The sequence below is a fragment of the Coturnix japonica genome, chromosome 17 (genome assembly GCF_054131305.1).
Source record: "Coturnix japonica strain WE chromosome 17, WE-NBRP24, whole genome shotgun sequence".
Classification (NCBI taxonomy): domain Eukaryota; kingdom Metazoa; phylum Chordata; class Aves; order Galliformes; family Phasianidae; genus Coturnix; species Coturnix japonica.
Window position 1 is genome coordinate 7104910 of NC_140679.1, and position 288358 is coordinate 7393267.

Below are 288358 nucleotides of genomic sequence, written 5' to 3' on the forward strand. Positions count from 1 at the left end.
AAATCTCAACCATAAAAAAGAGACGTCTTCGTATTCAAGCAAATGACAACAGTAAGACCATGCATGTTGTTTTGTTGTATTTCCTCTGTAATCATGGGGAGGATATGAAGAAGTGGTAGAATTCATCCACTTCTGCACTTCAGGCACAAGTTCCTTAGAATTGGAAGAGACCCTTAAAGGCCATCTAGCCCAGCTCCCCTGCAATAAAAAGGGACATTCACAGCTAGATCAGGTTGCTCACAGCCTGGTCATTAGTCATCCCAGAGGCAAAACACACACTGAATGATCTCTCCTTCAGTCATAAATCCTTGGAGACAACAGCATTGACACTGCATGTTACTGAAGCAGTAAAAGAAATTGCTCCTGTAACTCTCCTTGTGTTAAGTAAAATGATGATAAAAAGCAATGGAATGCTTTGGCAGGACACCAAAACCATCCTCCTTCCTTGATATCTGCTGCAATGGAACCTTCCACTGGAAGAAAGCCTCTGATGACTTGTCACCCCAGAGAGGTCAGCTTTAGAAGCAGGACTGCTGCACAATAGAATGAACTGGAGCTCCTTAGCATCTCTTACATCCAGGAGGGGTGTGATCAGACCCACCTATCACCTTCAGGTGCGCTTTCTGACACCTTGTCTGACTTCACTGTCACTGTGCCAGCATCCTCAGGCTTAACCTGCTTCATTGTCAGTGTGCAGCAATTGCCAACGTTCTTGATGTCATTGTAATTGTTGGTGTAAAGGAGGTTGCCATTCAGGAACCATTCCACGTCCTCGTCATTATGGGACAGCTCGCAGGAGAAGACAGCAGAGCTCTCTTCTTCAATTTCTACATCCTGCAGGTGCTTCGTTACTTCTACATTGCGGGCTGTGGGGAAACAAGGTGAACTGTTACCACTGTTACTATAAATCATACTGGGATGTGGTAGAATGGTTGGACTAGATGATCTTTGTGTAATCATCTATGTGAAGATAATACATGTATAAAGTTAGCAGGAGAGAACGGCAGAAGTCAACCTCAAGAAGAGAAATCTGAGGTGAAATAGGACATGGAAGAGGCCACCCTCCCTGCTCATACCTTCAGCTGTCAGCGTGGCCTCAGTCTCTGCAATTCCTGCCTTGCACTTGTACACACCAGCATCATCGGGCTTCAGCTTCAGAATTCTGAGCTCTACTGAATGCTTATCCCTCTTGATCTTGTACTTCTCAGAGGGCTCGATGGGTGTGCGGCCCTTGAACCATTTCACAACCTTTGGAGAAGGCCTGAAGTCACAGGACAGGATGACAGAATGACGTTCCAAAGCTGTCTTGTCCTCCAACTTCCTGGTGATTTCTATATGGTAATCTGCAAAGCAGGGGTGGAAGAGAAGAAAGGATGAGGACAATTGGAAGAAGAGGAAAGTCTCTTGCGTGTATTCCATTCCAATTAATGTCAAGTTCACAATGGTTCTTTGAACGACTCTAAAGATAAAACAAACGATTGTCTATAGGGAATGCCATTGACTACATTTCTATGAAGTAATACTGTACAGTATCTACCAAATGCAAGGTCCAGCTCTTGTTCTGTGCTTATTAAATTGCTCCCAATTGTTGAGGCTTTTATTCAAATAAGAGTGAGTTGAAAATATAACAAGTACTTTAGGATGTGAATGGATAATCTTACGCTGGGGACAACAGCAGATAAAAAGCCTGCAAGTTTCTTTCAGATGAAATCAATGACAAACCGCACCAAATTTAGGTGCTACCAAACTTAAACTTGTCTAGTTCAGAAATACAATTAATTTCACCTGATTTGACTTCTTTGCTATAGCCAAGGACAAAACCTCAGCTCTGTAAATCTGAATAGTAAGCACATCACAGCTATTCAAACACATCTTTTACTGAGATGCAGCTGTCTCATTTAGTGTCCAACGACTTTGAACTGGAAATGGAGCAGACCAAAGCAGAATCTAAACATGGCTTCTACAAGGACTGATCAAATGCGGCCACCGTCAAATTCAAAGTATCTGATACAGAAGGATCACACTCACAGTCAGACAAAACCTCTTTGGAGAGGTGAACTGACTGCCCTGTTCACCCCCACTTTGGAAATAACTGCACTCATTTCCTACCTGCTCCCAGCAGTGTGGGATGGTGGGATAGCATCACACTTCCCACACTAAGCATCCCACCATGTCACTTGTTCCACCTAAACCTCAGTCCCAAAACAAAAGGGGAACTCGCTTCTGAACCCTCTTCACTTCATTTCAGATGTCTTATATGCTTGATCTCCAACCCACCCCCCACTCAGGAGAAAGACCCCCCGCTTACACCCTACCATCTTGTTGCATTCTGATGTTGTCATCAGCCTTCAGCTTGTTGTCCTCTTTGTACCACTGGGTCTGAACCTCATCGTGTGAAATCTCACAGACAAAAGATGCACTCCCATATTCATTCACTTCCACATCTTCCAGTGCTTTAACAATCTTGATATCTCCAGCTGTGAAACAGTAGAGATATATTTGTCAGGGTATTTCCAGAACTGAGTGCAGCATCTTTTCCTTACACATATTTGCATAGAAAATAAGTAGGATTATGTTTTATTCTAAACCATCATCCATTCCTGAGTCATTTCTCTCTTCAACACAGTCAATGCATTATTGCCCTTGAACTTAAAGACAGACCTACTAGCTACAATGGAGCTCCCTGCAAACAGTTTTCATGGAAACCAGAATCTCATTTATTCTAAAACCTTTCAAGCAAAATTAAGGGTAGAAAAACAATAGAACTGACTGAATCTTTAAGGTCATTTAGTTCCAGTCCCCCTGCTATAGGCAGGGACACCTCCCTCCACACCAACTCTTCTCCTCAGGGTCAAGGCTTCTCTCAAATCATTCTCCTCTAAGCCTGTGCCTGTGCTTGGGATTGCCCTGACCCAGGTGCAGGGCCTTGTACTTGGCCACACTCAAGTTCATGAGGCTGCCAAGGGCCCACCTCTCCAGCCTGTCCAGGTCCCTCTGAGTAGCATCCCTTCCCTCTAGCACATCAACAGCACCGCTCAGCTTGGTGTCATCTGCAAACTTGCTGAGGCTGCATTTGATTCCACTCTCCATGTTGCCTACAAAAATGTTAAATAACACTGGTCCCAACACCACCCTCCACCTGGACACTGAGCTATTGACTGCAGCTCTCTGAGTGTGACCATCCAGACAGTTCCCTATCCTGCAACTGGTCCATCCATCAAAACCATTTTTCTCCAGTTTGGTGACCAGGATGTCATGCAGGACGGGATCAAATGCTCTGCACAAGTCCAAGTAGATGATGTCAGTTGCTCTCCCATTATCCACTGATGCTGTTACTCCATCATGAAAGGCCACCAAGTTTGTCAGACATGGCTTGACCTTGATGAAGCCATATTGGTTACCACCAATTACCTCATCTTTATTTTCCAAACTATGCCAAGGAGAACTAGACAGAACTCTACAGTGTTGTGTCACTACAAACCTGTCTGAACCATTGGCTTCTCTGCATGCTCATCACTAGTCTCTCCTTAGCTTGTGTGCCTACAAACAATGTATGGGGAATGTCAGCCACAAATCTTACCTAGGGGACATCTTTGCTTCAAAATCCTTTGAACATCACACAATCCCTTTTAACTCTCCAGGTCTGCATTTAGTTATGTCAGAATCAGGCCATATTTCTGTGCTGCTATATCCCTTTCCTTCTGAAGGGCCTGGATACAACTTGGATTAACCTCAGGAGAAGAGTTCCTGCATAGAATCATAGATTTACCCAGGTTGGAAAAGACATTGAAGATCATCAAGTCCAACCGCAGCCTAACCAGTACCCTAACTCTAAAAACCCTACACTAAATCATATCCCTGAGTACCACATCCAAAAGGCTCTTAAACACAACCAGGGATGGTGATTCAACCACCTTTCTGGGGAGCCTATTCCAGTACCTAAAATCTCTAGTATCTAAATCTCTCTAAAAGAGCACAGGTATTAATCTGACCAGAAAGGTTCCTGTTTGTTCATAAAATGAGCCTTTTCCGCTCCATCTTGCATAGGCCACTGGGCACAGGGTAGCTGGGAGACCACAGAAAAAGTGGTTCTGTGAGCAATAGGGAAACTACTGCCTAATCCAACTCCTCCAATCTCTGCGCTCTGCCAGCATGTCTAAATAGGGTGGCAGATACACACAGGAGATAAATATTTCCACTTCCCTCAGCCAACACTGCTCTGAATTTCTATGGGACACACAGTTAGATGAAAAGGCATTTGACAAAGAAGGAAATGAAAGAGTTTAATCTGCTGTGGCATTCTCTCGGTAGCCAGAATAACTAACCCTCGCCAGTGTTAGTTCAAAGAATAGGCAGATTTTATCTCCTGACATGAGCAGTAATTCAAAGAAGCTGGTATATGATCCAGTATCCTGCATATTCACTGCAGGCAGGAAAAGACATTATGAGATAAGGGAGATCTACACATCACTTGTTATGAACACCTCATAAAGATAAAACCACACACAAGAGGAGAGTTTAGGAAGAGGACCACTCTTGGACTACTTTCCAAGAGGCATCAATTAGTAACTCTCTTCGCTCATTTTTCACACTACTCCACAGTGTCCTCCTGAGCCCCCTTACTCCTGTTGCCAACTGCTGATGCAGGGAATCCTGAGGAACCAAGGATTCATAGTTGTTCCATCAGTAGTCCTTGGTCAGCTCTCCCTCCCTGCCCCTTCTGTTTTGATCCCACTAACCAAATTTTAGTTAGTCTGAAAAGAGGATGGAAACCTCCGCAGCAATTAGTTTCTAAATATCTTGCAATGGGCAGCTTGTAGGAGCCCCATCTCAATGCCCACAGCACAGGAGGCAGGACTGCTTAGCCCATGCACTAGTGCATTTACCAGCACAGATGTAAGCCCAGATCTATGCACACCAAATACAGGCTCTCAGTTTGCACAAGGAGGCATCCATGGAGCTGAAGTATTAGGCAGATATTGTGGTGGGGCAGCAGTTATTGAGATGCCAGACAGAAAGGACACAGATAACGTGGCAACTCAGCTTTACCATTATGACTGATGATGGAACATCTAATTTCACTGCTCAAAAGAGAACTTCCATATAACTGGAAAGAATGAAATTCACAGGGGAAACCACACACAGACACACACAAAAGCAATACAAAGGAGATGAAGGATGGTTCACATACTAGTGATTCACTCTGAGACGCAAGCAAATGAAAGAGTATCCCCAACCATTTGCCTCCTGAAATGCTAAGTATATAAACTCATTGCTGTGATAACTCTGCCAGACGTGAGTCATACACTGTAAAACCTTATGGGGTCAATCAGTTTAACTTCATAAATTCATTACACCAACAAAAACAGACCATCGTGTCCAGGCTGGTTCATTTCAGCTCTTCAAAGCTGTTGGTAAAACTGCCTGAGAGCTGAAATGCTTACCAGCTAAAGCTAAAAACTGTAAATCAAATGTAATAGGCTGGCTTTGTCTACTGTATAGAAATGATGCCTGAAAAAAAGAAAATAAAAAAGAACGTAAACCAGAACAAATGGAATGGCTACATAAAACAGCCAGTACTGAAACAGCAACCCAACCTGGTTGCAGAATGAGAGAGAAAATGAGAGTTCACCAAAGTCATGGGACAGGACACATGTTCATGTTCATGCTAACACTGAACCCAAGTGGCCACATGAGGACAGCATCTAGTAGGAAATCAGAAAAAAGCATCCTTTCATACGTCCCTTGGGAAGGTGGCATCTACCAGGGCACAGCAGACCCATGTGTTCAGTAACAAGTCTGATGCTTCAGAGCCCAATGATGAGCTACAAACTGGGGTTTAACCAATGCAACACATGGAGGGAAAATCTGTCTTGAGCATAAAGAAGAAAGAGAAAGGTATCCAAAAGGACTAACCAAGAAATGCCCAAACTGCCCATGAAGCATTTCTTCCCGTGGTGCAAAATACCACAAGAGGATTTATTTGCTCTTTCAGTTAAACATAAAATGAACCTTTAGGGTAGCTGATGTCTTGTCTTAGGCTGCTCAGCATGTGGATGTTCCCTGATCTTCATATTCACACTTGTGAATAATGAGACTTCTCTTATTTCCCTGGGAAGTAATGCCCACTTTTTTACTTTGACAGAGCTCCTTCCCATCCTAGAAGGGAAAATATCAAGTCAGATCTCCATTAGTCCTTCCATCTCTGCACTGAGCAAAGGGAGCCTTCAGATCTATGCTTAATTCACCCACTCCCCTAGAATTAATGGAACTGTGCTTACTGGAACATATGCTGAAGCTTAAGCACAGTGCAGTGTTTTCAACATGAAGGAATGGCTATAGAACATGCATAAATTCTGGCTGACCTATGACAGCTTAAAGCACTGCGGAGGACTGTTAACAAGCCTGTTTGGACATCACCTTGAATAAATGACGTTATCCCCAAGTAAGGGAAGGAACAGCTGAGCACCAGGGCGGTACACAAAGTGCCAGAGCAAATTCTCACACTGTCAGGTGCAAAGAAAACTGAGATTTCACCCCAAAAACCCAGTTCACAACAAGGCTACAAAATCCCGGCTGAGAATTTCTGTGTTAGACTTGAAGCTCAAGACTGTACTGTAGTTCAACCAACAATATTTTGTGCAGCATGACCTAAAAAGTTCACAATAAAACCAAAACAAACTTCAATTTCAACTTGATAAATGAACTCAGGACATAATAACAAAGAGTGCTGATCTGGGCAAATAAAAGAGCATAAAGAAAAGAGAGCAGTGAAAAAGCTATCAAGGAAAAGCTCAGACTCGCATCCCTTGGAAGTGAAATTAAAGGCTCTCATTCATTTCCAGAGAAGTCAGAAAGGAAAATACCATTACATGCCATACCTTGAACCACTTGACGTCCATGTTGGGCCTGGACAGCTCACACTCAAATGTGACCTTGTCCTTCTCAATGACGCTACTGTCTGCCAATGGTTTGCTGATTTTCACAGGCAATTCTGAGAAGGAGAAAGAAGAATGTGGATTTAGTTGGGAACTTAGTTTTGTTCATAACCAGGTCCATGGGTGCTGTTAAATGGATCCTTCCAGATGGAAAAAACATTTCAGGTGGCCTCCTAGATTTTACCCCTTTTTGTGTTGCACGCAAGACTGAAAAAAAAAATTACTTCTGCAAAGTTCTTCTTGTCATAAGGAAACAAATATTTGGGGAATGGCAGAACCAGGTAAAATTTTCCTTCGCGTCAAGAAAGTATAAATTTCACTCTCATGCTCTTGGTGTGGTTTCTGCTATGATTATTTGGACTAATTAAGCTTCTCCCTGATGAAAGCCTAGAAGTATATCACAAGAAGGACCAACTTACCCGTGACCTTTTATTTGTCTTACTCAAGCATCTCCTCCTGACCAAAACTGACAATAAAAGATTCAGCCAGACTGCAGGTTTGAGCAGCTGAGTTGTTTCTAGGATCTCCTGCAATCTCAAGCTTGGAACACACACTTGTCTTTTGACTAAGTGTCTCTTATAGTGCAGTAAAACAACAGGTTTTCACACGGCGATTCCTCATTTACCTTGATCTGAAATCATTCTCAAACCATGTGGGATCAGTCCAGGGAGAAGGGGAGGAGAGGGGAAGGGAAAGGGGAAGTCCACAGTCCTCTAAAATCAGGCTTCTTAGCCTAAAGCTCAACAGCAAATAGCAGTCCACTTCCCCACATTGCTAGACTCCGAGCATTTAAAGAACATCAGCTGACCTCATTATGAGCTCTAACATAGCCAAAGGAATTCATATATTCAAATATTCTCTTGAGTGATGAGAAATATGGAGCATAACTTCAGACTTCTGCTGTTAAACTCTCACTTCTATCATAAACCAGAGTAAGAGTTCAATGCTGTTTTAGATGGAGGACTCATATTTTAAATAACTCATCTCATTAAGGCTTGGATTCCCTACTACAATTAGTTAAATTCCAGTTTGGATCATGCTTCACCTTGGATCACTTAGGGCTTCAGCCACTTATTGGAACTAACTCAATTTGTCTACAGAGAAGCTGTTTTCTATAGCAACAATAAGCTGTGATTGCAACTGGATGTCGGGAGAGCACAAATCCCGCAGTTATCCTGTACCAACATCCTCTCCTTCCATCAGAACAGCAAGTTTTTAAACCAGACTCATGCAAGCTTGCATGACACACCTTGTGTAAAACTGTTGGCAGCCATCAGGACAGCCAGTTGCTTCCTGTATAGACACTGTTCCATCAGTTTTGGTTTTTTGTCTCGCTAGAACAACAGCCAGTGTCTGAAAACTCCCACAACTGAAGCAACCACGCTGATATACCGCAGTCACTGGAGGTGCTCAAGAGCCACGGGTATGTGGCACTGGGGACGTGGTTAGTAAGTCCAGTGAGGGTGGGCTGGGTTGGACTCAGCTATCTCAGTGGTCTTTTCCAGCCTTGGGTGCAACTTGTAAGAGGGAATGAAGCAGCAAACTGCCCAGCACTGAGCTGCATTCTTCTGACACATGGTATCAGTGAACTGCTGTATTTCCCTATCTTCTCTGGAGCTATTGATCTAACCTAACTGAAAAAGTAAGCCTGAACCTAGATATAAATCAGGATCATAGTCACCCATGGTTGCTTATATATTCAGAAAGACACTCCAGAGGGTAATTCAGCGCATCTAGAAATTAAAGTAGAAGTTCCTTAGTCAAAAATATTCCACAGCCAGATTTTCACCTCGCTACCACTACATTAAAAAGGAGAATCCAACTTGTGGTGTGGGTCATTGATGTTGTTCCGGGGGGAATTGTGGCTGTTCCATGCCCACAGGGTAGAAGACAGCCAGTCTTCCTCTAAGCCACATAAAAAGCTGCTTAGTGCTCCCAAAGCGAATGCTCACCAGTTGTTTCCAACTTGAAGGTCATCTTCTGGCCAGCAGCCTCGCAGATGTATTCTCCAGCATCTTTCTTCTCCAGCTGCTCCACAACCAGACGCCGTGTTTTGCCCACAGATTCCATTCTGAACTTTCTGGAGGAGGCAAGCAGTCTTCCATCCTTGTACCATTTTACTTCGGTTGGATCCTGTGCTACTTCACAGCTGAGGGAGGCACTTGCTGCCAGGGCAGCACTCACCTCTTTCTGCACCTGCTCCTGGTTTATAAACACAGGTTTTGGCTCTGAGGGAAGAAAAGAAAAAGTATTGACTGAGGGACCGAAATGAGACCAACTTGCAGGTTTGTATGTACAGGTTGGAACAGGTTTAGGTTACCACTTGTGCCCAAACTAATAGCCTTCACTAGAGAATATCAGCTCTTCTGTTGAAACAAAGTGTCAAATCTAGGCAAGAAAGAACCTAGGAACTGAAGGAACCAAGAGGGTCCTTGAACACCAGTCCCATGGTTGCAAGTCACTATGCAAACATATTGAACCCAAAAGAACATCTGTCCTGCAGGCAACCAAAACCTGAGTTCCTTTTACTTAAGACCCACTGTGAAACATCAAAACACATAAACATGTGATAGTCAAACCACTGGCTGCCTTTTCATGACCCAGAACAGTACTCCTGGCTTCCTGAACAGACTCCTCATGGCCTCTACCATTGCCACAACTGTGACTGTCAAAGACACAAAGGAAATATGCTCACCAACGCAGTCCTTTGTTCTTTGTGTGTGATTTGCAGATATCTATCTTACTTTGAGCTCTGGCAATAGTCAGCTCTACCAGGTCTCTTACTGTGAGTAGCAGACTCACCTATCCAGATGCAGCCTCCAACATAAAGGCATAGTAAAAAGGCAGTGTACTACTAGGAGAAGTTCCTGCTTCTCCTGCCATGAAAGGCTGCACGTAGAACATGCACTCCAGCCTCACTGCACATACTTATCTTAGTCAAATGTTTAGGTGAACAAGAATTACAGTTTGGGATCTCAGGCACAGGAGAGATTTGAATAATATCTTGAATATTGCTTCCACTGTACATATATTACTAATTATTGCTCTACAGACAGACTGAAACAGGTCTTTGTGTCATACTGAAACCAAATACTTTCTACAAACCCAGGCAATCAAGTCTAGGGAAAAAACCTCAGCACAGACTACAGTGATCCAGGTGCAGTATAATAGAAACTAGATTTTACTTTACTGTTCTCTGCTGTATTTCATACAACACCTGTCTTACCTGTGACATGAATCTTGAAGGTGAGTTTCTGGCCAGCAGCCTCGCAGCTGTACTCCCCTGCATCTTTCTTCTCCACCTGGCTCACCACCAGCCGACGCTGTTTGCCCTCTGACTCTACCTTGAACTTCTTGCTCGAGGTGATCAGTTTCCCCTCCTTGTACCACTTCACCTCCATCTTCTCCTGGGCCACCTCGCAGCTCAGCGTGGCATTTTGAGTCAGTGCAGCCTTCACCTCCTTTTGTACCTTGTCCTTGTTTGTAAACACGTCTTCTTTCTCTGCAGGGACATCACAACAGTCACACCATTTTGCTGTAGTCTGCTGTAGAGCTTACTCCAGTTCCCCATTTTCATTATACTTGCCCTTCACAGGGACCATCATGATGCCTCATTAAGACAGGAAAATACTTTCCCCTCTATTTTGCCTTGGGAAATGAATAGGCATATCATTTCATATCATATCATAAATCTAAACATTTCGCAGTCTGATAGCAGATTTGGACATGAGATTTAGAACACCTGCATGCACTGCTGAACCTCCTCCCTTCTCTTTGTTTCTTCTGATGTCTCTCTACATTTCCAGTAAATCAGAAGGGAATGGCCCTCTAGAACAGGTTGCCCAAGGAGACTGTGGATGCTCCATCCCTGCAGGCATTCAAGGCCAGGCTGGATGTGGTTCTGGGCAGCCTGGGCTGCTGGTTGGCAACCCTGCACATAGGAAGAAGGGGGTTGGAACTGGATGAGCACTGTGGGCCTTTGCAACCCAGGCCATTTATGAGTCTGATTAGTGGCATTTTCCACCTCATTGTGTCATTCAAATTTTGTAACCAGATCTCATCAAACACCTCCCCTTTTCTCACTCCTTGCATGCCTGGTGTGCTCTTGCACTGTAACCCTGCAGACACCAGCTGACTACAAGAGCTGCACAAGTTACCCTCCTTGCCTATTGTTTGTTGCAGTAATTCATTCCTGGATGGAAAAGCACATGTAGAAAAGTGTTGCTATGACACTAGATGACAAAGAAAGTCCTATAGCCAAAATGTTTTGCACCAGAGAGGCTGTAAGTTGATCCTGCAAATGCAAGACACACAAAATGAAGTGTTCCTTTATCTCTGGGATTCCAAGCATTTTCTCACCTCTGACTTTCACTTGGAATGTTGCTTTGTCATCTTTTGTTTCACAGCTGTAGCTCCCTTGGTCTTTCAGGGTCACATTTTTGACCATGAGCTTGCGGTGCGTCCCCTGGGAGATGATGGTTGTCCTCTGGTCCTGCTTCACCTCTATTTGATCTTTCTTCTATACGACAGCTCCGCTTGCAGCTGACACCTCACACACCAGCTCCAGGTCTTCAGAAGGACTGACTGATATTTCTGGAGTCGTTTTGGACTTGCTGACAAAATTAATGGCTTCATCTGAAGAAAAAAAGAGAAAGTGGTTTACATCCTGACTCAGGCTTATTCAGCACAGCATTAAGATACAGTTAGAACTGATTGTAATGTCTCTGCTCATTACATCTGGGGGATCAAGTTTCACCTCTGGAGGTACTCACATACAAACGTGTGCTTGATTCTCCTGTGTAAGGAAAGAGTAAGTTCTATGCAGACAGTTCTTATTTCTTCTAATCAATTCTGTATTCTGCACATGTTCTTCTGAAGCTAAAATGAAGGCAGCTAAGTAACCTGTTTGCAATACATGAACAAACCAATTCAACACCTTGTCTCTAAGCTAACAAGCAGCGTTTGATGAGCACATCAGTATTTCATGCCCTTCATTCCATCCAGACTGTATTGGCAATAACTATGCTGGTATTAACAAGGATAGCAATTACAAGCAAAATGGTAGAAATACAGAAGATATAAGGAAAAGGGAACTCACCAGAGCTGAGGCGATCCTCCCTGGTGAGCGATCTCCAAGAGATGCTGCCTCAGTGAGGGTCAGCCCTTAAATGAGGTCTCAGAGGAGGTGGAGTCGAACTCCACCCCTCCAGGGAGCACAGCTACATAACTTTCACCTGTGCTCCCACAGCTGACCCCACACTTGCCTCAGCTGATCAATCAGTGGTTCACATTGTGATCTCCCATACACTCCACCCCTTCACAACGTGAACCAATGATTAGGTGAGTTCCCCTTATTACAGAGACCCAATCACGACGCTGATACAATCTCCCGTCGCATTAGATGTTGATATTATTCAAATGATGATGATTGGATGGGTGTTTATGATCTTCCATGGGCCAGTGCTTGATAGATGTTACCGGAGACAAATCATCTTGAAGTGCAGGTCCGTCTGCGTTTCATCAGTCCAGAGTAATGGTCCTAGAGGCTTAGAATCAATCTTAAGGGGAGTAATATAGATGTTTCAAGGGTACTAGGAGGGGAAGATCCGCCCTCCAGGGCAAGATACAGGCCGTATTCTTATCTTGGGTCAATACTTCTGCTTGTACTGGATTATGTCCCGGCCTCCGATACCATACCCTCTGGCCAGATATCTGTGGCTGTATAACTATATCTGGCACCAGAGGAGGAGTCTTGATCTGCCATAGGGACATAATAGGTGTTCCTTTAGCAAAAAAGGCCGGAGTATTGACCACGATGTCAGTAGGCCATGTACCTATCACCGAGGGGGTGACTGAACCTCCCACCTCCAATAATCTCCCCCAAGGTGCAAGTAGGCCACACCATTTGGGTCCTACCTGCACCTTCCAAGGCCAATTTATCTTATGGATTCCCGGTTCTAAATTCTCAGGGGCAGGGAGCAGAAGATTATTTTCAGTACCAACCTGCGGTTTTACCTTATTATCGGTGCCTGTAATTTGGATCCTAAGAGGGGAGGCCCATATAGTTTGTAACATTTTCAGGGCACTGGGTCTGCCATCCCGAGGTCTTTCATTCAGGTCCCGCACGGTTTCATATAATCTTTTTGTCCACCCCTGCAGGGACTGAGAGTCTGTTTTCAGGGCAGCCTTAAGGATACCATTATAACGTTCAATAAGGCCTGCCCCTGTTGGGTTATATGGCAGGTGGAATCGCCATTCAATGTTGTTTTCTTCTGCCCAGCGCTGTATCATCGCTCCAGTGAAGTGAGTCCCTTGGTCACTCTCGATAACTTGAGGTGTCCCGTATGCAGACATCAGTTTAGTAAGTGCCTTAATTGTGTATGCTTGATTTGCCTTTGGTACAGGATAGGCTTGCAGCAGTCCACTTACAGTGTCAACGCAGGTCAGGGCATATCTCGCCCCCTCAGACCGAGGGAGGGGCCCAATGTAGTCGACCTGCCATCTCTGAAGAGGACTATATCCTCTAGCAATGTGGGATGTTGTTTCAGGCAACGGTCTCGGTCTCATCTTTGAGCAAGCATCGCAATCCTGACATGCTTGAACGATATCAGATAGTTGTACAGGCAGCCCCCATGCTTTAGCAGCTGCCCACATTATCTTCTGTCCAGCATGCCGTAGCTTCTGATGTAACCAACGGGCAATATTTTCAGATTGTGAATTCTCAATCCATCGGATTCGGGCCAGTGTGTCAGCTTCATCATTTCCTGGTGACTGCAAGGGTTGATGACCAGAGACATGGTAGACACATACTGTCCTGTGTTTGACCGTATTCCAAATGTCTACCCACATGTCTTTACCCCAAATCGGTCGGGCGTGGATAGTCCATTCCTGGGTAGCCCATTGCGTAATCCACAGAGTGAGCCCCCGGTACACAGCCCAACTATCTGTACAGATGTTCAGGACGCCGTCACCAGGTTCTTTAGTTATAACCATCCACACGGCTCGCAATTCTGCCCATTGGCTGCTTTGACCATCCCCCTCATCAAACCAGATGGTCTCAGTAGAGGGATGGTATGCTATTGCTCTCCACTTGCTCGGGTTGCCTCTGCTGGACCCATCCGTATACCAGGCATCTTCAGGAATAGGATATCTTCCTTCCTGAAAGGGACTCTTCTCTGGTGGAGCAACCATCGGTTCTTTTGATGTATCACTGTGATACGTCACTGGGCCTAGGATCTTCTGTAGTACTTCTTTAAGTGGAGATGAAGACAGACTGCTTCTCTGGCTTAGATAGGCGGCCCATCGTGCCACCGTTTGTGCTTGGGCCACCCCCGTCTTAGGAAGGTGAGTCAAATCTCTCACCCACCCCTGGATTGGTAATGAAGTCTTAACTATGACCTCTGCTGTTTGCGTTATCGGCTCTACTGCTTGTAATGCCGAATAGGCAGCCAATAACTGTTTCTCAATCATGCTATATCGTTCTTCTGCTCCGTGCCAAACCTGAGACCAGAATCCAATGGGGGTTCGAACAGAACTCTGGCGTTGCCACAGGCCCCAGCCAAAACCATCTTGAGTAACATGAACATCTAGTTCAGCTGGGAGGGTCGGATCAAATATACCCAACGCCTGAGCTTGTTTAACTGCCAGTTTTGCCTGTTGGAAAGCATCCTGTTCTATCTTTCCCCAATTCCATGATTGACCCTTCTTTGTAAGCTTGTATAATGGCCTTAATAGCTGAGCTAAATGAGGTATAAAGGAGCGCCAATACCCCAATATACCCAAACATTCTTGCAATTGTTTTGATGTTGTAGGGACTGGAAACGCTTGGACTTTATCTACTACCGCACTGGGTAGTACTTTGGTTTTCCCGGACCAAATTACTCCCAGGAATTTTACAGATAGCCCCAGACCTTGCACCTTCTGTGGGTTTATAGCCCACCCTCTTTTCTGCAGGTAAGCTATCAACAAATCTGCTGCTTGTCTCACCGCCTCTAACGAATCGGATGTTAACAGGAGGTCATCAATATAATGATATAAATTGACATTATTTGGCTTTTCCCACTTAGCCAGATCACGTGCCACTAAATTATGACAAAAAGTGGGCGAATGTACGTACCCTTGGGGTAGGACCTGGAAAGTCCATTGCCTCCCTTCCCATGTAAATGCAAACTGATCTTGCGATTCTTCACTGATTGGAATACTGAAGAATGCATTCGCCAAATCCAAGACACAGTGATATGTTTTGATTTCCCTGCTTAGTGTGTCCATTAGGGAGGCAATATTGGGTACAGCCGCATGAACAGGTGGCGCGACCTTATTTAATTCCCTATAGTCTACTGTCATCCTCCATGTTCCATCCGGTTTTCGCACTGGCCATATTGGGGAGTTATATGGGCTATGTGCAGGCCTTATAATACCCACTCTTTCTAATTCCTGCACCGTCTTTGTTATTTCATCCTGCCCACCCGGGAGTCTGTACTGTTTCACATTAGTAATCCGGCGTGGCTTCGGCAAACAAATAGGCTCATGTTTTGCATGGCCTCTCAATATTGTCTGGATTGCCCGGATACTAATGCATCTCTGCCGCAATCGGAACTCTCCCACTGTTGTATGGAGAGCCAGACCCCACAGGATATCAATTCCTAATATATACTCTGGAATTGGGGCAATGGATACCTTGTACTCCCGTGGTGGAAGACGCCCGACCCCCAGTTTTACCCAGGTTTGGGTGACCGGAATGGTTTGTCCCCCAAAACCTCCAATCATCACTCTATTACCTTTAAATTTAGTTGGGTCTCCATATATTATAGATGTCTCTGCCCCGGTATCAACTAGGGCCATAACCTTCTGTATATTCTTTCGGGACCAGTATATCGTCAGTTCCACATAGGGCCTCCGGTCCCATCTAGAGGCCCTAGGAGGACTGACATCCCTCGTCAAGCCATGAACTGAGCCAGATTCAAGTCTTTTACCTCCGATACCTCCGGTGTCATAACCCGAGGCACCTGAGGTGGCTTCTTTTTCATATTTGGAACTATAAAATCTTCTAAATTCCATGTTGTTGTTGGTCGCCGCTCTATAAATCTTATCCCTGGCCTTTTGGGTTTATTCTGAAATTTTTGTTCATCCTTCAGTTGCTTCCACAACTGAAGGAGAACCTGATTGGGCTGCCCATCAATTTTTGAAAACTGAACGCCTGCCCGGAGCAGATCATTAAACATTTGTTTCCGGGATACCCTAACAGGTCCTGCCCGAGAAGTTCGCGGGGCCGATCTTCTGGCTCGCACTATTGGAAAAGCCTCGGCATCCTCAATCACCCTGATATTGCGCTTAGCTCGTAAACGCTCAGTTTCTCCGAGGTCTGCTACCAATTGGGCGGCTTGTTGGACTACTGCCTCTGCGGATACTACTGGATTAAGTATGGAAACCAAGGTTCCATACATATGAGAGGGTGCTTACTGTAAAATTAGGTCCCTCATTCCCGCAGAAAATTTAACCATATCAGGACTATCGAATGTGTCTTCGTAGATAGCCTCTCTCATACCTAATTCGCGTATATAATTTTGAAGGTCTTCCATAGAAGACCACATCCCTGTGTTTACTGGCATGTCAGTTTTATTTGTCCACACTATGCGGCAAGCAGCCGTTATCCATTCTACAATTGAATGGTTTTCTTCAGGGAACTGAGTCCCAGCATACAGTCTCTGCCGAAGGGCAGGATGTACTGTTATTGTGGCCAACTTAGATACTTCGGGGCCACTAACCAGTACACTATCTGCCCCTGAATCCCATAACCGTAATAACCAAGCCGGAACACTTTCCCTTGGCCTTTGCCTAAATCGTTGCACTAGGTCCATGAGTTCAGTAGGATTATATGGACGGGCTGTTACATGTAAAACAGATTCGGCAGGGGGCCATTGATCAGGAGGCACTCCTGCTGGTCGATCTTGAATTTTCTTTGTTTTTTGAGTTATTACTGGACGGACTTCTAGTGAGTCCGTCTCAGATGGTTTTTCTAGATCAGATTTAGTGATCTTATTTTGATTCATTTCTTCAGGATCTTGATCGTCATTAAATGAAATGTATCTAATTTGAGGGTTGGAGGAAGAAAATGACGGTTTTTTTCCTGTCGATAGATTGATCTCACCCTCCAATTTTTCAATACGGGCCTTTAACAATTCATTTTCATGTGCAATGTTGTTTGATTTTATCTCTGCCCGATTTAAAGCATTTAATAATGGCCAGGCTGCCATAGATGCAGCCATTCGCTTTTCTTTTGTAATTAAGATATCTTTTTGTAGTCCTAGAAAGTAATCAGTTAGACAATAGGCGTCCATGTTATTTGGTACTCTTAAAGGGCCCCATTGTTCAATAATTGTTGCTAATTGGTAATATGGGGACGCCTCAAAACCTGGAATTTGTCCAGGAAGGCATGTCCCTAAGGGGGTGGTCTTCTCCCCCTTGTACCAATTAAAGATTTTCCACACAAAGGACATTTTTTTTTTTTTCCTTATATTTCTAGATGCCAAGTCAGTGGCTCCTGCCTGGCTTGCCAAATGTATTGGCAATAACTATGCTGGTATTAACAAGGATAGCAATTACAAGTAAAATGGTAGAAATACAGAAGATATAAGGAAAAGGGAACTCACCAGAGCTGAGGTGATCCTCCCTGGTGAGCAATCTCCAAGAGATGCTGCCTCAGTGAGGGTCAGCCCTTAAATGAGGTCTCAGAGGAGGTGGAGTCGAACTCCACCCCTCCAGGGAGCACAGCTACATAACTTTCACCTGTGCTCCCACAGCTGACCCCACACTTGCCTCAGCTGATCAATCAGTGGTTCACATTGTGATCTCCCATACACAGACAGAACCTGCCTGAGGAGCAAGCTGATGGCTGTCAGCTACAGGCAGACCTAGCTTTGTACTGCATTTCTTAGAGCAACAACTGTTGCTTTCAGTCACTGAATATACCAAGGCCAATTACTATGCCAGGAACATTTATGGCATCAGTGAACAAAAAATGCGTTAAAAATTGTAATAGACAGGAGCCATTTATTCTTTTATAACTAGGTGACCAAAGAACAACAGTCCTTCTAGAGTCAAGCTGTTAAGAACTAATAGCATCAATCAATATCACATAGATAGATTACTTCCCTGCCCTAAGACCATCTTGCGACCATTTGGTGCTCCTAATTAAGCCCTCTTGATGGCATTTTGTCTGAGCCATGCGACATTTTGTGATAGGAGTTACTGCTAGTGTTCCCTTAACCCTACACCAAAGTAGGAGGTATCCATTCTCAGGGAATCATGCAGGCTTCCTCTGTATTTGATGCTCAGAGACAGCCCCAGAACTTTTTAAATCTTAGCTTAGCTCTCATCCAATAATGTTCATCAAACAGTGCAACTTGTCCTTTGGGGATGCCTTTGTTCTGCATCAACCAGTTCCAACGGAGTCTTCTTGGCTTGTTTTAGATCAGTTTTTCAACAGATAAAGCCAGGGTCTTTGAATTACAAAGTGAAATTGCAGAATGCATGATTCTCAACCAAACAGAACAGCAGGTGGGATGCAGGGTGAATACCTGAACCAACACCACCTGCAAGCAATCCTTCAATATCTTAGGAATCTCTAGCCACCCCAAATCCAGTGTTGTGCTTGATCTATCATCTCTGCTGAGTTTTTAGCTAAGCTGATGGTGAGCATCACGGTGGTGATGGGTGAGCAGTCAGACTAGAGGGTCTTAATCAACCGTAAGGATCCTGTGATCAGAGGAACGTGAATGTGCTGTTAAAGGTCACAAGCGCTGCACTGCAGCATGAGCATACACAGCGAAAGGCTTTCAGTAGAGCTTCAGTTCATAAATGAGGACTGGGTTATGGAAAATAGGCTCAAGATATAAAACAGAAAACAGATCTTAACGCCAGGTTCTGTGAATGCAACCAGCTGAATTTCACAGATATTGAATTTCAATGACAATTTCTTGTGTTATTTTACCCTCCAGCTCCACCCTGAACAGGAACATGTCAGTGACAAGCATTACTCCTCCAGGCTTGACCTAACAGTGCTTTACTTGCACTATGAGCTAATGGCTGTGCTTACAGCACCTCAGGGAGACACCTCAGAGATCACAATGTCCTTTGGGTACAGCAGGAGACACTCAACTCTCCAAATGTGGAGTTTAATTTGTCCAAAGAGGAGACAGGATTCCCATGCTAATAACTTAGGACCATTTCAGTCATAGGTTTAAAGATGATGTAAGTGCTGAGGCAATACATGAACTAGATGAATGAAGCCCAGATGTCAGGGCTCAAGTCGTGACTCCAGCCCCAGCTGGAGCTAAGGCTGTCTTGAATTCATCACAACACAGTTACATTATTTGCTCATACTGTGGATTTGCATAGGGACAACAGGAAGGTCAGAATTGCTTCAATAGAGCTATGCAATCTTTGTCCTAAATACTGGAAACCCACAGCATTGGACAAATAAAATGAATTAAGTCTGAAGTGCTTTACATGGATTGTGATCCTATGTTTGCCTCACAAACTTACCTGAGACTTTCCAATCAAAAATCAGAGTGTCATCTCCAATTGTGTAGATGTATGTTCCCTCGTCTTCTTTCGTTACAGCTGAAGCCACAAGCTTATGCAGTTTCCCTTTATCTTCCATTGTGAATTTCTTACTGGTCTTGATTTCTTTGCCATTTTTGTACCACTTCACCATGACATTGGCTTCAGAGGTCTCAGAAACAAATTCAGCTTGTTTTCCAGCAACGGCCCTGATTACTCCTCCACTTGTCTCTTTGATTACGAAGTTTGCCAGTGCTGAAACAAAATATGAAGACACAAAATACATATGATGGTAAAGAACTGCAGGGACATTGGTGACCATGAGGCATTCATTTATCATAAGATCAAATGTGCACGTTTAGTCCTAGTTCTAATTGCTAGATTCTAATTCAGAAGCTGGCAAATTGGCAGCTTTTATAAACCACGTGCCAGATTACCTTATCTCCACAAGTTGAAGGACATACACTGGACAGGGGACAGAGCCAAAGGAAGAAGCCCAAGGCTTCAAGAAAATGTCTAAAATAGGAAAACTGAGGAAAGAATTGGAACAAGCAAACTAGAAGGAAATCAATGGAGGGGGTATCTATTACTGCACTGTAACCCCCTGGCAAACAAATCAAGCCTAAAAGATAGAGATATCACTTAGGACTGAAAAGAAAACAGAATTCCTTTATGGAAATTAATTGGAGTGCAAAAGTTAGATGATAAAACTGGCCCTTATTAACACACAGTGGAATAATTGACTTCAAAGATTCAAAATCTCACCACTGTCTTAGCCAAAAGTTCAAGCCTAAGTCCACGGTCCTATTTTACTGAGGGTAATTGAGCTTGTTTTCCAACTTCTTGTTAACATATCATTTCAAAACAGCGCACACAACTGAGTTGGGTCTGTTGAGACAGGGCAGTCAGAGCTGCTAAAATCAAAGTCTGGATTATGCATGCATTTGTTCTGCAGTTCCAAGAACACGCATGTATAATACAAATTCAACAACGTTCTACAGAATGCCTGTATTTAGGAGCTCGAGAGCCAGCTGATGGACACTGGGATGACTGAGATCCTGTCAATACATTTAACTCCATCCTATCATACAGTCAAATTTCATTCATTTTTTCAGGAACTGTCTCTTATCATTGTAGTCCCGTCACCACTGCTGGATGTGAGCCCAACCACACAAAAGCAGCTGCTGGTTTTCACTGCAGATACTGCAGTAAGGAGAAACAGCCTCCAGACTGGACCAGCTGAGCGTGGCCCTACCAGGATTTGCTCCAAAGGTCTTATTACCAGTAGTGCTTCCCGATGAAATACATGGGGGTCCTCCTTTGATTCCAACCCCAACCCACCCCACCATGCCCCCTGATAACATCCATCAGGGCCACATCTCGACAGCTCCTGAACACCTCCAGGGATCCCACCACCTACCTGGGCAGCCTGTGCCAGTTAATTCTATGGGCAGACCTGCCAGTATGAAATATTATGCTAACATGACAAAGAGAGAGAAGAAAAGCAAAATTAAGACTAGCTGACAAGCCTTGGCAGGAAGTTCTGCTCTCCATCAATTTAGTCCCTGTGACTCTTCACAGGTGTTTTCTACATTTGGGATCACTGCTACAAAAAGAGATGTTGACATCATCTCTTGTGGCCACCCTGACAGAAGAGCAGGAAGGCTGGGATGCTCTTTTTCCTGTCTTTCCCTTGATTTCCTCTATATCTTAGGGACGAATCACAGGACAGAACACAGAAATCAAATGGCTCTACAAAGCAGATTGGCCAGTTCAAGTCAAAACAGCCACTGAAAACACCCCAGATGCTGTCTGACAACAGCTGGACTGTCGGGGAGTCAGGTGAATGCAGTCTGCTGGCCCTGGGCAGGAAGAGGACAGCCCAGACTGTCACATACCTTTCACTGAAAGCTGATAGAGCATTTTATCCCCCTCACAGATGCACTGATAACTTGCAGCATCATCCATTGAGTCGTTGTGAATTTTCAGGGTGTGTTTCTTCCCCACAATTTGCAGTTCATAATTTTCACTGGCCTTGAGCTCCTTCCCATCCTTCATCCACTCCACAGTAGCGCCTGTGTCTGAAAGCTCAGCCTGCAGTTTGGCTTCCTCACGCAGCCAAGCGCAGATCTTTTCTACATCTTTGCTCTTATTGGTAAATCTCACTGCAGCACCTGTCAGGAGCAAAGGCCTCGTTATTTCAATTTATATCAGGCTAACGTGGTCAATGTTTGCTGCAACATCTCTGAAAAAGTATCACCTTCTGTTCCTGCACTCATCATTGTGTCAGTGCTGAGCAATTCACGATATTTCATTTGGTCTTCTTGCTGGATTTACTAAGTAAAAATCAACCAAACATCTCCTTCTACTGATTAATAATGCTCTAAACATGCTTCTGCAGAGGTTTCCACCCAATGACAAACAGGTCCTCCCATCATGAATGTTTATTTGTTCTACTTTGTCATGCAAAGCTGATTGATAGAGATATTATTGGAATGATTGCTCCCCTACTTCTAAACTATTCCAGTGCAATCAGAAAGGCTGTCTGAACCTGCAGCTGAAAGTACTGCTCTATGGTCATGCAGTGGTAAACCTGGTGACTGAATGCACTGGCCAATAGCTGTGAACTGCAGACATTCATCAGCTGGCATGCTTGCACGTTGTTGTAAGGTCAATAGTAAACATGGCATCCCCTCCAGGTACAGCTTCACCAGTTGTTAGGGGGGATTTCACAGCTAGGACTGGGTCTGAGGAAGAACATGTATGTCTTAATGCTCTTTAGATGCAAGTCTGGTATCTCATTTAGAGATGGAAGATTAAATCATAGGTACATTTCTACTTCTCCCTTTGCATGAGTGCTAGAAGAAGCACTTCTGTGCTTAAGATCTGTTACAGAAAGTTCTGCCTCTTGCACATGTGAGATATCAAAAGATAAGGATATTCATGTCTCTGTCACAGAAACAACTCGTATCACTTTAGTGGTAGCTGGAGGTTGATAGGAGATAGGAGAACTAGGAATAAAGGAAAGCCTTTGGTGTGTTAATGCACTGCTAACCTTAAAGTCAAAGGAAGCATCTTTAGGGAACCAACACAGCTGCTCAGCACACACTGACCCATTTCCATTGGGGTTTTTGTGCTTACCAAGGTGCACGCTCCCTGGGAATTCCAGAGACGGGCTCTGTCCATGCGCATTGACTGCAGACACTCGGAACTGATCATCAGCCTCTTCAGACAGATTGCTCACCGTGAACTCTGGGACGGGGACATGAGACTCGTGGCACCTCACCCAGGTGAAGCCAGTTAGTTTCTTGCATTCCACAATGTAGCCATCGACTGGAATGGGGCGGTGCATCTTCGGAGGGGACCATGCCAGCGTCACTGAGGTTTCTGTTTTATTTTTCACCACGGGGTCAGTTGGGGGCTGGGTGGGAGGTTTTCTGGGAGCTGAACAGAAATAAATTTCAGAAATATTAGCATAAGGTCATGTAGGCTGGAAAAGACCTTCAAAAGACCTTCAAAATCAGCAGACTCAACTTTCAGCATGACCTACTGAGTCCCACCATTAACTACTGTGGTACCTGAGGACATACATGACAAGCTTATTCCTGCAGGTATTTACATAGTGAATATATTCACCCTCTGGTTGCTTTGGAACATTTTAGAGGTTAAAATCCCATCAGACTTTTTCACTGTGTGCAGCCACTGATACAGGCAGGAGGCTGGGAATTACCTGATGGGCTCTAGTTACAGACTACTGACACAGTAAAGGATTGATTTCATTTAATTTTGGCCATCAGAAAGTTTGGTGTCTGGTTTCAGTCACCCATCTGGACTCCAATTATAATCATATGGAGAACAGCACATTCAGGAGAACTCATCTCAATAAACCTGAATGAAATCACAGAATCATAGGATCATGGGAGGGCTTGGGTTGGAAGAAACCTTCAAGATCATTAAGTGCTAGATGCCAAAGGTCCCACTAACACAGTATTAAGCCAAAAGCTAGATGCTGGAATCAGATCTCCTGACCTTACCATCAGAAACTGAGATGTCATATTTTGCTCAGAGGTGCCTGCTTGTAGGAGGGACAGCTTCCGAGCTTTTTCTGCTCCAGGAACCAGCTCGAGCTTCAGAATTTAAACAGCAGTCAGAAATTAAACTGAGCTTTGTCACCTCCATCAAATAGAAGGAGTGGTTGGGTGGTACAGCTTTCCAAATCGCTTAGAAACTGTCACAACAATCAGATGCCTACCTTTTCTTTTTTAACTTGTTAATACATAGAGCTTAATAGCATCAGAATGCCCCAAGCACTTCAGACAACAGGACAGCTGTAAACCCTTCTTTAAGGATTCCTTTGTTTAACCACTGAGTAACTGTAATTCAGTGGTGCTGGTAGGAGAAGGGAAGTCCTAATCTTCCCAGATGGTGAACAGAGTTGATGTTCACATGCAGACTGGTGCTGCAGCAGAGCCAGAAACCACTCATTTGGGAAACACAGCACCAAGAAAATAATGGGTATAGCTTCATAAAATCAGGAGCTTCACTCAAATTTCATGTCAGATCTATAATTCTTCCTATTTTCAGGAAGAAATGATTTCCCTTTTTCTTGTAGTTTTATTTTCTTTTCCTTTCCAGCAAGCAGCTTTGTAGCTTACAAATTGTTTTCTAATCACCTCCTGGTGTGGACAAATCACACAGGTCTGACTCCATGTTTTACATAGTTAGCATATTATATTTGTTCCACTATGGAACTGTACAGTCATAGAATGGCCTGGGTTGAAAAGGATCCCAAAAATCATCCAGTTCCAACCCCCTGCTATGTGCAGGGACGCCATCCACCAGACCAGGCTGCCCAGAGCCACATCCAGCCTGGCCTTGAATGCCTGCAGGGATGGGGCATCCACAGCCTCCTTGGGCAACCTGTTCCAGTGCGTCACCACCCTCTGAGTGAAAAACATCTTCCTAAGATCCAACCTGATCCACAACCCCTACACACCCTCAGAGCCCCCTAGAGCCCCTAGTCCTCCTATTGCCCACCACAGCCCCATATGCCCACTAGAGTCCCCCTCAACTCTCTTTACAGGCCCTGCACAGCTCTATATAACAGTCTTATAGAACTACCTCTAGTAGAAGCAATCTCCACACAGAGATCCTTTCCCAGCACACTGCGCCACGGGGGGAGCAAAACGGGGGGGGGGCACATACACACACAGCGCCGGGGGGGCCCGTAACCGACCCCCACCCATCCTTTAAAGGGGTGGGGGGTCCGTTTTAATGGGGGGGGGGGCGAGATCACCTTCACCCCCCACCCCCCCATCCCCACCCCATCCTTTAAAAGGGGGGTGTCCATTTGGTGTTGGGGGGCAGTGACAATCCGCCCCCCCACCCCATCGTTTAAAGGAGGGGGGGTCCGAGACCACCCCCCCCACCCCATCTTTTAAGGGGGGGGGTCAGGGGCTCATGGGGGGCAGCACATCGTGCACAACATTGTGGGGGGGGGGGGCTTTAAAAGGGGGGGGTTACAAAAAGCATAGCTCTCAACTATAGATGGGATTGGGGGGGGCTCAATCGATGGGGGGGGGCCCTTCATGCAGGGGGGGTACAGCGTAAGTCAGCGGCTTTGAGGGGGGGTGTTGGGGCTGTTTGGCCTTTGGGGGGGTTATTGTGTGCCCCACCCCCACCACCCCCACACACAATGGGGTGTTAATGTGGGGGGGGGGGCTTAGATTAGTTGCGTTCCCTATAGCACTGCCCCCCCCCGTCATTAACCCCCCCGCTTTATCCTTACGGCTGAGCCCCCCCCCGACAGCGCCCCATTCATCTTGATGGGGGGGGGGGGTTTGTCACACAACCCCGGCGCGGCTTACGGCACATCGTCGACCCCACCCCACCCCCCATAACCCCACCCGGGGGGGGAGGGGGCGATGTGGTGAGTGGGGGGGGGGTTCCGGAGGTGGGGGTGAGCAAAGCGCAATATGGGGGGGGGGGTCCTATAACTGGAGGGCAGCGGCTGCACAAAGAGCCCGCGGGGGTCGGAGAGCAACACTTTGGCTGGGGGGGGTCCACGGGGTCCGGGGGTAATGCTGCCCCACCCCCTCCCCCACCCCCCACTGCCGACCCCCCCACCGCGTTGCCCCCCCGCCCCAACGTCAGCTCCTGCGGCAGCTCCTCGTCGCTCTCCTCCTCCTCTTCCTCGTCTGGGGGGTCAATATGTGGGGGGGGGGGGTCCCATCGGGCAGCGGCAGCTCCGCCGGCTCCGATTGGCTGAGCCGCAGTGCGCGGGAGCGGCTGTTGTGTGCCGGTCGGTGGAGGGGAGGCTCTTCATGGAGCTGCCCCGCAGCCAACAACAGCCTGAATGAGATCCTGGAGTCCCAGACGCTGGAGGATGAGCTGGGAAAGAGCAGAGGCTCCCCACAGAAGGGCAAATCACGTCTGATAACGTGAGTGTGGAGCACAGCCAGCCCCTTCCTCACATGTGTGGGGCTTCCATGTTCCTCTGTGCCCATTGCAATGTGCCACCCCAATCCTGCTGCCCAGCCAGGAGTGGATGGGATGAGCAGGTTGGGATGCACAGAGCAGTGCTCAGACATTGCTGGGACATTTGTGCACTGCTGTTGAGCTTCCCTTTGTGCAGCAGGGGAGAGGATGGAGGTTTACAGGTGGATGGTTGTTATTTCTATGGCATTCCACAGGTGGTAGAACCATGTCCATTCCCAAACTTATTCCAGGGCATGCGGGAATTTGTGCAGTTGTAGTTCCTGAATTGTGCTATTTAAAACCCTCCTGTAAATGGGGATGTTTTGTAATGCCTGCTGAGGCTGCAGGCAGCATTGCCTTCCTCCTTAGGGGGCAGGTTTAATCACAAGCCTCCCTATTTCCTATCACAAACGTCCTACAAACCATGTCTGGGCATTGCTGTCTCGGCCTGGATCTCAGCTCCTGAGACTGTCAGATGTGAAGCAGCAGCAGCTGGGACAGGGCTGGCTCTGTGTGCCCTCTCTGGGTCTGTGGGCACAGAGTGGGGCAGAGGGATGACTGTGAGAGGGAGGAATTGCCCAGCCACAAGAAAGAGGAAATCAGCTGAAAAGGGGAGATTTGAGAAGCACTGAGGCTGTGGCTGCTTTGACAGTAAGAAGAAACCAAGCTGTCACTGTGCAGATGGGAACTCCAGTAGGAGAGCTGTGGTGGCTTTACAGATGGCAGACAGCAGCTGGAGTGTAGAGCCAAGGGTAGGGGGGGGATCTTCCTCTTAGCAATGCCATGCAAAGAATGATGCAGACTCCTGCAGGGTCGGCTTTGCTGTGTGACCCTGGGTGGAAGCAGCTGGAAGGTCTCAGCCCTTCTGCATTATCCCAGGAGCTGGGGCAGTGCTCGGTCTCATCCCACCTCTGCTAATAGCAAATGCAGAATCCCTTATCTGAGTGCCCTTTTCTCTCATGTAGAGTCACCAACCCTGGGAAGTTCACAAAAAGTTTGGGTGTTGTGTTGAGGGATGTGATTTAACTGGGAAGTATTGGTGATGGTTGGACTGGATGATCATAAGATCATCCAGATCATAAGATCTGAGATCATAAGATCATAAGATCATCCAGGTCTTTTCCAACCTTGAAAATTCTATGGAGTTGTAGCAGATTGTGGGGGTGTAGGTGTGGTATATATATGTACACAGATGGGAATATCTGTATGGAAAAGATAGATCCATGTGTGTTCTGGGCTGCACTGAAAAAGGGGTGGCCAGCAGGAGAGGGAGGTGATTGTCCACTCCTGCTCAGCTCTTGTGAGGCCATATTTGCAGCACTGTGTCCAGGCCTGGGAAGGATGTGGAGCTGTTGGGGGGGGTCCAGAGGAGGGCCACTGTGATGATCAGAGGGCTGGAGCAGCTCTCCTATGAGGAAAGGTGGAGGGATCTGGGCTTGTTTAGCCTGGAGAATGGAAGGCTGTGGGGAGACCTCATTGTGGCCTTTGAGTACTTGAAGGGAGCGTATAAACAGGAGGGGGAATGGCTGTTTATGAGGGTGGATAATGATAGGACAAGGGGGAATGGTTTAAAACTGAGACTGGGGAGGTATAGGTTGGATCTTAGGTAGATGTTTTTTGCTCAGAGGGTGGTGACACACTGGAACAGGTTGCCCAAGGAGGCTGTGGATGCCCCATTCAAGGCCTGCAGGCATTCAAGGCCAGGTTGGATGGGCTCTGTCCATGAGCATTGACTGCAGACACTTGGAACTGATCATCACCCTCTGCAGACAGATTTACAGCCCCTGCACAGCTCTATATAACAGTCTTATAGAACTACCTCTAGTAGAAGCAATCTCCACACAGAGATCTTTTCCCAGCGCCCCTTTGTGACATCATAATGCCCCTTTGTGACATCATAACACCCTTTGTGACATCATAATGCACCTTTCTGATGCCATAATGCCCCTTTCTGACGTCATAATGACCCATTGTGATGTCTTAATGCCCCTTTGTGACGTCATAATGCCCTTTGTGATGTCATAATGCCATTTGAGACGTCATAAGGCTCCTTTGTTTTCATAATGCCTCTTTGTGACGTGATAATGCCTCTTTGTGACGTCATAATGCCCTTTGTGACGTCTTAATTCCCCTTTGTGATGTCTTAATGCTCTTTTGTGTTGTCACAATACCCCTTTGTGATGTCATAACACCCCTTTGTGACATCATAATGCCCCTTTCAGACGTCATAATGACCCTTTTTGACGTCATAATTCCCCTTTGTGATGTCATAATGCTTCTTTGTGGTGTCATAACGCCCTTTGTGACGTCATAATGCCCTTTGAGACGTCATAATGCTCCTTTGTGATGTCATAATGCTCCTTTGTGATTCATAATGCCCTTTGTGATGTCATAATGCCCTTTCTGACGTCATAATGCCCCTTTGTGGTGTCATAATGCTTCTTTGTGAGGTATCTGTGGTGCCATTGATAATGAAGTGTGATGAACTGGAAGGCTTTCAGTAGAATTGCAGCCCTAACATAAACAATGACTTGAACTCTGGAATTCTGTGTAAAATCATTAGCTAGCTTGTGGTCCGGGTCTTCAAACCAAAGACTGTGAGGTGCTGCTCTTGTTGACGCAGGCTGTGAAAGATGACTTGAGCTCTAAGAGTAATTTCCCTTCTGCTCTTTATATGAACGTCAAATCCACAATTAGAATATTAAGAAGATAATATAAAATTTTGTGCTGCTGGACTGAGGACTTCCATTAGCTGTTAGCCATAGTTTGGAACTTGCAAAGCAATCATATTGGAGCCTTGCTGGGCAACCTGCTCCAGTGTCTCACCACACCCACAGTAAAGCATTTCTTCCTAATATCCAATCCTAATCTACCTTCTTCCCATGTAAAGCCATTTCCCCTCATTCTGTTGCTACCTGCCCTTATGAAAAGTCCCTCCCCAGCCTTCCCTGTAGGCCCTCTTCAGATACTGGAAGGCCACTCTAAGGTCTCCTTGGAGTCTTCTCCAGGCTGAAGAGCCCCATCTCTCTCAGCCTGTGCACATAGTAGAGGTGCTTTCAGCCCTCTCTGATCACCTTCATGGCCCTCCTCTGGACCTGCCTGAACATCTCCAAGTCCTTCTTGTGTTGAGGGCTCCAGAACTGTGTGCAGTGCTCCAGATGGGGTTTCAATGAGAGGAGTGTGGAGGGGCAGCACCACCTCCCTCGACCTATTGGTCATGCTTCTGTGCTTTAAGCTTATGCTTTAAGGTCCTATATGCTTTAAGGTTTAGATAGTGCAGTCGCCTCACCTCTTCAGGTTTATCTGTGAAGGTCCCTTCCAAGTGAACCGTGCTGATCCAGACAGTTCGGATTGCTCATTAAAGTGTTTTAGTAAGTTGGGCTGGTCCTACGAAGCAGTATGACTGCAGTAAGCAGTGTACATGGTGCGCTGTGAGTACTGCACACATTCTTCTTGGCAGCTTGTGGAACAGAAACTGTGCATTGATTGGATTGTGTAAGTATTCCTGTTGGTCTCTTGTGATGCTTACCTTCTTAGAGCACCTTTCCTCGTTTGGCTCTACATATTTTGGTACCTTACTTGTTCTGTTTGGCTTAGCAGGGAAGGTCTTCTTCTGAAGCATCCTCAGTCTTGGTCTGGGCAGCATACTTAGAAATGACATGGACGTTACATGAGTGGGTGGTCAAAGGGGGGAAGAACTCACCTTTCTGATCTGTTTCCTTTTAGAACACAGTCCTGGAGAGGATTTGCTTTCCTTGTTTCCTGGAGACTTGGATTCTTAGATGGTTTTGACTGCAGCTATTTCTGATGTTAATTCCTTTTTCTGTACTTTAGTAGCCAAGTGCAAGTGGAGTGCTTTGGGAATTGTCTGAAGTTGCCAGGTTGCGTGTGATCACATATGTAACGTGGAGTTATGTGTGGTGCCAGTGATAATTAAGTGTGATGAACTTGAAGGCTTTCAGTACAATTTCAGCCCTAATGTAAACAGTGACTTGAACTCTGGAATTCTGTGTAAAATCATTAGCTAGCTTGTGGTCCAGGTCTTGAAACCAAAGGCTATGAGGTGCTGCTCTTGTTGACGCAGGCTGTGAAAGATGACTTGAGCTCTAAGAGTAATTTCCCTTCTGCTCTTTATATGAACGTCATATCAACAATTAGAATATTAAGAACATAATATAAAAGTTGTTGCTGCTGGCCTGTGGACTTCCATTAGCTGTTAGCCATAGTTTGGAACTTGCAAACCAATCTTATTTAGACTTTAGTGGTGAAATCTTCTGATGAAATCTTCCTTCTAATTCTGCAAAAGAATCTCGGTGGAACATTTCTGTCTGAAAAGGCTCTGGCATATGAAGATGTGCCAGACTGCAGCCATGTGCCAGATGCGTTTGGATCCATGGAATTTTCTGATGTAGCTTCAGTGTTTGAAGAATCTCCACTCGATCTAAATACTCAGAAAACAAAGCAGGTGTGTGAAGATGTACAGCTAGTTTCTTACAGAAAAAATACAGCTCTTAATCTAGAAATCTGCTTCTCATTGTATCTAGTGCTTACTCCATATTTAAGTATCTAGTGGACCTTGACCAAAGGAAGATAAAGATAGAGCAAAGAAGTATGTTAAGCATAAATTTTGTTGCCTTCTACCTGTAGGCCATGGTTGGTTTGACGTGATCCCTAACTCCAGTGTTTGGTTTGCACAGAAACAGCAAGCAAGGGAACAAGTAAAGGAGTCAGTGAGGATTTTAAAACACAATGGGAAGCGATAAGGCACAGTTAATAAGATTCTGGAGTTAGGCTGGAGGTAGGCAGAGGTTGAAAGGTACCGAAAGAAATTCAATCTTACTGTGTTGGACAACAAAATCCACTGTGATATTATTCAAATTTTTAACTAAACCAAGTGATAATTCATATTTATGTTTAGATAAGCTGGTGAGGGTTAATCCTCAATGGAGAATTGAGATGAACAGATAAAAAAATGGTGTTTGACAGTCTATAAGAAACGAACTTATTCTAGGAGAGAATCAGAGTTTTCAACTGTTTTGTTCAATAGCCAAATAATGTATGATATTTTTATAAGCATTGTGTCTGACCTTCTCAGCTGTTAGAATTTCTTTGACAGTAACTTCTCCGGCTGTGATCAGAAAACCTTTTGTTCCGTCTCTGGCACCATTCGAGGCATGATACTCAACTGGGTGATATGGAATTCACACTGTCAACTCCAGTGACAAGAAAAGTGGCATCTAAGAAGCGTGCAAACACAGAGAATGTTGATGCAGAGTCAGTGTTAAGAAATGAGCTGCCCTTTGCATTTCCTGCTCCAAAGGCCTTCTTTTCGAAGAGCCAGACAGAGAAGCAAGTAGAAGGCATATCTTTTTAGGCGCCTACTTCCAAAGGTATGTTGTATCTAACAAATGGAAACCTAGAACATGTGTAGCTTAGGAATTTTTTACTTTTAATATGAATGCAGTACTTGTAGGTCCTAAAATTCTGAAAGGTTTCAGTGTGGGGTTTATTTGGTCACAGCACATACAGCTGCCATCCTGTACATCTGACAGTGCACTGCAAGCGGTTTAACCATATATCAGGGCATGGTACACGTCTGTTAATGATAGAAGTTCTCACAGTTTCACAAGGAGCATGCCTTGAGATGCATTCAGATAATGAGATAAGTGCTGTGTTCCTAAAACTAGCATGTGTCTCCACTCTCCATCGAGATTTAGTAGATAATTTCTTTAACAATTATGATGAGAGTTTTGTTTTGTTTTTATTTTTTTCTGGGCTATTATTTTGAGTGAAAGAAAAGGGTATGCTTTTATTTAAGCGAGCTTTTGATTGCATCATGCTTCTAAATTAAATGTAACCTACTGAATTCCTCATGATAGCATACGAGTACTTGCGTGTATCTGTTCTCCCTAATAGAGGGAGAAGAGACTCAGTGAACCTGGACAGTGTTACCCAGGGTTGTGAGAACAGCTAAATGATTGTTGAGAACTGGTCAACTCGTGAGCCTGAGACCTGGGATCCTCCATCCTAGGGTGGAACTTTACTGGAGCACGTGGGTGCCACAGCAAAAAAAGGACTGTGTACAATAGACTGAGAGTTTGCTGAGTTTCTTGGTTTACAGAAAGCACAACTAACTCAGCAGCAAGTGACGTATTTGGGATAGGAGATGACAGCTGGACTTTGAACCTTAAGGACTGCCAAGAAAGAAGCCATCTGCTCAACCCCTGAGCTGCAAATTGCCAAGGAACTCCATACGTTGCCAGGAATGACAGGAGGGTGCCGACCATGGATACACAGCTACGGACTGATGGTAAACTTGAAACAGCTTGAAGTGAGTAAGGGATATCCAGGGTGCACTGGTGCTCAATATTCAAGAAGCCCATCAATCTACACTGGGCCAAAGGATACCAGTTTTAATATCTCATGCAGTGTTTACTGTATTGGAGGCAAAAGGGGGACATTGGCTTTCACCCCACAGAATCACAGAATCACAGAATTACCCGGGTTGGAAGGGACCTCAAGGATCATGTAGTTCCAACCCCCCTGCCTAGCAGGGCCACCAAACATACGCCTTTACTAGATCAGGTTGCCCAGGGCCCCGTCCAACCTGGTCTTGAACACCTCCAAGGACGGGGCATCCACAACCTCACTGGGCAGCCTGTTCCAGGACCTAACCACCCTTCTAGTAAAGAACTTTCCCCTAACATCCAACCTAAATCTTCCCTCCTTCAACTTAAAACCATTTCCCCTAGTCCTGCTATTATCAGCCCTTTCGAAGAGTTTACTCCCCTCCTGGGAGTAAGTTCCCTTCAGGTACTGAAAGGCTGCAATGAGGTCACCCCGCAACCTTCTCTTCTCCAGGCTGAACAAACCCAACTCCCTCAGCCTGTCCTCATAGGGGAGGTGCTCCAGCCCCCTGATCATCTTCCTGTCCCTCCTCTGGACCCTTTCCAAAATCTCCATATCTTTTTTGTACTGAGGGCTCCGCACCTGGACACAGTACTCCAGATGGGGCCTCACAAGAGCAGAGTAGAGAGGGACGATCACCTCCCTATCCCTGCTGACCACCCCTCTCCTGATGGAGCCCAGGATCCCATTTGCTTTCCGGGCTGCCAGAGCGCACTGCTGGCTCATGTTAAGTTTCTCATCTATCAGGACCCCTAGGTCTTTTTCAGCCGAGCTGCTCTCAAGGACAACTCCTCCCAGCCTGTACAGGTGCCTGGGGTTCTTCCGGCCCAAGTGCAAAACCTTGCACTTTGCTGTGTTGAACCTCATTAGGTTCACCCGAGCCCAGCTTTCCAGCCTGTCAAGGTCCCTCTGAATGGCATCTGTTCACCCCAAAGATTCCCGAAATACCAGGCCATCCTGGTAGAGCAGGGTGATATAGAAATAATTGTAACTACTATTGCCAACCCAGTATCTTTCCTTAGCGGAACTCCCCTGGTGGAGAACCAGGATGACATCACTGCTTTGAAACAACTGATGCTGCACATTACATCCAGTCGGTCGGAGCTGAAGGACGAACCCTTAGAAGATGCAGAAGACGCCTGGTTTACCAGCAGCTGCAGTTTTGTGAGACAAGGAGGCTGTAAGGCAGGACATGCAGTAACTGCTACTGAGCAGGGAATGGAAGCACAACCATCAGCCGTGGGGACTACCCCTCAGAAGGCTGAAATAACTGCCTTGACGAGAGCCTTAATGATATGGACAGATGCTAACTATGTGTTTGGGGTGTCACACGCTCATAGTACCATCTGAAAAGAGCAAGGATTGCTCACACACAAGGAAAAGAGCATGATGTAAATGTACCTATGTTGTAGGGCACAGTTCTCTATCCAGGCCCAAGTCTGTGTGGGTGTCTCCTCTATCCACAAAGCTGCTCACACTGCAGGAGGCACAGGCTGAGAGGAGAGGCCAGAGCAGCTCTCCCACTGTGACACGGAGCAGCAGGATACAAGTAAAGGAAGGCCCCGCAGCGGTACTGGGAAGGTTCCACACAGTCATCAATTTTTCATCTGAAAGGTAAAGAGGAATTCCCTTTTCTGCCCCTATCATCATTGGTCGGGTGAGTAGCAATGATGCCCGGTGTGCTTCCATCAATGGAGCAGAATAGGCGGAAGGCTGGGGTGCAGGCTTTCCTCTGCTGAGGTGAGTGGGGGCTCAGGGTGTTGCTCAGTGGTAGATTTGTTCACACTGAGTTCTAACAGGAAACTTGCTCAACATCGAAGGCCTTGCAAAAGTCTGGCTGAGTGATGTCAGTTGCTTTTCCTTTCCCTACTGATGCTGTCACTCCACTGTAGAAGGCCACCAAAGCGACCAGGCTGCATGTCTCCGTTTCCGCTGTTTCTCCATTTCCTTCTTGTTGCTCCCTGTAACCAGCAGGTTCAGCCATGCTGCTTTCCTGCCTCCTCTGCTGTGTTTCGTGTGGTCGGGATGGAGCTCAGAGCTCCAGCTCTGAGAAAGGTTTTCTGAGAAAGTTACCATCTCTTTTCCATTCCTTTACCCCTAAAAACAGTTTTCCAGTGTCTCTCATGCAAGAATTCTTTGAACAGCCTGCAGCTGACTCTCCTGAAGCTCAGGGTCCTGACTTTGCTTTTTGCCAGGCACACATTCCTTGAGATGAGGAACTCTAGGAGGGCATGGTCACTACAGCCCTGACCACCTCCAGTCTTAACCCCTGCTGTTCAGCATGTCCAGTAATGCTTCCCTTCTGCTTGGTGTGCTTAATGCTTGGCCCACAAAGTTATTGTCAGTGCACTCCAGCAGGCTCTCAGACAGTTTGCAGCAACTGGGATTGGTGCTGGGTGGTTGCTGGGAGGTGTCTCAGCAGAAAAGCTGGGCTGGGGTGGGCGTGCTGTGTCAGTCCTCATCGCAGCTGGCAGAGAGAGTTAGAGGAGGGTGATGGGTGCTGCCTGCTCTCAATGCTGCTGCACTGAATTTGGGGCACAGCAGCACACTGGTGAGTGAGCTGGGAGGGAGACGGACTGCTGCTGTGCATGGCTAGGCCAGAGCTGGAGGATTGTCAAACACGTGAGTCATGCTGGTGCAGCCATTGCAGCTGCAGCAGGAGTAGAAGACAAAGAGGTTTTGTAGAGGACAGAGGGTGGTGACTCATGGTTTGATGTCCAGGTGGAGGCCGATAACAAGTGGTGTCATCCAGGAGTCTGTCTTGGGACCAGTGCTTTTTTACATGGTTATCAGAGACACCAATGATGCAATGGAGTGCACCCTCTGCTGTTTGCTGAGTGGTGCGGCTGACGCAGTGGAAGGAAGGGATGCCATTCAGAGGGAGCTCAACCGAGAGGTTGGCCTAGGTGAATTTAATGAGGTTGAACTCAGCAAAGTGCAAGGTTTTGCACTTGGGCTGGAGGAATCCCAGGCATTTCTACAGACTGGGAGGAGCAGTCCTTAAGAGAAGCCCCGCAGAGAAGGACCTGGGGGTCCTGGTGGATGAAAAACAGAACGTGAGCCATCAGCGTGCTCTTGCAGCTCAGAGAGCAAATGGTCCCCTGGGCTCCATCAGAAGAGGGGATGGCCAGCAGGGACAGGGAGGTGATTGATCTTCATGATCCTTGAGGTCCCTTCCAACCCGGGCCATTCTATGATTCTGTGATTACACTCGCTGTCAGAAATAACGGCAGCTGTACAGATGTTGGATATATTTTGGGACAGTTCTTGTAACCAGCTGATTTTAAGACCTTGCCCGAGTCAAGAGTCTAAATTGAGTGTCAGAAGAAAGCTGGTAAAGTGGCTATTGCTCATTCTTTTTCATTTGCTGATTCTTTCATTCGGGTTCCTTTTCCAAAGGAGATTCTGGTGATGGAAGCAATTGAAGAAAGAACCAAAGCAGCTCTTGCCAAGAGTGCTTGAAGTCCCTGTGGAGAGAAGCAAAGAACTTGGGCTTCCTCTGGGATGCGCCCCACCATGTCTCAGGAAGGAGACAACTGCTGTTCCACTTTCTGCTTTGTGTGTGGAAAGGTACGTCTGGGTTTTCTTCTACTTGTTTTTCTTTCTTTTTCTGGCTTTGAAGGAGAAGGGGTGGAGCAAGGGGAGACCCACTGGTCATTTGTTAACTCAAGAGCAGGATGGATTCTGCATTGACTGTGAAAAACCTGGGCTAGTAGCATGGGCATATTTCAGGCTGGACTCTTCTTTTGCTGCTTGGTTTCCTTTTGGCTACAGGGAGACAGCTGTCTAAAGGTGTGTTTTCAAACCCACTCTCCAAAACCATGTTTCATTGTTGCAGGTGGTTCAGTGTGCTCTTGCAGGGTAGATGTGTTTGCTGTAGAATCTGAATGGTTTCTGTTCCTAGGGGAGGACTGGGAGGAGGTAGTGAGAAGAGAATTCAATGCCTGAGGTGTATCTTAGTGAGAAATGTTGGCATGAGGTGCTGAAAGTCTTGAGTTGTCAAAGGCCAGTGAGGCTCAGACTCCTTAACCTGCTGGAGCAGGGTGGAAGCAAGGAGTGGGCACTGCCGTCACACAAGCTGCACTTGGTTCTGGTCTGCCAGGTCTGTGCTGGCCTGGATTTCTTCTGAGAAGTTTGTTGGAGCTGCTTGGAGTAGTGAAGGGTGGGGAAGAAGTGCTGCTCCAGAGCTATGAGACGTGCAGCTCCTTCTGAAGTGCTCCTGAGAAGGACGGAGCGCATTTGCTGCAGCTTTCTCTGCAGATGTGCTCCTCACCTTGAAATCCTCGTGGTTTGTCCTCAGCTCCTGACCACGGCCTGTTCTCTGTTTTGCAGGCTGATAACATGCAGAAGCCGCAGCTGGTGCGTGCTATGTCATCTTTAAACGTACCAGCATTTGCGGCAGCCCATGTTATTAAGAGCCACGTCGCCCAGGGGCCAGATGAGCTCTCTCTGGAGGTAAGCAGTTCCAGGCGTTCCGTGTTGTCGTGCATAGAAGAGGGCAGTCCTTTCTGCTTTGTTTTCCTACCAGATTTGCTGAATCTGGGATTGATGTTTCAATCTCTTTCAGGTCGGAGATCTGGTGAGCATTGTTGATATGAGGACATATCAACAGGCTGAGCCCCTGGTGGAGAGGCAAGCGTGGCTTTGAGGTAGGCACACGTTTTTGACTAGAGAGCACAACTTCAGTAGAGTTGGGAATCTCAGCTTGGAGCTGCTCTGCCTGCACAGGATGGCTGCTGGATGCAAACAGTTGCCCTGTGTCACTGTCAGTGGACCTTCCCTTTGGCTCTGGGCTCGGGCTAATGCTCACCTGTCTTTTTGTTCTAATTACAGGTTGGGCTTTTCCCTGGTGAGTGCATGGAACTCATCAGCGGAAAAGTTCCCGATTCCCTCCTCAATTCATTGCCAAAGCCAGGTGCGTAATTTACATTTGACAATGCGAGTTAGTCAAATAGGGTCAGAACGTTACTTTCAGGGGGTTTGTTTATGCCCAAGTTCAGCAAGCTTAGAAAGAGAACTACAGTAATCTCCTTGGGCACCTCCAGGGATGGGGAAAATCCATTCTTGCGTGTCCTTGTTGGGAATGTTCTTCCCGTTGTTACATGCTCTGTCGAATGCATTGCGCTCAGCTTCGTCCAACCGAGCCAGGCCTGAAATGAACTGGTTTCTTTGTTTTGTTGCGCAGAGCCAAAGAAATGGGGCAAGCTCATCAACGGCCTTTGTTCCCTGGTGAAGGTCAGCCCTGGGAGAGCAAAGCAGCCTGAGCCTCCGACATTCTCCGGATCCATGTCCTTGCTTGACATCGTTGAGAGGTATTTAGCCTTCAGGACTTGAGGGCTGAGCTGTAGGAATGGAAGCATCCTCTGCTGTTTGAAACAGAGGGCGTTTCTAAGCTGTGTTTCAGCAGAAAGCAGGCAGTGCCCAGAACAGGAAACTTTTGGCCAGGGCTCGGTGCAGCTCTTCCATCACCCTGCACCACGTCTGACAGCATGCTCTGTTTTCTCTGCAGAATGAGTTCTCCCAGGAAGAGGGCAGAGTCAGCAGCTGGCAGTTGGTGTTCCTGCTTCTGCCTGGGCAAACCATCCCCTGTGGCCAAACACCAACTGCAGAGCAGTGCCAGGGAGCCCTCTGAAGCAGAAGTCTTGGTGCTGGCAGGTAAGGGTGCAAGTCCAGCTTACAAAACACTGCTTGTCAGCAACACAGGTAGAATTCATGCTTTCAGTGGGCTTGTACCTCCTTCTGGCGTTCAAGCCCGTGCCTGACATCTTCAGTTGATCCCTGTCTTTCCCAAATGAGTCTCTTGTCAACACAAGAGCTGGACCTGCACGTGGATCACTTTCAAGACAGTGACACTGTTGCTAGAAGCCTATTTGCTTCTGCACACCACCACTACATAGCCAAATGTCAAGAATCTCCATGGTTCATCTTGCGAACGTTCGACACTAACTGCTGTACATCTGCTCCTTCCTAGGTGACCCGAGCCCTTGTATATCCCCAAGACGCAGGGCATGTTACGATGACGCATCTTCCATCAATGAAGAGTTGTTACTAAGCACAGAATGCTGCAGTTCAGATGAAAGCCTTCCGTATAACATCAGCTATCAAGAGAAGAAGGTCATCATCGTTGAAGCCTTCATTCATCCCATCCCTACTGAAGCTGCTGACCTGAGCCCACCAGACACCTCAGGCACCAGCCTGGACTCAATGTCTCTGCAGTGCAGCCCAGCCCAAGCACAGCCCGAGTGCCCCGACAGCAGCACCACCATGCAGGCTCAGGTCAGCATCACCGAGGAGAAGCTGAGCATCTCGCAGGGGGGCACAGAATCAGGACACGAGTCCCAGGCTCCGGGCAACAGCACGGTCTCTGAGCAGCTCTCATGATTACAAGAGAGGATGAGTCCCATCTTTCCTCCAGACCTCACACCCCCTCCTTTCTCCTATTGAATAAAGGCACGCTCGTGCTCAATCAATGCCTTGACTGAATTCCGAGTTTTCATTCGCAGAGATTGGGATGAGTGCAAGAAACTGCAAGGCAGCTCAGCTTACAACACTCTGGCTGTGGGGTTTGTGCGGCCGAGCTCTGGGTGTGTTCCCATTTTGCCTGACTTTGGGATGCCTGCAGCGAGAGCTCTGCTGCCGTTGTGTATGGCAGCAAATAGTCTCTAGCATCCTGGATGCTGCTCATGAAAACCCCAAGCTTCCTGGCTGTGGCTGTGATGCTTTTCAGGGCCTTTTGATGCTCTTTGATGCCGTGGCTGCTCCCTAACACCTCTGTCCTCCCGCCGTGTCCATTCCTGGCTCCCACCTGTGAGCTGTCCCTGCAGATCATCTCTAGCCCTGCCATCATCGCGCTGCAGCAGGAGGAGCTCGCCCTGACCAACATCAGGCAGTGCTGCCTGCCTCTCTCACTCTCTAGACCAAGTGTAACTACGCTGTCATGGAGACAAATGCTTTCTGTCACATCCTCCATCCCTGCAGACATTTACCGGTAGGTGGCTCTTGCAGAAGAAGATTCAAGCAGCAGAACCTTTTGCTCAGCTACAGCACACAAATGCTACAAAAGCAGGAATAACCCGCAAGCTCTGGGTCTGTTTGTCTTGCACAGGCATGCACTAACTGCGTTTGATGGTACCCCCCATCCTTGATTTCCTTCCCTGCTTCTTGTCTGATGACGCTGCTGAGCCAGGAACAAGCTGCCCAGTGTGGCAGAGCATGGTGCAGGGCTGTGCTGGGACCTCCTCCCCTTCATCTGCTGCAGATCAGTGCCACACACGTGCCATCGAGATGCTCTGGCACGGGATGTGCCTCCAACCCAAAGCTCCTTCCCACCTCCCAAGGAAAAGCAAAGCAACCCAAGCATCTCCAGCAAAGCTGCCCAGCAGACAGCAGGGAATGCAAACAGCTTCTGGCTGCTCCCCTGCACTCCTGTCCTAAGTAATAGACCCCATGAGGACTGGCTGGGAAATCAGTGCATGACACATGTGAGTGTGCACAGGATTGTGCAAAGCAGTGGGGTTCCATGAGTTTGTGTGTGTGTGTATCTCGGCTGTTATGAAAGCATGGGAAGACTGCCTTACTGAGTCCCAGATAATTACTTATCCTCAAATGATTTTTCCTGGCCAAATTTAAAGCCTCTTACAGGTAATCGAGACCAACAGGCTGTTGTTGCACAATCAACAGGCACAAACTAGATGAATAGCTGAGGAAAATAAAGCATCATGCCAAGGGTACTAGATAAGTGAGCAGCTTGAGATCTGCACATTTATGTGATACTCATGGTCTTAGACAATATTTGCTTAGTGAGGTCACATAGAATGAAAGTAAAATAGAAGAAGTGCAATTGGTCTCAGTTCACACAGCTGGCTGGTTTGTCTCAGGCTAATCCTGAACTGCCTCAAGCGACTGCTTTGGTGCTCTACAGAACAGCAACTTCAGAGATCTCTTTCTATTACTAAGTTTTTGAAAGAGCAATTTGCTCTGTTAATTATCCATCATTTTTGTGCAGTCTGTTTTGTCAGACTTGTCTTTAGCTTCCAAGTTGTATGTGAAGAATTGTTTCCGTTGTAATGCACAATGTACTAAAAATTGAGAGATGAAAATGTGAAGAGTTTTTCCAGCTTTGATTTCATGTCTGGAATTTTGGAACCCACTACTTGCAGTTGTTAATCTGTCCAAACTGGTCTGGTTTGGGATGCCCTCATCCTTCTTGAATCGCTGTTAAAGGCGGAGCAATTCCTACAAGTGCCATGGCCCCACTGTTGTTCTAATTCTTGTTTCTTTGTTTTCCACACGCTGCTTTTCAAGCCTCCGTTTTCTTTACAGTCAAAGTGAGAACTGCACTGTGAGGTGTCTGAACCTTGTTGTGCCTGTACATAAATAGAACAGCAGCAAAGCCAGACAGGTGACTGTGCTGACAGCTCTCGTAGCCAGTAACACGTAACTGTGCTAAATCCCTTGTGACGGCTTTGATTTCATTTTTGCCAGTGAAATCCTTGTAAAAGGAAGTGCAGCAGTGTGATGAGCTAAGGTGAAGATGCTGGTTTTAGTAGTGCTCTAAGCTGAGTGAAAGGGCAATTGAATGAGGGTTATATGCTTTCTCTGGGACGATAAGGCTCTTTTTCCTGAGGGAAAGAGCCAGCTTTTCATGGGCTATATGTGGGCTTTGGCAAGGGCAGACAATCCAGTCTGTCAGGAAGCCATTTGAGGTGCTTCAGGTTTGTAAGCTTGTCTTTTTGTTTTTCAGGCGGATATTTGGAGCATGGGTGTAGTGCTGTATGCTCTGCTGTGTGGGTTTTCCCTTTGGATGATGACAATATGATGGCACTCTACAGGAGGATACCAGTGGGTATCAGTGCTGCTAGAATACACTGAGAAGGGAAATAGCTGAGCTTGACAAGAGGCCTTGCTTTTCGGATGGCAGAACATGCTGAGCTGTGAGTAGAAAGGCCTGTCTGCTGAATATTGTCCCTGTTTTTGCTGCTTTGTCTACCAGTATTTAGTGGAATTGGTCCTACGCTTGGTTGGCCTATGTGGCACTGTAGCCTAATTCTGTACCATGATAGCATACAGAATTTAAGGAGAAGTATTTTCTTGCCAATGGTCTGGATTTTTTGTATCTGGTTCTTCAACTGGCTGCTCCCTATACTATCTGTAGTAAAAATACAGACACATCATTTGATTTCCCTGAAATGAATGTTCCTAAATGCCAGCTCTTCTCATGTCTACAAAGATCAAAGTTCTGCATTTGCTATTAGAATTTCCTTTTCCAGAATCAGGAGGTAATGTAGGACCCCACAGATTGCCTTCAGAATCCAGCAGTTAGTTCTGTTTCCTTTCGGAGTGCATAACAACCTGAGCAAATGAATTGAATGACGTGGCTTATTAGTCTGGTACAAACTCTGCTGTACACTGAAACTTGGTCCATTTGTAAGCAGGACTTTTTCCATCTCTGCAGGACAGCAGAAAACCCTTTGTGCTAATCATGATGCCAAGAAGCAGAATGCGGCAGATGATCCAACTGCTTCAGGTGTTCATTTCCTTAAAACTGAATAGTTTTGGACTGAGAGTTTGTAAGCAGAACGGAGCTCTTAAAGCTGTCAGAGACTATTTCTGCACTGTTCAATTCTATCTGCACAACATACACAGGATCTCAGAACTGCGTTGCTTGAATTGGTGGAACTTGTTGAAGTGAACTGGGATGAGCAAGTTTTAGAACTTAGTCAGAATGCAGTAAAAAATGGATAATCTCATGAGTATTAAGGTACAGGCTTGCTATTTCTGCACTGAATTTGTTTTTATTTTACATGGCTGGGATCTGAAAGTTGCTTGAAACGCAGGCACCTAGGCACTGTTGTGTAACTGAATTTCACACGATAGGTGCTGAAAAATCCTGGAATCAAAAACTCTGACTTGTTTTAAGTCTGCTGCTTGAGTCTAATCAGGGTCATAGTGTCTGTGTGCAGTGTTTCTTTCCCTGTAATGCTCCACATCATTTCATTTTGGGAATATTGAAGGAAATGGACTATGTGCCATAACTGTTGTTAGAACAAAGTATGTCTGGTGTGATCTTATGCATAGGTTCTGTAACTGCTCTTCACAGCTCAGGTGTTTGACCTTCCTTTTGGTGAAGTGATGAAATACTGCTGGTTTCTATTTGTGCTTCTAGGCACCTTGAAGCTCTTAGGAATAGAACAATTGTCTCCAGTTCTTTTCAATGATATCAGTAACAGCTCGAGTGTTGCTGCCCACTAGGTAGACCCAAAGAAGCAGATTACAGTGAAACAACACACGAGCTGGACCTGAATGAGGATCACTTTCAAGACAGTGGCTATGCTGCTTCAAGCCTACTTGCTTCTTCCTGCCGCCACTCTATTACCAAGTATCAACAACCTTTCATGATTCAACTTGCAAATGTTTGAAACTAACCCTTGTGTTTCTATGCCTTCCTAGGTGATTCGAGCCCTTGTCAACCCCAAAGATCCAAACCAAGCAGTGTCTTTCCATCAATGGAGAGTTCTTATTAAGCATGAATCGCTGCAATTCGGATGACAGCCTTCCACATGGTAACAGTGATGGACACAAGGGGCTCATCCACGTTCATGCTCTCATATCTCCTGGCTCTGCTGAAGCTCCTGACCTGAGCCTGCCAGACACAGCAGTCACCTGCCTGGATTGTGACCCAGCGCCTTTGCAGTGCTGCCCATCCCAAGCACAGCCCGAGTGTCCCAGCAGCAGCACCACCATGCAGGAGCAGGGCAGCATCAGTGAGGTGAAGCTGAGCATCTTAGATGGGGACTTAGAGTCAGGCTGCCAGTCCCAGGCACCAGGCAGCAGCACCAGCTCTGAGCCACTCTCATCTTGACAAGAGGAGTCCCATCTTCACCCTTGACCTCTCAAGCCCTCCTGTCTTTTATTGAATAAAGTCACTCTCATGCTCAGTCATCGCCTCGACTGCATTCTGAGTCTTCAATCACAGGGATTGGGATGAATGCAACAAACAGCAAGGCAGCTCAGCTTGCAATGCTATGGCTGTGGGGTTCGTGCAGGCAGAGCTCTGGGTTCCCATTTTGCCTGGCTTTGGGATGTCTGCAGCAAGATCTCTACCATTTTGTATGGGAGCAAATAATCTCTAGCATCCAGGTTGCTGCTCATGATATATCCCAGTCTTCCTGGCTGTCACTTTGTGATACTTTTCAAAGCCTTCTGATACTCTTTGATGCCTTGGCTGCTCCCTAACACCTCTGTCCTCCTGCCATGTTGACTCACGTCTCCCACTTTTAAGCTGGCTTTGCAGATCATCTCCAGCCCTGTCATCATCACGCTGCAGCAGGAGGTGCTCACCTGGCCCAATGTCTGGCAGTACTGCTTGTTCTGCAGATGAGCAGCTGCCTCCTCATCTCTTCAGCTACAGTAGTTTTTCTCAGGGCAGTTAGATGCAGTCATGCTCCTCTGGATTTGGTGTGTTAAATCCATGCTGCATGGCAGCAGTCAGTGCAATACAAAGGTGTTCTGTGTGCCATAGCATTTCTCCAGGGGCTGCCAAAGGTAGAAGCACAACACAGCACCATCCTTCTGACAGTAATGTCTGTGAGTGTTAGACATGTGAGCACTGCATCATCCCCAGCGTGTCAGTGCTTTTCCACACCAACCTGACACTCACACTCTGCACTGAATGTAATTCTGCTCTTGTGGAGACAAATGCTTTCTGTCACATCCTCCATCCCTGCAACCATTTGCCGGTAGGCAGCTCTTGCAGAAGAATCAAGCAGCAGAACCTTGTGCTCACCCTACAGCATGCAAATGCTATGAAAGCAGAAATAACCTGGCATGCTCTGGGTCTGCAAGGCTGCACAGATGGGAGAGGTAGATTGTGTTTTTGCAGTGGAAGTTTCCAGTATTTTCAGTACATAGTGTAGGCCCTAACTGAATGTATAACCCTCTTGTAAAACAGCTGTATAAGTAGTTTTTCCACCAAGAAAGTTGCTGAACAGAATTAAGTTCAGACTGGGGGCATTCTGACATGGGGAGAATTGAGACAAGCACAAGATAAATACAGGGTGGGTAGAGCCCAGCACAGGACAGAATGAATGTACTGACTTTTGGAAACATTGCCCTTCTCTGTCCGCAGAAAAGTACAAGGCAGACCTAAAAACAAGAGGTTGGTAATTGACCTTCTATGGAAATGAATCCTAGCCACAGTCTCGAGGAGTCTGTGAGCCTGAGATGCTCAACCAATGAGAGCCATGATAGCATCACCTGCAGTGGGTTTAGGGCACAGAACAGAATTGATTTCACTGACTGGTGTGCAGTTTCTCCCTTGCCAATAGGGGATGTGCGCGCAGTATTGCAATAATGAATAAGCACTGCTGCTATCGCTGCCATCTTTGCCTAACTAGAAATCTTTGACTTTGAGAGTTTCTCACACAAGGGGAGAGGGTAAGAAAGTAAAGAGGCACAGAAAACTAAGGGAAACTGCTCTTCTTTATCTTATCTATAAAAATTGATACGATGCTGTTGTGCATTTTTTTTAATTTTATTTTTAATTTTTTGCTAATGTCAGTTAGATTGTTTTAAAATATCCACACACCAAAATCTGACTACCAAGCAAATGTAATGAAAATGAAATGAAGGTGAGTTAGTGGAAAGCACAAGGCCATATTATATTAGGCTCCAGCAAATTTACAGGCAGTCACTGCACGAAGAGGTAGATCTGAGTTGCACATTATATGATTCCCACAAAGATTAAGGAAATCTGAAGCTTTCAATATATTTTTTTAATTCTTTTTTCATTTCATTTTTAAACACCTGACCCAGACCCCAACCCTCACAGGAGCTGTAAAGATAACAGCATTAACCAGCAATGTAACTCTAATCCTAACCCTTACCCTGATTCTAAAATCATCCCTAACTCCAAATGCAACAACAAAAATGATGCTAGAAGTTTGTAGCAAAAGGAACCTTAACCCTGATCATAATCCAAAAAAAAAAATCATTATGGTAACAATAATCTTTACCTTAAGAGTAATATTAATCAGAGCCCAGATGATGCCTGCATCCAATCAGAAGCATGCTTTGCATTATTTAAGAGTTGTATTTTTTCCAATGAACTCTCTCTATTATCACGTTTATAAAGTAACAGAGTCTGTTCTTTTTCTCCTGACACTGTGCCTTACTCCTGACATCCCCTGGAAATGACCCAGATAGGGCACCATCAAAGTAATGCTAATAGTAATGTCAATCCTAAGGGTATCTCTAGCCTCAGTGTTAATGGGACGCTAACAACAATCCCAACAGCCTTAAACATTCTGGTGGTGTGAAAGAGGTGCTGCCTTGCACATGCTGGGCAGTCCCATTGCCTGTTAAATGCAGGCGGCAGCGTAGAAACATGATGCCCGTGGTCAGAATGCCCTGTGGCAGATCCTGGCACCGGAGAACTGACCGGAGAACCATGAGAGAACTGACAACAAATCACGCGACATCAGAACCGACCCAGTGGTTATTTACAAGCCTTGGGAGACCCAGACAGGATCTCAGAGTGGTGAATGTAGGTACAGAAGTTGTTACTACTCTGTTTTCTTCTAAAAGAAGTGTTTTTTTTTCATCTCAGAAGTTGGGCGGGAAAGGGATATCAATTTAATTACTCATTAATTTATTGACAGACATTCACGTTTGCTACGTTTGGAGAAGTTTTTATTTGTTTGCTGTGGTTTGATTTTTTTTTTTTTCTTTTTTTTTTCCCCCTTCCCTCCTCTTCCATCTTTGTGTTCTTCCCCTATAATCAAAAGAACGGATCCCCAGGGTCTGTCCCGCAGACGTTCTTTCCGTGGTCTCTGCTGCCATCTGCTGGCCAATAAGCGGAACTGCCACTGTTGGGCGTTTGGTGCCGCAGGAAGCACAACGCAGATCTGAGTTCTGACCGGTCTACGCAGCAAATCCGCCAATCTTTATTGCGATAAGCCCTCCAGACAAGAGCATAAAGTCTTTGCCTGAGGGCAGGGTTAGTAGTAATGGATGTCAGTTTTGAAATTTCCAGTCCATTCACCATAGCACTTTCTGCCTCCTTGTCCCATAACCAGAGCAGCTATGCTGGCATGCTCTCTTGGTTTCTGTCTAAACCACTGTACTATATCCATCAGTTCAGCTGCTGTATTATGGGCAGCAGGGTTTGGGGGGTGGACACTGGTCAGGGCACTCCCACCAGCCTATCCTGCATTTTTTTTTTTTTTTTTTTTCATTTTTGGGTTACAATCAGTCAGATCTCAAATAGATCTAGTCCAAATGGAACCTCAAAATCTGACCTTTTAGTGCCTTCATTTACAGAGTCCATTTTATACAGATTCCCTTGTACAGGGCCCCCATGGTCCTCCAGACAGTTGTTACTGATCTTCCATAGGAGAATGATTGAATTAGGTTTTTTCCCATCAAAACTGCCACCTGTCTTTCCAATTTTTCAACACTATCATTCAATAGCTGATTTGCATCAGCCTGAGCCTCTTCAGTTATGTTCAGACAGTTCAAGGCCATTAAAAGTGGCCATGCCACCATGAACACAGCTAACTGTCATTCTCAAGTTGTAAGTATGTCTTTGCTAAGACCATGGAAATACTCAGTCAGGTGGGCCAGGGACTCATGGACCCTCCCTCCGTCCCACACAGGGCCCCATTTTTCAGTGACAGAAGCAGTGCTGCATTTTGAGGATCCTAGGAATCCCAGGACATGCCCTGACAAAAGGTCATTCAAAGGGGTAGTCTTTCCCCATCCAAACAACTCCATGATATTCACAGAATCACAGAATTGTAGGGGTTGGAAGGGACCTCCAGAGACCACTGAGTCCAGCCCTCTGCCAAAGCAGGTTCCCTACACCACGTTGCACAGCTCAGCATCCAGGCAGGTCTTGAATATCTCCAGAGAAGGAGATTCCATAACCACCCTAGGCAGCCTGTTCCAGTGCTCTGTCACTCTCACCGTAAAGAAGTTATTGCACACATTAGTGCAGAACTTCCTATGGTGCAGTTTCTGTCTGTTTCCCCTTGTCCCGTCTCCACACACTGCTGAAAAGAGTCTGGCCTCAACACTTTGCCCCCCACACCTCAAATATTTATAGAACCTGGATCCTGTCCCCTCTCAGCCTTCTTTTCTCAAGGCTAAACAGACCCAGTTCCCTAAGTCTATCCTCATTGGGGAGATGCTCCAGGCCCTTCACCATCTTAGTGGCCCTCTGCTGGACTCTTTCTAAGAGATCCCTGTCTTTTTTTTACTGGGGAGCCCAGAACTGGACACAATATTCCAGATGAGGCCTCACCAGGGCAGAGTAGAGGGGGAGGATCACCTCCTTCGACCTGCTGGACACGCTCTTTTTAATGCACCCCAGGATGCCATTGGCTTTTTTGGCTACAAGGGCACACTGCTGGCTCATGGTTAATCTGTCGTCCACCAGGACGCCCAGGTCCCTCTCAGCAGAGCTCCTCCCCAGCAGCTCTTCCCCCAGCCTGTACCGGTGCATGCAATTATTTCTCCCTAGGTGCAAGACTCTACACTTGCTTTTGTTAAACCTCATCCGGTTTCTTACTGCCCGGCTCTCCAGCCTGTCCAGGTCTCGCTGAATGGCAGCACAGCCTTCAGGTGTGTCAGCCAATCCTCCCAACTTCGTGTCATCAGCAAACTTGCTGAGGGTGGTCATTGATGAAGATGTTGAACAAGACCGGACTGAGCACAGACCCCTGGGGGATGCCGCTCGTTACAGGCCCTCAGCCAGACACTGCACCGCCAACGACAACACTCTGCACTCTGCCAGTCAGCCAATTCTCGACCCACTTCACTGTCCAATCACCTATCCCATACTTCCTCAGCTTTGTTATAAGGATGTCATGGGAGACTGTATCAGTTATAGAGGTTATAGAGTTCAATTCCTGTAGTCAATTTGGCGGCCCAGGTGGGACCAGCTCTGTTCGCTGCAGGACCAGCTGAGAGGGAGACACTTTTGGCGCACCCTGAGATTTCTCTGAAGGACTCCCTTCCTCACCTGATCACTGCAGGGACAGACAAGGACCACCCATAGGTGGACCAGGTATGTGTATGGTAAGTGGAGCCCATATGTCTTGAGGAGACATCCTACACAGTTTACAGCCATACGTGCTGCTCCCAGGGAGGTGAGCTCATGGCTTTGGTTGCCAGCTGGGGTAGGAAGACTCCTTGGGTGAGTTCCTATGAAAGGGAACTGTATGTCATATGAATGGAAACAAGAACAAGTACTCTCTCCCAGGTGGGTGACAATAGGAGGGACCTAGGTTGGTCTCTCCTACGGGTATGGGATATAGTGGATAGCCTGTCAAATGGTAGCCTGGGTTCTCCAAGTTGTAATCACGGGGGTTATAGGTTGTATGTTCAATATTATCATCTGCTTTAAGTGTTTGGTACCGTGTGTCAAGCCGACTCTGGGAAAAACATTAACGTTTGCAACTGGTCGACCAGAGTATGAGTGTTATTAAGATTCCAGCTAGAAAACGTTGTCAGCATTGTGTAGTATGAATAAACCATGGTTTTTGATCTAAATGTCAGAGTGAGTGTGGTGTGAGTGAGACACAGAACAGCTGCAGGGTGAGTGCCGAGTCCCGATCCATGTTTCCTTCCTCCTGTGAGGGAAATGGCCAGACACGGACAAAGTGAAAGACTGTGTTGTCTGTCCACTCATATGTACTTTCTGCTTGTATGTAAGAAGACGGGAGTTTGTACTCTGTAGATTAGTAAGATTGTCCTGAGGAGAGGTGTACATTCCACCCGACCAATGAATGTCAACCCATTTATGTAATACTATGTACTGCTTGCGAGGAAGTGTGTGAGGGAGGTGGTTCAATCAGTGCTGGTTCTGTGGCACAGTGTTTATAACTGAAGAATACAGACTGTATTAAGGGAGTTTATGTGAACTGAAGAACTGTACGTTTTGACAAACTGTTTTGATGGTATAAGAAAGTGTAATTGTTAATGATATATGAAAGTGTAGTTGAGGGAATGTGGAAGTGTATCTGAGCATAGAAATAGAGGAAGCATTTACAGAGGAAAAAGGATTAAAGTGAGTTTACCTGCATTGACATGAGAGCAACACCCTGCCAGACCGCTGCCCTGTGAGCTGAGCAGAGCAGAGCAGAGACACAGTCCCCATGTATCAGGTAGTGTTATTCTGCTTACCAAAAGAATGAGTTCACTACAGAAGAGGCAAATCTTCCCCTCTGCTCCATCTGTGGCATACTCTGGAGTTCAAGGCATTGCAAAGCTATGGCACATCTACTTTCTTTCAATGATGAAAACTTAGTGTGCTCTGGGCTCTCATTTCAATTGCATCTAAAGAAGTCTAGGGTCATGCCAGCTGACAGGAAGCTGGCAAATGTTGTCTCATTGTAAGGAAGAGCAAGAAAGATGACATGGGCAATTATGGACCTGTCAGTCCAGAGCCTGGTAAAATTATGGAGAAAATGATGGTGGGAGTTATGGAAAAACAGCTGAAGGACAATTCTGTCATTGGTCGCAGCCAACACAAGTTTGTGAGGCAAAGGTCCTGTTTAATTTAAGCTCATTTTGTGACACAGTTATCCGTTTAGTTGACCAAGGGAAGCCAGTTGATGTAATCCTTGAGGATTTCAGTGGAGATTTTGATACTGTTTCTCACAACAACCTTCTGGACAGAATGTTCTGCATATGGCTAGACAGAAACACAATGTGGTGGGTGAGCAGTTGGCCAGTAGGTCAGTCCCAAAGGATTATAGTCAGTTTTTTCCATCAGGCTGGTAGATGGTCACTGTCGGGGTCCCCAGGGTTCCATTTTGGGGCCACTTTCCTTTCATGTTTATGCAGATGACTTGCATGCAGGACTAGAAGACGTTCTGAGCAAGTTTGCTGATGAGACCAGATGAGGAGGTGCTGTTGCCTCCACTGAGGGTGGAGAGGACTTGCAGAGAGATGTGGACAAGTCAGAGAAGTGGGTACCAGTTGGTACTAAGCACCAAGTGCATAAAGTATAACAAGAACAAGTGCCTGATTGTGCACCTGGGTAGGGGCAATGCTGGACATACACACTGACTGGATATGGGACACTGGAGAGGATTCTGACTGGAAAGGGATGGGGTGCTGGTCAGCATCACACTGAATGTGAGTCAGCAGTGTGCCAAGGCAGCCAGGAAAGACAACAGTCCCCTGGAGTGCATGAAGCAACTTATTGCCAGCTGGGTGAGGGAAAGGGTTGTCCCTCTGCTCTGCATTGCTACTGCCTCACTATGTTCTGGGCACCACAGAACATAAAGGACTTCAAACTCTGGGAGAATGTGCAAAGGAGGGCACTGAAACCGAGAGATCTGAAGTTCAGAGTTTCACAGGGATTGGCTGCTTGTTCAGACTGGGCCCTTCTCACATCCCTGCTCACATCCTGCAATGAAACATAGGTCTCATATGGGACATGAACCTCACAGCGTCCTTGCACCACATGTAGAGCCTGGGATCTTCTGTCCCCATGTCTTTCATTTAACATCATACGGACCTCCAACCCATTGCCCCAGGAAATGCCAGGAGCCAACATGAGAGACAGGATCTCTCTACCACTGGTCTTGCAATCAGGGCTTGACCTGTCTGCTTCGTAAGGCAAAGGAGAGGTTTCTTAGCATGCCAGTGCCTTTGCCTGCCTGTAGTCATGGCTTCCAGTTATCTTCTCTAACAAGTCCCTTGGGAAGCTTACTTGGTAATGTTCCTCAGCGGGCCCATTAATACTCCAAGAAACTTCACTGTTACTTCTGACTTTGTCTTGTTGAGCACTTTGTGCAAACTTCTCTCTGCACTAGAGGCTGATGAACTCAGCATCAAATGCACCCTGGGACCATTATAACCTAAAGAATCTCCTGTGCCTTATGCCATCTTGTTATCTTCTTCAGGTTATCAGAACTTGTTCAGCAAAAAGGAGGGATATCTGGAGAGAGCTTAAAGAATCCAGTATAAATTTATTGTCTATTTATTTATAGTTGGGTTTAAAGAAGACATTGAAGCAGCACTGTGCAACTGATACCAATCCAGGATGTCCCAATGAGTTCTGTACCGTTACTGTGTTGACAAAGGTCCTTCTCAACCTCCCCACCCAATTTCTGCTCACAATGGACCTATGGGACTTGCATCACTTTTCTTCACATCACTCTTCTCCTCTGCATTCATCCGCTCAGTGTTAAAACTGCTTTGCACCAACTCCCACTGGCTTTCCTCAGAGAACCAGCTACACATGGAAAAGGAAAGATTTCTCTTTTTTATCTGGCCAGCAAATGGAAAGAAAGGTGATGCAATTGAATGAACAGTAAAACACAGTGATCAACTGCATGCCATGTTCAAGCGGCATCTATTGAAGTTTGTCTTTCATATGGAATACTTTTAAAAGAAATGATTTATTCTGAGGTAGGATAGGATAGATTGAATCACAGTGAAGTAGTTGACAACAGAGGCCATCAGACTCTGGTAGATAGAGCAAATTCCAGTAATCTCCCTGGGATAGATCAGCCAGGTAGTTGAGAGGTATCAACTTAAAATTGATCAGGACTTGTGAGTATTTCACACATTGAGACGGGTTAACACATTCTCACTGATTCTCAGACTTTGGGGAGATGGAACAAATTCCAGTAATCCCCCTGAAAGTCAGAAATCAGACAGATAATTGGGAGGTAACTGACTGAACAAAGAGCAAGGGATGGAGAAATCTGGAGGGCAGTGGGAGTAGTTTGTGCCCAAATGGCCTGCTGAAAACATGCCCTTAACCATGGCCATTTATTTAGGAGAGCTGAAAAAACTTGGAGGATGAGACACATCAAATAGGCAGCAGGGAAGAGTAGTGCTGGGCACCGGGCTATAGTCACAGGGCATTGGCACTGGCACCACTGTCTGTGTCTCTGAATCTGAAGACATTTGTGTCCAGCGAACACAGTTCTGGAAAACATTGTAGTTTCAGTAAAAGAAAAAAAAAGACATCAAATCACCTCAAAGATTCATATTTACAACTTAAAATGGAACAAGACTCATGAGAATTTTTCATGTTGAGAAGGGTTAACACAATTTCAATGATTTCCATCTTTGTCTTCAATTATTTGTTTCAGTTTTATTGACATTTATGATCAACTATTAAGCTTACAGCCTCAAAATAAATAAAAAGAGATACATTTGCATATTGCTGTGGCCTGATGCCCCTTTCACCTTCGCAGTTCCCACAAGTCCTTCCATGCCGGAGAGTATGAGATCCAGCAGAGCACCTCTCCTCTTTGGTTCCTCCACTGCTTGGTCAAGAAGCTGCCATCTGTGCTCTCCAGGGATCTGCTGGATGCCACATGCCCTGCTGTGCTGTCCCTGCTGCAGATAATGGAGTGACAAAGGCCACCAAATGGGACAAGGGACAGACAACATCAGATTCCCATCTGTCTGCAGAGGGCACCTTCCATTTACTCTCCCTGATCAGGAAGACAGGAAAAGACACTGATGGTCTCCTCTGTTTGCCATTTCCATTAGCTCTGACCTGTCTGCTCTTCCATCCCCAGGCAGAGCTCAGTGCACTCTCACAGAGGGCATTCACCCTTCTTTATCTCCTCGCCCATCCATCCTAAAGACTCGGTATCCCCCTTGTGCTACAGTGCAGTTGTGGAAGCCATTAAACTGTATTCCCATGGTCCAAACAGGAGCTCAGGCCTGCAGCTCTATCAAGATTTCTAGCTTCTTGTGTGTTGGTGTTTGCATTAGTGCAAAACCACAGAAGTAAACATCCTAATTGGAAAGCATCACTGGTCATAGCCTGACTGGATAGCTAATCTATGGTATCAGTGTGCAGAAGGTGGCACACAAACATTAGACTGATCGTGGGCCTTGGAGTTGACACAGCAACATGGTCACACCATGGGCATGGCTTTCCTGAAGGCCCTGTGCTGCTCTTGCAGCTGTGAGTGAATTCACCAGACAGCCAGTGCTATCCCCTCTCTGGCCCTCGGCTGATGCCCAGGAAGGAGGTGTCTATCTCAGGGATTTCCCACATGGTTTACAAGCACTGGCACACATCAGGAGCAGCCCAGGCACCTTGGGCATCACCCAGTGTCTGTGTGTGAGCAGCTGCCTCCCAGCTGAAGGTCCGAGGACTCAGAGCAGGAGCTCACATGCAGGCAACTCCTTGTGCTCTTCTGAACTGAACCAGAGGAATCCCAGCTCCTGTGGGTGTGTAGGGAGCTGAATCCCATTTCAGCTCCAGGATTTCTGTCAAGGGATGAGACTCCTGCACTGCCTCAGCTGGATCACTGCCCTGCACAGGGAAAGTCCAAACCTTGCCTTCCTTGTCTGGTTGCCCTTATTGTTTCATCAAACGATCTCTGGGAGCACTCCCCATATGTCTCCAATCAGTCACTGACCACTGGACATGTGGTGGTTAATTGAGCGAATTTCAAAGCACAGTCATGATGCTGTTGTCTTTCAGGAGCTGTTGGCCATGAGGACCCAGGGACATGTCAGGGGAGACAAGTCGGAAAGATAAAAATGACATAATCTGCTGCTTGCCTGTCCAGGCTCCTGGGACACAGGGAGCTCATAAAAGTGTGCAGGGCTGCAGAGAGACAGCTGTGCCCAGGAGCAGCTCTTGTGCACAGCACAGCCTGCAGGTGACAGAAGGAGAGGAGAGAAACTGAATAGAGCTTGCAGGATGTGTGTGGTGTGAGCGGGCTGTGAGCTCACTGCAGGAGCATTGCTCACAGACCATGACAGGGTAAGTCTCACTGCAGACCATGAGCTGCTTTTCATAGAGGGTCAACTTAATTTGGGACATCCCATAGGAGATCTGGATGCAGGCACTGCATGTTTCTTTACTGTGGAAAAAGCCTTCTGCTCCAGCTGAGGGCTTCCATACTGCAGTATGAAATCACAGCCCTGAGGGCTGCATGTCCCAGCACGGCTGCAGGCTGTGCAGCCGGGGCTGCAGGCGGGTGCCCAGGGCTGTCCTGCAGAGCAGGGTCCCTGCTGTGCCCCGGGGGCTGTGTGCCGGGTATGGGACTCTGCCGCCTGCCAGGCTCAGCACTCAGCCTGCCCGGGGAGCTGCCCAGGGTGCTGCAGGGAGACGGGTGGGGGGAAGGAGCCCCCCGGCAGGGCTTGTGCTGCCACAGCTGCTGCCTGGGGCAGGGGATCACAACTCCACTGCACAACGGAATGTTTCTGAGGGCACTTTGCAAGAGGAGAGCCAAGGCAGGGGGTTTCCATTTCCTGTTCTGAGGCAAAGAGGTTTGGAGTCAGAAATCTAAAAGGGGCAATAAGAGTTCTGAGAATTTTTCATCAATCAATTGCTTGTTTTGTGAACACTCACACATGATGTGCTTTCAGTCTCCCCTTTCTCGAAGGATGGAATTATCATCATTTTCTGTAGGCATGAATAATTCACTTATCCTACAAACAGGCAGCATTTTCTAACTGAAACTGAATGCCACAGAAGCTCGGGTAGGGGGCTCTAAGAGCACTTGGGGTAAAGATATGAGACATGAAACAGATGAAAATATCCAGGGAGAAGGCATAAGAAAATAAAAGGAAGGTTAGAGCTCCATATGCTGCTTCTGCTTAAGGAATGCTGAAATACATGAAATTAAATGCAAGTAATGGTGCTAAATGTACACTGTTGTAAGAGAATAAAAACATTTCATATTATAGCAGGAGGAGTGTGTCTGAGAATGGTCTGGACTTGTCATTATCTTCTGCACTCTGAGCAGGACTCCAAGCCCAACAACAGCAGATGTCCAACAGCAGCTCCATCAGCGAGTTCCTCCTGCTGCCGTTGGCAGACACGCGGCAGCTGCAGCTCCTGCACTTCTGGCTCTTCCTGGGCATCTACCTGGCTGCCCTCCTGGGCAACGGCCTCATCAGCACAGCCGTAGCCTGCGACCGCCGCCTGCACACCCCCATGTACTTCTTCCTCCTCAACCTGGCCCTCCTCGACCTGGGCTGCATCTCCACCACTCTCCCCAAAGCCATGGCCAACGCCCTCTGGGACACCAGGGCCATCTCCTACACAGGATGTGCTGCACAGCTCTTTTTCTTTTCCTTCTTCCTCTCAGCAGAGTATTCCCTTCTCACCATCATGTCCTATGACCGCTACGTTGCCATCTGCAAGCCCCTGCACTACGGGACCTTGATGGACAGCAGAGCTTGTGCCACCATGGCAGCAGCTGCCTGGGGCACTGGGGTTCTCTATTCCCTGCTGCACACTGCCAGTACGTTTTCACTGCCTCTCTGCCAAGGCAATGTTGTCAACCAGTTTTTCTGTGAAATCCCACAGATCCTCAAGCTCTCCTGCTCTGGCTCCTACCTCATGGAATTTGTATTTCTCTTTTTTGGTGTCAGTTTAGGCTTTGGTTGCTTTGTTTTCATAGTTGTGTCCTATGTGCACATCTTCATGGCTGTGCTGAGGATGCCCTCTGAGCAGGGACGGCACAAAGCCTTCTCCATGTGCCTCCCTCACCTGGCTGTGGTCTCCCTGTTTCTCAGCACTGGTGCTTTTGCCTACCTGAAGCCCCCGTCCATTTCCTCCCCACTCCTGGATCTGACAGTGGCACTTCTGTATGCAGTGGTTCCTCCAACACTAAACCCTATTATCTACAGCATGAGGAACAGGGAGATCAAGCACGCTTTCAGGAAGGTGTTGCAATAAGCACTATTCCAGCTACAATAAAATGCACAACTTCCTCAATAGGATTCCCAGTGGTGGTTCTTTATGTTTTATGCATCTTTGTCTGTTTGATTATGTGAGATATAGGAATGTGCAAAAAAAAAATGTTATTGAACTTATAAATAAAAATGTATTTAAATTCTTTCCTACCTAATTTCCATTTTCTCACTCCAAGAACTCATGTAAACATGGAACCAGATTCCCTGAATATGTTATAAGATACCTAAAAAGCTTTCAAAATAGACTTACTTAGATTTTCTTTCTTCCTACTTTGCCTGGATTTGGGGAGGTACAGCCACAGACAGCAGCTCAACGTGCTCTTTTCATTCATGTGCTCTTACCAGTGCTGCAGTGCTCTTGAGTCCTCTCATTTGTGCAGTCCTGAAGGTCTTGTGTGTCTCACAACAGTCCTGTTGCCTCTACAGCAGCAATCCAGGGCTGCAGTCAGTAGCCGGCAATATGAACAGGTCTGTCAGAGCTGGTCTCCTTGCTGGCACTGCCATAACAAGAGGGCCCCTTTAGAGCAGGACCAGAGAACTGGAGGGAGGCCTCTTCCAAAGCTGGTGTAAGGAATATACCTCAGGAGCTGCTCCCTGAGAAAACCTTGAGATCTTCAGGTGCTCTTCACTGTGTGACCAGATCAGATTGAATAGTCCCAAGGAGATCCGTAAGCATCTCAAGGCAGTGCTGTGGTTTAAGGTTTATGGGTTGAGACAAAGAGAAAAAGAAAAGGATAATAATTATGACAAATGTATTTATACATATATAATATATTTAGTGTATTTTCACACATATACAACATATGCAGTTGCAAACATATATGAACTAATCCCTATGCGCATCTGTCTGCAAGTCCAGGATTAGTTGCAGGGGTTTTAACAGCCACAGGGTTCACTGTAGGAGCTGAAGTGGCTGTTGGGCTGTTGCAGGAGTTGAAGTGACCTCAGAGTTCATTGCCAGAGCTGGAACCACCACAGGACCTGTGACTATGTTGGAGCAGCCACTGGGCTCATTGGAGGGGTTGGAGCCACCGCAGGGCTGTACTTCCTCCCTTGGGAGGAATTTGTACCATTTTCTTATTACCATACTTGGAACAGCTACAGGACCCGTAGCAGGAGTAACTGCAGAGCTCATTATGAGGGGTGGAGTGACAGAGGGATATGCCCAGAGCTTGGAGCAACTGCAGGACGTGTAGCAAAACCTTGGAGCTGCTGCATGGTCTGTGCCAGGAGTTGCAGAGGCTGCAGCACTGTCAGCAGATCCAGCTCTCTGGATCTGGCACACTGCAGTCATTTGTGCCTCTTGGGGGTTACCAGTGCCACAGCAGACCTGCCCCCAATATTCTACCAGTTTATCAGGATCCTGCAGTTGCTCGGAGATGAAGTTCCAAAGCCCTGGGGGTGCCCACCACTCCAGGCAGCTGCCCAGACCGTCCCACACCCTCTGCCATGCAGAGCCTTCTCACCTTGGGGCAGATCTCTCACTGATATTCCTGAATAATTGTTTAACCTCAATCATAGATTCATAGAATCACCAAGGTTGGAAAAGGCCTAAAAGATCATCCAGTCCAACCGTTCACCTATTACCTATAGCTCCCACTAAACCATGTCCCTCAACACAATATCCAGTACACCCCCAGACTCACAGAGGCGACAATGTAAATTGTGTAATTCCTAATCATATGGACAATATTACTTCCAAAACCCAAAGATGACCGCAGAGCTGAATGTGCACAAAACTTCACTTTGTCAGCTGCCAATTTTATCGTGGTACAAACTGAGGTCAAACAGCATAGCAAAATAAATACCCTAATGCAGCATCCAAGCACCAAGTAAGGAGCTGTGCAGTGAAGCTTCATGAGAAGACTCAACAAGCTCCACACATAGGGAGCACATCCACACATATCAGCACCATGGCCTGCACTTCTCCAGCTCCCTGTCCAAAAAGCCCTGTCCGCTCTGGACAGATGTGCTGCTATCTCAACCCTTGGAGCCTCTCATCAGGCACCAAAATGACAGTGGTTGTTGAACCCAACATGTGGCTCAGCAGCACACAGTGCTTTGTGCACTGCCCAATTCCCAGTGGGATGGGGATGAGAACTGGGAAAAAGAGTACAACTTCTGGGATGTAACAAAGCAGTTTACTAAGAGAGATAAAAGAAGTGGAGTAATAGTTATCACTATATATCCGTTGATATGGAATTGTATGTAACAACTGATGCACAAGCACTTGCTCAGCACCACCAGACTGATGCTCAGCTGGACCCTGGGCAGTGAAGAGACTGAGATGAACTCCCACCCCTTTCAATACAATTTCTGCTTGCTGTCAGCTGATAGAGAACGTCCCTTTGGCCACTATCAGTCAGCTGTCCTCACTCTGTTCCCTCCCAGCTCCATGTGCCCTCCACTGACCATGGCCTTGGCTCTGTACAACACTGCTTAGCAGCAGCTGTAAACATCAGAGTGTTATCAATGGTTTTCTCCTAGAACCAAAACACTGCACCACAGCAGACAGTCTGAAGAAAACAATTCCATCCCAGCTGTAACTCAGATTCCTGCCTGTCCCCTCTTACTGTTCTTCCTGATCAGGAAGCAAGGAACAGAATCTGCCGCTCTCCTCTCTGAGCCCTTTCCATCAGTTCTCAGCTGGCTCCTCTGCCATCCCCAGGCAGAGCTCAGTGCCCTCTCATGGATGGCAGCAGCCTTTTCTCTTCTTCCTTGCCCATCCGTCATGCAGAATCTGTACCCCATTTGCTACAGTACAGAGCTGAGAATCAACCCACCATGTCTCTGTGAACCAAACAAGACCCTAGGCCTGCAAAGGCACAGAGATTTGGAGTTCGCTGAGTGAATGTTTGTGGTCCTCTCATTAGTGTAACGACTCTTCAGAAAGGATCCCCTTCCAGAAGCATGTTTTGATTTTGCCTGGCTGGGCCTTGCATCTACACCGTGCTACTGGTGTTCAGAAGATGGCACACAGGTACGAGACCCATTGTGGGGCTCACAGTTGTCCAGTGAACATTGTCACTACCCAGGGCATGTCTTTCCTAAAGGTCCTCAGTGGCATTTGCCAGCTGGCTGGGTGTGTGCTGGAGACCCCAGGGAACTGCCATTCTGTTGTAATACAAGAAGAATTTTACAGAGCAGCAGCCATGGATCAAGATAAGCACTTTACAGAGCAGCAGCTGCAGAGCAGGATAAACAGCATGAGAACCAAGGACACCTCTAGCAAAAGAGTGAAAGGCTCGTGGCTTTGAAGCGGGGTTTTAGGGTTCTTATTGCAGAAGCTTTCTTCCAATTAGTACGTGTGATTTTTGAACACCCTTGTTTGTTTGCTATAAAAGTACGGCTCTTCAGGCAATAGATGGACACAGCTATATTTAACTATATTGGTGTGTGGTTGTTTGTCCTAGAACGCTGACTTTTGCCTTCAGGTTCGCCAACACATGGGGGCCCGCAATGTCATGGGATTTAACTCTTGAACACCTGTGGGATCCCGAGAAACTAAGCCAGTATTTGAGTCAGGGATGGCGCAGCCTAGATAGATCTAAGGGGGTATGACTTATTTGGGGCTTGGCTTGTGCTTACCGTGCTCTATATAACACTGTTCCGAAAAGAGAGAATTTCCGAGCTGAGGTTCTAGCCAAAAAGGGAAATCCCCAAGTCAATTTTGATCAGTCACAGGAGGCACCAGTAACAATATCAGTTGCCCTTGTGGAAGGCAAGAAATGGAAATGGGTGTCCTCACGTCTAGAACGGAAAAAAGAAGTGGAGGAGGAGGCAACAGAAGATCCAGGTGACAGGTCTGGATAAGTACCGAGAAAGGAAAAAGGAAAAGTGCCATGAAGAAGAGAGTGATGAGGAGGAAATCTCTGTTACTGTTTGTCGATCCCTGAAGATGACTGAAATCGAAGGCGTAAGAAAGGAGTTCACACGGCACCAGAATGAATCTCTTGTTACCTGGTTGCTTCGCTGTTGGGACAGCTGGGACGGTAGCTTGTTGTGATGTGACAGGCCCTTCCCCATATTCTGGAAGAATCTTAGTGTAATACAGTGGGTGTAGACAAAAAGGCGTAGGTTATATAAGGATGTGTCTGTTTCAATAAATCGCCATTTTGCCACTTCATCTCCTTGGTGTCACTTGGTAATTGGCCTAGCTGCTGCTTCAGTTGAAGGCGAGAGATCGTAAAGAAATTAACGACCATAAAGCCTTCATGTGTATCATTAAAATTCTCAGCTATTAGACACAAGCGCTTTCCAGATTGAGCAAGGAACAACAGTAAATTGCACTGTGTGTTTCCTTGTGGTGTTACCTACGTGACCACAGAGAAGACACGAGGAAGTGGCATGACCAGCCTACTCCTGTACTATGAGCACGGGTGAGGGAACTACAAAACAGTCCAACCACCAGTACGGCTGCTCCAGTTATCACAGGTAACCAATAGAGGGGCCCTGCCCTCATTCAAGGGAGTGGAAGGGATAATAGAGTTTATTGGACTGTGTGGATTTGATGGCCTAGCACATCAGAACCACAGAAATATAAGGCACTGGTGGATACTGGTGCACAGTGCACCCTAATGCCCTCCAGTCATGAAGGGACAGAATCAATCCATATTTCTGGATATCTCTCAAGAATTGACTGTGTTGGAGGCTGAAATAAGCCTCACTGGTAAAGACTGGAAAAAACATCCTATGTGAGTGGTCCAGGGTTTCCGTTCATACTTGGTATTGAGGATACCTCAGAAGAGGGCATTTCAAGGATACTAAGGGGTATCACTGGGCCTTTGGAATTGCTGCTGTAGATATGGACAACATTAAGCAGCTGTCTGTTTTGCCTGGCCTGTCAGAGGACCCGTCTGTTGTGAGGCTGCTACGAGTAAAAATAAAAGAGCAGCAGGTACCGATTGCTACAAAGACAGTGCACAGACGGCAGTATCGCACCAACAGGGATTCCTTGCTCCCCATTCATGATTTGATTCGCCAGTTGGAGAATCAGGGAGTGATCAGTAAAACTCACTCACCTTTTAACAGCTCCATATGGCCAGTGCGTAAAGCCAGTGGAGAATGGAGGCTGACAGTAGACTACCGTGGCCTGAATGAGGTCACACCCCCACTGAGTGCTGCTGTGCTGGAGAGCAAATAATTCAAATTCTTCTATGAGCCAGTTTTGCTATTAAGTGAAGCAAAGTAAAAGGGCCTGCCCAGGAAATTCAGTTCTTAGGTATAAAGTGGCAGGATGGATGTCATCACATCCCAACAGTGATTGACAAAATCACTGCCATGTCTCCACCAACTAGCAAGAAAGAGACACAATCTTTCCTGGGTGCAGTGGGCTTTTGGAGGATGCACATTCCAAACTACAGCCTCATTGTAAGCCCCCTTTATCAGGTGATGCAGAAGAAGAATGATTTTGCATAGGGCCCAGAGCAGCAGCAGGCTTTTGAACAGATTAAACAGGAGATAGCCTGTGCCATGGACCTGGGGCCAGTACGGACTGGACAGGATGTAAAGAACATCCTCTATACTGCTGCTGGAGAGAAAGGTCCCACTTGGAGTTTGTGGCAAAGAGCCTCAGGAGGGACCCAAGGCCGACCCCTGGGATTCTGGAGCTGAGCGTACAAGGGGTCTGAAGAGTGCTACACTCCAACTGAGAAGGAGATCTTAGCCGCGTATGAGGGGGCTCGGGCTGCTTCCGAAGTAGCTGGTACTGAAATGCAGCTCTTTCTGGCACCTCGACTGTCAATGATGAACCGGATGTTGAAAGGGGAGGTTCTCTCCACCCATCATGCTACCGATGCCACCTGGAGCAAGTGGATTGCACTGATTAGACAACAAGCGCGGATGGGGAACCTCAATCGTCCAGGAATTTTAGAAGTGATCATGAACTGGACTGAAGATAAAAAGTTTGGAACATCACCAGGAGAAGAGGTGTCATGTGCTAAAGCGGCCCCACCATACATCGAACTACCAGAAAATGAAAAGAAATATGCTCTTTTCACTGATGGATCATTTCATATTGTAGGGAAGCATCGGAGATGGAAAGCTGCTGTTTGGAGCCCCACACGACAGGTCGCAGAGGCCACTGAAGGTAAAGGAGAATCAAGTCAGTTTGCAGAGGTAAAAGCTGTCCAGCTGACCTTAGATGTGGCTGAACGGGAGAGGTGGCCAATGCTTTATCTTTATACTGACTCATGGATGGTGGCAAATGCCTTATGGGGGTTGTTACAGCAGTGGGAACAAAATAACTGGCAACGGAGGTGTAAACCTATTTGGGCTGCTGAACTGTAGAAAAACATAACTGCTCAAAAAAAAGATATGATTGTAAAGGTGTGTCACGTGGATGCACACTTGCCCAAGAGTCGGGCTATTGCAGAACAACAAAACAACCATCAGGTAGGTCGAGCTGCCAGAATTGAGGTGGCTCAAATAGACTTGGACTGGCAGAACAAGAGTGAATTATTTCAAGCTTGATGGTTCCATGAGACCTCAGGCCATCAAGGAATGGACATAACATATAATTGGGCTAGAGACTGAGGGGTGGACTTAACTATGGATGCTATTGCACTGGTTATTCATGACTGTGAATCATGTGCCATAATTAAACAAGCCAAGAATATGAAGCCTCTCTGGGGGGAAGGCCAAGGCAAAAGTATAAATATGGGGAGGAGTGACAGGTGAATGATGTCACCTTGCCAGGATCTCATAATGATAAGCGTTTTGTGCTTACCATGGTGGAAGCAACCACTGGGTGGCTTGAAACATACGCAGTACCCCATGCTACTGCCAGAAACACAATATTGGGTTGTTAGAAACAAGTCCTATAGAGACATGACACCTCAGAAAGAACTGAGTCTCATAATGGGACACATTTCAAAAATTCCCTTAATAAATACTTGGGCCAAAGTTCATGGCATTGAGTGGATTTATCATATCCCCTACCATGCACCAGCTTCTGGTAAAATTAAAAGATACAATGGGGTGTTGAAAACTATGTTGAAAGCAATGGGTGGTGGAACACTGAAGCACTGGGAAAAGCATTTGCATGTGGTGCAAGGATGCTGTTAAAGTTCATATCCCACATGTGCCCTGTGTCTCATCACAGGATGTGGGGTGTGAGAAGGGCCCAGTCTGAACAAGCAGTCAATCCCAGTGAAACTCTGAACTTCAGATCTCTCAGTTCCAGTGCCCTCCTGTGCACACTCTCCCATAGTTTGATGTTCTTTATGTTCTGCATTGCCCAGAAGTGCACCCAGTGCTCCAGGTGAGGCAGTAGCAATGCAGAGCAAAGAGGGACAAACCTTTCTCCCACCCAGCTGGCAATAAATTGCTTGATGCACTTTAGGGGACTGTTGGCCTTCTTGGCTGGCTGGGCACACTGCTGACTCACTTAAAATTTTATGTTGAGCAGGACCCCCAATCCTTTTCAGTCAGACGTCTCTCATGTGTCCAATATACAGACAGTGTTTATGTCCAGGGTTGCCCATACCCAGGTGCACAATCAGGCACTTGTTCTTGTTATACTTTATGCACTTGGTGCTTAGTACCAACTGGTACCCACTTCTCTGACTTGTCCACATCTCTCTGCAAGTCCTCTCCACCCTAAGTGGAGGCAACAACACCTCCTCATCTGGTCTCATCAGCAAACTTGCTCAGAACATCTTCTAGTCCTGCATGCAAGTCATCTGCATAAACATGAAAGGAAAGTGGCCCTAAAATGGAACCCTGGGGAGCTCTGACAGTGACCATCTACCAGCCCAATGGAACCCACTGACTATAATCCTTTGGGACAGAACTACTGGCCAACTGCTCACCCACCACTGCTGGTGAACCTGAAAGGCAAAATGTCAGCGTGCTGGGTCAAACAGAGAAACACCAATATAGTTACATATAGCTGCATCAATTTATTGCCCGAAAGCCAGACTTTTATAGGAGACAGACAAGAGTGTCCAAAAATCACACACGCTAATTGGAGGAAAGCTACTGCAATAACAACCCTATAACCCCCCTTCAAAGCCACGAGCCATTCATTCTTTTCCTAGAGATGTCCTTTGTTCTCATGCTGTTTATCCTGCTCCGCAGCTGCTGCTCTGTGAACTCCTTATCTCAATCCATGGCTGCTGCTCTGTAAAATTCTTCTTGTATTACAACACACCACGTTCTGTTTCTGTCTAGCTGTATGCAGGAATTTCTGTCCAGAAGGGTGCTGGAGAAATAGTATCAAAAGCTCTACTGAAATCCTCAAGGATTACATCAACTGCCTTCCCTTGTTCAGCTCAATGAATAAAGGTGTCATAAAAAGACCTGAAATTAAATAGGACCTTCCCCTCTGTATCTTGTGTTGTCTGTGACCTGTCCTTCAGTTGTTTTTCCATAACTCCCACCATCATTTTCTCCATAATTTTACCAAGCACTGTAGTGAGACTGACAGGTCCATAGTTGCCCGTGTCATCTTTCTTGCTCTTCCTTACAATGAGACAACATTTGCCAGCTTCCTGTCAACAGGTATGACCCTAGATTTATTAGATGCCATTGAAATGCGAGCCCAGAGCATGCTAAAGTGTCATCAGTGCAAGAACGTAGATGTGCCATAGCTTTGCAATGCCTTGAAATCCAGACTATGCCACAGATGGAGCAGAGAGGAAGATCTGCCTCTTCTGTTCTGAGCTCATCCTTTTGATAAGCTGAATATCACTACATACTCCATGGGGTCAGGTGCAAAAGACACAATGGGTGCCCTAAGCACGTGGCTGAGGTGGTATTTAGGATGGCCAAGAATACCTCCCTTCTGGCCCTCAGCTGATGCTCCAGAAGGAGGTGTCTATCTCATAGATTTTCCGTCACAGTTTACAAGCACTAGCACAAAACTAGGATCACCCAAGGCACCTTGGGCATCACTGAGAGACTGTGTATGAGTAGTGCAGTCCCTGTGGAATAAAAACCAAGGATTCAGATGAGGGACTCACACACAGACACCTCACTGTGCACATCTGAACTCAGCTAGGTGAACTTGTAGCTCCTGTGGTTCTTTGAAAAACTGATCCCAATTCAGCCCCAGGGTTTCCATCTGAGGATGAGATGCCTAACGCTAGAATAAGGATGGGATGGTCTGTTGATAACAGGACAAATGGAAACGGATTTAAATTAAAAAGGGGAGACATAGGTTAGATGTGAGGAACCTATATTTTTACACAGCAACACTGGAAAAAGTTGCCCTCAGAGGCTGTGCATGCCCAATGGATGGGATCCTGGGTTTACTCTGGGTTTACCCTCACGTCAGTCCATGTTTCTACTCATACTTTTGTCTAGGTGAACTCTCACTTTACTCAAGGTTTTACTTACAGTTTACCATCAGGGAGTGTGATCGGGAGATGGGCTGGTGGAGTGACTTGCTGGCATCCCCGAGGGAAGGCTGCCAGGCAGATACCCCCAGAAAAGTGGTTGACTCCCTGCCCTGTCACAGTCAGACAGACCTGACTGATGAGAAGGGTTGGAAGAGAGTCCCAACTCAACATCACAGGAGCCCCCCCATGCCTGCCTAGCCCTCGACCCCTGATCCATCTAAGCAACAGGTTTGACACTCTGAAATCTGAAGGAGATAAGAATGGGGAGGCAATGGAGGATCTGCCTAGGAGGAAACCTAATGCAAGGCAGTCACTAACAAGCCTTGTGACTTCCTCTGCCATGAAAGAATGAAGGGTGGCCGTGGTGGGTGACTCCCTTCTCAGAGGAATAGAGGGCCCCATTTGCAGACTGGACCCCAGTTGTCAGTAAGTCTGCTGCCTTCTTGGTTTCAGGTCAGGGACATAATGAGGAAACTCCCAATGCTGGTTAGGTCCACTGATTATTTTCCACTACTCATAGTTTAGGTGGGCAGTGATGAAATTTCTTAGATAAGACTACAAACTATAAAAAGAGATTTCAGGAATTTAGGCCATTTAGTTCACAAAGTGGGAGATCAAGTGATTTTTTGTTCTATACCTTCAGTGGCAGTGAGGGACACAGAGCAGGCTTGGAAAGCAAAGCAATGAACAATTGTCTCAGAGGTTGGTACTGAGCCAGAAACTTTGAGTTCTTTGATCACAGGACAGTTTACTTGGCCCATGGTCTGTTATCCATGAATGGAACCCAACTGTCTCAAAGGGGGAAGTGAATCCTAGCATAGACGGTAGCGGGGCTTATCGAAAGAGCTTTAAACTAGCTACGATGGGGGAGTGGACAAAACAGGGCTTACCAGAGATAAGCCTAGGGAAATGCTGTTTGAGCTGGGAGAGAGGCAGATGCCTCAGCTGAAGTGCGTCTACACCAACGCACGCAGCTTGGTCAACAAGCAAGAGGAGCTGGAAGCAACTGTGCATCTGACAAACCATGACCTAGTTGCTATTACCGACCCATGGTGGGACCACTGCCATGACTGGAGTGCTGTGATGGATGGTTACAAGCTCTTCAGAAGGGATAGAGGAGGAAGGAAGGGTGGTGGTGTGGCCCTTTATATTAAAGAGAGTTTTGATGTTGAAGAGCTTGGGCTTCAGAATGAAGTGCATGTTTGTAAGGATCGGGGGAAAGGCCTGTAAGTGTGACATCTTGCTAAAGGTTTCTTATAGACCGCCTAATTGATGGGTGAGGCATTCTATGAGCAGCTTACTGAAGTCGCAAGATTGCCAGCACTCATTTTCTTGGGAGACTACAACTTCTCTGATATATGCTGGGAATATAATAAATAGCAGAGGAATCAGTCCAAGAGGTTTATAGATTGCATGCAAGACAGCTTCCTTACACAGCTGGTATGAAGTCCTACCAGGGGTGGTTCCTTGCTAGACCTGCTCTTCACTAACAGTGAAGGACTGGTAGGAGTTGAGAAGGTTGGGGACTGTCTTGGGCAGAGTGGCCATGAAATGGTAGAATTCTCTATTCTTGGAGATGTCAGAAGGGTGACTAGCAAAACTACTATCCTGAACTTCTAGAGGGCGGACTTTGACCTGTTCAGGACACTTGTAGCACAGGTCCCTTGGGAGTCGCTCCTTATGGGTAAAGGGGTCCAGGAAGCCTGGACACTCCTCAAGATGGAAATCTTAAAGGCACGAGATCAGGCTGTCCCTGAATGCCATAAGGTGAGCCATAGGGGAAGAAGACCAGTGCAGATGAACTGGGGAAAACTATTGAGACTCAGGAAGAAAAAGAGAATCTCCGTCCTCTGGAAGAAGGGGCTGGGTACTTGGGGAGATTACAAGGAAGTTGCTAAGGCATGCAGGGAGGAAGTTAGGAAGGCACATTAATTCCCTGTCCCTTAATCCATGCCCAGAGCTTCTCAGCCATGTCACTGCCAACTGTAAGCTCCATGCAGAGTTCAAGTGGGACACAGAGGGCACAGCCTTCTGCTGGGTGGATGCAAGTGTTGGTGGAACCAGATGGGACAAAGCCCTCCCACCATGCCCTCCTGGGAAAATGGCCACCCCAAGAATGGCAGTCTGCCTCCTCCATGACCCCATCTGAAATGCTCCTGCACTGATTGATTATAGGGCTTTAAACCAGGTCCAAATGGGGAAGGGTGGGGAATTGGATGTGACAGAGAAGGGCTGAGGGATATTGTTGCTGTTGGAGATTGAATGGAAAGCCTCTGAGTTGTTCTATAGGATTGTGTGAGGATTCCTCAGAGAAAGTCTTGTTGCCAATACCCCGTCCTAAATCTTACTGTGTACCCTCTGGGGGTAACCCCAACCTACTGCTGCCCTAAAGTGCCTGTAGACCAGTGCGGGTAGCATGGGAAATAAACGGGACAAATCAAGAGAAAACCACAGAGCTTTTCCTTTCATGCAGGCTGCTGATTCTGAGCAAGGCCCTGAACATCAGTACCACAGTGTAGATGCAAGACCCAGACAGGCTAAATCAAAGCATGCTTCTGGAAGGGGATGCTTTCTGAAGAATCCTTACACTAATGAGAGGACCACAAACATTCACTCAGCGAACTCCAAATCTCTGTGCCTTTGCAGGCCTAGGGTCTTGTTTGGTTCACAGAGACACGGTGGGTTGATTCTCAGCTCTGTACTGTAGCAAATGGGGTACAGATTCTGCATGACGGATGGGCAAGGAAGAAGAGAAAAGGCTGCTGCCATCCATGAGAGGGCACTGAGCTCTGCCTGGGGATGGCAGAGGAGCCAGCTGAGAACTGATGGAAAGGGCTCAGAGAGGAGAGCGGCAGATTCTGTTCCTTGCTTCCTGATCAGGAAGAACAAGAAGAGGGGACAGGCAGGAATCTGAGTTACAGCTGGGATGGAATTGTTTTCTTCAGACTGTCTGCTGTGGTGCAGTGTTTTGGTTCTAGGAGAAAACCATTGATAACACTCTGATGTTTACAGCTGCTGCTAAGCAGTGTTGTACAGAGCCAAGGCCATGGTCAGTGGAGGGCACATGGAGCTGGGAGGGAACAGAGTGAGGACAGCTGACTGATAGTGGCCAAAGGGACGTTCTCTATCAGCTGACAGCAAGCAGAAATTGTATTGAAAGGGGTGGGAGTTCATCTCAGTCTCTTCACTGCTCAGGGCCCAGCTGAGCATCAGTCTGGTGGTGCTGAGCAAGTGCTTGTGCATCAGTTGTTACATACGATTCTATATCAACGGATATATAGTGATTACTATTACTCCTCTCCTTTTATCTCTCTTAGTAAACTGCTTTGTTACAACCCAGAAGTTGTACTCTTTTTCCCAGTTCTCATCCCCATCCCACTGGGAATGGGGCAGTGCACAAAGCACTGTGAGCTGCTGAGCCACATGTTGGGTTCAACAACCACAGTCATTTTGGTGCCTGATGTGAGGCTCCAAGGGTTGTGGTAACAGCACATCTGTCCAGAGTGGACAGGGCTTTGTGGGAGTTGGAGATGTGCAGGCCATGGTGCTGATAGTTTCCCTATTTGTGAAGCTTGCTGAGTCTTCTCATGAAGCTGCATTTCACAGCTCCTTGCTTGCTGCTTGTTTTCCCTGCTGCATCATTTGTCATCTCTGGATGCTGGATTAGGGTATTTATTTTGCTATGCTGTTTGACCTTGGTTTGTACCACGATAAAATTGGCAAAGTGAAGTTTTGTGCACATTCAGCTCTTTGGACATCTTTGGGTTTTGGAAGTAATATTGTTGGTATGATTAGGAATTACACATTTTACACTGTCGTCTCTGGGAGACCAGGGGTATTCAAGGAGAGACTGGATATTGTGTTGAGGGACATGGTTAAGTGGGAGCTATTGGTAATAGGTGAACGGTTGGATTGGATGATCTTTCAGGCCTTTTCCAGCCTTGGTGATTCTATGATTCTAGGATTGAGGTTAAACAATTATTCAGGAATATCAGTGAGAGATCTGCCCCAAGGTGAGAAGGCTCTGCATGGCAGGGGGTGTGGGACAGTCTGGGCAGCTGCCTGGAGTGGTGGGCACCCCCAGGGCTTTGGAACTTCATCTCCGAGCAACTGCAGGATCCTGAGAAACTGGTAGAATATTGGAGACAGGTCTGCTGTGGCACTGGTAATCCTAAAAAGGCCCAAATGACTGCAGTGTGCCAGGGCCTGGCCCACACCTACTGAGCTGTGTTCAACACTATTCAGCATCTTCAAGGGGAAGAGAGCTGGATCTGCTGACATTGCTGCAGCCTCTGCAACTCCTGGCACAGTCCCTGCAATAGCTCCAAGTTTTTGCTACACATCCTGCAGTTGCTCCAAGCTCTGGACAGATCCCACTGTCACTCCACCCCTCATAAGGAGCTCTGCAGTCACTTATGCTACAGGTCCTGTAGCTGTTCCAAGTATTGAGATAAGAAAATTAAGCAAACCACTGAGTGCTGCTGTAGAGACGACGGGACTGCTGTGAGACACACAAGACCTTCAGGCCTGTAGAAATGAGAGGACTGGAATCCTCTGTGCACTGTATCAGTGTAAAGAGAGGAGGAATGAAAAGAACTAGTTGTGCTTCTATCTGTGGCTGTACCTTCCCCAAATCCAGACAAAGTTGGATAAGAGAAGAGCTAAGGAAAAGCGTATTTTGAATGCTATTTATTTATCTCTTAACCTATTCGGGGAATCTGGTTCCATGTTTACATGAGCTCTTGGAGTGAGAAAATGGATAGTAGGTGTGAAAGAAGTGAAACAAATTTTTATTTATAAGTTCAATAACATTTTTTTGCACGTTGCTATATCTCACATAATCAATCAATCAAAGATGCATAAAAGATGAAGAACCATCACTGGGAATCATGCGATGAAGATGTGCACTTTATTGAAGCGGGAATAGTGAGTATTGCAACACCTTCCTGAGAGCGTGCTTGATCTCCCTGTTCCTCATGCTGTAGATAATAGGGTTCAGTGTTGGAGGAACCACTGAGTACAGAAGTGCCACTGTCAGATCCAGGAGTGGGGAGGGAATGGAGGGGGGCTTCAGGTAGGCAAAAGCACCAGTGCTGAGAAACAGGGAGACCACGGCCAGGTGAGGGAGGCACATGGAGAAGGCTTTGCGCCGTCCCTGCTCAGAGGGCATCCTCAGCACAGCCACGAAGATCTGCACATAGGACACAACTATGAAAACATAGCAGCCTACGTCTAAACTGATAGTAAAAATGAGAAACACAACTTCCCTGAGATTTGATTCTGAGCAGGAGAGCTTGAGGATCTGGGGAATTTCACAGAAAAACTGGTTGACAACATTGCCTTGGCAGAGAGGCAGTGAAAACGTACTGGCAGTGTGCAGCAGGGAATAGAGAACCCCAGTGCCCCAGGCAGCTGCTGCCATGGTGGCACAAGCTCTGCTGTCCATCAAGGTCCCGTAGTGCAGGGGCTTGCAGATGGCAACATAGCGGTCATAGGACATGATGGTGAGAAGGGAATACTCTGCTGAGAGGAAGAAGGAAAAGAAAAAGAGCTGTGCAGCACATCCTGTGTAGGAGATGGCCCTGGTGTCCCAGAGGGCGTTGGCCATGGCTTTGGGGAGAGTGGTGGAGATGCAGCCCAGGTCGAGGAGGGCCAGGTCAAGGAGGAAGAAGTACATGGGGGTGTGCAGGCGGCGGTCGCAGGCTACGGCTGTGCTGATGAGGCCGTTGCCCAGGAGGGCAGCCAGGTAGATGCACAGGAAGAGCCAGAAGTGCAGGAGCTGCAGCTGCCGCGTGTCTGCCAACGGCAGCAGGAGGAACTCGCTGATGGAGCTGCTGTTGAGCATCTGCTGTTGTTGGGCTTGGAGTCCTGCTCAGAGTGCAGAAGATAATGACAAGTCCAGACCATTCTCAGAGGCACTACTCCTGCTATACTATGAAATGTTTTAATTCTCTTACAACAGTGTACATTTAGCACCATTACTTGCATTTAATTTCATGTAGATCAGCATTCCTTAAGCAGAAGCAGCATATGGAGCTCTAACCTTCCTCTTATTTTCTTATCCCTTCTCCCTGGATATTTTCATCTGTTTCATGTCTCATATCTTTACCCCAAGTGCTCTTAGAGCCCCCTACCCGAGCTTCTGTGGCATTCAGTTTCAGTTAGAAAATGCTGCCTGTTTGTAGGATAAGTGAATTATTCATGCCTACAGAAAATGAAGATAATTCCATCCTTCGAGAAAGGGGAGACTGAAAGCACATCATGTGTGAGTGTTCACAAAACAAGCAATTGATTGATGAAAAATTCTCAGAACTCTTATTGCCCCTTTTAGATTTCTGACTCCAAACCTCTTTGCCTCAGAACAGGAAATGGAAACCCCCTGCCTTGGCTCTCCTCTTGCAAAGTGCCCTCAGAAACATTCAGTTGTGCAGTGGAGCTGTGATCCCCTGCCCCAGGCAGCAGCTGTGGCAGCACAAACCCTGCCGGGGGCTCCTTACCCCACACGTCTCCCCGCAGCGCCCTGGGCAGCTCCCCGGGCAGGCTGAGTGCTGAGCCTGGCAGGCGGCAGAGTCCCATACCCGGCACACAGCCCCTGGGGCACAGCAGGGACCCTGCTCTGCAGGACAGCCCTGGGCACCCGTCTCAGCTGGAGCAGAAAGCTTTTTCCACAGTAAAGAAACATGCAGTGCCTGCAGTCAGATCTCCTATGGGATGTCCCAGTTATAGTTACCCCTTAATTAAAAGCAGCTCATGGTCAGCTGTGAGACTTACCTTGTCATGGTCTGTGAGCAATGCTCCTGCAGTGAGTTCACAGCCCGCTCACACCACACACATCCTGCAAGCTCTCTCCAATTTCTCTCCTCTCCTTCTGTCACCTGCAGGCTGTGCTGTGCACGAGATCTGCTCCTGGGCACAGCTGTCTCTCTGCAGCTCTGCCCACTTTTATGAGCTCCCTGTGTCCCAGGAACCTGGACAAGCAAGCAGCAGATTATGTCATTTTTATCCTTCCCACTCATTTCCCCTGACATGTCCCTGGGTCCTCATGGCCAACAGCTCCTGAAAGACAACAGCATCATGACTGTGCTTTGAAATCCACTCAATTAACCACCACATGTCCAGTGGTCAGTGACTGATTGGAGACATATGGGGAGTGCTCCCAGAGATCGTTTGATGAAACAATAAGGGCAACCAGACAAGGAAGGCGAGGTTTGGACTTTCCCTGTGCAGGGCAGTGATCCAGCTGAGGCAGCGCAGGAGTCTCATCCCTTGACAGAAATCCTGGAGCTGAAATGGGATTCGGCTCCCCACAGAACCACAGGAGCTGGGATTTCTCTGGTTCAGTTCAGAAGTGCACAAGGAGTTGCCTGCATGTGAGCTCCTGCTCTGAGTCCTCGGTCCTTCAGCTGGGAGGCAGCAGCTCACACACACAGACACTGGGTGATGCCCAAGGTGCCTGGGCTGCTCCTGATGTTTGCAAGTGCTTGTAAACCGTGTGGGAAATCCCTGAGATAGACACCTCCTTCCTGGGCATCAGCTGAGGGCCAGAGAGGGGATAGCACCGGCTGTCCGGTGAATTCACTCACAGCTACAAGAGCAGCACAGGGCCTTCAGGAAAGCCATGCCCATGGTGTGTCCGTGCTGCTACGTCACCTCCAAGACCCACGATCGGTCTAATGTTTGTGTGCCACCTTCTGCACACTGATTCTATAGATGAGCTATCCAGTCAGGCAATGTCCAGTGATGCTTTTCAATTAGGATATTTACTTCTGTGCTTTTGCACTAATGCAAACACCAACACACAAGAAGCTAGAAATCTTGATAGAGCTGCAGGCCTGAGCTCCTGTTTGGACCATGGGGACACAGTTTAATGGTTTCCACAACTGCACTGTAGCACAAGGGGGATACCGAGTCTTTAGGATGGATGGGCGAGGAGACAAAGAAGGGCGACTGCCCTCTGTGAGAGTGCACTGAGCTCTGCCTGGGGATGGAAGAGCAGACAGGTCAGAGCTAATGGAAATGGCAAACAGAGGAGACCATCAGTGTCTTTTCCTGTCTTCCTGATCAGGGAGAGTAAATGGAAGGTGCCCTCTGCAGACAGATGGGAATCTGATGTTGTCTGTCCCTTGTCCCATTTGGTGGCCTTTGTCACTCCATTATCTGTGGCAGGGACAGCACAGCAGGGCATGTGGCATCCAGCAGATCCATGGAGAGCACAGATGGCAGCTTCTTGACCAAGCAGTGGAGGAACCAAAGAGGAGAGGTACTCTGCTGGATCTCATACTCTCCGGCATGGAAGGACTTGTGGGAACTGGCTCTGGGCATTTCCTGGGGCAATGTGTTGGAATTTTGTATGATGTTAAATGAAAGACATGGGAACAGAAGATCCCAGGCTCTACATGTGGTGCAAGGACGCTGTGAGGTTCATGTCCCATATGAGACCTATGTTTCATTGCAGGATGTGAGAAGGGATGTGAGAAGGGCCCAGTCTGAACAAGCAGTCAATCCCTGTGAAACTCTGAACTTCAGATCTCTCAGTTCCAGTGCCCTCGTTTGCACATTCTCCCAGAGTTTGAAGTCCTTTATGTTCTGCGGTGCACAATCAGGCACTTGTTCTTGTTATACGTTATGCACTTGGTGCTTAGTACCAACTGGTTCCCACTTCTCTGACTCGTCCACATCTCTCTGCAAGTCCTCTCCACCCTCAGTGGAGGCAACAGCACCTCCTCATCTGGTCTCATCAGCAAACTTGCTCAGAACGTCTTCTAGTCCTGCATTCAAGTCATCTGCATAAACATGAAAGGAAAGTGGCCCCAAAATGGAACCCTGGGGACCCCGACAGTGACCATCTACCAGCCTGATGGAAAAAACTGACTATAATCCTTTGGGACTGACCTACTGGCCAACTGCTCACCCACCACATTGTGTTTCTGTCTAGCCATATGCAGAACATTCTGTCCAGAAGGTTGTTGTGAGAAACAGTATCAAAATCTCCACTGAAATCCTCAAGGATTACATCAACTGGCTTCCCTTGGTCAACTAAACGGATAACTGTGTCACAGAATGAGCTTAAATTAAACAGGACCTTCGCCTCACAAACTTGTGTTGGCTGCAACCAATGACAGAATTGTCCTTCAGCTGTTTTTCCATAACTCCCACCATCATTTTCTCCATAATTTTACCAGGCTCTGGACTGACAGGTCCATAATTGCCCATGTCATCTTTCTTGCTCTTCCTTACAATGAGACAACATTTGCCAGCTTCCTGTCAGCTGGCATGACCCTAGACTTCTTTAGATGCAATTGAAATGACAGCCCAGAGCATACTAAGGCGTCATCATTGAAAGAAAGTAGATGTGCCATAGCTTTGCAATGTCTTGAACTCCAGAGTATGCCACAAATGGAGCAGAGGGGAAGATTTGCCTCTTCTGTAGTGAACTCATTCATTTGGTAAGCAGAATAACACTACCTGATACATGAGGACTGTGTCTCTGCTCTGCTCTGCTCAGCTCACAGGGCAGAGGTTCAGGGTGTTGCTCTCATGTCAGTGCAGGTAAACTCACTTTAACCTTTTTTCTTCTGTAAATGCTTCCTCTGTTTGTATGCTCAGATACACTTCCACATTCCCTCAAGTACACTTCCATATATCATTAACAATTACACTTTCTTATACCATCAAAACAGTTTGTCAAAACGTACAGTTCTTCAGTTCACATAAACTCCCTTAATACAGTCTGTATTCTTCAGTTATAAACACTGTGCCACAGAACCAGCACTGATTGAACCACCTCCCTCACACACTTCCTCGCAAGCAGTACATAGTATTACATAAATGGGTTGACATTCATTGGTCGGGTGGAATGTACACCTCTCCTCAGGACAATCTTACTAATCTACAGAGTACAAACTCCCGTCTTCTTACATACAAGCAGAAAGTACTTATGAGTGGACAGACAACACAGTCTTTCACTTTGTCCGTGTCTGGCCATTTCCCTCACAGGAGGAAGGAAACATGGATCGGGACTCGGCACTCACCCTGCAGCTGTTCTGTGTCTCACTCACACCACACTCACTCTGACATTTAGATCAAAAACCATGGTTTATTCATACTACACAATGCTGACAACGTTTTCTAGCTGGAATCTTAATAACACTCATACTCTGGTCGACCAGTTGCAAACGTTAATGTTTTTCCCAGAGTTGGCTTGACACACGGTACCAAACACTTAAAGCAGATGATAATATTGAACATACAACCTATAACCCCCGTGATTACAACTTGGAGAACCCAGGCTACCATTTGACAGGCTATCCACTATATCCCATACCCGTAGGAGAGACCAACCTAGGTCCCTCCTATTGTCAACTACCTGGGAGAGAGTATTTGTTCTTGTTTCCATTCATATGACATACAGTTCCCTTTCATAGGAACTCACCCAAGGAGTCTTCCTACCCAGCTGGCAACCAAAGCCATGAGCTCACCTCCCTGGGAGCAGCACGTATGGCTGTAAACTGTGTAGGATGTCTCCTCAAGACATATGGGCTCCACTTACCATACACATACCTGGTCCACCTATGGGTGGTCTTTGTCTGTCCCTGCAGTGATCAGGTGAGGAAGGGAGTCCTTCAGAGAAATCTCAGGGTGCGCCAAAAGTGTCTCCCTCTCAGCTGGTCCTGCAGCGAACAGAGCTGGTCCCACCTGGGCCGCCAAATTGACTACAGGAATTGAACTCTATAACCTCTATAACTGATACAGTCTCCCATGACATACTTATACCAGAGTTGAGGAAGTATGGGATAGGTGAGTGGACAGTGAAGTGGGTCGAGAACTGGCTGACTGGCAGAGTGCAGAGGGTTGTCGTTGGCGGTGCAGTGTCTGGCTGCAGGGCTGTAACTAGCGGCGTCCCCCAGGGGTCTGTGCTGGGTCCGGTCTTGTTCAACATCTTCATCAACGACCTTGATGAGGGGATAGTGACCACCCTCAGCAAGTTTGCTGATGACACGAAGTTGGGAGGATTGGCTGACACGCCTGAAGGCTGTGCTGCCATTCAGCGAGACCTGGACAGGCTGGAGAGCTGGGCAGTAAGACACCGGATGAGGTTTAACAAAAGCAAGTGTAGAGTCTTGCACCTAGGGAGAAATAATTGCATGCACCAGTACAGGCTGGGGGAAGAGCTGCTGGAGAGGAGCTCTGCTGAGAGGGATCTGGGCGTCCTGGTGGACGACAGATTGACCATGAGCCAGCAGTGTGCCCTTGTAGCCAAAAAAGCCAATGGCATCCTGGGGTGCATTAAAAAGAGCGTGTCCAGCAGGTCGAAGGAGGTGATCCTCCCCCTCTACTCTGCCCTGGTGAGGCCTCATCTGGAATATTGTGTCCAGTTCTGGGCTCCCCAGTACAAAAAAGTCAGGGATCTCTTGGAAAGAGTCCAGTGGAGGACCACAAAGATGGTGAAGGGCCTGGAGCATCTCCCCAATGAGGAGAGACTTAGGGAACTGGGTCTGTTTAGCCTTGAGAAAAGAAGGCTGAGAGGGGACCTGATCCAGGTCTATAAATATTTGAGGTGTGGGGGGCAAAGTGTTGAGGCCAGACTCTTTTCAGCAGTGTGTGGAGGAGGGACAAGGGGAAACAGACAGAAACTGCACCATAGGAAGTTCTGCACTAATGTGTGCAATAACTTCTTTATGGTGAGAGTGACAGAGCACTGGAACAGGCTGCCTAGGGTGGTTGTGGAATCTCCTTCTCTGGAGATATTCAAGACCTGCCTGGATGCTGAGCTGTGCAACGTAGTGTAGGGAACCTGCTTTGGCAGGGGGACTGGACTCAGTGGTCTCTGGAGGTCCCTTCCAACCCCTACAATTCTGTGATTCTGTGAATATCATGGAGTTGTTTGGATGGGGAAAGACTACCCCTTTGAATGACCTTTTGTCAGGGCATGTCCTGGGATTCCTAGGATCCTCAAAATGCAGCACTGCTTCTGTCACTGAAAAATGGGGCCCTGTGTGGGACGGAGGGAGGGTCCATGAGTCCCTGGCCCACCTGACTGAGTATTTCCATGGTCTTAGCAAAGACATACTTACAACTTGAGAATGACAGTTAGCTGTGTTCATGGTGGCATGGCCACTTTTAATGGCCTTGAACTGTCTGAACATAACTGAAGAGGCTCAGGCTGATGCAAATCAGCTATTGAATGATAGTGTTGAAAAATTGGAAAGACAGGTGGCAGTTTTGATGGGAAAAAACCTAATTCAATCATTCTCCTATGGAAGATCAGTAACAACTGTCTGGAGGACCATGGGGGCCCTGTACAAGGGAATCTGTATAAAATGGACTCTGTAAATGAAGGCACTAAAAGGTCAGATTTTGAGGTTCCATTTGGACTAGATCTATTTGAGATCTGACTGATTGTAACCCAAAAATGAAAAAAAAAAAAAAAAAAAAATGCAGGATAGGCTGGTGGGAGTGCCCTGACCAGTGTCCACCCCCCAAACCCTGCTGCCCATAATACAGCAGCTGAACTGATGGATATAGTACAGTGGTTTAGACAGAAACCAAGAGAGCATGCCAGCATAGCTGCTCTGGTTATGGGACATGGAGGCAGAAAGCGCTGTGGTGAATGGACTGGAAATTTCAAAACTGACATCCATTACTACTAACCCTGCCCTCAGGCAAAGACTTTATGCTCTTGTCTGGAGGGCTTATCGCAATAAAGATTGGCGGATTTGCTGCGTAGACCGGTCAGAACTCAGATCTGCGTTGTGCTTCCTGCGGCACCAAACGCCCAACAGTGGCAGTTCCGCTTATTGGCCAGCAGGTGGCAGCAGAGACCACGGAAAGAACGTCTGCGGGACAGACCCTGGGGATCCGTTCTTTTGATTATAGGGGAAGAACACAAAGATGGAAGAGGAGGGAAGGGGGAAAAAAAAAAAGAAAAAAAAAAAATCAAACCACAGCAAACAAATAAAAACTTCTCCAAACGTAGCAAACGTGAATGTCTGTCAATAAATTAATGAGTAATTAAATTGATATCCCTTTCCCCCCCCCCCCCCCCCCCCCCCCCCAACTTCTGAGATGAAAAAAAAACACTTCTTTTAGAAGAAAACAGAGTAGTAACAACTTCTGTACCTACATTCACCACTCTGAGATCCTGTCTGGGTCTCCCAAGGCTTGTAAATAACCACTGGGTCGGTTCTGATGTCGCGTGATTTGTTGTCAGTTCTCTCATGGTTCTCCGGTCAGTTCTCCGGTGCCAGGATCTGCCACAGGGCATTCTGACCACGGGCATCATGTTTCTACGCTGCCGCCTGCATTTAACAGGCAATGGGACTGCCCAGCATGTGCAAGGCAGCACCTCTTTCACACCACCAGAATGTTTAAGGCTGTTGGGATTGTTGTTAGCGTCCCATTAACACTGAGGCTAGAGATACCCTTAGGATTGACATTACTATTAGCATTACTTTGATGGTGCCCTATCTGGGTCATTTCCAGGGGATGTCAGGAGTAAGGCACAGTGTCAGGAGAAAAAGAACAGACTCTGTTACTTTATAAACGTGATAATAGAGAGAGTTCATTGGAAAAAATACAACTCTTAAATAATGCAAAGCATGCTTCTGATTGGATGCAGGCATCATCTGGGCTCTGATTAATATTACTCTTAAGGTAAAGATTATTGTTACCATAATGATTTTTTTTTTTGGATTATGATCAGGGTTAAGGTTCCTTTTGCTACAAACTTCTAGCATCATTTTTGTTGTTGCATTTGGAGTTAGGGACGATTTTAGAATCAGGGTAAGGGTTAGGATTAGAGTTACATTGCTGGTTAATGCTGTTATCTTTACAGCTCCTGTGAGGCTTGGGGTCTGGGTCAGGTGTTTAAAAATGAAATGAAAAAAGAATTAAAAAAATATATTGAAAGCTTCAGATTTCCTTAATCTTTGTGGGAATCATATAATGTGCAACTCAGATCTACCTCTTCGTGCAGTGACTGCCTGTAAATTTGCTGGAGCCTAATATAATATGGCCTTGTGCTTTCCACTAACTCACCTTCATTTCATTTTCATTACATTTGCTTGGTAGTCAGATTTTGGTGTGTGGATATTTTAAAACAATCTAACTGACATTAGCAAAAAATTAAAAATAAAATTAAAAAAAATGCACAACAGCATCGTATCAATTTTTATAGATAAGATAAAGAAGAGCAGTTTCCCTTAGTTTTCTGTGCCTCTTTACTTTCTTACCCTCTCCCCTTGTGTGAGAAACTCTCAAAGTCAAAGATTTCTAGTTAGGCAAAGATGGCAGCGATAGCAGCAGTGCTTATTCATTATTGCAATACTGCGCGCACATCCCCTATTGGCAAGGGAGAAACTGCACACCAGTCAGTGAAATCAATTCTGTTCTGTGCCCTAAACCCACTGCAGGTGATGCTATCATGGCTCTCATTGGTTGAGCATCTCAGGCTCACAGACTCCTCGAGACTGTGGCTAGGATTCATTTCCATAGAAGGTCAATTACCAACCTCTTGTTTTTAGGTTTGCCTTGTACTTTTCTGCGGACAGAGAAGGGCAATGTTTCCAAAAGTCAGTACATTCATTCTGTCCTGTGCTGGGCTCTACCCACCCTGTATTTATCTTGTGCTTGTCTCAATTCTCCCCATGTCAGAATGCCCCCAGTCTGAACTTAATTCTGTTCAGCAACTTTCTTGGTGGAAAAACTACTTATACAGCTGTTTTACAAGAGGGTTATACATTCAGTTAGGGCCTACACTATGTACTGAAAATACTGGAAACTTCCACTGCAAAAACACAATCTACCTCTCCCATCTGTGCAGCCTTGCAGACCCAGAGCATGCCAGGTTATTTCTGCTTTCATAGCATTTGCATGCTGTAGGGTGAGCACAAGGTTCTGCTGCTTGATTCTTCTGCAAGAGCTGCCTACCGGCAAATGGTTGCAGGGATGGAGGATGTGACAGAAAGCATTTGTCTCCACAAGAGCAGAGTTACATTTAGTGCAGAGTGTGAGAGTCAGGTTGGTGTGGAAAAGCACTGACACGCTGGGGATGATGCAGTGCTCACATGTCTAACACTCACAGACATTACTGTCAGAAGGATGGTGCTGTGTTGTGCTTCTACCTTTGGCAGCCCCTGGAGAAATGCTATGGCACACAGAACACCTTTGTATTGCACTGACTGCTGCCATGCAGCATGGATTTAACACACCAAATCCAGAGGAGCATGACTGCATCTAACTGCCCTGAGAAAAACTACTGTAGCTGAAGAGATGAGGAGGCAGCTGCTCATCTGCAGAACAAGCAGTACTGCCAGACATTGGGCCAGGTGAGCACCTCCTGCTGCAGCGTGATGATGACAGGGCTGGAGATGATCTGCAAAGCCAGCTTAAAAGTGGGAGACGTGAGTCAACATGGCAGGAGGACAGAGGTGTTAGGGAGCAGCCAAGGCATCAAAGAGTATCAGAAGGCTTTGAAAAGTATCACAAAGTGACAGCCAGGAAGACTGGGATATATCATGAGCAGCAACCTGGATGCTAGAGATTATTTGCTCCCATACAAAATGGTAGAGATCTTGCTGCAGACATCCCAAAGCCAGGCAAAATGGGAACCCAGAGCTCTGCCTGCACGAACCCCACAGCCATAGCATTGCAAGCTGAGCTGCCTTGCTGTTTGTTGCATTCATCCCAATCCCTGTGATTGAAGACTCAGAATGCAGTCGAGGCGATGACTGAGCATGAGAGTGACTTTATTCAATAAAAGACAGGAGGGCTTGAGAGGTCAAGGGTGAAGATGGGACTCCTCTTGTCAAGATGAGAGTGGCTCAGAGCTGGTGCTGCTGCCTGGTGCCTGGGACTGGCAGCCTGACTTTAAGTCCCCATCTAAGATGCTCAGCTTCACCTCACTGATGCTGCCCTGCTCCTGCATGGTGGTGGTGCTGCTGGGACACTCGGGCTGTGCTTGGGATGGGCAGCACTGCAAAGGCGCTGGGTCACAATCCAGGCAGGTGACTGCTGTGTCTGGCAGGCTCAGGTCAGGAGCTTCAGCAGAGCCAGGAGATATGAGAGCATGAACGTGGATGAGCCCCTTGTGTCCATCACTGTTACCATGTGGAAGGCTGTCATCCGAATTGCAGCGATTCATGCTTAATAAGAACTCTCCATTGATGGAAAGACACTGCTTGGTTTGGATCTTTGGGGTTGACAAGGGCTCGAATCACCTAGGAAGGCATAGAAACACAAGGGTTAGTTTCAAACATTTGCAAGTTGAATCATGAAAGGTTGTTGATACTTGGTAATAGAGTGGCGGCAGGAAGAAGCAAGTAGGCTTGAAGCAGCATAGCCACTGTCTTGAAAGTGATCCTCATTCAGGTCCAGCTCGTGTGTTGTTTCACTGTAATCTGCTTCTTTGGGTCTACCTAGTGGGCAGCAACACTCGAGCTGTTACTGATATCATTGAAAAGAACTGGAGACAATTGTTCTATTCCTAAGAGCTTCAAGGTGCCTAGAAGCACAAATAGAAACCAGCAGTATTTCATCACTTCACCAAAAGGAAGGTCAAACACCTGAGCTGTGAAGAGCAGTTACAGAACCTATGCATAAGATCACACCAGACATACTTTGTTCTAACAACAGTTATGGCACATAGTCCATTTCCTTCAATATTCCCAAAATGAAATGATGTGGAGCATTACAGGGAAAGAAACACTGCACACAGACACTATGACCCTGATTAGACTCAAGCAGCAGACTTAAAACAAGTCAGAGTTTTTGATTCCAGGATATTTCAGGACCTATCGTGTGAAATTCAGTTACACAACAGTGCCTAGGTGCCTGCGTTTCAAGCAACTTTCAGATCACAGCCATGTAAAATAAAAACAAATTCAGTGCAGAAATAGCAAGCCTGTACCTTAATACTCATGAGATTATCCATTTTTTACAGCACTCTGACTAAGTTCTAAAACTTGCTCATCCCAGTTCACTTCAGCAAGTTCCACCAATTCAAGCAACGCAGTTCTGAGATCCTGTGTATGTTGTGCAGATAGAATTGAACAGTGCAGAAATAATCTCTGACAGCTTTAAGAGCTCTGTTCTGCTTACAAACTCTCAGTCCAAAACTATTCTCAGTTTTAAGGAAATGAACACCTGAAGCAGTTGGATCATCTGCCATTTGCCGCATTCTGCTTCTTGGCATCATGATTAGCACAAAGGGTTTTCTGCTGTCCTGCAGAGATGGACAAAGTCCTGCTTACAAATGGACCAAGTTTCAGTGTACAGCAGAGTTTGTACCAGACTAAAAAGCCACGCCATTCAATTCATTTGCTCAGGTTGTTATGCACTCCGAAAGGAAACAGAACTAACTGTTGGATTCTGAAGGCAATCTGTGGGGTCCTACATTACCTCCTGATTCTGGAAGAGGAAATTCTAATAGCAAATGCAGAACTTTGATCTTTGTAGACATGAGAAGAGCTGGCATTTAGGAACATTCATTTCAGGGAAATCAAATGATGTGTCTGTATTTTTACTACAGATAGTATAGGGAGCAGCCAGTTGAAGAACCAGATACAAAAAATCCAGCCCATTGGCAAGAAAATACTTCTCCTTAAATTCTGTATGCTATCATGGTACAGAATTAGGCTACAGTGCCACATAGGCCAACCAAGTGTAGAACCAAATCCACAAAATACTGGTAGACAAAGCAGCAAAAACAGGGACAATATTCAGCAGACTGTGCTGTGGCCTTTCTACCCACAGCTCAGCATGTTCTGCCATCCGAAAAGCAAGGCCTCTTGTCAAGCTCAGCTATTTCCCTTCTCAGTGTATTCTAGCACCACTGATACCCACTGGTATCCTCCTGTAGAGTGCCATCATATTGTCATCATCCAAAGGGAAAACCCACACAGCAGAGCATACAGCACTACACCCATGCTCCAAATATCCGCCTGAAAAACAAAAAGACAAGCTTACAAACCTGAAGCACCTCAAATGGCTTCCTGACAGACTGGATTGTCTGCCCTTGCCAAAGCCCACATATAGCCCATGAAAAGCTGGCTCTTTCCCTCAGGAAATAAAACCTTATCGTCCCAAAGAAAGCATATAACCCTCATTCAATTGCCCTTCCACTCAGCTTAGAGCACTACTAAAACCAGCATCTTCACCTTAGCTCATCACACTGCTGCAGTTCCTTTTACAAGGATTTCATTGGCAAAACTGAAATCAAAGCCGTCACAAGGGATTTAGCACAGTTACGTGTTACTGGCTACGAGAGCTGTCAGCACAGTCACCTGTCTGGCTTTGCTGCTGTTCGGTTCTCTTTTTGTAGAGGCACAACAAGGTTCAGACACAGTGCAGTTCTCACTTTGACTGTAAAGAAAAAGGAGGCTTGAAAAGCAGTGTGTGGAAAACAAAGAAACAAGAATTAGAACAACAGTGGGGCCATGGCACTTGTAGGAATTGCTCCGCCTTTAACAGCGATTCAAGAAGTACGAGGGCATTCCAAACCAGACCAGTTTGGACAGATTAACAACTGCAAGTAGTGGGTTCCAAAATTCCAGACATGAAATCAAAGCTGGAAAAACTCTTCACATTTTCATCTCTCAATTTTTAGTACATTGTGCATTACAACGGAAACAATTCTTCACATACAACTTGGAAGCTAAAGACAAGTCTGACAAAACACACTGCACAGAAATGATGGATAATTAACAGAGCAAATTGCTCTTTCAAACACTTAGTAATAGAAAGAGATCTCTGAAGTTGCTGTTCTGTAGAGCACCAAAGCAGTCGCTTGAGGCAGTTCAGGATTAGCCTGAGACGAACCAGCCAGCTGTGAACTGAGACCAATTGCACTTTTCTAGTCTGTGGCCACTGACAGCTTCTGAGAGCTACCAAGCGATGCAACCTAGCAGAATTCAGAAGGGAAACCAAGAGAGCCTACCTGAGCTCCACTGCCTTTAAATGCTCTGTGGAGAGGGAAGGGAAAGAGGGGAAAACAAACACCGCTCTACATCCCTCTGAGCCAATAGACACTTTGCCCTGGATTAGCTCTGGTGCTGCATAAGCTGGGCTTCCACAGCATGTGTTCAGGCGGTAATCAAGGCCTGCCTGGAATAACACAAAAAATAGAGAGAAACGTTTGCTTTAACAGAGTTTATGTCTTCTGGTCATAACACTTGAGAAGCCTCAGAGGCTTCTTCTCCTGTGCATATTTTCATTCATCTTAGAGTTTGCTTTCATTCAATGTGACCTCTCTAGGCAAATATTGTCTAAGACCATGAGCATCACATAAATGTGCAGATCTCAAGCTGCTCACTTATCTAGTACCCTTCGCATGATGCTTTATTTTCCTCAGCTGATCATCTAGATTGTGTCTGTTGATTGTGCAACAACAGCCTGTTGATCTCGATTACCTGTGAGAGGCTCTAACTTTGGCCAGGAAAAATCATTTGAGGATAAGTAATTATCTGGGACTCAGTAAGTCTTCCCATGCTTTCATAACAGCAGAGATACACACACACACAAACTCGTGGAACCCCACTGCTTTGCACAATCCTGTGCACACTCATGTGTGTCATGCACTGATTTCCCAGCCAGTCCTCATAGGGTCTCTTACTTAGGACGGGAGTGTAGGGGAGCAGCCAGAAGCTGTTTGCATTCCCTGCTGTCTGCTGGGCAGCTTTGCTGGAGATGCTTGGGTTGCTTTGTTTTTCCTTGGGAGGTGGGAAGGAGCTTTGGGTTGGAGGCACATCCCGTGCCAGAGCATCCCAATGGCACGTGTGGGGCACTGATCTGCAGCAGATGAAGGGGAGGAGGTCCCAGCACAGCTCTGCACCATGCTCTGCCACACTGGGCAGCTTGTTCCTGGCTCAGCAGCGTCATCAGACAAGAAGCAGGGAAGGAAATCAAGGATGGGGGGTACCATCAAACGCAGTTAGTGCATGCCTGTGCAAGACAAACAGACCCAGAGCTTGCAGGTTGTTCCTGCTTTTGTAGCATTTGTGTGCTGTAGCTGAGCAAAAGGTTCTGCTGCTTGAATCTTCTTCTGCAAGAGCCACCTACCGGTAAATGTCTGCGGGGATGTACTCTGTGTGCACGTCTGAAGCCACTTGAGAACCTAGTCGTTCTTGCTGCAGGACCCCTGTCTTCTGTTAAAAGCTGAACGGTCCCCAGAGCACCTGTTTCCATCAGCTACCACCATCCAAAGCAGCCAGCCTTCTTACAGTCACCTGGCCCAAACATCCCTTTTGCTCTACACTTGATTCCTGCAAGAGATGGGAGCTCGGCACGCACACCATCCTTCCAACACCCCATCCCTGCAGCAAGGGATCACAGCGCTGGCACAGCTGAAACAAAAAGGGTGTGCGAGTTTCCTGTTAGCACTCAGTGTGAACCAATCTACCACTGAGCAACACCGTGAGTCCCCACTCACCTCAGCACAGGTCAACCTGTAACCCCAACCTTCCCCTATCCATGTGCACACGCACACCCATTCACCACCCTGCCTGCTTTGCACACCCCCATGCACACTCTGCATCGTGTGCCCTCCTTTGCATTCACAGACGTGTGCAAACCATCCCTGGGAACACCTACGTGCCTACACCTTCCACAAACACCCCTTTGTGTGCACCTGTGTGCAACCCAACTCCTCAGCACACGCACGCGTTTGTGCCACCCTGTCCATGCACTCACCACGTGCCCTCCAGCAACCAAGGATTGCAGAGATGCTCCAGACTGTGCCAGAGATGGAATCTCAGAGTGCTGGGACATTATTGATCACTAAGGAAAACACTTGGAAGCATATTCAATCTGCAGAAGCTGTAATTACTGGGCACAGTTAGCTTTCCTATGGCTCAGCTGGAGGAGGCGGGTGCTCTCATACATCTGAGACACTCGCACAATGTTGGGATCATTCTGATGGAAACTATGTCTTCAGATATCATGGTTAAAACCATCCAAGATGATCATGCAGAGCCTTAGCTCTTGAGCAGCACTTCCTCCCCACCCTTCACTACTCCAAGCAGCTCCAACAAACTTCTCAGAAGAAATCCAGGCCAGCACAGACCTGGCAGACCAGAACCAAGTGCAGCTTGTGGGACGGCAGTGCCCACTCCTTGCTTCCACCCTGCTCCAGCAGGTTAAGGAGTCTGAGCCTCACTGGCCTTTGACAACTCAAGACTTTCAGCACCTCATGCCAACATTTCTCACTAAGATACACCTAAGGCATTGAATTCTCTTCTCACTACCTCCTCCCAGTCCTCCCCTAGGAACAGAAACAATTCAGATTCTACAGCAAACTACAGCATCTGCACTGCAAGAGCACACTGAACCACCTGCAACAATGAAACATGGTTTTGGAGAGTGGGTATGAAAACACACCTTTAGACAGCTGTCTCCCTGTAGCCAAAAGGAAACCAAGAAGGAAAAGTCCAGCCTGAAACATGCCCATGCTACTAGCCCAGGTTTTTCACAGTCAATGCAGAATCCATCCTGTTCTTGAGGTAACAAACGACCAGTGAGTCTCCCGTTGCTCCACCCCTTCTCCTTCAAAGCCTGAAAAAGAAAGAATAAACAAGCAGAAGAAACCCAGACGTACCTTTCCACACACAGAGCAGAAAGTGGAACAGCAGTTGTCTCCTTCCTGAGACATGGTGGGGAGCATCCCAGAGGAAGCCCAAGTTCTTTGCTTCTCTCCACAGGGACTTCAAGCACTCTTGGCAAGAGCTGCTTTGGTTCTTTCTTCAATTGCTTCCATCACCAGAATCTCCTTTGGAAAAGGAACCCGAATGAAAGAATCAGCAAATGAAAAAGAATGAGCAATAGCCACTTTACCAGCTTTCTTCTGACACTCAATTTAGACTCTTGACTCGGGCAAGGTCTTAAAATCAACTGGTTACAAGAACTGTCCCAAAATATATCCAGCTTCCGTACAGCTGCCATTCTTTCTGACAGCGAGTGTAATCACAGAATCATAGAATGGCCCGGGTTGGAAGGGACCTCAAGGATCATGAAGATCAATCACCTCCCTGTCCCTGCTGGCCATCCCCTTTTCTGATGGAGCCCAGGGGACCATTTGCTCTCTGAGCTGCAAGAGCACGCTGATGGCTCACGTTCTGTTTTTCATCCACCAGGACCCCCAGGTCCTTCTCTGCGGGGCTTCTCTTAAGGACTGCTCCTCCCAGTCTGTAGAAATGCCTGGGATTCCTCCAGCCCAAGTGCAAAACCTTGCACTTTGCTGTGTTCAACCTCATTAGATTCACGTAGGCCAACCTCTCGGTTGAGCTCCCTCTGAATGGCATCCCTTCCTTCCACTGCGTCAGCCGCACCACTCAGCAAACAGCAGAAGGTGCACTCCATTGCATCATTGGTGTCTCTGATAACCATGTAAAAAAGCACTGGTCCCAAGACAGACTCCTGGATGACACCACTTGTTATCGGCCTCCACCTGGACATAGAACCATGAATCACCACCCTCTGTCTGTGGCCTTTCAACCAATCCCTTATCCACCAGGTGGTCCACCTGTCAAATCCACATCCCTCCAGTTTAGAGATAAGGATGTGGTGGAGGGCAATGTCAAAGATCTTGCTCAAGTCCAGGTCAATGACATCTGTTACCTTCCTTTTGTCCACAAATGCCGTCACTCCATCATAGAAGGCCACCAGACTGGTTAGGCATGGCCTTCCCCTGCTAAAGCCACGCTGCCTGTCTTGGATCACATGCTCATTTCTTATGTGATCAAGCATGTCTTTGAGGCAGATCTGTTCTTCACCATCTACATCAGTTACACATTTGAATCAAATAATTGGTGTTCCTGTCACCAAGAAAACCTCTTTGTCTTCTACTCCTGCTGCACTTCTGTGCTTTCATCAGAAGCAAAGGAAGAGACCACCTCCTAGATCCAAATTTTAAGAAACCAACACCCAATAGGTGTCATCTGAAGTAAAATAGCAGAGAAATTAAGATGACTCTTCTGCATCCAGCTTGGATCACTCCCTCACTCAGGCACACCACCATCAGATCAAGGAGATGCTGCCTTCAGCTTAGAGACTGTATGGGAAATCACAGCTTGAACCTCTGATTAATCAGCTGAGGCAAGTATTGGGTCAGCTGCGGGAGCACAGGTGAGAGTAATCTAGCTGTGCTCCCAGAAGGGGTGGACCTCGACTCAACCTCCTCTGAGACCTCATTTAAAGGCTGACCACCACTGAGACAGCATGTCTTAGAGATTGCTCCCTAGTTGAGGCTGCCTCAGCTTTCTAGTCAAGGTATCGATATTGGTGAGTTTCCCTTTGCTAATAACCTTAGGCTATTTACCACCATCTTGGTTAATATCTTTTTATTAACCACCCTTACAGAGACCATAAGGGTTTGGGCTTCCAAACTCTCAGCAAGCATTTGGATCAGCCAGCTTCCTGCCGAGGAGCCCCCTGCATCACTGCTGCCTATTCTGGTACCGGACCCGCAGATGCTTCAGAGCTCATTAGCATGGACTTCCTTCCTCCCCTCAGCAGCTGCTCCTGCACTCACCTTCATTCCTACTCAGATACCGGCCGCTTCCAGCACCAGCTGACCTGCAAGACACAGAAAGGAAAGGTGGGAGTCATGCAAACGCACAAGCCCAAGGCTGTGTCACCACCACACATGGCAGCCTCGGGAAGTCAGCTGAAACTACAGCCTTTGTCAGAATGGAAACAGGCACCGTCAATTAAGTGTGACCTCTGAACTCATTGCCACCATCAGAAATAGGCACTGAAATCGCTCACTTCACTGCAGCTGGTTAACTCCAAATTCTTTTGCTTTTGGGAAAATGCGGACACGGAATTGAAGGACACCAGAAAAACGACATCTACTTCATTGTAGGTGGTTAAGCTTGGAAGCAGGACTTGAGCAAGAAATGCTTCTCAGCTCCTTGAAAGGCACTAATCCTGACCTCTGCCACAGGTGGCTGAGTGACACAAAAGTTGAGCTGCCCATTCAGAAGCACATGGAGCAGGCCATGGAGCGGTTACATACCAACACATGAACAGGCACTTTCCCATTGGAAGGGAAATCCCTTCTCCCTGCCATGCCATGCCCACACCGCTCCTCAGGGCTGCACTGACAGCACAGACAGAATTGAAACATCTTTTGTCATCATTGTGGTTTTTCACAGACCCAGACAATGAGATACTGGGTTGCTGTGTGGGTTCCCAGGCGGCACTGCCATTTCCAAGCCATTGCTTCCTAGGGGCACAGAAAGGAAAACGCCTGAACAAAATTTCACCCAGAGATTGCTATTTTACCATTCTTCCATGCAAAACAGGAGGACAGTACAGCGGATTTGTGCAGCTGCATCAACACCCTGGGTGCTAAAGGAATGCAAAGACAGAAATATCAAAACTACAAGGAGGGAAGCTATGTTTAGTAATATCTTTTCTCATTTACAACAGGCAGTTGGCACTACTAAAGGAAAATCCCAGGCCTCAGGTTCTGACAGTGCGACAATCTGGCACGGACTCAGATGTGAGTGATCCAAATGGTTTATTCCAGGTTCTAATACCACTTCTGTGAATTCACACGTTTTCTCTCTTAACTTTCCCACAGCCTTCACATGTCCACAGAACATCCCACAAACTCTCCTTTACGGCGCACGTAGGCACTCATCCCACCAGAGCCATCAGTCATTCCTAGCCATGTGCTTCTCCTCCAGTCACGGACAGTATCACACGGCCATAATGCATCTTAAATGACTTAGTTTTTCTGTTCTTTCTGGAGGTGTCCTTGGTTCCTAGCCTTACCTTCTCATGCCGTTCATCTTCCTCTGCAGCTCCTGCTCTGAAGAGTCTTCTTATGTTCCCACATGACAGGAAGAAAATGAAGACACAACCCCTGCCACCAAGGTCAGCTCTGCAGCACACGTTACCTGAGGAGCACTTGGCTACTCATGCAAACTGCACAGTGCCAGGAAGATTGTTACATGTTGCACTTCTTCTTCTCCTGGCTCAGAAATTAAATTTTCTACCTAGAAAATGGAAAACAAACAAACAAGCAAACAAAAAACAACAGCAACAAAAAACACCTCACCTGACATAAAGGAGACATGATTGTTACTATGGAATTCCGGAGGGCAAGGTATTTGCCCTCTCTATGAAGAAGCTGACTGCAAAGGACTAAGAACAGCCACGATCACGTTGAGAACTTGCGGGTAAAATTCGGGACTGAACCAATAATGGGCTTCTGGAGGTGAGGGTCTGCTCCAGGCCGCCTGGTCAAGGGAGCCTGTTGATGGGCCCTGCTTACTGCAGCTACCAGAAGCACCGCGCTCACTGACTCTCAACTTGATGGGGGATTCCAGTCAGGCTGGGAAATCAGCATGGCTGGCTGCAAGCTGTCTGAGAGACTGCTGGACTGCACTGGGAATAACTTTGTGGGCCAAGCATTAAGCACACCAAGCAGAAGGGAAGGTATTGGACAGACCGACCAGAGGTCAAGCGTTGCTGGACCTGCTGCTCACCAACGCTGAGGAGATCATCAAAGGCGTCAAGGTTGGAGGCTGCCTGGGCTCCAGCGATCATGCCCTGGTTGAGTTTGTGATCTCAAGCGATGTGGGCCTGGCAAAGAGCAGGACCAGGATGCTCAACTTTAGAAGAGCAGACTTCAAGCTACTCAATGGAATGCTGGCCAAGATCCCCTGGCGCGCTGCCCTCAAAGATAAGGACGTTGAGGAGAGCTGGCTACTGTTCAAGGATGCCCTCCTGGCAGCACAAGAGGTCTCCATTCCCCTGATTAAGAAAGTGGGCAGGAGAGGTAGAAAACCGGCATGGCTCAGCAAGGACCTGCTAAGAGAACTGAGGGTGAAGAAAGGGGTGTACAAGCTCTGGAAACAAGGCTGTGTCACCCGGGAAGAATACAGGGATGCCGTCCGAACTTGCAGATGTGGGATCAGGAAAGCCAAGGCTCAGGCAGAACTGAACTTGGCGAGGGATGTGAAAAACAACAAGAAAACCTTCTACAGGTACATTGGCCAGAAGAGACAGGCCAAAATGGGCGTGCCTACTCTGGTAAATTTAAAAGGAGAAATGGCTTCAACAGATGAAGAGAAAGCTGAGGTGCTGAATGAGTTCTTCACCTCGGTCTTCACTGGTGGCCAGGATTCTAGTCTTTTTCACGTCCCTAAGTCTTGCACCCCCATACCTCCATGTGGGGACCAAGGAGGTAAATCCCTCCCCACTGTAAGGGTAGAGCAAGTCCGAGAGTGCCTCCTTAGACTGAATGAGTATAAGTCTATGGGGCCAGATGACGTGCATCCCAGGGTCCTGAAGGAGCTGGCTGAGGTGGTTGCTGAGCCGCTCTCCATCATATTTGAGAAGTCGTGGCTGTCAGGTGAGGTCCCGGATGATTGGAGGAAGGGTCACGTCACTCCCATTTACAAGAAGGGGAGCAGGGACGACCCGGGTAACTACAGGCCGGTGAGTCTCACCTCTGTGCCTGGGAAGATTATGGAACAGATCCTCCTGGACAACATGCTTGATCGCATAAAGAACAAGCATGTGATCCGAGACAGCCAGCATGGCTTCACCAGGGGAAGGTCATGCTTAACTAATCTTGTGGCCTTCTATGATGGAGTGACGGCGTTGGTGGATGAAGGGAAGGCGACCGATGTCATTTACCTGGACCTGAGCAAGGCCTTTGGCATGGTCCCCCATCACATCCTCATCTCCAAATTGGAGGGAGGTGGATTTGATGGGTGGACAACTAGATGGATAAGCAATTGGTTGAAAGGCCGCAGACAGAGGGTGGTGGTCAATGGCTCTATGTCCAGGTGGAGGCCGGTAACGAGCGGCGTCCCTCAAGGGTCTGTCTTGGGACCGGTGCTCTTTAACATCTTTATTAATGACATCGATGAGGGAATGGAGTGCACCCTCAGCAAGTTTGCTGATGACACCAAGCTGAGTGGTGCAGTCAATACGGTGGAGGGAACAGATGCCATTCAGAGGGACCTTGACAGGCTGGAAAGCTGGGCTCGGGTGAACCTAATGAGGTTCAACACAGCAAAGTGCAAGGTTTTGCACTTGGGCCGGAAGAACCCCAGGCACCTGTACAGGCTGGGAGGAGTTGTCCTTGAGAGCAGCTCGGCTGAAAAAGACCTAGGGGTCCTGATAGATGAGAAACTTAACATGAGCCAGCAGTGCGCTCTGGCAGCCCGGAAAGCAAATGGGATCCTGGGCTCCATCAGGAGAGGGGTGGTCAGCAGGGATAGGGAGGTGATCGTCCCACTCTACTCTGCTCTTGTGAGGCCCCATCTGGAGTACTGTGTCCAGGTGTGGAGCCCTCAGTACAAAAAAGATATGGAAATTTTGGAAAGGGTCCAGAGGAGGGCCACAAAGATGATCAGGGGGCTGGAGCACCTCCCCTATGAGGACAGGCTGAGGGAGTTGGGTTTGTTCAGCCTGGAGAAGAGAAGGTTGCGAGGTGACCTCATTGCAGCCTTTCAATACCTGAAGGGAACTTACTCCCAGGAGGGGAGTAAACTCTTCGAAAGGGCTGATAATAGCAGGACTAGGGGAAATGGTTTTAAGTTGAAGGAGGGAAGATTTAGGTTGGATGTTAGGGGAAAGTTCTTTACTAGAAGGGTGGTTAGGTCCTGGAACAGGCTGCCCAGTGAGGTTGTGGATGCCCCGTCCTTGGAGGTGTTCAAGACCAGGTTGGACAGGGCCCTGGGCAACCTGATCTAGTAAATGTGTATGTTTGGTGGCCCTGCTAGGCAGGGGGGTTGGAACTACATGATCCTTGAGGTCCCTTCCAACCCGGGTAATTCTGTGATTCTGTGATTCTGTGAAGGGAAGCATTACTGGACATGCTGCACAGCAGGGGTTAAGACTGGAGGTGGTCAGGGCTGTAGTGACCATGCCCTCCTAGAGTTCCTCATCTCAAGGAATGCGGGCCTGGCAAAAAGCAAAGTCAGGACCCTGAGCTTCAGGAGAGTCAGCTGCAGGCTGTTCAAAGAATTCTTGGACGAGAGACACTGGAAAACTGTTCTTAGGGGCAAAGGGTTCAAACATCCCTTTGTGTGCACCTGTGTGCAGCCCAACTCCTCAGCACAGCCCTGTGCAAGCACACATTTGTGCCACCGCATCCACGCACTATCTATGTGCTCACACACACTCACACAACCACATCCCTTAGTGCAGCCCTGTGCGCACACACACTCACACATGTGTAACCCCTTCCTTTCACTCCCAAAGTGCACGCACACACCGGTACCACAATGTCCTTGTGCAGCTCCAACACTCTGCACACCCCTGTGCACGTACATATATGTGCATGCTCGTCCTTGCACACATACCCACAGACCTACACACACCTGAGCAACACCACTGGTTTGTACACTCATGGACACAAATGTGTGTACAACACCATCCATGCACAAATACACACACACACATGGATCCCCACTGCTTTGCACAATGCTGTGCACACTCACGTGTGTCATGCACTGATTTCCCATCCAGTCCTCGAGGGGTCACTTACTTAGGACAGGAGTGCAGGGGAGCAGCCAGAAGCTGTTTGCATTCCCTGCTGTCTGCTGGGCAGCTTTGCTGGAGATGCTTGAGTTGCTTTGCTTTTCCTTGGGAGGTGGGAAGGAGCTTTGAATTTGAGGCACATCCCGTGCCAGAGCATCCCGATGGCACAAGGGGGATCAGGGCCCCTCTATTGGTTACCTCGGTGGCTTGCAGCAACTGGAACTTTTTGCCTATTGAGAAAGCTAAAAAGTGTGAGTTCCTCCTGACCCATATCAACAAAAATCTCAACCATAAAAAAGAGACGTCTTCGTATTCAAGCAAATGACAAAGTAAGACCATGCATGTTGTTTTGTTGTATTTCCTCTGTAATCATGGGGAGGATATGAAGAAGTGGTAGAATTCATCCACTTCTGCACTTCAGGCACAAGTTCCTTAGAATTGGAAGAGACCCTTAAAGGCCATCTAGCCCAGCTCCCCTGCAATAAACAGGGACATTCACAGCTAGATCAGGTTGCTCACAGCCTGGTCATTAGTCATCCCAGAGGCAAAACACACACTGAATGATCTCTCCTTCAGTCATAAATCCTTGGAGACAACAGCATTGACACTGCATGTTACTGAAGCAGTAAAAGAAATTGCTCCTGTAACTCTCCTTGTGTTAAGTAAAATGATGATAAAAAGCAATGGAATGCTTTGGCAGGACACCAAAACCATCCTCCTTCCTTGATATCTGCTGCAATGGAACCTTCCACTGGAAGAAAGCCTCTGATGACTTGTCACCCCAGAGAGGTCAGCTTTAGAAGCAGGACTGCTGCACAATAGAATGAACTGGAGCTCCTTAGCATCTCTTACATCCAGGAGGGGTGTGATCAGACCCACCTATCACCTTCAGGTGCGCTTTCTGACACCTTGTCTGACTTCACTGTCACTGTGCCAGCATCCTCAGGCTTAACCTGCTTCATTGTCAGTGTGCAGCAATTGCCAACGTTCTTGATGTCATTGTAATTGTTGGTGTAAAGGAGGTTGCCATTCAGGAACCATTCCACGTCCTCGTCATTATGGGACAGCTCGCAGGAGAAGACAGCAGAGCTCTCTTCTTCAATTTCTACATCCTGCAGGTGCTTCGTTACTTCTACATTGCGGGCTGTGGGGAAACAAGGTGAACTGTTACCACTGTTACTATAAATCATACTGGGATGTGGTAGAATGGTTGGACTAGATGATCTTTGTGTAATCATCTATGTGAAGATAATACATGTATAAAGTTAGCAGGAGAGAACGGCAGAAGTCAACCTCAAGAAGAGAAATCTGAGGTGAAATAGGACATGGAAGAGGCCACCCTCCCTGCTCATACCTTCAGCTGTCAGCGTGGCCTCAGTCTCTGCAATTCCTGCCTTGCACTTGTACACACCAGCATCATCGGGCTTCAGCTTCAGAATTCTGAGCTCTACTGAATGCTTATCCCTCTTGATCTTGTACTTCTCAGAGGGCTCGATGGGTGTGCGGCCCTTGAACCATTTCACAACCTTTGGAGAAGGCCTGAAGTCACAGGACAGGATGACAGAATGACGTTCCAAAGCTGTCTTGTCCTCCAACTTCCTGGTGATTTCTATATGGTAATCTGCAAAGCAGGGGTGGAAGAGAAGAAAGGATGAGGACAATTGGAAGAAGAGGAAAGTCTCTTGCGTGTATTCCATTCCAATTAATGTCAAGTTCACAATGGTTCTTTGAACGACTCTAAAGATAAAACAAACGATTGTCTATAGGGAATGCCATTGACTACATTTCTATGAAGTAATACTGTACAGTATCTACCAAATGCAAGGTCCAGCTCTTGTTCTGTGCTAATTAAATTGCTCCCAATTGTTGAGGCTTTTATTCAAATAAGAGTGAGTTGAAAATATAACAAGTACTTTAGGATGTGAATGGATAATCTTACGCTGGGGACAACAGCAGATAAAAAGCCTGCAAGTTTCTTTCAGATGAAATCAATGACAAACCGCACCAAATTTAGGTGCTACCAAACTTAAACTTGTCTAGTTCAGAAATACAATTAATTTCACCTGATTTGACTTCTTTGCTATAGCCAAGGACAAAACCTCAGCTCTGTAAATCTGAATAGTAAGCACATCACAGCTATTCAAACACATCTTTTACTGAGATGCAGCTGTCTCATTTAGTGTCCAACGACTTTGAACTGGAAAAGGAGCAGACCAAAGCAGAATCTAAACATGGCTTCTACAAGGACTGATCAAATGCGGCCACCGTCAAATTCAAAGTATCTGATACAGAAGGATCACACTCACTGTCAGACAAAACCTCTTTGGAGAGGTGAACTGACTGCCCTGTTCACCCCCACTTTGGAAATAACTGCACTCATTTCCTACCTGCTCCCAGCAGTGTGGGATGGTGGGATAGCATCACACTTCCCACACTAAGCATCCCACCATGTCACTTGTTCCACCTAAACCTCAGTCCCAAAACAAAAGGGGAACTCGCTTCTGAACCCTCTTCACTTCATTTCAGATGTCTTATATGCTTGATCTCCAACCCACCCCCCACTCAGGAGAAAGACCCCCCGCTTACACCCTACCATCTTGTTGCATTCTGATGTTGTCATCAGCCTTCAGCTTGTTGTCCTCTTTGTACCACTGGGTCTGAACCTCATCGTGTGAAATCTCACAGACAAAAGATGCACTCCCATATTCATTCACTTCCACATCTTCCAGTGCTTTAACAATCTTGATATCTCCAGCTGTGAAACAGTAGAGATATATTTGTCAGGGTATTTCCAGAACTGAGTGCAGCATCTTTTCCTTACACATATTTGCATAGAAAATAAGTAGGATTATGTTTTATTCTAAACCATCATCCATTCCTGAGTCATTTCTCTCTTCAACACAGTCAATGCATTATTGCCCTTGAACTTAAAGACAGACCTACTAGCTACAATGGAGCTCCCTGCAAACAGTTTTCATGGAAACCAGAATCTCATTTATTCTAAAACCTTTCAAGCAAAATTAAGGGTAGAAAAACAATAGAACTGACTGAATCTTTAAGGTCATTTAGTTCCAGTCCCCCTGCTATAGGCAGGGACACCTCCCTCCACACCAACTCTTCTCCTCAGGGTCAAGGCTTCTCTCAAATCATTCTCCTCTAAGCCTGTGCCTGTGCTTGGGATTGCCCTGACCCAGGTGCAGGGCCTTGTACTTGGCCACACTCAAGTTCATGAGGCTGCCAAGGGCCCACCTCTCCAGTCTGTCCAGGTCCCTCTGAGTAGCATCCCTTCCCTCTAGCACATCAACAGCACCGCTCAGCTTGGTGTCATCTGCAAACTTGCTGAGGCTGCATTTGATTCCACTCTCCATGTTGCCTACAAAAATGTTTAACACTGGTCCCAACACCACCCTCCACCTGGACACTGAGCTATTGACTGCAGCTCTCTGAGTGTGACCATCCAGACAGTTCCCTATCCTGCAACTGGTCCATCCATCAAAATCATTTTTCTCCAGTTTGGTGACCAGGATGTCATGCAGGACAGGATCAAATGCTCTGCACAAGTCCAAGTAGATGATGTCAGTTGCTCTCCCATTATCCACTGATGCTGTTACTCCATCATGAAAGGCCACCAAGTTTGTCAGACATGGCTTGACCTTGATGAAGCCATATTGGTTACCACCAATTACCTCATCTTTATTTTCCAAACTATGCCAAGGAGAACTAGACAGAACTCTACAGTGTTGTGTCACTACAAACCTGTCTGAACCATTGGCTTCTCTGCATGCTCATCACTAGTCTCTCCTTAGCTTGTGTGCCTACAAACAATGTATGGGGAATGTCAGCCACAAATCTTACCTAGGGGACATCTTTGCTTCAAAATCCTTTGAACATCACACAATCCCTTTTAACTCTCCAGGTCTGCATTTAGTTATGTCAGAATCAGGCCATATTTCTGTGCTGCTATATCCCTTTCCTTCTGAAGGGCCTGGATACAACTTGGATTAACCTCAGGAGAAGAGTTCCTGCATAGAATCATAGATTTACCCAGGTTGGAAAAGACATTGAAGATAATCAAGTCCACCCGCAGCCTAACCAGTACCCTAACTCTAAAAACCCTACACTAAATCATATCCCTGAGTACCACATCCAAAAGGCTCTTAAACACAACCAGGGATGGTGATTCAACCACCTTTCTGGGGAGCCTATTCCAGTACCTAAAATCTCTAGTATCTAAATCTCTCTAAAAGAGCACAGGTATTAATCTGACCAGAAAGGTTCCTGTTTGTTCATAAAATGAGCCTTTTCCGCTCCATCTTGCATAGGCCACTGGGCACAGGGTAGCTGGGAGACCACAGAAAAAGTGGTTCTGTGAGCAATAGGGAAACTACTGCCTAATCCAACTCCTCCAATCTCTGCGCTCTGCCAGCATGTCTAAATAGGGTGGCAGATACACACAGGAGATAAATATTTCCACTTCCCTCAGCCAACACTGCTCTGAATTTCTACGGGACACACAGTTAGATGAAAAGGCATTTGACAAAGAAGGAAATGAAAGAGTTTAATCTGCTGTGTCATTCTCTCGGTAGCCAGAATAACTAACCCTCGCCAGTGTTAGTTCAAAGAATAGGCAGATTTTATCTCCTGACATGAGCAGTAATTCAAAGAAGCTGGTATATGATCCAGTATCCTGCATATTCACTGCAGGCAGGAAAAGACATTATGAGATAAGGGAGATCTACACATCACTTGTTATGAACACCTCATAAAGATAAAACCACACACAAGAGGAGAGTTTATGAAGAGGACCACTCTTGGACTACTTTCCAAGAGGCATCAATTAGTAACTCTCTTCGCTCATTTTTCACACTACTCCACAGTGTCCTCCTGAGCCCCCTTACTCCTGTTGCCAACTGCTGATGCAGGGAATCCTGAGGAACCAAGGATTCATAGTTGTTCCATCAGTAGTCCTTGGTCAGCTCTCCCTCCCTGCCCCTTCTGTTTTGATCCCACTAACCAAATTTTAGTTAGTCTGAAAAGAGGATGGAAACCTCCGCAGCAATTAGTTTCTAAATATCTTGCAATGGGCAGCTTGTAGGAGCCCCATCTCAATGCCCACAGCACAGGAGGCAGGACTGCTTAGCCCATGCACTAGTGCATTTACCAGCACAGATGTAAGCCCAGATCTATGCACACCAAATACAGGCTCTCAGTTTGCACAAGGAGGCATCCATGGAGCTGAAGTATTAGGCAGATATTGTGGTGGGGCAGCAGTTATTGAGACGCCAGACAGAAAGGACACAGATAACGTGGCAACTCAGCTTTACCATTATGACTGATGATGGAACATCTAATTTCACTGCTCAAAAGAGAACTTCCATATAACTGGAAAGAATGAAATTCACAGGGGAAACCACACACAGACACACACAAAAGCAATACAAAGGAGATGAAGGATGGTTCACATACTAGTGATTCACTCTGAGACGCAAGCAAATGAAAGAGTATCCCCAACCATTTGCCTCCTGAAATGCTAAGTATATAAACTCATTGCTGTGATAACTCTGCCAGACGTGAGTCATACACTGTAAAACCTTATGGGGTCAATCAGTTTAACTTCATAAATTCATTACACCAACAAAAACAGACCATCGTGTCCAGGCTGGTTCATTTCAGCTCTTCAAAGCTGTTGGTAAAACTGCCTGAGAGCTGAAATGCTTACCAGCAAAAGCTAAAAACTGTAAATCAAATGTAATAGGCTGGCTTTGTCTACTGTATAGAAATGATGCCTGAAAAAAAGAAAATAAAAAAGAACGTAAACCAGAACAAACGGAATGGCTACATAAAACAGCCAGTACTGAAACAGCAACCCAACCTGGTTGCAGAATGAGAGAGAAAATGAGAGTTCAAAGTCATGGGACAGGACACATGTTCATGTTCATGCTAACACTGAACCCAAGTGGCCACATGAGGACAGCATCTAGTAGGAAATCAGAAAAAAGCATCCTTTCATACGTCCCTTGGGAAGGTGGCATCTACCAGGGCACAGCAGACCCATGTGTTCAGTAACAAGTCTGATGCTTCAGAGCCCAATGATGAGCTACAAACTGGGGTTTAACCAATGCAACACATGGAGGGAAAATCTGTCTTGAGCATAAAGAAGAAAGAGAAAGGTATCCAAAAGGACTAACCAAGAAATGCCCAAACTGCCCATGAAGCATTTCTTCCCGTGGTGCAAAATACCACAAGAGGATTTATTTGCTCTTTCAGTTAAACATAAAATGAACCTTTAGGGTAGCTGATGTCTTGTCTTAGGCTGCTCAGCATGTGGATGTTCCCTGATCTTCATATTCACACTTGTGAATAATGAGACTTCTCTTATTTCCCTGGGAAGTAATGCCCACTTTTTTACTTTGACAGAGCTCCTTCCCATCCTAGAAGGGAAAATATCAAGTCAGATCTCCATTAGTCCTTCCATCTCTGCACTGAGCAAAGGGAGCCTTCAGATCTATGCTTAATTCACCCACTCCCCTAGAATTAATGGAACTGTGCTTACTGGAACATATGCTGAAGCTTAAGCACAGTGCAGTGTTTTCAACATGAAGGAATGGCTATAGAACATGCATAAATTCTGGCTGACCTATGACAGCTTAAAGCACTGCGGAGGACTGTTAACAAGCCTGTTTGGACATCACCTTGAATAAATGACGTTATCCCCAAGTAAGGGAAGGAACAGCTGAGCACCAGGGAGGTACACAAAGTGCCAGAGCAAATTCTCACACTGTCAGGTGCAAAGAAAACTGAGATTTCACCCCAAAAACCCAGTTCACAACAAGGCTACAAAATCCCGGCTGAGAATTTCTGTGTTAGACTTGAAGCTCAAGACTGTACTGTAGTTCAACCAACAATATTTTGTGCAGCATGACCTAAAAAGTTCACAATAAAACGAAAACAAACTTCAATTTCAACTTGATAAATGAACTCAGGACATAATAACAAAGAGTGCTGATCTGGGCAAATAAAAGAGCATAAAGAAAAGAGAGCAGTGAAAAAGCTATCAAGGAAAAGCTCAGACTCGCATCCCTTGGAAGTGAAATTAAAGGCTCTCATTCATTTCCAGAGAAGTCAGAAAGGAAAATACCATTACATGCCATACCTTGAACCACTTGACGTCCATGTTGGGCCTGGACAGCTCACACTCAAATGTGACCTTGTCCTTCTCAATGACGCTACTGTCTGCCAATGGCTTGCTGATTTTCACAGGCAATTCTGAGAAGGAGAAAGAAGAATGTGGATTTAGTTGGGAACTTAGTTTTGTTCATAACCAGGTCCATGGGTGCTGTTAAATGGATCCTTCCAGATGGAAAAAACATTTCAGGTGGCCTCCTAGATTTTACCCCTTTTTGTGTTGCACGCAAGACTGAAAAAAAAAAATTACTTCTGCAAAGTTCTTCTTGTCATAAGGAAACAAATATTTGGGGAATGGCAGAACCAGATAAAATTTTCCTTCACGTCAAGAAAGTATAAATTTCACTCTCATGCTCTTGGTGTGGTTTCTGCTATGATTATTTGGACTAATTAAGCTTCTCCCTGATGAAAGCCTAGAAGTATATCACAAGAAGGACCAACTTACCCGTGACCTTTTATTTGTCTTACTCAAGCATCTCCTCCTGACCAAAACTGACAATAAAAGATTCAGCCAGACTACACGTTTGAGCAGCTGAGTTGTTTCTAGGATCTCCTGCAATCTCAAGCTTGGAACACACACTTGTCTTTTGACTAAGTGTCTCTTATAGTGCAGTAAAACAACAGGTTTTCACACAGCGATTCCTCATTTACCTTGATCTGAAATCATTCTCAAACCATGTGGGATCAGTCCAGGGAGAAGGGGAGGAGAGGGGAAGGGAAAGGGGAAGTCCACAGTCCTCTAAAATCAGGCTTCTTAGCCTAAAGCTCAACAGCAAATAGCAGTCCACTTCCCCACATTGCTAGACTCCGAGCATTTAAAGAACATCAGCTGACCTCATTATGAGCTCTAACATAGCCAAAGGAATTCATATATTCAAATATTCTCTTGAGTGATGAGAAATATGGAGCATAACTTCAGACTTCTGCTGTTAAACTCTCACTTCTATCATAAACCAGAGTAAGAGTTCAATGCTGTTTTAGATGGAGGACTCATATTTTAAATAACTCATCTCATTAAGGCTTGGATTCCCTACTACAATTAGTTAAATTCCAGTTTGGATCATGCTTCACCTTGGATCACTTAGGGCTTCAGCCACTTATTGGAACTAACTCAATTTGTCTACAGAGAAGCTGTTTTCTATAGCAACAATAAGCTGTGATTGCAACTGGATGTCGGGAGAGCACAAATCCCGCAGTTATCCTGTACCAACATCCTCTCCTTCCATCAGAACAGCAAGTTTTTAAACCAGACTCATGCAAGCTTGCATGACACACCTTGTGTAAAACTGTTGGCAGCCATCAGGACAGCCAGTTGCTTCCTGTATAGACACTGTTCCATCAGTTTTGGTTTTTTGTCTCGCTAGAACAACAGCCAGTGTCTGAAAACTCCCACAACTGAAGCAACCACGCTGATATACCGCAGTCACTGGAGGTGCTCAAGAGCCACGGGTATGTGGCACTGGGGACGTGGTTAGTAAGTCCAGTGAGGGTGGGCTGGGTTGGACTCAGCTATCTCAGTGGTCTTTTCCAGCCTTGGGTGCAACTTGTAAGAGGGAATGAAGCAGCAAACTGCCCAGCACTGAGCTGCATTCTTCTGACACATGGTATCAGTGAACTGCTGTATTTCCCTATCTTCTCTGGAGCTATTGATCTAACCTAACTGAAAAAGTAAGCCTGAACCTAGATATAAATCAGGATCATAGTCACCCATGGTTGCTTATATATTCAGAAAGACACTCCAGAGGGTAATTCAGCGCATCTAGAAATTAAAGTAGAAGTTCCTTAGTCAAAAATATTCCACAGCCAGATTTTCACCTCGCTACCACTACATTAAAAAGGAGAATCCAACTTGTGGTGTGGGTCATTGATGTTGTTCCGGGGGGAATTGTGGCTGTTCCATGCCCACAGGGTAGAAGACAGCCAGTCTTCCTCTAAGCCACATAAAAAGCTGCTTAGTGCTCCCAAAGCGAATGCTCACCAGTTGTTTCCAACTTGAAGGTCATCTTCTGGCCAGCAGCCTCGCAGATGTATTCTCCAGCATCTTTCTTCTCCAGCTGCTCCACAACCAGACGCCGTGTTTTGCCCACAGATTCCATTCTGAACTTTCTGGAGGAGGCAAGCAGTCTTCCATCCTTGTACCATTTTACTTCGGTTGGATCCTGTGCTACTTCACAGCTGAGGGAGGCACTTGCTGCCAGGGCAGCACTCACCTCTTTCTGCACCTGCTCCTGGTTTATAAACACAGGTTTTGGTATAAACACAGGTTTTGGCTCTGAGGGAAGAAAAGAAAAAGTATTGACTGAGGGACCGAAATGAGACCAACTTGCAGGTTTGTATGTACAGGTTGGAACAGGTTTAGGTTACCACTTGTGCCCAAACTAATAGCCTTCACTAGAGAATATCAGCTCTTCTGTTGAAACAAAGTGTCAAATCTAGGCAAGAAAGAACCTAGGAACTGAAGGAACCAAGAGGGTCCTTGAACACCAGTCCCATGGTTGCAAGTCACTATGCAAACATATTGAACCCAAAAGAACATCTGTCCTGCAGGCAACCAAAACCTGAGTTCCTTTTACTTAAGACCCACTGTGAAACATCAAAACACATAAACATGTGATAGTCAAACCACTGGCTGCCTTTTCATGACCCAGAACAGTACTCCTGGCTTCCTGAACAGACTCCTCATGGCCTCTACCATTGCCACAACTGTGACTGTCAAAGGCACAAAGGAAATATGCTCACCAACGCAGTCCTTTGTTCTTTGTGTGTGATTTGCAGATATCTATCTTACTTTGAGCTCTGGCAATAGTCAGCTCTACCAGGTCTCTTACTGTGAGTAGCAGACTCACCTATCCAGATGCAGCCTCCAACATAAAGGCATAGTAAAAAGGCAGTGTACTACTAGGAGAAGTTCCTGCTTCTCCTGCCATGAAAGGCTGCACGTAGAACATGCACTCCAGCCTCACTGCACATACTTATCTTAGTCAAATGTTTAGGTGAACAAGAATTACAGTTTGGGATCTCAGGCACAGGAGAGATTTGAATAATATCTTGAATATTGCTTCCACTGTACATATATTACTAATTATTGCTCTACAGACAGACTGAAACAGGTCTTTGTGTCATACTGAAACCAAATACTTTCTACAAACCCAGGCAATCAAGTCTAGGGAAAAAACCTCAGCACAGACTACAGTGAACCAGGTGCAGTATAATAGAAACTAGATTTTACTTTACTGTTCTCTGCTGTATTTCATACAACACCTGTCTTACCTGTGACATGAATCTTGAAGGTGAGTTTCTGGCCAGCAGCCTCGCAGCTGTACTCCCCTGCATCTTTCTTCTCCACCTGGCTCACCACCAGCCGACGCTGTTTGCCCTCTGACTCTACCTTGAACTTCTTGCTCGAGGTGATCAGTTTCCCCTCCTTTTATCACTTGACCTCTGTGATAAAATGTTTGCTCATTAAGACCGGGATGTGGTAGCATTGTGGTGGAGTGCTTGTTCATTAGGACCGGGATATAATGGTGGAATATGGAGGCCACAAAGGTTGCAGAACACTCTAATTTTATGGGTAGATTGTGTACTCTGCGTAGTTACAGGCAAAGCGCGCCCCGATGGATACAAAGTTCCACGGAAGGACCAACCAAGGAACGACACACCAAGTCGCACGATCACAACCGACCAATTAAAGGACAATACGCTCGGGATGGACAATACAAAAGAAGTTGCAAGGGACGGGACGGCGCGGCAGTTGGAGGAACAATAATCCCCCTGTCGCCCAGCGCTGAATTGCCTTTTAGTTTTACCCGCTACAATTAATAAAAGTTTATAATTGGAACATTATTGGCTCATTGCTTATAAATTGATGACAACCTCCATCTTCTCCTGGGCCACCTCGCAGCTCAGCGTGGCATTTTTCTGTTGTTGCAGCCTTCACCACCTTCTGTACCTTCTCCTTGTTTGTAAATACAAATTCTGGCTCTGAAAAGAGAGAGATACATTAGTTTGGCCTCTTGAAAGAAGAGCAGGTTTTGGGGAAGGAGTCAGAAAAATGAATCAGTTCTCCCAGTCTGATGCCCCAAGAGAATGATGTGGAGAGAAGTTGTGCAATTTATGGATGCCCCATCCCTGAAAACATTCAAGTCTAGGCTGGATGGGTGTTAGAGCAACCTAGTCTCAAAGAATGTGTTCCTTTCCAGGACAGAGATTGGAACTGGATGATCCTCCAGGTCCCTTCCAACAAAAGGCATTCTGTGATGCTTCTTGTATGACTCTCATGACTCTTTCGTCCCCTAGCTGCCATTTACTTATGTCTTCAAAACATCAACTTATACAAAACATTCCTGTAGTATTCTCTCCCATGCTAAATGAGCCCTTCCAAGACAAAAACATGTTACATAGAGCACACCCCCTAGTGCTTGACACAAAGCCCCTGTTCTGAAACTTCCTGAGACGCAGCTGCATTGCAGAGTTGTTCTAGTGGTACAGGCACGTGGGAATGGAGAAGTGCAATCAGAACTTTCTTGTCTATGGCCTCATTCCCACAGCAAAAGGAAATTCCTGAAGATTTTAAAAGATGGAGCTGCCTCACAACTGTATTTAGAATAATTTGTTCAATTTCCTCATCAGAAATTAACCACCCCAAAGTTCAGCTCCAAAAATTTTAAGCATAGCAGGGAAAACTTACAAACTAATGACCGTTTTCTAAAACATTCTAGAATGAAAGGCCAAAATGTGTTCTCTCTCACCTGTGACATGAATCTTGAAGGTGAGTTTCTGGCCAGCAGCCTCGCAGCTGTACTCCCCTGCATCTTTCTTCTCTACCTGGATCACCACCAGCCGACACTGTTTGCCCTCTGACTCCACCTTGAACTTCTTGCTCGAGGTGATCAGTTTCCCCTCCTTGTACCACTTCACCTCCATCTTCTCCTGGGCCACCTCGCAGCTCAGCGTGGCATTTTGAGTCAGTGCAGCCTTCACCTCCTTTTGTACCTTGTCCTTGTTTGTAAACACGTCTTCTTTCTCTGCAGGGACATCACAACAGTCACACCATTTTGCTGTAGTCTGCTGCAGAGCTTACTCCAGTTCCCCATTTTCATTATACTTGCCCTTCACAGGGACCATCATGATGCCTCATTAAGACAGGAAAATACTTTCCCCTCTATTTTGCCTTGGGAAATGAATAGGCATATCATTTCATATCATATCATAAATCTAAACATTTCGCAGTCTGATAGCAGATTTGGACATGAGATTTAGAACACCTGCATGCACTGCTGAACCTCCTCCCTTCTCTTTGTTTCTTCTGATGTCTCTCTACATTTCCAGTAAATCAGAAGGGAATGGCCCTCTAGAACAGGTTGCCCAAGGAGACTGTGGATGCTCCATCCCTGCAGGCATTCAAGGCCAGGCTGGATGTGGTTCTGGGCAGCCTGGGCTGCTGGTTGGCAACCCTGCACATAGGAAGAAGGGGGTTGGAACTGGATGAGCACTGTGGGCCTTTGCAACCCAGGCCATTTATGAGTCTGATTAGTGGCATTTTCCACCTCATTGTGTCATTCAAATTTTGTAACCAGATCTCATCAAACACCTCCCCTTTTCTCACTCCTTGCATGCCTGGTGTGCTCTTGCACTGTAACCCTGCAGACACCAGCTGACTACAAGAGCTGCACAAGTTACCCTCCTTGCCTATTGTTTGTTGCAGTAATTCATTCCTGGATGGAAAAGCACATGTAGAAAAGTGTTGCTATGACACTAGATGACAAAGAAAGTCCTATAGCCAAAATGTTTTGCACCAGAGAGGCTGTAAGTTGATCCTCCAAATGCAAGACACACAAAATGAAGTGTTCCTTTATCTCTGGGATTCCAAGCATTTTCTCACCTCTGACTTTCACTTGGAATGTTGCTTTGTCATCTTTTGTTTCACAGCTGTAGCTCCCTTGGTCTTTCAGGGTCACATTTTTGACCATGAGCTTGCAGTGCGTCCCCTGGGAGATGATGGTTGTCCTCTGGTCCTGCTTCACCTCTATTTGATCTTTCTTCTATACGACAGCTCCGCTTGCAGCTGACACCTCACACACCAGCTCCAGGTCTTCAGAAGGACTGACTGATATTTCTGGAGTCGTTTTGGACTTGCTGACAAAATTAATGGCTTCATCTGAAGAAAAAAAGAGAAAGTGGTTTACATCCTGACTCAGGCTTATTCAGCACAGCATTAAGATACAGTTAGAACTGATTGTAATGTCTCTGCTCATTACATCTGGGGGATCAAGTTTCACCTCTGGAGGTACTCACATACAAACGTGTGCTTGATTCTCCTGTGTAAGGAAAGAGTAAGTTCTATGCAGACAGTTCTTATTTCTTTTAATCAATTCTGTATTCTGCACATGTTCTTCTGAAGCTAAAATGAAGGCAGCTAAGTAACCTGTTTGCAATACATGAACAAACCAATTCAACACCTTGTCTCTAAGCTAACAAGCAGCGTTTGATGAGCACATCAGTATTTCATGCCCTTCATTCCATCCAGACTGTATTGGCAATAACTATGCTGGTATTAACAAGGATAGCAATTACAAGCAAAATGGTAGAAATACAGAAGATATAAGGAAAAGGGAACTCACCAGAGCTGAGGTGATCCTCCCTGGTGAGCGATCTCCAAGAGATGCTGCCTCAGTGAGGGTCAGCCCTTAAATGAGGTCTCAGAGGAGGTGGAGTCGAACTCCACCCCTCCAGGGAGCACAGCTACATAACTTTCACCTGTGCTCCCACAGCTGACCCCACACTTGCCTCAGCTGATCAATCAGTGGTTCACATTGTGATCTCCCATACACTCCACCCCTTCACAACGTGAACCAATGATTAGGTGAGTTCCCCTTATTACAGAGACCCAATCACGACGCTGATACAATCTCCCGTCGCATTAGATGTTGATATTATTCAAATGATGATGATTGGATGGGTGTTTATGATCTTCCATGGGCCAGTGCTTGATAGATGTTACCGGAGACAAATCATCTTGAAGTGCAGGTCCGTCTGCGTTTCATCAGTCCAGAGTAATGGTCCTAGAGGCTTAGAATCAATCTTAAGGGGAGTAATATAGATGTTTCAAGGGTACTAGGAGGGGAAGATCCGCCCTCCAGGGCAAGATACAGGCCGTATTCTTATCTTGGGTCAATACTTCTGCTTGTACTGGATTATGTCCCGGCCTCCGATACCATACCCTCTGGCCAGATATCTGTGGCTGTATAACTATATCTGGCACCAGAGGAGGAGTCTTGATCTGCCATAGGGACATAATAGGTGTTCCTTTAGCAATAAAGGCCGGAGTATTGACCACGATGTCAGTAGGCCATGTACCTATCACCGAGGGGGTGACTGAACCTCCCACCTCCAATAATCTCCCCCAAGGTGCAAGTAGGCCACACCATTTGGGTCCTACCTGCACCTTCCAAGGCCAATTTATCTTATGGATTCCCGGTTCTAAATTCTCAGGGGCAGGGAGCAGAAGATTATTTTCAGTACCAACCTGCGGTTTTACCTTATTATCAGTGCCTGTAATTTGGATCCTAAGAGGGGAGGCCCATATAGTTTGTAACATTTTCAGGGCACTGGGTCTGCCATCCCGAGGTCTTTCATTCAGGTCCCGCACGGTTTCATATAATCTTTTTGTCCACCCCTGCAGGGACTGAGAGTCTGTTTTCAGGGCAGCCTTAAGGATACCATTATAACGTTCAATAAGGCCTGCCCCTGTTGGGTTATATGGCAGGTGGAATCGCCATTCAATGTTGTTTTCTTCTGCCCAGCGCTGTATCATCGCTCCAGTGAAGTGAGTCCCTTGGTCACTCTCGATAACTTGAGGTGTCCCGTATGCAGACATCAGTTTAGTAAGTGCCTTAATTGTGTATGCTTGATTTGCCTTTGGTACAGGATAGGCTTGCAGCAGTCCACTTACAGTGTCAACGCAGGTCAGGGCATATCTCGCCCCCTCAGACCGAGGGAGGGGCCCAATGTAGTCGACCTGCCATCTCTGAAGAGGACTATATCCTCTAGCAATGTGGGATGTTGTTTCAGGCAACGGTCTCGGTCTCATCTTTGAGCAAGCATCGCAATCCTGACATGCTTGAACGATATCAGATAGTTGTACAGGCAGCCCCCATGCTTTAGCAGCTGCCCACATTATCTTCTGTCCAGCATGCCGTAGCTTCTGATGTAACCAACGGGCAATATTTTCAGATTGTGAATTCTCAATCCATCGGATTCGGGCCAGTGTGTCAGCTTCATCATTTCCTGGTGACTGCAAGGGTTGATGACCAGAGACATGGTAGACACATACTGTCCTGTGTTTGACCGTATTCCAAATGTCTACCCACATGTCTTTACCCCAAATCGGTCGGGCGTGGATAGTCCATTCCTGGGTAGCCCATTGCGTAATCCACAGAGTGAGCCCCCGGTACACAGCCCAACTATCTGTACAGATGTTCAGGACACCGTCACCAGGTTCTTTAGTTATAACCATCCACACGGCTCGCAATTCTGCCCATTGGCTGCTTTGACCGTCCCCCTCATCAAACCAGATGGTCTCAGTAGAGGGATGGTATGCTATTGCTCGCCACTTGCTCGGGTTGCCTCTGCTGGACCCATCCGTATACCAGGCATCTTCAGGAATAGGATATCTTCCTTCCTGAACGGGACTCTTCTCTGGTGGAGCAACCATCGGTTCTTTTGATGTATCACTGTGATACGTCACTGGGCCTAGGATCTTCTGTAGTTCTTCTTTAAGTGGAGATGAAGACAGACTGCTTCTCTGGCTTAGATAGGCGACCCATCGTGCCACCGTTTGTGCTTGGGCCACCCCCGTCTTAGGAAGGTGAGTCAAATCTCTCACCCACCCCTGGATTGGTAATGAAGTCTTAACTATGACCTCTGCTGTTTGCGTTATCGGCTCTACTGCTTGTAATGCCGAATAGGCAGCCAATAACTGTTTCTCAATCATGCTATATCGTTCTTCTGCTCCGTGCCAAACCTGAGACCAGAATCCAATGGGGGTTCGAACAGAACTCTGGCGTTGCCACAGGCCCCAGCCAAAACCATCTTGAGTAACATGAACATCTAGTTCAGCTGGGAGGGTCGGATCAAATATACCCAACGCCTGAGCTTGTTTAACTGCCAGTTTTGCCTGTTGGAAAGCATCCTGTTCTATCTTTCCCCAATTCCATGATTGACCCTTCTTTGTAAGCTTGTATAATGGCCTTAATAGCTGAGCTAAATGAGGTATAAAGGAGCGCCAATACCCCAATATACCCAAACATTCTTGCAATTGTTTTGATGTTGTAGGGACTGGAAACGCTTGGACTTTATCTACTACCGCACTGGGTAGTACTTTGGTTTTCCCGGACCAAATTACTCCCAGGAATTTTACAGATAGCCCCGGACCTTGCACCTTCTGTGGGTTTATAGCCCACCCTCTTTTCTGCAGGTAAGCTATCAACAAATCTGCTGCTTGTCTCACCACCTCTAACGAATCGGATGTTAACAGGAGGTCATCAATATAATGATATAAATTGACATTATTTGGCTTTTCCCACTTAGCCAGATCACGTGCCACTAAATTATGACAAAAAGTGGGCGAATGTACGTACCCTTGGGGTAGGACCTGGAAAGTCCATTGCCTCCCTTCCCATGTAAATGCAAACTGATCTTGCGATTCTTCACTGATTGGAATACTGAAGAATGCATTCGCCAAATCCAAGACACAGTGATATGTTTTGATTTCCCTGCTTAGTGTGTCCATTAGGGAGGCAATATTGGGTACAGCCGCATGAACAGGTGGCGTGACCTTATTTAATTCCCTATAGTCTACTGTCATCCTCCATGTTCCATCCGGTTTTCGCACTGGCCATATTGGGGAGTTATATGGGCTATGTGCAGGCCTTATAATACCCACTCTTTCTAATTCCTGCACCGTCTTTGTTATTTCATCCTGCCCACCTGGGAGTCTGTACTGTTTCACATTAGTAATCCGGCGTGGCTTCGGCAAACAAATAGGCTCATGTTTTGCATGGCCTCTCAATATTGTCTGGATTGCCCGGATACTAATGCATCTCTGCCGCAATCGGAACTCTCCCACTGTTGTATGGAGAGCCAGACCCCACAGGATATCAATTCCTAATATATACTCTGGAATTGGGGCAATGGATACCTTGTACTCCCGTGGTGGAAGACGCCCGACCCCCAGTTTTACCCAGGTTTGGGTGACCGGAATGGTTTGTCCCCCAAAACCTCCAATCATCACTCTATTACCTTTAAATTTAGTTGGGTCTCCATATATTATAGATGTCTCTGCCCCGGTATCAACTAGGGCCATAACCTTCTGTATATTCTTTCGGGACCAGTATATCGTCAGTTCCACATAGGGCCTCCGGTCCCGTCTAGAGGCCCTAGGAGGACTGACATCCCTCGTCAAGCCATGAACTGAGCCAGATTCAAGTCTTTTACCTCCGATACCTCCGGTGTCATAACCCGAGGCACCTGAGGTGGCTTCTTTTTCCTATTTGGAACTATAAAATCTTCTAAATTCCATGTTGTTGTTGGTCGCCGCTCTATAAAAATTATCCCTGGCCTTTTGGGTTTATTCTGAAATTTTTGTTCATCCTTCAGTTGCTTCCACAACTGAAGGAGAACCTGATTGGGCTGCCCATCAATTTTTGAAAACTGAACGCCTGCCCGGAGCAGATCATTAAACATTTGTTTCCGGGATACCCTAACAGGTCCTGCCCGAGAAGTTCGCGGGGCCGATCTTCTGGCTCGCACTATTGGAAAAGCCTCGGCATCCTCAATCACCCTGATATTGCGCTTAGCTCGTAAACGCTCAGTTTCTCCGAGGTCTGCTACCAATTGGGCGGCTTGTTGGACTACTGCCTCTGCGGATACTACTGGATTAAGTATGGAAACCAAGGTTCCATACATATGAGAGGGTGCTTACTGTAAAATTAGGTCCCTCATTCCCGCAGAAAATTTAACCATATCAGGGCTATCGAATGTGTCTTCGTAGATAGCCTCTCTCATACCTAATTCGCATATATAATTTTGAAGGTCTTCCATAGAAGACCACATCCCTGTGTTTACTGGCATGTCAGTTTTATTTGTCCACACCATGCGGCAAGCAGCCATTATCCATTCTACAATTGAATGGTTTTCTTCAGGGAACTGAGTCCCAGCATACAGTCTCTGCCGAAGGGCAGGATGTACTGTTATTGTGGCCAACTTAGATACTTCGGGGCCACTAACCAGTACACTATCTGCCCCTGAATCCCATAACCGTAATAACCAAGCCGGAACACTTTCCCTTGGCCTTTGCCTAAATCGTTGCACTAGGTCCATGAGTTCAGTAGGCGTATATGGACGGGCTGTTACATGTAAAACAGATTCGGCAGGGGGCCATTGATCAGGAGGCACTCCTGCTGGTCGATCTTGAATTTTCTTTGTTTTTTGAGTTATTACTGGACGGACTTCTAGTGAGTCCGTCTCAGATGGTTTTTCTAGATCAGATTTAGTGATCTTATTTTGATTCATTTCTTCAGGATCTTGATCGTCATTAAATGAAATGTATCTAATTTGAGGGTTGGAGGAAGAAAATGACGGTTTTTTTCCTGTCAATAGATTGATCTCACCCTCCAATTTTTCAATACGGGCCTTTAACAATTCATTTTCATGTGCAATGTTGTTTGATTTTATCTCTGCCCGATTTAAAGCATTTAATAATGGCCAGGCTGCCATAGATGCAGCCATTCACTTTTCTTTTGTAATTAAGATATCTTTTTGTAGTCCTAGAAAGTAATCAGTTAGACAATAGGCGTCCATGTTATTTGGTACTCTTAAAGGGCCCCATTGTTCAATAATTGTTGCTAATTGGTAATATGGGGACACCTCAAAACCTGGAATTTGTCCAGGAAGGCATGTCCCTAAGGGGGTGGTCTTCTCCCCCTTGTACCAATTAAAGATTTTCCACACAAAGGACATTTTTTTTTTTCCTTATATTTCTAGATGCCAAGTCAGTGGCTCCTGCCTGGCTTGCCAAATGTATTGGCAATAACTATGCTGGTATTAACAAGGGTAGCAATTACAAGTAAAATGGTAGAAATACAGAAGATATAAGGAAAAGGGAACTCACCAGAGCTGAGGTGATCCTCCCTGGTGAGCAATCTCCAAGAGATGCTGCCTCAGTGAGGGTCAGCCCTTAAATGAGGTCTCAGAGGAGGTGGAGTCGAACTCCACCCCTCCAGGGAGCACAGCTACATAACTTTCACCTGTGCTCCCACAGCTGACCCCACACTTGCCTCAGCTGATCAATCAGTGGTTCACATTGTGATCTCCCATACACAGACAGAACCTGCCTGAGGAGCAAGCTGATGGCTGTCAGCTACAGGCAGACCTAGCTTTGTACTGCATTTCTTAGAGCAACAACTGTTGCTTTCAGTCACTGAATATACCAAGGCCAATTACTATGCCAGGAACATTTATGGCATCAGTGAACAAAAAATGCGTTAAAAATTGTAATAGACAGGAGCCATTTATTCTTTTATAACTAGGTGACCAAAGAACAACAGTCCTTCTAGAGTCAAGCTGTTAAGAACTAATAGCATCAATCAATATCACATAGATAGATTACTTCCCTGCCCTAAGACCATCTTGCGACCATTTGGTGCTCCTAATTAAGCCCTCTTGATGGCATTTTGTCTGAGCCATGCGACATTTTGTGATAGGAGTTACTGCTAGTGTTCCCTTAACCCTACACCAAAGTAGGATTAAGGTATCCATTCTCAGGGAATCATGCAGGCTTCCTCTGTATTTGATGCTCAGAGACAGCCCCAGAACTTTTTAAATCTTAGCTTAGCTCTCATCCAATAATGTTCATCAAACAGTGCAACTTGTCCTTTGGGGATGCCTTTGTTCTGCATCAACCAGTTCCAACGGAGTCTTCTTGGCTTGTTTTAGATCAGTTTTTCAACAGATAAAGCCAGGGTCTTTGAATTACAAAGTGAAATTGCAGAATGCATGATTCTCAACCAAACAGAACAGCAGGTGGGATGCAGGGTGAATACCTGAACCAACACCACCTGCAAGCAATCCTTCAATATCTTAGGAATCTCTAGCCACCCCAAATCCAGTGTTGTGCTTGATCTATCATCTCTGCTGAGTTTTTAGCTAAGCTGATGGTGAGCATCACGGTGGTGATGGGTGAGCAGTCAGACTAGAGGGTCTTAATCAACCGTAAGGATCCTGTGATCAGAGGAACGTGAATGTGCTGTTAAAGGTCACAAGCGCTGCACTGCAGCATGAGCATACACAGCGAAAGGCTTTCAGTAGAGCTTCAGTTCATAAATGAGGACTGGGTTATGGAAAATAGGCTCAAGATATAAAACAGAAAACAGATCTTAACGCCAGGTTCTGTGAATGCAACCAGCTGAATTTCACAGATATTGAATTTCAATGACAATTTCTTGTGTTATTTTACCCTCCAGCTCCACCCTGAACAGGAACATGTCAGTGACAAGCATTACTCCTCCAGGCTTGACCTAACAGTGCTTTACTTGCACTATGAGCTAATGGCTGTGCTTACAGCACCTCAGGGAGACACCTCAGAGATCACAATGTCCTTCGGGTACAGCAGGAGACACTCAACTCTCCAAATGTGGAGTTTAATTTGTCCAAAGAGGAGACAGGATTCCCATGCTAATAACTTAGGACCATTTCAGTCATAGGTTTAAAGATGATGTAAGTGCTGAGGCAATACATGAACTAGATGAATGAAGCCCAGATGTCAGGGCTCAAGTCGTGACTCCAGCCCCAGCTGGAGCTAAGGCTGTCTTGAATTCATCACAACACAGTTACATTATTTGCTCATACTGTGGATTTGCATAGGGACAACAGGAAGGTCAGAATTGCTTCAATAGAGCTATGCAATCTTTGTCCTAAATACTGGAAACCCACAGCGTTGGACAAATAAAATGAATTAAGTCTGAAGTGCTTTACATGGATTGTGATCCTATGTTTGCCTCACAAACTTACCTGAGACTTTCCAATCAAAAATCAGAGTGTCATCTCCAATTGTGTAGATGTATGTTCCCTCGTCTTCTTTCATTACAGCTGAAGCCACAAGCTTATGCAGTTTCCCTTTATCTTCCATTGTGAATTTCTTACTGGTCTTGATTTCTTTGCCATTTTTGTACCACTTCACCATGACATTGGCTTCAGAGGTCTCAGAAACAAATTCAGCTTGTTTTCCAGCAACGGCCCTGATTACTCCTCCACTTGTCTCTTTGATTACGAAGTTTGCCAGTGCTGAAACAAAATATGAAGACACAAAATACATATGATGGTAAAGAACTGCAGGGACATTGGTGACCATGAGGCATTCATTTATCATAAGATCAAACGTGCACGTTTAATCCTAGTTCTAATTGCTAGATTCTAATTCAGAAGCTGGCAAATTGGCAGCTTTTATAAACCACGTACCAGATTACCTTATCTCCACAAGTTGAAGGACGTACACTGTACAGGGGACAGAGCCAAAGGAAGAAGCCCAAGGCTTCAAGAAAATGTCTAAAATAGGAAAACTGAGGAAAGAATTGGAACAAGCAAACTAGAAGGAAATCAATGGAGGGGGTATCTATTACTGCACTGTAACCCCCTGGCAAACAAATCAAGCCTAAAAGATAGAGATATCACTTAGGACTGAAAAGAAAAAAGAAAAAAAAGAATTCCTTTATGGAAATTAATTGGAGTGCAAAAGTTAGATGATAAAACTGGCCCTTATTAACACACAGTGGAATAATTGACTTCAAAGATTCAAAATCTCACCACTGTCTTAGCCAAAAGTTCAAGCCTAAGTCCACGGTCCTATTTTACTGAGGGTAATTGAGCTTGTTTTCCAACTTCTTGTTAACATATCATTTCAAAACAGCGCACACAACTGAGTTGGGTCTGTTGAGACAGCGCAGTCAGAGCTGCTAAAATCAAAGTCTGGATTATGCATGCATTTGTTCTGCAGTTCCAAGAACACGCATGTATAATACAAATTCAACAACGTTCTACAGAATGCCTGTATTTAGGAGCTCGAGAGCCAGCTGATGGACACTGGGATGACTGAGATCCTGTCAATACATTTAACTCCATCCTATCATACAGTCAAATTTCATTCATTTTTTCAGGAACTGTCTCTTATCATTGTAGTCCCGTCACCACTGCTGGATGTGAGCCCAACCACACAAAAGCAGCTGCTGGTTTTCACTGCAGATACTGCAGTAAGGAGAAACAGCCTCCAGACTGGACCAGCTGAGCGTGGCCCTACCAGGATTTGCTCCAAAGGTCTTATTACCAGTAGTGCTTCCCGATGAAATACATGGGGGTCCTCCTTTGATTCCAACCCCAACCCACCCCACCATGCCCCCTGATAACATCCATCAGGGCCACATCTCGACAGCTCCTGAACACCTCCAGGGATCCCACCACCTACCTGGGCAGCCTGTGCCAGTTAATTCTATGGGCAGACCTGCCAGTATGAAATATTATGCTAACATGACAAAGAGAGAGAAGAAAAGCAAAATTAAGACTAGCTGACAAGCCTTGGCAGGAAGTTCTGCTCTCCATCAATTTAGTCCCTGTGACTCTTCACAGGTGTTTTCTACATTTGGGATCACTGCTACAAAAAGAGATGTTGACATCATCTCTTGTGGCCACCCTGACAGAAGAGCAGGAAGGCTGGGATGCTCTTTTTCCTGTCTTTCCCTTGATTTCCTCTATATCTTAGGGACGAATCACAGGACAGAACACAGAAATCAAATGGCTCTACAAAGCAGATTGGCCAGTTCAAGTCAAAACAGCCACTGAAAACACCCCAGATGCTGTCTGACAACAGCTGGACTGTCGGGGAGTCAGGTGAATGCAGTCTGCTGGCCCTGGGCAGGAAGAGGACAGCCCAGACTGTCACATACCTTTCACTGAAAGCTGATAGAGCATTTTATCCCCCTCACAGATGCACTGATAACTTGCAGCATCATCCATTGAGTCGTTGTGAATTTTCAGGGTGTGTTTCTTCCCCACAATTTGCAGTTCATAATTTTCACTGGCCTTGAGCTCCTTCCCATCCTTCATCCACTCCACAGTAGCGCCTGTGTCTGAAAGCTCAGCCTGCAGTTTGGCTTCCTCACGCAGCCAAGCGCAGATCTTTTCTACATCTTTGCTCTTCTTGGTAAATCTCACTGCAGCACCTGTCAGGAGCAAAGGCCTCGTTATTTCAATTTATATCAGGCTAACGTGGTCAATGTTTGCTGCAACATCTCTGAAAAAGTATCACCTTCTGTTCCTGCACTCATCATTGTGTCAGTGCTGAGCAATTCACGATATTTCATTTGGTCTTCTTGCTGGATTTACTAAGTAAAAATCAACCAAACATCTCCTTCTACTGGTTAATAATGCTCTAAACATGCTTCTGCAGAGGTTTCCACCCAATGACAAACAGGTCCTCCCATCATGAATGTTTATTTGTTCTACTTTGTCATGCAAAGCTGATTGATAGAGATATTATTGGAATGATTGCTCCCCTACTTCTAAACTATTCCAGTGCAATCAGAAAGGCTGTCTGAACCTGCAGCTGAAAGTACTGCTCTATGGTCATGCAGTGGTAAACCTGGTGACTGAATGCACTGGCCAATAGCTGTGAACTGCAGACATTCATCAGCTGGCATGCTTGCACGTTGTTGTAAGGTCAATAGTAAACATGGCATCCCCTCCAGGTACAGCTTCACCAGTTGTTAGGGGGGATTTCACAGCCAGGACTGGGTCTGAGGAAGAACATGTATGTCTTAATGCTCTTTAGATGCAAGTCTGGTATCTCATTTAGAGATGGAAGATTAAATCATAGGTACATTTCTACTTCTCCCTTTGCATGAGTGCTAGAAGAAGCACTTCTGTGCTTAAGATCTGTTACAGAAAGTTCTGCCTCTTGCACATGTGAGATATCAAAAGATAAGGATATTCATGTCTCTGTCACAGAAACAACTCGTATCACTTTAGTGGTAGCTGGAGGTTGATAGGAGATAGGAGAACTAGGAATAAAGGAAAGCCTTTGGTGTGTTAATGCACTGCTAACCTTAAAGTCAAAGGAAGCATCTTTAGGGAACCAACACAGCTGCTCAGCACACACTGACCCATTTCCATTGGGGTTTTTGTGCTTACCAAGGTGCACGCTCCCTGGGAATTCCAGAGACGGGCTCTGTCCATGCGCATTGACTGCAGACACTCGGAACTGATCATCAGCCTCTTCAGACAGATTGCTCACCGTGAACTCTGGGACGGGGACATGAGACTCGTGGCACCTCACCCAGGTGAAGCCAGTTAGTTTCTTGCATTCCACAATGTAGCCATCGACTGGAATGGGGCGGTGCATCTTCGGAGGGGACCATGCCAGCGTCACTGAGGTTTCTGTTTTATTTTTCACCACGGGGTCAGTTGGGGGCTGGGTGGGAGGTTTTCTGGGAGCTGAACAGAAATAAATTTCAGAAATATTAGCATAAGGTCATGTAGGCTGGAAAAGACCTTCAAAAGACCTTCAAAATCAGCAGACTCAACTTTCAGCATGACCTACTGAGTCCCACCATTAACTACTGTGGTACCTGAGGACATACATGACAAGCTTATTCCTGCAGGTATTTACATAGTGAATATATTCACCCTCTGGTTGCTTTGGAACATTTTAGAGGTTAAAATCCCATCAGACTTTTTCACTGTGTGCAGCCACTGATACAGGCAGGAGGCTGGGAATTACCTGATGGGCTCTAGTTACAGACTACTGACACAGTAAAGGATTGATTTCATTTAATTTTGGCCATCAGAAAGTTTGGTGTCTGGTTTCAGTCACCCATCTGGACTCCAATTATAATCATATGGAGAACAGCACATTCAGGAGAACTCATCTCAATAAACCTGAATGAAATCACAGAATCATAGGATCATGGGAGGGCTTGGGTTGGAAGAAACCTTCAAGATCATTAAGTGCTAGATGCCAAAGGTCCCACTAACACAGTATTAAGCCAAAAGCTAGATGCTGGAATCAGATCTCCTGACCTTACCATCAGAAACTGAGATGTCATATTTTGCTCAGAGGTGCCTGCTTGTAGGAGGGACAGCTTCCGAGCTTTTTCTGCTCCAGGAACCAGCTCGAGCTTCAGAATTTAAACAGCAGTCAGAAATTAAACTGAGCTTTGTCACCTCCATCAAATAGAAGGAGTGGTTGGGTGGTACAGCTTTCCAAATCGCTTAGAAACTGTCACAACAATCAGATGCCTACCTTTTCTTTTTTAACTTGTTAATACATAGAGCTTAATAGCATCAGAATGCCCCAAGCACTTCAGACAACAGGACAGCTGTAAACCCTTCTTTAAGGATTCCTTTGTTTAACCACTGAGTAACTGTAATTCAGTGGTGCTGGTAGGAGAAGGGAAGTCCTAATCTTCCCAGATGGTGAACAGAGTTGATGTTCACATGCAGACTGGTGCTGCAGCAGAGCCAGAAACCACTCATTTGGGAAACACAGCACCAAGAAAATAATGGGAATAGCTTCATAAAATCAGGAGCTTCACTCAAATTTCATGTCAGATCTATAATTCTTCCTATTTTCAGGAAGAAATGATTTCCCTTTTTCTTGTAGTTTTATTTTCTTTTCCTTTCCAGCAAGCAGCTTTGTAGCTTACAAATTGTTTTCTAATCACCTCCTGGTGTGGACAAATCACACAGGTCTGACTCCATGTTTTACATAGTTAGCATATTATATTTGTTCCACTATGGAACTGTACAGTCATAGAATGGCCTGGGTTGAAAAGGATCCCAAAAATCATCCAGTTCCAACCCCCTGCTATGTGCAGGGACGCCATCCACCAGACCAGGCTGCCCAGAGCCACATCTAGCCTGGCCTTGAATGCCTGCAGGGATGGGGCATCCACAGCCTCCTTGGGCAACCTGTTCCAGTGCGTCACCACCCTCTGAGTGAAAAACATCTTCCTAAGATCCAACCTGATCCACAACCCCTACACACCCTCAGAGCCCCCTAGAGCCCCTAGTCCTCCTATTGCCCACCACAGCCCCATATGCCCACTAGAGTCCCCCTCAACTCTCTTTACAGGCCCTGCACAGCTCTATATAACAGTCTTATAGAACTACCTCTAGTAGAAGCAATCTCCACACAGAGATCCTTTCCCAGCACACTGCGCCACGGGGGGAGCAAAACGGGGGGGGGGGCACATACACACACAGCGCCGGGGGGGCCCGTAACCGACCCCCACCCATCCTTTAAAGGGGTGGGGGGTCCGTTTTAATGGGGGGGGGGGGGCGAGATCACCTTCACCCCCCACCCCCCCATCCCCACCCCATCCTTTAAAAGGGGGGTGTCCATTTTGGTGTTGGGGGGCAGTGACAATCCGCCCCCCCACCCCATCGTTTAAAGGAGGGGGGGTCCGAGACCACCCCCCCCACCCCATCTTTTAAGGGGGGGGGTCAGGGGCTCATGGGGGGCAGCACATCGTGCACAACATTGTGGGGGGGGGGGGGCTTTAAAAGGGGGTGGTTACAAAAAGCATAGCTCTCAACTATAGATGGGATTGGGGGGGGCTCAATCGATGGGGGGGGGCCCTTCATGCAGGGGGGGCACAGCGTAAGTCAGCGGCTTTGAGGGGGGGTGTTGGGGCTGTTTGGCCTTTGGGGGGGTTATTGTGTGCCCCACCCCCACCACCCCCACACACAATGGGGTGTTAATGTGGGGGGGGGGGCTTAGATTAGTTGCGTTCCCTATAGCACTGCCCCCCCCCGTCATTAACCCCCCCGCTTTATCCTTACGGCTGAGCCCCCCCCCGACAGCGCCCCATTCATCTTGATGGGGGGGGGGGTTTGTCACACGACCCCGGCGCGGCTTACGGCACATCGTCCACCCCACCCCACCCCCCATAACCCCACCCGGGGGGGGAGGGGGCGATGTGGTGAGTGGGGGGGGGGTTCCGGAGGTGGGGGTGAGCAAAGCGCAATATGGGGGGGGGGGTCCTATAACTGGAGGGCAGCGGCTGCACAAAGAGCCCGCGGGGGTCGGAGAGCAACACTTTGGCTGGGGGGGGTCCACGGGGTCCGGGGGTAATGCTGCCCCACCCCCTCCCCCACCCCCCACTGCCGACCCCCCCCCCGCGTTGCCCCCCCGCCCCAACGTCAGCTCCTGCGGCAGCTCCTCGTCGCTCTCCTCCTCCTCTTCCTCGTCTGGGGGGTCAATATGTTGGGGGGGGGGTCCCATCGGGCAGCGGCAGCTCCGCCGGCTCCGATTGGCTGAGCCGCAGTGCGCGGGAGCGGCTGTTGTGTGCCGGTCGGTGGAGGGGAGGCTCTTCATGGAGCTGCCCCGCAGCCAACAACAGCCTGAATGAGATCCTGGAGTCCCAGACGCTGGAGGATGAGCTGGGAAAGAGCAGAGGCTCCCCACAGAAGGGCAAATCACGTCTGATAACGTGAGTGTGGAGCACAGCCAGCCCCTTCCTCACATGTGTGGGGCTTCCATGTTCCTCTGTGCCCATTGCAATGTGCCACCCCAATCCTGCTGCCCAGCCAGGAGTGGATGGGATGAGCAGGTTGGGATGCACAGAGCAGTGCTCAGACATTGCTGGGACATTTGTGCACTGCTGTTGAGCTTCCCTTTGTGCAGCAGGGGAGAGGATGGAGGTTTACAGGTGGATGGTTGTTATTTCTATGGCATTGCACAGGTGGTAGAACCATGTCCATTCCCAAACTTATTCCAGGGCATGCGGGAATTTGTGCAGTTGTAGTTCCTGAATTGTGCTATTTAAAACCCTCCTGTAAATGGGGATGTTTTGTAATGCCTGCTGGGGCTGCAGGCAGCATTGCCTTCCTCCTTAGGGGGCAGGTTTAATCACAAGCCTCCCTATTTCCTATCACAAACGTCCTACAAACCATGTCTGGGCATTGCTGTCTCGGCCTGGATCTCAGCTCCTGAGACTGTCAGATGTGAAGCAGCAGCAGCTGGGACAGGGCTGGCTCTGTGTGCCCTCTCTGGGTCTGTGGGCACAGAGTGGGGCAGAGGGATGACTGTGAGAGGGAGGAATTGCCCAGCCACAAGAAAGAGGAAATCAGCTGAAAAGGGGAGATTTGAGAAGCACTGAGGCTGTGGCTGCTTTGACAGTAAGAAGAAACCAAGCTGTCACTGTGCAGATGGGAACTCCAGTAGGAGAGCTGTGGTGGCTTTACAGATGGCAGACAGCAGCTGGAGTGTAGAGCCAAGGGTAGGGGGGGGATCTTCCTCTTAGCAATGCCATGCAAAGAATGATGCAGACTCCTGCAGGGTCGGCTTTGCTGTGTGACCCTGGGTGGAAGCAGCTGGAAGGTCTCAGCCCTTCTGCATTATCCCAGGAGCTGGGGCAGTGCTCGGTCTCATCCCACCTCTGCTAATAGCAAATGCAGAATCCCTTATCTGAGTGCCCTTTTCTCTCATGTAGAGTCACCAACCCTGGGAAGTTCACAAAAAGTTTGGGTGTTGTGTTGAGGGATGTGATTTAACTGGGAAGTATTGGTGATGGTTGGACTGGATGATAAGATCAGTCATAAGATCATAAGATCATCCAGGTCTTTTCCAACCTTGAAAATTCTATGGAGTTGTAGCAGATTGTGAGGGTGTAGGTGTGGTATATATATGTACACAGATGGGAATATCCGTATGGAAAAGATAGATCCATGTGTGTTCTGGGCTGCACTGAAAAAGGGGTGGCCAGCAGGAGAGGGAGGTGATTGTCCACTCCTGCTCAGCTCTTGTGAGGCCATATTTGCAGCACTGTGTCCAGGCCTGGGAAGGATGTGGAGCTGTTGGGGGGGGTCCAGAGGAGGGCCACTGTGATGATCAGAGGGCTGGAGCAGCTCTCCTATGAGGAAAGGTGGAGGGATCTGGGCTTGTTTAGCCTGGAGAATGGAAGGCTGTGGGGAGACCTCATTGTGGCCTTTGAGTACTTGAAGGGAGCGTATAAACAGGAGGGGGAATGGCTGTTTATGAGGGTGGATAATGATAGGACAAGGGGGAATGGTTTAAAACTGAGACTGGGGAGGTATAGGTTGGATCTTAGGTAGATGTTTTTTGCTCAGAGGGTGGTGACACACTGGAACAGGTTGCCCAAGGAGGCTGTGGATGCCCCATTCAAGGCCTGCAGGCATTCAAGGCCAGGTTGGATGGGCTCTGTCCATGAGCATTGACTGCAGACACTTGGAACTGATCATCACCCTCTGCAGACAGATTTACAGCCCCTGCACAGCTCTATATAACAGTCTTATAGAACTACCTCTAGTAGAAGCAATCTCCACACAGAGATCTTTTCCCAGCGCCCCTTTGTGACATCATAATGCCCCTTTGTGACATCATAACACCCTTTGTGACATCATAATGCACCTTTCTGATGCCATAATGCCCCTTTCTGACGTCATAATGACCCATTGTGATGTCTTAATGCCCCTTTGTGACGTCATAATGCCCTTTGTGATGTCATAATGCCATTTGAGACGTCATAAGGCTCCTTTGTTTTCATAATGCCTCTTTGTGACGTGATAATGCCTCTTTGTGACGTCATAATGCCCTTTGTGACGTCTTAATTCCCCTTTGTGATGTCTTAATGCTCTTTTGTGATGTCACAATACCCCTTTGTGATGTCATAACACCCCTTTGTGACATCATAATGCCCCTTTCAGACGTCATAATGACCCTTTTTGACGTCATAATTCCCCTTTGTGATGTCATAATGCTACTTTGTGACGTCACAACGCCCTTTGTGACGTCATAATGCCCTTTGAGACGTCATAATGCTCCTTTGTGATGTCATAATGCTCCTTTGTGATTCATAATGCCCTTTGTGATGTCATAATGCCCTTTCTGACGTCATAATGCCCCTTTGTGGTGTCATAATGCTTCTTTGTGAGGTATCTGTGGTGCCATTGATAATGAAGTGTGATGAACTGGAAGGCTTTCGGTAGAATTGCAGCCCTAACATAAACAATGACTTGAACTCTGGAATTCTGTGTAAAATCATTAGCTAGCTTGTGGTCCGGGTCTTCAAACCAAAGACTGTGAGGTGCTGCTCTTGTTGACGCAGGCTGTGAAAGATGACTTGAGCTCTAAGAGTAATTTCCCTTCTGCTCTTTATATGAACGTCAAATCCACAATTAGAATATTAAGAAGATAATATAAAATTTTGTGCTGCTGGACTGAGGACTTCCATTAGCTGTTAGCCATAGTTTGGAACTTGCAAAGCAATCATATTGGAGCCTTGCTGGGCAACCTGCTCCAGTGTCTCACCACACCCACAGTAAAGCATTTCTTCCTAATATCCAATCCTAATCTACCTTCTTCCCATGTAAAGCCATTTCCCCTCATTCTGTTGCTACCTGCCCTTATGAAAAGTCCCTCCCCAGCCTTCCCTGTAGGCCCTCTTCAGATACTGGAAGGCCACTCTAAGGTCTCCTTGGAGTCTTCTCCAGGCTGAAGAGCCCCATCTCTCTCAGCCTGTGCACATAGTAGAGGTGCTTTCAGCCCTCTCTGATCACCTTCATGGCCCTCCTCTGGACCTGCCTGAACATCTCCAAGTCCTTCTTGTGTTGAGGGCTCCAGAACTGCGTGCAGTGCTCCAGATGGGGTTTCAATGAGAGGAGTGTGGAGGGGCAGCACCACCTCCCTCGACCTGCTGGTCATGCTTCTGTGCTTTAAGCTTATGCTTTAAGGTCCTATATGCTTTAAGGTTTAGATAGTGCAGTCGCCTCACCTCTTCAGGTTTATCTGTGAAGGTCCCTTCCAAGTGAACCGTGCTGATCCAGACAGTTCGGATTGCTCATTAAAGTGTTTTAGTAAGTTGGGCTGGTCCTACGAAGCAGTATGACTGCAGTAAGCAGTGTACATGGTGCGCTGTGAGTACTGCACACATTCCTCTTGGCAGCTTGTGGAACAGAAACTGTGCATTGTTTGGATTGTGTAAGTATTCCTGTTGGTCTCTTGTGATGCTTACCTTCTTAGAGCACCTTTCCTCGTTTGGCTCTACATATTTTGGTACCTTACTTGTTCTGTTTGGCTTAGCAGGGAAGGTCTTCTTCTGAAGCATCCTCAGTCTTGGTCTGGGCAGCATACTTAGAAATGACATGGACGTTACATGAGTGGGTGGTCAAAGGGGGGAAGAACTCACCTTTCTGATCTGTTTCCTTTTAGAACACAGTCCTGGAGAGGATTTGCTTTCCTTGTTTCCTGGAGACTTGGATTCTTAGATGGTTTTGACTGCAGCTATTTCTGATGTTAATTCCTTTTTCTGTACTTTAGTAGCCAAGTGCAAGTGGAGTGCTTTGGGAATTGTCTGAAGTTGCCAGGTTGCGTGTGATCACATATGTAACGTGGAGTTATGTGTGGTGCCAGTGATAATTAAGTGTGATGAACTTGAAGGCTTTCAGTACAATTTCAGCCCTAATGTAAACAGTGACTTGAACTCTGGAATTCTGTGTAAAATCATTAGCTAGCTTGTGGTCCAGGTCTTGAAACCAAAGGCTATGAGGTGCTGCTCTTGTTGACGCAGGCTGTGAAAGATGACTTGAGCTCTAAGAGTAATTTCCCTTCTGCTCTTTATATGAACGTCATATCAACAATTAGAATATTAAGAACATAATATAAAAGTTGTTGCTGCTGGCCTGTGGACTTCCATTAGCTGTTAGCCATAGTTTGGAACTTGCAAACCAATCTTATTTAGACTTTAGTGGTGAAATCTTCTGATGAAATCTTCCTTCTAATTCTGCAAAAGAATCTCGGTGGAACATTTCTGTCTGAAAAGGCTCTGGCATATGAAGATGTGCCAGACTGCAGCCATGTGCCAGATGCGTTTGGATCCATGGAATTTTCTGATGTAGCTTCAGTGTTTGAAGAATCTCCACTCGATCTAAATACTCAGAAAACAAAACAGGTGTGTGAAGATGTACAGCTAGTTTCTTACAGAAAAAATACAGCTCTTAATCTAGAAATCTGCTTCTCATTGTATCTAGTGCTTACTCCATATTTAAGTATCTAGTGGACCTTGACCAAAGGAAGATAAAGATAGAGCAAAGAAGTATGTTAAGCATAAATTTTGTTGCCTTCTACCTGTAGGCCATGGTTGGTTTGACGTGATCCCTAACTCCAGTGTTTGGTTTGCACAGAAACAGCAAGCAAGGGAACAAGTAAAGGAGTCAGTGAGGATTTTAAAACACAATGGGAAGCGATAAGGCACAGTTAATAAGATTCTGGAGTTAGGCTGGAGGTAGGCAGAGGTTGAAAGGTACCGAAAGAAATTCAATCTTACTGTGTTGGACAACAAAATCCACTGTGATATTATTCAAATTTTTAACTAAACCAAGTGATAATTCATATTTATGTTTAGATAAGCTGGTGAGGGTTAATCCTCAATGGAGAATTGAGATGAACAAATAAAAAAATGGTGTTTGACAGTCTATAAGAAACGAACTTATTCTAGGAGAGAATCAGAGTTTTCAACTGTTTTGTTCAATAGCCAAATAATGTATGATATTTTTATAAGCATTGTGTCTGACCTTCTCAGCTGTTAGAATTTCTTTGACAGTAACTTCTCCGGCTGTGATCAGAAAACCTTTTGTTCCGTCTCTGGCACCATTCGAGGCATGATACTCAACTGGGTGATATGGAATTCACACTGTCAACTCCAGTGACAAGAAAAGTGGCATCTAAGAAGCGTGCAAACACAGAGAATGTTGATGCAGAGTCAGTGTTAAGAAATGAGCTGCCCTTTGCATTTCCTGCTCCAAAGGCCTTCTTTTCGAAGAGCCAGACAGAGAAGCAAGTAGAAGGCATATCTTTTTAGGCGCCTACTTCCAAAGGTATGTTGTATCTAACAAATGGAAACCTAGAACATGTGTAGCTTAGGAATTTTTTACTTTTAATATGAATGCAGTACTTGTAGGTCCTAAAATTCTGAAAGGTTTCAGTGTGGGGTTTATTTGGTCACAGCACATACAGCTGCCATCCTGTACATCTGACAGTGCACTGCAAGCGGTTTAACCATATATCAGGGCATGGTACACGTCTGTTAATGATAGAAGTTCTCACAGTTTCACAAGGAGCATGCCTTGAGATGCATTCAGATAATGAGATAAGTGCTGTGTTCCTAAAACTAGCATGTGTCTCCACTCTCCATCGAGATTTAGTAGATAATTTCTTTAACAATTATGATGAGAGTTTTGTTTTGTTTTTATTTTTTTCTGGGCTATTATTTTGAGTGAAAGAAAAGGGTATGCTTTTATTTAAGCGAGCTTTTGATTGCATCATGCTTCTAAATTAAATGTAACCTACTGAATTCCTCATGATAGCATACGAGTACTTGCGTGTATCTGTTCTCCCTAATAGAGGGAGAAGAGACTCAGTGAACCTGGACAGTGTTACCCAGGGTTCTGAGAACAGCTAAATGATTGTTGAGAACTGGTCAACTCGTGAGCCTGAGACCTGGGATCCTCCATCCTAGGGTGGAACTTTACTGGAGCACGTGGGTGCCACAGCAACAAAAGGACTGTGTACAATAGACTGAGAGTTTGCTGAGTTTCTTGGTTTACAGAAAGCACAACTAACTCAGCAGCAAGTGACGTATTTGGGATAGGAGATGACAGCTGGACTTTGAACCTTAAGGACTGCCAAGAAAGAAGCCATCTGCTCAACCCCTGAGCTGCAAACTGCCAAGGAACTCCATACGTTGCCAGGAATGACAGGAGGGTGCCGACCATGGATACACAGCTACGGACTGATGGTAAACTTGAAACAGCTTGAAGTGAGTAAGGGATATCCAGGGTGCACTGGTGCTCAATATTCAAGAAGCCCATCAATCTACACTGGGCCAAAGGATACCAGTTTTAATATCTCATGCAGTGTTTACTGTATTGGAGGCAAAAGGGGGACATTGGCTTTCACCCCACAGAATCACAGAATCACAGAATTACCCGGGTTGGAAGGGACCTCAAGGATCATGTAGTTCCAACCCCCCTGCCTAGCAGGGCCACCAAACATACGCCTTTACTAGATCAGGTTGCCCAGGGCCCCGTCCAACCTGGTCTTGAACACCTCCAAGGACGGGGCATCCACAACCTCACTGGGCAGCCTGTTCCAGGACCTAACCACCCTTCTAGTAAAGAACTTTCCCCTAACATCCAACCTAAATCTTCCCTCCTTCAACTTAAAACCATTTCCCCTAGTCCTGCTATTATCAGCCCTTTCGAAGAGTTTACTCCCCTCCTGGGAGTAAGTTCCCTTCAGGTACTGAAAGGCTGCAATGAGGTCACCCCGCAACCTTCTCTTCTCCAGGCTGAACAAACCCAACTCCCTCAGCCTGTCCTCATAGGGGAGGTGCTCCAGCCCCCTGATCATCTTCCTGTCCCTCCTCTGGACCCTTTCCAAAATCTCCATATCTTTTTTGTACTGAGGGCTCCGCACCTGGACACAGTACTCCAGATGGGGCCTCACAAGAGCAGAGTAGAGAGGGACGATCACCTCCCTATCCCTGCTGACCACCCCTCTCCTGATGGAGCCCAGGATCCCATTTGCTTTCCGGGCTGCCAGAGCGCACTGCTGGCTCATGTTAAGTTTCTCATCTATCAGGACCCCTAGGTCTTTTTCAGCCGAGCTGCTCTCAAGGACAACTCCTCCCAGCCTGTACAGGTGCCTGGGGTTCTTCCGGCCCAAGTGCAAAACCTTGCACTTTGCTGTGTTGAACCTCATTAGGTTCACCCGAGCCCAGCTTTCCAGCCTGTCAAGGTCCCTCTGAATGGCATCTGTTCACCCCAAAGATTCCCGAAATACCAGGCCATCCTGGTAGAGCAGGGTGATATAGAAATAATTGTAACTACTATTGCCAACCCAGTATCTTTCCTTAGCGGAACTCCCCTGGTGGAGAACCAGGATGACATCACTGCTTTGAAACAACTGATGCTGCACATTACATCCAGTCGGTCGGAGCTGAAGGACGAACCCTTAGAAGATGCAGAAGACGCCTGGTTTACCAGCAGCTGCAGTTTTGTGAGACAAGGAGGCTGTAAGGCAGGACATGCAGTAACTGCTACTGAGCAGGGAATGGAAGCACAACCATCAGCCGTGGGGACTACCCCTCAGAAGGCTGAAATAACTGCCTTGACGAGAGCCTTAATGATATGGACAGATGCTAACTATGTGTTTGGGGTGTCACACGCTCATAGTACCATCTGAAAAGAGCAAGGATTGCTCACACACAAGGAAAAGAGCATGATGTAAATGTACCTATGTTGTAGGGCACAGTTCTCTATCCAGGCCCAAGTCTGTGTGGGTGTCTCCTCTATCCACAAAGCTGCTCACACTGCAGGAGGCACAGGCTGAGAGGAGAGGCCAGAGCAGCTCTCCCACTGTGACACGGAGCAGCAGGATACAAGTAAAGGAAGGCCCCGCAGCGGTACTGGGAAGGTTCCACACAGTCATCAATTTTTCATCTGAAAGGTAAAGAGGAATTCCCTTTTCTGCCCCTATCATCATTGGTCGGGTGAGTAGCAATGATGCCCGGTGTGCTTCCATCAATGGAGCAGAATAGGCGGAAGGCTGGGGTGCAGGCTTTCCTCTGCTGAGGTGAGTGGGGGCTCAGGGTGTTGCTCAGTGGTAGATTTGTTCACACTGAGTTCTAACAGGAAACTTGCTCAACATCGAAGGCCTTGCAAAAGTCTGGCTGAGTGATGTCAGTTGCTTTTCCTTTCCCTACTGATGCTGTCACTCCACTGTAGAAGGCCACCAAAGCGACCAGGCTGCATGTCTCCGTTTCCGCTGTTTCTCCATTTCCTTCTTGTTGCTCCCTGTAACCAGCAGGTTCAGCCATGCTGCTTTCCTGCCTCCTCTGCTGTGTTTCGTGTGGTCGGGATGGAGCTCAGAGCTCCAGCTCTGAGAAAGGTTTTCTGAGAAAGTTACCATCTCTTTTCCATTCCTTTACCCCTAAAAACAGTTTTCCAGTGTCTCTCATGCAAGAATTCTTTGAACAGCCTGCAGCTGACTCTCCTGAAGCTCAGGGTCCTGACTTTGCTTTTTGCCAGGCACACATTCCTTGAGATGAGGAACTCTAGGAGGGCATGGTCACTACAGCCCTGACCACCTCCAGTCTTAACCCCTGCTGTTCAGCATGTCCAGTAATGCTTCCCTTCTGCTTGGTGTGCTTAATGCTTGGCCCACAAAGTTATTGTCAGTGCACTCCAGCAGGCTCTCAGACAGTTTGCAGCAACTGGGATTGGTGCTGGATGGTTGCTGGGAGGTGTCTCAGCAGAAAAGCTGGGCTGGGGTGGGCGTGCTGTGTCAGTCCTCATCGCAGCTGGCAGAGAGAGTTAGAGGAGGGTGATGGGTGCTGCCTGCTCTCAATGCTGCTGCACTGAATTTGGGGCACAGCAGCACACTGGTGAGTGAGCTGGGAGGGAGACGGACTGCTGCTGTGCATGGCTAGGCCAGAGCTGGAGGATTGTCAAACACGTGAGTCATGCTGGTGCAGCCATTGCAGCTGCAGCAGGAGTAGAAGACAAAGAGGTTTTGTAGAGGACAGAGGGTGGTGACTCATGGTTTGATGTCCAGGTGGAGGCCGATAACAAGTGGTGTCATCCAGGAGTCTGTCTTGGGACCAGTGCTTTTTTACATGGTTATCAGAGACACCAATGATGCAATGGAGTGCACCCTCTGCTGTTTGCTGAGTGGTGCGGCTGACGCAGTGGAAGGAAGGGATGCCATTCAGAGGGAGCTCAACCGAGAGGTTGGCCTAGGTGAATTTAATGAGGTTGAACACAGCAAAGTGCAAGGTTTTGCACTTGGGCTGGAGGAATCCCAGGCATTTCTACAGACTGGGAGGAGCAGTCCTTAAGAGAACCCCCGCAGAGAAGGACCTGGGGGTCCTGGTGGATGAAAAACAGAACGTGAGCCATCAGCGTGCTCTTGCAGCTCAGAGAGCAAATGGTCCCCTGGGCTCCATCAGAAGAGGGGATGGCCAGCAGGGACAGGGAGGTGATTGATCTTCATGATCCTTGAGGTCCCTTCCAACCCGGGCCATTCTATGATTCTGTGATTACACTCGCTGTCAGAAATAACGGCAGCTGTACAGATGTTGGATATATTTTGGGACAGTTCTTGTAACCAGCTGATTTTAAGACCTTGCCCGAGTCAAGAGTCTAAATTGAGTGTCAGAAGAAAGCTGGTAAAGTGGCTATTGCTCATTCTTTTTCATTTGCTGATTCTTTCATTCGGGTTCCTTTTCCAAAGGAGATTCTGGTGATGGAAGCAATTGAAGAAAGAACCAAAGCAGCTCTTGCCAAGAGTGCTTGAAGTCCCTGTGGAGAGAAGCAAAGAACTTGGGCTTCCTCTGGGATGCGCCCTACCATGTCTCAGGAAGGAGACAACTGCTGTTGCACTTTCTGCTTTGTGTGTGGAAAGGTACGTCTGGGTTTTCTTCTACTTGTTTTTCTTTCTTTTTCTGGCTTTGAAGGAGAAGGGGTGGAGCAAGGGGAGACCCACTGGTCATTTGTTAACTCAAGAGCAGGATGGATTCTGCATTGACTGTGAAAAACCTGGGCTAGTAGCATGGGCATATTTCAGGCTGGACTCTTCTTTTGCTGCTTGGTTTCCTTTTGGCTACAGGGAGACAGCTGTCTAAAGGTGTGTTTTCAAACCCACTCTCCAAAACCATGTTTCATTGTTGCAGGTGGTTCAGTGTGCTCTTGCAGGGTAGATGTGTTTGCTGTAGAATCTGAATGGTTTCTGTTCCTAGGGGAGGACTGGGAGGAGGTAGTGAGAAGAGAATTCAATGCCTGAGGTGTATCTTAGTGAGAAATGTTGGCATGAGGTGCTGAAAGTCTTGAGTTGTCAAAGGCCAGTGAGGCTCAGACTCCTTAACCTGCTGGAGCAGGGTGGAAGCAAGGAGTGGGCACTGCCGTCCCACAAGCTGCACTTGGTTCTGGTCTGCCAGGTCTGTGCTGGCCTGGATTTCTTCTGAGAAGTTTGTTGGAGCTGCTTGGAGTAGTGAAGGGTGGGGAAGAAGTGCTGCTCCAGAGCTATGAGACGTGCAGCTCCTTCTGAAGTGCTCCTGAGAAGGACGGAGCGCATTTGCTGCAGCTTTCTCTGCAGATGTGCTCCTCACCTTGAAATCCTCCTGGTTTGTCCTCAGCTCCTGACCACGGCCTGTTCTCTGTTTTGCAGGCTGATAACATGCAGAAGCCGCAGCTGGTGCGTGCTATGTCATCTTTAAACGTACCAGCATTTGCGGCAGCCCATGTTATTAAGAGCCACGTCGCCCAGGGGCCAGATGAGCTCTCTCTGGAGGTAAGCAGTTCCAGGCGTTCCGTGTTGTCGTGCATAGAAGAGGGCAGTCCTTTCTGCTTTGTTTTCCTACCAGATTTGCTGAATCTGGGATTGATGTTTCAATCTCTTTCAGGTCGGAGATCTGGTGAGCATTGTTGATATGAGGACATATCAACAGGCTGAGCCCCTGGTGGAGAGGCAAGCGTGGCTTTGAGGTAGGCACACGTTTTTGACTAGAGAGCACAACTTCAGTAGAGTTGGGAATCTCAGCTTGGAGCTGCTCTGCCTGCACAGGATGGCTGCTGGATGCAAACAGTTGCCCTGTGTCACTGTCAGTGGACCTTCCCTTTGGCTCTGGGCTCGGGCTAATGCTCACCTGTCTTTTTGTTCTAATTACAGGTTGGGCTTTTCCCTGGTGAGTGCATGGAACTCATCAGCGGAAAAGTTCCTGATTCCCTCCTCAATTCATTGCCAAAGCCAGGTGCGTAATTTACATTTGACAATGCGAGTTAGTCAAATAGGGTCAGAACGTTACTTTCAGGGAGTTTGTTTATGCCCAAGTTCAGCAAGCTTAGAAAGAGAACTACAGTAATCTCCTTGGGCACCTCCAGGGATGGGGAAAATCCATTCTTGCGTGTCCTTGTTGGGAATGTTCTTCCCGTTGTTACATGCTCTGTCGAATGCATTGCGCTCAGCTTCGTCCAACCGAGCCAGGCCTGAAATGAACTGGTTTCTTTGTTTTGTTGCGCAGAGCCAAAGAAATGGGGCAAACTCATCAACGGCCTTTGTTCCCTGGTGAAGGTCAGCCCTGGGAGAGCAAAGCAGCCTGAGCCTCCGACATTCTCCGGATCCATGTCCTTGCTTGACATCGTTGAGAGGTATTTAGCCTTCAGGACTTGAGGGCTGAGCTGTAGGAATGGAAGCATCCTCTGCTGTTTGAAACAGAGGGCGTTTCTAAGCTGTGTTTCAGCAGAAAGCAGGCAGTGCCCAGAACAGGCAACTTTTGGCCAGGGCTCGGTGCAGCTCTTCCATCACCCTGCACCACGTCTGACAGCATGCTCTGTTTTCTCTGCAGAATGAGTTCTCCCAGGAAGAGGGCAGAGTCAGCAGCTGGCAGTTGGTGTTCCTGCTTCTGCCTGGGCAAACCATCCCCTGTGGCCAAACACCAACTGCAGAGCAGTGCCAGGGAGCCCTCTGAAGCAGAAGTCTTGGTCCTGGCAGGTAAGGGTGCAAGTCCAGCTTACAAAACACTGCTTGTCAGCAACACAGGTAGAATTCATGCTTTCAGTGGGCTTGTACCTCCTTCTGGCGTTCAAGCCCGTGCCTGACATCTTCAGTTGATCCCTGTCTTTCCCAAATGAGTCTCTTGTCAACACAAGAGCTGGACCTGCACGTGGATCACTTTCAAGACAGTGACACTGTTGCTAGAAGCCTATTTGCTTCTGCCCACCACCACTACATAGCCAAATGTCAAGAATCTCCATGGTTCATCTTGCGAACGTTCGACACTAACTGCTGTACATCTGCTCCTTCCTAGGTGACCCGAGCCCTTGTATATCCCCAAGACGCAGGGCATGTTACGATGACGCATCTTCCATCAATGAAGAGTTGTTACTAAGCACAGAATGCTGCAGTTCAGATGAAAGCCTTCCGTATAACATCAGCTATCAAGAGAAGAAGGTCATCATCTTTGAAGCCTTCATTCATCCCATCCCTACTGAAGCTGCTGACCTGAGCCCACCAGACACCTCAGGCACCAGCCTGGACTCAATGTCTCTGCAGTGCAGCCCAGCCCAAGCACAGCCCGAGTGCCCCGACAGCAGCACCACCATGCAGGCTCAGGTCAGCATCACCGAGGAGAAGCTGAGCATCTCGCAGGGGGGCACAGAATCAGGACACGAGTCCCAGGCTCCGGGCAACAGCACGGTCTCTGAGCAGCTCTCATGATTACAAGAGAGGATGAGTCCCATCTTTCCTCCAGACCTCACACCCCCTCCTTTCTCCTATTGAATAAAGGCACGCTCGTGCTCAATCAATGCCTTGACTGAATTCCGAGTTTTCATTCGCAGAGATTGGGATGAGTGCAAGAAACTGCAAGGCAGCTCAGCTTACAACACTCTGGCTGTGGGGTTTGTGCGGCCGAGCTCTGGGTGTGTTCCCATTTTGCCTGACTTTGGGATGCCTGCAGCGAGAGCTCTGCTGCCGTTGTGTATGGCAGCAAATAGTCTCTAGCATCCTGGATGCTGCTCATGAAAACCCCAAGCTTCCTGGCTGTGGCTGTGATGCTTTTCAGGGCCTTTTGATGCTCTTTGATGCCGTGGCTGCTCCCTAACACCTCTGTCCTCCCGCCGTGTCCATTCCTGGCTCCCACCTGTGAGCTGTCCCTGCAGATCATCTCTAGCCCTGCCATCATCGCGCTGCAGCAGGAGGAGCTCGCCCTGACCAACATCAGGCAGTGCTGCCTGCCTCTCTCACTCTCTAGACCAAGTGTAACTACGCTGTCATGGAGACAAATGCTTTCTGTCACATCCTCCATCCCTGCAGACATTTACCGGTAGGTGGCTCTTGCAGAAGAAGATTCAAGCAGCAGAACCTTTTGCTCAGCTACAGCACACAAATGCTACAAAAGCAGGAATAACCCGCAAGCTCTGGGTCTGTTTGTCTTGCACAGGCATGCACTAACTGCGTTTGATGGTACCCCCCATCCTTGATTTCCTTCCCTGCTTCTTGTCTGATGACGCTGCTGAGCCAGGAACAAGCTGCCCAGTGTGGCAGAGCATGGTGCAGGGCTGTGCTGGGACCTCCTCCCCTTCATCTGCTGCAGATCAGTGCCACACACGTGCCATCGAGATGCTCTGGCACGGGATGTGCCTCCAACCCAAAGCTCCTTCCCACCTCCCAAGGAAAAGAAAAGCAACCCAAGCATCTCCAGCAAAGCTGCCCAGCAGACAGCAGGGAATGCAAACAGCTTCTGGCTGCTCCCCTGCACTCCTGTCCTAAGTAATAGACCCCATGAGGACTGGCTGGGAAATCAGTGCATGACACATGTGAGTGTGCACAGGATTGTGCAAAGCAGTGGGGTTCCATGAGTTTGTGTGTGTGTGTATCTCGGCTGTTATGAAAGCATGGGAAGACTGCCTTACTGAGTCCCAGATAATTACTTATCCTCAAATGATTTTTCCTGGCCAAATTTAAAGCCTCTTACAGGTAATCGAGACCAACAGGCTGTTGTTGCACAATCAACAGGCACAAACTAGATGAATAGCTGAGGAAAATAAAGCATCATGCCAAGGGTACTAGATAAGTGAGCAGCTTGAGATCTGCACATTTATGTGATACTCATGGTCTTAGACAATATTTGCTTAGTGAGGTCACATAGAATGAAAGTAAAATAGAAGAAGTGCAATTGGTCTCAGTTCACACAGCTGGCTGGTTTGTCTCAGGCTAATCCTGAACTGCCTCAAGCGACTGCTTTGGTGCTCTACAGAACAGCAACTTCAGAGATCTCTTTCTATTACTAAGTTTTTGAAAGAGCAATTTGCTCTGTTAATTATCCATCATTTTTGTGCAGTCTGTTTTGTCAGACTTGTCTTTAGCTTCCAAGTTGTATGTGAAGAATTGTTTCCGTTGTAATGCACAATGTACTAAAAATTGAGAGATGAAAATGTGAAGAGTTTTTCCAGCTTTGATTTCATGTCTGGAATTTTGGAACCCACTACTTGCAGTTGTTAATCTGTCCAAACTGGTCTGGTTTGGGATGCCCTCATCCTTCTTGAATCGCTGTTAAAGGCGGAGCAATTCCTACAAGTGCCATGGCCCCACTGTTGTTCTAATTCTTGTTTCTTTGTTTTCCACACGCTGCTTTTCAAGCCTCCTTTTTCTTTACAGTCAAAGTGAGAACTGCACTGTGAGGTGTCTGAACCTTGTTGTGCCTGTACATAAATAGAACAGCAGCAAAGCCAGACAGGTGACTGTGCTGACAGCTCTCGTAGCCAGTAACATGTAACTGTGCTAAATCCCTTGTGACGGCTTTGATTTCATTTTTGCCAGTGAAATCCTTGTAAAAGGAAGTGCAGCAGTGTGATGAGCTAAGGTGAAGATGCTGGTTTTAGTAGTGCTCTAAGCTGAGTGAAAGGGCAATTGAATGAGGGTTATATGCTTTCTCTGGGACGATAAGGCTCTTTTTCCTGAGGGAAAGAGCCAGCTTTTCATGGGCTATATGTGGGCTTTGGCAAGGGCAGACAATCCAGTCTGTCAGGAAGCCATTTGAGGTGCTTCAGGTTTGTAAGCTTGTCTTTTTGTTTTTCAGGCGGATATTTGGAGCATGGGTGTAGTGCTGTATGCTCTGCTGTGTGGGTTTTCCCTTTGGATGATGACAATATGATGGCACTCTACAGGAGGATACCAGTGGGTATCAGTGGTGCTAGAATACACTGAGAAGGGAAATAGCTGAGCTTGACAAGAGGCCTTGCTTTTCGGATGGCAGAACATGCTGAGCTGTGAGTAGAAAGGCCTGTCTGCTGAATATTGTCCCTGTTTTTGCTGCTTTGTCTACCAGTATTTAGTGGAATTGGTTCTACGCTTGGTTGGCCTATGTGGCACTGTAGCCTAATTCTGTACCATGATAGCATACAGAATTTAAGGAGAAGTATTTTCTTGCCAATGGTCTGGATTTTTTGTATCTGGTTCTTCAACTGGCTGCTCCCTATACTATCTGTAGTAAAAATACAGACACATCATTTGATTTCCCTGAAATGAATGTTCCTAAATGCCAGCTCTTCTCATGTCTACAAAGATCAAAGTTCTGCATTTGCTATTAGAATTTCCTCTTCCAGAATCAGGAGGTAATGTAGGACCCCACAGATTGCCTTCAGAATCCAGCAGTTAGTTCTGTTTCCTTTCGGAGTGCATAACAACCTGAGCACATGAATTGAATGACGTGGCTTGTTAGTCTGGTACAAACTCTGCTGTACACTGAAACTTGGTCCATTTGTAAGCAGGACTTTTTCCATCTCTGCAGGACAGCAGAAAACCCTTTGTGCTAATCATGATGCCAAGAAGCAGAATGCGGCAAATGGCAGATGATCCAACTGCTTCAGGTGTTCATTTCCTTAAAACTGAATAGTTTTCGACTGAGAGTTTGTAAGCAGAACAGAGCTCTTAAAGCTGTCAGAGACTATTTCTGCACTGTTCAATTCTATCTGCACAACATACACAGGATCTCAGAACTGCGTTGCTTGAATTGGTGGAACTTGTTGAAGTGAACTGGGATGAGCAAGTTTTAGAACTTAGTCAGAATGCAGTAAAAAATGGATAATCTCATGAGTATTAAGGTACAGGCTTGCTATTTCTGCACTGAATTTGTTTTTATTTTACATGGCTGTGATCTGAAAGTTGCTTGAAACGCAGGCACCTAGGCACTGTTGTGTAACTGAATTTCACACGATAGGTGCTGAAAAATCCTGGAATCAAAAACTCTGACTTGTTTTAAGTCTGCTGCTTGAGACTAATCAGGGTCATAGTGTCTGTGTGCAGTGTTTCTTTCCCTGTAATGCTCCACATCATTTCATTTTGGGAATATTGAAGGAAATGGACTATGTGCCATAACTGTTGTTAGAACAAAGTATGTCTGGTGTGATCTTATGCATAGGTTCTGTAACTGCTCTTCACAGCTCAGGTGTTTGACCTTCCTTTTGGTGAAGTGATGAAATACTGCTGGTTTCTATTTGTGCTTCTAGGCACCTTGAAGCTCTTAGGAATAGAACAATTGTCTCCAGTTCTTTTCAATGATATCAGTAACAGCTCGAGTGTAGCTGCCCACTAGGTAGACCCAAAGAAGCAGATTACAGTGAAACAACACACGAGCTGGACCTGAATGAGGATCACTTTCAAGACAGTGGCTATGCTGCTTCAAGCCTACTTGCTTCTTCCTGCCGCCACTCTATTACCAAGTATCAACAACCTTTCATGATTCAACTTGCAAATGTTTGAAACTAACCCTTGTGTTTCTATGCCTTCCTAGGTGATTCGAGCCCTTGTCAACCCCAAAGATCCAAACCAAGCAGTGTCTTTCCATCAATGGAGAGTTCTTATTAAGCATGAATCGCTGCAATTCGGATGACAGCCTTCCACATGGTAACAGTGATGGACACAAGGGGCTCATCCACGTTCATGCTCTCATATCTCCTGGCTCTGCTGAAGCTCCTGACCTGAGCCTGCCAGACACAGCAGTCACCTGCCTGGATTGTGACCCAGCGCCTTTGCAGTGCTGCCCATCCCAAGCACAGCCCGAGTGTCCCAGCAGCAGCACCACCATGCAGGAGCAGGGCAGCATCAGTGAGGTGAAGCTGAGCATCTTAGATGGGGACTTAGAGTCAGGCTGCCAGTCCCAGGCACCAGGCAGCAGCACCAGCTCTGAGCCACTCTCATCTTGACAAGAGGAGTCCCATCTTCACCCTTGACCTCTCAAGCCCTCCTGTCTTTTATTGAATAAAGTCACTCTCATGCTCAGTCATCGCCTCGACTGCATTCTGAGTCTTCAATCACAGGGATTGGGATGAATGCAACAAACAGCAAGGCAGCTCAGCTTGCAATGCTATGGCTGTGGGGTTCGTGCAGGCAGAGCTCTGGGTTCCCATTTTGCCTGGCTTTGGGATGTCTGCAGCAAGATCTCTACCATTTTGTATGGGAGCAAATAATCTCTAGCATCCAGGTTGCTGCTCATGATATATCCCAGTCTTCCTGGCTGTCACTTTGTGATACTTTTCAAAGCCTTTTGATACTCTTTGATGCCTTGGCTGCTCCCTAACACCTCTGTCCTCCTGCCATGTTGACTCACGTCTCCCACTTTTAAGCTGGCTTTGCAGATCATCTCCAGCCCTGTCATCATCACGCTGCAGCAGGAGGTGCTCACCTGGCCCAATGTCTGGCAGTACTGCTTGTTCTGCAGATGAGCAGCTGCCTCCTCATCTCTTCAGCTACAGTAGTTTTTCTCAGGGCAGTTAGATGCAGTCATGCTCCTCTGGATTTGGTGTGTTAAATCCATGCTGCATGGCAGCAGTCAGTGCAATACAAAGGTGTTCTGTGTGCCACAGCATTTCTCCAGGGGCTGCCAAAGGTAGAAGCACAACACAGCACCATCCTTCTGACAGTAATGTCTGTGAGTGTTAGACATGTGAGCACTGCATCATCCCCAGCATGTCAGTGCTTTTCCACACCAACCTGACTCTCACACTCTGCACTGAATGTAACTCTGCTCTTGTGGAGACAAATGCTTTCTGTCACATCCTCCATCCCTGCAACCATTTGCCGGTAGGCAGCTCTTGCAGAAGAATCAAGCAGCAGAACCTTGTGCTCACCCTACAGCATGCAAATGCTATGAAAGCAGAAATAACCTGGCATGCTCTGGGTCTGCAAGGCTGCACAGATGGGAGAGGTAGATTGTGTTTTTGCAGTGGAAGTTTCCAGTATTTTCAGTACATAGTGTAGGCCCTAACTGAATGTATAACCCTCTTGTAAAACAGCTGTATAAGTAGTTTTTCCACCAAGAAAGTTGCTGAACAGAATTAAGTTCAGACTGGGGGCATTCTGACATGGGGAGAATTGAGACAAGCACAAGATAAATACAGGGTGGGTAGAGCCCAGCACAGGACAGAATGAATGTACTGACTTTTGGAAACACTGCCCTTCTCTGTCCGCAGAAAAGTACAAGGCAGACCTAAAAACAAGAGGTTGGTAATTGACCTTCTATGGAAATGAATCCTAGCCACAGTCTCGAGGAGTCTGTGAGCCTGAGATGCTCAACCAATGAGAGCCATGAGAGCATCACCTGCAGTGGGTTTAGGGCACAGAACAGAATTGATTTCACTGACTGGTGTGCAGTTTCTCCCTTGCCAATAGGGGATGTGCGCGCAGTATTGCAATAATGAATAAGCACTGCTGCTATCGCTGCCATCTTTGCCTAACTAGAAATCTTTGACTTTGAGAGTTTCTCACACAAGGGGAGAGGGTAAGAAAGTAAAGAGGCACAGAAAACTAAGGGAAACTGCTCTTCTTTATCTTATCTATAAAAATTGATACGATGCTGTTGTGCATTTTTTTTAATTTTATTTTTAATTTTTTGCTAATGTCAGTTAGATTGTTTTAAAATATCCACACACCAAAATCTGACTACCAAGCAAATGTAATGAAAATGAAATGAAGGTGAGTTAGTGGAAAGCACAAGGCCATATTATATTAGGCTCCAGCAAATTTACAGGCAGTCACTGCACGAAGAGGTAGATCTGAGTTGCACATTATATGATTCCCACAAAGATTAAGGAAATCTGAAGCTTTCAATATATTTTTTTAATTCTTTTTTCATTTCATTTTTAAACACCTGACCCAGACCCCAAGCCTCACAGGAGCTGTAAAGATAACAGCATTAACCAGCAATGTAACTCTAATCCTAACCCTTACCCTGATTCTAAAATCGTCCCTAACTCCAAATGCAACAACAAAAATGATGCTAGAAGTTTGTAGCAAAAGGAACCTTAACCCTGATCATAATCCAAAAAAAAAAATCATTATGGTAACAATAATCTTTACCTTAAGAGTAATATTAATCAGAGCCCAGATGATGCCTGCATCCAATCAGAAGCATGCTTTGCATTATTTAAGAGTTGTATTTTTTCCAATGAACTCTCTCTATTATCACGTTTATAAAGTAACAGAGTCTGTTCTTTTTCTCCTGACACTGTGCCTTACTCCTGACATCCCCTGGAAATGACCCAGATAGGGCACCATCAAAGTAATGCTAATAGTAATGTCAATCCTAAGGGTATCTCTAGCCTCAGTGTTAATGGGACGCTAACAACAATCCCAACAGCCTTAAACATTCTGGTGGTGTGAAAGAGGTGCTGCCTTGCACATGCTGGGCAGTCCCATTGCCTGTTAAATGCAGGCGGCAGCGTAGAAACATGATGCCCGTGGTCAGAATGCCCTGTGGCAGATCCTGGCACCGGAGAACTGACCGGAGAACCATGAGAGAACTGACAACAAATCACGCGACATCAGAACCGACCCAGTGGTTATTTACAAGCCTTGGGAGACCCAGACAGGATCTCAGAGTGGTGAATGTAGGTACAGAAGTTGTTACTACTCTGTTTTCTTCTAAAAGAAGTGTTTTTTTTTCATCTCAGAAGTTGGGGGGGGGGGCGGGAAAGGGATATCAATTTAATTACTCATTAATTTATTGACAGACATTCACGTTTGCTACGTTTGGAGAAGTTTTTATTTGTTTGCTGTGGTTTGATTTTTTTTTTTTCTTTTTTTTTTCCCCCTTCCCTCCTCTTCCATCTTTGTGTTCTTCCCCTATAATCAAAAGAACGGATCCCCAGGGTCTGTCCCGCAGACGTTCTTTCCGTGGTCTCTGATGCCACCTGCTGGCCAATAAGCGGAACTGCCACTGTTGGGCGTTTGGTGCCGCAGGAAGCACAACGCAGATCTGAGTTCTGACCGGTCTACGCAGCAAATCCGCCAATCTTTATTGCGATAAGCCCTCCAGACAAGAGCATAAAGTCTTTGCCTGAGGGCAGGGTTAGTAGTAATGGATGTCAGTTTTGAAATTTCCAGTCCATTCACCATAGCACTTTCTGCCTCCATGTCCCATAACCAGAGCAGCTATGCTGGCATGCTCTCTTGGTTTCTGTCTAAACCACTGTACTATATCCATCAGTTCAGCTGCTGTATTATGGGCAGCAGGGTTTGGGGGGTGGACACTGGTCAGGGCACTCCCACCAGCCTATCCTGCATTTTTTTTTTTTTTTTTTTTCATTTTTGGGTTACAATCAGTCAGATCTCAAATAGATCTAGTCCAAATGGAACCTCAAAATCTGACCTTTTAGTGCCTTCATTTACAGAGTCCATTTTATACAGATTCCCTTGTACAGGGCCCCCATGGTCCTCCAGACAGTTGTTACTGATCTTCCATAGGAGAATGATTGAATTAGGTTTTTTCCCATCAAAACTGCCACCTGTCTTTCCAATTTTTCAACACTATCATTCAATAGCTGATTTGCATCAGCCTGAGCCTCTTCAGTTATGTTCAGACAGTTCAAGGCCATTAAAAGTGGCCATGCCACCATGAACACAGCTAACTGTCATTCTCAAGTTGTAAGTATGTCTTTGCTAAGACCATGGAAATACTCAGTCAGGTGGGCCAGGGACTTATGGACCCTCCCTCCGTCCCACACAGGGCCCCATTTTTCAGTGACAGAAGCAGTGCTGCATTTTGAGGATCCTAGGAATCCCAGGACATGCCCTGACAAAAGGTCATTCAAAGGGGTAGTCTTTCCCCATCCAAACAACTCCATGATATTCACAGAATCACAGAATTGTAGGGGTTGGAAGGGACCTCCAGAGACCACTGAGTCCAGTCCCCCTGCCAAAGCAGGTTCCCTACACCACAAAAGAGGTACGAAGAGGTAGATCTGAGTTGCACATTATATGATTCCCACAAAGATTAAGGAAATCTGAAGCTTTCAATATATTTTTTTAATTCTTTTTTCATTTCATTTTTTAAACACCTGACCCAGACCCCAACCCTCACAGGAGCTCTAAAGATAACAGCATTAACCTGCAATGTAACTCTAATCCTAACCCTTACCCTGATTCTACAGGGGACTGTCTGAAACGGACATCAATTCAATTACTCATTTATTTATTGACAGACATTCAAGTTTGCTACGTTTGGAGAAGTTTTTATTTGTTTGCTGTGGTTTGGTTTTTTCTTTTTTTCTTTTTTTTTTCCCCCTTCCCTCCTCTTCCATCTTTGTGTTCTTCCCCTATAATCAAAAGAGAACGGATCCCCAGGGTCTGTCCCGCAGACGTTCTTTCCGTGGTCTCTGCTGCCACCTGCTGGCCAATAAACGGAACTGCCACTGTTGGGCGTTTGGTGCCACAGGAAGCACAACGCAGATCTGAGTTCTGACCGGTCTACGCAGCAAATCCGCCAATCTTTATTGTGATAAGCCCTCCACATGGCATTGCGCATGCACTCGAACACGCAACAGGCATAGATTTCTCTTAACTCCTTGAGGAGCAGGCAAGCAGAACAACTGAGCGCACCACTGCTTGTGATTGGGCCACCCCCATCATAGAGATGTGTGTTAGATCTTTTACCCACCCCTGGACTGGCCTTGTTGTTTAACGATAACCTCTGAAATCTGAGCTACTGGTTCTACCACCTGTAGTGTAGAATAGGTAGCCAATAAATGCTTTTCAACTGTGATGTATCTTTATTCTGCTCCATGCCAAACCTGTGGCCAAAACCTCATAGGGGTTCACAAAGAACTCTGGCTCTGCCAGAGCCCCCATCCAGACCCTTCTTGAGTTACATTCACATCTAGTTTGGCTGAAAAGGTTGGACTATAAATACTCAGTGCTTGGGCCTGTTTAACAGATATTTTTTTCCTGATTATGCTGTCCATCGATCTTTTTAAACTGAACTCCTGCTCTAATCTGGTCTTTAAACATTTGTTGTCTCAAGACCCTAATGGGTCCAGACTGGATTACCTTAGGGGCTGGACGCCTAAGTCATGGCAGCAGATGGTTCTCTGCCTTTCTCAGACCTTTCCACCACCATTCAGAGCCTGCATCTGGCCGTAGGCACTCTTGTCTCCCCATCAATTGGGCAGCCTGTTGTATTACAGCACCTGAGGGCCACTGGGGGGTTCAGTATGGATAACATAGACCCATACTGATGTAAAGGTGATGGCTGTAGGATGAGATCCCTCGTTCCTGATGAAAAATTTATTGACTGGGCTCTCAAAATCATCTTCATAGATTGCCTCTTTCATGCCTAATTCTCTAATATAATTTTGTTAGTCCTCCATAGAGGACCACAGGCTGATATTTAATGGTATGTCATTCTTATTTGGCCATGTTATATGACACACAGCCATAAATCATTCACTGATCAAATGGCTATCCTCATTATGTTGGACAGAGCATACAGTCTTTGCCTGAGGGCAGGGTGAGTAGTAATGGATGTCAGTTTTGAAATTTCCAGTCCATTCACCACAGTGCTTTCTGCCTCCATGTCCCATAACCAGAGCAGCTATGCTGGCATGCTCTCTTGGTTTCTGTCTAAACCACTGTACTATATCCATCAGTTCAGCTGCTGTATTATGGGCAGCAGGGTTTGGGGGGTTGGATACTGGTCAGGGCACTCCCACCAGCCTATCCTGCATTTTTTTTTTTTTTTTTTTCATTTTTGGGTTACAATCAGTCAGATCTCAAATAGATCTAGTCCAAATGGAACCTCAAAATCTGACCTTTTAGTGCCTTCATTTACAGAGTCCATTTTATACAGATTCCCTTGTACAGGGTCCCCATGGTCTTCCAGAGAGATGTTCCTGATCTTCCATAGGAGAATGATTGAATTAGGTTTTTTCCCCATCAAAACTGCCACCTGTCTTTCCAGTTTTTCAACACTATCATTCAATAGCTGATTTGCATCAGCCTGAGCCTCTTCAGTTATGTTCAGACAGTTCAAGGCCATTAAAAGTGGCCATGCCACCATGAACACAGCTAACTGTCATTCTCAAGTTGTAAGTATGTCTTTGCTAAGACCATGGAAATACTCAGTCAGGTGGGCCAGGGACTCATGGACCCTCCCTCCGTCCCACACAGGGCCCCATTTTTCAGTGACAGTGCTGCATTTTGAGGATCCTAGGAATCCCAGGACATGCCCTGACAAAAGGTCATTCAAAGGGGTAGTCTTTCCCCATCCAAACAACTCCATGATATTCACAGAATCACAGAATTGTAGGGGTTGGAAGGGACCTCCAGAGACCACTGAGTCCAGCCCCCTGCCAAAGCAGGTTCCCTACACCATGTTGCACAGCTCAGCATCCAGGCAGGTCTTGAATATCTCCAGAGAAGGAGATTCCACAACCACCCTAGGCAGCCTGTTCCAGTGCTCTGTCACTCTCACCGTAAAGAAGTTATTGCACACATTAGTGCAGAACTTCCTATGGTGCAGTTTCTGTCTGTTTCCCCTTGTCCCGTCTCCACACACTGCTGAAAAGAGTCTGGCCTCAACACTTTGCCCCCCACACCTCAAATATTTATAGAACCTGGATCCTGTCCCCTCTCAGCCTTCTTTTCTCAAGGCTAAACAGACCCAGTTCCCTCAGTCTCTCCTCATTGGGGAGATGCTCCAGGCCCTTCACCATCTTAGTGGCCCTCTGCTGGACTCTTTCTAAGAGATCCCTGTCTTTTTTTTACTGGGGAGCCCAGAACTGGACACAATATTCCAGATGAGGCCTCACCAGGGCAGAGCAGAGGGGGAGGATCACCTCCTTCGACCTGCAGGACACGCTCTTTTTAATGCACCCCAGGATGCCATTTGCTTTTTTGGCTACAAGGGCACACTGCTGGCTCATGGTTAATCTGTCGTCCACCAGGACGCCCAGGTCCCTCTCAGCAGAGCTCCTCCCCAGCAGCTCTTCCCCCAGCCTGTACCGGTGCATGCAATTATTTCTCCCTAGGTGCAAGACTCTACACTTGCTTTTGTTAAACCTCATCCGGTTTCTTACTGCCCGGCTCTCCAGCCTGTCCAGGTCTCGCTGAATGGCAGCACAGCCTTCAGGTGTGTCAGCCAATCCTCCCAACTTCGTGTCATCAGCAAACTTGCTGAGGGTGGTCATTGATGAAGATGTTGAACAAGACCGGACTGAGCACAGACCCCTGGGGGATGCCGCTCGTTACAGGCCCTCAGCCAGACACTGCACCGCCAACGACAACACTCTGCACTCTGCCAGTCAGCCAATTCTCGACCCACTTCACTGTCCAATCACCTATCCCATACTTCCTCAGCTTTGTTATAAGGATGTCATGGGAGACTGTATCAGTTATAAAGGTTATAGAGTTCAATTCCTGTAGTCAATTTGGCGGCCCAGGTGGGACCAGCTCTGTTCGCTGCAGGACCAGCTGAGAGGGAGACACTTTTGGCGCACCCTGAGATTTCTCTGAAGGACTCCCTTCCTCACCTGATCACTGCAGGGACAGACAAGGACCACCCATAGGTGGACCAGGTATGTGTATGGTAAGTGGAGCCCATATGTCTTGAGGAGACATCCTAAACAGTTTACAGCCATACGTGCTGCTCCCAGGGAGGTGAGCTCATGGCTTTGGTTGCCAGCTGGGGTAGGAAGACTCCTTGGGTGAGTTCCTATGAAAGGGAACTGTATGTCATATGAATGGAAACAAGAACAAGTACTCTCTCCCAGGTGGGTGACAATAGGAGGGACCTAGGTTGGCTCTCCTACGGGTATGGGATATAGTGGATAGCCTGTCAAATGGTAGCCTGGGTTCTCCAAGTTGTAATCACGGGGGTTATAGGTTGTATGTTCAATATTATCATCTGCTTTAAGTGTTTGGTACCGTGTGTCAAGCCGACTCTGGGAAAAACATTAACGTTTGCAACTGGTCGACCAGAGTATGAGTGTTATTAAGATTCCAGCTAGAAAACGTTGTCAGCATTGTGTAGTATGAATAAACCATGGTTTTTGATCTAAATGTCAGAGTGAGTGTGGTGTGAGTGAGACACAGAACAGCTGCAGGGTGAGTGCCGAGTCCCGATCCATGTTTCCTTCCTCCTGTGAGGGAAATGGCCAGACACGGACAAAGTGAAAGACTGTGTTGTGTGTCCACTCATAAGTACTTTCTGCTTGTATGTAAGAAGACAGGAGTTTGTACTCTGTAGATTAGTAAGATTGTCCTGAGGAGAGGTGTACATTCCACCCGACCAATGAGTGTCAACCCATTTATGTAATACTATGTACTGCTTGCGAGGAAGTGTGTGAGGGAGGTGGTTCAATCAGTGCTGGTTCTGTGGCACAGTGTTTATAACTGAAGAATACAGACTGTATTAAGGGAGTTTATGTGAACTGAAGAACTGTACGTTTTGACAAACTGTTTTGATGGTATAAGAAAGTGTAATTGTTAATGATATATGAAAGTGTAGTTGAGGGAATGTGGAAGTGTATCTGAGCATAGAAATAGAGGAAGCATTTACAGAGGAAAAAGGATTAAAGTGAGTTTACCTGCATTGACATGAGAGCAACACCCTGCCAGACCGCTGCCCTGTGAGCTGAGCAGAGCAGAGCAGAGACACAGTCCTCATGTATCAGGTAGTGTTATTCTGCTTACCAAAAGAATGAGTTCACTACAGAAGAGGCAAATCTTCCCCTCTGCTCCATCTGTGGCATACTCTGGAGTTCAAGGCATTGCAAAGCTATGGCACATCTACTTTCTTTCAATGATGAAAACTTAGTGTGCTCTGGGCTCTCATTTCAATTGCATCTAAAGAAGTCTAGGGTCATGCCAGCTGACAGGAAGCTGGCAAATGTTGTCTCATTGTAAGGAAGAGCAAGAAAGATGACATGGGCAATTATGGACCTGTCAGTCCAGAGCCTGGTAAAATTATGGAGAAAATGATGGTGGGAGTTATGGAAAAACAGCTGAAGGACAATTCTGTCATTGGTCGCAGCCAACACAAGTTTGTGAGGCAAAGGTCCTGTTTAATTTAAGCTCATTTTGTGACACAGTTATCCGTTTAGTTGACCAAGGGAAGCCAGTTGATGTAATCCTTGAGGATTTCAGTGGAGATTTTGATACTGTTTCTCACAACAACCTTCTGGACAGAATGTTCTGCATATGGCTAGACAGAAACACAATGTGGTGGGTGAGCAGTTGGCCAGTAGGTCAGTCCCAAAGGATTATAGTCAGTTTTTTCCATCAGGCTGGTAGATGGTCACTGTCGGGGTCCCCAGGGTTCCATTTTGGGGCCACTTTCCTTTCATGTTTATGCAGATGACTTGAATGCAGGACTAGAAGACGTTCTGAGCAAGTTTGCTGATGAGACCAGATGAGGAGGTGCTGTTGCCTCCACTGAGGGTGGAGAGGACTTGCAGAGAGATGTGGACAAGTCAGAGAAGTGGGTACCAGTTGGTACTAAGCACCAAGTGCATAACGTATAACAAGAACAAGTGCCTGATTGTGCACCTGGGTAGGGGCAATGCTGGACATACACACTGACTGGATATGGGACACTGGAGAGGATTCTGACTGGAAAGGGTTGGGGTGCTGGTCAGCATCACACTGAATGTGAGTCAGCAGTGTGCCAAGGCAGCCAGGAAAGACAACAGTCCCCTGGAGTGCATGAAGCAACTTATTGCCAGCTGGGTGAGGGAAAGGGTTGTCCCTCTGCTCTGCATTGCTACTGCCTCACTATGTTCTGGGCACCACAGAACATAAAGGACTTCAAACTCTGGGAGAATGTGCAAAGGAGGGCACTGAAACCGAGAGATCTGAAGTTCAGAGTTTCACAGGGATTGGCTGCTTGTTCAGACTGGGCCCTTCTCACATCCCTGCTCACATCCTGCAATGAAACATAGGTCTCATATGGGACATGAACCTCACAGCGTCCTTGCACCACATATAGAGCCTGGGATCTTCTGTCCCCATGTCTTTCATTTAACATCATACAAAATTCCAACACATTGCCCCAGGAAATGCCCAGAGCCAACATGACATACAGGACCTCTCTACCACTGGTCTTGCAATCAGGGCTTGACCTGTCTGCTTTGTAAGGCAAAGGAGAGGTTTCTTAGCATGCCAGTGCCTTTGCCTGCCTGTAGTCATGGCTTCCAGTTATCTTCTCTAACAAGTCCCTTGGGAAGCTTACTTGGTAATGTTCCTCAGCGGGCCCATTAATACTCCAAGAAACTTCACTGTTACTTCTGACTTTGTCTTGTTGAGCACTTTGTGCAAACTTCTCTCTGCACTAGAGGCTGATGAACTCAGCATCAAATGCACCCTGGGACCATTATAACCTAAAGAATCTCCTGTGCCTTATGCCATCTTGTTATCTTCTTCAGGTTATCAGAACTTGTTCAGCAAAAAGGAGGGATATCTGGAGAGAGCTTAAAGAATCCAGTATAAATTTATTGTCTATTTATTTATAGTTGGGTTTAAAGAAGACATTGAAGCAGCACTGTGCAACTGATACCAATCCAGGATGTCCCAATGAGTTCTGTACTGTTACTGTGTTGACAAAGGTCCTTCTCAACCTCCCCACCCAATTTCTGCTCACAATGGACCTATGGGACTTGCATCACTTTTCTTCACATCACTCTTCTCCTCTGCATTCATCCGCTCAGTGTTAAAACTGCTTTGCACCAACTCCCACTGGCTTTCCTCAGAGAACCAGCTACACATGGAAAAGGAAAGATTTCTCTTTTTTATCTGGCCAGCAAATGGAAAGAAAGGTGATGCAATTGAATGAACAGTAAAACACAGTGATCAACTGCATGCCATGTTCAAGCGGCATCTATTGAAGTTTGTCTTTCATATGGAATACTTTTAAAAGAAATGATTTATTCTGAGGTAGGATAGGATAGATTGAATCACAGTGAAGTAGTTGACAACAGAGGCCATCAGACTCTGGTAGATGGAGCAAATTCCAGTAATCTCCCTGGGATAGATCAGCCAGGTAGTTGAGAGGTATCAACTTAAAATTGATCAGGACTTGTGAGTATTTCACACATTGAGACGGGTTAACACATTCTCACTGATTCTCAGACTTTGGGGAGATGGAACAAATTCCAGTAATCCCCCTGAAAGTCAGAAATCAGACAGATAATTGGGAGGTATCTGACTGAACAAAGAGCAAGGGATGGAGAAATCTGGAGGGCAGTGGGAGTAGTTTGTGCCCAAATGGCCTGCTGAAAACATGCCCTTAACCATGGCCATTTATTTAGGAGAGCTGAAAAAACTTGGAGGATGAGACACATCAAATAGGCAGCAGGGAAGAGTAGTGCTGGGCACCGGGCTATAGTCACAGGGCATTGGCACTGGCACCACTGTCTGTGTCTCTGAATCTGAAGACATTTGTGTCCAGCGAACACAGTTCTGGAAAACATTGTAGTTTCAGTAAAAGAAAAAAAAAGACATCAAATCACCTCAAAGATTCATATTTACAACTTAAAATGGAACAAGACTCATGAGAATTTTTCATGTTGAGAAGGGTTAACACAATTTCAATGATTTCCATCTTTGTCTTCAATTATTTGTTTCAGTTTTATTGACATTTATGATCAACTATTAAGCTTACAGCCTCAAAATAAATAAAAAGAGATACATTTGCATCTTGCACGTGGCCTGATGCCCCTTTCACCTTCGCAGTTCCCACAAGTCCTTCCATGCCGGAGAGTATGAGATCCAGCAGAGCACCTCTCCTCTTTGGTTCCTCCACTGCTTGGTCAAGAAGCTGCCATCTGTGCTCTCCAGGGATCTGCTGGATGCCACATGCCCTGCTGTGCTGTCCCTGCTGCAGATAATGGAGTGACAAAGGCCACCAAATGGGACAAGGGACAGACAACATCAGATTCCCATCTGTCTGCAGAGGGCACCTTCCATTTACTCTCCCTGATCAGGAAGACAGGAAAAGACACTGATGGTCTCCTCTGTTTGCCATTTCCATTAGCTCTGACCTGTCTGCTCTTCCATCCCCAGGCAGAGCTCAGTGCACTCTCACAGAGGGCATCCACCCTTCTTTATCTCCTCGCCCATCCATCCTAAAGACTCGGTATCCCCCTTGTGCTACAGTGCAGTTGTGGAAGCCATTAAACTGTGTCCCCATGGTCCAAACAGGAGCTCAGGCCTGCAGCTCTATCAAGATTTCTAGCTTCTTGTGTGTTGGTGTTTGCATTAGTGCAAAACCACAGAAGTAAACATCCTAATTGGAAAGCATCACTGGACGTAGCCTGACTGGATAGCTAATCTATGGTATCAGTGTGCAGAAGGTGGCACACAAACATTAGACTGATCGTGGGCCTTGGAGTTGACACAGCAACATGGTCACACCATGGGCATGGCTTTCCTGAAGGCCCTGTGCTGCTCTTGCAGCTGTGAGTGAATTCACCAGACAGCCAGTGCTATCCCCTCTCTGGCCCTCGGCTGATGCCCAGGAAGGAGCTGTCTATCTCAGGGATTTCCCACATGGTTTACAAGCACTGGCACACATCAGGAGCAGCCCAGGCACCTTGGGCATCACCCAGTGTCTGTGTGTGAGCAGCTGCCTCCCAGCTGAAGGTCCGAGGACTCAGAGCAGGAGCTCACATGCAGGCAACTCCTTGTGCTCTTCTGAACTGAACCAGAGGAATCCCAGCTCCTGTGGGTGTGTAGGGAGCTGAATCCCATTTCAGCTCCAGGATTTCTGTCAAGGGATGAGACTCCTGCACTGCCTCAGCTGGATCACTGCCCTGCACAGGGAAAGTCCAAACCTTGCCTTCCTTGTCTGGTTGCCCTTATTGTTTCATCAAACGATCTCTGGGAGCACTCCCCATATGTCTCCAATCAGTCACTGACCACTGGACATGTGGTGGTTAATTGAGCGAATTTCAAAGCACAGTCATGATGCTGTTGTCTTTCAGGAGCTGTTGGCCATGAGGACCCAGGGACATGTCAGGGGAGACAAGTCGGAAAGATAAAAATGACATAATCTGCTGCTTGCCTGTCCAGGCTCCTGGGACACAGGGAGCTCATAAAAGTGTGCAGGGCTGCAGAGAGACAGCTGTGCCCAGGAGCAGCTCTTGTGCACAGCACAGCCTGCAGGTGACAGAAGGAGAGGAGAGAAACTGAAGAGAGCTTGCAGGATGTGTGTGGTGTGAGCGGGCTGTGAGCTCACTGCAGGAGCATTGCTCACAGACCATGACAGGGTAAGTCTCACTGCAGACCATGAGCTGCTTTTCATAGAGGGTCAACTTAATTTGGGACATCCCATAGGAGATCTGGATGCAGGCACTGCATGTTTCTTTACTGTGGAAAAAGCCTTCTGCTCCAGCTGAGGGCTTCCATACTGCAGTATGAAATCACAGCCCTGAGGGCTGCATGTCCCAGCACGGCTGCAGGCTGTGCAGCCGGGGCTGCAGGCGGGTGCCCAGGGCTGTCCTGCAGAGCAGGGTCCCTGCTGTGCCCCAGGGGCTGTGTGCCGGGTATGGGACTCTGCCGCCTGCCAGGCTCAGCACTCAGCCTGCCCGGGGAGCTGCCCAGGGTGCTGCAGGGAGACGGGTGGGGGGAAGGAGCCCCCCGGCAGGGCTTGTGCTGCCACAGCTGCTGCCTGGGGCAGGGGATCACAACTCCACTGCACAACGGAATGTTTCTGAGGGCACTTTGCAAGAGGAGAGCCAAGGCAGGGGGTTTCCATTTCCTGTTCTGAGGCAAAGAGGTTTGGAGTCAGAAATCTAAAAGGGGCAATAAGAGTTCTGAGAATTTTTCATCAATCAATTGCTTGTTTTGTGAACACTCACACATGATGTGCTTTCAGTCTCCCCTTGCTCGAAGGATGGAAGTATCATCATTTTCTGTAGGCATGAATAATTCACTTATCCTACAAACAGGCAGCATTTTCTAACTGAAACTGAATGCCACAGAAGCTCGGGTAGGGGGCTCTAAGAGCACTTGGGGTAAAGATATGAGACATGAAACAGATGAAAATATCCAGGGAGAAGGCATAAGAAAATAAAAGGAAGGTTAGAGCTCCATATGCTGCTTCTGCTTAAGGAATGCTGAAATACATGAAATTAAATGCAAGTAATGGTGCTAAATGTACACTGTTGTAAGAGAATAAAAACATTTCATATTATAGCAGGAGGAGTGTGTCTGAGAATGGTCTGGACTTGTCATTATCTTCTGCACTCTGAGCAGGACTCCAAGCCCAACAACAGCAGATGTCCAACAGCAGCTCCATCAGCGAGTTCCTCCTGCTGCCGTTGGCAGACACGCGGCAGCTGCAGCTCCTGCACTTCTGGCTCTTCCTGGGCATCTACCTGGCTGCCCTCCTGGGCAACGGCCTCATCAGCACAGCCGTAGCCTGCGACCGCCGCCTGCACACCCCCATGTACTTCTTCCTCCTCAACCTGGCCCTCCTCGACCTGGGCAGCATCTCCACCACTCTCCCCAAAGCCATGGCCAACGCCCTCTGGGACACCAGGGCCATCTCCTACACAGGATGTGCTGCACAGCTCTTTTTCTTTTCCTTCTTCCTCTCAGCAGAGTATTCCCTTCTCACCATCATGTCCTATGACCGCTACGTTGCCATCTGCAAGCCCCTGCACTACGGGACCTTGATGGACAGCAGAGCTTGTGCCACCATGGCAGCAGCTGCCTGGGGCACTGGGGTTCTCTATTCCCTGCTGCACACTGCCAGTACGTTTTCACTGCCTCTCTGCCAAGGCAATGTTGTCAACCAGTTTTTCTGTGAAATCCCACAGATCCTCAAGCTCTCCTGCTCTGGCTCCTACCTCATGGAATTTGTATTTCTCTTTTTTGGTGTCAGTTTAGGCTTTGGTTGCTTTGTTTTCATAGTTGTGTCCTATGTGCACATCTTCATGGCTGTGCTGAGGATGCCCTCTGAGCAGGGACGGCACAAAGCCTTCTCCATGTGCCTCCCTCACCTGGCTGTGGTCTCCCTGTTTCTCAGCACTGGTGCTTTTGCCTACCTGAAGCCCCCGTCCATTTCCTCCCCACTCCTGGATCTGACAGTGGCACTTCTGTATGCAGTGGTTCCTCCAACACTAAACCCTATTATCTACAGCATGAGGAACAGGGAGATCAAGCACGCTTTCAGGAAGGTGTTGCAATAAGCACTATTCCAGCTACAATAAAATGCACAACTTCCTCAATAGGATTCCCAGTGGTGGTTCTTTATGTTTTATGCATCTTTGTCTGTTTGATTATGTGAGATATAGGAATGTGCAAAAAAAAAAATGTTATTGAACTTATAAATAAAAATGTATTTAAATTCTTTCCTACCTAATTTCCATTTTCTCACTCCAAGAACTCATGTAAACATGGAACCAGATTCCCTGAATATGTTATAAGATACCTAAAAAGCTTTCAAAATAGACTTACTTAGATTTTCTTTCTTCCTACTTTGCCTGGATTTGGGGAGGTACAGCCACAGACAGCAGCTCAACGTGCTCTTTTCATTCATGTGCTCTTACCAGTGCTGCAGTGCTCTTGAGTCCTCTCATTTGTGCAGTCCTGAAGGTCTTGTGTGTCTCACAACAGTCCTGTTGCCTCTACAGCAGCAATCCAGGGCTGCAGTCAGTAGCCGGCAATATGAACAGGTCTGTCAGAGCTGGTCTCCTTGCTGGCACTGCCATAACAAGAGGGCCCCTTTAGAGCAGGACCAGAGAACTGGAGGGAGGCCTCTTCCAAAGCTGGTGTAAGGAATATACCTCAGGAGCTGCTCCCTGAGAAAACCTTGAGATCTTCAGGTGCTCTTCACTGTGTGACCAGATCAGATTGAATAGTCCCAAGGAGATCCGTAAGCATCTCAAGGCAGTGCTGTGGTTTAAGGTTTATGGGTTGAGACAAAGAGAAAAAGAAAAGGATAATAATTATGACAAATGTATTTATACATATATAATATATTTAGTGTATTTTCACACATATACAACATATGCAGTTGCAAACATATATGAACTAATCCCTATGCGCATCTGTCTGCAAGTCCAGGATTAGTTGCAGGGGTTTTAACAGCCACAGGGTTCACTGTAGGAGCTGAAGTGGCTGTTGGGCTGTTGCAGGAGTTGAAGTGACCTCAGAGTTCATTGCCAGAGCTGGAACCACCACAGGACCTGTGACTATGTTGGAGCAGCCACTGGGCTCATTGGAGGGGTTGGAGCCACCGCAGGGCTGTACTTCCTCCCTTGGGAGGAATTTGTACCATTTTCTTATTACCATACTTGGAACAGCTACAGGACCCGTAGCAGGAGTAACTGCAGAGCTCATTATGAGGGGTGGAGTGACAGAGGGATATGCCCAGAGCTTGGAGCAACTGCAGGACGTGTAGCAAAACCTTGGAGCTGCTGCATGGTCTGTGCCAGGAGTTGCAGAGGCTGCAGCACTGTCAGCAGATCCAGCTCTCTGGATCTGGCACACTGCAGTCATTTGTGCCTCTTGGGGGTTACCAGTGCCACAGCAGACCTGCCCCCAATATTCTACCAGTTTATCAGGATCCTGCAGTTGCTCGGAGATGAAGTTCCAAAGCCCTGGGGGTGCCCACCACTCCAGGCAGCTGCCCAGACCGTCCCACACCCTCTGCCATGCAGAGCCTTCTCACCTTGGGGCAGATCTCTCACTAATATTCCTGAATAATTGTTTAACCTCAATCATAGATTCATAGAATCACCAAGGTTGGAAAAGGCCTAAAAGATCATCCAGTCCAACCGTTCACCTATTACCTATAGCTCCCACTAAACCATGTCCCTCAACACAATATCCAGTACACCCCCAGACTCACAGAGGCGACAATGTAAATTGTGTAATTCCTAATCATATGGACAATATTACTTCCAAAACCCAAAGATGACCGCAGAGCTGAATGTGCACAAAACTTCACTTTGTCAGCTGCCAATTTTATCGTGGTACAAACTGAGGTCAAACAGCATAGCAAAATAAATACCCTAATGCAGCATCCAAGCACCAAGTAAGGAGCTGTGCAGTGAAGCTTCATGAGAAGACTCAACAAGCTCCACACATAGGGAGCACATCCACACATATCAGCACCATGGCCTGCACTTCTCCAGCTCCCTGTCCAAAAAGCCCTGTCCGCTCTGGACAGATGTGCTGCTATCTCAACCCTTGGAGCCTCTCATCAGGCACCAAAATGACAGTGGTTGTTGAACCCAACATGTGGCTCAGCAGCACACAGTGCTTTGTGCACTGCCCAATTCCCAGTGGGATGGGGATGAGAACTGGGAAAAAGAGTACAACTTCTGGGATGTAACAAAGCAGTTTACTAAGAGAGATAAAAGAAGTGGAGTAATAGTTATCACTATATATCCGTTGATATGGAATTGTATGTAACAACTGATGCACAAGCACTTGCTCAGCACCACCAGACTGATGCTCAGCTGGACCCTGGGCAGTGAAGAGACTGAGATGAACTCCCACCCCTTTCAATACAATTTCTGCTTGCTGTCAGCTGATAGAGAACGTCCCTTTGGCCACTATCAGTCAGCTGTCCTCACTCTGTTCCCTCCCAGCTCCATGTGCCCTCCACTGACCATGGCCTTGGCTCTGTACAACACTGCTTAGCAGCAGCTGTAAACATCAGAGTGTTATCAATGGTTTTCTCCTAGAACCAAAACACTGCACCACAGCAGACAGTCTGAAGAAAACAATTCCATCCCAGCTGTAACTCAGATTCCTGCCTGTCCCCTCTTCTTGTTCTTCCTGATCAGGAAGCAAGGAACAGAATCTGCCGCTCTCCTCTCTGAGCCCTTTCCATCAGTTCTCAGCTGGCTCCTCTGCCATCCCCAGGCAGAGCTCAGTGCCCTCTCATGGATGGCAGCAGCCTTTTCTCTTCTTCCTTGCCCATCCGTCATGCAGAATCTGTACCCCATTTGCTACAGTACAGAGCTGAGAATCAACCCACCATGTCTCTGTGAACCAAACAAGACCCTAGGCCTGCAAAGGCACAGAGATTTGGAGTTCGCTGAGTGAATGTTTGTGGTCCTCTCATTAGTGTAACGACTCTTCAGAAAGGATCCCCTTCCAGAAGCATGTTTTGATTTTGCCTGGCTGGGCCTTGCATCTACACCGTGCTACTGGTGTTCAGAAGATGGCACACAGGTACGAGACCCATTGTGGGGCTCACAGTTGTCCAGTGAACATTGTCACTACCCAGGGCATGTCTTTCCTAAAGGTCCTCAGTGGCATTTGCCAGCTGGCTGGGGGTGTGCTGGAGACCCCAGGGAACTGCCATTCTGTTGTAATACAAGAAGAATTTTACAGAGCAGCAGCCATGGATCAAGATAAGCACTTTACAGAGCAGCAGCTGCAGAGCAGGATAAACAGCATGAGAACCAAGGACACCTCTAGCAAAAGAGTGAAAGGCTCGTGGCTTTGAAGCGGGGTTTTAGGGTTCTTATTGCAGAAGCTTTCTTCCAATTAGTACGTGTGATTTTTGAACACCCTTGTTTGTTTGCTATAAAAGTACGGCTCTTCAGGCAATAGATGGACACAGCTATATTTAACTATATTGGTGTGTGGTTGTTTGTCCTAGAACGCTGACTTTTGCCTTCAGGTTCGCCAACACATGGGGGCCCGCAATGTCATGGGATTTAACTCTTGAACACCTGTGGGATCCCGAGAAACTAAGCCAGTATTTGAGTCAGGGATGGCGCAGCCTAGATAGATCTAAGGGGGTATGACTTATTTGGGGCTTGGCTTGTGCTTACCGTGCTCTATATAACACTGTTCCGAAAAGAGAGAATTTCCGAGCTGAGGTTCTAGCCAAAAAGGGAAATCCCCAAGTCAATTTTGATCAGTCACAGGAGGCACCAGTAACAATATCAGTTGCCCTTGTGGAAGGCAAGAAATGGAAATGGGTGTCCTCACGTCTAGAACGGAAAAAAGAAGTGGAGGAGGAGGCAACAGAAGATCCAGGTGACAGGTCTGGATAAGTACCGAGAAAGGAAAAAGGAAAAGTGCCATGAAGAAGAGAGTGATGAGGAGGAAATCTCTGTTACTGTTTGTCGATCCCTGAAGATGACTGAAATCGAAGGCGTAAGAAAGGAGTTCACACGGCACCAGAATGAATCTCTTGTTACCTGGTTGCTTCGCTGTTGGGACAGCTGGGACGGTAGCTTGTTGTGATGTGACAGGCCCTTCCCCATATTCTGGAAGAATCTTAGTGTAATACAGTGGGTGTAGACAAAAAGGCGTAGGTTATATAAGGATGTGTCTTTTTCAATAAATCGCCATTTTGCCACTTCATCTCCTTGGTGTCACTTGGTAATTGGCCTAGCTGCTGCTTCAGTTGAAGGTGAGAGATCGTAAAGAAATTAACGACCATAAAGCCTTCATGTGTATCATTAAAATTCTCAGCTATTAGACACAAGCGCTTTCCAGATTGAGCAAGGAACAACAGTAAATTGCACTGTGTGTTTCCTTGTGGTGTTACCTACGTGACCACAGAGAAGACACGAGGAAGTGGCATGACCAGCCTACTCCTGTACTATGAGCACGGGTGAGGGAACTACAAAACAGTCCAACCACCAGTACGGCTGCTCCAGTTATCACAGGTAACCAATAGAGGGGCCCTGCCCTCATTCAAGGGAGTGGAAGGGATAATAGAGTTTATTGGACTGTGTGGATTTGATGGCCTAGCACATCAGAACCACAGAAATATAAGGCACTGGTGGATACTGGTGCACAGTGCACCCTAATGCCCTCCAGTCATGAAGGGACAGAATCAATCCATATTTCTGGATATCTCTCAAGAATTGACTGTGTTGGAGGCTGAAATAAGCCTCACTGGTAAAGACTGGAAAAAACATCCTATGTGAGTGGTCCAGGGTTTCCGTTCATACTTGGTATTGAGGATACCTCAGAAGAGGGCATTTCAAGGATACTAAGGGGTATCACTGGGCCTTTGGAATTGCTGCTGTAGATATGGACAACATTAAGCAGCTGTCTGTTTTGCCTGGCCTGTCAGAGGACCCGTCTGTTGTGAGGCTGCTACGAGTAAAAATAAAAGAGCAGCAGGTACCGATTGCTACAAAGACAGTGCACAGACGGCAGTATCGCACCAACAGGGATTCCTTGCTCCCCATTCATGATTTGATTCGCCAGTTGGAGAATCAGGGAGTGATCAGTAAAACTCACTCACCTTTTAACAGCTCCATATGGCCAGTGCGTAAAGCCAGTGGAGAATGGAGGCTGACAGTAGACTACCGTGGCCTGAATGAGGTCACACCCCCACTGAGTGCTGCTGTGCTGGAGAGCAAATAATTCAAATTCTTCTATGAGCCAGTTTTGCTATTAAGTGAAGCAAAGTAAAAGGGCCTGCCCAGGAAATTCAGTTCTTAGGTATAAAGTGGCAGGATGGATGTCATCACATCCCAACAGTGATTGACAAAATCACTGCCATGTCTCCACCAACTAGCAAGAAAGAGACACAATCTTTCCTGGGTGCAGTGGGCTTTTGGAGGATGCACATTCCAAACTACAGCCTCATTGTAAGCCCCCTTTATCAGGTGATGCAGAAGAAGAATGATTTTGCATAGGGCCCAGAGCAGCAGCAGGCTTTTGAACAGATTAAACAGGAGATAGCCTGTGCCATGGACCTGGGGCCAGTACGGACTGGACAGGATGTAAAGAACATCCTCTATACTGCTGCTGGAGAGAAAGGTCCCACTTGGAGTTTGTGGCAAAGAGCCTCAGGAGGGACCCAAGGCCGACCCCTGGGATTCTGGAGCTGAGCGTACAAGGGGTCTGAAGAGTGCTACACTCCAACTGAGAAGGAGATCTTAGCCGCGTATGAGGGGGCTCGGGCTGCTTCCGAAGTAGCTGGTACTGAAATGCAGCTCTTTCTGGCACCTCGACTGTCAATGATGAACCGGATGTTGAAAGGGGAGGTTCTCTCCACCCATCATGCTACCGATGCCACCTGGAGCAAGTGGATTGCACTGATTAGACAACAAGCGCGGATGGGGAACCTCAATCGTCCAGGAATTTTAGAAGTGATCATGAACTGGACTGAAGATAAAAAGTTTGGAACATCACCAGGAGAAGAGGTGTCATGTGCTAAAGCGGCCCCACCATACATCGAACTACCAGAAAATGAAAAGAAATATGCTCTTTTCACTGATGGATCATTTCATATTGTAGGGAAGCATCGGAGATGGAAAGCTGCTGTTTGGAGCCCCACACGACAGGTCGCAGAGGCCACTGAAGGTAAAGGAGAATCAAGTCAGTTTGCAGAGGTAAAAGCTGTCCAGCTGACCTTAGATGTGGCTGAACGGGAGAGGTGGCCAATGCTTTATCTTTATACTGACTCATGGATGGTGGCAAATGCCTTATGGGGGTTGTTACAGCAGTGGGAACAAAATAACTGGCAACGGAGGTGTAAACCTATTTGGGCTGCTGAACTGTAGAAAAACATAACTGCTCAAAAAAAAGATATGATTGTAAAGGTGTGTCACGTGGATGCACACTTGCCCAAGAGTCGGGCTATTGCAGAACAACAAAACAACCATCAGGTAGGTCGAGCTGCCAGAATTGAGGTGGCTCAAATAGACTTGGACTGGCAGAACAAGAGTGAATTATTTCAAGCTTGATGGTTCCATGAGACCTCAGGCCATCAAGGAATGGACATAACATATAATTGGGCTAGAGACTGAGGGGTGGACTTAACTATGGATGCTATTGCACTGGTTATTCATGACTGTGAATCATGTGCCATAATTAAACAAGCCAAGAATATGAAGCCTCTCTGGGGGGAAGGCCAAGGCAAAAGTATAAATATGGGGAGGAGTGACAGGTGAATGATGTCACCTTGCCAGGATCTCATAATGATAAGCGTTTTGTGCTTACCATGGTGGAAGCAACCACTGGGTGGCTTGAAACATACGCAGTACCCCATGCTACTGCCAGAAACACAATATTGGGTTGTTAGAAACAAGTCCTATAGAGACATGACACCTCAGAAAGAACTGAGTCTCATAATGGGACACATTTCAAAAATTCCCTTAATAAATACTTGGGCCAAAGTTCATGGCATTGAGTGGATTTATCATATCCCCTACCATGCACCAGCTTCTGGTAAAATTAAAAGATACAATGGGGTGTTGAAAACTATGTTGAAAGCAATGGGTGGTGGAACACTGAAGCACTGGGAAAAGCATTTGCATGTGGTGCAAGGATGCTGTTAAAGTTCATATCCCACATGTGCCCTGTGTCTCATCACAGGATGTGGGGTGTGAGAAGGGCCCAGTCTGAACAAGCAGTCAATCCCAGTGAAACTCTGAACTTCACATCTCTCAGTTCCAGTGCCCTCCTGTGCACACTCTCCCATAGTTTGATGTTCTTTATGTTCTGCATTGCCCAGAAGTGCACCCAGTGCTCCAGGTGAGGCAGTAGCAATGCAGAGCAAAGAGGGACAAACCTTTCTCCCACCCAGCTGGCAATAAATTGCTTGATGCACTTTAGGGGACTGTTGGCCTTCTTGGCTGGCTGGGCACACTGCTGACTCACTTAAAATTTTATGTTGAGCAGGACCCCCAATCCTTTTCAGTCAGACGTCTCTCATGTGTCCAATATACAGACAGTGTTTATGTCCAGGGTTGCCCATACCCAGGTGCACAATCAGGCACTTGTTCTTGTTATACTTTATGCACTTGGTGCTTAGTACCAACTGGTACCCACTTCTCTGACTTGTCCACATCTCTCTGCAAGTCCTCTCCACCCTAAGTGGAGGCAACAACACCTCCTCATCTGGTCTCATCAGCAAACTTGCTCAGAACATCTTCTAGTCCTGCATGCAAGTCATCTGCATAAACATGAAAGGAAAGTGGCCCTAAAATGGAACCCTGGGGAGCTCTGACAGTGACCATCTACCAGCCCAATGGAACCCACTGACTATAATCCTTTGGGACAGAACTACTGGCCAACTGCTCACCCACCACTGCTGGTGAACCTGAAAGGCAAAATGTCAGCGTGCTGGGTCAAACAGAGAAACACCAATATAGTTACATATAGCTGCATCAATTTATTGCCCGAAAGCCAGACTTTTATAGGAGACAGACAAGGGTGTCCAAAAATCACACACGCTAATTGGAGGAAAGCTACTGCAATAACAACCCTATAACCCCCCTTCAAAGCCACGAGCCATTCATTCTTTTCCTAGAGATGTCCTTTGTTCTCATGCTGTTTATCCTGCTCCGCAGCTGCTGCTCTGTGAACTCCTTATCTCAATCCATGGCTGCTGCTCTGTAAAATTCTTCTTGTATTACAACACACCACGTTCTGTTTCTGTCTAGCTGTATGCAGGAATTTCTGTCCAGAAGGGTGCTGGAGAAATTGTATCAAAAGCTCTACTGAAATCCTCAAGGATTACATCAACTGCCTTCCCTTGTTCAGCTCAATGGATAAAGGTGTCATAAAAAGACCTGAAATTAAATAGGACCTTCCCCTCTGTATCTTGTGTTGTCTGTGACCTGTCCTTCAGTTGTTTTTCCATAACTCCCACCATCATTTTCTCCATAATTTTACCAAGCACTGTAGTGAGACTGACAGGTCCATAGTTGCCCGTGTCATCTTTCTTGCTCTTCCTTACAATGAGACAACATTTGCCAGCTTCCTGTCAACAGGTATGACCCTAGATTTATTAGATGCCATTGAAATGTGAGCCCAGAGCATGCTAAAGTGTCATCAGTGCAAGAACGTAGATGTGCCATAGCTTTGCAATGCCTTGAAATCCAGACTATGCCACAGATGGAGCAGAGAGGAAGATCTGCCTCTTCTGTTCTGAGCTCATCCTTTTGATAAGCTGAATATCACTACATACTCCATGGGGTCAGGTGCAAAAGACACAATGGGTGCCCTAAGCACGTGGCTGAGGTGGTATTTAGGATGGCCAAGAATACCTCCCTTCTGGCCCTCAGCTGATGCTCCAGAAGGAGGTGTCTATCTCATAGATTTTCCGTCACAGTTTACAAGCACTAGCACAAAACTAGGATCACCCAAGGCATCTTGGGCATCACTGAGAGACTGTGTATGAGTAGTGCAGTCCCTGTGGAATAAAAACCAAGGATTCAGATGAGGGACTCACACACAGACACCTCACTGTGCACATCTGAACTCAGCTAGGTGAACTTGTAGCTCCTGTGGTTCTTTGAAAAACTGATCCCAATTCAGCCCCAGGGTTTCCATCTGAGGATGAGATGCCTAACGCTAGAATAAGGATGGGATGGTCTGTTGATAACAGGACAAATGGAAACGGATTTAAATTAAAAAGGGGAGACATAGGTTAGATGTGAGGAACCTATATTTTTACACAGCAACACTGGAAAAAGTTGCCCTCAGAGGCTGTGCATGCCCAATGGATGGGATCCTGGGTTTACTCTGGGTTTACCCTCACGTCAGTCCATGTTTCTACTCATACTTTTGTCTAGGTGAACTCTCACTTTACTCAAGGTTTTACTCACAGTTTACCATCACGGAGTGTGATCGGGAGATGGGCTGGTGGAGTGACTTGCTGGCATCCCCGAGGGAAGGCTGCCAGGCAGATACCCCCAGAAAAGTGGTTGACTCCCTGCCCTGTCACAGTCAGACAGACCTGACTGATGAGAAGGGTTGGAAGAGAGTCCCAACTCAACATCACAGGAGCCCCCCCATGCCTGCCTAGCCCTCGACCCCTGATCCATCTAAGCAACAGGTTTGACACTCTGAAATCTGAAGGAGATAAGAATGGGGAGGCAATGGAGGATCTGCCTAGGAGGAAACCTAATGCAAGGCAGTCACTAACAAGCCTTGTGACTTCCTCTGCCATGAAAGAATGAAGGGTGGCCGTGGTGGGTGACTCCCTTCTCAGAGGAATAGAGGGCCCCATTTGCAGACTGGACCCCAGTTGTCAGTAAGTCTGCTGCCTTCTTGGTTTCAGGTCAGGGACATAATGAGGAAACTCCCAATGCTGGTTAGGTCCACTGATTATTTTCCACTACTCATAGTTTAGGTGGGCAGTGATGAAATTTCTTAGATAAGACTACAAACTATAAAAAGAGATTTCAGGAATTTAGGCCATTTAGTTCACAAAGTGGGAGATCAAGTGATTTTTTGTTCTATACCTTCAGTGGCAGTGAGGGACACAGAGCAGGCTTGGAAAGCAAAGCAATGAACAATTGTCTCAGAGGTTGGTACTGAGCCAGAAACTTTGAGTTCTTTGATCACAGGACAGTTTACTTGGCCCATGGTCTGTTATCCATGAATGGAACCCAACTGTCTCAAAGGGGGAAGTGAATCCTAGCATAGACGGTAGCGGGGCTTATCGAAAGAGCTTTAAACTAGCTACGATGGGGGAGTGGACAAAACAGGGCTTACCAGAGATAAGCCTAGGGAAATGCTGTTTGAGCTGGGAGAGAGGCAGATGCCTCAGCTGAAGTGCGTCTACACCAACGCACGCAGCTTGGTCAACAAGCAAGAGGAGCTGGAAGCAACTGTGCATCTGACAAACCATGACCTAGTTGCTATTACCGACCCATGGTGGGACCACTGCCATGACTGGAGTGCTGTGATGGATGGTTACAAGCTCTTCAGAAGGGATAGAGGAGGAAGGAAGGGTGGTGGTGTGGCCCTTTATATTAAAGAGAGTTTTGATGTTGAAGAGCTTGGGCTTCAGAATGAAGTGCATGTTTGTAAGGATCGGGGGAAAGGCCTGTAAGTGTGACATCTTGCTAAAGGTTTCTTATAGACCGCCTAATTGATGGGTGAGGCATTCTATGAGCAGCTTACTGAAGTCGCAAGATTGCCAGCACTCATTTTCTTGGGAGACTACAACTTCTCTGATATATGCTGGGAATATAATAAATAGCAGAGGAATCAGTCCAAGAGGTTTATAGATTGCATGCAAGACAGCTTCCTTACACAGCTGGTATGAAGTCCTACCAGGGGTGGTTCCTTGCTAGACCTGCTCTTCACTAACAGTGAAGGACTGGTAGGAGTTGAGAAGGTTGGGGACTGTCTTGGGCAGAGTGGCCATGAAATGGTAGAAGTCTCTATTCTTGGAGATGTCAGAAGGGTGACTAGCAAAACTACTATCCTGAACTTCTAGAGGGCGGACTTTGACCTGTTCAGGACACTTGTAGCACAGGTCCCTTGGGAGTCGCTCCTTATGGGTAAAGGGGTCCAGGAAGCCTGGACACTCCTCAAGATGGAAATCTTAAAGGCACGAGATCAGGCTGTCCCTGAATGCCATAAGGTGAGCCATAGGGGAAGAAGACCAGTGCAGATGAACTGGGGAAAACTATTGAGACTCAGGAAGAAAAAGAGAATCTCCGTCCTCTGGAAGAAGGGGCTGGGTACTTGGGGAGATTACAAGGAAGTTGCTAAGGCATGCAGGGAGGAAGTTAGGAAGGCACATTAATTCCCTGTCCCTTAATCCATGCCCAGAGCTTCTCAGCCATGTCACTGCCAACTGTAAGCTCCATGCAGAGTTCAAGTGGGACACAGAGGGCACAGCCTTCTGCTGGGTGGATGCAAGTGTTGGTGGAACCAGATGGGACAAAGCCCTCCCACCATGCCCTCCTGGGAAAATGGCCACCCCAAGAATGGCAGTCTGCCTCCTCCATGACCCCATCTGAAATGCTCCTGCACTGATTGATTATAGGGCTTTAAACCAGGTCCAAATGGGGAAGGGTGGGGAATTGGATGTGACAGAGAAGGGCTGAGGGATATTGTTGCTGTTGGAGATTGAATGGAAAGCCTCTGAGTTGTTCTATAGGATTGTGTGAGGATTCCTCAGAGAAAGTCTTGTTGCCAATACCCCGTCCTAAATCTTACTGTGTACCCTCTGGGGGTAACCCCAACCTACTGCTGCCCTAAAGTGCCTGTAGACCAGTGCGGGTAGCATGGGAAATAAACGGGACAAATCAAGAGAAAACCACAGAGCTTTTCCTTTCATGCAGGCTGCTGATTCTGAGCAAGGCCCTGAACATCAGTACCACAGTGTAGATGCAAGACCCAGACAGGCTAAATCAAAGCATGCTTCTGGAAGGGGATGCTTTCTGAAGAATCCTTACACTAATGAGAGGACCACAAACATTCACTCAGCGAACTCCAAATCTCTGTGCCTTTGCAGGCCTAGGGTCTTGTTTGGTTCACAGAGACACGGTGGGTTGATTCTCAGCTCTGTACTGTAGCAAATGGGGTACAGATTCTGCATGACGGATGGGCAAGGAAGAAGAGAAAAGGCTGCTGCCATCCATGAGAGGGCACTGAGCTCTGCCTGGGGATGGCAGAGGAGCCAGCTGAGAACTGATGGAAAGGGCTCAGAGAGGAGAGCGGCAGATTCTGTTCCTTGCTTCCTGATCAGGAAGAACAAGAAGAGGGGACAGGCAGGAATCTGAGTTACAGCTGGGATGGAATTGTTTTCTTCAGACTGTCTGCTGTGGTGCAGTGTTTTGGTTCTAGGAGAAAACCATTGATAACACTCTGATGTTTACAGCTGCTGCTAAGCAGTGTTGTACAGAGCCAAGGCCATGGTCAGTGGAGGGCACATGGAGCTGGGAGGGAACAGAGTGAGGACAGCTGACTGATAGTGGCCAAAGGGACGTTCTCTATCAGCTGACAGCAAGCAGAAATTGTATTGAAAGGGGTGGGAGTTCATCTCAGTCTCTTCACTGCTCAGGGCCCAGCTGAGCATCAGTCTGGTGGTGCTGAGCAAGTGCTTGTGCATCAGTTGTTACATACGATTCTATATCAACGGATATATAGTGATTACTATTACTCCTCTCCTTTTATCTCTCTTAGTAAACTGTTTTGTTACAACCCAGAAGTTGTACTCTTTTTCCCAGTTCTCATCCCCATCCCACTGGGAATGGGGCAGTGCACAAAGCACTGTGAGCTGCTGAGCCACATGTTGGGTTCAACAACCACAGTCATTTTGGTGCCTGATGTGAGGCTCCAAGGGTTGTGGTAACAGCACATCTGTCCAGAGTGGACAGGGCTTTGTGGGAGTTGGAGATGTGCAGGCCATGGTGCTGATAGTTTCCCTATTTGTGAAGCTTGCTGAGTCTTCTCATGAAGCTGCATTTCACAGCTCCTTGCTTGCTGCTTGTTTTCCCTGCTGCATCATTTGTCAACTCTGGATGCTGGATTAGGGTATTTATTTTGCTATGCTGTTTGACCTTGGTTTGTACCACGATAAAATTGGCAAAGTGAAGTTTTGTGCACATTCAGCTCTTTGGACATCTTTGGGTTTTGGAAGTAATATTGTTGGTATGATTAGGAATTACACATTTTACACTGTTGTCTCTGGGAGACCAGGGGTATTCAAGGAGAGACTGGATATTGTGTTGAGGGACATGGTTAAGTGGGAGCTATTGGTAATAGGTGAACGGTTGGATTGGATGATCTTTCAGGCCTTTTCCAGCCTTGGTGATTCTATGATTCTAGGATTGAGGTTAAACAATTATTCAGGAATATCAGTGAGAGATCTGCCCCAAGGTGAGAAGGCTCTGCATGGCAGGGGGTGTGGGACAGTCTGGGCAGCTGCCTGGAGTGGTGGGCACCCCCAGGGCTTTGGAACTTCATCTCCGAGCAACTGCAGGATCCTGAGAAACTGGTAGAATATTGGAGACAGGTCTGCTGTGGCACTGGTAATCCTAAACAGGCCCAAATGAGTGCAGTGTGCCAGGGCCTGGCCCACACCTACTGAGCTGTGTTCAACACTATTCAGCATCTTCAAGGGGAAGAGAGCTGGATCTGCTGACATTGCTGCAGCCTCTGCAACTCCTGGCACAGTCCCTGCAATAGCTCCAAGTTTTTGCTACACATCCTGCAGTTGCTCCAAGCTCTGGACAGATCCCACTGTCACTCCACCCCTCATAAGGAGCTCTGCGGTCACTTATGCTACAGGTCCTGTAGCTGTTCCAAGTATTGAGATAAGAAAATTAAGCAAACCACTGAGTGCTGCTGTAGAGACGACGGGACTGCTGTGAGACACACAAGACCTTCAGGCCTGTAGAAATGAGAGGACTGGAATCCTCTGTGCACTGTATCAGTGTAAAGAGAGGAGGAATGAAAAGAACTAGTTGTGCTTCTATCTGTGGCTGTACCTTCCCCAAATCCAGACAAAGTTGGATAAGAGAAGAGCTAAGGAAAAGCGTATTTTGAATGCTATTTATTTATCTCTTAACCTATTCGGGGAATCTGGTTCCATGTTTACATGAGCTCTTGGAGTGAGAAAATGGATAGTAGGTGTGAAAGAAGTGAAACAAATTTTTATTTATAAGTTCAATAACATTTTTTTGCACGTTGCTATATCTCACATAATCAATCAATCAAAGATGCATAAAAGATGAAGAACCATCACTGGGAATCATGCGATGAAGATGTGCACTTTATTGAAGCGGGAATAGTGAGTATTGCAACACCTTCCTGAGAGCGTGCTTGATCTCCCTGTTCCTCGTGCTGTAGATAATAGGGTTCAGTGTTGGAGGAACCACTGAGTACAGAAGTGCCACTGTCAGATCCAGGAGTGGGGAGGGAATGGAGGGGGGCTTCAGGTAGGCAAAAGCACCAGTGCTGAGAAACAGGGAGACCACGGCCAGGTGAGGGAGGCACGTGGAGAAGGCTTTGCGCCGTCCCTGCTCAGAGGGCATCCTCAGCACAGCCACGAAGATCTGCACATAGGACACAACTATGAAAACATAGCAGCCTATGTCTAAACTGATAGTAAAAATGAGAAACACAACTTCCCTGAGATTTGATTCTGAGCAGGAGAGCTTGAGGATCTGGGGAATTTCACAGAAAAACTGGTTGACAACATTGCCTTGGCAGAGAGGCAGTGAAAACGTACTGGCAGTGTGCAGCAGGGAATTGAGAACCCCAGTGCCCCAGGCAGCTGCTGCCATGGTGGCACAAGCTCTGCTGTCCATCAAGGTCCCGTAGTGCAGGGGCTTGCAGATGGCAACATAGCGGTCATAGGACATGATGGTGAGAAGGGAATACTCTGCTGACATGAAGAAGGTAAAGAAAAAGAGCTGTGCAGCACATCCTGTGTAGGAGATGGCCCTGGTGTCCCAGAGGGCGTTGGCCATGGCTTTGGGGAGAGTGGTGGAGATGCTGCCCAGGTCGAGGAGGGCCAGGTTGAGGAGGAAGAAGTACATGGGGGTGTGCAGGCGGCGGTCGCAGGCTACGGCTGTGCTGATGAGGCCGTTGCCCAGGAGGGCAGCCAGGTAGATGCCCAGGAAGTGCCAGAAGTGCAGGAGCTGCAGCTGCCGCGTGTCTGCCAACGGCAGCAGGAGGAACTCACTGATGGAGCTGCTGTTGGGCATCTGCTGTTGTTGGGCTTGGAGTCCTGCTCAGAGTGCAGAAGATAATGACAAGTCCAGACCATTCTCAGAGGCACTACTCCTGCTATACTATGAAATGTTTTAATTCTCCTACAACAGTGTACATTTAGCACCATTACTTGCATTTAATTTCATGTAGATCAGCATTCCTTAAGCAGAAGCAGCATATGGAGCTCTAACCTTCCTCTTATTTTCTTATCCCTTCTCCCTGGATATTTTCATCTGTTTCATGTCTCATATCTTTACCCCAAGTGCTCTTAGAGCCCCCTACCCGAGCTTCTGTGGCATTCAGTTTCAGTTAGAAAATGCTGCCTGTTTGTAGGATAAGTGAATTATTCATGCCTACAGAAAATGATGATAATTCCATCCTTCGAGAAAGGGGAGACTGAAAGCACATCATGTGTGAGTGTTCACAAAACAAGCAATTGATTGATGAAAAATTCTCAGAACTCTTATTGCCCCTTTTAGATTTCTGACTCCAAACCTCTTTGCCTCAGAACAGGAAATGGAAACCCCCTGCCTTGGCTCTCCTCTTGCAAAGTGCCCTCAGAAACATTCAGTTGTGCAGTGGAGCTGTGATCCCCTGCCCCAGGCAGCAGCTGTGGCAGCACAAACCCTGCCGGGGGCTCCTTACCCCACACGTCTCCCCGCAGCGCCCTGGGCAGCTCCCCGGGCAGGCTGAGTGCTGAGCCTGGCAGGCGGCAGAGTCCCATACCCAGCACACAGCCCCTGGGGCACAGCAGGGACCCTGCTCTGCAGGACAGCCCTGGGCACCCGTCTCAGCTGGAGCAGAAAGCTTTTTCCACAGTAAAGAAACATGCAGTGCCTGCAGTCAGATCTCCTATGGGATGTCCCAGTTATAGTTACCCCTTAATTAAAAGCAGCTCATGGTCAGCTGTGAGACTTACCTTGTCATGGTCTGTGAGCAATGCTCCTGCAGTGAGTTCACAGCCCGCTCACACCACACACATCCTGCAAGCTCTCTCCAATTTCTCTCCTCTCCTTCTGTCACCTGCAGGCTGTGCTGTGCACGAGATCTGCTCCTGGGCACAGCTGTCTCTCTGCAGCTCTGCCCACTTTTATGAGCTCCCTGTGTCCCAGGAACCTGGACAAGCAAGCAGCAGATTATGTCATTTTTATCCTTCCCACTCATTTCCCCTGACATGTCCCTGGGTCCTCATGGCCAACAGCTCCTGAAAGACAACAGCATCATGACTGTGCTTTGAAATCCACTCAATTAACCACCACATGTCCAGTGGTCAGTGACTGATTGGAGACATATGGGGAGTGCTCCCAGAGATCGTTTGATGAAACAATAAGGGCAACCAGACAAGGAAGGCGAGGTTTGGACTTTCCCTGTGCAGGGCAGTGATCCAGCTGAGGCAGCGCAGGAGTCTCATCCCTTGACAGAAATCCTGGAGCTGAAATGGGATTCGGCTCCCCACAGAACCACAGGAGCTGGGATTTCTCTGGTTCAGTTCAGAAGTGCACAAGGAGTTGCCTGCATGTGAGCTCCTGCTCTGAGTCCTCGGTCCTTCAGCTGGGAGGCAGCAGCTCACACACAGACACTGGGTGATGCCCAAGGTGCCTGGGCTGCTCCTGATGTTTGCAAGTGCTTGTAAACCGTGTGGGAAATCCCTGAGATAGACACCTCATTCCTGGGCATCAGCTGAGGGCCAGAGAGGGGATAGCACCGGCTGTCCGGTGAATTCACTCACAGCTACAAGAGCAGCACAGGGCCTTCAGGAAAGCCATGCCCATGGTGTGTCCGTGCTGCTACGTCACCTCCAAGACCCACGATCGGTCTAATGTTTGTGTGCCACCTTCTGCACACTGATTCTATAGATGAGCTATCCAGTCAGGCAATGTCCAGTGATGCTTTTCAATTAGGATATTTACTTCTGTGCTTTTGCACTAATGCAAACACCAACACACAAGAAGCTAGAAATCTTGGTAGAGCTGCAGGCCTGAGCTCCTGTTTGGACCATGGGGACACAGTTTAATGGTTTCCACAACTGCACTGTAGCACAATGGGGATACCGAGTCTTTAGGATGGATGGGCGAGGAGACAAAGAAGGGCGACTGCCCTCTGTGAGAGTGCACTGAGCTCTGCCTGGGGATGGAAGAGCAGACAGGTCAGAGCTAATGGAAATGGCAAACAGAGGAGACCATCAGTGTCTTTTCCTGTCTTCCTGATCAGGGAGAGTAAATGGAAGGTGCCCTCTGCAGACAGATGGGAATCTGATGTTGTCTGTCCCTTGTCCCATTTGGTGGCCTTTGTCACTCCATTATCTGCGGCAGGGACAGCACAGCAGGGCATGTGGCATCCAGCAGATCCATGGAGAGCACAGATGGCAGCTTCTTGACCAAGCAGTGGAGGAACCAAAGAGGAGAGGTGCTCTGCTGGATCTCATACTCTCCGGCATGGAAGGACTTGTGGGAACTGTGAAGGTGAAAGGGGCATCAGGCCATGTGCAAGATGCAAATGTATCTCTTTTAATTTATTTATTTATTTTGAGGCTGTAAGCTTAATAGTTGATCATAAATGTCAATAAAACTGAAACAAATAATTGAAGACAAAGATGGAAATCAATGAAAATGTGTTAACCCTTCTCAACATGAAAAATTCTCATGAGTCTTGTTCCATTTTAAGTTGTAAATATGAATCTTTGAGGTGATTTGATGTCTTTTTTTTTCTTTTACTGAAACTACAATGTTTTCCAGAACTGTGTTCGCTGGACACAAATGCCTTCAGGTTCAGAGACACAGACAGCGGTGCCAGTGCCAATGCCCTGTGACTGTAGCCTGGTGCCCAGCACTACTCTTCCCTGCTGCCTATTTGATGTGCCTCATCCTCCAAGTTTTTTCAGCTCTCCTAAAGAAATGGCCATGGTTAAGGGCATGTTTTCAGCAGGCCATTTGGGCACACACTACTCCCACTGCCCTCCAGATTTCTCCATCCCTTGCTCTTTGTTCAGTCAGATACCTCCCAATTATCTGTCTGATTTCTGACTTTCAGGGGGATTACTGGAATTTGTTCCATCTCCCCAAAGTCTGATGGAATGTGTTGTCAACTCCTTCACTGTGATTTGATCTATCCCTTCCTATCTATTCTTTTTCTTTTTCTTCTTATACTTTTTCTTTTTCTCAATGACTGTCTCTTTTTTATTAAGGCACGAAGTCTGAAAGATGTTCATTAATGTCAGTAAAAGTGAAAAACAGAGTTGGAGACAAAGATATAAATCAATGAGAATGTGTTAACCCATCTCAATGTGTGAAATACTCACAAGTCCTGATCAGTTTTAAGTTGATACCTCTCAACTACCTGGCTGATCTATCCCAGGAAGATTACTGGAATTTGCTCCATCTCTCAGAGTCTGATGGCCTCTGTTGTCAACTACTTCACTGTGATTCAATCTATCCTATCCTACCTCAGAATAAATCATTTCTTTTAAAAATATTCCATATGAAAGACAAACTTCAATAGATGCCGCTTGAACATGGCATGCAGTTGATCACTGTGTTTTACTGTTCATTCAATTGCATCACCTTTCTTTCCATTTGCTGGCCAGATAAAAAAGAGAAATCTTTCCTTTTCCATGTGTAGCTGGTTCTCTGAGGAAAGCCAGTGGGAGTTGGTGCAAAGCAGTTTTAACACTGAGCGGATGAATGCAGAGGAGAAGAGTGATGTGAAGAAAAGTGATGCAAGTCCCATAGGTCCATTGTGAGCAGAAATTGGGTGGGGAGGTTGAGAAGGACCTTTGTCAACACAGTAACAGTACAGAACTCATTGGGACATCCTGGATTGGTATCAGTTGCACAGTGCTGCTTCAATGTCTTCTTTAAACCCAACTATAAATAAATAGACAATAAATTTATACTGGATTCTTTAAGCTCTCTCCAGATATCCCTCCTTTTTGCTGAACAAGTTCTGATAACCTGAAGAAGATAACAAGATGGCATAAGGCACAGGAGATTCTTTAGGTTATAATGGTCCCAGGGTGCATTTGATGCTGAGTTCATCAGCCTCTAGTGCAGAGAGAAGTTTGCACAAAGTGCTCAACAAGACAAAGTCGGAAGTAACAGTGAAGTTTCTTGGAGTATTAATGGGCCCACTGAGGGCCATTACCAAGTAAGCTTCCCAAGGGACTTGTTAGAGAAGATAACTGGAAGCCATGACTACAGGCAGGCAAAGGCACTGGCATGCTAAGAAACCTCTCCTTTGCCTTACGAAGCAGACAGGTCAAGCCCTGATTGCAAGACCAGTGGTAGAGAGATCCTGTCTCTCATGTTGGCTCCTGGCATTTCCTGGGGCAATGGGTTGGAGGTCCGTATGATGTTAAATGAAAGACATGGGGACAGAAGATCCCAGGCTCTACATGTGGTGCAAGGACGCTGTGAGGTTCATGTCCCATATGAGACCTATGTTTCATTGCAGGATGTGAGAAGGGATGTGAGAAGGGCCCAGTCTGAACAAGCAGTCAATCCCTGTGAAACTCTGAACTTCAGATCTCTCAGTTCCAGTGCCCTCGTTTGCACATTCTCCCAGAGTTTGAAGTCCTTTATGTTCTGCGGTGCACAATCAGGCACTTGTTCTTGTTATACGTTATGCACTTGGTGCTTAGTACCAACTGGTACCCACTTCTCTGACTTGTCCACATCTCTCTGCAAGTCCTCTCCACCCTCAGTGGAGGCAACAGCACCTCCTCATCTGGTCTCATCAGCAAACTTGCTCAGAACGTCTTCTAGTCCTGCATTCAAGTCATCTGCATAAACATGAAAGGAAAGTGGCCCCAAAATGGAACCCTGGGGACCCCGACAGTGACCATCTACCAGCCTGATGGAAAAAACTGACTATAATCCTTTGGGACTGACCTACTGGCCAACTGCTCACCCACCACATTGTGTTTCTGTCTAGCCATATGCAGAACATTCTGTCCAGAAGGTTGTTGTGAGAAACAGTATCAAAATCTCCACTGAAATCCTCAAGGATTACATCAACGGGCTTCCCTTGGTCAACTAAACGGATAACTGTGTCACAGAATGAGCTTAAATTAAACAGGACCTTCGCCTCACAAACTTGTGTTGGCTGCAACCAATGACAGAATTGTCCTTCAGCTGTTTTTCCATAACTCCCACCATCATTTTCTCCATAATTTTACCAGGCTCTGGACTGACAGGTCCATAATTGCCCATGTCATCTTTCTTGCTCTTCCTTACAATGAGACAACATTTGCCAGCTTCCTGTCAGCTGGCATGACCCTAGACTTCTTTAGATGCAATTGAAATGACAGCCCAGAGCATACTAAGGCGTCATCATTGAAAGAAAGTAGATGTGCCATAGCTTTGCAATGTCTTGAACTCCAGAGTATGCCACAAATGGAGCAGAGGGGAAGATTTGCCTCTTCTGTAGTGAACTCATTCATTTGGTAAGCAGAATAACACTACCTGATACATGAGGACTGTGTCTCTGCTCTGCTCTGCTCAGCTCACAGGGCAGAGGTTCAGGGTGTTGCTCTCATGCCAGTGCAGGTAAACTCACTTTAACCTTTTTTCTTCTGTAAATGCTTCCTCTGTTTGTATGCTCAGATACACTTCCACATTCCCTCAAGTACACTTCCATATATCATTAACAATTACACTTTCTTATACCATCAAAACTGTTTGTCAAACAGTACAGTTCTTCAGTTCACATAAACTCCCTTAATACAGTCTGTATTCTTCAGTTATAAACACTGTGCCACAGAACCAGCACTGATTGAACCACCTCCCTCACACACTTCCTCGCAAGCAGAACATAGTATTACATAAATGGGTTGACATTCATTGGTCGGGTGGAATGTACACCTCTCCTCAGGACAATCTTACTAATCTACAGAGTACAAACTCCCGTCTTCTTACATACAAGCAGAAAGTACATATGAGTGGACAGACAACACAGTCTTTCACTTTGTCCGTGTCTGGCCATTTCCCTCACAGGAGGAAGGAAACATGGATCGGGACTCGGCACTCACCCTGCAGCTGTTCTGTGTCTCACTCACACCACACTCACTCTGACATTTAGATCAAAAACCATGGTTTATTCATACTACACAATGCTGACAACGTTTTCTAGCTGGAATCTTAATAACACTCATACTCTGGTCGACCAGTTGCAAACGTTAATGTTTTTCCCAGAGTCGGCTTGACACACGGTACCAAACACTTAAAGCAGATGATAATATTGAACATACAACCTATAACCCCCGTGATTACAACTTGGAGAACCCAGGCTACCATTTGACAGGCTATCCACTATATCCCATACCCGTAGGAGAGACCAACCTAGGTCCCTCCTATTGTCAACTACCTGGGAGAGAGTATTTGTTCTTGTTTCCATTCATATGACATACAGTTCCCTTTCATAGGAACTCACCCAAGGAGTCTTCCTACCCAGCTGGCAACCAAAGCCATGAGCTCACCTCCCTGGGAGCAGCACGTATGGCTGTAAACTGTGTAGGATGTCTCCTCAAGACATATGGGCTCCACTTACCATACACATACCTGGTCCACCTATGGGTGGTCCTTGTCTGTCCCTGCAGTGATCAGGTGAGGAAGGGAGTCCTTCAGAGAAATCTCAGGGTGCGCCAAAAGTGTCTCCCTCTCAGCTGGTCCTGCAGCGAACAGAGCTGGTCCCACCTGGGCCGCCAAATTGACTACAGGAATTGAACTCTATAACCTCTATAACTGATACAGTCTCCCATGACATCCTTATAACAAAGCTGAGGAAGTATGGGATAGGTGATTGGACAGTGAAGTGGGTCGAGAATTGGCTGACTGGCAGAGTGCAGAGTGTTGTCGTTGGCGGTGCAGTGTCTGGCTGAGGGCCTGTAACGAGCGGCATCCCCCAGGGGTCTGTGCTCAGTCCGGTCTTGTTCAACATCTTCATCAATGACCACCCTCAGCAAGTTTGCTGATGACACGAAGTTGGGAGGATTGGCTGACACGCCTGAAGGCTGTGCTGCCATTCAGCGAGACCTGGACAGGCTGGAGAGCCGGGCAGTAAGAAACCGGATGAGGTTTAACAAAAGCAAGTGTAGAGTCTTGCACCTAGGGAGAAATAATTGCATGCACCGGTACAGGCTGGGGGAAGAGCTGCTGGGGAGGAGCTCTGCTGAGAGGGACCTGGGCGTCCTGGTGGACGACAGATTAACCATGAGCCAGCAGTGTGCCCTTGTAGCCAAAAAAGCCAATGGCATCCTGGGGTGCATTAAAAAGAGCGTGTCCAGCAGGTCGAAGGAGGTGATCCTCCCCCTCTACTCTGCCCTGGTGAGGCCTCATCTGGAATATTGTGTCCAGTTCTGGGCTCCCCAGTACAAAAAAGACAGGGATCTCTTGGAAAGAGTCCAGTGGAGGACCACAAAGATGGTGAAGGGCCTGGAGCATCTCCCCTATGAGGAGAGACTTAGGGAACTGGGTCTGTTTAGCCTTGAGAAAAGAAGGCTGAGAGGGGACCTGATCCAGGTCTATAAATATTTGAGGTGTGGGGGGCAAAGAGGTGAGGCCAGACTCTTTTCAGCAGTGTGTGGAGGAGGGACAATGGGAAACAGACAGAAACTGCACCATAGGAAATTCTGCACTAATGTGTGCAATAACTTCTTTATGGTGAGAGTGACAGAGCACTGGAACAGGCTGCCTAGGGTGGTTGTGGAATCTCCTTCTCTGGAGATATTCAAGACCTGCCTGGATGCTGAGCTGTGCAACGTGGTGTAGGGAACCTGCTTTGGCAGGGGGACTGGACTCAGTGGTCTCTGGAGGTCCCTTCCAACCCCTACAATTCTGTGATTCTGTGAATATCATGGAGTTGTTTGGATGGGGAAAGACTACCCCTTTGAATGACCTTTTGTCAGGGCATGTCCTGGGATTCCTAGGATCCTCAAAATGCAGCACTGCTTCTGTCACTGAAAAATGGGGCCCTGTGTGGAACGGAGGGAGGGTCCATGAGTCCCTGGCCCACCTGACTGAGTATTTCCATGGTCTTAGCAAAGACATACTTACAACTTGAGAATGACAGTTAGCTGTGTTCATGGTGGCATGGCCACTTTTAATGGCCTTGAACTGTCTGAACATAACTGAAGAGGCTCAGGCTGATGCAAATCAGCTATTGAATGATAGTGTTGAAAAATTGGAAAGACAGGTGGCAGTTTTGATGGGAAAAAACCTAATTCAATCATTCTCCTATGGAAGATCAGTAACAACTGTCTGGAGGACCATGGGGGCCCTGTACAAGGGAATCTGTATAAAATGGACTCTGTAAATGAAGGCACTAAAAGGTCAGATTTTGAGGTTCCATTTGGACTAGATCTATTTGAGATCTGACTGATTGTAACCCAAAAATGAAAAAAAAAAAAAAAAAAAAATGCAGGATAGGCTGGTGGGAGTGCCCTGACCAGTGTCCACCCCCCAAACCCTGCTGCCCATAATACAGCAGCTGAACTGATGGATATAGTACAGTGGTTTAGACAGAAACCAAGAGAGCATGCCAGCATAGCTGCTCTGGTTATGGGACATGGAGGCAGAAAGTGCTATGGTGAATGGACTGGAAATTTCAAAACTGACATCCATTACTACTAACCCTGCCCTCAGGCAAAGACTTTATGCTCTTGTCTGGAGGGCTTATCGCAATAAAGACTGGCGGATTTGCTGCGTAGACCGGTCAGAACTCAGATCTGCGTTGTGCTTCCTGCGGCACCAAACGCCCAACAGTGGCAGTTCCGTGTATTGGCCAGCAGGTGGCAGCAGAGACCACGGAAAGAACGTCTGCGGGACAGACCCTGGGGATCCGTTCTTTTGATTATAGGGGAAGAACACAACGATGGAAGAGGAGGGAAGGGGGAAAAAAAAAAGAAAAAAAAAAATCAAACCACAGCAAACAAATAAAAACTTCTCCAAACGTAGCAAACGTGAATGTCTGTCAATAAATTAATGAGTAATTAAATTGATATCCCTTCCCGCCCCCCCCCCCCCCCCCCCAACTTCTGAGATGAAAAAAAAACACTTCTTTTAGAAGAAAACAGAGTAGTAACAACTTCTGTACCTACATTCACCACTCTGAGATCCTGTCTGGGTCTCCCAAGGCTTGTAAATAACCACTGGGTCGGTTCTGATGTCGCGTGATTTGTTGTCAGTTCTCTCATGGTTCTCCGGTCAGTTCTCCGGTGCCAGGATCTGCCACAGGGCATTCTGACAACGGGCATCATGTTTCTACGCTGCCGCCTGCATTTAACAGGCAATGGGACTGCCCAGCATGTGCAAGGCAGCACCTCTTTCACACCACCAGAATGTTTAAGGCTGTTGGGATTGTTGTTAGCGTCCCATTAACACTGAGGCTAGAGATACCCTTAGGATTGACATTACTATTAGCATTACTTTGATGGTGCCCTATCTGGGTCATTTCCAGGGGATGTCAGGAGTAAGGCACAGTGTCAGGAGAAAAAGAACAGACTCTGTTACTTTATAAACGTGATAATAGAGAGAGTTCATTGGAAAAAATACAACTCTTAAATAATGCAAAGCATGCTTCTGATTGGATGCAGGCATCATCTGGGCTCTGATTAATATTACTCTTAAGGTAAAGATTATTGTTACCATAATGATTTTTTTTTTTGGATTATGATCAGGGTTAAGGTTCCTTTTGCTACAAACTTCTAGCATCATTTTTGTTGTTGCATTTGGAGTTAGGGACGATTTTAGAATCAGGGTAAGGGTTAGGATTAGAGTTACATTGCTGGTTAATGCTGTTATCTTTACAGCTCCTGTGAGGCTTGGGGTCTGGGTCAGGTGTTTAAAAATGAAATGAAAAAAGAATTAAAAAAATATATTGAAAGCTTCAGATTTCCTTAATCTTTGTGGGAATCATATAATGTGCAACTCAGATCTACCTCTTCGTGCAGTGACTGCCTGTAAATTTGCTGGAGCCTAATATAATATGGCCTTGTGCTTTCCACTAACTCACCTTCATTTCATTTTCATTACATTTGCTTGGTAGTCAGATTTTGGTGTGTGGATATTTTAAAACAATCTAACTGACATTAGCAAAAAATTAAAAATAAAATTAAAAAAAATGCACAACAGCATCGTATCAATTTTTATAGATAAGATAAAGAAGAGCAGTTTCCCTTAGTTTTCTGTGCCTCTTTACTTTCTTACCCTCTCCCCTTGTGTGAGAAACTCTCAAAGTCAAAGATTTCTAGTTAGGCAAAGATGGCAGCGATAGCAGCAGTGCTTATTCATTATTGCAATACTGCGCGCACATCCCCTATTGGCAAGGGAGAAACTGCACACCAGTCAGTGAAATCAATTCTGTTCTGTGCCCTAAACCCACTGCAGGTGATGCTCTCATGGCTCTCATTGGTTGAGCATCTCAGGCTCACAGACTCCTCGAGACTGTGGCTAGGATTCATTTCCATAGAAGGTCAATTACCAACCTCTTGTTTTTAGGTCTGCCTTGTACTTTTCTGCGGACAGAGAAGGGCAATGTTTCCAAAAGTCAGTACATTCATTCTGTCCTGTGCTGGGCTCTACCCACCCTGTATTTATCTTGTGCTTGTCTCAATTCTCCCCATGTCAGAATGCCCCCAGTCTGAACTTAATTCTGTTCAGCAACTTTCTTGGTGGAAAAACTACTTATACAGCTGTTTTACAAGAGGGTTATACATTCAGTTAGGGCCTACACTATGTACTGAAAATACTGGAAACTTCCACTGCAAAAACACAATCTACCTCTCCCATCTGTGCAGCCTTGCAGACCCAGAGCATGCCAGGTTATTTCTGCTTTCATAGCATTTGCATGCTGTAGGGTGAGCACAAGGTTCTGCTGCTTGATTCTTCTGCAAGAGCTGCCTACCGGCAAATGGTTGCAGGGATGGAGGATGTGACAGAAAGCATTTGTCTCCACAAGAGCAGAGTTACATTCAGTGCAGAGTGTGAGAGTCAGGTTGGTGTGGAAAAGCACTGACACGCTGGGGATGATGCAGTGCTCACATGTCTAACACTCACAGACATTACTGTCAGAAGGATGGTGCTGTGTTGTGCTTCTACCTTTGGCAGCCCCTGGAGAAATGCTATGGCACACAGAACACCTTTGTATTGCACTGACTGCTGCCATGCAGCATGGATTTAACACACCAAATCCAGAGGAGCATGACTGCATCTAACTGCCCTGAGAAAAACTACTGTAGCTGAAGAGATGAGGAGGCAGCTGCTCATCTGCAGAACAAGCAGTACTGCCAGACATTGGGCCAGGTGAGCACCTCCTGCTGCAGCGTGATGATGACAGGGCTGGAGATGATCTGCAAAGCCAGCTTAAAAGTGGGTGACGTGAGTCAACATGGCAGGAGGACAGAGGTGTTAGGGAGCAGCCAAGGCATCAAAGAGTATCAGAAGGCTTTGAAAAGTATCACAAAGTGACAGCCAGGAAGACTGGGATGTATCATGAGCAGCAACCTGGATGCTAGAGATTATTTGCTCCCATACAAAGTGGTAGAGATCTTGCTGCAGACATCCCAAAGCCAGGCAAAATGGGAACCCAGAGCTCTGCCTGCACGAACCCCACAGCCATAGCATTGCAAGCTGAGCTGCCTTGCTGTTTGTTGCATTCATCCCAATCCCTGTGATTGAAGACTCAGAATGCAGTCGAGGCGATATCTGAGCATGAGAGTGACTTTATTCAATAAAAGACAGGAGGGCTTGAGAGGTCAAGGGTGAAGATGGGACTCCTCTTGTCAAGATAAGAGTGGCTCAGAGCTGGTGCTGCTGCCTGGTGCCTGGGACTGGCAGCCTGACTCTAAGTCCCCATCTAAGATGCTCAGCTTCACCTCACTGATGCTGCCCTGCTCCTGCATGGTGGTGCTGCTGCTGGGACACTCGGGCTGTGCTTGGGATGGGCAGCACTGCAAAGGCGCTGGGTCACAATCCAGGCAGGTGACTGCTGTGTCTGGCAGGCTCAGGTCACGAGCTTCAGCAGAGCCAGGAGATATGAGAGCATGAACGTGGATGAGCCCCTTGTGTCCATCACTGTTACCATGTGGAAGGCTGTCATCCGAATTGCAGCGATTCATGCTTAATAAGAACTCTCCATTGATGGAAAGACACTGCTTGGTTTGGATCTTTGGGGTTGACAAGGGCTCGAATCACCTAGGAAGGCATAGAAACACAAGGGTTAGTTTCAAACATTTGCAAGTTGAATCATGAAAGGTTGTTGATACTTGGTAATAGAGTGACGGCAGGAAGAAGCAAGTAGGCTTGAAGCAGCATAGCCACTGTCTTGAAAGTGATCCTCATTCAGGTCCAGCTCGTGTGTTGTTTCACTGTAATCTGCTTCTTTGGGTCTACCTAGTGGGCAGCAACACTCGAGCTGTTACTGATATCATTGAAAAGAACTGGAGACAATTGTTCTATTCCTAAGAGCTTCAAGGTGCCTAGAAGCACAAATAGAAACCAGCAGTATTTCATCACTTCACCAAAAGGAAGGTCAAACACCTGAGCTGTGAAGAGCAGTTACAGAACCTATGCATAAGATCACACCAGACATACTTTGTTCTAACAACAGTTATGGCACATAGTCCATTTCCTTCAATATTCCCAAAATGAAATGATGTGGAGCATTACAGGGAAAGAAACACTGCACACAGACACTATGACCCTGATTAGACTCAAGCAGCAGACTTAAAACAAGTCAGAGTTTTTGATTCCAGGATATTTCAGGACCTATCGTGTGAAATTCAGTTACACAACAGTGCCTAGGTGCCTGCGTTTCAAGCAACTTTCAGATCACAGCCATGTAAAATAAAAACAAATTCAGTGCAGAAATAGCAAGCCTGTACCTTAATACTCATGAGATTATCCATTTTTTACTGCATTCTGACTAAGTTCTAAAACTTGCTCGTCCGAGTTCACTTCAACAAGTTCCACCAGTTCAAGCAATGCAGTTCTGAGATCCTGTGTATGTTGTGCAGATAGAATTGAACAGTGCAGAAATAGTCTCTGACAGCTTTAAGAGCTCCGTTCTGCTTACAAACTCTCAGTCCAAAACTATTCAGTTTTAAGGAAATGAACACCTGAAGCAGTTGGATCATCTGCCGCATTCTGCTTCTTGGCATCATGATTAGCACAAAGGGTTTTCTGCTGTCCTGCAGAGATGGAAAAAGTCCTGCTTACAAATGGACCAAGTTTCAGTGTACAGCAGAGTTTGTACCAGACTAATAAGCCACGTCATTCAATTCATTTGCTCAGGTTGTTATGCACTCCGAAAGGAAACAGAACTAACTGCTGGATTCTGAAGGCAATCTGTGGGGTCCTACATTACCTCCTGATTCTGGAAGAGGAAATTCTAATAGCAAATGCAGAACTTTGATCTTTGTAGACATGAGAAGAGCTGGCATTTAGGAACATTCATTTCAGGGAAATCAAATGATGTGTCTGTATTTTTACTACAGATAGTATAGGGAGCAGCCAGTTGAAGAACCAGATACAAAAAATCCAGACCATTGGCAGGAAAATACTTCTCCTTAAATTCTGTATGCTATCATGGTACAGAATTAGGCTACAGTGCCACATAGGCCAACCAAGCGTAGAACCAATTCCACTAAATACTGGTAGACAAAGCAGCAAAAACAGGGACAATATTCAGCAGACAGGCCTTTCTACTCACAGCTCAGCATGTTCTGCCATCCGAAAAGCAAGGCCTCTTGTCAAGCTCAGCTATTTCCCTTCTCAGTGTATTCTAGCAGCACTGATACCCACTGGTATCCTCCTGTAGAGTGCCATCATATTGTCATCATCCAAAGGGAAAACCCACACAGCAGAGCATACAGCACTACACCCATGCTCCAAATATCCGCCTGAAAAACAAAAAGACAAGCTTACAAACCTGAAGCACCTCAAATGGCTTCCTGACAGACTGGATTGTCTGCCCTTGCCAAAGCCCACATATAGCCCATGAAAAGCTGGCTCTTTCCCTCAGGAAAAAGAGCCTTATCGTCCCAGAGAAAGCATATAACCCTCATTCAATTGCCCTTTCACTCAGCTTAGAGCACTACTAAAACCAGCATCTTCACCTTAGCTCATCACACTGCTGCACTTCCTTTTACAAGGATTTCACTGGCAAAAATGAAATCAAAGCCGTCACAAGGGATTTAGCACAGTTACGTGTTACTGGCTACGAGAGCTGTCAGCACAGTCACCTGTCTGGCTTTGCTGCTGTTCTATTTATGTACAGGCACAACAAGGTTCAGACACCTCACAGTGCAGTTCTCACTTTGACTGTAAAGAAAAAGGAGGCTTGAAAAGCAGCGTGTGGAAAACAAAGAAACAAGAATTAGAACAACAGTGGGGCCATGGCACTTGTAGGAATTGCTCCGCCTTTAACAGCGATTCAAGAAGGATGAGGGCATCCCAAACCAGACCAGTTTGGACAGATTAACAACTGCAAGTAGTGGGTTCCAAAATTCCAGACATGAAATCAAAGCTGGAAAAACTCTTCACATTTTCATCTCTCAATTTTTAGTACATTGTGCATTACAACGGAAACAATTCTTCACATACAACTTGGAAGCTAAAGACAAGTCTGACAAAACAGACTGCACAAAAATGATGGATAATTAACAGAGCAAATTGCTCTTTCAAAAACTTAGTAATAGAAAGAGATCTCTGAAGTTGCTGTTCTGTAGAGCACCAAAGCAGTCGCTTGAGGCAGTTCAGGATTAGCCTGAGACAAACCAGCCAGCTGTGTGAACTGAGACCAATTGCACTTCTTCTATTTTACTTTCATTCTATGTGACCTCACTAAGCAAATATTGTCTAAGACCATGAGTATCACATAAATGTGCAGATCTCAAGCTGCTCACTTATCTAGTACCCTTGGCATGATGCTTTATTTTCCTCAGCTATTCATCTAGTTTGTGCCTGTTGATTGTGCAACAACAGCCTGTTGGTCTCGATTACCTGTAAGAGGCTTTAAATTTGGCCAGGAAAAATCATTTGAGGATAAGTAATTATCTGGGACTCAGTAAGGCAGTCTTCCCATGCTTTCATAACAGCCGAGATACACACACACACAAACTCATGGAACCCCACTGCTTTGCACAATCCTGTGCACACTCACATGTGTCATGCACTGATTTCCCAGCCAGTCCTCATGGGGTCTATTACTTAGGACAGGAGTGCAGGGGAGCAGCCAGAAGCTGTTTGCATTCCCTGCTGTCTGCTGGGCAGCTTTGCTGGAGATGCTTGGGTTGCTTTGCTTTTCCTTGGGAGGTGGGAAGGAGCTTTGGGTTGGAGGCACATCCCGTGCCAGAGCATCTCGATGGCACGTGTGTGGCACTGATCTGCAGCAGATGAAGGGGAGGAGGTCCCAGCACAGCCCTGCACCATGCTCTGCCACACTGGGCAGCTTGTTCCTGGCTCAGCAGCGTCATCAGACAAGAAGCAGGGAAGGAAATCAAGGATGGGGGGTACCATCAAACGCAGTTAGTGCATGCCTGTGCAAGACAAACAGACCCAGAGCTTGCGGGTTATTCCTGCTTTTGTAGCATTTGTGTGCTGTAGCTGAGCAAAAGGTTCTGCTGCTTGAATCTTCTTCTGCAAGAGCCACCTACCGGTAAATGTCTGCAGGGATGGAGGATGTGACAGAAAGCATTTGTCTCCATGACAGCGTAGTTACACTTGGTCTAGAGAGTGAGAGAGGCAGGCAGCACTGCCTGATGTTGGTCAGGGCGAGCTCCTCCTGCTGCAGCGCGATGATGGCAGGGCTAGAGATGATCTGCAGGGACAGCTCACAGGTGGGAGCCAGGAATGGACACGGCGGGAGGACAGAGGTGTTAGGGAGCAGCCACGGCATCAAAGAGCATCAAAAGGCCCTGAAAAGCATCACAGCCACAGCCAGGAAGCTTGGGGTTTTCATGAGCAGCATCCAGGATGCTAGAGACTATTTGCTGCCATACACAACGGCAGCAGAGCTCTCGCTGCAGGCATCCCAAAGTCAGGCAAAATGGGAACACACCCAGAGCTCGGCCGCACAAACCCCACAGCCAGAGTGTTGTAAGCTGAGCTGCCTTGCAGTTTCTTGCACTCATCCCAATCTCTGCGAATGAAAACTCGGAATTCAGTCAAGGCATTGATTGAGCACGAGCGTGCCTTTATTCAATAGGAGAAAGGAGGGGGTGTGAGGTCTGGAGGAAAGATGGGACTCATCCTCTCTTGTAATCATGAGAGCTGCTCAGAGACCGTGCTGTTGCCCGGAGCCTGGGACTCGTGTCCTGATTCTGTGCCCCCCTGCGAGATGCTCAGCTTCTCCTCGGTGATGCTGACCTGAGCCTGCATGGTGGTGCTGCTGTCGGGGCACTCAGGCTGTGCTTGGGCTGGGCTGCACTGCAGAGACATTGAGTCCAGGCTGGTGCCTGAGGTGTCTGGTGGGCTCAGGTCAGCAGCTTCAGTAGGGATGGGATGAATGAAGGCTTCAACGATGATGACCTTCTTCTCTTGATAGCTGATGTTATACGGAAGGCTTTCATCTGAACTGCAGCATTCTGTGCTTAGTAACAACTCTTCATTGATGGAAGATGCGTCATCGTAACATGCCCTGCGTCTTGGGGATATACAAGGGCTCGGGTCACCTAGGAAGGAGCAGATGTACAGCAGTTAGTGTCGAACGTTCGCAAGATGAACCATGGAGATTCTTGACATTTGGCTATGTAGTGGTGGTGGGCAGAAGCAAATAGGCTTCTAGCAACAGTGTCACTGTCTTGAAAGTGATCCACGTGCAGGTCCAGCTCTTGTGTTGACAAGAGACTCATTTGGGAAAGACAGGGATCAACTGAAGATGTCAGGCACGGGCTTGAACGCCAGAAAGAGGTACAAGCCCACTGAAAGCATGAATTCTACCTGTGTTGCTGACAAGCAGTGTTTTGTAAGCTGGACTTGCACCCTTACCTGCCAGGACCAAGACTTCTGCTTCAGAGGGCTCCCTGGCACTGCTCTGCAGTTGGTGTTTGGCCACAGGGGATGGTTTGCCCAGGCAGAAGCAGGAACACCAACTGCCAGCTGCTGACTCTGCCCTCTTCCTGGGAGAACTCATTCTGCAGAGAAAACAGAGCATGCTGTCAGACGTGGTGCAGGGTGATGGAAGAGCTGCACCGAGCCCTGGCCAAAAGTTGCCTGTTCTGGGCACTGCCTGCTTTCTGCTGAAACACAGCTTAGAAACGCCCTCTGTTTCAAACAGCAGAGGATGCTTCCATTCCTACAGCTCAGCCCTCAAGTCCTGAAGGCTAAATACCTCTCAACGATGTCAAGCAAGGACATGGATCCGGAGAATGTCGGAGGCTCAGGCTGCTTTGCTCTCCCAGGGCTGACCTTCACCAGGGAACAAAGGCCGTTGATGAGCTTGCCCCATTTCTTTGGCTCTGCGCAACAAAACAAAGAAACCAGTTCATTTCAGGCCTGGCTCGGTTGGACGAAGCTGAGCGCAATGCATTCGACAGAGCATGTAACAACGGGAAGAACATTCCCAACAAGGACACGCAAGAATGGATTTTCCCCATCCCTGGAGGTGCCCAAGGAGATTACTGTAGTTCTCTTTCTAAGCTTGCTGAACTTGGGCATAAACAAACTCCCTGAAAGTAACGTTCTGACCCTATTTGACTAACTCGCATTGTCAAATGTAAATTACGCACCTGGCTTTGGCAATGAATTGAGGAGGGAATCGGGAACTTTTCCGCTGATGAGTTCCATGCACTCACCAGGGAAAAGCCCAACCTGTAATTAGAACAAAAAGACAGGTGAGCATTAGCCCGAGCCCAGAGCCAAAGGGAAGGTCCACTGACAGTGACACAGGGCAACTGTTTGCATCCAGCAGCCATCCTGTGCAGGCCGAGCAGCTCCAAGCTGAGATTCCCAACTCTACTGAAGTTGTGCTCTCTAGTCAAAAACGTGTGCCTACCTCAAAGCCACGCTTGCCTCTCCACCAGGGGCTCAGCCTGTTGATATGTCCTCATATCAACAATGCTCACCAGATCTCCGACCTGAAAGAGATTGAAACATCAATCCCAGATTCAGCAAATCTGGTAGGAAAACAAAGCAGAAAGGACTGCCCTCTTCTATGCACGACAACACGGAACGCCTGGAACTGCTTACCTCCAGAGAGAGCTCATCTGGCCCCTGGGCGACGTGGCTCTTAATAACATGGGCTGCCGCAAATGCTGGTACGTTTAAAGATGACATAGCACGCACCAGCTGCGGCTTCTGCATGTTATCAGCCTGCAAAACAGAGAACAGGCCGTGGTCAGGAGCTGAGGACAAACCAGGAGGATTTCAAGGTGAGGAGCACATCTGCAGAGAAAGCTGCAGCAAATGCGCTCCGTCCTTCTCAGGAGCACTTCAGAAGGAGCTGCACGTCTCATAGCTCTGGAGCAGCACTTCTTCCCCACCCTTCACTACTCCAAGCAGCTCCAACAAACTTCTCAGAAGAAATCCAGGCCAGCACAGACCTGGCAGACCAGAACCAAGTGCAGCTTGTGTGACGGCAGTGCCCACTCCTTGCTTCCACCCTGCTCCAGCAGGTTAAGGAGTCTGAGCCTCACTGGCCTTTGACAACTCAAGACTTTCAGCACCTCATGCCAACATTTCTCACTAAGATACACCTCAGGCATTGAATTCTCTTCTCACTACCTCCTCCCAGTCCTCCCCTAGGAACAGAAACCATTCAGATTCTACAGCAAACACATCTACCCTGCAAGAGCACACTGAACCACCTGCAACAATGAAACATGGTTTTGGAGAGTGGGTTTGAAAACACACCTTTAGACAGCTGTCTCCCTGTAGCCAAAAGGAAACCAAGCAGCAAAAGAAGAGTCCAGCCTGAAATATGCCCATGCTACTAGCCCAGGTTTTTCACAGTCAATGCAGAATCCATCCTGCTCTTGAGTTAACAAATGACCAGTGGGTCTCCCCTTGCTCCACCCCTTCTCCTTCAAAGCCAGAAAAAGAAAGAAAAACAAGTAGAAGAAAACCCAGACGTACCTTTCCACACACAAAGCAGAAAGTGCAACAGCAGTTGTCTCCTTCCTGAGACATGGTGGGGCGCATCCCAGAGGAAGCCCAAGTTCTTTGCTTCTCTCCACAGGGACTTCAAGCACTCTTGGCAAGAGCTGCTTTGGTTCTTTCTTCAATTGCTTCCATCACCAGAATCTCCTTTGGAAAAGGAACCCGAATGAAAGAATCAGCAAATGAAAAAGAATGAGCAATAGCCACTTTACCAGCTTTCTTCTGACACTCAATTTAGACTCTTGACTCGGGCAAGGTCTTAAAATCAGCTGGTTACAAGAACTGTCCCAAAATATATCCAACATCTGTACAGCTGCCGTTATTTCTGACAGCGAGTGTAATCACAGAATCATAGAATGGCCCGGGTTGGAAGGGACCTCAAGGATCATGAAGATTAATCACCTCCCTGTCCCTGCTGGCCATCCCCTCTTCTGATGGAGCCCAGGGGACCATTTGCTCTCTGAGCTGCAAGAGCACGCTGATGGCTCACGTTCTGTTTTTCATCCACCAGGACCCCCAGGTCCTTCTCTGCGGGGGTTCTCTTAAGGACTGCTCCTCCCAGTCTGTAGAAATGCCTGGGATTCCTCCAGCCCAAGTGCAAAACCTTGCACTTTGCTGTGTTCAACCTCATTAAATTCACCTAGGCCAACCTCTCGGTTGAGCTCCCTCTGAATGGCATCCCTTCCTTCCACTGCGTCAGCCGCACCACTCAGCAAACAGCAGAGGGTGCACTCCATTGCATCATTGGTGTCTCTGATAACCATGTAAAAAAGCACTGGTCCCAAGACAGACTCCTGGATGACACCACTTGTTATCGGCCTCCACCTGGACATCAAACCATGAGTCACCACCCTCTGTCCTCTACAAAACCTCTTTGTCTTCTACTCCTGCTGCAGCTGCAATGGCTGCACCAGCATGACTCACGTGTTTGACAATCCTCCAGCTCTGGCCTAGCCATGCACAGCAGCAGTCCGTCTCCCTCCCAGCTCACTCACCAGTGTGCTGCTGTGCCCCAAATTCAGTGCAGCAGCATTGAGAGCAGGCAGCACCCATCACCCTCCTCTAACTCTCTCTGCCAGCTGCGATGAGGACTGACACAGCACGCCCACCCCAGCCCAGCTTTTCTGCTGAGACACCTCCCAGCAACCACCCAGCACCAATCCCAGTTGCTGCAAACTCTCTGAGAGCCTGCTGGAGTGCACTGACAATAACTTTGTGGGTCAAGAATTAAGCACACCAAGCAGAAGGGAAGCATTACTGGACATGCTGAACAGCAGGGGTTAAGACTGGAGGTGGTCAGGGCTGTAGTGACCATGCCCTCCTAGAGTTCCTCATCTCAAGGAATGTGTGCCTGGCAAAAAGCAAAGTCAGGATCCTGAGCTTCAGGAGAGTCAGCTGCAGGCTGTTCAAAGAATTCTTGCATGAGAGACACTGGAAAACTGTTTTTAGGGGTAAAGGAATGGAAAAGAGATGGTAACTTTCTCAGAAAACCTTTCTCAGAGCTGGAGCTCTGAGCTCCATCCCGACCACACGAAACACAGCAGAGGAGGCAGGAAAGCAGCATGGCTGAACCTGCTGGTTACAGGGAGCAACAAGAAGGAAATGGAGAAACAGCGGAAACGGAGACATGCAGCCTGGTCGCTTTGGTGGCCTTCTACAGTGGAGTGACAGCATCAGTAGGGAAAGGAAAAGCAACTGACATCACTCAGCCAGACTTTTGCAAGGCCTTCGATGTTGAGCAAGTTTCCTGTTAGAACTCAGTGTGAACAAATCTACCACTGAGCAACACCCTGAGCCCCCACTCACCTCAGCAGAGGAAAGCCTGCACCCCAGCCTTCCGCCTATTCTGCTCCATTGATGGAAGCACACCGGGCATCATCGCTACTCACCCGACCAATGATGATAGGGGCAGAAAAGGGAATTCCTCTTTACCTTTCAGATGAAAAATTGATGACTGTGTGGAACCTTCCCAGTACCGCTGCGGGGCCTTCCTTTACTTGTATCCTGCTGCTCCGTGTCACAGTGGGAGAGCTGCTCTGGCCTCTCCTCTCAGCCTGTGCCTCCTGCAGTGTGAGCAGCTTTGTGGATAGAGGAGACACGCACACAGACTTGGGCCTGGATAGAGAACTGTGCCCTACAACATAGGTACATTTACATCATGCTCTTTTCCTTGTGTGTGAGCAATCCTTGCTCTTTTCAGATGGTACTATGAGCGTGTGACACCCCAAACACATAGTTAGCATCTGTCCATATCATTAAGGCTCTCGTCAAGGCAGTTATTTCAGCCTTCTGAGGGGTAGTCCCCACGGCTGATGGTTGTGCTTCCATTCCCTGCTCAGTAGCAGTTACTGCATGTCCTGCCTTACAGCCTCCTTGTCTCACAAAACTGCAGCTGCTGGTAAACCAGGCGTCTTCTGCATCTTCTAAGGGTTCGTCCTTCAGCTCCGACCAACTGGATGTAATGTGCAGCATCAGTTGTTTCAAAGCAGTGATGTCATCCTGGTTCTCCACCAGGGGAGTTCCGCTAAGGAAAGATACTGGGTTGGCAATAGTAGTTACAATTATTTCTATATCACCCTGCTCTACCAGGATGGCCTGGTATTTCGGGAATCTTTGGGGTGAACAGATGCCATTCAGAGGGACCTTGACAGGCTGGAAAGCTGGGCTCGGGTGAACCTAATGAGGTTCAACACAGCAAAGTGCAAGGTTTTGCACTTGGGCCGGAAGAACCCCAGGCACCTGTACAGGCTGGGAGGAGTTGTCCTTGAGAGCAGCTCGGCTGAAAAAGACCTAGGGGTCCTGATAGATGAGAAACTTAACATGAGCCAGCAGTGCGCTCTGGCAGCCCGGAAAGCAAATGGGATCCTGGGCTCCATCAGGAGAGGGGTGGTCAGCAGGGATAGGGAGGTGATCGTCCCTCTCTACTCTGCTCTTGTGAGGCCCCATCTGGAGTACTGTGTCCAGGTGCGGAGCCCTCAGTACAAAAAAGATATGGAGATTTTGGAAAGGGTCCAGAGGAGGGCCACAAAGATGATCAGGGGGCTGGAGCACCTCCCCTATGAGGACAGGCTGAGGGAGTTGGGTTTGTTCAGCCTGGAGAAGAGAAGGTTGCGGGGTGACCTCATTGCAGCCTTTCAGTACCTGAAGGGAACTTACTCCCAGGAGGGGAGTAAACTCTTCGAAAGGGCTGATAATAGCAGGACTAGGGGAAATGGTTTTAAGTTGAAGGAGGGAAGATTTAGGTTGGATGTTAGGGGAAAGTTCTTTACTAGAAGGGTGGTTAGGTCCTGGAACAGGCTGCCCAGTGAGGTTGTGGATGCCCCGTCCTTGGAGGTGTTCAAGACCAGGTTGGACGGGGCCCTGGGCAACCTGATCTAGTAAATGTGTATGTTTGGTGGCCCTGCTAGGCAGGGGGGTTGGAACTACATGATCCTTGAGGTCCCTTCCAACCCGGGTAATTCTGTGATTCTGTGATTCTGTGGGGTGAAAGCCAATGTCCCCCTTTTGCCTCCAATACAGTAAACACTGCATGAGATATTAAAACTGGTATCCTTTGGCCCAGTGTAGATTGATGGGCTTCTTGAATATTGAGCACCAGTGCACCCTGGATATCCCTTACTCACTTCAAGCTGTTTCAAGTTTACCATCAGTCCGTAGCTGTGTATCCATGGTTGGCACCCTCCTGTCATTCCTGGCAACGTATGGAGTTCCTTGGCAGTTTGCAGCTCAGGGGTTGAGCAGATGGCTTCTTTCTTGGCAGTCCTTAAGGTTCAAAGTCCAGCTGTCATCTCCTATCCCAAATACGTCACTTGCTGCTGAGTTAGTTGTGCTTTCTGTAAACCAAGAAACTCAGCAAACTCTCAGTCTATTGTACACAGTCCTTTTTTTGCTGTGGCACCCACGTGCTCCAGTAAAGTTCCACCCTAGGATGGAGGATCCCAGGTCTCAGGCTCACGAGTTGACCAGTTCTCAACAATCATTTAGCTGTTCCCACAACCCTGGGTAACACTGTCCAGGTTCACTGAGTCTCTTCTCCCTCTATTAGGGAGAACAGATACACGCAAGTACTCGTATGCTATCATGAGGAATTCAGTAGGTTACATTTAATTTAGAAGCATGATGCAATCAAAAGCTCGCTTAAATAAAAGCATACCCTTTTCTTTCACTCAAAATAATAGCCCAGAAAAAAATAAAAACAAAACAAAACTCTCATCATAATTGTTAAAGAAATTATCTACTAAATCTCGATGGAGAGTGGAGACACATGCTAGTTTTAGGAACACAGCACTTATCTCATTATCTGAATGCATCTCAAGGCATGCTCCTTGTGAAACTGTGAGAACTTCTATCATTAACAGACGTGTACCATGCCCTGATATATGGTTAAACCGCTTGCAGTGCACTGTCAGATGTACAGGATGGCAGCTGTATGTGCTGTGACCAAATAAACCCCACACTGAAACCTTTCAGAATTTTAGGACCTACAAGTACTGCATTCATATTAAAAGTAAAAAATTCCTAAGCTACACATGTTCTAGGTTTCCATTTGTTAGATACAACATACCTTTGGAAGTAGGCGCCTAAAAAGATATGCCTTCTACTTGCTTCTCTGTCTGGCTCTTCGAAAAGAAGGCCTTTGGAGCAGGAAATGCAAAGGGCAGCTCATTTCTTAACACTGACTCTGCATCAACATTCTCTGTGTTTGCACGCTTCTTAGATGCCACTTTTCTTGTCACTGGAGTTGACAGTGTGAATTCCATATCACCCAGTTGAGTATCATGCCTCGAATGGTGCCAGAGACGGAACAAAAGGTTTTCTGATCACAGCCGGAGAAGTTACTGTCAAAGAAATTCTAACAGCTGAGAAGGTCAGACACAATGCTTATAAAAATATCATACATTATTTGGCTATTGAACAAAACAGTTGAAAACTCTGATTCTCTCCTAGAATAAGTTCGTTTCTTATAGACTGTCAAACACCATTTTTTTATTTGTTCATCTCAATTCTCCATTGAGGATTAACCCTCACCAGCTTATCTAAACATAAATATGAATTATCACTTGGTTTAGTTAAAAATTTGAATAATATCACAGTGGATTTTGTTGTCCAACACAGTAAGATTGAATTTCTTTCGGTACCTTTCAACCTCTGCCTACCTCCAGCCTAACTCCAGAATCTTATTAACTGTGCCTTATCGCTTCCCATTGTGTTTTAAAATCCTCACTGACTCCTTTACTTGTTCCCTTGCTTGCTGTTTCTGTGCAAACCAAACACTGGAGTTAGGGATCACGTCAAACCAACCATGGCCTACAGGTAGAAGGCAACAAAATTTATGCTTAACATACTTCTTTGCTCTATCTTTATCTTCCTTTGGTCAAGGTCCACTAGATACTTAAATATGGAGTAAGCACTAGATACAATGAGAAGCAGATTTCTAGATTAAGAGCTGTATTTTTTCTGTAAGAAACTAGCTGTACATCTTCACACACCTGCTTTGTTTTCTGAGTATTTAGATCGAGTGGAGATTCTTCAAACACTGAAGCTACATCAGAAAATTCCATGGATCCAAACGCATCTGGCACATGGCTGCAGTCTGGCACATCTTCATATGCCAGAGCCTTTTCAGACAGAAATGTTCCACCGAGATTCTTTTGCAGAATTAGAAGGAAGATTTCATCAGAAGATTTCACCACTAAAGTCTAAATAAGATTGGTTTGCAAGTTCCAAACTATGGCTAACAGCTAATGGAAGTCCACAGGCCAGCAGCAACAACTTTTATATTATGTTCTTAATATTCTAATTGTTGATATGACGTTCATATAAAGAGCAGAAGGGAAATTACTCTTAGAGCTCAAGTCATCTTTCACAGCCTGCGTCAACAAGAGCAGCACCTCATAGCCTTTGGTTTCAAGACCTGGACCACAAGCTAGCTAATGATTTTACACAGAATTCCAGAGTTCAAGTCACTGTTTACATTAGGGCTGAAATTGTACTGAAAGCCTTCAAGTTCATCACACTTAATTATCACTGGCACCACACATAACTCCACGTTACATATGTGATCACACGCAACCTGGCAACTTCAGACAATTCCCAAAGCACTCCACTTGCACTTGGCTACTAAAGTACAGAAAAAGGAATTAACATCAGAAATAGCTGCAGTCAAAACCATCTAAGAATCCAAGTCTCCAGGAAACAAGGAAAGCAAATCCTCTCCAGGACTGTGTTCTAAAAGGAAACAGATCAGAAAGGTGAGTTCTTCCCCCCTTTGACCACCCACTCATGTAACGTCCGTGTCATTTCTAAGTATGCTGCCCAGACCAAGACTGAGGATGCTTCAGAAGAAGACCTTCCCTGCTAAGCCAAACAGAACAAGTAAGGTACCAAAATATGTAGAGCCAAACGAGGAAAGGTGCTCTAAGAAGGTAAGCATCACAAGAGACCAACAGGAATACTTACACAGTCCAAACAATGCACAGTTTCTGTTCCACAAGCTGCCAAGAGGAATGTGTGCAGTACTCACAGCGCACCATGTACACTGCTTACTGCAGTCATACTGCTTCGTAGGACCAGCCCAACTTACTAAAACACTTTAATGAGCAATCCGAACTGTCTGGATCAGCACGGTTCACTTGGAAGGGACCTTCACAGATAAACCTGAAGAGGTGAGGCGACTGCACTATCTAAACCTTAAAGCATATAGGACCTTAAAGCATAAGCTTAAAGCACAGAAGCATGACCAGCAGGTCGAGGGAGGTGGTGCTGCCCCTCCACACTCCTCTCATTGAAACCCCATCTGGAGCACTGCACGCAGTTCTGGAGCCCTCAACACAAGAAGGACTTGGAGATGTTCAGGCAGGTCCAGAGGAGGGCCATGAAGGTGATCAGAGAGGGCTGAAAGCACCTCTACTATGTGCACAGGCTGAGAGAGATGGGGCTCTTCAGCCTGGAGAAGACTCCAAGGAGACCTTAGAGTGGCCTTCCAGTATCTGAAGAGGGCCTACAGGGAAGGCTGGGGAGGGACTTTTCATAAGGGCAGGTAGCAACAGAATGAGGGGAAATGGCTTTACATGGGAAGAAGGTAGATTAGGATTGGATATTAGGAAGAAATGCTTTACTGTGGGTGTGGTGAGACACTGGAGCAGGTTGCCCAGCAAGGCTCCAATATGATTGCTTTGCAAGTTCCAAACTATGGCTAACAGCTAATGGAAGTCCTCAGTCCAGCAGCACAAAATTTTATATTATCTTCTTAATATTCTAATTGTGGATTTGACGTTCATATAAAGAGCAGAAGGGAAATTACTCTTAGAGCTCAAGTCATCTTTCACAGCCTGCGTCAACAAGAGCAGCACCTCACAGCCTTTGGTTTGAAGACCCGGACCACAAGCTAGCTAATGATTTTACACAGAATTCCAGAGTTCAAGTCATTGTTTATGTTAGGGCTGCAATTCTACTGAAAGCCTTCCAGTTCATCACACTTCATTATCAATGGCACCACAGATACCTCACAAAGAAGCATTATGACACCACAAAGGGGCATTATGACGTCAGAAAGGGCATTATGACATCACAAAGGGCATTATGAATCACAAAGGAGCATTATGACATCACAAAGGAGCATTATGACGTCTCAAAGGGCATTATGACGTCACAAAGGGCGTTATGACACCACAAAGAAGCATTATGACATCACAAAGGGGAATTATGACGTCAAAAAGGGTCATTATGACGTCTGAAAGGGGCATTATGATGTCACAAAGGGGTGTTATGACATCACAAAGGGGTATTGTGACATCACAAAAGAGCATTAAGACATCACAAAGGGGAATTAAGACGTCACAAAGGGCATTATGACGTCACAAAGAGGCATTATCACGTCACAAAGAGGCATTATGAAAACAAAGGAGCCTTATGACGTCTCAAATGGCATTATGACATCACAAAGGGCATTATGACGTCACAAAGGGGCATTAAGACATCACAATGGGTCATTATGACGTCAGAAAGGGGCATTATGGCATCAGAAAGGTGCATTATGATGTCACAAAGGGTGTTATGATGTCACAAAGGGGCATTATGATGTCACAAAGGGGCGCTGGGAAAAGATCTCTGTGTGGAGATTGCTTCTACTAGAGGTAGTTCTATAAGACTGTTATATAGAGCTGTGCAGGGGCTGTAAATCTGTCTGCAGAGGGTGATGATCAGTTCCAAGTGTCTGCAGTCAATGCTCATGGACAGAGCCCATCCAACCTGGCCTTGAATGCCTGCAGGCCTTGAATGGGGCATCCACAGCCTCCTTGGGCAACCTGTTCCAGTGTGTCACCACCCTCTGAGCAAAAAACATCTACCTAAGATCCAACCTATACCTCCCCAGTCTCAGTTTTAAACCATTCCCCCTTGTCCTATCATTATCCACCCTCATAAACAGCCATTCCCCCTCCTGTTTATACGCTCCCTTCAAGTACTCAAAGGCCACAATGAGGTCTCCCCACAGCCTTCCATTCTCCAGGCTAAACAAGCCCAGATCCCTCCACCTTTCCTCATAGGAGAGCTGCTCCAGCCCTCTGATCATCACAGTGGCCCTCCTCTGGACCCCCCCCAACAGCTCCACATCCTTCCCAGGCCTGGACACAGTGCTGCAAATATGGCCTCACAAGAGCTGAGCAGGAGTGGACAATCACCTCCCTCTCCTGCTGGCCACCCCTTTTTCAGTGCAGCCCAGAACACACATGGATCTATCTTTTCCATACGGATATTCCCATCTGTGTACATATATATACCACACCTACACCCCCACAATCTGCTACAACTCCATAGAATTTTCAAGGTTGGAAAAGACCTGGATGATCTTATGATCTTATGATCTCAGATCTTATGATCTGGATGATCTTATGATCATCCAGTCCAACCATCACCAATACTTCCCAGTTAAATCACATCCCTCAACACAACACCCAAACTTTTTGTGAACTTCCCAGGGTTGGTGACTCTACATGAGAGAAAAGGGCACTCAGATAAGGGATTCTGCATTTGCTATTAGCAGAGGTGGGATGAGACCGAGCACTGCCCCAGTTCCTGGGATAATGCAGAAGGGCTGAGACCTTCCAGCTGCTTCCACCCAGGGTCACACAGCAAAGCCGACCCTGCAGGAGTCTGCATCATTCTTTGCATGGCATTGCTAAGAGGAAGATCCCCCCCCTACCCTTGGCTCTACACTCCAGCTGCTGTCTGCCATCTGTAAAGCCACCACAGCTCTCCTACTGGAGTTCCCATCTGCACAGTGACAGCTTGGTTTCTTCTTACTGTCAAAGCAGCCACAGCCTCAGTGCTTCTCAAATCTCCCCTTTTCAGCTGATTTCCTCTTTCTTGTGGCTGGGCAATTCCTCCCTCTCACAGTCATCCCTCTGCCCCACTCTGTGCCCACAGACCCAGAGAGGGCACACAGAGCCAGCCCTGTCCCAGCTGCTGCTGCTTCACATCTGACAGTCTCAGGAGCTGAGATCCAGGCCGAGACAGCAATGCCCAGACATGGTTTGTAGGACGTTTGTGATAGGAAATAGGGAGGCTTGTGATTAAACCTGCCCCCTAAGGAGGAAGGCAATGCTGCCTGCAGCCCCAGCAGGCATTACAAAACATCCCCATTTACAGGAGGGTTTTAAATAGCACAATTCAGGAACTACAACTGCACAAATTCCCGCATGCCCTGGAATAAGTTTGGGAATGGACATGGTTCTACCACCTGTGCAATGCCATAGAAATAACAACCATCCACCTGTAAACCTCCATCCTCTCCCCTGCTGCACAAACGGAAGCTCAACAGCAGTGCACAAATGTCCCAGCAATGTCTGAGCACTGCTCTGTGCATCCCAACCTGCTCATCCCATCCACTCCTGGCTGGGCAGCAGGATTGGGGTGGCACATTGCAATGGGCACAGAGGAACATGGAAGCCCCACACATGTGAGGAAGGGGCTGGCTGTGCTCCACACTCACGTTATCAGACGTGATTTGCCCTTCTGTGGGGAGCCTCTGCCCTTTCCCAGCTCATCCTCCAGTGTCTGGGACTCCAGGATCTCATTCAGGCTGTTGTTGGCTGCGGGGCAGCTCCATGAAGAGCCTCCCCTCCACCGACCGGCACACAACAGCCGCTCCCGCGCACTGCGGCTCAGCCAATCGGAGCCGGCGGAGCTGCCGCTGCCCGATGGGACCCCCCCCCCCCCACATATTGACCCCCCAGACGAGGAAGAGGAGGAGGAGAGCGACGAGGAGCTGCCGCAGGAGCTGACGTTGGGGCGGGGGGGCAACGCGGCGGGGGGGTCGGCAGTGGGGGGTGGGGGAGGGGGTGGGGCAGCATTACCCCCGGACCCCGTGGACTCCCCCCAGCCAAAGTGCTGCTCTCCGACCCCCGCGGGCTCTTTGTGCAGCCGCTGCCCTCCAGTTATAGGACCCCCCCCCCCCCATATTGCGCTTTGCTCACCCCCACCTCCGGAACCCCCCCCCCACTCACCACATCGCCCCCTCCCCCCCCGGGTGGGGTTATGGGGGGTGGGGTGGGGTCGACGATGTGCTGTAAGCTGCGCCGGGGTCGTGTGACAAACCCCCCCCCCCATCAAGATGAATGGGGCGTTGTCGGGGGGGGGCTCAGCCGTAAGGATAAAGCGGGGGGGTTAATGACGGGGGGGGGGCAGTGCTATAGGGAACGCAACTAATCTAAGCCCCCCCCCCCCACATTAACACCCCATTGTGTGTGGGGGTGGTGGGGGTGGGGCACACAATAACCCCCCCAAAGGCCAAACAGCCCCAACACCCCCCCTCAAAGCCGCTGACTTACGCTGTGCCCCCCCTGCATGAAGGGCCCCCCCCATCGATTGAGCCCCCCCCAATCCCATCTATAGTTGAGAGCTATGCTTTTTGTGACCCCCCCCTCTTAAAGCCCCCCCCCCCCACAATGTTGTGCACGATGTGCTGCCCCCCATGAGCCCCTGACCCCCCCCCTTAAAAGATGGGGTGGGGGGGGTGGTCTCGGACCCCCCCTCCTGGGTGGGTCCGAGATGGGGTGGGGGGGCGGATTGTCACTGCCCCCCAACACCAAAATGGACACCCCCCTTTTAAAGGATGGGGTGGGGATGGGGGGGTGGGGGGTGAAGGTGATCTCGCCCCCCCCCCCATTAAAACGGACCCCCCACCCCTTTAAAGGATGGGTGGGGGTCGGTTACGGGCCCCCCCGGCGCTGTGTGTGTATGTGCCCCCCCCCCGTTTTGCTCCCCCCGTGGCGCAGTGTGCTGGGAAAGGATCTCTGTGTGGAGATTGCTTCTACTAGAGGTAGTTCTATAAGACTGTTATATAGAGCTGTGCAGGGCCTGTAAAGAGAGTTGAGGGGGACTCTAGTGGGCATATGGGGCTGTGGTGGGCAATAGGAGGACTAGGGGCTCTAGGGGGCTCTGAGGGTGTGTAGGGGTTGTGGATCAGGTTGGATCTTAGGAAGATGTTTTTCACTCAGAGGGTGGTGACGCACTGGAACAGGTTGCCCAAGGAGGCTGTGGATGCCCCATCCCTGCAGGCATTCAAGGCCAGGCTGGATGTGGCTCTGGGCAGCCTGGTCTGGTGGATGGCGTCCCTGCACATAGCAGGGGGTTGGAACTGGATGATTTTTGGGATCCTTTTCAACCCAGGCCATTCTATGACTGTACAGTTCCATAGTGGAACAAATATAATATGCTAACTATGTAAAACATGGAGTCAGACCTGTGTGATTTGTCCACACCAGGAGGTGATTAGAAAACAATTTGTAAGCTACAAAGCTGCTTGCTGGAAAGGAAAAGAAAATAAAACTACAAGAAAAAGGGAAATCATTTCTTCCTGAAAATAGGAAGAATTATAGATCTGACATGAAATTTGAGTGAAGCTCCTGATTTTATGAAGCTATTCCCATTATTTTCTTGGTGCTGTGTTTCCCAAATGAGTGGTTTCTGGCTCTGCTGCAGCACCAGTCTGCATGTGAACATCAACTCTGTTCACCATCTGGGAAGATTAGGACTTCCCTTCTCCTACCAGCACCACTGAATTACAGTTACTCAGTGGTTAAACAAAGGAATCCTTAAAGAAGGGTTTACAGCTGTCCTGTTGTCTGAAGTGCTTGGGGCATTCTGATGCTATTAAGCTCTATGTATTAACAAGTTAAAAAAGAAAAGGTAGGCATCTGATTGTTGTGACAGTTTCTAAGCGATTTGGAAAGCTGTACCACCCAACCACTCCTTCTATTTGATGGAGGTGACAAAGCTCAGTTTAATTTCTGACTGCTGTTTAAATTCTGAAGCTCGAGCTGGTTCCTGGAGCAGAAAAAGCTCGGAAGCTGTCCCTCCTACAAGCAGGCACCTCTGAGCAAAATATGACATCTCAGTTTCTGATGGTAAGGTCAGGAGATCTGATTCCAGCATCTAGCTTTTGGCTTAATACTGTGTTAGTGGGACCTTTGGCATCTAGCACTTAATGATCTTGAAGGTTTCTTCCAACCCAAGCCCTCCCATGATCCTATGATTCTGTGATTTCATTCAGGTTTATTGAGATGAGTTCTCCTGAATGTGCTGTTCTCCATATGATTATAATTGGAGTCCAGATGGGTGACTGAAACCAGACACCAAACTTTCTGATGGCCAAAATTAAATGAAATCAATCCTTTACTGTGTCAGTAGTCTGTAACTAGAGCCCATCAGGTAATTCCCAGCCTCCTGCCTGTATCAGTGGCTGCACACAGTGAAAAAGTCTGATGGGATTTTAACCTCTAAAATGTTCCAAAGCAACCAGAGGGTGAATATATTCACTATGTAAATACCTGCAGGAATAAGCTTGTCATGTATGTCCTCAGGTACCACAGTAGTTAATGGTGGGACTCAGTAGGTCATGCTGAAAGTTGAGTCTGCTGATTTTGAAGGTCTTTTGAAGGTCTTTTCCAGCCTACATGACCTTATGCTAATATTTCTGAAATTTATTTCTGTTCAGCTCCCAGAAAACCTCCCACCCAGCCCCCAACTGACCCCGTGGTGAAAAATAAAACAGAAACCTCAGTGACGCTGGCATGGTCCCCTCCGAAGATGCACCGCCCCATTCCAGTCGATGGCTACATTGTGGAATGCAAGAAACTAACTGGCTTCACCTGGGTGAGGTGCCACGAGTCTCATGTCCCCGTCCCAGAGTTCACGGTGAGCAATCTGTCTGAAGAGGCTGATGATCAGTTCCGAGTGTCTGCAGTCAATGCGCATGGACAGAGCCCGTCTCTGGAATTCCCAGGGAGCGTGCACCTTGGTAAGCACAAAAACCCCAATGGAAATGGGTCAGTGTGTGCTGAGCAGCTGTGTTGGTTCCCTAAAGATGCTTCCTTTGACTTTAAGGTTAGCAGTGCATTAACACACCAAAGGCTTTCCTTTATTCCTAGTTCTCCTATCTCCTATCAACCTCCAGCTACCACTAAAGTGATACGAGTTGTTTCTGTGACAGAGACATGAATATCCTTATCTTTTGATATCTCACATGTGCAAGAGGCAGAACTTTCTGTAACAGATCTTAAGCACAGAAGTGCTTCTTCTAGCACTCATGCAAAGGGAGAAGTAGAAATGTACCTATGATTTAATCTTCCATCTCTAAATGAGATACCAGACTTGCATCTAAAGAGCATTAAGACATACATGTTCTTCCTCAGACCCAGTCCTGGCTGTGAAATCCCCCCTAACAACTGGTGAAGCTGTACCTGGAGGGGATGCCATGTTTACTATTGACCTTACAACAACGTGCAAGCATGCCAGCTGATGAATGTCTGCAGTTCACAGCTATTGGCCAGTGCATTCAGTCACCAGGTTTACCACTGCATGACCATAGAGCAGTACTTTCAGCTGCAGGTTCAGACAGCCTTTCTGATTGCACTGGAATAGTTTAGAAGTAGGGGAGCAATCATTCCAATAATATCTCTATCAATCAGCTTTGCATGACAAAGTAGAACAAATAAACATTCATGATGGGAGGACCTGTTTGTCATTGGGTGGAAACCTCTGCAGAAGCATGTTTAGAGCATTATTAATCAGTAGAAGGAGATGTTTGGTTGATTTTTACTTAGTAAATCCAGCAAGAAGACCAAATGAAATATCGTGAATTGCTCAGCACTGACACAATGATGAGTGCAGGAACAGAAGGTGATACTTTTTCAGAGATGTTGCAGCAAACATTGACCACGTTAGCCTGATATAAATGGAAATAACGAGGCCTTTGCTCCTGACAGGTGCTGCAGTGAGATTTACCAAGAAGAGCAAAGATGTAGAAAAGATCTGCGCTTGGCTGCGTGAGGAAGCCAAACTGCAGGCTGAGCTTTCAGACACAGGCGCTACTGTGGAGTGGATGAAGGATGGGAAGGAGCTCAAGGCCAGTGAAAATTATGAACTGCAAATTGTGGGGAAGAAACACACCCTGAAAATTCACAACGACTCAATGGATGATGCTGCAAGTTATCAGTGCATCTGTGAGGGGGATAAAATGCTCTATCAGCTTTCAGTGAAAGGTATGTGACAGTCTGGGCTGTCCTCTTCCTGCCCAGGGCCAGCAGACTGCATTCACCTGACTCCCCGACAGTCCAGCTGTTGTCAGACAGCATCTGGGGTGTTTTCAGTGGCTGTTTTGACTTGAACTGGCCAATCTGCTTTGTAGAGCCATTTGATTTCTGTGTTCTGTCCTGTGATTCGTCCCTAAGATATAGAGGAAATCAAGGGAAAGACAGGAAAAAGAGCATCCCAGCCTTCCTGCTCTTCTGTCAGGGTGGCCACAAGAGATGATGTCAACATCTCTTTCTGTAGCAGTGATCCCAAATGTAGAAAACACCTGTGAAGAGTCACAGGGACTAAATTGATGGAGAGCAGAACTTCCTGCCAAGGCTTGTCAGCTAGTCTTAATTTTGCTTTTCTTCTCTCTCTTTGTCATGTTAGCATAATATTTCATACTGGCAGGTCTGCCCATAGAATTAACTGGCACAGGCTGCCCAGGTAGGTGGTGGGATCCCTGGAGGTGTTCAGGAGCTGTCGAGATGTGGCCCTGATGGATGTTATCAGGGGGCATGGTGGGGTGGGTTGGGGTTGGAATCAAAGGAGGACCCCCATGTATTTCATCGGGAAGCACTACTGGTAATAAGACCTTTGGAGCAAATCCTGGTAGGGCCACGCTCAGCTGGTCCAGTCTGGAGGCTGTTTCTCCTTACTGCAGTATCTGCAGTGAAAACCAGCAGCTGCTTTTGTGTGGTTGGGCTCACATCCAGCAGTGGTGACGGGACTACAATGATAAGAGACAGTTCCTGAAAAAATGAATGAAATTTGACTGTATGATAGGATGGAGTTAAATGTATTGACAGGATCTCAGTCATCCCAGTGTCCATCAGCTGGCTCTCGAGCTCCTAAATACAGGCATTCTGTAGAACGTTGTTGAATTTGTATTATACATGCGTGTTCTTGGAACTGCAGAACAAATGCATGCATAATCCAGACTTTGATTTTAGCAGCTCTGACTGCGCTGTCTCAACAGACCCAACTCAGTTGTGTGCGCTGTTTTGAAATGATATGTTAACAAGAAGTTGGAAAACAAGCTCAATTACCCTCAGTAAAATAGGACCGTGGACTTAGGCTTGAACTTTTGGCTAAGACAGTGGTGAGATTTTGAATCTTTGAAGTCAATTATTCCACTGTGTGTTAATAAGGGCCAGTTTTATCATCTAACTTTTGCACTCCAATTAATTTCCATAAAGGAATTCTTTTTTTTCTTTTTTCTTTTCAGTCCTAAGTGATATCTCTATCTTTTAGGCTTGATTTGTTTGCCAGGGGGTTACAGTGCAGTAATAGATACCCCCTCCATTGATTTCCTTCTAGTTTGCTTGTTCCAATTCTTTCCTCAGTTTTCCTATTTTAGACATTTTCTTGAAGCCTTGGGCTTCTTCCTTTGGCTCTGTCCCCTGTACAGTGTACGTCCTTCAACTTGTGGAGATAAGGTAATCTGGTACGTGGTTTATAAAAGCTGCCAATTTGCCAGCTTCTGAATTAGAATCTAGCAATTAGAACTAGGATTAAACGTGCACGTTTGATCTTATGATAAATGAATGCCTCATGGTCACCAATGTCCCTGCAGTTCTTTACCATCATATGTATTTTGTGTCTTCATATTTTGTTTCAGCACTGGCAAACTTCGTAATCAAAGAGACAAGTGGAGGAGTAATCAGGGCCGTTGCTGGAAAACAAGCTGAATTTGTTTCTGAGACCTCTGAAGCCAATGTCATGGTGAAGTGGTACAAAAATGGCAAAGAAATCAAGACCAGTAAGAAATTCACAATGGAAGATAAAGGGAAACTGCATAAGCTTGTGGCTTCAGCTGTAATGAAAGAAGACGAGGGAACATACATCTACACAATTGGAGATGACACTCTGATTTTTGATTGGAAAGTCTCAGGTAAGTTTGTGAGGCAAACATAGGATCACAATCCATGTAAAGCACTTCAGACTTAATTCATTTTATTTGTCCAACGCTGTGGGTTTCCAGTATTTAGGACAAAGATTGCATAGCTCTATTGAAGCAATTCTGACCTTCCTGTTGTCCCTATGCAAATCCACAGTATGAGCAAATAATGTAACTGTGTTGTGATGAATTCAAGACAGCCTTAGCTCCAGCTGGGGCTGGAGTCACGACTTGAGCCCTGACATCTGGGCTTCATTCATCTAGTTCATGTATTGCCTCAGCACTTACATCATCTTTAAACCTATGACTGAAATGGTCCTAAGTTATTAGCATGGGAATCCTGTCTCCTCTTTGGACAAATTAAACTCCACATTTGGAGAGTTGAGTGTCTCCTGCTGTACCCAAAGGACATTGTGATCTCTGAGGTGTCTCCCTGAGGTGCTGTAAGCACAGCCATTAGCTCATAGTGCAAGTAAAGCACTGTTAGGTCAAGCCTGGAGGAGTAATGCTTGTCACTGACATGTTCCTGTTCAGGGTGGAGCTGGAGGGTAAAATAACACAAGAAATTGTCATTGAAATTCAATATCTGTGAAATTCAGCTGGTTGCATTCACAGAACCTGGCGTTAAGATCTGTTTTCTGTTTTATATCTTGAGCCTATTTTCCATAACCCAGTCCTCATTTATGAACTGAAGCTCTACTGAAAGCCTTTCGCTGTGTATGCTCATGCTGCAGTGCAGCGCTTGTGACCTTTAACAGCACATTCACGTTCCTCTGATCACAGGATCCTTACGGTTGATTAAGACCCTCTAGTCTGACTGCTCACCCATCACCACCGTGATGCTCACCATCAGCTTAGCTAAAAACTCAGCAGAGATGATAGATCAAGCACAACACTGGATTTGGGGTGGCTAGAGATTCCTAAGATATTGAAGGATTGCTTGCAGGTGGTGTTGGTTCAGGTATTCACCCTGCATCCCACCTGCTGTTCTGTTTGGTTGAGAATCATGCATTCTGCAATTTCACTTTGTAATTCAAAGACCCTGGCTTTATCTGTTGAAAAACTGATCTAAAACAAGCCAAGAAGACTCCGTTGGAACTGGTTGATGCAGAACAAAGGCATCCCCAAAGGACAAGTTGCACTGTTTGATGAACATTATTGGATGAGAGCTAAGCTAAGATTTAAAAAGTTCTGGGGCTGTCTCTGAGCATCAAATACAGAGGAAGCCTGCATGATTCCCTGAGAATGGATACCTCCTACTTTGGTGTAGGGTTAAGGGAACACTAGCAGTAACTCCTATCACAAAATGTCGCATGGCTCAGACAAAATGCCATCAAGAGGGCTTAATTAGGAGCACCAAATGGTCGCAAGATGGTCTTAGGGCAGGGAAGTAATCTATCTATGTGATATTGATTGATGCTATTAGTTCTTAACAGCTTGACTCTAGAAGGACTGTTGTTCTTTGGTCACCTAGTTATAAAAGAATAAATGGCTCCTGTCTATTACAATTTTTAACGCATTTTTTGTTCACTGATGCCATAAATGTTCCTGGCATAGTAATTGGCCTTGGTATATTCAGTGACTGAAAGCAACAGTTGTTGCTCTAAGAAATGCAGTACAAAGCTAGGTCTGCCTGTAGCTGACAGCCATCAGCTTGCTCCTCAGGCAGGTTCTGTCTGTGTATGGGAGATCACAATGTGAACCACTGATTGATCAGCTGAGGCAAGTGTGGGGTCAGCTGTGGGAGCACAGGTGAAAGTTATGTAGCTGTGCTCCCTGGAGGGGTGGAGTTCGACTCCACCTCCTCTGAGACCTCATTTAAGGGCTGACCCTCACTGAGGCAGCATCTCTTGGAGATTGCTCACCAGGGAGGATCACCTCAGCTCTGGTGAGTTCCCTTTTCCTTATATCTTCTGTATTTCTACCATTTTACTTGTAATTGCTATCCTTGTTAATACCAGCATAGTTATTGCCAATACATTTGGCAAGCCAGGCAGGAGCCACTGACTTGGCATCTAGAAATATAAGGAAAAAAAAAAATGTCCTTTGTGTGGAAAATCTTTAATTGGTACAAGGGGGAGAAGACCACCCCCTTAGGGACATGCCTTCCTGGACAAATTCCAGGTTTTGAGGCGTCCCCATATTACCAATTAGCAACAATTATTGAACAATGGGGCCCTTTAAGAGTACCAAATAACATGGACGCCTATTGTCTAACTGATTACTTTCTAGGACTACAAAAAGATATCTTAATTACAAAAGAAAAGCGAATGGCTGCATCTATGGCAGCCTGGCCATTATTAAATGCTTTAAATCGGGCAGAGATAAAATCAAACAACATTGCACATGAAAATGAATTGTTAAAGGCCCGTATTGAAAAATTGGAGGGTGAGATCAATCTATTGACAGGAAAAAAACCGTCATTTTCTTCCTCCAACCCTCAAATTAGATACATTTCATTTAATGACGATCAAGATCCTGAAGAAATGAATCAAAATAAGATCACTAAATCTGATCTAGAAAAACCATCTGAGACGGACTCACTAGAAGTCCGTCCAGTAATAACTCAAAAAACAAAGAAAATTCAAGATCGACCAGCAGGAGTGCCTCCTGATCAATGGCCCCCTGCCGAATCTGTTTTACATGTAACAGCCCGTCCATATACGCCTACTGAACTCATGGACCTAGTGCAACGATTTAGGCAAAGGCCAAGGGAAAGTGTTCCGGCTTGGTTATTACGGTTATGGGATTCAGGGGCAGATAGTGTACTGGTTAGTGGCCCCGAAGTATCTAAGTTGGCCACAATAACAGTACATCCTGCCCTTCGGCAGAGACTGTATGCTGGGACTCAGTTCCCTGAAGAAAACCATTCAATTGTAGAATGGATAATGGCTGCTTGCCGCATGGTGTGGACAAATAAAACTGACATGCCAGTAAACACAGGGATGTGGTCTTCTATGGAAGACCTTCAAAATTATATACGCGAATTAGGTATGAGAGAGGCTATCTACGAAGACACATTCGATAGCCCTGATATGGTTAAATTTTCTGCGGGAATGAGGGACCTAATTTTACAGTAAGCACCCTCTCATATGTATGGAACCTTGGTTTCCATACTTAATCCAGTAGTATCCGCAGAGGCAGTAGTCCAACAAGCCGCCCAATTGGTAGCAGACCTCGGAGAAACTGAGCATTTACGAGCTAAGCGCAATATCAGGGTGATTGAGGATGCCGAGGCTTTTCCAATAGTGCGAGCCAGAAGATCGGCCCCGCGAACTTCTCGGGCAGGACCTGTTAGGGTATCCCGGAAACAAATGTTTAATGATCTGCTCCGGGCAGGCGTTCAGTTTTCAAAAATTGATGGGCAGCCCAATCAGGTTCTCCTTCAGTTGTGGAAGCAACTGAAGGATGAACAAAAATTTCAGAATAAACCCAAAAGGCCAGGGATAAGATTTATAGAGCGGCGACCAACAACAACATGGAATTTAGAAGATTTTATAGTTCCAAATAGGAAAAAGAAGCCACCTCAGGTGCCTCGGGTTATGACACCGGAGGTATCGGAGGTAAAAGACTTGAATCTGGCTCAGTTCATGGCTTGACGAGGGATGTCAGTCCTCCTAGGGCCTCTAGACGGGACCGGAGGCCCTATGTGGAACTGACGATATACTGGTCCCGAAAGAATATACAGAAGGTTATGGCCCTAGTTGATACCGGGGCAGAGACATCTATAATATATGGAGACCCAACTAAATTTAAAGGTAATAGAGTGATGATTGGAGGTTTTGGGGGACAAACCATTCCGGTCACCCAAACCTGGGTAAAACTGGGGGTCGGGCGTCTTCCACCACGGGAGTACAAGGTATCCATTGCCCCAATTCCAGAGTATATATTAGGAATTGATATCCTGTGGGGTCTGGCTCTCCATACAACAGTGGGAGAGTTCCGATTGCGGCAGAGATGCATTAGTATCCGGGCAATCCAGACAATATTGAGAGGCCATGCAAAACATGAGCCTATTTGTTTGCCGAAGCCACGCCGGATTACTAATGTGAAACAGTACAGACTCCCGGGTGGGCAGGATGAAATAACAAAGACGGTGCAGGAATTAGAAAGAGTGGGTATTATAAGGCCTGCACATAGCCCATATAACTCCCCAATATGGCCAGTGCGAAAACTGGATGGAACATGGAGGATGACAGTAGACTATAGGGAATTAAATAAGGTCACGCCACCTGTTCATGCGGCTGTACCCAATATTGCCTCCCTAATGGACACACTAAGCAGGGAAATCAAAACATATCACTGTGTCTTGGATTTGGCGAATGCATTCTTCAGTATTCCAATCAGTGAAGAATCGCAAGATCAGTTTGCATTTACATGGGAAGGGAGGCAATGGACTTTCCAGGTCCTACCCCAAGGGTACGTACATTCGCCCACTTTTTGTCATAATTTAGTGGCACGTGATCTGGCTAAGTGGGAAAAGCCAAATAATGTCAATTTATATCATTATATTGATGACCTCCTGTTAACATCCGATTCGTTAGAGGCGGTGAGACAAGCAGCAGATTTGTTGATAGCTTACCTGCAGAAAAGAGGGTGGGCTATAAACCCACAGAAGGTGCAAGGTCCGGGGCTATCTGTAAAATTCCTGGGAGTAATTTGGTCCGGGAAAACCAAAGTACTACCCAGTGCGGTAGTAGATAAAGTCCAAGCGTTTCCAGTCCCTACAACATCAAAACAATTGCAAGAATGTTTGGGTATATTGGGGTATTGGCGCTCCTTTATACCTCATTTAGCTCAGCTATTAAGGCCATTATACAAGCTTACAAAGAAGGGTCAATCATGGAATTGGGGAAAGATAGAACAGGATGCTTTCCAACAGGCAAAACTGGCAGTTAAACAAGCTCAGGCGTTGGGTATATTTGATCCGACCCTCCCAGCTGAACTAGATGTTCATGTTACTCAAGATGGTTTTGGCTGGGGCCTGTGGCAACGCCAGAGTTCTGTTCGAACCCCCATTGGATTCTGGTCTCAGGTTTGGCACGGAGCAGAAGAACGATATAGCATGATTGAGAAACAGTTATTGGCTGCCTATTCGGCATTACAAGCAGTAGAGCCGATAACGCAAACAGCAGAGGTCATAGTTAAGACTTCATTACCAATCCAGGGGTGGGTGAGAGATTTGACTCACCTTCCTAAGACGGGGGTGGCCCAAGCACAAACGGTGGCACGATGGGTCGCCTATCTAAGCCAGAGAAGCAGTCTGTCTTCATCTCCACTTAAAGAAGAACTACAGAAGATCCTAGGCCCAGTGACGTATCACAGTGATACATCAAAAGAACCGATGGTTGCTCCACCAGAGAAGAGTCCCTTTCAGGAAGGAAGATATCCTATTCCTGAAGATGCCTGGTATACGGATGGGTCCAGCAGAGGCAACCCGAGCAAGTGGCGAGCAATAGCATACCATCCCTCTACTGAGACCATCTGGTTTGATGAGGGGGATGGTCAAAGCAGCCAATGGGCAGAATTGCGAGCCGTGTGGATGGTTATAACTAAAGAACCTGGTGACGGCGTCCTGAACATCTGTACAGATAGTTGGGCTGTGTACCGGGGGCTCACTCTGTGGATTACGCAATGGGCTACCCAGGAATGGACTATCCACGCCCGACCGATTTGGGGTAAAGACATGTGGGTAGACATTTGGAATACGGTCAAACACAGGACAGTATGTGTCTACCATGTCTCTGGTCATCAACCCTTGCAGTCACCAGGAAATGATGAAGCTGACACACTGGCCCGAATCCGATGGATTGAGAATTCACAATCTGAAAATATTGCCCGTTGGTTACATCAGAAGCTACGGCATGCTGGACAGAAGATAATGTGGGCAGCTGCTAAAGCATGGGGGCTGCCTGTACAACTATCTGATATCGTTCAAGCATGTCAGGATTGCGATGCTTGCTCAAAGATGAGACCGAGACCGTTGCCTGAAACAACATCCCACATTGCTAGAGGATATAGTCCTCTTCAGAGATGGCAGGTCGACTACATTGGGCCCCTCCCTCGGTCTGAGGGGGCGAGATATGCCCTGACCTGCGTTGACACTGTAAGTGGACTGCTGCAAGCCTATCCTGTACCAAAGGCAAATCAAGCATACACAATTAAGGCACTTACTAAACTGATGTCTGCATACGGGACACCTCAAGTTATCGAGAGTGACCAAGGGACTCACTTCACTGGAGCGATGATACAGCGCTGGGCAGAAGAAAACAACATTGAATGGCGATTCCACCTGCCATATAACCCAACAGGGGCAGGCCTTATTGAACGTTATAATGGTATCCTTAAGGCTGCCCTGAAAACAGACTCTCAGTCCCTGCAGGGGTGGACAAAAAGATTATATGAAACCGTGCGGGACCTGAATGAAAGACCTCGGGATGGCAGACCCAGTGCCCTGAAAATGTTACAAACTATATGGGCCTCCCCTCTTAGGATCCAAATTACAGGCACCGATAATAAGGTAAAACCGCAGGTTGGTACTGAAAATAATCTTCTGCTCCCTGCCCCTGAGAATTTAGAACCGGGAATCCATAAGATAAATTGGCCTTGGAAGGTGCAGGTAGGACCCAAATGGTGTGGCCTACTTGCACCTTGGGGGAGATTATTGGAGGTGGGAGGTTCAGTCACCCCCTCGGTGATAGGTACATGGCCTACTGACATCGTGGTCAATACTCCGGCCTTTATTGCTAAAGAAACACCTATTATGTCCCTATGGCAGATCAAGACTCCTCCTCTGGTGCCAGATATAGTTATACAGCCACAGATATCTGGCCAGAGGGTATGGTATCGGAGGCCGGGACATAATCCAGTACAAGCAGAAGTATTGACCCAAGATAAGAATACGGCCTGTATCTTGCCCTGGAGGGCGGATCTTCCCCTCCTAGTACCCTTGAAACATCTATATTACTCCCCTTAAGATTGATTCTAAGCCTCTAGGACCATTACTCTGGACTGATGAAACGCAGACGGACCTGCACTTCAAGATGATTTGTCTCCGGTAACATCTATCAAGCACTGGCCCATGGAAGATCATAAACACCCATCCAATCATCATCATTTGAATAATATCAACATCTAATGCGACGGGAGATTGTATCAGCGTCGTGATTGGGTCTCTGTAATAAGGGGAACTCACCTAATCATTGGTTCACGTTGTGAAGGGGTGGAGTGTATGGGAGATCACAATGTGAACCACTGATTGATCAGCTGAGGCAAGTGTGGGGTCAGCTGTGGGAGCACAGGTGAAAGTTATGTAGCTGTGCTCCCTGGAGGGGTGGAGTTCGACTCCACCTCCTCTGAGACCTCATTTAAGGGCTGACCCTCACTGAGGCAGCATCTCTTGGAGATCGCTCACCAGGGAGGATCGCCTCAGCTCTGGTGAGTTCCCTTTTCCTTATATCTTCTGTATTTCTACCATTTTGCTTGTAATTGCTATCCTTGTTAATACCAGCATAGTTATTGCCAATACAGTCTGGATGGAATGAAGGGCATGAAATACTGATGTGCTCATCAAACGCTGCTTGTTAGCTTAGAGACAAGGTGTTGAATTGGTTTGTTCATGTATTGCAAACAGGTTACTTAGCTGCCTTCATTTTAGCTTCAGAAGAACATGTGCAGTATACAGAATTGATTAAAAGAAATAAGAACTGTCTGCATAGAACTTACTCTTTCCTTACACAGGAGAATCAAGCACACGTTTGTATGTGAGTACCTCCAGAGGTGAAACTTGATCCCCCAGATGTAATGAGCAGAGACATTACAATCAGTTCTAACTGTATCTTAATGCTGTGCTGAATAAGCCTGAGTCAGGATGTAAACCACTTTCTCTTTTTTTCTTCAGATGAAGCCATTAATTTTGTCAGCAAGTCCAAAACGACTCCAGAAATATCAGTCAGTCCTTCTGAAGACCTGGAGCTGGTGTGTGAGGTGTCAGCTGCAAGCGGAGCTGTCGTATGGAAGAAAGATCAAACAGAGGTGAAGCAGGACCAGAGGACAACCATCATCTCCCAGGGGACGCACCGCAAGCTCATGGTCAAAAATGTGACCCTGAAAGACCAAGGGAGCTACAGCTGTGAAACAAAAGATGACAAAGCAACATTCCAAGTGAAAGTCAGAGGTGAGAAAATGCTTGGAATCCCAGAGATAAAGGAACACTTCATTTTGTGTGTCTTGCATTTGGAGGATCAACTTACAGCCTCTCTGGTGCAAAACATTTTGGCTATAGGACTTTCTTTGTCATCTAGTGTCATAGCAACACTTTTCTACATGTGCTTTTCCATCCAGGAATGAATTACTGCAACAAACAATAGGCAAGGAGGGTAACTTGTGCAGCTCTTGTAGTCAGCTGGTGTCTGCAGGGTTACAGTGCAAGAGCACACCAGGCATGCAAGGAGTGAGAAAAGGGGAGGTGTTTGATGAGATCTGGTTACAAAATTTGAATGACACAATGAGGTGGAAAATGCCACTAATCAGACTCATAAATGGCCTGGGTTGCAAAGGCCCACAGTGCTCATCCAGTTCCAACCCCCTTCTTCCTATGTGCAGGGTTGCCAACCAGCAGCCCAGGCTGCCCAGAACCACATCCAGCCTGGCCTTGAATGCCTGCAGGGATGGAGCATCCACAGTCTCCTTGGGCAACCTGTTCTAGAGGGCCATTCCCTTCTGATTTACTGGAAATGTAGAGAGACATCAGAAGAAACAAAGAGAAGGGAGGAGGTTCAGCAGTGCATGCAGGTGTTCTAAATCTCATGTCCAAATCTGCTATCAGACTGCGAAATGTTTAGATTTATGATATGATATGAAATGATATGCCTATTCATTTCCCAAGGCAAAATAGAGGGGAAAGTATTTTCCTGTCTTAATGAGGCATCATGATGGTCCCTGTGAAGGGCAAGTATAATGAAAATGGGGAACTGGAGTAAGCTCTGCAGCAGACTACAGCAAAATGGTGTGACTGTTGTGATGTCCCTGCAGAGAAAGAAGACGTGTTTACAAACAAGGACAAGGTACAAAAGGAGGTGAAGGCTGCACTGACTCAAAATGCCACGCTGAGCTGCGAGGTGGCCCAGGAGAAGATGGAGGTGAAGTGGTACAAGGAGGGGAAACTGATCACCTCGAGCAAGAAGTTCAAGGTGGAGTCAGAGGGCAAACAGTGTCGGCTGGTGGTGATCCAGGTAGAGAAGAAAGATGCAGGGGAGTACAGCTGCGAGGCTACTGGCCAGAAACTCACCTTCAAGATTCATGTCACAGGTGAGAGAGAACACATTTTGGCCTTTCATTCTAGAATGTTTTAGAAAACGGTCATTAGTTTGTAAGTTTTCCCTGCTATGCTTAAAATTTTTGGAGCTGAACTTTGGGGTGGTTAATTTCTGATGAGGAAATTGAACAAATTATTCTAAATACAGTTGTGAGGCAGCTCCATCTTTTAAAATCTTCAGGAATTTCCTTTTGCTGTGGGAATGAGGCCATAGACAAGAAAGTTCTGATTGCACTTCTCCATTCCCACGTGCCTGTACCACTAGAACAACTCTGCAATGCAGCTGCGTCTCAGGAAGTTTCAGAACAGGGGCTTTGTGTCAAGCACTAGGGGGTGTGCTCTATGTAACATGTTTTTGTCTTGGAAGGGCTCATTTAGCATGGGAGAGAATACTACAGGAGTGTTTTGTATAAGTTGATGTTTTGAAGACATAAGTAAATGGCAGCTAGGGGACGAAAGAGTCATGAGAGTCATACAAGAAGCATCACAGAATGCCTTTTGTTGGAAGGGACCTGGAGGATCATCCAGTTCCAATCTCTGTCCTGGAAAGGAACACATTCTTTGAGACTAGGTTGCTCTAACACCCATCCAGCCTAGACTTGAATGTTTTCAGGGATGGGGCATCCATAAATTGCACAACTTCTCTCCACATCATTCTCTTGGGGCATCAGACTGGGAGAACTGATTCATTTTTCTGACTCCTTCCCCAAAACCTGCTCTTCTTTCAAGAGGCCAAACTAATGTATCTCTCTCTTTTCAGAGCCAGAATTTGTATTTACAAACAAGGAGAAGGTACAGAAGGTGGTGAAGGCTGCAACAACAGAAAAATGCCACGCTGAGCTGCGAGGTGGCCCAGGAGAAGATGGAGGTTGTCATCAATTTATAAGCAATGAGCCAATAATGTTCCAATTATAAACTTTTATTAATTGTAGCGGGTAAAACTAAAAGGCAATTCAGCGCTGGGCGACAGGGGGATTATTGTTCCTCCAACTGCCGCGCCGTCCCGTCCCTTGCAACTTCTTTTGTATTGTCCATCCCGAGCGTATTGTCCTTTAATTGGTCGGTTGTGATCGTGCGACTTGGTGTGTCGTTCCTTGGTTGGTCCTTCCGTGGAACTTTGTATCCATCGGGGCGCGCTTTGCCTGTAACTACGCAGAGTACACAATCTACCCATAAAATTAGAGTGTTCTGCAACCTTTGTGGCCTCCATATTCCACCATTATATCCCGGTCCTAATGAACAAGCACTCCACCACAATGCTACCACATCCCGGTCTTAATGAGCAAACATTTTATCACAGAGGTCAAGTGATAAAAGGAGGGGAAACTGATCACCTCGAGCAAGAAGTTCAAGGTAGAGTCAGAGGGCAAACAGCGTCGGCTGGTGGTGAGCCAGGTGGAGAAGAAAGATGCAGGGGAGTACAGCTGCGAGGCTGCTGGCCAGAAACTCACCTTCAAGATTCATGTCACAGGTAAGACAGGTGTTGTATGAAATACAGCAGAGAACAGTAAAGTAAAATCTAGTTTCTATTATACTGCACCTGGATCACTGTAGTCTGTGCTGAGGTTTTTTCCCTAGACTTGATTGCCTGGGTTTGTAGAAAGTATTTGGTTTCAGTATGACACAAAGACCTGTTTCAGTCTGTCTGTAGAGCAATAATTAGTAATATATGTACAGTGGAAGCAATATTCAAGATATTATTCAAATCTCTCCTGTGCCTGAGATCCCAAACTGTAATTCTTGTTCACCTAAACATTTGACTAAGATAAGTATGTGCAGTGAGGCTGGAGTGCATGTTGTACGTGCAGCCTTTCATGGCAGGAGAAGCAGGAACTTCTCCTAGTAGTACACTGCCTTTTTACTATGCCTTTATGTTGGAGGCTGCATCTGGATAGGTGAGTCTGCTACTCACAGTAAGAGACCTGGTAGAGCTGACTATTGCCAGAGCTCAAAGTAAGATAGATATCTGCAAATCACACACAAAGAACAAAGGACTGCGTTGGTGAGCATATTTCCTTTGTGCCTTTGACAGTCACAGTTGTGGCAATGGTAGAGGCCATGAGGAGTCTGTTCAGGAAGCCAGGAGTACTGTTCTGGGTCATGAAAAGGCAGCCAGTGGTTTGACTATCACATGTTTATGTGTTTTGATGTTTCACAGTGGGTCTTAAGTAAAAGGAACTCAGGTTTTGGTTGCCTGCAGGACAGATGTTCTTTTGGGTTCAATATGTTTGCATAGTGACTTGCAACCATGGGACTGGTGTTCAAGGACCCTCTTGGTTCCTTCAGTTCCTAGGTTCTTTCTTGCCTAGATTTGACACTTTGTTTCAACAGAAGAGCTGATATTCTCTAGTGAAGGCTATTAGTTTGGGCACAAGTGGTAACCTAAACCTGTTCCAACCTGTACATACAAACCTGCAAGTTGGTCTCATTTCGGTCCCTCAGTCAATACTTTTTCTTTTCTTCCCTCAGAGCCAAAACCTGTGTTTATAAACCAGGAGCAGGTGCAGAAAGAGGTGAGTGCTGCCCTGGCAGCAAGTGCCTCCCTCAGCTGTGAAGTAGCACAGGATCCAACCGAAGTAAAATGGTACAAGGATGGAAGACTGCTTGCCTCCTCCAGAAAGTTCAGAATGGAATCTGTGGGCAAAACACGGCGTCTGGTTGTGGAGCAGCTGGAGAAGAAAGATGCTGGAGAATACATCTGCGAGGCTGCTGGCCAGAAGATGACCTTCAAGTTGGAAACAACTGGTGAGCATTCGCTTTGGGAGCACTAAGCAGCTTTTTATGTGGCTTAGAGGAAGACTGGCTGTCTTCTACCCTGTGGGCATGGAACAGCCACAATTCCCCCCGGAACAACATCAATGACCCACACCACAAGTTGGATTCTCCTTTTTAATGTAGTGGTAGCGAGGTGAAAATCTGGCTGTGGAATATTTTTGACTAAGGAACTTCTACTTTAATTTCTAGATGCGCTGAATTACCCTCTGGAGTGTCTTTCTGAATATATAAGCAACCATGGGTGACTATGATCCTGATTTATATCTAGGTTCAGGCTTACTTTTTCAGTTAGGTTAGATCAATAGCTCCAGAGAAGATAGGGAAATACAGCAGTTCACTGATACCATGTGTCAGAAGAATGCAGCTCAGTGCTGGGCAGTTTGCTGCTTCATTCCCTCTTACAAGTTGCACCCAAGGCTGGAAAAGACCACTGAGATAGCTGAGTCCAACCCAGCCCACCCTCACTGGACTTACTAACCACGTCCCCAGTGCCACATACCCGTGGCTCTTGAGCACCTCCAGTGACTGCGGTATATCAGCGTGGTTGCTTCAGTTGTGGGAGTTTTCAGACACTGGCTGTTGTTCTAGCGAGACAAAAAACCAAAACTGATGGAACAGTGTCTATACAGGAAGCAACTGGCTGTCCTGATGGCTGCCAACAGTTTTACACAAGGTGTGTCATGCAAGCTTGCATGAGTCTGGTTTAAAAACTTGCTGTTCTGATGGAAGGAGAGGATGTTGGTACAGGATAACTGCGGGATTTGTGCTCTCCCGACATCCAGTTGCAATCACAGCTTATTGTTGCTATAGAAAACAGCTTCTCTGTAGACAAATTGAGTTAGTTCCAATAAGTGGCTGAAGCCCTAAGTGATCCAAGGTGAAGCATGATCCAAACTGGAATTTAACTAATTGTAGTAGGGAATCCAAGCCTTAATGAGATGAGTTATTTAAAATATGAGTCCTCCATCTAAAACAGCATTGAACTCTTACTCTGGTTTATGATAGAAGTGAGAGTTTAACAGCAGAAGTCTGAAGTTATGCTCCATATTTCTCATCACTCAAGAGAATATTTGAATATATGAATTCCTTTGGCTATGTTAGAGCTCATAATGAGGTCAGCTGATGTTCTTTAAATGCTCGGAGTCTAGCAATGTGGGGAAGTGGACTGCTATTTGCTGTTGAGCTTTAGGCTAAGAAGCCTGATTTTAGAGGACTGTGGACTTCCCCTTTCCCTTCCCCTCTCCTCCCCTTCTCCCTGGACTGATCCCACATGGTTTGAGAATGATTTCAGATCAAGGTAAATGAGGAATCGCTGTGTGAAAACCTGTTGTTTTACTGCACTATAAGAGACACTTAGTCAAAAGACAAGTGTGTGTTCCAAGCTTGAGATTGCAGGAGATCCTAGAAACAACTCAGCTGCTCAAACCTGTAGTCTGGCTGAATCTTTTATTGTCAGTTTTGGTCAGGAGGAGATGCTTGAGTAAGACAAATAAAAGGTCACGGGTAAGTTGGTCCTTCTTGTGATATACTTCTAGGCTTTCATCAGGGAGAAGCTTAATTAGTCCAAATAATCATAGCAGAAACCACACCAAGAGCATGAGAGTGAAATTTATACTTTCTTGACGTGAAGGAAAATTTTACCTGGTTCTGCCATTCCCCAAATATTTGTTTCCTTATGACAAGAAGAACTTTGCAGAAGTAATTTTTTTTTTCAGTCTTGCGTGCAACACAAAAAGGGGTAAAATCTAGGAGGCCACCTGAAATGTTTTTTCCATCTGGAAGGATCCATTTAACAGCACCCATGGACCTGGTTATGAACAAAACTAAGTTCCCAACTAAATCCACATTCTTCTTTCTCCTTCTCAGAATTGCCTGTGAAAATCAGCAAACCATTGGCAGACAGTAGCGTCATTGAGAAGGACAAGGTCACATTTGAGTGTGAGCTGTCCAGGCCCAACATGGACGTCAAGTGGTTCAAGGTATGGCATGTAATGGGATTTTCCTTTCTGACTTCTCTGGAAATGAATGAGAGCCTTTAATTTCACTTCCAAGGGATGCGAGTCTGAGCTTTTCCTTGATAGCTTTTTCACTGCTCTCTTTTCTTTATGCTCTTTTATTTGCCCAGATCAGCACTCTTTGTTATTATGTCCTGAGTTCATTTATCAAGTTGAAATTGAAGTTTGTTTTGGTTTTATTGTGAACTTTTTAGGTCATGCTGCACAAAATATTGTTGGTTGAACTACAGTACAGTCTTGAGCTTCAAGTCTAACACAGAAATTCTCAGCCGGGATTTTGTAGCCTTGTTGTGAACTGGGTTTTTGGGGTGAAATCTCAGTTTTCTTTGCACCTGACAGTGTGAGAATTTGCTCTGGCACTTTGTGTACCGCCCTGGTGCTCAGCTGTTCCTTCCCTTACTTGGGGATAACGTCATTTATTCAAGGTGATGTCCAAACAGGCTTGTTAACAGTCCTCCGCAGTGCTTTAAGCTGTCATAGGTCAGCCAGAATTTATGCATGTTCTATAGCCATTCCTTCATGTTGAAAACACTGCACTGTGCTTAAGCTTCAGCATATGTTCCAGTAAGCACAGTTCCATTAATTCTAGGGGAGTGGGTGAATTAAGCATAGATCTGAAGGCTCCCTTTGCTCAGTGCAGAGATGGAAGGACTAATGGAGATCTGACTTGATATTTTCCCTTCTAGGATGGGAAGGAGCTCTGTCAAAGTAAAAAAGTGGGCATTACTTCCCAGGGAAATAAGAGAAGTCTCATTATTCACAAGTGTGAATATGAAGATCAGGGAACATCCACATGCTGAGCAGCCTAAGACAAGACATCAGCTACCCTAAAGGTTCATTTTATGTTTAACTGAAAGAGCAAATAAATCCTCTTGTGGTATTTTGCACCACGGGAAGAAATGCTTCATGGGCAGTTTGGGCATTTCTTGGTTAGTCCTTTTGGATACCTTTCTCTTTCTTCTTTATGCTCAAGACAGATTTTCCCTCCATGTGTTGCATTGGTTAAACCCCAGTTTGTAGCTCATCATTGGGCTCTGAAGCATCAGACTTGTTACTGAACACATGGGTCTGCTGTGCCCTGGTAGATGCCACCTTCCCAAGGGACGTATGAAAGGATGCTTTTTTCTGATTTCCTACTAGATGCTGTCCTCATGTGGCCACTTGGGTTCAGTGTTAGCATGAACATGAACATGTGTCCTGTCCCATGACTTTGGTGAACTCTCATTTTCTCTCTCATTCTGCAACCAGGTTGGGTTGCTGTTTCAGTACTGGCTGTTTTATGTAGCCATTCCGTTTGTTCTGGTTTACGTTCTTTTTTATTTTCTTTTTTTCAGGCATCATTTCTATACAGTAGACAAAGCCAGCCTATTACATTTGATTTACAGTTTTTAGCTTTTGCTGGTAAGCATTTCAGCTCTCAGGCAGTTTTACCAACAGCTTTGAAGAGCTGAAATGAACCAGCCTGGACACGATGGTCTGTTTTTGTTGGTGTAATGAATTTATGAAGTTAAACTGATTGACCCCATAAGGTTTTACAGTGTATGACTCACGTCTGGCAGAGTTATCACAGCAATGAGTTTATATACTTAGCATTTCAGGAGGCAAATGGTTGGGGATACTCTTTCATTTGCTTGCGTCTCAGAGTGAATCACTAGTATGTGAACCATCCTTCATCTCCTTTGTATTGCTTTTGTGTGTGTCTGTGTGTGGTTTCCCCTGTGAATTTCATTCTTTCCAGTTATATGGAAGTTCTCTTTTGAGCAGTGAAATTAGATGTTCCATCATCAGTCATAATGGTAAAGCTGAGTTGCCACGTTATCTGTGTCCTTTCTGTCTGGCGTCTCAATAACTGCTGCCCCACCACAATATCTGCCTAATACTTCAGCTCCATGGATGCCTCCTTGTGCAAACTGAGAGCCTGTATTTGGTGTGCATAGATCTGGGCTTACATCTGTGCTGGTAAATGCACTAGTGCATGGGCTAAGCAGTCCTGCCTCCTGTGCTGTGGGCATTGAGATGGGGCTCCTACAAGCTGCCCATTGCAAGATATTTAGAAACTAATTGCTGCGGAGGTTTCCATCCTCTTTTCAGACTAACTAAAATTTGGTTAGTGGGATCAAAACAGAAGGGGCAGGGAGGGAGAGCTGACCAAGGACTACTGATGGAACAACTATGAATCCTTGGTTCCTCAGGATTCCCTGCATCAGCAGTTGGCAACAGGAGTAAGGGGGCTCAGGAGGACACTGTGGAGTAGTGTGAAAAATGAGCGAAGAGAGTTACTAATTGATGCCTCTTGGAAAGTAGTCCAAGAGTGGTCCTCTTCATAAACTCTCCTCTTGTGTGTGGTTTTATCTTTATGAGGTGTTCATAACAAGTGATGTGTAGATCTCCCTTATCTCATAATGTCTTTTCCTGCCTGCAGTGAATATGCAGGATACTGGATCATATACCAGCTTCTTTGAATTACTGCTCATGTCAGGAGATAAAATCTGCCTATTCTTTGAACTAACACTGGCGAGGGTTAGTTATTCTGGCTACCGAGAGAATGACACAGCAGATTAAACTCTTTCATTTCCTTCTTTGTCAAATGCCTTTTCATCTAACTGTGTGTCCCATAGAAATTCAGAGCAGTGTTGGCTGAGGGAAGTGGAAATATTTATCTCCTGTGTGTATCTGCCACCCTATTTAGACATGCTGGCAGAGCGCAGAGATTGGAGGAGTTGGATTAGGCAGTAGTTTCCCTATTGCTCACAGAACCACTTTTTCTGTGGTCTCCCAGCTACCCTGTGCCCAGTGGCCTATGCAAGATGGAGCGGAAAAGGCTCATTTTATGAACAAACAGGAACCTTTCTGGTCAGATTAATACCTGTGCTCTTTTAGAGAGATTTAGATACTAGAGATTTTAGGTACTGGAATAGGCTCCCCAGAAAGGTGGTTGAATCACCATCCCTGGTTGTGTTTAAGAGCCTTTTGGATGTGGTACTCAGGGATATGATTTAGTGTAGGGTTTTTAGAGTTAGGGTACTGGTTAGGCTGCGGTTGGACTTGATGATCTTCAATGTCTTTTCCAACCTGGGTAAATCTATGATTCTATGCAGGAACTCTTCTCCTGAGGTTAATCCAAGTTGTATCCAGGCCCTTCAGAAGGAAAGGGATATAGCAGCACAGAAATATGGCCTGATTCTGACATAACTAAATGCAGACCTGGAGAGTTAAAAGGGATTGTGTGATGTTCAAAGGATTTTGAAGCAAAGATGTCCCCTAGGTAAGATTTGTGGCTGACATTCCCCATACATTGTTTGTAGGCACACAAGCTAAGGAGAGACTAGTGATGAGCATGCAGAGAAGCCAATGGTTCAGACAGGTTTGTAGTGACACAACACTGTAGAGTTCTGTCTAGTTCTCCTTGGCATAGTTTGGAAAATAAAGATGAGGTAATTGGTGGTAACCAATATGGCTTCATCAAGGTCAAGCCATGTCTGACAAACTTGGTGGCCTTTCATGATGGAGTAACAGCATCAGTGGATAATGGGAGAGCAACTGACATCATCTACTTGGACTTGTGCAGAGCATTTGATCCCGTCCTGCATGACATCCTGGTCACCAAACTGGAGAAAAATGGTTTTGATGGATGGACCAGTTGCAGGATAGGGAACTGTCTGGATGGTCACACTCAGAGAGCTGCAGTCAATAGCTCAGTGTCCAGGTGGAGGGTGGTGTTGGGACCAGTGTTATTTAACATTTTTGTAGGCAACATGGAGAGTGGAATCAAATGCAGCCTCAGCAAGTTTGCAGATGACACCAAGCTGAGCGGTGCTGTTGATGTGCTAGAGGGAAGGGATGCTACTCAGAGGGACCTGGACAGGCTGGAGAGGTGGGCCCTTGGCAGCCTCATGAACTTGAGTGTGGCCAAGTACAAGGCCCTGCACCTGGGTCAGGGCAATCCCAAGCACAGGCACAGGCTTAGAGGAGAATGATTTGAGAGAAGCCTTGACCCTGAGGAGAAGAGTTGGTGTTGAGGGAGGTGTCCCTGCCTATAGCAGAGGGACTGGAACTAAATGACCTTAAAGATTCAGTCAGTTCTATTGTTTTTCTACCCTTAATTTTGCTTGAAAGGTTTTAGAATAAATGAGATTCTGGTTTCCATGAAAACTGTTTGCAGGGAGCTCCATTGTAGCTAGTAGGTCTGTCTGTAAGTTCAAGGGCAATAATGCATTGACTGTGTTGAAGAGAGAAATGACTCAGGAATGGATGATGGTTTAGAATAAAACATAATCCTACTTATTTTCTATGCAAATATGTGTAAGGAAAAGATGCTGCACTCAGTTCTGGAAATACCCTGACAAATATATCTCTACTGTTTCACAGCTGGAGATATCAAGATTGTTAAAGCACTGGAAGATGTGGAAGTGAATGAATATGGGAGTGCATCTTTTGTCTGTGAGATTTCACACGATGAGGTTCAGACCCAGTGGTACAAAGAGGACAACAAGCTGAAGGCTGATGACAACATCAGAATGCAACAAGATGGTAGGGTGTAAGCGGGGGGTCTTTCTCCTGAGTGGGGGGTGGGTTGGAGATCAAGCATATAAGACATCTGAAATGAAGTGAAGAGGGTTCAGAAGCGAGTTCCCCTTTTGTTTTGGGACTGAGGTTTAGGTGGAACAAGTGACATGGTGGGATGCTTAGTGTGGGAAGTGTGATGCTATCCCACCATCCCACACTGCTGGGAGCAGGTAGGAAATGAGTGCAGTTATTTCCAAAGTGGGGGTGAACAGGGCAGTCAGTTCACCTCTCCAAAGAGGTTTTGTCTGACAGTGAGTGTGATCCTTCTGTATCAGATACTTTGAATTTGACGGTGGCCGCATTTGATCAGTCCTTGTAGAAGCCATGTTTAAATTCTGCTTTGGTCTGCTCCATTTCCAGTTCAAAGTCGTTGGACACTAAATGAGACAGCTGCATCTCAGTAAAAGATGTGTTTGAATAGCTGTGATGTGCTTACTATTCAGATTTACAGAGCTGAGGTTTTGTCCTTGGCTATAGCAAAGAAGTCAAATCAGGTGAAATTAATTGTATTTCTGAACTAGACAAGTTTAAGTTTGGTAGCACCTAAATTTGGTGCGGTTTGTCATTGATTTCATCTGAAAGAAACTTGCAGGCTTTTTATCTGCTGTTGTCCCCAGCGTAAGATTATCCATTCACATCCTAAAGTACTTGTTATATTTTCAACTCACTCTTATTTGAATAAAAGCCTCAACAATTGGGAGCAATTTAATAAGCACAGAACAAGAGCTGGACCTTGCATTTGGTAGATACTGTACAGTATTACTTCATAGAAATGTAGTCAATGGCATTCCCTATAGACAATCGTTTGTTTTATCTTTAGAGTCGTTCAAAGAACCATTGTGAACTTGACATTAATTGGAATGGAATACACGCAAGAGACTTTCCTCTTCTTCCAATTGTCCTCATCCTTTCTTCTCTTCCACCCCTGCTTTGCAGATTACCATATAGAAATCACCAGGAAGTTGGAGGACAAGACAGCTTTGGAACGTCATTCTGTCATCCTGTCCTGTGACTTCAGGCCTTCTCCAAAGGTTGTGAAATGGTTCAAGGGCCGCACACCCATCGAGCCCTCTGAGAAGTACAAGATCAAGAGGGATAAGCATTCAGTAGAGCTCAGAATTCTGAAGCTGAAGCCCGATGATGCTGGTGTGTACAAGTGCAAGGCAGGAATTGCAGAGACTGAGGCCACGCTGACAGCTGAAGGTATGAGCAGGGAGGGTGGCCTCTTCCATGTCCTATTTCACCTCAGATTTCTCTTCTTGAGGTTGACTTCTGCCGTTCTCTCCTGCTAACTTTATACATGTATTATCTTCACATAGATGATGACACAAAGATCATCTAGTCCAACCATTCTACCACATCCCAGTATGATTTATAGTAACAGTGGTAACAGTTCACCTTGTTTCCCCACAGCCCGCAATGTAGAAGTAACGAAGCACCTGCAGGATGTAGAAATTGAAGAAGAGAGCTCTGCTGTCTTCTCCTGCGAGCTGTCCCATAATGACGAGGACGTGGAATGGTTCCTGAATGGCAACCTCCTTTACACCAACAATTACAATGACATCAAGAACGTTGGCAATTGCTGCACACTGACAATGAAGCAGGTTAAGCCTGAGGATGCTGGCACAGTGACAGTGAAGTCAGACAAGGTGTCAGAAAGCGCACCTGAAGGTGATAGGTGGGTCTGATCACACCCCTCCTGGATGTAAGAGATGCTAAGGAGCTCCAGTTCATTCTATTGTGCAGCAGTCCTGCTTCTAAAGCTGACCTCTCTGGGGTGACAAGTCATCAGAGGCTTTCTTCCAGTGGAAGGTTCCATTGCAGCAGATATCAAGGAAGGAGGATGGTTTTGGTGTCCTGCCAAAGCATTCCATTGCTTTTTATCATCATTTTACTTAACACAAGGAGAGTTACAGGAGCAATTTCTTTTACTGCTTCAGTAACATGCAGTGTCAATGCTGTTGTCTCCAAGGATTTATGACTGAAGGAGAGATCATTCAGTGTGTGTTTTGCCTCTGGGATGACTAATGACCAGGCTGTGAGCAACCTGATCTAGCTGTGAATGTCCCTTTTTATTGCAGGGGAGCTGGGCTAGATGGCCTTTAAGGGTCTCTTCCAATTCTAAGGAACTTGTGCCTGAAGTGCAGAAGTGGATGAATTATACCACTTCTTCATATCCTCCCCATGATTACAGAGGAAATACAACAAAACAACATGCATGGTCTTACTGTTGTCATTTGCTTGAATACGAAGACGTCTCTTTTTTATGGTTGAGATTTTTGTTGATATGGGTCAGGAGGAACTCACACTTTTTAGCTTTCTCAATAGGCAAAAAGTTCCAGTTGCTGCAAGCCACCGAGGTAACCAATAGAGGGGCCCTGATCCCCCTTGTGCCATCGGGATGCTCTGGCACGGGATGTGCCTCAAATTCAAAGCTCCTTCCCACCTCCCAAGGAAAAGCAAAGCAACTCAAGCATCTCCAGCAAAGCTGCCCAGCAGACAGCAGGGAATGCAAACAGCTTCTGGCTGCTCCCCTGCACTCCTGTCCTAAGTAAGTGACCCCTCGAGGACTGGATGGGAAATCAGTGCATGACACACGTGAGTGTGCACAGCATTGTGCAAAGCAGTGGGGATCCGTGTGTGTGTGTGTATTTGTGCATGGATGGTGTTGTACACACATTTGTGTCCATGAGTGTACAAACCAGTGGTGTTGCTCAGGTGTGTGTAGGTCTGTGGGTATGTGTGCAAGGACGAGCATGCACATATATGTACGCGCACAGGGGTGTGCAGAGTGTTGGAGCTGCACAAGGACATTGTGGTACCGGTGTGTGCGTGCACTTTGGGAGTGAAAGGAAGGGGTTACACATGTGTGAGTGTGTGTGCGCACAGGGCTGCACTAAGGGATGTGGTTGTGTGAGTGTGTGTGAGCACATAGATAGTGCGTGGATGCGGTGGCACAAATGTGTGCTTGCACAGGGCTGTGCTGAGGAGTTGGGCTGCACACAGGTGCACACAAAGGGATGTTTGAACCCTTTGCCCCTAAGAACAGTTTTCCAGTGTCTCTCGTCCAAGAATTCTTTGAACAGCCTGCAGCTGACTCTCCTGAAGCTCAGGGTCCTGACTTTGCTTTTTGCCAGGCCCGCATTCCTTGAGATGAGGAACTCTAGGAGGGCATGGTCACTACAGCCCTGACCACCTCCAGTCTTAACCCCTGCTGTGCAGCATGCCCAGTAATGCTTCCCTTCACAGAATCACAGAATCACAGAATTACCCGGGTTGGAAGGGACCTCAAGGATCATGTAGTTCCAACCCCCCTGCCTAGCAGGGCCACCAAGCATACACAGTTACTAGATCAGGTTGCCCAGGGCCCTGTCCAACCTGGTCTTGAACACCTCCAAGGACGGGGCATCCACAACCTCACTGGGCAGCCTGTTCCAGGACCTAACCACCCTTCTAGTAAAGAACTTTCCCCTAACATCCAACCTAAGTCTTCCCTCCTTCAACTTAAAACCATTTCCCCTAGTCCTGCTATTATCAGCCCTTTCGAAGAGTTTACTCCCCTCCTGGGAGTAAGTTCCCTTCAGGTATTGAAAGGCTGCAATGAGGTCACCTCGCAACCTTCTCTTCTCCAGGCTGAACAAACCCAACTCCCTCAGCCTGTCCTCATAGGGGAGGTGCTCCAGCCCCCTGATCATCTTTGTGGCCCTCCTCTGGACCCTTTCCAAAATTTCCATATCTTTTTTGTACTGAGGGCTCCACACCTGGACACAGTACTCCAGATGGGGCCTCACAAGAGCAGAGTAGAGAGGGACGATCACCTCCCTATCCCTGCTGACCACCCCTCTCCTGATGGAGCCCAGGATCCCATTTGCTTTCCGGGCTGCCAGAGCGCACTGCTGGCTCATGTTAAGTTTCTCATCTATCAGGACCCCTAGGTCTTTTTCAGCCGAGCTGCTCTCAAGGACAACTCCTCCCAGCCTGTACAGGTGCCTGGGGTTCTTCCGGCCCAAGTGCAAAACCTTGCACTTTGCCGTGTTGAACCTCATTAGGTTCACCCGAGCCCAGCTTTCCAGCCTGTCAAGGTCCCTCTGAATGGCATCTGTTCCCTCCACCGTATCGACTGCACCACTCAGCTTGGTGTCATCAGCAAACTTGCTGAGGGTGCACTCCATTCCCTCATCGATATCATTAATAAAGATGTTAAAGAGCACCGGTCCCAAGACAGACCCTTGAGGGACGCCACTCGTTACCGGCCTCCACCTGGACATAGAGCCATTGACCACCACCCTCTGTCTGCGGCCTTTCAAACAATTGCTTATCCATCTAGTTGTCCACCCATCAAATCCACCTCCCTCCAATTTGGAGATGAGGATGTGATGGGGGACCATGTCAAAGGCCTTGCTCAGGTCCAGGTAAATGACATCGGTCGCCTTCCCTTCATCCACCAACGCCGTCACTCCATCATAGAAGGCCACAAGATTAGTTAAGCATGACCTTCCCCTGGTGAAGCCATGCTGGCTGTCTCGGATCACATGCTTGTTCTTTATGCGATCAAGCATGTTGTCCAGGAGGATCTGTTCCATAATCTTCCCAGGCACAGAGGTGAGACTCACCGGCCTGTAGTTACCCGGGTCGTCCCTGCTCCCCTTCTTGTAAATGGGAGTGACGTGACCCTTCCTCCAATCATCCGGGACCTCACCTGACAGCCACGACTTCTCAAATATGATGGAGAGCGGCTCAGCAACCACCTCAGCCAGCTCCTTCAGGACCCTGGGATGCACGCCATCTGGCCCCATAGACTTATACTCATTCAGTCTAAGGAGGCACTCTCGGACTTGCTCTACCCTTACAGTGGGGAGGGATTTACCTCCTTGGTCCCCACATGGAGGTATGGGGGTGCAAGACTTAGGGACGTGAAAAAGACTAGAATCCTGGCCACCAGTGAAGACCGAGGTGAAGAACTCATTCAGCACCTCAGCTTTCTCTTCATCTGTTGAAGCCATTTCTCCTTTTAAATTTACCAGAGTAGGCACGCCCATTTTGGCCTGTCTCTTCTGGCCAATGTACCTGTAGAAGGTTTTCTTGTTGTTTTTCACATCCCTCGCCAAGTTCAGTTCTGCCTGAGCCTTGGCTTTCCTGATCCCACATCTGCAAGTTCGGACGGCATCCCTGTATTCTTCCCGGGTGACACAGCCTTGTTTCCAGAGCTTGTACACCCCTTTCTTCACCCTCAGTTCTCTTAGCAGGTCCTTGCTGAGCCATGCCGGTTTTCTACCTCTCCTGCCCACTTTCTTAATCAGGGGAATGGAGACCTCTTGTGCTGCCAGGAGGGCATCCTTGAACAGTAGCCAGCTCTCCTCAACGTCCTTATCTTTGAGGGCAGCGCGCCAGGGGATCTTGGCCAGCATTCCATTGAGTAGCTTGAAGTCTGCTCTTCTAAAGTTGAGCATCCTGGTCCTGCTCTTTGCCAGGCCCACATCGCTTGAGATCACAAACTCAACCAGGGCATGATCGCTGGAGCCCAGGCAGCCTCCAACCTTGACGCCTTTGATGATCTCCTCAGCGTTGGTGAGCAGCAGGTCCAGCAACGCTTGACCTCTGGTCGGTCTGTCCAATACCTTCCCTTCTGCTTGGTGTGCTTAATGCTTGGCCCACAAAGTTATTCCCAGTGCAGTCCAGCAGTCTCTCAGACAGCTTGCAGCCAGCCATGCTGATTTCCCAGCCTGACTGGAATCCCCCATCAAGTTGAGAGTCAGTGAGCGCGGTGCTTCTGGTAGCTGCAGTAAGCAGGGCCCATCAACAGGCTCCCTTGACCAGGCGGCCTGGAGCAGACCCTCACCTCCAGAAGCCCATTATTGGTTCAGTCCCGAATTTTACCCGCAAGTTCTCAACGTGATCGTGGCTGTTCTTAGTCCTTTGCAGTCAGCTTCTTCATAGAGAGGGCAAATACCTTGCCCTCCGGAATTCCATAGTAACAATCATGTCTCCTTTATGTCAGGTGAGGTGTTTTTTGTTGTTGTTGTTTTTTGTTTGCTTGTTTGTTTGTTTTCCATTTTCTAGGTAGAAAATTTAATTTCTGAGCCAGGAGAAGAAGAAGTGCAACATGTAACAATCTTCCTGGCACTGTGCAGTTTGCATGAGTAGCCAAGTGCTCCTCAGGTAACGTGTGCTGCAGAGCTGACCTTGGTGGCAGGGGTTGTGTCTTCATTTTCTTCCTGTCATGTGGGAACATAAGAAGACTCTTCAGAGCAGGAGCTGCAGAGGAAGATGAACGGCATGAGAAGGTAAGGCTAGGAACCAAGGACACCTCCAGAAAGAACAGAAAAACTAAGTCATTTAAGATGCATGATGGCCGTGTGATACTGTCCGTGACTGGAGGAGAAGCACATGGCTAGGAATGACTGATGGCTCTGGTGGGATGAGTGCCTACGTGCGCCGTAAAGGAGAGTTTGTGGGATGTTCTGTGGACATGTGAAGGCTGTGGGAAAGTTAAGAGAGAAAACGTGTGAATTCACAGAAGTGGTATTAGAACCTGGAATAAACCATTTGGATCACTCACATCTGAGTCCGTGCCAGATTGTCGCACTGTCAGAACCTGAGGCCTGGGATTTTCCTTTAGTAGTGCCAACTGCCTGTTGTAAATGAGAAAAGATATTACTAAACATAGCTTCCCTCCTTGTAGTTTTGATATTTCTGTCTTTGCATTCCTTTAGCACCCAGGGTGTTGATGCAGCTGCACAAATCCGCTGTACTGTCCTCCTGTTTTGCATGGAAGAATGGTAAAATAGCAATCTCTGGGTGAAATTTTGTTCAGGCGTTTTCCTTTCTGTGCCCCTAGGAAGCAATGGCTTGGAAATGGCAGTGCCGCCTGGGAACCCACACAGCAACCCAGTATCTCATTGTCTGGGTCTGTGAAAAACCACAATGATGACAAAAGATGTTTCAATTCTGTCTGTGCTGTCAGTGCAGCCCTGAGGAGCGGTGTGGGCATGGCATGGCAGGGAGAAGGGATTTCCCTTCCAATGGGAAAGTGCCTGTTCATGTGTTGGTATGTAACCGTTCCATGGCCTGCTCCATGTGCTTCTGAATGGGCAGCTCAACTTTTGTGTCACTCAGCCACCTGTGGCAGAGGTCAGGATTAGTGCCTTTCAAGGAGCTGAGAAGCATTTCTTGCTCAAGTCCTGCTTCCAAGCTTAACCACCTACAATGAAGTAGATGTCGTTTTTCTGGTGTCCTTCAATTCCGTGTCCGCATTTTCCCAAAAGCAAAAGAATTTGGAGTTAACCAGCTGCAGTGAAGTGAGCGATTTCAGTGCCTATTTCTGATGGTGGCAATGAGTTCAGAGGTCACACTTAATTGACGGTGCCTGTTTCCATTCTGACAAAGGCTGTAGTTTCAGCTGACTTCCCGAGGCTGCCATGTGTGGTGGTGACACAGCCTTGGGCTTGTGCGTTTGCATGACTCCCACCTTTCCTTTCTGTGTCTTGCAGGTCAGCTGGTGCTGGAAGCGGCCGGTATCTGAGTAGGAATGAAGGTGAGTGCAGGAGCAGCTGCTGAGGGGAGGAAGGAAGTCCATGCTAATGAGCTCTGAAGCATCTGCGGGTCTGGTACCAGAATAGGCAGCAGTGATGCAGGGGGCTCCTCGGCAGGAAGCTGGCTGATCCAAATGCTTGCTGAGAGTTTGGAAGCCCAAACCCTTATGGTCTCTGTAAGGGTGGTTAATAAAAAGATATTAACCAAGATGGTGGTAAATAGCCTAAGGTTATTAGCAAAGGGAAACTCACCAATATCGATACCTTGACTAGAAAGCTGAGGCAGCCTCAACTAGGGAGCAATCTCTAAGACATGCTGTCTCAGTGGTGGTCAGCCTTTAAATGAGGTCTCAGAGGAGGTTGAGTCGAGGTCCACCCCTTCTGGGAGCACAGCTAGATTACTCTCACCTGTGCTCCCGCAGCTGACCCAATACTTGCCTCAGCTGATTAATCAGAGGTTCAAGCTGTGATTTCCCATACAGTCTCTAAGCTGAAGGCAGCATCTCCTTGATCTGATGGTGGTGTGCCTGAGTGAGGGAGTGATCCAAGCTGGATGCAGAAGAGTCATCTTAATTTCTCTGCTATTTTACTTCAGATGACACCTATTGGGTGTTGGTTTCTTAAAATTTGGATCTAGGAGGTGGTCTCTTCCTTTGCTTCTGATGAAAGCACAGAAGTGCAGCAGGAGTAGAAGACAAAGAGGTTTTCTTGGTGACAGGAACACCAATTATTTGATTCAAATGTGTAACTGATGTAGATGGTGAAGAACAGATCTGCCTCAAAGACATGCTTGATCACATAAGAAATGAGCATGTGATCCAAGACAGGCAGCGTGGCTTTAGCAGGGGAAAGCCATGCCTAACCAGTCTGGTGGCCTTCTATGATGGAGTGACGGCATTTGTGGACAAAAGGAAGGTAACAGATGTCATTGACCTGGACTTGAGCAAGATCTTTGACATTGCCCTCCACCACATCCTTATCTCTAAACTGGAGGGATGTGGATTTGACAGGTGGACCACCTGGTGGATAAGGGATTGGTTGAAAGGCCACAGACAGAGGGTGGTGATTCATGGTTCTATGTCCAGGTGGAGGCCGATAACAAGTGGTGTCATCCAGGAGTCTGTCTTGGGACCAGTGCTTTTTTACATGGTTATCAGAGACACCAATGATGCAATGGAGTGCACCTTCTGCTGTTTGCTGAGTGGTGCGGCTGACGCAGTGGAAGGAAGGGATGCCATTCAGAGGGAGCTCAACCGAGAGGTTGGCCTACGTGAATCTAATGAGGTTGAACACAGCAAAGTGCAAGGTTTTGCACTTGGGCTGGAGGAATCCCAGGCATTTCTACAGACTGGGAGGAGCAGTCCTTAAGAGAAGCCCCGCAGAGAAGGACCTGGGGGTCCTGGTGGATGAAAAACAGAACGTGAGCCATCAGCGTGCTCTTGCAGCTCAGAGAGCAAATGGTCCCCTGGGCTCCATCAGAAGAGGGGATGGCCAGCAGGGACAGGGAGGTGATTGATCTTCATGATCCTTGAGGTCCCTTCCAACCCGGGCCATTCTATGATTCTGTGATTACACTCGCTGTCAGAAAGAATGGCAGCTGTACAGAAGCTGGATATATTTTGGGACAGTTCTTGTAACCAGTTGATTTTAAGACCTTGCCCGAGTCAAGAGTCTAAATTGAGTGTCAGAAGAAAGCTGGTAAAGTGGCTATTGCTCATTCTTTTTCATTTGCTGATTCTTTCATTCGGGTTCCTTTTCCAAAGGAGATTCTGGTGATGGAAGCAATTGAAGAAAGAACCAAAGCAGCTCTTGCCAAGAGTGCTTGAAGTCCCTGTGGAGAGAAGCAAAGAACTTGGGCTTCCTCTGGGATGCTCCCCACCATGTCTCAGGAAGGAGACAACTGCTGTTCCACTTTCTGCTCTGTGTGTGGAAAGGTACGTCTGGGTTTCTTCTGCTTGTTTATTCTTTCTTTTTCAGGCTTTGAAGGAGAAGGGGTGGAGCAACGGGAGACTCACTGGTCGTTTGTTACCTCAAGAACAGGATGGATTCTGCATTGACTGTGAAAAACCTGGGCTAGTAGCATGGGCATGTTTCAGGCTGGACTTTTCCTTCTTGGTTTCCTTTTGGCTACAGGGAGACAGCTGTCTAAAGGTGTGTTTTCATACCCACTCTCCAAAACCATGTTTCATTGTTGCAGGTGGTTCAGTGTGCTCTTGCAGTGCAGATGCTGTAGTTTGCTGTAGAATCTGAATTGTTTCTGTTCCTAGGGGAGGACTGGGAGGAGGTAGTGAGAAGAGAATTCAATGCCTTAGGTGTATCTTAGTGAGAAATGTTGGCATGAGGTGCTGAAAGTCTTGAGTTGTCAAAGGCCAGTGATGCTCAGACTCCTTAACCTGCTGGAGCAGGGTGGAAGCAAGGAGTGGGCACTGCCGTCCCACAAGCTGCACTTGGTTCTGGTCTGCCAGGTCTGTGCTGGCCTGGATTTCTTCTGAGAAGTTTGTTGGAGCTGCTTGGAGTAGTGAAGGGTGGGGAGGAAGTGCTGCTCAAGAGCTAAGGCTCTGCATGATCATCTTGGATGGTTTTAACCATGATATCTGAAGACATAGTTTCCATCAGAATGATCCCAACATTGTGCGAGTGTCTCAGATGTATGAGAGCACCCGCCTCCTCCAGCTGAGCCATAGGAAAGCTAACTGTGCCCAGTAATTACAGCTTCTGCAGATTGAATATGCTTCCAAGTGTTTTCCTTAGTGATCAATAATGTCCCAGCACTCTGAGATTCCATCTCTGGCACAGTCTGGAGCATCTCTGCAATCCTTGGTTGCTGGAGGGCACGTGGTGAGTGCATGGACAGGGTGGCACAAACGCGTGCGTGTGCTGAGGAGTTGGGTTGCACACAGGTGCACACAAAGGGGTGTTTGTGGAAGGTGTAGGCACGTAGGTGTTCCCAGGGATGGTTTGCACACGTCTGTGAATGCAAAGGAGGGCACACGATGCAGAGTGTGCATGGGGGTGTGCAAAGCAGGCAGGGTGGTGAATGGGTGTGCGTGTGCACATGGATAGGGGAAGGTTGGGGTTACAGGTTGACCTGTGCTGAGGTGAGTGGGGACTCACGGTGTTGCTCAGTGGTAGATTGGTTCACACTGAGTGCTAACAGGAAACTCGCACACCCTTTTTGTTTCAGCTGTGCCAGCGCTGTGATCCCTTGCTGCAGGGATGGGGTGTTGGAAGGATGGTGTGCGTGCCGAGCTCCCATCTCTTGCAGGAATCAAGTGTAGAGCAAAAGGGATATTTGGGCCAGGTGACTGTAAGAAGGCTGGCTGCTTTGGATGGTGGTAGCTGATGGAAACAGGTGCTCTGGGGACCGTTCAGCTTTTAACAGAAGACAGGGGTCCTGCAGCAAGAACGACTAGGTTCTCAAATGGCTTCAGACGTGCACACCGACTACATCCCCGCAGACATTTACCGGTAGGTGGCTCTTGCAGAAGAAGATTCAAGCAGCAGAACCTTTTGCTCAGCTACAGCACACAAATGCTACAAAAGCAGGAACAACCTGCAAGCTCTGGGTCTGTTTGTCTTGCACAGGCATGCACTAACTGCGTTTGATGGTACCCCCCATCCTTGATTTCCTTCCCTGCTTCTTGTCTGATGACGCTGCTGAGCCAGGAACAAGCTGCCCAGTGTGGCAGAGCATGGTGCAGAGCTGTGCTGGGACCTCCTCCCCTTCATCTGCTGCAGATCAGTGCCCCACACGTGCCATTGGGATGCTCTGGCACGGGATGTGCCTCCAACCCAAAGCTCCTTCCCACCTCCCAAGGAAAAACAAAGCAACCCAAGCATCTCCAGCAAAGCTGCCCAGCAGACAGCAGGGAATGCAAACAGCTTCTGGCTGCTCCCCTACACTCCCGTCCTAAGTAAGAGACCCTATGAGGACTGGCTGGGAAATCAGTGCATGACACACGTGAGTGTGCACAGGATTGTGCAAAGCAGTGGGGTTCCACGAGTTTGTGTGTGTGTGTATCTCTGCTGTTATGAAAGCATGGGAAGAGTTACTGAGTCCCAGATAATTACTTATCCTCAAATGATTTTTCCTGGCCAAAGTTAGAGCCTCTCACAGGTAATCGAGATCAACAGGCTGTTGTTGCACAATCAACAGACACAATCTAGATGATCAGCTGAGGAAAATAAAGCATCATGCGAAGGGTACTAGATAAGTGAGCAGCTTGAGATCTGCACATTTATGTGATGCTCATGGTCTTAGACAATATTTGCCTAGAGAGGTCACATTGAATGAAAGCAAACTCTAAGATGAATGAAAATATGCACAGGAGAAGAAGCCTCTGAGGCTTCTCAAGTGTTATGACCAGAAGACATAAACTCTGTTAAAGCAAACGTTTCTCTCTATTTTTTGTGTTATTCCAGGCAGGCCTTGATTACCGCCTGAACACATGCTGTGGAAGCCCAGCTTATGCAGCACCAGAGCTAATCCAGGGCAAAGTGTCTATTGGCTCAGAGGGATGTAGAGCGGTGTTTGTTTTCCCCTCTTTCCCTTCCCTCTCGACAGAGCATTTAAAGGCAGTGGAGCTCAGGTAGGCTCTCTTGGTTTCCCTTCTGAATTCTGCTAGGTTGCACCGCTTGGTAGCTCTCAGAAGCTGTCAGTGGCCACAGACTAGAAAAGTGCAATTGGTCTCAGTTCACACAGCTGGCTGGTTTGTCTCAGGCTAATCCTGAACTGCCTCAAGCGACTGCTTTGGTGCTCTACAGAACAGCAACTTCAGAGATCTCTTTCTATTACTAAGTGTTTGAAAGAGCAATTTGCTCTGTTAATTATCCATCATTTCTGTGCAGTCTGTTTTGTCAGACTTGTCTTTAGCTTCCAAGTTGTATGTGAAGAATTGTTTCCGTTGTAATGCACAATGAACTAAAAATTGAGAGATGAAAATGTGAAGAGTTTTTCCAGCTTTGATTTCATGTCTGGAATTTTGGAACCCACTACTTGCAGTTGTTAATCTGTCCAAACTGGTCTGGTTTGGAATGCCCTCATCCTTCTTGAATCGCTGTTAAAGGCGGAGCAATTCCTACAAGTGCCATGGCCCCACTGTTGTTCTAATTCTTGTTTCTTTGTTTTCCACACGCTGCTTTTCAAGCCTCCTTTTTCTTTAGTCAAAGTGAGAACTGCACTGTGAGGTGTCTGAACCTTGTTGTGCCTGTACATAAATAGAACAGCAGCAAAGCCTGACAGGTGACTGTGCTGACAGCTCTCGTAGCCAGTAACACGTAACTGTGCTAAATCCCTTGTGACGGCTTTGATTTCATTTTTGCCAGTGAAATCCTTGTAAAAGGAACTGCAGCAGTGTGATGAGCTAAGGTGAAGATGCTGGTTTTAGTAGTGCTCTAAGCTGAGTGAAAGGGCAATTGAATGAGGGTTATATGCTTTCTCTGGGACGATAAGGCTCTTTTTCCTGAGGGAAAGAGCCAGCTTTTCATGGGCTATATGTGGGCTTTGGCAAGGGCAGACAATCCAGTCTGTCAGGAAGCCATTTGAGGTGCTTCAGGTTTGTAAGCTTGTCTTTTTGTTTTTCAGGCGGATATTTGGAGCATGGGTGTACTGCTGTATGCTCTGCTGTGTGGGTTTTTCCTTTGGATGATGACAATATGATGGCACTCTACAGGAGGATACCAGTGGGTATCAGTGGTGCTAGAACACACTGAGAAGGGAAATAGCTGAGCTTGACAAGAGGCCTTGCTTTTCGGATGGCAGAACATGCTGAGCTGTGGGTAGAAAGGCCACAGCACAGTCTGCTGAATATTGTCCCTGTTTTTGCTGCTTTGTCTACCAGTATTTTGTGGATTTGGTTCTACGCTTGGTTGGCCTATGTGGCACTGTAGCCTAATTCTGTACCATGATAGCATACAGAATTTAAGGAGAAGTATTTTCCTGCCAATGGGCTGGATTTTTTTGTATCTGGTTCTTCAACTGGCTGCTCCCTATACTATCTGTAGTGAAAATATAGACACATCATTTGATTTCCCTGAAATGAATGTTCCTAAATGCCAGCTCTTCTCATGTCTACAAAGATCAAAGTTCTGCATTTGCTATTAGAATTTCCTCTTCCAGAATCAGGAGGTAATGTAGGACCCCACAGATTGCCTTCAGAATCCAACAGTTAGTTCTGTTTCCTTTTGGAGTGCATAACAACCTGAGCACATGAATTGAATGGCGTGGCTTGTTAGTCTGGTACAAACTCTGCTGTACACTGAAACCTGGTCCATTTGTAAGCAGGACTTTGTCCATCTCGGCAGGACAGCAGAAAACCCTTTGTGCTAATCATGATGCCAAGAAGCAGAATGCGGCAAATGGCAGATGATCCAACTGCTTCAGGTGTTCATTTCCTTAAAACTGTGAATAGTTTTGGACTGAGAGTTTGTAAGCAGAACAGAGCTCTTAAAGCTGTCAGAGATTATTTCTGCACTGTTCAATTCTATCTGCACAACATACACCGGATCTCAGAACTGCATTGCTTGAACTGGTGGAACTTGTTGAAGTGAACTGGGATGAGCAAGTTTTAGAACTTAGTCAGAATGCAGTAAAAAATGGATAATCTCATGAGTATTAAGGTACAGGCTTGCTATTTCTGCACTGAATTTGTTTTTATTTTACATGGCTGTGATCTGAAAGTTGCTTGAAACGCAGGCACCTAGGCACTGTTGTGTAACTGAATTTCACACGATAGGTCCTGAAATATCCTGGAATCAAAAACTCTGACTTGTTTTAAGTCTGCTGCTTGAGTCTAATCAGGGTCATAGTGTCTGTGTGCAGTGTTTCTTTCCCTGTAATGCTCCACATCATTTCATTTTGGGAATATTGAAGGAAATGGACTATGTGCCATAACTGTTGTTAGAACAAAGTATGTCTGGTGTGATCTTATGCATAGGTTCTGTAACTGCTCTTCACAGCTCAAGGTGTTTGACCTTCCTTTTGGTGAAGTGATGAAATACTGCTGGTTTCTATTTGTGCTTCTAGGCACCTTGAAGCTCTTAGGAATAGAACAATTGTCTCCAGTTCTTTTCAATGATATCAGTAACAGCTCGAGTGTTGCTGCCCACTAGGTAGACCCAAAGAAGCAGATTACAGTGAAACAACACACGAGCTGGACCTGAATGAGGATCACTTTCAAGACAGTGGCTATGCTGCTTCAAGCCTACTTGCTTCTTCCTGCCGCCACTCTATTACCAAGTATCAACAACCTTTCATGATTCAACTTGCAAATGTTTGAAACTAACCCTTGTGTTTCTATGCCTTCCTAGGTGATTCGAGCCCTTGTCAACCCCAAAGATCCAAACCAAGCAGTGTCTTTCCATCAATGGAGAGTTCTTATTAAGCATGAATCGCTGCAATTCGGATGACAGCCTTCCACATGGTAACAGTGATGGACACAAGGGGCTCATCCACGTTCATGCTCTCATATCTCCTGGCTCTGCTGAAGCTCGTGACCTGAGCCTGCCAGACACAGCAGTCACCTGCCTGGATTGTGACCCAGCGCCTTTGCAGTGCTGCCCATCCCAAGCACAGCCCGAGTGTCCCAGCAGCAGCACCACCATGCAGGAGCAGGGCAGCATCAGTGAGGTGAAGCTGAGCATCTTAGATGGGGACTTAGAGTCAGGCTGCCAGTCCCAGGCACCAGGCAGCAGCACCAGCTCTGAGCCACTCTCATCTTGACAAGAGGAGTCCCATCTTCACCCTTGACCTCTCAAGCCCTCCTGTCTTTTATTGAATAAAGTCACTCTCATGCTCAGTCATCGCCTCGACTGCATTCTGAGTCTTCAATCACAGGGATTGGGATGAATGCAACAAACAGCAAGGCAGCTCAGCTTGCAATGCTATGGCTGTGGGGTTCGTGCAGGCAGAGCTCTGGGTTCCCATTTTGCCTGGCTTTGGGATGTCTGCAGCAAGATCTCTACCATTTTGTATGGGAGCAAATAATCTCTAGCATCCAGGTTGCTGCTCATGATATATCCCAGTCTTCCTGGCTGTCACTTTGTGATACTTTTCAAAGCCTTCTGATACTCTTTGATGCCTTGGCTGCTCCCTAACACCTCTGTCCTCCTGCCATGTTGACTCACGTCTCCCACTTTTAAGCTGGCTTTGCAGATCATCTCCAGCCCTGTCATCATCACGCTGCAGCAGGAGGTGCTCACCTGGCCCAATGTCTGGCAGTGCTGCTTGTTCTGCAGATGAGCAGCTGCCTCCTCATCTCTTCAGCTACAGTAGTTTTTCTCAGGGCAGTTAGATGCAGTCATGCTCCTCTGGATTTGGTGTGTTAAATCCATGCTGCATGGCAGCAGTCAGTGCAATACAAAGGTGTTCTGTGTGCCATAGCATTTCTCCAGGGGCTGCCAAAGGTAGAAGCACAACACAGCACCATCCTTCTGACAGTAATGTCTGTGAGTGTTAGACATGTGAGCACTGCATCATCCCCAGCGTGTCAGTGCTTTTCCACACCAACCTGACTCTCACACTCTGCACTGAATGTAACTCTGCTCTTGTGGAGACAAATGCTTTCTGTCACATCCTCCATCCCTGCAACCATTTGCCGGTAGGCAGCTCTTGCAGAAGAATCAAGCAGCAGAACCTTGTGCTCACCCTACAGCATGCAAATGCTATGAAAGCAGAAATAACCTGGCATGCTCTGGGTCTGCAAGGCTGCACAGATGGGAGAGGTAGATTGTGTTTTTGCAGTGGAAGTTTCCAGTATTTTCAGTACATAGTGTAGGCCCTAACTGAATGTATAACCCTCTTGTAAAACAGCTGTATAAGTAGTTTTTCCACCAAGAAAGTTGCTGAACAGAATTAAGTTCAGACTGGGGGCATTCTGACATGGGGAGAATTGAGACAAGCACAAGATAAATACAGGGTGGGTAGAGCCCAGCACAGGACAGAATGAATGTACTGACTTTTGGAAACATTGCCCTTCTCTGTCCGCAGAAAAGTACAAGGCAGACCTAAAAACAAGAGGTTGGTAATTGACCTTCTATGGAAATGAATCCTAGCCACAGTCTCGAGGAGTCTGTGAGCCTGAGATGCTCAACCAATGAGAGCCATGAGAGCATCACCTGCAGTGGGTTTAGGGCACAGAACAGAATTGATTTCACTGACTGGTGTGCAGTTTCTCCCTTGCCAATAGGGGATGTGCGCGCAGTATTGCAATAATGAATAAGCACTGCTGCTATCGCTGCCATCTTTGCCTAACTAGAAATCTTTGACTTTGAGAGTTTCTCACACAAGGGGAGAGGGTAAGAAAGTAAAGAGGCACAGAAAACTAAGGGAAACTGCTCTTCTTTATCTTATCTATAAAAATTGATACGATGCTGTTGTGCATTTTTTTTAATTTTATTTTTAATTTTTTGCTAATGTCAGTTAGACTGTTTTAAAATATCCACACACCAAAATCTGACTACCAAGCAAATGTAATGAAAATGAAATGAAGGTGAGTTAGCGGAAAGCACAAGGCCATATTATATTAGGCTCCAGCAAATTTACAGGCAGTCACTGCACGAAGAGGTAGATCTGAGTTGCACATTATATGATTCCCACAAAGATTAAGGAAATCTGAAGCTTTCAATATATTTTTTTAATTCTTTTTTCATTTCATTTTTAAACACCTGACCCAGACCCCAACCCTCACAGGAGCTGTAAAGATAACAGCATTAACCAGCAATGTAACTCTAATCCTAACCCTTACCCTGATTCTAAAATCGTCCCTAACTCCAAATGCAACAACAAAAATGATGCTAGAAGTTTGTAGCAAAAGGAACCTTAACCCTGATCATAATCCAAAAAAAAAATCATTATGGTAACAATAATCTTTACCTTAAGAGTAATATTAATCAGAGCCCAGATGATGCCTGCATCCAATCAGAAGCATGCTTTGCATTATTTAAGAGTTGTATTTTTTCCAATGAACTCTCTCTATTATCACGTTTATAAAGTAACAGAGTCTGTTCTTTTTCTCCTGACACTGTGCCTTACTCCTGACATCCCCTGGAAATGACCCAGATAGGGCACCATCAAAGTAATGCTAATAGTAATGTCAATCCTAAGGGTATCTCTAGCCTCAGTGTTAATGGGACGCTAACAACAATCCCAACAGCCTTAAACATTCTGGTGGTGTGAAAGAGGTGCTGCCTTGCACATGCTGGGCAGTCCCATTGCCTGTTAAATGCAGGCGGCAGCGTAGAAACATGATGCCCGTGGTCAGAATGCCCTGTGGCAGATCCTGGCACCGGAGAACTGACCGGAGAACCATGAGAGAACTGACAACAAATCACGCGACATCAGAACCGACCCAGTGGTTATTTACAAGCCTTGGGAGACCCAGACAGGATCTCAGAGTGGTGAATGTAGGTACAGAAGTTGTTACTACTCTGTTTTCTTCTAAAAGAAGTGTTTTTTTTTCATCTCAGAAGTTGGGGGGGGGGGCGGGAAAGGGATATCAATTTAATTACTCATTAATTTATTGACAGACATTCACGTTTGCTACGTTTGGAGAAGTTTTTATTTGTTTGCTGTGGTTTGATTTTTTTTTTTTTCTTTTTTTTTCCCCCTTCCCTCCTCTTCCATCTTTGTGTTCTTCCCCTATAATCAAAAGAACGGATCCCCAGGGTTTGTCCCGCAGACGTTCTTTCCGTGGTCTCTGCTGCCACCTGCTGGCCAATAAGCGGAACTGCCACTGTTGGGCGTTTGGTGCCGCAGGAAGCACAACGCAGATCTGAGTTCTGACCGGTCTACGCAGCAAATCCGCCAATCTTTATTGCGATAAGCCCTCCAGACAAGAGCATAAAGTCTTTGCCTGAGGGCAGGGTTAGTAGTAATGGATGTCAGTTTTGAAATTTCCAGTCCATTCACCATAGCACTTTCTGCCTCCATGTCCCATAACCAAAGCAGCTATGCTGGCATGCTCTCTTGGTTTCTGTCTAAACCACTGTACTATATCCATCAGTTCAGCTGCTGTATTATGGGCAGCAGGGTTTGGGGGGTGGACACTGGACAGGGCACTCCCACCAGCCTATCCTGCATTTTTTTTTTTTTTTTTTTTTCATTTTTGGGTTACAATCAGTCAGATCTCAAATAGATCTAGTCCAAATGGAACCTCAAAATCTGACCTTTTAGTGCCTTCATTTACAGAGTCCATTTTATACAGATTCCCTTGTACAGGGTCCCCATGGTCTTCCAGAGAGATGTTCCTGATCTTCCATAGGAGAATGATTGAATTAGGTTTTTTCCCCATCAAAACTGCCACCTGTCTTTCCAGTTTTTCAACACTATCATTCAATAGCTGATTTGCATCAGCCTGAGCCTCTTCAGTTATGTTCAGACAGTTCAAGGCCATTAAAAGTGGCCATGCCACCATGAACACAGCTAACTGTCTTTCTCAAGTTGTAAGTATGTCTTTGCTGAGACCATGGAAATACTCAGTCAGGTGGGCCAGGGACTCATGGACCCTCCCTCCGTCCCACACAGGGCCCCATTTTTCAGTGACAGAAGCAGTGCTGCATTTTGAGGATCCTAGGAATCCCAGGACATGCCCTGACAAAAGGTCATTCAAAGGGGTAGTCTTTCCCCATCCAAACAACTCCATGATATTCACAGAATCACAGAATTGTAGGGGTTGGAAGGGACCTCCAGAGACCACTGAGTCCAGTCCCCCTGCCAAAGCAGGTTCCCTACACCACGTTGCACAGCTCAGCATCCAGGCAGGTCTTGAATATCTCCAGAGAAGGAGATTCCACAACCACCCTAGGCAGCCTGTTCCAGTGCTCTGTCACTCTCACCATAAAGAAGTTATTGCACACATTAGTGCAGAATTTCCTATGGTGCAGTTTCTGTCTGTTTCCCATTGTCCCTCCTCCACACACTGCTGAAAAGAGTCTGGCCTCACCTCTTTGCCCCCCACACCTCAAATATTTATAGACCTGGATCAGGTCCCCTCTCAGCCTTCTTTTCTCAAGGCTAAACAGACCCAGTTCCCTAAGTCTCTCCTCATAGGGGAGATGCTCCAGGCCCTTCACCATCTTTGTGGTCCTCCACTGGACTCTTTCCAAGAGATCCCTGTCTTTTTTTTACTGGGGAGCCCAGAACTGGACACAATATTCCAGATGAGGCCTCACCAGGGCAGAGTAGAGGGGGAGGATCACCTCCTTCGACCTGCTGGACACGCTCTTTTTAATGCACCCCAGGATGCCATTGGCTTTTTTGGCTACAAGGGCACACTGCTGGCTCATGGTCAATCTGTCGTCCACCAGGACGCCCAGATCCCTCTCAGCAGAGCTCCTCTCCAGCAGCTCTTCCCCCAGCCTGTACTGGTGCATGCAATTATTTCTACCCAGGTGCAAGACTCTACACTTGCTTTTGTTAAACCTCATCCGGTGTCTTACTGCCCAGCTCTCCAGCCTGTCCAGGTCTCGCTGAATGGCAGCACAGCCTTCAGGCGTGTCAGCCAATCCTCCCAACTTCGTGTCATCAGCAAACTTGCTGAGGGTGGTCACTATCCCCTCATCAAGGTCGTTGATGAAGATGTTGAACAAGACCGGACCCCTGGGGGACGCCGCTAGTTACAGCCCTGCAGCCAGACACTGCACCGCCAACGACAACCCTCTGCACTCTGCCAGTCAGCCAGTTCTCGACCCACTTCACTGTCCAATCACCTATCCCATACTTCCTCAGCTTTGGTATAAGTATGTCATGGGAGACTGTATCAGTTATAGAGGTTATAGAGTTCAATTCCTGTAGTCAATTTGGCGGCCCAGGTGGGACCAGCTCTGTTCGCTGCAGGACCAGCTGAGAGGGAGACACTTTTGGCGCACCCTGAGATTTCTCTGAAGGACTCCCTTCCTCACCTGATCACTGCAGGGACAGACAAGGACCACCCATAGGTGGACCAGGTATGTGTATGGTAAGTGGAGCCCATATGTCTTGAGGAGACATCCTACACAGTTTACAGCCATACGTGCTGCTCCCAGGGAGGTGAGCTCATGGCTTTGGTTGCCAGCTGGGTAGGAAGACTCCTTGGGTGAGTTCCTATGAAAGGGAACTGTATGTCATATGAATGGAAACAAGAACAAATACTCTCTCCCAGGTAGTTGACAATAGGAGGGACCTAGGTTGGTCTCTCCTACGGGTATGGGATATAGTGGATAGCCTGTCAAATGGTAGCCTGGGTTCTCCAAGTTGTAATCACGGGGGTTATAGGTTGTATGTTCAATATTATCATCTGCTTTAAGTGTTTGGTACCGTGTGTCAAGCCGACTCTGGGAAAAACATTAACGTTTGCAACTGGTCGACCAGAGTATGAGTGTTATTAAGATTCCAGCTAGAAAACGTTGTCAGCATTGTGTAGTATGAATAAACCATGGTTTTTGATCTAAATGTCAGAGTGAGTGTGGTGTGAGTGAGACACAGAACAGCTGCAGGGTGAGTGCCGAGTCCCGATCCATGTTTCCTTCCTCCTGTGAGGGAAATGGCCAGACACGGACAAAGTGAAAGACTGTGTTGTGTGTCCTCTCATATGTACTTTCTGCTTGTATGTAAGAAGACGGGAGTTTGTACTCTGTAGATTAGTAAGATTGTCCTGAGGAGAGGTGTACATTCCACCCGACCAATGAATGTCAACCCATTTATGTAATACTATGTACTGCTTGCGAGGAAGTGTGTGAGGGAGGTGGTTCAATCAGTGCTGGTTCTGTGGCACAGTGTTTATAACTGAAGAATACAGACTGTATTAAGGGAGTTTATGTGAACTGAAGAACTGTACTGTTTGACAAACAGTTTTGATGGTATAAGAAAGTGTAATTGTTAATGATATATGGAAGTGTACTTGAGGGAATGTGGAAGTGTATCTGAGCATACAAACAGAGGAAGCATTTACAGAAGAAAAAAGGTTAAAGTGAGTTTACCTGCACTGACATGAGAGCAACACCCTGAACCTCTGCCCTGTGAGCTGAGCAGAGCAGAGCAGAGACACAGTCCTCATGTATCAGGTAGTGTTATTCTGCTTACCAAATGAATGAGTTCACTACAGAAGAGGCAAATCTTCCCCTCTGCTCCATTTGTGGCATACTCTGGAGTTCAAGACATTGCAAAGCTATGGCACATCTACTTTCTTTCAATGATGACGCCTTAGTATGCTCTGGGCTGTCATTTCAATTGCATCTAAAGAAGTCTAGGGTCATGCCAGCTGACAGGAAGCTGGCAAATGTTGTCTCATTGTAAGGAAGAGCAAGAAAGATGACATGGGCAATTATGGACCTGTCAGTCCAGAGCCTGGTAAAATTATGGAGAAAATGATGGTGGGAGTTATGGAAAAACAGCTGAAGGACAATTCTGTCATTGGTTGCAGCCAACACAAGTTTGTGAGGCGAAGGTCCTGTTTAATTTAAGCTCATTCTGTGACACAGTTATCCGTTTAGTTGACCAAGGGAAGCCAGTTGATGTAATCCTTGAGGATTTCAGTGGAGATTTTGATACTGTTTCTCACAACAACCTTCTGGACAGAATGTTCTGCATATGGCTAGACAGAAACACAATGTGGTGGGTGAGCAGTTGGCCAGTAGGTCAGTCCCAAAGGATTATAGTCAGTTTTTTCCATCAGGCTGGTAGATGGTCACTGTCGGGGTCCCCAGGGTTCCATTTTGGGGCCACTTTCCTTTCATGTTTATGCAGATGACTTGCATGCAGGACTAGAAGACGTTCTGAGCAAGTTTGCTGATGAGACCAGATGAGGAGGTGCTGTTGCCTCCACTGAGGGTGGAGAGGACTTGCAGAGAGATGTGGACAAGTCAGAGAAGTGGGTACCAGTTGGTACTAAGCACCAAGTGCATAACGTATAACAAGAACAAGTGCCTGATTGTGCACCGCAGAACATAAAGGACTTCAAACTCTGGGAGAATGTGCAAACGAGGGCACTGGAACTGAGAGATCTGAAGTTCAGAGTTTCACAGGGATTGACTGCTTGTTCAGACTGGGCCCTTCTCACATCCCTTCTCACATCCTGCAATGAAACATAGGTCTCATATGGGACATGAACCTCACAGCGTCCTTGCACCACATGTAGAGCCTGGGATCTTCTGTCCCCATGTCTTTCATTTAACATCATACGGACCTCCAACCCATTGTCCCAGGAAATGCCAGGAGCCAACATGAGAGACAGGATCTCTCTACCACTGGTCTTGCAATCAGGGCTTGACCTGTCTGCTTCGTAAGGCAAAGGAGAGGTTTCTTAGCATGCCAGTGCCTTTGCCTGCCTGTAGTCATGGCTTCCAGTTATCTTCTCTAACAAGTCCCTTGGGAAGCTTACTTGGTAATGGCCCTCAGTGGGCCCATTAATACTCCAAGAAACTTCACTGTTACTTCCGACTTTGTCTTGTTGAGCACTTTGTGCAAACTTCTCTCTGCACTAGAGGCTGATGAACTCAGCATCAAATGCACCCTGGGGCCCATTATAACCTAAAGAATCTCCTGTGCCTTATGCCATCTTGTTATCTTCTTCAGGTTATCAGAACTTGTTCAGCAAAAAGGAGGGATATCTGGAGAGAGCTTAAAGAATCCAGTATAAATTTATTGTCTATTTATTTATAGTTGGGTTTAAAGAAGACATTAAAGCAGCACTGTGCAACTGATACCAATCCAGGATGTCCCAATGAGTTCTGTACTGTTACTGTGTTGACAAAGGTCCTTCTCAACCTCCCCACCCAATTTCTGCTCACAATGGACCTATGGGACTTGCATCACTTTTCTTCACATCACTCTTCTCCTCTGCATTCATCCGCTCAGTGTTAAAACTGCTTTGCACCAACTCCCACTGGCTTTCCTCAGAGAACCAGCTACACATGGAAAAGGAAAGATTTCTCTTTTTTATCTGGCCAGCAAATGGAAAGAAAGGTGATGCAATTGAATGAACAGTAAAACACAGTGATCAACTGCATGCCATGTTCAAGCGGCATCTATTGAAGTTTGTCTTTCATATGGAATATTTTTAAAAGAAATGATTTATTCTGAGGTAGGATAGGATAGATTGAATCACAGTGAAGTAGTTGACAACAGAGGCCATCAGACTCTGAGAGATGGAGCAAATTCCAGTAATCTTCCTGGGATAGATCAGCCAGGTAGTTGAGAGGTATCAACTTAAAACTGATCAGGACTTGTGAGTATTTCACACATTGAGACGGGTTAACACATTCTCATTGATTTATATCTTTGTCTCCAACTCTGTTTTTCACTTTTACTGACATTAATGAACATCTTTCAGACTTCGTGCCTTAATAAAAAAGAGACAGTCATTGAGAAAAAGAAAAAGTATAAGAAGAAAAAGAAAAAGAATAGATAGGAAGGGATAGATCAAATCACAGTGAAGGAGTTGACAACACATTCCATCAGACTTTGGGGAGATGGAACAAATTCCAGTAATCCCCCTGAAAGTCAGAAATCAGACAGATAATTGGGAGGTATCTGACTGAACAAAGAGCAAGGGATGGAGAAATCTGGAGGGCAGTGGGAGTAGTGTGTGCCCAAATGGCCTGCTGAAAACATGCCCTTAACCATGGCCATTTCTTTAGGAGAGCTGAAAAAACTTGGAGGATGAGGCACATCAAATAGGCAGCAGGGAAGAGTAGTGCTGGGCACCAGGCTACAGTCACAGGGCATTGGCACTGGCACCGCTGTCTGTGTCTCTGAACCTGAAGGCATTTGTGTCCAGCGAACACAGTTCTGGAAAACATTGTAGTTTCAGTAAAAGAAAAAAAAAGACATCAAATCACCTCAAAGATTCATATTTACAACTTAAAATGGAACAAGACTCATGAGAATTTTTCATGTTGAGAAGGGTTAACACATTTTCATTGATTTCCATCTTTGTCTTCAATTATTTGTTTCAGTTTTATTGACATTTATGATCAACTATTAAGCTTACAGCCTCAAAATAAATAAATAAATTAAAAGAGATACATTTGCATCTTGCACATGGCCTGATGCCCCTTTCACCTTCACAGTTCCCACAAGTCCTTCCATGCCGGAGAGTATGAGATCCAGCAGAGCACCTCTCCTCTTTGGTTCCTCCACTGCTTGGTCAAGAAGCTGCCATCTGTGCTCTCCATGGATCTGCTGGATGCCACATGCCCTGCTGTGCTGTCCCTGCCACAGATAATGGAGTGACAAAGGCCACCAAATGGGACAAGGGACAACATCAGATTCCCATCTGTCTGCAGAGGGCACCTTCCATTGACTCTCCCTGATCAGGAAGACAGGAAAAGACACTGATGGTCTCCTCTGTTTGCCATTTCCATTAGCTCTGACCTGTCTGCTCTTCCATCCCCAGGCAGAGCTCAGTGCACTCTCACAGAGGGCAGTCGCCCTTCTTTGTCTCCTCGCCCATCCATCCTAAAGACTCGGTATCCCCATTGTGCTACAGTGCAGTTGTGGAAACCATTAAACTGTGTCCCCATGGTCCAAACAGGAGCTCAGGCCTGCAGCTCTACCAAGATTTCTAGCTTCTTGTGTGTTGGTGTTTGCATTAGTGCAAAAGCACAGAAGTAAATATCCTAATTGAAAAGCATCACTGGACATTGCCTGACTGGATAGCTCATCTATAGAATCAGTGTGCAGAAGGTGGCACACAAACATTAGACCGATCGTGGGTCTTGGAGGTGACGTAGCAGCACGGACACACCATGGGCATGGCTTTCCTGAAGGCCCTGTGCTGCTCTTGTAGCTGTGAGTGAATTCACCGGACAGCCGGTGCTATCCCCTCTCTGGCCCTCGGCTGATGCCCAGGAAGGAGGTGTCTATCTCAGGGATTTCCCACACGGTTTACAAGCACTTGCAAACATCAGGAGCAGCCCAGGCACCTTGGGCATCACCCAGTGTCTGTGTGTGTGAGCTGCTGCCTCCCAGCTGAAGGACCGAGGACTCAGAGCAGGAGCTCACATGCAGGCAACTCCTTGTGCACTTCTGAACTGAACCAGAGAAATCCCAGCTCCTGTGGTTCTGTGGGGAGCCGAATCCCATTTCAGCTCCAGGATTTCTGTCAAGGGATGAGACTCCTGCGCTGCCTCAGCTGGATCACTGCCCTGCACAGGGAAAGTCCAAACCTCGCCTTCCTTGTCTGGTTGCCCTTATTGTTTCATCAAACGATCTCTGGGAGCACTCCCCATATGTCTCCAATCAGTCACTGACCACTGGACATGTGGTGGTTAATTGAGTGGATTTCAAAGCACAGTCATGATGCTGTTGTCTTTCAGGAGCTGTTGGCCATGAGGACCCAGGGACATGTCAGGGGAAATGAGTGGGAAGGATAAAAATGACATAATCTGCTGCTTGCTTGTCCAGGTTCCTGGGACACAGGGAGCTCATAAAAGTGGGCAGAGCTGCAGAGAGACAGCTGTGCCCAGGAGCAGATCTCGTGCACAGCACAGCCTGCAGGTGACAGAAGGAGAGGAGAGAAATTGGAGAGAGCTTGCAGGATGTGTGTGGTGTGAGCGGGCTGTGAACTCACTGCAGGAGCATTGCTCACAGACCATGACAAGGTAAGTCTCACAGCTGACCATGAGCTGCTTTTAATTAAGGGGTAACTATAACTGGGACATCCCATAGGAGATCTGACTGCAGGCACTGCATGTTTCTTTACTGTGGAAAAAGCTTTCTGCTCCAGCTGAGACGGGTGCCCAGGGCTGTCCTGCAGAGCAGGGTCCCTGCTGTGCCCCAGGGGCTGTGTGCCGGGTATGGGACTCTGCCGCCTGCCAGGCTCAGCACTCAGCCTGCCCGGGGAGCTGCCCAGGGCGCTGCGGGGAGACGTGTGGGGTAAGGAGCCCCCGGCAGGGTTTGTGCTGCCACAGCTGCTGCCTGGGGCAGGGGATCACAGCTCCACTGCACAACTGAATGTTTCTGAGGGCACTTTGCAAGAGGAGAGCCAAGGCAGGGGGTTTCCATTTCCTGTTCTGAGGCAAAGAGGTTTGGAGTCAGAAATCTAAAAGGGGCAATAAGAGTTCTGAGAATTTTTCATCAATCAATTGCTTGTTTTGTGAACACTCACACATGATGTGCTTTCAGTCTCCCCTTTCTCGAAGGATGGAATTATCTTCATTTTCTGTAGGCATGAATAATTCACTTATCCTACAAACAGGCAGCATTTTCTAACTGAAACTGAATGCCACAGAAGCTCGGGTAGGGGGCTCTAAGAGCACTTGGGGTAAAGATATGAGACATGAAACAGATGAAAATATCCAGGGAGAAGGGATAAGAAAATAAGAGGAAGGTTAGAGCTCCATATGCTGCTTCTGCTTAAGGAATGCTGATCTACATGAAATTAAATGCAAGTAATGGTGCTAAATGTACACTGTTGTAAGAGAATTAAAACATTTCATAGTATAGCAGGAGTAGTGCCTCTGAGAATGGTCTGGACTTGTCATTATCTTCTGCACTCTGAGCAGGACTCCAAGCCCAACAACAGCAGATGTCCAACAGCAGCTCCATCAGCGAGTTCCTCCTGCTGCCGTTGGCAGACACGCGGCAGCTGCAGCTCCTGCACTTCTGGCTCTTCCTGGGCATCTACCTGGCTGCCCTCCTGGGCAACGGCCTCATCAGCACAGCCGTAGCCTGCGACCGCCGCCTGCACACCCCCATGTACTTCTTCCTCCTCAACCTGGCCCTCCTCGACCTGGGCTGCATCTCCACCACTCTCCCCAAAGCCATGGCCAACGCCCTCTGGGACACCAGGGCCATCTCCTACACAGGATGTGCTGCACAGCTCTTTTTCTTTACCTTCTTCATGTCAGCAGAGTATTCCCTTCTCACCATCATGTCCTATGACCGCTATGTTGCCATCTGCAAGCCCCTGCACTACGGGACCTTGATGGACAGCAGAGCTTGTGCCACCATGGCAGCAGCTGCCTGGGGCACTGGGGTTCTCAATTCCCTGCTGCACACTGCCAGTACGTTTTCACTGCCTCTCTGCCAAGGCAATGTTGTCAACCAGTTTTTCTGTGAAATTCCCCAGATCCTCAAGCTCTCCTGCTCAGAATCAAATCTCAGGGAAGTTGTGTTTCTCATTTTTACTATCAGTTTAGACGTAGGCTGCTATGTTTTCATAGTTGTGTCCTATGTGCAGATCTTCGTGGCTGTGCTGAGGATGCCCTCTGAGCAGGGACGGCGCAAAGCCTTCTCCACGTGCCTCCCTCACCTGGCCGTGGTCTCCCTGTTTCTCAGCACTGGTGCTTTTGCCTACCTGAAGCCCCCCTCCATTCCCTCCCCACTCCTGGATCTGACAGTGGCACTTCTGTACTCAGTGGTTCCTCCAACACTGAACCCTATTATCTACAGCATGAGGAACAGGGAGATCAAGCACGCTCTCAGGAAGGTGTTGCAATACTCACTATTCCCGCTTCAATAAAGTGCACATCTTCATCGCATGATTCCCAGTGATGGTTCTTCATCTTTTATGCATCTTTGATTGATTGATTATGTGAGATATAGCAACGTGCAAAAAAATGTTATTGAACTTATAAATAAAAATTTGTTTCACTTCTTTCACACCTACTATCCATTTTCTCACTCCAAGAGCTCATGTAAACATGGAACCAGATTCCCCGAATAGGTTAAGAGATAAATAAATAGCATTCAAAATACGCTTTTCCTTAGCTCTTCTCTTATCCAACTTTGTCTGGATTTGGGGAAGGTACAGCCACAGATAGAAGCACAACTAGTTCTTTTCATTCCTCCTCTCTTTACACTGATACAGTGCACAGAGGATTCCAGTCCTCTCATTTCTACAGGCCTGAAGGTCTTGTGTGTCTCACAGCAGTCCCGTCGTCTCTACAGCAGCACTCAGTGGTTTGCTTAATTTTCTTATCTCAATACTTGGAACAGCTACAGGACCTGTAGCATAAGTGACCGCAGAGCTCCTTATGAGGGGTGGAGTGACAGTGGGATCTGTCCAGAGCTTGGAGCAACTGCAGGATGTGTAGCAAAAACTTGGAGCTATTGCAGGGACTGTGCCAGGAGTTGCAGAGGCTGCAGCAATGTCAGCAGATCCAGCTCTCTTCCCCTTGAAGATGCTGAATAGTGTTGAACACAGCTCAGTAGGTGTGGGCCAGGCCCTGGCACACTGCAGTCATTTGGGCCTTTTTAGGATTACCAGTGCCACAGCAGACCTGTCTCCAATATTCTACCAGTTTCTCAGGATCCTGCAGTTGCTCGGAGATGAAGTTCCAAAGCCCTGGGGGTGCCCACCACTCCAGGCAGCTGCCCAGACTGTCCCACACCCCCTGCCATGCAGAGCCTTCTCACCTTGGGGCAGATCTCTCACTGATATTCCTGAATAATTGTTTAACCTCAATCCTAGAATCATAGAATCACCAAGGCTGGAAAAGGCCTGAAAGATCATCCAATCCAACCGTTCACCTATTACCAATAGCTCCCACTTAACCATGTCCCTCAACACAATATCCAGTCTCTCCTTGAATACCCCTGGTCTCCCAGAGACGACAGTGTAAAATGTGTAATTCCTAATCATACCAACAATATTACTTCCAAAACCCAAAGATGTCCAAAGAGCTGAATGTGCACAAAACTTCACTTTGCCAATTTTATCGTGGTACAAACCAAGGTCAAACAGCATAGCAAAATAAATACCCTAATCCAGCATCCAGAGATGACAAATGATGCAGCAGGGAAAACAAGCAGCAAGCAAGGAGCTGTGAAATGCAGCTTCATGAGAAGACTCAGCAAGCTTCACAAATAGGGAAACTATCAGCACCATGGCCTGCACATCTCCAACTCCCACAAAGCCCTGTCCACTCTGGACAGATGTGCTGTTACCACAACCCTTGGAGCCTCACATCAGGCACCAAAATGACTGTGGTTGTTGAACCCAACATGTGGCTCAGCAGCTCACAGTGCTTTGTGCACTGCCCCATTCCCAGTGGGATGGGGATGAGAACTGGGAAAAAGAGTACAACTTCTGGGTTGTAACAAAGCAGTTTACTAAGAGAGATAAAAGGAGAGGAGTAATAGTAATCACTATATATCCGTTGATATAGAATCGTATGTAACAACTGATGCACAAGCACTTGCTCAGCACCACCAGACTGATGCTCAGCTGGGCCCTGAGCAGTGAAGAGACTGAGATGAACTCCCACCCCTTTCAATACAATTTCTGCTTGCTGTCAGCTGATAGAGAACGTCCCTTTGGCCACTATCAGTCAGCTGTCCTCACTCTGTTCCCTCCCAGCTCCATGTGCCCTCCACTGACCATGGCCTTGGCTCTGTACAACACTGCTTAGCAGCAGCTGTAAACATCAGAGTGTTATCAATGGTTTTCTCCTAGAACCAAAACACTGCACCACAGCAGACAGTCTGAAGAAAACAATTCCATCCCAGCTGTAACTCAGATTCCTGCCTGTCCCCTCTTCTTGTTCTTCCTGATCAGGAAGCAAGGAACAGAATCTGCCGCTCTCCTCTCTGAGCCCTTTCCATCAGTTCTCAGCTGGCTCCTCTGCCATCCCCAGGCAGAGCTCAGTGCCCTCTCATGGATGGCAGCAGCCTTTTCTCTTCTTCCTTGCCCATCCGTCATGCAGAATCTGTACCCCATTTGCTACAGTACAGAGCTGAGAATCAACCCACCGTGTCTCTGTGAACCAAACAAGACCCTAGGCCTGCAAAGGCACAGAGATTTGGAGTTCGCTGAGTGAATGTTTGTGGTCCTCTCATTAGTGTAAGGATTCTTCAGAAAGCATCCCCTTCCAGAAGCATGCTTTGATTTAGCCTGTCTGGGTCTTGCATCTACACTGTGGTACTGATGTTCAGGGCCTTGCTCAGAATCAGCAGCCTGCATGAAAGGAAAAGCTCTGTGGTTTTCTCTTGATTTGTCCCGTTTATTTCCCATGCTACCCGCACTGGTCTACAGGCACTTTAGGGCAGCAGTAGGTTGGGGTTACCCCCAGAGGGTACACAGTAAGATTTAGGACGGGGTATTGGCAACAAGACTTTCTCTGAGGAATCCTCACACAATCCTATAGAACAACTCAGAGGCTTTCCATTCAATCTCCAACAGCAACAATATCCCTCAGCCCTTCTCTGTCACATCCAATTCCCCACCCTTCCCCATTTGGACCTGGTTTAAAGCCCTATAATCAATCAGTGCAGGAGCATTTCAGATGGGGTCATGGAGGAGGCAGACTGCCATTCTTGGGGTGGCCATTTTCCCAGGAGGGCATGGTGGGAGGGCTTTGTCCCATCTGGTTCCACCAACACTTGCATCCACCCAGCAGAAGGCTGTGCCCTCTGTGTCCCACTTGAACTCTGCATGGAGCTTACAGTTGGCAGTGACATGGCTGAGAAGCTCTGGGCATGGATTAAGGGACAGGGAATTAATGTGCCTTCCTAACTTCCTCCCTGCATGCCTTAGCAACTTCCTTGTAATCTCCCCAAGTACCCAGCCCCTTCTTCCAGAGGACGGAGATTCTCTTTTTCTTCCTGAGTCTCAATAGTTTTTCCCAGTTCATCTGCACTGGTCTTCTTCCCCTATGGCTCACCTTATGGCATTCAGGGACAGCCTGATCTCGTGCCTTTAAGATTTCCATCTTGAGGAGTGTCCAGGCTTCCTGGACCCCTTTACCCATAAGGAGCGACTCCCAAGGGACCTGTGCTACAAGTGTCCTGAACAGGTCAAAGTCCGCCCTCTAGAAGTTCAGGATAGTAGTTTTGCTAGTCACCCTTCTGACATCTCCAAGAATAGAGAATTCTACCATTTCATGGCCACTCTGCCCAAGACAGTCCCCAACCTTCTCAACTCCTACCAGTCCTTCACTGTTAGTGAAGAGCAGGTCTAGCAAGGAACCACCCCTGGTAGGACTTCATACCAGCTGTGTAAGGAAGCTGTCTTGCATGCAATCTATAAACCTCTTGGACTGATTCCTCTGCTATTTATTATATTCCCAGCATATATCAGAGAAGTTGTAGTCTCCCAAGAAAATGAGTGCTGGCAATCTTGCGACTTCAGTAAGCTGCTCATAGAATGCCTCACCCATCAATTAGGCGGTCTATAAGAAACCTTTAGCAAGATGTCACACTTACAGGCCTTTCCCCCGATCCTTACAAACATGCACTTCATTCTGAAGCCCAAGCTCTTCAACATCAAAACTCTCTTTAATATAAAGGGCCACACCACCACCCTTCCTTCCTCCTCTATCCCTTCTGAAGAGCTTGTAACCATCCATCACAGCACTCCAGTCATGGCAGTGGTCCCACCATGGGTCGGTAATAGCAACTAGGTCATGGTTTGTCAGATGCACAGTTGCTTCCAGCTCCTCTTGCTTGTTGACCAAGCTGCGTGCGTTGGTGTAGACGCACTTCAGCTGAGGCATCTGCCTCTCTCCCAGCTCAAACAGCATTTCCCTAGGCTTATCTCTGGTAAGCCCTGTTTTGTCCACTCCCCCATCGTAGCTAGTTTAAAGCTCTTTCGATAAGCCCCGCTACCGTCTATGCTAGGATTCACTTCCCCCTTTGAGACAGTTGGGTTCCATTCATGGATAACAGACCATGGGCCAAGTAAACTGTCCTGTGATCAAAGAACTCAAAGTTTCTGGCTCAGTACCAACCTCTGAGACAATTGTTCATTGCTTTGCTTTCCAAGCCTGCTCTGTGTCCCTCACTGCCACTGAAGGTATAGAACAAAAAATCACTTGATCTCCCACTTTGTGAACTAAATGGCCTAAATTCCTGAAATCTCTTTTTATAGTTTGTAGTCTTCTCTAAGAAATTTCATCACTGCCCACCTAAACTATGAGTAGTGGAAAATAATCAGTGGACCTAACCAGCATTGGGAGTTTCCTCATTATGTCCCTGACCTGAAACCAAGAAGGCAGCAGACTTACTGACAACTGGGGTCCAGTCTGCAAATGGGGCCCTCTATTCCTCTGAGAAGGGAGTCACCCACCACGGCCACCCTTCTTTCTTTCATGGCAGAGGAAGTCACAAGGCTTGGTAGTGACTGCCTTGCATTAGGTTTCCTCCTAGGCAGATCCTCCATTGCCTCCCCATTCTTATCTCCTTCAGATTTCAGAGTGTCAAACCTGTTGCTTAGATGGATCAGGGGTCGAGGGCTAGGCAGGCATGGGGGGGCTCCTGTGATGTTGAGTTGGGACTCTCTTCCAACCCTTCTCATCAGTCAGGTCTGTCTGACTGTGACAGGGCAGGGAGTCAAACACTTTTCTGGGGGTATCTGCCTGGGAGCCTTCCCTCGGGGATGCCAGCAAGTCACTCCACCAGCCCATCTCCCGATCACACTCCCTGATGGTAAACTGTGAGTAAAACCTTGAGTAAAGTGAGAGTTCACCTAGACAAAAGTATGAGTAGAAACATGGACTGACGTGAGGGTAAACCCAGAGTAAACCCAGGATCCCATCCATTGGGCATGCACAGCCTCTGAGGGCAACTTTTTCCAGTGTTGCTGTGTAAAAATATAGGTTCCTCACATCTAACCTATGTCTCCCCTTTTTAATTTAAATCCGTTTCCATTTGTCCTGTTATCAACAGACCATCCCATCCTTATTCTAGCGTTAGGCATCTCATCCTCAGATGGAAACCCTGGGGCTGAATTGGGATCAGTTTTTCAAAGAACCACAGGAGCTACAAGTTCACCTAGCTGAGTTCAGATGTGCACAGTGAGGTGTCTGTGTGTGAGTCCCTCATCTGAATCCTTGGTTTTTATTCCACAGGGACTGCACTACTCATACACAGTCTCTCAGTGATGCCCAAGGTGCCTTGGGTGATCCTAGTTTTGTGCTAGTGCTTGTAAACTGTGACGGAAAATCTATGAGATAGACACCTCCTTCTGGAGCATCAGCTGAGGGCCAGAAGGGAGGTATTCTTGGCCATCCTAAATACCACCTCAGCCACGTGCTTAGGGCACCCATTGTGTCTTTTGCACCTGACCCCATGGAGTATGTAGTGATATTCAGCTTATCAAAAGGATGAGCTCAGAACAGAAGAGGCAGATCTTCCTCTCTGCTCCATCTGTGGCATAGTCTGGATTTCAAGGCATTGCAAAGCTATGGCACATCTACGTTCTTGCACTGATGACACTTTAGCATGCTCTGGGCTCGCATTTCAATGGCATCTAATAAATCTAGGGTCATACCTGTTGACAGGAAGCTGGCAAATGTTGTCTCATTGTAAGGAAGAGCAAGAAAGATGACACGGGCAACTATGGACCTGTCAGTCTCACTACAGTGCTTGGTAAAATTATGGAGAAAATGATGGTGGGAGTTATGGAAAAACAACTGAAGGACAGGTCACAGACAACACAAGATACAGAGGGGAAGGTCCTATTTAATTTCAGGTCTTTTTATGACACCTTTATCCATTGAGCTGAACAAGGGAAGGCAGTTGATGTAATCCTTGAGGATTTCAGTAGAGCTTTTGATACTATTTCTCCAGCACCCTTCTGGACAGAAATTCCTGCATACAGCTAGACAGAAACAGAACGTGGTGTGTTGTAATACAAGAAGAATTTTACAGAGCAGCAGCCATGGATTGAGATAAGGAGTTCACAGAGCAGCAGCTGCGGAGCAGGATAAACAGCATGAGAACAAAGGACATCTCTAGGAAAAGAATGAATGGCTCGTGGCTTTGAAGGGGGGTTATAGGGTTGTTATTGCAGTAGCTTTCCTCCAATTAGCGTGTGTGATTTTTGGACACCCTTGTCTGTCTCCTATAAAAGTCTGGCTTTCGGGCAATAAATTGATGCAGCTATATGTAACTATATTGGTGTTTCTCTGTTTGACCCAGCACGCTGACATTTTGCCTTTCAGGTTCACCAGCAGTGGTGGGTGAGCAGTTGGCCAGTAGTTCTGTCCCAAAGGATTATAGTCAGTGGGTTCCATTGGGCTGGTAGATGGTCACTGTCAGAGCTCCCCAGGGTTCCATTTTAGGGCCACTTTCCTTTCATGTTTATGCAGATGACTTGCATGCAGGACTAGAAGATGTTCTGAGCAAGTTTGCTGATGAGACCAGATGAGGAGGTGTTGTTGCCTCCACTTAGGGTGGAGAGGACTTGCAGAGAGATGTGGACAAGTCAGAGAAGTGGGTACCAGTTGGTACTAAGCACCAAGTGCATAAAGTATAACAAGAACAAGTGCCTGATTGTGCACCTGGGTATGGGCAACCCTGGACATAAACACTGTCTGTATATTGGACACATGAGAGACGTCTGACTGAAAAGGATTGGGGGTCCTGCTCAACATAAAATTTTAAGTGAGTCAGCAGTGTGCCCAGCCAGCCAAGAAGGCCAACAGTCCCCTAAAGTGCATCAAGCAATTTATTGCCAGCTGGGTGGGAGAAAGGTTTGTCCCTCTTTGCTCTGCATTGCTACTGCCTCACCTGGAGCACTGGGTGCACTTCTGGGCAATGCAGAACATAAAGAACATCAAACTATGGGAGAGTGTGCACAGGAGGGCACTGGAACTGAGAGATGTGAAGTTCAGAGTTTCACTGGGATTGACTGCTTGTTCAGACTGGGCCCTTCTCACACCCCACATCCTGTGATGAGACACAGGGCACATGTGGGATATGAACTTTAACAGCATCCTTGCACCACATGCAAATGCTTTTCCCAGTGCTTCAGTGTTCCACCACCCATTGCTTTCAACATAGTTTTCAACACCCCATTGTATCTTTTAATTTTACCAGAAGCTGGTGCATGGTAGGGGATATGATAAATCCACTCAATGCCATGAACTTTGGCCCAAGTATTTATTAAGGGAATTTTTGAAATGTGTCCCATTATGAGACTCAGTTCTTTCTGAGGTGTCATGTCTCTATAGGACTTGTTTCTAACAACCCAATATTGTGTTTCTGGCAGTAGCATGGGGTACTGCGTATGTTTCAAGCCACCCAGTGGTTGCTTCCACCATGGTAAGCACAAAACGCTTATCATTATGAGATCCTGGCAAGGTGACATCATTCACCTGTCACTCCTCCCCATATTTATACTTTTGCCTTGGCCTTCCCCCCAGAGAGGCTTCATATTCTTGGCTTGTTTAATTATGGCACATGATTCACAGTCATGAATAACCAGTGCAATAGCATCCATAGTTAAGTCCACCCCTCAGTCTCTAGCCCAATTATATGTTATGTCCATTCCTTGATGGCCTGAGGTCTCATGGAACCATCAAGCTTGAAATAATTCACTCTTGTTCTGCCAGTCCAAGTCTATTTGAGCCACCTCAATTCTGGCAGCTCGACCTACCTGATGGTTGTTTTGTTGTTCTGCAATAGCCCGACTCTTGGGCAAGTGTGCATCCACGTGACACACCTTTACAATCATATCTTTTTTTTGAGCAGTTATGTTTTTCTACAGTTCAGCAGCCCAAATAGGTTTACACCTCCGTTGCCAGTTATTTTGTTCCCACTGCTGTAACAACCCCCATAAGGCATTTGCCACCATCCATGAGTCAGTATAAAGATAAAGCATTGGCCACCTCTCCCGTTCAGCCACATCTAAGGTCAGCTGGACAGCTTTTACCTCTGCAAACTGACTTGATTCTCCTTTACCTTCAGTGGCCTCTGCGACCTGTCGTGTGGGGCTCCAAACAGCAGCTTTCCATCTCCGATGCTTCCCTACAATATGAAATGATCCATCAGTGAAAAGAGCATATTTCTTTTCATTTTCTGGTAGTTCGATGTATGGTGGGGCCGCTTTAGCACATGACACCTCTTCTCCTGGTGATGTTCCAAACTTTTTATCTTCAGTCCAGTTCATGATCACTTCTAAAATTCCTGGACGATTGAGGTTCCCCATCCGCGCTTGTTGTCTAATCAGTGCAATCCACTTGCTCCAGGTGGCATCGGTAGCATGATGGGTGGAGAGAACCTCCCCTTTCAACATCCGGTTCATCATTGACAGTCGAGGTGCCAGAAAGAGCTGCATTTCAGTACCAGCTACTTCGGAAGCAGCCCGAGCCCCCTCATACGCGGCTAAGATCTCCTTCTCAGTTGGAGTGTAGCACTCTTCAGACCCCTTGTACGCTCAGCTCCAGAATCCCAGGGGTCGGCCTTGGGTCCCTCCTGAGGCTCTTTGCCACAAACTCCAAGTGGGACCTTTCTCTCCAGCAGCAGTATAGAGGATGTTCTTTACATCCTGTCCAGTCCGTACTGGCCCCAGGTCCATGGCACAGGCTATCTCCTGTTTAATCTGTTCAAAAGCCTGCTGCTGCTCTGGGCCCTATGCAAAATCATTCTTCTTCTGCATCACCTGATAAAGGGGGCTTACAATGAGGCTGTAGTTTGGAATGTGCATCCTCCAAAAGCCCACTGCACCCAGGAAAGATTGTGTCTCTTTCTTGCTAGTTGGTGGAGACATGGCAGTGATTTTGTCAATCACTGTTGGGATGTGATGACATCCATCCTGCCACTTTATACCTAAGAACTGAATTTCCTGGGCAGGCCCTTTTACTTTGCTTCACTTAATAGCAAAACTGGCTCATAGAAGAATTTGAATTATTTGCTCTCCAGCACAGCAGCACTCAGTGGGGGTGTGACCTCATTCAGGCCACGGTAGTCTACTGTCAGCCTCCATTCTCCACTGGCTTTACGCACTGGCCATATGGAGCTGTTAAAAGGTGAGTGAGTTTTACTGATCACTCCCTGATTCTCCAACTGGCGAATCAAATCATGAATGGGGAGCAAGGAATCCCTGTTGGTGCGATACTGCCGTCTGTGCACTGTCTTTGTAGCAATCGGTACCTGCTGCTCTTTTATTTTTACTCGTAGCAGCCTCACAACAGACGGGTCCTCTGACAGGCCAGGCAAAACAGACAGCTGCTTAATGTTGTCCATATCTACAGCAGCGATTCCAAAGGCCCAGTGATACCCCTTAGTATCCTTGAAATGCCCTCTTCTGAGGTATCCTCAATACCAAGTATGAACGGAAACCCTGGACCACTCACATAGGATGTTTTTTCCAGTCTTTACCAGTGAGGCTTATTTCAGCCTCCAACACAGTCAATTCTTGAGAGATATCCAGAAATATGGATTGATTCTGTCCCTTCATGACTGGAGGGCATTAGGGTGCACTGTGCACCAGTATCCACCAGTGCCTTATATTTCTGTGGTTCTGATGTGCTAGGCCATCAAATCCACACAGTCCAATAAACTCTATTATCCCTTCCACTCCCTTGAATGAGTGCAGGGCCCCTCTATTGGTTACCTGTGATAACTGGAGCAGCCGTACTGGTGGTTGGACTGTTTTGTAGTTCCCTCACCCGTGCTCATAGTACAGGAGTAGGCTGGTCATGCCACTTCCTCGTGTCTTCTCTGTGGTCACGTAGGTAACACCACAAGGAAACACACAGTGCAATTTACTGTTGTTCCTTGCTCAATCTGGAAAGCGCTTGTGTCTAATAGCTGAGAATTTTAATGATACACATGAAGGCTTTATGGTCGTTAATTTCTTTACGATCTCTCGCCTTCAACTGAAGCAGCAGCTAGGCCAATTACCAAGTGACACCAAGGAGATGAAGTGGCAAAATGGCGATTTATTGAAACAGACACATCCTTATATAACCTACGCCTTTTTGTCTACACCCACTGTATTACACTAAGATTCTTCCAGAATATGGGGAAGGGCCTGTCACATCACAACAAGCTACCGTCCCAGCTGTCCCAACAGCGAAGCAACCAGGTAACAAGAGATTCATTCTGGTGCCGTGTGAACTCCTTTCTTACGCCTTCGATTTCAGTCATCTTCAGGGATCGACAAACAGTAACAGAGATTTCCTCCTCATCACTCTCTTCTTCATGACACTTTTCCTTTTTCCTTTCTCGGTACTTATCCAGACCTGTCACCTGGATCTTCTGTTGCCTCCTCCTCCACTTCTTTTTTCCGTTCTAGACGTGAGGACACCCATTTCCATTTCTTGCCTTCCACAAGGGCAACTGATATTGTTACTGGTGCCTCCTGTGACTGATCAAAATTGACTTGGGGATTTCCCTTTTTGGCTAGAACCTCAGCTCGGAAATTCTCTCTTTTCGGAACAGTGTTATATAGAGCACGGTAAGCACAAGCCAAGCCCCAAATAAGTCATACCCCCTTAGATCTATCTAGGCTGCGCCATCCCTGACTCAAATACTGGCTTAGTTTCTCGGGATCCCACAGGTGTTCAAGAGTTAAATCCCATGACATTGCGGGCCCCCATGTGTTGGCGAACCTGAAGGCAAAAGTCAGCGTTCTAGGACAAACAACCACACACCAATATAGTTAAATATAGCTGTGTCCATCTATTGCCTGAAGAGCCGTACTTTTATAGCAAACAAACAAGGGTGTTCAAAAATCACACGTACTAATTGGAAGAAAGCTTCTGCAATAAGAACCCTAAAACCCCGCTTCAAAGCCACGAGCCTTTCACTCTTTTGCTAGAGGTGTCCTTGGTTCTCATGCTGTTTATCCTGCTCTGCAGCTGCTGCTCTTTAAAGTGCTTATCTTGATCCATGGCTGCTGCTCTGTAAAATTCTTCTTGTATTACAACAGAATGGCAGTTCCCTGGGGTCTCCAGCACACCCCCAGCCAGCTGGCAAATGCCACTGAGGACCTTTAGGAAAGACATGCCCTGGGTAGTGACAATGTTCACTGGACAACTGTGAGCCCCACAATGGGTCTCGTACCTGTGTGCCATCTTCTGAACACCAGTAGCACGGTGTAGATGCAAGGCCCAGCCAGGCAAAATCAAAACATGCTTCTGGAAGGGGATCCTTTCTGAAGAGTCGTTACACTAATGAGAGGACCACAAACATTCACTCAGCGAACTCCAAATCTCTGTGCCTTTGCAGGCCTAGGGTCTTGTTTGGTTCACAGAGACATGGTGGGTTGATTCTCAGCTCTGTACTGTAGCAAATGGGGTACAGATTCTGCATGACGGATGGGCAAGGAAGAAGAGAAAAGGCTGCTGCCATCCATGAGAGGGCACTGAGCTCTGCCTGGGGATGGCAGAGGAGCCAGCTGAGAACTGATGGAAAGGGCTCAGAGAGGAGAGCGGCAGATTCTGTTCCTTGCTTCCTGATCAGGAAGAACAGTAAGAGGGGACAGGCAGGAGTCTGAGTTACAGCTGGGATGGAATTGTTTTCTTCAGACTGTCTGCTGTGGTGCAGTGTTTTGGTTCTAGGAGAAAACCATTGATAACACTCTGATGTTTACAGCTGCTGCTAAGCAGTGTTGTACAGAGCCAAGGCCATGGTCAGTGGAGGGCACATGGAGCTGGGAGGGAACAGAGTGAGGACAGCTGACTGATAGTGGCCAAAGGGACGTTCTCTATCAGCTGACAGCAAGCATAAATTGTATTGAAAGGGGTGGGAGTTCATCTCAGTCTCTTCACTGCCCAGGGTCCAGCTGAGCATCAGTCTGGTGGTGCTGAGCAAGTGCTTGTGCATCAGTTGTTACATACAATTCCATATCAACGGATATATAGTGATAACTATTACTCCACTTCTTTTATCTCTCTTAGTAAACTGCTTTGTTACATCCCAGAAGTTGTACTCTTTTTCCCAGTTCTCATCCCCATCCCACTGGGAATTGGGCAGTGCACAAAGCACTGTGTGCTGCTGAGCCACATGTTGGGTTCAACAACCACTGTCATTTTGGTGCCTGATGTGAGGCTCCAAGGGTTGAGATAGCAGCACATCTGTCCAGAGCGGACAGGGCTTTTTGGACAGGGAGCTGGAGAAGTGCAGGCCATGGTGCTGATATGTGTGGATGTGCTCCCTATGTGTGGAGCTTGTTGAGTCTTCTCATGAAGCTTCACTGCACAGCTCCTTACTTGGTGCTTGGATGCTGCATTAGGGTATTTATTTTGCTATGCTGTTTGACCTCAGTTTGTACCACGATAAAATTGGCAGCTGACAAAGTGAAGTTTTGTGCACATTCAGCTCTGCAGTCATCTTTGGGTTTTGGAAGTAATATTGTCCATATGATTAGGAATTACACAATTTACATTGTCGCCTCTGTGAGTCCGGGGGTGTACTGGATATTGTGTTGAGGGACATGGTTTAGTGGGAGCTATAGGTAATAGGTGAACGGTTGGATTGGATGATCTTTCAGGCCTTTTCCAACCTTGGTGATTCTATGAATCTATGATTGAGGTTAAACAATTATTCAGGAATATCAGTGAGAGATCTGCCCCAAGGTGAGAAGGCTCTGCATGGCAGAGGGTGTGGGACGGTCTGGGCAGCTGCCTGGAGTGGTGGGCACCCCCAGGGCTTTGGAACTTCATCTCCGAGCAACTGCAGGATCCTGATAAACTGGTAGAATATTGGGGGCAGGTCTGCTGTGGCACTGGTAACCCCCAAGAGGCACAAATGACTGCAGTGTGCCAGATCCAGAGAGCCTCTGCAACTCCTGGCACAGACCATGCAGCAGCTCCAAGGTTTTGCTACACGTCCTGCAGTTGCTCCAAGCTCTGGGCAGATCCCTCTGTCACTCCACCCCTCATAATGAGCTCTGCAGTTACTCCTGCTACGGGTCCTGTAGCTGTTCCAAGTATGGTAATAAGAAAATGGTACAAATTCCTCCCAAGGGAGAAAGTACAGCCCTGCGGTGGCTCCAACCCCTCCAATGAGCCCAGTGGCTGCTCCAACATAGTCACAGGTCCTGTGGTGGTTCCAGCTCTGGCAATGAACTCTGAGGTCACTTCAACTCCTGCAACAGCCCAACAGCCACTTCAGCTCCTACAGTGAACCCTGTGGCTGTTAAAACCCCTGCAACTAATCCTGGACTTGCAGACAGATGCGCATAGGGATTAGTTCATATATGTTTGCAACTGCATATGTTGTATATGTGTGAAAATACACTAAATATATTATATATGTATAAATACATTTGTCATAATTATTATCCTTTTCTTTTTCTCTTTGTCTCAACCCATAAACCTTAAACCACAGCACTGCCTTGAGATGCTTACGGATCTCCTTGGGACTATTCAATCTGATCTGGTCACACAGTGAAGAGCACCTGAAGATCTCAAGGTTTTCTCAGGGAGCAGCTCCTGAGGTATATTCCTTACACCAGCTTTGGAAGAGGCCTCCCTCCAGTTCTCTGGTCCTGCTCTAAAGGGGCCCTCTTGTTATGGCAGTGCCAGCAAGGAGACCAGCTCTGACAGACCTGTTCATATTGCCGGCTACTGACTGCAGCCCTGGATTGCTGCTGTAGAGGCAACAGGACTGTTGTGAGACACACAAGACCTTCAGGACTGCACAAATGAGAGGACTCAAGAGCACTGCAGCACTGGTAAGAGCACATGAATGAAAAGAGCACGTTGAGCTGCTGTCTGTGGCTGTACCTCCCCAAATCCAGGCAAAGTAGGAAGAAAGAAAATCTAAGTAAGTCTATTTTGAAAGCTTTTTAGGTATCTTATAACATATTCAGGGAATCTGGTTCCATGTTTACATGAGTTCTTGGAGTGAGAAAATGGAAATTAGGTAGGAAAGAATTTAAATACATTTTTATTTATAAGTTCAATAACATTTTTTTTTTGCACATTCCTATATCTCACATAATCAAACAGACAAAGATGCATAAAACATAAAGAACCACCACTGGGAATCCTATTGAGGAAGTTGTGCATTTTATTGTAGCTGGAATAGTGCTTATTGCAACACCTTCCTGAAAGCGTGCTTGATCTCCCTGTTCCTCATGCTGTAGATAATAGGGTTTAGTGTTGGAGGAACCACTGCATACAGAAGTGCCACTGTCAGATCCAGGAGTGGGGAGGAAATGGACGGGGGCTTCAGGTAGGCAAAAGCACCAGTGCTGAGAAACAGGGAGACCACAGCCAGGTGAGGGAGGCACATGGAGAAGGCTTTGTGCCGTCCCTGCTCAGAGGGCATCCTCAGCACAGCCATGAAGATGTGCACATAGGACACAACTATGAAAACAAAGCAACCAAAGCCTAAACTGACACCAAAAAAGAGAAATACAAATTCCATGAGGTAGGAGCCAGAGCAGGAGAGCTTGAGGATCTGTGGGATTTCACAGAAAAACTGGTTGACAACATTGCCTTGGCAGAGAGGCAGTGAAAACGTACTGGCAGTGTGCAGCAGGGAATAGAGAACCCCAGTGCCCCAGGCAGCTGCTGCCATGGTGGCACAAGCTCTGCTGTCCATCAAGGTCCCGTAGTGCAGGGGCTTGCAGATGGCAACGTAGCGGTCATAGGACATGATGGTGAGAAGCGAATACTCTGCTGAGAGGAAGAAGGAAAAGAAAAAGAGCTGTGCAGCACATCCTGTGTAGGAGATGGCCCTGGTGTCCCAGAGGGTGTTGGCCATGGCTTTGGGGAGAGTGGTGGAGATGCAGCCCAGGTCGAGGAGGGCCAGGTTGAGGAGGAAGAAGTACATGGGGGTGTGCAGGCGCCGGCCGCAGGCTACGGCTGTGCTGATGAGGCCGTTGCCCAGGAGGGCAGCCAGGTAGATGCCCAGGAAGAGCCAGAAGTGCAGGAGCTGCAGCTGCCGCGTGTCTGCCAACGGCAGCAGGAGGAACTCGCTGATGGAGCTGCTGTTGGACATCTGCTGTTGTTGGGCTTGGAGTCCTGCTCAGAGTGCAGAAGATAATGACAAGTCCAGACCATTCTCAGACACACTCCTCCTGCTATAATATGAAATGTTTTTATTCTCTTACAACAGTGTACATTTAGCACCATTACTTGCATTTAATTTCATGTATTTCAGCATTCCTTAAGCAGAAGCAGCATATGGAGCTCTAACCTTCCTTTTATTTTCTTATGCCTTCTCCCTGGATATTTTCATCTGTTTCATGTCTCATATCTTTACCCCAAGTGCTCTTAGAGCCCCCTACCCGAGCTTCTGTGGCATTCAGTTTCAGTTAGAAAATGCTGCCTGTTTGTAGGATAAGTGAATTATTCATGCCTACAGAAAATGATGATAATTCCATCCTTTGAGAAAGGGGAGACTGAAAGCACATCATGTGTGAGTGTTCACAAAACAAGCAATTGATTGATGAAAAATTCTCAGAACTCTTATTGCCCCTTTTAGATTTCTGACTCCAAACCTCTTTGCCTCAGAACAGGAAATGGAAACCCCCTGCCTTGGCTCTCCTCTTGCAAAGTGCCCTCAGAAACATTCCGTTGTGCAGTGGAGTTGTGATCCCCTGCCCCAGGCAGCAGCTGTGGCAGCACAAGCCCTGCCGGGGGGCTCCTTCCCCCCACCCGTCTCCCTGCAGCACCCTGGGCAGCTCCCCGGGCAGGCTGAGTGCTGAGCCTGGCAGGCGGCAGAGTCCCATACCCGGCACACAGCCCCTGGGGCACAGCAGGGACCCTGCTCTGCAGGACAGCCCTGGGCACCTGCCTGCAGCCCCGGCTGCACAGCCTGCAGCCGTGCTGGGACATGCAGCCCTCAGGGCTGTGATTTCATACTGCAGTATGGAAGCCCTCAGCTGGAGCAGAAGGCTTTTTCCACAGTAAAGAAACATGCAGTGCCTGCATCCAGATCTCCTATGGGATGTCCCAAATTAAGTTGACCCTCTATGAAAAGCAGCTCATGGTCTGCAGTGAGACTTACCCTGTCATGGTCTGTGAGCAATGCTCCTGCAGTGAGCTCACAGCCCGCTCACACCACACACATCCTGCAAGCTCTCTTCAGTTTCTCTCCTCTCCTTCTGTCACCTGCAGGCTGTGCTGTGCACAAGAGCTGCTCCTGGGCACAGCTGTCTCTCTGCAGCCCTGCACACTTTTATGAGCTCCCTGTGTCCCAGGAGCCTGGACAGGCAAGCAGCAGATTATGTCATTTTTATCTTTCCGACTTGTCTCCCCTGACATGTCCCTGGGTCCTCATGGCCAACAGCTCCTGAAAGACAACAGCATCATGACTGTGCTTTGAAATTCGCTCAATTAACCACCACATGTCCAGTGGTCAGTGACTGATTGGAGACATATGGGGAGTGCTCCCAGAGATCGTTTGATGAAACAATAAGGGCAACCAGACAAGGAAGGCAAGGTTTGGACTTTCCCTGTGCAGGGCAGTGATCCAGCTGAGGCAGTGCAGGAGTCTCATCCCTTGACAGAAATCCTGGAGCTGAAATGGGATTCAGCTCCCTACACACCCACAGGAGCTGGGATTCCTCTGGTTCAGTTCAGAAGAGCACAAGGAGTTGCCTGCATGTGAGCTCCTGCTCTGAGTCCTCAGACCTTCAGCTGGGAGGCAGCTGCTCACACACAGACACTGGGTGATGCCCAAGGTGCCTGGGCTGCTCCTGATGTGTGCCAGTGCTTGTAAACCATGTGGGAAATCCCTGAGATAGACACCTCCTTCCTGGGCATCAGCCGAGGGCCAGAGAGGGGATAGCACTGGCTGTCTGGTGAATTCACTCACAGCTGCAAGAGCAGCACAGGGCCTTCAGGAAAGCCATGCCCATGGTGTGACCATGTTGCTGTGTCAACTCCAAGGCCCACGATCAGTCTAATGTTTGTGTGCCACCTTCTGCACACTGATACCATAGATTAGCTATCCAGTCAGGCTATGTCCAGTGATGCTTTCCAATTAGGATGTATACTTCTGTGGTTTTGCACTAATGCAAACACCAACACACAAGAAGCTAGAAATCTTGATAGAGCTGCAGGCCTGAGCTCCTGTTTGGACCATGGGGACACAGTTTAATGGCTTCCACAACTGCACTGTAGCACAAGGGGGATACCGAGTCTTTAGGATGGATGGGCGAGGAGATAAAGAAGGGTGAACGCCCTCTGTGAGAGTGCACTGAGCTCTGCCTGGGGATGGAAGAGCAGACAGGTCAGAGCTAATGGAAATGGCAAACAGAGGAGACCATCAGTGTCTTTTCCTGTCTTCCTGATCAGGGAGAGTAAATGGAAGGTGCCCTCTGCAGACAGATGGGAATCTGATGTTGTCTGTCCCTTGTCCCATTTGGTGGCCTTTGTCACTCCATTATCTGTGGCAGGGACAGCACAGCAGGGCATGTGGCATCCAGCAGATCCCTGGAGAGCACAGATGGCAGCTTCTTGACCAAGCAGTGGAGGAACCAAAGAGGAGAGGTGCTCTGCTGGATCTCATACTCTCCGGCATGGAAGGACTTGTGGGAACTGCGAAGGTGAAAGGGGCATCAGGCCACGTGCAAGATGCAAATGTATCTCTTTTTATTTATTTTGAGGCTGTAAGCTTAATAGTTGATCATAAATGTCAATAAAACTGAAACAAATAATTGAAGACAAAGATGGAAATCATTGAAATTGTGTTAACCCTTCTCAACATGAAAAATTCTCATGAGTCTTGTTCCATTTTAAGTTGTAAATATGAATCTTTGAGGTGATTTGATGTCTTTTTTTTTCTTTTACTGAAACTACAATGTTTTCCAGAACTGTGTTCGCTGGACACAAATGTCTTCAGATTCAGAGACACAGACAGTGGTGCCAGTGCCAATGCCCTGTGACTATAGCCCGGTGCCCAGCACTACTCTTCCCTGCTGCCTATTTGATGTGTCTCATCCTCCAAGTTTTTTCAGCTCTCCTAAATAAATGGCCATGGTTAAGGGCATGTTTTCAGCAGGCCATTTGGGCATAAACTACTCCCACTGCCCTCCAGATTTCTCCATCCCTTGCTCTTTGTTCAGTCAGATACCTCCCAATTATCTGTCTGATTTCTGACTTTCAGGGGGATTACTGGAATTTGTTCCATCTCCCCAAAGTCTGAGAATCAGTGAGAATGTGTTAACCCGTCTCAATGTGTGAAATACTCACAAGTCCTGATCAATTTTAAGTTGATACCTCTCAACTACCTGGCTGATCTATCCCAGGGAGATTACTGGAATTTGCTCTATCTACCAGAGTCTGATGGCCTCTGTTGTCAACTACTTCACTGTGATTCAATCTATCCTATCCTACCTCAGAATAAATCATTTCTTTTAAAAGTATTCCATATGAAAGACAAACTTCAATAGATGCCGCTTGAACATGGCATGCAGTTGATCACTGTGTTTTACTGTTCATTCAATTGCATCACCTTTCTTTCCATTTGCTGGCCAGATAAAAAAGAGAAATCTTTCCTTTTCCATGTGTAGCTGGTTCTCTGAGGAAAGCCAGTGGGAGTTGGTGCAAAGCAGTTTTAACACTGAGCGGATGAATGCAGAGGAGAAGAGTGATGTGAAGAAAAGTGATGCAAGTCCCATAGGTCCATTGTGAGCAGAAATTGGGTGGGGAGGTTGAGAAGGACCTTTGTCAACACAGTAACAGTACAGAACTCATTGGGACATCCTGGATTGGTATCAGTTGCACAGTGCTGCTTTAATGTCTTCTTTAAACCCAACTATAAATAAATAGACAATAAATTTATACTGGATTCTTTAAGCTCTCTCCAGATATCCCTCCTTTTTGCTGAACAAGTTCTGATAACCTGAAGAAGATAACAAGATGGCATAAGGCACAGGAGATTCTTTAGGTTATAATGGGCCCCAGGGTGCATTTGATGCTGAGTTCATCAGCCTCTAGTGCAGAGAGAAGTTTGCACAAAGTGCTCAACAAGACAAAGTCGGAAGTAACAGTGAAGTTTCTTGGAGTATTAATGGGCCCACTGAGGGCCATTACCAAGTAAGCTTCCCAAGGGACTTGTTAGAGAAGATAACTGGAAGCCATGACTACAGGCAGGCAAAGGCACTGGCATGCTAAGAAACCTCTCCTTTGCCTTACGAAGCAGACAGGTCAAGCCCTGATTGCAAGACCAGTGGTAGAGAGATCCTGTCTCTCATGTTGGCTCCTGGCATTTCCTGGGGCAATGGGTTGGAGGTCCGTATGATGTTAAATGAAAGACATGGGGACAGAAGATCCCAGGCTCTACATGTGGTGCAAGGACGCTGTGAGGTTCATGTCCCATATGAGACCTATGTTTCATTGCAGGATGTGAGAAGGGATGTGAGAAGGGCCCAGTCTGAACAAGCAGTCAATCCCTGTGAAACTCTGAACTTCAGATCTCTCAGTTCCAGTGCCCTCGTTTGCACATTCTCCCAGAGTTTGAAGTCCTTTATGTTCTGCGGTGCACAATCAGGCACTTGTTCTTGTTATACGTTATGCACTTGGTGCTTAGTACCAACTGGTACCCACTTCTCTGACTTGTCCACATCTCTCTGCAAGTCCTCTCCACCCTCAGTGGAGGCAACAGCACCTCCTCATCTGGTCTCATCAGCAAACTTGCTCAGAACGTCTTCTAGTCCTGCATGCAAGTCATCTGCATAAACATGAAAGGAAAGTGGCCCCAAAATGGAACCCTGGGGACCCCGACAGTGACCATCTACCAGCCTGATGGAAAAAACTGACTATAATCCTTTGGGACTGACCTACTGGCCAACTGCTCACCCACCACATTGTGTTTCTGTCTAGCCATATGCAGAACATTCTGTCCAGAAGGTTGTTGTGAGAAACAGTATCAAAATCTCCACTGAAATCCTCAAGGATTACATCAACTGGCTTCCCTTGGTCAACTAAACGGATAACTGTGTCACAGAATGAGCTTAAATTAAACAGGACCTTCGCCTCACAAACTTGTGTTGGCTGCAACCAATGACAGAATTGTCCTTCAGCTGTTTTTCCATAACTCCCACCATCATTTTCTCCATAATTTTACCAGGCTCTGGACTGACAGGTCCATAATTGCCCATGTCATCTTTCTTGCTCTTCCTTACAATGAGACAACATTTGCCAGCTTCCTGTCAGCTGGCATGACCCTAGACTTCTTTAGATGCAATTGAAATGACAGCCCAGAGCATACTAAGGCGTCATCATTGAAAGAAAGTAGATGTGCCATAGCTTTGCAATGTCTTGAACTCCAGAGTATGCCACAAATGGAGCAGAGGGGAAGATTTGCCTCTTCTGTAGTGAACTCATTCATTTGGTAAGCAGAATAACACTACCTGATACATGAGGACTGTGTCTCTGCTCTGCTCTGCTCAGCTCACAGGGCAGAGGTTCAGGGTGTTGCTCTCATGTCAGTGCAGGTAAACTCACTTTAACCTTTTTTCTTCTGTAAATGCTTCCTCTGTTTGTATGCTCAGATACACTTCCACATTCCCTCAAGTACACTTCCATATATCATTAACAATTACACTTTCTTATACCATCAAAACTGTTTGTCAAACAGTACAGTTCTTCAGTTCACATAAACTCCCTTAATACAGTCTGTATTCTTCAGTTATAAACACTGTGCCACAGAACCAGCACTGATTGAACCACCTCCCTCACACACTTCCTCGCAAGCAGTACATAGTATTACATAAATGGGTTGACATTCATTGGTCGGGTGGAATGTACACCTCTCCTCAGGACAATCTTACTAATCTACAGAGTACAAACTCCCGTCTTCTTACATACAAGCAGAAAGTACATATGAGTGGACAGACAACACAGTCTTTCACTTTGTCCGTGTCTGGCCATTTCCCTCACAGGAGGAAGGAAACATGGATCGGGACTCGGCACTCACCCTGCAGCTGTTCTGTGTCTCACTCACACCACACTCACTCTGACATTTAGATCAAAAACCATGGTTTATTCATACTACACAATGCTGACAACGTTTTCTAGCTGGAATCTTAATAACACTCATACTCTGGTCGACCAGTTGCAAACGTTAATGTTTTTCCCAGAGTCGGCTTGACACACGGTACCAAACACTTAAAGCAGATGATAATATTGAACATACAACCTATAACCCCCGTGATTACAACTTGGAGAACCCAGGCTACCATTTGACAGGCTATCCACTATATCCCATACCCGTAGGAGAGACCAACCTAGGTCCCTCCTATTGTCAACTACCTGGGAGAGAGTATTTGTTCTTGTTTCCATTCATATGACATACAGTTCCCTTTCATAGGAACTCACCCAAGGAGTCTTCCTACCCAGCTGGCAACCAAAGCCATGAGCTCACCTCCCTGGGAGCAGCACGTATGGCTGTAAACTGTGTAGGATGTCTCCTCAAGACATATGGGCTCCACTTACCATACACATACCTGGTCCACCTATGGGTGGTCCTTGTCTGTCCCTGCAGTGATCAGGTGAGGAAGGGAGTCCTTCAGAGAAATCTCAGGGTGCGCCAAAAGTGTCTCCCTCTCAGCTGGTCCTGCAGCGAACAGAGCTGGTCCCACCTGGACCGCCAAATTGACTACAGGAATTGAACTCTATAACCTCTATAACTGATACAGTCTCCCATGACATACTTATACCAAAGCTGAGGAAGTATGGGATAGGTGATTGGACAGTGAAGTGGGTCGAGAACTGGCTGACTGGCAGAGTGCAGAGGGTTGTCGTTGGTGGTGCAGTGTCTGGCTGCAGGGCTGTAACTAGCGGCGTCCCCCAGGGGTCTGTGCTGGGTCCGGTCTTGTTCAACATCTTCATCAACGACCTTGATGAGGGGATAGTGACCACCCTCAGCAAGTTTGCTGATGACACGAAGTTGGGAGGATTGGCTGACACGCCTGAAGGCTGTGCTGCCATTCAGCGAGACCTGGACAGGCTGGAGAGCCGGGCAGTAAGAAACCGGATGAGGTTTAACAAAAGCAAGTGTAGAGTCTTGCACCTAGGGAGAAATAATTGCATGCACCAGTACAGGCTGGGGGAAGAGCTGCTGGAGAGGAGCTCTGCTGAGAGGGATCTGGGCGTCCTGGTGGACGACAGATTGACCATGAGCCAGCAGTGTGCCCTTGTAGCCAAAAAAGCCAATGGCATCCTGGGGTGCATTAAAAAGAGCGTGTCCAGCAGGTCGAAGGAGGTGATCCTCCCCCTCTACTCTGCCCTGGTGAGGCCTCATCTGGAATATTGTGTCCAGTTCTGGGCTCCCCAGTACAAAAAAGACAGGGATCTCTTGGAAAGAGTCCAGTGGAGGACCACAAAGATGGTGAAGGGCCTGGAGCATCTCCCCTATGAGGAGAGACTTAGGGAACTGGGTCTGTTTAGCCTTGAGAAAAGAAGGCTGAGAGGGGACCTGATCCAGGTCTATAAATATTTGAGGTGTGGGGGGCAAAGAGGTGAGGCCAGACTCTTTTCAGCAGTGTGTGGAGGAGGGACAATGGGAAACAGACAGAAACTGCACCATAGGAAATTCTGCACTAATGTGTGCAATAACTTCTTTATGGTGAGAGTGACAGAGCACTGGAACAGGCTGCCTAGGGTGGTTGTGGAATCTCCTTCTCTGGAGATATTCAAGACCTGCCTGGATGCTGAGCTGTGCAACGTGGTGTAGGGAACCTGCTTTGGCAGGGGGACTGGACTCAGTGGTCTCTGGAGGTCCCTTCCAACCCCTACAATTCTGTGATTCTGTGAATATCATGGAGTTGTTTGGATGGGGAAAGACTACCCCTTTGAATGACCTTTTGTCAGGGCATGTCCTGGGATTCCTAGGATCCTCAAAATGCAGCACTGCTTCTGTCACTGAAAAATGGGGCCCTGTGTGGGACGGAGGGAGGGTCCATGAGTCCCTGGCCCACCTGACTGAGTATTTCCATGGTCTCAGCAAAGACATACTTACAACTTGAGAATGACAGTTAGCTGTGTTCATGGTGGCATGGCCACTTTTAATGGCCTTGAACTGTCTGAACATAACTGAAGAGGCTCAGGCTGATGCAAATCAGCTATTGAATGATAGTGTTGAAAAATTGGAAAGACAGGTGGCAGTTTTGATGGGAAAAAACCTAATTCAATCATTCTCCTATGGAAGATCAGTAACAACTGTCTGGAGGACCATGGGGGCCCTGTACAAGGGAATCTGTATAAAATGGACTCTGTAAATGAAGGCACTAAAAGGTCAGATTTTGAGGTTCCATTTGGACTAGATCTATTTGAGATCTGACTGATTGTAACCCAAAAATGAAAAAAAAAAATAAAAAAAAATGCAGGATAGGCTGGTGGGAGTGCCCTGACCAGTGTCCACCCCCCAAACCCTGCTGCCCATAATACAGCAGCTGAACTGATGGATATAGTACAGTGGTTTAGACAGAAACCAAGAGAGCATGCCAGCATAGCTGCTTTGGTTATGGGACATGGAGGCAGAAAGTGCTATGGTGAATGGACTGGAAATTTCAAAACTGACATCCATTACTACTAACCCTGCCCTCAGGCAAAGACTTTATGCTCTTGTCTGGAGGGCTTATCGCAATAAAGATTGGCGGATTTGCTGCGTAGACCGGTCAGAACTCAGATCTGCGTTGTGCTTCCTGCGGCACCAAACGCCCAACAGTGGCAGTTCCGCTTATTGGCCAGCAGGTGGCAGCAGAGACCACGGAAAGAACGTCTGCGGGACAAACACTGGGGATCCGTTCTTTTGATTATAGGGGAAGAACACAAAGATGGAAGAGGAGGGAAGGGGGAAAAAAAAAGAAAAAAAAAAATCAAACCACAGCAAACAAATAAAAACTTCTCCAAACGTAGCAAACGTGAATGTCTGTCAATAAATTAATGAGTAATTAAATTGATATCCCTTTCCCGCCCCCCCCCCCCAACTTCTGAGATGAAAAAAAAACACTTCTTTTAGAAGAAAACAGAGTAGTAACAACTTCTGTACCTACATTCACCACTCTGAGATCCTGTCTGGGTCTCCCAAGGCTTGTAAATAACCACTGGGTCGGTTCTGATGTCGCGTGATTTGTTGTCAGTTCTCTCATGGTTCTCCGGTCAGTTCTCCGGTGCCAGGATCTGCCACAGGGCATTCTGACCACGGGCATCATGTTTCTACGCTGCCGCCTGCATTTAACAGGCAATGGGACTGCCCAGCATGTGCAAGGCAGCACCTCTTTCACACCACCAGAATGTTTAAGGCTGTTGGGATTGTTGTTAGCGTCCCATTAACACTGAGGCTAGAGATACCCTTAGGATTGACATTACTATTAGCATTACTTTGATGGTGCCCTATCTGGGTCATTTCCAGGGGATGTCAGGAGTAAGGCACAGTGTCAGGAGAAAAAGAACAGACTCTGTTACTTTATAAACGTGATAATAGAGAGAGTTCATTGGAAAAAATACAACTCTTAAATAATGCAAAGCATGCTTCTGATTGGATGCAGGCATCATCTGGGCTCTGATTAATATTACTCTTAAGGTAAAGATTATTGTTACCATAATGATTTTTTTTTTGGATTATGATCAGGGTTAAGGTTCCTTTTGCTACAAACTTCTAGCATCATTTTTGTTGTTGCATTTGGAGTTAGGGACGATTTTAGAATCAGGGTAAGGGTTAGGATTAGAGTTACATTGCTGGTTAATGCTGTTATCTTTACAGCTCCTGTGAGGGTTGGGGTCTGGGTCAGGTGTTTAAAAATGAAATGAAAAAAGAATTAAAAAAATATATTGAAAGCTTCAGATTTCCTTAATCTTTGTGGGAATCATATAATGTGCAACTCAGATCTACCTCTTCGTGCAGTGACTGCCTGTAAATTTGCTGGAGCCTAATATAATATGGCCTTGTGCTTTCCGCTAACTCACCTTCATTTCATTTTCATTACATTTGCTTGGTAGTCAGATTTTGGTGTGTGGATATTTTAAAACAGTCTAACTGACATTAGCAAAAAATTAAAAATAAAATTAAAAAAAATGCACAACAGCATCGTATCAATTTTTATAGATAAGATAAAGAAGAGCAGTTTCCCTTAGTTTTCTGTGCCTCTTTACTTTCTTACCCTCTCCCCTTGTGTGAGAAACTCTCAAAGTCAAAGATTTCTAGTTAGGCAAAGATGGCAGCGATAGCAGCAGTGCTTATTCATTATTGCAATACTGCGCGCACATCCCCTATTGGCAAGGGAGAAACTGCACACCAGTCAGTGAAATCAATTCTGTTCTGTGCCCTAAACCCACTGCAGGTGATGCTCTCATGGCTCTCATTGGTTGAGCATCTCAGGCTCACAGACTCCTCGAGACTGTGGCTAGGATTCATTTCCATAGAAGGTCAATTACCAACCTCTTGTTTTTAGGTCTGCCTTGTACTTTTCTGCGGACAGAGAAGGGCAATGTTTCCAAAAGTCAGTACATTCATTCTGTCCTGTGCTGGGCTCTACCCACCCTGTATTTATCTTGTGCTTGTCTCAATTCTCCCCATGTCAGAATGCCCCCAGTCTGAACTTAATTCTGTTCAGCAACTTTCTTGGTGGAAAAACTACTTATACAGCTGTTTTACAAGAGGGTTATACATTCAGTTAGGGCCTACACTATGTACTGAAAATACTGGAAACTTCCACTGCAAAAACACAATCTACCTCTCCCATCTGTGCAGCCTTGCAGACCCAGAGCATGCCAGGTTATTTCTGCTTTCATAGCATTTGCATGCTGTAGGGTGAGCACAAGGTTCTGCTGCTTGATTCTTCTGCAAGAGCTGCCTACCGGCAAATGGTTGCAGGGATGGAGGATGTGACAGAAAGCATTTGTCTCCACAAGAGCAGAGTTACATTCAGTGCAGAGTGTGAGAGTCAGGTTGGTGTGGAAAAGCACTGACACGCTGGGGATGATGCAGTGCTCACATGTCTAACACTCACAGACATTACTGTCAGAAGGATGGTGCTGTGTTGTGCTTCTACCTTTGGCAGCCCCTGGAGAAATGCTATGGCACACAGAACACCTTTGTATTGCACTGACTGCTGCCATGCAGCATGGATTTAACACACCAAATCCAGAGGAGCATGACTGCATCTAACTGCCCTGAGAAAAACTACTGTAGCTGAAGAGATGAGGAGGCAGCTGCTCATCTGCAGAACAAGCAGTACTGCCAGACATTGGGCCAGGTGAGCACCTCCTGCTGCAGCGTGATGATGACAGGGCTGGAGATGATCTGCAAAGCCAGCTTAAAAGTGGGAGACGTGAGTCAACATGGCAGGAGGACAGAGGTGTTAGGGAGCAGCCAAGGCATCAAAGAGTATCAGAAGGCTTTGAAAAGTATCACAAAGTGACAGCCAGGAAGACTGGGATATATCATGAGCAGCAACCTGGATGCTAGAGATTATTTGCTCCCATACAAAATGGTAGAGATCTTGCTGCAGACATCCCAAAGCCAGGCAAAATGGGAACCCAGAGCTCTGCCTGCACGAACCCCACAGCCATAGCATTGCAAGCTGAGCTGCCTTGCTGTTTGTTGCATTCATCCCAATCCCTGTGATTGAAGACTCAGAATGCAGTCGAGGCGATGACTGAGCATGAGAGTGACTTTATTCAATAAAAGACAGGAGGGCTTGAGAGGTCAAGGGTGAAGATGGGACTCCTCTTGTCAAGATGAGAGTGGCTCAGAGCTGGTGCTGCTGCCTGGTGCCTGGGACTGGCAGCCTGACTCTAAGTCCCCATCTAAGATGCTCAGCTTCACCTCACTGATGCTGCCCTGCTCCTGCATGGTGGTGCTGCTGCTGGGACACTCGGGCTGTGCTTGGGATGGGCAGCACTGCAAAGGCGCTGGGTCACAATCCAGGCAGGTGACTGCTGTGTCTGGCAGGCTCAGGTCACGAGCTTCAGCAGAGCCAGGAGATATGAGAGCATGAACGTGGATGAGCCCCTTGTGTCCATCACTGTTACCATGTGGAAGGCTGTCATCCGAATTGCAGCGATTCATGCTTAATAAGAACTCTCCATTGATGGAAAGACACTGCTTGGTTTGGATCTTTGGGGTTGACAAGGGCTCGAATCACCTAGGAAGGCATAGAAACACAAGGGTTAGTTTCAAACATTTGCAAGTTGAATCATGAAAGGTTGTTGATACTTGGTAATAGAGTGGCGGCAGGAAGAAGCAAGTAGGCTTGAAGCAGCATAGCCACTGTCTTGAAAGTGATCCTCATTCAGGTCCAGCTCGTGTGTTGTTTCACTGTAATCTGCTTCTTTGGGTCTACCTAGTGGGCAGCAACACTCGAGCTGTTACTGATATCATTGAAAAGAACTGGAGACAATTGTTCTATTCCTAAGAGCTTCAAGGTGCCTAGAAGCACAAATAGAAACCAGCAGTATTTCATCACTTCACCAAAAGGAAGGTCAAACACCTGAGCTGTGAAGAGCAGTTACAGAACCTATGCATAAGATCACACCAGACATACTTTGTTCTAACAACAGTTATGGCACATAGTCCATTTCCTTCAATATTCCCAAAATGAAATGATGTGGAGCATTACAGGGAAAGAAACACTGCACACAGACACTATGACCCTGATTAGACTCAAGCAGCAGACTTAAAACAAGTCAGAGTTTTTGATTCCAGGATATTTCAGGACCTATCGTGTGAAATTCAGTTACACAACAGTGCCTAGGTGCCTGCGTTTCAAGCAACTTTCAGATCACAGCCATGTAAAATAAAAACAAATTCAGTGCAGAAATAGCAAGCCTGTACCTTAATACTCATGAGATTATCCATTTTTTACAGCACTCTGACTAAGTTCTAAAACTTGCTCATCCCAGTTCACTTCAGCAAGTTCCACCAATTCAAGCAACGCAGTTCTGAGATCCTGTGTATGTTGTGCAGATAGAATTGAACAGTGCAGAAATAATCTCTGACAGCTTTAAGAGCTCTGTTCTGCTTACAAACTCTCAGTCCAAAACTATTCTCAGTTTTAAGGAAATGAACACCTGAAGCAGTTGGATCATCTGCCATTTGCCGCATTCTGCTTCTTGGCATCATGATTAGCACAAAGGGTTTTCTGCTGTCCTGCACAGATGGACAAAGTCCTGCTTACAAATGGACCAAGTTTCAGTGTACAGCAGAGTTTGTACCAGACTAAAAAGCCACGCCATTCAATTCATGTGCTCAGGTTGTTATGCACTCCGAAAGGAAACAGAACTAACTGTTGGATTCTGAAGGCAATCTGTGGGGTCCTACATTACCTCCTGATTCTGGAAGAGGAAATTCTAATAGCAAATGCAGAACTTTGATCTTTGTAGACATGAGAAGAGCTGGCATTTAGGAACATTCATTTCAGGGAAATCAAATGATGTGTCTGTATTTTTTACTACAGATAGTATAGGGAGCAGCCAGTTGAAGAACCAGATACAAAAAAATCCAGACCATTGGCAAGAAAATACTTCTCCTTAAATTCTGTATGCTATCATGGTACAGAATTAGGCTACAGTGCCACATAGGCCAACCAAGCGTAGAACCAATTCCACTAAATACTGGTAGACAAAGCAGCAAAAACAGGGACAATATTCAGCAGACAGGCCTTTCTACCCACAGCTCAGCATGTTCTGCCATCCGAAAAGCAAGGCCTCTTGTCAAGCTCAGCTATTTCCCTTCTCAGTGTATTCTAGCACCACTGATACCCACTGGTATCCTCCTGTAGAGTGCCATCATATTGTCATCATCCAAAGGGAAAACCCACACAGCAGAGCATACAGCACTACACCCATGCTCCAAATATCCGCCTGAAAAACAAAAAGACAAGCTTACAAACCTGAAGCACCTCAAATGGCTTCCTGACAGACTGGATTGTCTGCCCTTGCCAAAGCCCACATATAGCCCATGAAAAGCTGGCTCTTTCCCTCAGGAAATAAAACCTTATCGTCCCAGAGAAAGCATATAACCCTCATTCAATTGCCCTTCCACTCAGCTTAGAGCACTACTAAAACCAGCATCTTCACCTTAGCTCATCACACTGCTGCAGTTCCTTTTACAAGGATTTCACTGGCAAAAATGAAATCAAAGCCGTCACAAGGGATTTAGCACAGTTACGTGTTACTGGCTACGAGAGCTGTCAGCACAGTCACCTGTCTGGCTTTGCTGCTGTTCTATTTATGTACAGGCACAACAAGGTTCAGACACCTCACAGTGCAATTCTCACTTTGACTGTAAAGAAAAAGGAGGCTTGAAAAGCAGCGTGTGGAAAACAAAGAAACAAGAATTAGAACAACAGTTGGGCCATGGCACTTGTAGGAATTGCTCCGCCTTTAACAGCGATTCAAGAAGTACGAGGGCATCCCAAACCAGACCAGTTTGGACAGATTAACAACTGCAAGTAGTGGGTTCCAAAATTCCAGACATGAAATCAAAGCTGGAAAAACTCTTCACATTTTCATCTCTCAATTTTTAGTTCATTGTGCATTACAACGGAAACAATTCTTCACATACAACTTGGAAGCTAAAGACAAGTCTGACAAAACAGACTGCACAAAAATGATGGATAATTAACAGAGCAAATTGCTCTTTCAAACACTTAGTAATAGAAAGAGATCTCTGAAGTTGCTGTTCTGTAGAGCCCCAAAGCAGTCGCTTGAGGCAGTTCAGGATTAGCCTGAGACAAACCAGCCAGCTGTGTGAACTGAGACCAATTGCACTTTTCTAGTCTGTGGCCACTGACAGCTTCTGAGAGCTACCAAGCGGTGCAACCTAGCAGAATTCAGAAGGGAAACCAAGAGAGCCTACCTGAGCTCCACTGCCTTTAAATGCTCTGTGGAGAGGGAAGGGAAAGAGGGGAAAACAAACACCGCTCTACATCCCTCTGAGCCAATAGACACTTTGCCCTGGATTAGCTCTGGTGCTGCATAAGCTGGGCTTCCACAGCATGTGTTCAGGCGGTAATCAAGGCCTGCCTGGAATAACACAAAAAATAGAGGGAAACGTTTGCTTTAACAGAGTTTATGTCTTCTGGTCATAACACTTGAGAAGCCTCAGAGGCTTCTTCTCCTGTGCATATTTTCATTCATCTTAGAGTTTGCTTTCATTCAATGTGACCTCTCTAGGCAAATATTGTCTAAGACCATGAGCATCACATAAATGTGCAGATCTCAAGCTGCTCACTTATCTAGTACCCTTCGCATGATGCTTTATTTTCCTCAGCTGATCATCTAGATTGTGTCTGTTGATTGTGCAACAACAGCCTGTTGATCTCGATTACCTGTGAGAGGCTCTAACTTTGGCCAGGAAAAATCATTTGAGGATAAGTAATTATCTGGGACTCAGTAAGTCTTCCCATGCTTTCATAACAGCAGAGATACACACACACACAAACTCGTGGAACCCCACTGCTTTGCACAATCCTGTGCACACTCACGTGTGTCATGCACTGATTTCCCAGCCAGTCCTCATAGGGTCTCTTACTTAGGACGGGAGTGTAGGGGAGCAGCCAGAAGCTGTTTGCATTCCCTGCTGTCTGCTGGGCAGCTTTGCTGGAGATGCTTGGGTTGCTTTGCTTTTCCTTGGGAGGTGGGAAGGAGCTTTGGGTTGGAGGCACATCCCGTGCCAGAGCATCCCAATGGCACGTGTGGGGCACTGATCTGCAGCAGATGAAGGGGAGGAGGTCCCAGCACAGCTCTGCACCATGCTCTGCCACACTGGCAGCTTGTTCCTGGCTCAGCAGCGTCATCAGACAAGAAGCAGGGAAGGAAATCAAGGATGGGGGGTACCATCAAACGCAGTTAGTGCATGCCTGTGCAAGACAAACAGACCCAGAGCTTGCAGGTTGTTCCTGCTTTTGTAGCATTTGTGTGCTGTAGCTGAGCAAAAGGTTCTGCTGCTTGAATCTTCTTCTGCAAGAGCCACCTACCGGTAAATGTCTGCGGGGATGTAGTCGGTGTGCACGTCTGAAGCCATTTGAGAACCTAGTCGTTCTTGCTGCAGGACCCCTGTCTTCTGTTAAAAGCTGAACGGTCCCCAGAGCACCTGTTTCCATCAGCTACCACCATCCAAAGCAGCCAGCCTTCTTACAGTCACCTGGCCCAAACATCCCTTTTGCTCTACACTTGATTCCTGCAAGAGATGGGAGCTCGGCACGCACACCATCCGTCCAACACCCCATCCCTGCAGCAAGGGATCACAGCGCTGGCACAGCTGAAACAAAAAGGGTGTGCGAGTTTCCTGTTAGCACTCAGTGTGAACCAATCTACCACTGAGCAACACCGTGAGTCCCCACTCACCTCAGCACAGGTCAACCTGTAACCCCAACCTTCCCCTATCCATGTGCACACGCACACCCATTCACCACCCTGCCTGCTTTGCACACCCCCATGCACACTCTGCATCGTGTGCCCTCCTTTGCATTCACAGACGTGTGCAAACCATCCCTGGGAACACCTACGTGCCTACACCTTCCACAAACACCCCTTTGTGTGCACCTGTGTGCAACCCAACTCCTCAGCACACGCACGCGTTTGTGCCACCCTGTCCATGCACTCACCACGTGCCCTCCAGCAACCAAGGATTGCAGAGATGCTCCAGACTGTGCCAGAGATGGAATCTCAGAGTGCTGGGACATTATTGATCACTAAGGAAAACACTTGGAAGCATATTCAATCTGCAGAAGCTGTAATTACTGGGCACAGTTAGCTTTCCTATGGCTCAGCTGGAGGAGGCGGGTGCTCTCATACATCTGAGACACTCGCACAATGTTGGGATCATTCTGATGGAAACTATGTCTTCAGATATCATGGTTAAAACCATCCAAGATGATCATGCAGAGCCTTAGCTCTTGAGCAGCACTTCCTCCCCACCCTTCACTACTCCAAGCAGCTCCAACAAACTTCTCAGAAGAAATCCAGGCCAGCACAAACCTGGCAGACCAGAACCAAGTGCAGCTTGTGGGACGGCAGTGCCCACTCCTTGCTTCCACCCTGCTCCAGCAGGTTAAGGAGTCTGAGCATCACTGGCCTTTGACAACTCAAGACTTTCAGCACCTCATGCCAACATTTCTCACTAAGATACACCTAAGGCATTGAATTCTCTTCTCACTACCTCCTCCCAGTCCTCCCCTAGGAACAGAAACAATTCAGATTCTACAGCAAACTACAGCATCTGCACTGCAAGAGCACACTGAACCACCTGCAACAATGAAACATGGTTTTGGAGAGTGGGTATGAAAACACACCTTTAGACAGCTGTCTCCCTGTAGCCAAAAGGAAACCAAGAAGGAAAAGTCCAGCCTGAAACATGCCCATGCTACTAGCCCAGGTTTTTCACAGTCAATGCAGAATCCATCCTGTTCTTGAGGTAACAAACGACCAGTGAGTCTCCCGTTGCTCCACCCCTTCTCCTTCAAAGCCTGAAAAAGAAAGAATAAACAAGCAGAAGAAACCCAGACGTACCTTTCCACACACAGAGCAGAAAGTGGAACAGCAGTTGTCTCCTTCCTGAGACATGGTGGGGAGCATCCCAGAGGAAGCCCAAGTTCTTTGCTTCTCTCCACAGGGACTTCAAGCACTCTTGGCAAGAGCTGCTTTGGTTCTTTCTTCAATTGCTTCCATCACCAGAATCTCCTTTGGAAAAGGAACCCGAATGAAAGAATCAGCAAATGAAAAAGAATGAGCAATAGCCACTTTACCAGCTTTCTTCTGACACTCAATTTAGACTCTTGACTCGGGCAAGGTCTTAAAATCAACTGGTTACAAGAACTGTCCCAAAATATATCCAGCTTCTGTACAGCTGCCATTCTTTCTGACAGCGAGTGTAATCACAGAATCATAGAATGGCCCGGGTTGGAAGGGACCTCAAGGATCATGAAGATCAATCACCTCCCTGTCCCTGCTGGCCATCCCCTCTTCTGATGGAGCCCAGGGGACCATTTGCTCTCTGAGCTGCAAGAGCACGCTGATGGCTCACGTTCTGTTTTTCATCCACCAGGACCCCCAGGTCCTTCTCTGCGGGGCTTCTCTTAAGGACTGCTCCTCCCAGTCTGTAGAAATGCCTGGGATTCCTCCAGCCCAAGTGCAAAACCTTGCACTTTGCTGTGTTCAACCTCATTAGATTCACGTAGGCCAACCTCTCGGTTGAGCTCCCTCTGAATGGCATCCCTTCCTTCCACTGCGTCAGCCGCACCACTCAGCAAACAGCAGAAGGTGCACTCCATTGCATCATTGGTGTCTCTGATAACCATGTAAAAAAGCACTGGTCCCAAGACAGACTCCTGGATGACACCACTTGTTATCGGCCTCCACCTGGACATAGAACCATGAATCACCACCCTCTGTCTGTGGCCTTTCAACCAATCCCTTATCCACCAGGTGGTCCACCTGTCAAATCCACATCCCTCCAGTTTAGAGATAAGGATGTGGTGGAGGGCAATGTCAAAGATCTTGCTCAAGTCCAGGTCAATGACATCTGTTACCTTCCTTTTGTCCACAAATGCCGTCACTCCATCATAGAAGGCCACCAGACTGGTTAGGCATGGCCTTCCCCTGCTAAAGCCACGCTGCCTGTCTTGGATCACATGCTCATTTCTTATGTGATCAAGCATGTCTTTGAGGCAGATCTGTTCTTCACCATCTACATCAGTTACACATTTGAATCAAATAATTGGTGTTCCTGTCACCAAGAAAACCTCTTTGTCTTCTACTCCTGCTGCACTTCTGTGCTTTCATCAGAAGCAAAGGAAGAGACCACCTCCTAGATCCAAATTTTAAGAAACCAACACCCAATAGGTGTCATCTGAAGTAAAATAGCAGAGAAATTAAGATGACTCTTCTGCATCCAGCTTGGATCACTCCCTCACTCAGGCACACCACCATCAGATCAAGGAGATGCTGCCTTCAGCTTAGAGACTGTATGGGAAATCACAGCTTGAACCTCTGATTAATCAGCTGAGGCAAGTATTGGGTCAGCTGCGGGAGCACAGGTGAGAGTAATCTAGCTGTGCTCCCAGAAGGGGTGGACCTCGACTCAGCCTCCTCTGAGACCTCATTTAAAGGCTGACCACCACTGAGACAGCATGTCTTAGAGATTGCTCCCTAGTTGAGGCTGCCTCAGCTTTCTAGTCAAGGTATCGATATTGGTGAGTTTCCCTTTGCTAATAACCTTAGGCTATTTACCACCATCTTGGTTAATATCTTTTTATTAACCACCCTTACAGAGACCATAAGGGTTTGGGCTTCCAAACTCTCAGCAAGCATTTGGATCAGCCAGCTTCCTGCCGAGGAGCCCCCTGCATCACTGCTGCCTATTCTGGTACCAGACCCGCAGATGCTTCAGAGCTCATTAGCATGGACTTCCTTCCTCCCCTCAGCAGCTGCTCCTGCACTCACCTTCATTCCTACTCAGATACCGGCCGCTTCCAGCACCAGCTGACCTGCAAGACACAGAAAGGAAAGGTGGGAGTCATGCAAACGCACAAGCCCAAGGCTGTGTCACCACCACACATGGCAGCCTCGGGAAGTCAGCTGAAACTACAGCCTTTGTCAGAATGGAAACAGGCACCGTCAATTAAGTGTGACCTCTGAACTCATTGCCACCATCAGAAATAGGCACTGAAATCGCTCACTTCACTGCAGCTGGTTAACTCCAAATTCTTTTGCTTTTGGGAAAATGCGGACACGGAATTGAAGGACACCAGAAAAACGACATCTACTTCATTGTAGGTGGTTAAGCTTGGAAGCAGGACTTGAGCAAGAAATGCTTCTCAGCTCCTTGAAAGGCACTAATCCTGACCTCTGCCACAGGTGGCTGAGTGACACAAAAGTTGAGCTGCCCATTCAGAAGCACATGGAGCAGGCCATGGAGCGGTTACATACCAACACATGAACAGGCACTTTCCCATTGGAAGGGAAATCCCTTCTCCCTGCCATGCCATGCCCACACCGCTCCTCAGGGCTGCACTGACAGCACAGACAGAATTGAAACATCTTTTGTCATCATTGTGGTTTTTCACAGACCCAGACAATGAGATACTGGGTTGCTGTGTGGGTTCCCAGGCGGCACTGCCATTTCCAAGCCATTGCTTCCTAGGGGCACAGAAAGGAAAACGCCTGAACAAAATTTCACCCAGAGATTGCTATTTTACCATTCTTCCATGCAAAACAGGAGGACAGTACAGCGGATTTGTGCAGCTGCATCAACACCCTGGGTGCTAAAGGAATGCAAAGACAGAAATATCAAAACTACAAGGAGGGAAGCTATGTTTAGTAATATCTTTTCTCATTTACAACAGGCAGTTGGCACTACTAAAGGAAAATCCCAGGCCTCAGGTTCTGACAGTGCGACAATCTGGCACGGACTCAGATGTGAGTGATCCAAATGGTTTATTCCAGGTTCTAATACCACTTCTGTGAATTCACACGTTTTCTCTCTTAACTTTCCCACAGCCTTCACATGTCCACGGAACATCCCACAAACTCTCCTTTACGGCGCACGTAGGCACTCATCCCACCAGAGCCATCAGTCATTCCTAGCCATGTGCTTCTCCTCCAGTCATGGACAGTATCACACGGCCATAATGCATCTTAAATGACTTAGTTTTTCTGTTCTTTCTGGAGGTGTCCTTGGTTCCTAGCCTTACCTTCTCATGCCGTTCATCTTCCTCTGCAGCTCCTGCTCTGAAGAGTCTTCTTATGTTCCCACATGACAGGAAGAAAATGAAGACACAACCCCTGCCACCAAGGTCAGCTCTGCAGCACACGTTACCTGAGGAGCACTTGGCTACTCATGCAAACTGCACAGTGCCAGGAAGATTGTTACATGTTGCACTTCTTCTCCTGGCTCAGAAATTAAATTTTCTACCTAGAAAATGGAAAACAAACAAACAAGCAAACAAAAAACAACAACAACAAAAAACACCTCACCTGACATAAAGGAGACATGATTGTTACTATGGAATTCCGGAGGGCAAGGTATTTGCCCTCTCTATGAAGAAGCTGACTGCAAAGGACTAAGAACAGCCACGATCACGTTGAGAACTTGCGGGTAAAATTCGGGACTGAACCAATAATGGGCTTCTGGAGGTGAGGGTCTGCTCCAGGCCGCCTGGTCAAGGGAGCCTGTTGATGGGCCCTGCTTACTGCAGCTACCAGAAGCACCGCGCTCACTGACTCTCAACTTGATGGGGGATTCCAGTCAGGCTGGGAAATCAGCATGGCTGGCTGCAAGCTGTCTGAGAGACTGCTGGACTGCACTGGGAATAACTTTGTGGGCCAAGCATTAAGCACACCAAGCAGAAGGGAAGGTATTGGACAGACCGACCAGAGGTCAAGCGTTGCTGGACCTGCTGCTCACCAACGCTGAGGAGATCATCAAAGGCGTCAAGGTTGGAGGCTGCCTGGGCTCCAGCGATCATGCCCTGGTTGAGTTTGTGATCTCAAGCGATGTGGGCCTGGCAAAGAGCAGGACCAGGATGCTCAACTTTAGAAGAGCAGACTTCAAGCTACTCAATGGAATGCTGGCCAAGATCCCCTGGCGCGCTGCCCTCAAAGATAAGGACGTTGAGGAGAGCTGGCTACTGTTCAAGG